The sequence below is a fragment of the Antechinus flavipes genome, chromosome 1, assembly GCF_016432865.1.
Source record: "Antechinus flavipes isolate AdamAnt ecotype Samford, QLD, Australia chromosome 1, AdamAnt_v2, whole genome shotgun sequence".
In the NCBI taxonomy this organism is placed as follows: Eukaryota; Metazoa; Chordata; class Mammalia; order Dasyuromorphia; family Dasyuridae; genus Antechinus; species Antechinus flavipes.
In genome coordinates this window covers 298,783,644-299,042,493 of record NC_067398.1, presented here as the reverse complement: position 1 = coordinate 299,042,493, position 258,850 = coordinate 298,783,644, and the positions used below count along the sequence as shown (strand labels likewise).

At 34.0% G+C, this 258,850-nt stretch overlaps 1 protein-coding gene and 1 pseudogene across 1 annotated transcript; both read left to right on the top strand.

Annotated features, from left to right (window-relative positions):
• Positions 1 to 32,974: 32,974 nt before the first annotated feature.
• On the top strand, positions 32,975 to 191,855 carry PARN (poly(A)-specific ribonuclease). Its single transcript, XM_051963214.1, has 24 exons — positions 32,975 to 33,057; positions 33,479 to 33,556; positions 35,065 to 35,144; positions 35,579 to 35,646; positions 35,735 to 35,816; positions 38,149 to 38,209; positions 40,931 to 41,096; positions 43,521 to 43,586; positions 44,515 to 44,553; positions 45,883 to 45,925; positions 47,995 to 48,075; positions 53,988 to 54,044; positions 56,783 to 56,860; positions 68,810 to 68,853; positions 72,690 to 72,732; positions 73,151 to 73,226; positions 75,139 to 75,249; positions 75,571 to 75,640; positions 93,577 to 93,632; positions 94,918 to 95,004; positions 109,091 to 109,165; positions 149,678 to 149,867; positions 181,429 to 181,622; positions 191,665 to 191,855. Exons 1-24 carry the CDS (start codon positions 33,039 to 33,041, stop codon positions 191,715 to 191,717), a joined length of 1,917 nt encoding a protein of 638 aa, XP_051819174.1. The 5' UTR covers positions 32,975 to 33,038; the 3' UTR covers positions 191,718 to 191,855.
• Positions 191,856 to 246,947: 55,092 nt separating this feature from the next.
• On the top strand, positions 246,948 to 249,389 carry LOC127545406 (heat shock protein HSP 90-beta-like; annotated as a pseudogene).
• The last annotated feature ends 9,461 nt before the right edge of the window (positions 249,390 to 258,850 follow it).

Genomic DNA, 258,850 nt, shown 5'->3' with positions numbered 1-258,850 from the left:
AGAACTAGACTAGTGATTGGGAAGTCCAGGGTTTAAATCTTCTCTCAGTCAGTTTAGTGGCTAGGGAACTCTGGGCAAAACAATTGATTTCTCTCAGTTTCAATTTCTTCATCTGGAAAATGAGGGAGTCGACTGAATGTCTCTAAGGTCCCTTCCATCTCACCTACTTACCCAGATAATAAACATCAGAAATAGAATTTGAACTAAGGTCCTCTAATTCCAGAACCAATATTTCTCCCACACTATATCCTCTTAGTATTTTCATATGTACTTATTTTTATTTTCACAGATTTACTGAATAATATCATCTGGATGACCTGGAAACTAATAGCTTATCAAATTTATTAATATGATGATGTTGAGTTAGTTCATGACAGTGCCATCAACAGCCCCAAGAATCACAATATCATTGCTATATTTGCATTTAAAATATTTATTCAAATTATTATTAAAATTGCAATAACCAACTTTTCTCCACTAGGATCTGTTAGTGGCTTATTTTTATGAATGGACTAGAGGATATATTCATAACACAACATGCAGGTTACAGTGTGCTTGCTTTTCAATCTAGCATTCCTTTACTCCTTTTCATATTTTACATAACTAATGCGCTTCGATTGGAAACTTAACGGAAGAGATGCTGTTTAACATAAAACGCTACTCCCCTCTAGTGGGCAATATTGTAAAACAGCTCTTCCTTTGTAGGACCTTAGGTAGTTGATCCGTAGATGTAAATATTAAGAGCATGAACTTTGGGGAAATGGCAGAATGAAGAGTTGAAAATTGAGTCAAGATCTTCATGAATCCTTCAAATCAAAATGAAACAAAAATGATTGCAATTCTCACAAGAAAATTACATTTCGCAACCCAATATTTGATAAGGAAGCTGAAGAAAACTCCAAATAAATAGTGTTCTTCTTCATTTTGCTCATCAAAATCATGTTGGTTTCGTTTTTAATTGTGAGATAAGAAATAAGAAAAGCATTCAAATGTTCAAAAGCATCATTGGATGCCAAACATTATTAGAAGTAGCATCAGAAGAAACAAACAAAAAGTCCTTAAGATATAATAATGGCCATTATAAGTAAACTTGGCCGTTATCACCACTATTATTTTATTATTTGAAATAGTACTGAAAATGTTAGCTTTAGCAATAAGAGGAAAAAAGAAATTGAAGGAACTAGAATAGACAACAAGGAAGCCAAAAAATTGTTATTTGTAGATGATATGATAGTATACTATCCTAGAGTCTTAGAATACCAATTAAAAGTTTACTTGAAATAATTAACGTAAAGTTAATTTTTAGTAAAGTTTCAGGACATAGAATAAACTCACATAAATCATGAGTATTTTTTTATATGAACAACAAAAGCCCAGCAGCAAGAGATGGAAAGACATTCCATTTAAAATAACTGTAAACAACATAAAATGCTTAGGAGTCTACATGCCAAGATAAACTCAGGAACTGTATGAACACCATTATAAAACTTCATACAAATTAATTCATATCTAAACAATTGGAAAATATTAATTGTTCATAGGAAGTCTGAGCCAACATAATAAAAATGACTTATGTCTAAATTAATTTACTTATTCAGTGCCATGCCAGTCAAATTATCTTCAAAAATCTGATAGAACTAGGAAAAATAACAGAATTCATCTGGAACAAAAGGTCAAAAATATGAAAGGAATTAATGAAAAAGGAAAAAAAAAACACAAAGGAAGGTAGCCTCACAATTCCAGATCTCAAATTATATTACGAAGCAGTAATCATTAAAACTATCTGGTACCGGCTAACAAAAAGAGGGAGTAGTGTATCAGTGGAATAAACTTGGCACATAAGACATAGTAGCTAATGACAAAAGTAATCTAGTATTTGATAACCCTAAAGATCCCAGCTTTGGGGATAACTCATTATTTGACAAAAAACTGGAAAACTATAGGATACTAATTAGGTATAGACTTACATTTCACACCATACACCAAGATAAATTCAAAATGAGTACATTATTTAAACCTAGAGGGTGACACCATAAGAATATGTGAAGAACCAAGAATAGTCTACCTAGCGGACCTATGGGAAGGGAAAAATTCATGATTGAACAAAAGATAGAGAACATTAGAAAATGCAATATAGATAATTTAAATTATATTAAAATTAAAAAAATTTATACAAATAAAACCAATGTACCAATATTAGAAGAAAAGAAACCTGGGAAACAATGTTAATAGTCAGTGTTTCTAATAAAGGCCTCATTTCTCTAATATATCAGAAACTGAGTCAAGTATACAAGAATACAGGCTATTCCACAATCCATAAATGGACAAAGAATGTTAATGTGAATAGGAAGTTTTCAGATGAAAATCAAAGCTATCTAAAAGCATATCACTTTTAATTAGACAAATGCAAATTCAAACAACTCTGAGATACTACCTCACACCTATCAAATTGGCCAATATGACCAAAAAAAAAAAAAAAAAAAAGGAAAAGGAAAAGTGATAAATGTTGGAGAGGATTTGGGAAAATTGGAACACTAATGAATTGTTGGTGGAGATATGAACCGATTCAACGATTCTGGAAAGCAATTTAAAACTATGGCCAAACAGCAACCAAACTATGCATGCCCTTTGACTCAGCAATATTGTTATATTACTAGATCTGTATCCCAAAGACATCTTTAAAAAGAGCAAAGGACCTACACATACAAAAATATTTATAGCAACACTTTTCATGGTGGCAAAATATTGGAAATTGAGAGGATACCCATCAATTGGGGAGTAGCTAAACAAACCGTGCTATATGAATGTAATGGAAAACTACTATACAATAAGATATAAGGGACAGGCAGATTTCAGAAAAACTTGGAAAGACTTATATGAACTAATGCAAAGTGAAATGATCAGAACCAGGAAAACATTGCGCACAGTGTTTTGGTCAAAACATTGCATCAGGGGAAGAGCCAAGATGACAGAAAGTAGCCAGGAAATTGCCTGAGCTCTCCACAGTTTCCCTCAGAATCAATAATAGATCAAGCCTCTGAAGGATTTTAGAGTGACAGAACCCATAAATATCTAGAGTGTAACAATTTTCCAGCTTAAGCTATCTTGGAAGGACTGTAAGAAATATCTGTCTTAATTGAGCAGAGAAGAACTTTGCCCAGTACAGGCATGGCATGGGAAGGTCCAGTGTGGGGAATCCAATAGAAAGCTCTTAGTCAAAATATAGCAGCATTGTTTACTCTGTCCTGGTTCAGAAGGCAAGATCAGCAGACCAGCTATGAGACCTCCAGTGCAACCATATCAAGCAAATTGTGAGCCCCTGAACCCCAGAATAACAAGTAAGACTTGACCAGAACACTCAACACACTGGGGAAGCCTACAGTACCAGCCCCAGTACAGTCAGTGAGATGCTGTGGTTGCCCTGCAGAGGAAGCACAGGACAATTTCCCCTGTAAGCAAACCTTAACCCTTAAAATTGAGCAAAAAAGAAAAAAAAAAAAAAAAAAAAAAAAAGCTCTGACTATAGAGAGTTACTAAAAAAAAACAGGGAATATCAGAACCCAGAAGAGGACAGTGAAGGCAATATGCCTTCAGATGAAGCCTCAAATGGGGATCTGAACTGGTCTCCAGTTCAAAAGGCTCTCTTGAAAGAAGTTTGGGGGACACAGCCAACATCTTGGAAAAGAAAGCACAAAAACTGAATAAAGAAAACAACTCCTTTAAAAACAGAATTGGTAAAATGGAAGAAAAATCCATTAAACAAACATATTCTTTAAAACATATTTTAAAATTCTTAAATTTAAACATGTTCTTTAAAAATACAATTGGCCAACTGCAAAAGGAAGTAAAAAAGCAAACTAAAGAAAATTATTCACTAAAAAGAAATGAATAGATGAAAGTGAATGATTTAATGGAATATCAAAAATCAACCAAGCAAAACCAAAAAAAAAAAAAATACAAAAAAATGTAAAATACTTGATTGGAAAAAACAATTGATCTGGAAAATAGATCCAGAAGAGACAATCTAAGAACTATTGGACTATCTGAAAGCCACAATGAAAAAAAGAGCCTAGATGTCTTTCAAAAAATCATCAAGGAAAACTTCACTAATATCTTAGAACCAGGGAATAAAATAGTAATTGAAAGAATCCACTGATCATCTCCTGAAAGGGATCCTAAAATGTAAATTCTAAAGAATATTGTAGCTAAGTCCACAATTATCAAACCAAGGAGAAAAATACTGCAAGTAGCTTAGAAAGAAACAATTGAAATATTGAGGAACCACAGTCAGGAAAACCCAAGTTCTAGCAGCTTATTAAAGGATTGGAGGGCCTGGAATATGATATTCCAGAAGGTAAAGAAACTTGAAATACAATCAAGAATTATCTACCCAGCAAAATTAAGTATTATCTTTCTGGGGAAAAGATGGACATTTAATAAAATAGAGGATTTTCAATCATTTCTGATGAAAAGGCCAGAATCAAACAGAAAATTTGATCTCCAAATACAAGACTCAAGAGAAGCATAAAAAGGTAAATGGAAGAAAAAAAATACACCTTTTTTTTTTTTTTTTTGCTGAGGAAATTTGGGTTAAGTGACTTGCCCAGGGTAACACAGCTAGGAAGTGTTAAGTGTCTGAGGCCAGATTTGAACTCAGGATTCTGACTTCAGGATTGATGATCTATCCACTGTGCCACCTAGCTGCTCCAAAAATACATTTTTTTAAAGATGAAAATGTTTACATTCCTATAAGGGAAGGACATATGTGTAACTCTTGAGAATGGCATTTTTGTTAGGGCAGTTATAAAGGGGTATATTTAGAGAGTGTAGTTATAAATTGACTTTAATGTGATGATATAAAAAATAAATTAGGAGAGGAAAAGAGATTGAATTGAGAGAAGAGGAAAAGGGAGGTAAAAGGGGGTAAATCACACCACATGAAGAGACACAAAAGACCTATTATAGTTGAGAGATAGAAGGGAGGAGAATGAGCATTGTTTGAACCTTAATCTCATCATATTTAGCTCAAAAAGGGAATAACATACATACTTAGTTTAGTATAAAAATTTGTTTCACCCTATAGTAGGAGGGAAAAGAGGAAGGGAAAAGAAGAGATTAACAGAAGGGAGGGCAGAAGTAAAAGGGGAAAGGCATAAGAAAGAGAGAGGCTGAAAAAAGCGAGGGCAGATTGAGGGAGGTGGTAGTCAGAAGCAATACATTGGTGAAGAGGGAAAGAAAAAAAGGAGAAATAAAAGTATAACTTTGGAAAAATTACTTGGTGGGAAATACAGAATTAGTCATCTTAACTGTGAATGTAAATTGTATGAATTCTCCCATAAAATGGAAGTGGGTAGAGGATTGTACTAAAGGTCAGAATCCTACAATATGTTGTTTACAAGGAACATATTTGAAGCAGAGAGATACATGCAGAGTAAAGGTAAAAGTCTAGAGCAGAATCTATTATGCTTCAACTAAAGTTAAAAAAAAAAAAGAGCAGAGACAGCTATTGATCTCAGATTGAGCAAAAGCAAAAATAGATCTAAATAAAAGAGATAAGAAAGGAAACTATATCTTGCTAAAGATTACTACCATATACTGAACATGTATGCATAAAGTGGTATAGCATTCAAATTCCTAGAGAAATAAGAGAGCTGCAAGAAGAATTAGATAGCAAAACTATACTAGTGGGGAATCCCAACCTTGCTCTCTCAGAATGATAAATCAAACCACAAAATAAAAAAAAGAAAGAAATTAAGGACATAAATAGAATTTTAGAAAAATTAGGTATGATAGACCTCTGGAAAAATTTGAATGAAGATAGAAAGGAACATACCTCTTTCTCAGTGGTAAATGGCACCCATACAAATATTGATCATATATTAGAGCATAAAGTGTTTATTAGTTAGTGTTTATTAGAGCAAGAATAGATACTAATGGGGAACCTCAATCTCCCTCTATTAGAACTAGATAAATCTAAACACAAAATAAACAAGAAAGAAGTTAAGGAGATGAATAGAATTTTAGAAAAGCTAGTTTTGATATAACTTTGAAGAAAATTGAATGGGGATAGAAAGGAATATAAAAAAATGTGTTTTTCTCAGTGACAAGTGGTACCTATACAAAAATTGATCATGTATTAGGGCATAACCCCCCCCCCCCCAATCAAATGCAGAAAAGTAGAAATAGTAAATGCATATTTTTCAGATCATGATGCAATAAAAGTTATTTGTAATAAAGAGTCATAGAAAAATGTATCAAACACTAATTGGAAACTAAATAATCTAATTCTAAAGAATGAGTGGGTCAAACAACAAATCATAGAAGCAATTGATAATGTCATCCAAGAGAATGACAATAATAAGATAACATAACAAAACTTACGAGATGCAGCCAAAGCAGTTCTTAGGGAAAATGTTATATTACTAGATGTTTACATGAATAAAATAGAAAAAGAGAAGGTCAATGAATTAGGTATGCAACTAAAAAATCTAGGAAAAGAGAATCTAGATGGTGCAGTGGATAGAGCACCATCCTTGAAATAAGAAGAACCTGAGATGAAATCTGGCCTCAGACACTTAATACTTTCTAGCTGTGTGACTCTGGGCAAGTCACTTACCCCCAATTGCCTCAGGAAAGATAAATCTAAAAGAACAAATTAAAAAACCCCAATTAAATGCCAAACTAGAAATTCTGAAAATCAAAGGAGAGAGTAATAAAATTGAAAGTAAGAAAACTATTGAACTAATAAACAAAACTCAAAACTAACAGTTGATTTTATGAAGAAAAAATAGCTAAACCTTTGGGTAATTTGATTAGAAAAAAAACAAAGAAAACCACATTATCAGTATCAAAAATGAAAAGAGTGAACTTGCTACCAAATGAAGCGGAAATTAAAGCAATAATTAGGAGCTATTTTGCACAGTTTTATGCCAATAAATCTGAAAATCTAAGTGAAATGGATGAATACTTACAAAAAATATAGATTGCCCATATTAACCGATTAGGAAATAAATAGTCCCCTTTTTAGAAAAAGAAATTGAACTAACCATCCCTAAGAAAAAAAAATCACCTAGGTCAGATGGATTATCAGGCGAATTCTACCAAACATTTAAAGAACAATTAATTCCAATACTATATAAACTATTTGGAAAAGTAGGGGAAAAAGGCATTCTACCAAATTCCCTTTATGACATAGATATGGTGCTGATACCTAAACTACATAGGGTCAAAATAGAGAAAGAAATTTATAGACTAATTTCCCTAATGAATATTGATGTAAAAATTTTAAATAAAATATTGGCAAAGAGATTACAGCTACTTATCTCCAGAATAATACATTATAACCAAGTAGGATTTATATCAAGAATGTAGGGCTGGTTCAATATCTGGACAATTACCAGCATAATTGATTATAGCAATAACCAAACTAACAGAAGTTATGTGATTATCTCAATAGATGCAGAAAAAGCATTTGACAAAATACAACACCCATTCTTATTAAAAACACTAGAGAGCATAGGAATAAATGGAATTTTCCTTAAGATGATAAGTAGCATCTATCTAAAATCATCATCAAGCATTTTATATAACGAGGATAAACTAAAAGCATTCCCAATAAAATACCATTACATTCAATATTGTATTAGAAATGTTAGCTTTAGCAGTAAGAGAAGAAAAAGAAATTGTACAAATTAGAGTAGGAAACAGGAAAACAAAATTATCACTCTTTGCAGATGATATGATGGTATATGTGGAGAATCAATCAAGAAACAATTAATAACTTTAGCAAAGTTGTAGGATACAAAATAAACCCACATAAATCATCAACATTTCCATATGGTACCAACAAAGTCCAGCAGCAAAAGATAGAAAGAGAAATCCCACTTAAAATAACTGTAGATAATATAAAACTTTGGGGAGTCTACCTGCCAAGACATAGCCAGGAACTATATGAACTCAATTATAAAACACATTTTCACATAAAAAAAGTTAGAGCTAAACAATTGAAAGAATATGAAGCATTCATGGGTAGGCCAAACTAATATAATAAAAATGACAATTCTACCTAAATTAATCTACTTATTGAGGGTCATACCAATCAGACTGCCAAGAAATAATAGCAACAAAATGTATTTGAAAGAAATAAGATCAAGAATTTCATGGGAATTTAATGGGAATTCATGGGAAAATGCAAATAAAGGTGGTCTAGCTATACCAGACCTAAAACTATATTATAAAGCAGTAATCATCAAAACCATTTACTACTTGTTAAGATATAAGAGTAGTGGATCAGTGGAATAAGTTAGGTTTACAAGACACAATAGTCAAGGACTATAGTAATCTAGTATTTGATAAACCCAAAGATTCTAGCTTCTAGGATAAGAACTCACTGTTCGACAAAAATTTCTGGGAAAACTTAGAAATATTTGTATGACCGAAACTAGGCATTGGCCAATGTCTAATACCCTATAGCAAGATAAGATTCAAATGAGTTCATGATGTAGACATAAAGGTTAGGAGAGCAAGGAATAGTTTGCCTCTCAGATCTATGGAGAAATAAGGGATTTATGGCCAAAGAAGAAATAGAAAACAAAATACGAAATGATTAATTTTTATTATATTAAATTTAAAAGTTTTTTTTTTTTTTAATTAACAAAACCAATGCAACAAAAATTAGAAGGAAGCAGAAATCTGGGGAAAATTTTTTACATACAATGTTTCTGAGAAAGATTTCATCTCTAAAATATAAAGAGAATTGCCTCAAATTTATAAGAATACAAACCATTCCCCAATTAACAACTGGTCAAAGGATATGAATAGACAATTTTCAGATGAAATTAAATCCATTTTTAGTCATATGAAAAAATGCTCTAACTCACTATTGATTAGAAAAATGCAAAGTAAGACCATGCTCAAGCTATCACTTTATATCTCTCAGACTGGCTAAGATGACAGGAAAAAATAATGATAAATGTTTGAGGAGATTAGGAAAACTAGAACAATAATGTATTTTTGGTGGAATTGTGAATTGATCCAATCAATTAGAGCAGTTTGGAACTGTGGTCAAAAGGCTATCATACTGTGCATACTGGACATAGATTGCCCATATGATCCAGCAGTGCCTTTACTGGGTTTGTATCCCAAAGAAATCATAAAAAAGGGAAAAGGACCCACACATGCAAAAATATTTGTAGCAGCCCTTTTTGTAGTGGCAAAGAACTGGAAATTTATTGGATACTCATCAGTTGAGGAAAGGCTGAATAAGTTATTGTATATGAATATAATGGAATATTATTGTTCTATAAAAAAATGATCAGGCTGATTTCAGAAAAGCCTAAAAGACTTACATGAACCAATGTTAAGTGAAGTGAGTGGAATCAAGAGAACATTGTACACAGCAACAACATTATGTGATGATCAACTGTAATGGATTTGACTCTTTTCCATAATGAGGTAATTCAATGCAGTTGTGATGTAAAGAGCCATCTGAATCCAGAGAGAGAACTATGGAGACTGAAGATGGATCAAATCATAGCACTTTCAATTTTTGTTGCTGTTGTTATTGTTATTTGCTTGTTTTTTTCTCCATTTTCTCCTTTTTATCTGACTTTTTTTTGCACATCATGACGATTATGGAAATATATTTAGAAGAACTGCACATGTTTAACCTATATTGCATTGCTTACTGTGCTTGGGAGAGGTTGGGAGAGGAAGAGAGAAAAATTTGGAACACAGGGTTTTGCAAAGGTGAATGTTGAAAATTATCTTTGCATGTATTTTGAAAAAATAAAAAGCTATTAAGAAAACAAAAAAAAGAAAGCATTGCATTAGCAACATTGTGTGGTGATCAACTATGATTGACTCAGCTCTTCTTAGCAACACAATGATCCCAGACAAGTACAAAGGACTCAAGCAGGAAAATGTTGAACATAACCAAAGAACTGATGGACTCAGAATACAAATTAAAGTGATTTTTCTTTCTCCTTTTTTTTTTCTTTTCTTTTAATTTTTTTTTTTTTTACAATTTTGACCAGTATAGAAATATGTTTTATATGATAGCACATCAACAAACTCTATCTAACTCCCTATTATCTTCAGGAGAGGGAATAGGAGGAATGGAAGGAGAAAAATTTGGAACTCAAAATCTTTTTAAAATGAATGCTACAAATCTTCTTGATATGTAACTGTGTGATCAAGAAATCAGAAGCTTGAGGAGTAGCTTTTTTAGGATTCTGTTAAAATATTGTACAACGATCAGTTATGATATACTTAATTCTTCTCAGCAATACAATGATCAAAAACAGTTCCAAAAGACTTATGATAGAAAATGCTATCCACATCCAGAAAACTATGGAGTCAGAATGCAGATCAAAGCATACAATTTTCATTTTTTTTGTCCTGATTATTCTTTTATAACATGACTAATGTAGAAATATGTTTAACATTATTACACAGATACAATTGGTATCAGAGTGTTTGCTGTCTTAGAGAGGGAGGATGCAAGGGAAGGAAGGAGAAAACTGGAATTCAAAATCCTATTAAGATGCTGTGATTATTCATGAAGAATTCAGGGATAGGGGAAATGTACACAAAATATCTGGACTTTATTCTTTTAACTAAGATTCCTAATTTGAGATGTTTGATTCTGAGCATTTCAAAATATCAGCCAAACCACTGGTGAAGGGGAAAAAAGTAACTTTTTCTCATTTAGATTACAATGTCCATTTGTGGCTACATTCCTAGTCATAAGAATACACACTTATCTTCCTCTAGAGCAATGAACATTCAGGTCCCTTAACATTCTAGGGGCAAACTCTTGAAAGAAAGTTTCTTTTTGCATGTATGACTCTATGTTTGGGATTAAGGCTAAAGTCAAGATCTGGAAGAAGAGGGCAGTAGTAGCAATTTTTTCCTTTATGAAAAATTCCTTTATTAAAGTTTATCTTTCTGTTGAGACATCTTCAAAACAGTGGTAATTATAGAAAATGAGACAGTTTTCATGAACTGTATGATTTTTTTATGGACCCCAAGAAATCATATTTTAATAAAGAGCTACTGAGGAATTGATTAAAAATTAACTGGATATGAAAAAAATGTTCTAAACAACTAATTAGAAAGATGCAAGTTAAAACAATTCTGAGGTATATCTCACCCCCAAAAGATTGGACAACATGACAGAAAAGGAAAATGACAAATGTGGGAGTGGATACTAATGTATTGTTAGTAAATTTGTGAACAGGTCCAACCATTCTGTACAAAAGCTTTTTAACTTGATATAATCAAAATTTTCTATTTTGTGATCAATAATGATCTCTAGTTCTTTGGTCACAAATTCCTTCCTCCTCCACAAGTCTGAGAGATAAACTATACTATGTTCTTCTAATTTATTTATAATCTCATTCTTTATGACTAAATCATGAACCCATTTTGATCTTATCTTAATGTAAGGTGTTAAGTGTGGGTCCATGCCTAGTTTCTGCCATACTAATTTCCAGTTTTCCCAGCAGTTTTTGTCAAATAGTGAATTCTTCAACTCTCCCTGTGCAGTGGGAGAACTGTTCGGTTCTGCAAATGTGTATTGTATCTAGGATATACTGCTACATATTTAACATATATAGGACTGCTTGCCGTCTTGGGGGGGGGGGAGGAGGGAGGGAGGGGAAAAGGCGAAACATAGGTGATTGCAAGGGATAATGCTGTGTAGAAATTATCCTGGCATGGATTCTGTCAATACAAAGTTATTATTAAATAATAAATAAATAAATAAATAAATAAATAAATAAATAAAAAATGAGCTGAAAAAAAAACAAAAAAAAACAAATAGTGAATTCTTATCCCAAAAGTTAGGATCTTTGGGTTTGTCAAACACTAGATTGCATTAACTATTTTGTCCTGTGAACTTCACCTATTCCACTGATCAACTAGTCTATTTTTTAGCCAATACCAATTGGTTTTGGAGACTGCTGATTTGTCATATAGTTTTGGATTGAAATAGCTCAGGCAATAAACTTCAGGACAGCCAAGATGTTTGCAATTTAGAGAGCAGTTTATTCACTGGCCGGGACCGATCTCTAGATCAAGTTCTGTCCCAAACCCAAGTAGAGACAGGCTTATAAGCAATTCTTGTTCTGCTTTGCAGTTACAACAGTGACTCGACTTCTCCCTCAAGAAGGGGGATGCTGGGGACCTTACAAGATGTTTGACATTGTTAAGCAAGCATTCCATCTGAACATAGTTGAGCAACGTTTTCCTATAAGTCTGAGGCCCCTTGACCCAGGGATGAGAGGGCCAGTCTTTTGTCCATTTTGAGATCAGGTACAGCTAGGCCACCTTCATTTGATTTTTTTTTTTTCATAAGTTCCCTTGAAATTCTTGACCTTTTGTTCTTCTATATGAATTTTTTGGTTATTTTTTCTAGGTCATTAAAATAGTTTCTTGGGAGTCTGATTGGTATAGTACTAAATAAAGAGATTAGTTTAGGGAGTATTGTCATCTTTATTATATTCACTCAGCCTACCCAAGAGCACTTAATATTTTTCCAATTGTTTAGATCTGAATTTATTTGTGTGGAAAGTGTTTTGTAGTTTTGCTCATATAGTTGCTGACTTTCTTTTGACAGATAGATTCCAAAATATTTTATACTATTGACAGTTATTTTAAATGGAATTTCTCTTTGTATCTCTTGCTGTTGGATTTTGTTGGTGATGTATAAAAATGCTGAGGATTTATGTGGATTTATTTTGTATCCTGCAACTTTGCTAAAGTTGTGGATTATTTCTAATAGCTTTTTAGTAGAATCTCTGGGATTCTCTAAGTATACCATTATATCATCTGCAAAGAGGATAATTTGGTTTCCTCATTGCCTACTCTAATTCCTTTAATCTCTTTCTCAATTCCTATTGCCAAAGCTAGCATTTCTAATGCAATATTGAAATAGTAATGGTGATAGTGGGCAGCCTTGTTTCACTCCTGATCTTATTGGGAATGGTTCCAGTTTATCCCCATTATATATGATGCTTACTGATGGTTTTAAATAGATGCTACTGACTATTTTAAGGAAAAACCCATTTATTCCTATACTCTCTAGTGTTTTTTAATAGGAATGGATGTTGGATTTTATCAAATGCTTTTTCTGCATCTATTGAGATGATCATATGATTTTTGTTAATTTGATTATTGATATAGTCAATTATGCTAATAGTTTTCCTAATATTGAACCAGCCCTGCAATCCTGGTATAAATCCTACTTGGTCATAGTGTATTATCCTGGGGAGGATTTTCTGTAATCTTTTTGCTAATATTTTATTTAAGATTTTTGCATCAATATTCATTAGGGAGATTGGTCTATAATTTTCTTCTTCTGTTTTCATCCTACCTGCTTTAGGAATCAGTACCATGTCTGTGTCATAAAAGAAATATGGTAGGACACCTTCAATCCCTACTTTTTCAAATAGTTTATATAGCATTGGAGTTAATTGTTCTTTAAATGTTTGGTAGAATTCACATGTAAATCCATCTGGTTCTGGGGAATTTTTCTTAGGGAATTGATTAATAGCTTGTTCTATTTTTTTTTCTAAAATGGGACTATTCAATTTATTTCTTCCTCTATAAATCTGGGCAAGCTATGTTTTTGAAGATATTCATCCATTTCATTTAAGTTATTGAATTTATTGGCATAAAGTTGGGCAAAGTAACTCCTAATTATTGCTCTAATATAACTCTTTCCTTTTTCTAATAAATTTACCAAGAGTTCTTCTATTTTGTTGTTTTTTTTCTTAGAACCAACTCTTAATTTTATTTATTAATTCAATAGTTTTTTTACTTTCAATTTTATTAATCTCTCATTTTATTTTTAGAACTTCAAGTTTAGAATTTGACTGGGGGCTTTTAATTTGTTCTTTTTCTAGCTTTTTTAGTTGCAATTCATTGATTTTCTCTTTCTCTATTTTATGCAAGTAGGCCTCTAGAGATATAAAATTTCCCCTTATTCCCGCTTTGGCTACATCCCACACATTTTGGTATGATGTCTCATTATTGTCATTTTCTTAGGTGAAATTATTAATTATGTCTATGATTTGCAGTTTCACCCAATCATTATTTAGGATGAAATTATTTAGTTTCCAATTATTTTTTGGTCTATGTCCCCCTGGCTTTTTATTGAATGTAATTTTTATTGCATCATGATCTGAAAAGGATGCATTTACTATTTCTGCCTTTCTGCATTTAAATTTGAGGTCTTTATGTCCTAATATATAGTAAATTTTTGTATAGGTTCCATGAACTGCTGAAAAGAAAATGTATTCCTTTCTGTCTCCATTTAGTTTTCTCCAAAGATCTATCATACTTAACTTTTCTAGTACTCTAGTTATCTCTTTAACTTCTTTTTTATTTATTTTGTGGTTTGATTTAACTAGTGCTGAGAGTGCAAGGTTGAGATCTCCCACTATTATAGTTTTGCTGTCTATGTCTTCTTGCAGCTCTCTTAACTTCTCCTTTAAGAATTTAGATGCTAGCAAAATAACAGTATGGATATGTATACATATATTGTATTTAACATATACTTTAACATATTTAACATGTATTAGTCTATCTGCCATTTGGGAAAGGGGGTGAGGGGAATGAGGGGAAAAATTGGAACAAAAAGTATTGTGATTGTCAGTGCTGAAAAATTACTTATGTATATCTCTTGTAAATAAAAGGCTATAATAAAAAAAGAAGAATTCAGATGCTACACGACTTGATGCATATATTTTTAATATTGACATTGCTTCATTATCTATGTTATACTTTAGCAAAATATAGTGCCCTTCCTTATCTCTTAATTAGATCAATTTTTGCTTTTGCTTGATCTGAGATCTGGATGGCTACCCCTGCTTTTTTGACTTCATCTGAAGCATAGTAGATTCTGCTCTAGCCTTTTATCTTTACTCTGTAGGTACTGCCCTTCTTCAAATGTATTTCCTGTAAACAACATATTGTAGGATTCTGACTTTTAATCCAGTCTGCTAACCACCTCTTTGTTATGGGGGAGTTTATCCCATTCACATTTATGGTTAAAATTATTAATTCTGTATTTCCTGCCATCTTGTTAACCCCAGATTATGCTTTTCTCTTTTCTTTCCTTCTTACCCTCTTCCCCAGTATACTTGTGAGCACACTTGCCTCATGAAGACCTCCCATTTTAGGATCCCTCCCCCCACCTTAGATTCCCTCTTCTTTTCTTAAACCTTTTCCTTACAATTTCTGTATTCCCTTCTGTTTAGCTTACCCCTTCCCTTTTCACTTTTTCCCTCCTACTTTTCCATGAGGGGGGAGAAGTTTCTCTGTAAATTGATTATGTCTAATATTTTTTTTCTTTAAGCCAATTCTGATGAGAGTAAAATACACACTATGTTTGTCCCCCTCCCTTCTTTCTCTCAGATATAATAGGTTTCCTTTGCCTCTTTGTGTGATGTAGTATCTCCACTTTTCCCTTTTTCTGATACTATTTCCTTTCCACCTCTAGCTTCTTTTTTATATTATAACAATAAAACCAAATTATACATGTATTCTTTATGTGTACTCATAACAGAAATATAGTTCCCAAGATTTCTTTTTAGCTTTTTATGTTTCTCTTGAGTCCTATATTGGAACTCAAACTTTTTGTTTAGTACCAGTTTTTTTGTCAGAAATAGATGGAATTCACCTATTTCATTGAATGTCCATCTTCTTCCCTGGGGAAAAAAAAATACTCATTTTGGCTGGGTAAGTTATTCTTGGCTGCATAGAAAGTTCCTTAGCCTTTAGGAATATCAGAGTCCAGGCCCTTTGATCCTTTAATGTGGATGCTGCTAGATCCTGAGTAATCCTAATTGTGATTCCTCTGTATTTATTGTTTTTTTTCTAACCGCTTATAGTATTTTTTTTCTTGGTCTGATAGTTCTGGAATTTAGCCACAATATTTCTTGGAGTTTTGATTTGGGGATCTCTTTCAGTAGAAGATCGATGAATTCTTTCAATGTCTATTTTACTCTCTGTTTCTATAACATCTGGGTAGTTCTCTTTGAAAATTTCCTGAAAAATAGTGTCTAGTCTCTTTTTTTCATCATAATTTTCAGGAAGTCCAATAATCCTCAGATTATCACTCCTAGATCTATTTTCCAGGTTTATTGTTTTCCCAAGTAGGTATTTAACATTTTTTCCTACTTTTTCATTTTTTGGTTTTGCTTGACTGATTCTTGCTATCTCCTCGAGTCATTCATTTTCATTTGTTCAATTCTGATTTTTAATGAATTATTTTCTTCATTTACTTTTTAAATTTTTGTAATTGTCCAATTGAGTTTTTAAATGAGTTTTGTTGTTCCATGGAATTTTTTTCCCATTTCACCAATTTTATTTTTTAGAGAGGTATTTTCTTTTTCCAATTCACCAATTCTGTTTTTCAGGAAGTTGATTTCTTTATCCACTCTATTTTAAGTAGGATGACTTATCCAGACCCTCTTACCAAGCTTCTCTTTTCTTTTTCCATTTTTCTTCTAGCTCTCTTGTAAGAGCTTTTTCAATTTCATCTATGAGAGCCTTGTGTGGTAGGGACCAGATCATATCCCCCTTTGGGGTTTCGTCTAGAGACAATCTGTTTTTAGTCTCCTCAGGGTTTGAAGTCTGCTCTCTATCAGTATAGAAGCTATCTACAATTAGAGCCCACTTTAACTTTTTACTCATTTTAACAAAACAAACAAACAAACAAATAAACAAAAAAACCAAACTGCATCTGCTTTTAGGGCAGTGTGGTGTTACCAAGCTTCCTCTACAAACAACAGGAAGTAGCATGAAGCAGCAGTAGGATAGCAATGGCTGCATTGGAATCAGTGGTTGTACTCTGAGATAGTGTTGAATCACTCCAGGTGTTGGGTGGGTATGGCCAGGTCCCAAGAGACTCTAGTGTTTTGGTGTTATAGTCTTTATCATTTGGGTTTTTAGCTTCTCTGCTGATCCAGAGATCAACTTGCTGCCATAGCAAGTAGCTCACATGGTGGTAAAGTTTCCTCCCCTCCTCCTCTACCCTCCCCCCCTCCCCCCACTTGCAAATTTTCCATGGGCTGAGACCACACCCCCTTCCCCTCCAGTCTACTCAGCATGAGCTGCCTTCTGTGCTCTCATTGCCAAATTTCGTGAAGCTGTGCCTAGCCTAATTGTCCCCACCTGTGAGCAAAAACAGGCCCTTTTTTGGCAAATTTCGAGAATATCTTCTGTTAGTAATATGTTGTACTCCCAATATTTGTGTGTTTTGACAGTCAAGCACCAATTCCGAGGCCTTTCATAAAAGAATTAGTCTGAGGGCAAGGAAAAGCTTAAATGGACATGTGTATTTTCTCCGCCATATTGGCTCTGTCCCCAGGTCCAACCATTCTGAAAAACAATTTGGAACAATACCCCAAACTGCAATATCCTTTGACCTAGTAGTACTATAACTAGTTCTGTATCCCAAAAATCAAAGAAATAGGAAAAGGACCTATATTTGAAATAATAATTATAGTATCTCTTTTTTGTTGTGATAGGGAATTGAAAATCAAGAGGATGCCCACCAATTAGGGAATGGCTGAACAAGTTTTGGTATATGATTGTGATGGAATACTATTATGCTCTAAGAAATGACAAATAGGATCATTTCAGAAAAATCTGGGAAGACTTATATGAACTGATACAAAATAAAGTGAGTAAAACCAGGAAAATATCATACACAGAAATAGTAATTTTATGATGCAAATCAACTATGAAAGACTTATCTATTCTGAGCAATAAAATTATTCACTAAAATTCTAAAAGATTCATTGAAAAATGCTATCCACCTCCAGAAAGAGAACTGATGAGCTCTATATGTAGATTTGTGTGTATGTGCCATGGTTAATAAGAAAATATATGTTGTATGACTTCCTAATGATGAGGGAAGGCTTGGAGAGAAGCAGAGAATTTGGAACTCAAAATTAAAAAAAAAAGAATGATAAAAAGAAAATTAATTGTAGCCTAAATAATTTAATCCTAAAGAAATAGTAGACAAACAATTAATGATAGAAACAATCAGTAGTTTCATTAAAAATAGTAATAACCAAGAGAAAATATACCAAAAATTGGAGGATGCAATTAAAGCAATCTTTCCTTAAGGGAAAATATATTATATATAGACATTTCTATCCATAAAAAAAGAAAGAACCTACCAAAGAATTAGGTATACAATTAAAAAATTACAAAACTAACCAATAAAAGACATCCAATTTACATACAACTAAATACCAGAATAGAAATCCTAAAAATTAAAGATAAACAAAATTCAAAGTAAAAACAAAAACACTGAATGAAGAAAATATAAGTAGGAGCTGTTTTCCTTCTTTTTTTTTTTTTTTTTTTTTTAAAGAGTAGATCAGACAGGAAAAGATAATGATGAATGTTGGAGAGGACGTGGGAAAACTGAGACACTGATGCATTGTTGGTGGAGTTGTGAATGGATCCAACCATTCTGTAAAGCAATTTGGAACTATACTCACAAAGTTATCCAACTGGGCATACCCGTTGATCCAGCAGTGTAACTCCTGGGCTTATATCCCAAAGAGATATTAAAGAAGGAAAAGGGACCTTTTTGTGCAAAAATGTTTATGGCAGCCCTTTTCATAGCATCTAGAAACTGGAAATTGAATGGATGCCCATCAATGAGAGAATGGCTGGGTAAATTGTGGTATATGAATGTTATGGAATATTATTGTTCTGTAAGAAATAACCAGCAGGATGAATACAGAGAGCTTGGAGAGACTTACATGAATTGATGCTAAGTGAAATGAACAGAGTCAGGAGATCATTATACACTTCAACAATAATACTATATGATGATCAATCAACAATGAGAAGATTCAAATAAGTTCCAATTGATCAGTAATGAATAGAACCAGCTACACCCAGCAAAAGAACACTGGGAAATGAATGTGGGACACAACATAGCATTTACACTCTTTCTGTTATTGTTTGCTTGCATTTTTGTTTTCTTTCCCAAGTTATTTTTACTTTCTTTCTAAATTTTTCTTATGCAACAAAATAACTGTATAAATATGTATATGTATATTATATTTAATATATACTTTAACATATTTAACATGTATGGGACTATCTGTGATCTAGAGGAGGGGGTGGAGGGAAGGAGAGGAAAAGTTGGAATAGAAGTTTTTGCAAGGGTCAATGTTGAAAAATTACCCATGCATATGTTTTGTTAATAAAAAACTATAATAATAATTTTTAAAAAGAGTAGATCAGAAAAATTAAGCCAACTTTAACAGAATTTGTTTGACTATTTGTCTAGATGAGTGCTATGAAACACTGCAAGTATGAATGACCACTCCACACATTTATTACACAAAGACAAAATGAAAATCCATGCCATTCAAGGACATTATATTGTACATGAAGAAAGCCATTGTATCCTATTTACAGCCCCTAAATATTCAGCCCTAGAAACCAGAATTTCTTCATACTATCTTGTATCTTCTGTTAAATAGTTTATAACATTTTACACATCTACATTTATGCACATTGGTGTTAAGAATAAATACAAACAGTGCCAAAATGTTTGTGGCAGCCCTGTTTGTAGTGGCTAGAAGCTGGAAAATGAATGGATGCCCATCAATTGGAGAATGGTTCAGTAAATTGTGGTATATGAACATTATGGAGTATTATTGTTCTGTAAGGAATGACCAGCAGGATGAATACAGAGAGGACTGGCGAGACTTACATGAACTGATACTAAGTGAAATGAGCAGAACCAGGAGATCATTATATACCTCAACAATGATACTGTTTGAGGATGTATTCTGGTGGAAGTGGATCTCTTCGATAAAGAGAGCTAATTCAGTTTCAATTGATCAAAGATGGGCAGAAGCAGCTACACCCAAAGAAAGAACACTGGGAGATGAATATAAACTGCTTGCATTTTTGTTTTTCTTCCCGGATTATTTATACCTTCTGAATTCAATTCTCCCTGTGCAACAAGAAAACTGTTCGGTTCTGCACACATATATTGTATCCAGGATATACTGTAACCTATTTAACATGTAAAGGACTGCTTGCCATCTGGGGAAGGGGGTGTTGGGAGGGAGGGGAAAAATCGGAGCAGAAGTGAATGCAAGGGATAATGCTGTAAAAAATTACCCTGGCATGAGTTCTATCAAAAAAAAGTTATTTAAAAAAAGAATAAATGCATACACACATACATAAATGCATATATATATATATATATATATATATATATATATATACACCTCACAAGTACACTATGAAGGAGTCATGACTACATACTTTGTATAAAACAAACCTGGAGTTTTTAGTGGATTGTAAATTCAATATAAGATCATAGATTTTGAACATGAAGGGATTTTTAAAGATAATCTCATATAACCTGATCATCTTATATATCAGGAAATCAAGACTCAGAGGCAGGAAAAGATTAATAGGTAATAAATTTCAGAATGAGGATTATAAATCCCTTGGCTTCAAATCTATAATTCTTTCCATCTACCACTGCTTTTTTTTTTACCAAATCAAACACATCAGAACAAAAGAGGAAGTAGTTCTGCTGTACTCTGTCTTGATTAGATCATCTGGTTAGATCTTCTGGAATACTGTGTTTAATTTTATGTAGTATATTTTAGGAAAGACAAACATAAACTGAAATGTGGGCAGAATATGATAACAAGGATGTAAAAGTGCTGAAGAACATTCCAAAAGACCAGAGTTATAACTTGGACAGATCTACTGAGGATTTGTCCCAGGACAGGATATTATGAGCAATGTCCTGGGAATACTTTCCATCTTCTTCAGAAATATCTCAGGAGAGTCACCATTAGAAATTGCCACTTGCTCCATATACTGAAATTATAAGTTATTGCAATGTACACCAGAGAGGTTGAAAGAATTGGGAGTGTAGAGCCTTGAGTAAATAATTTTTATTATTTTGGGGATTACATTTTAAGTTTTGAGTTGTTTTTTTTTCCTCTACCTCCCAAATTTATATTAGAAAAGGACATTTTATTTATTTTAAATAGAATGCAGGCCTTGAGCCAAGAATACTCTTCTTGAATACAAATTTTACCTCAGAACATTTAACTAGCTGGGTGACCCTTAACAAATAATTTGTCTCAGTTTACCAAGAAAACCTCAAATGGGATCACTAAGAGTCAGATATGACTGAAAATACAATACTACTTCTATATATATATCAGTTCTTTTCTTGGAGAGGATAGTCCTTCACAGTTGATTTGAATGTTCATATTACTTAGAATAGCTTAGTTATTTATAGTTACTCTTGCTGTTATCTTATGCAATATTCTCCTGGTTCTGCTTATTTTACTCTGCATTGTCATACAAGTCTTTCTAAAGGTTTCTAAAACCCAAACTGTTTATCATTTCTTATAGAATAACTGTACTCTATCACAACCACATGTCACAACTCATTGAGCCATTCCCCAATTGATGGTCATCCTCTCAATTTTTCTTTTCTTTGCCACCCAAAGAAAGTTATCATAATTTTTTTTTTATTTTTAAAACTTTTTTTAATTGAAGCTTTTTATTTTCAAAAATATTTTCCTCTTTTATTATTTTAGCCAGTCTGGTAGGTATGAGGTTGTATTTCAGAGTTTTAATTTACATTTCTTTAATCAATAATGATTTTAAACATTTTTTCTTCATATTACTATATAGCTTAGATTTCTTCTTCCAAAAAACTATTTGCTTGTATTCTTTGGACATTTTTCTTTTTAAAATTTTTTTCTAGCTTTTTATTCTCCAAAATACATGCAAAGATAGTTTTCAACATTCAATCTTGCAAAACTTTGTATTACAAATTTTTCTCTCTTCCTTCCCCCCCTTTTCCTCCCTTAGACAGCAAGTAATCCAATATAGGTTAAACATGTACAATTCTTCTATACACAATTCCACATTTATCATGCTGCACAAGAAAAATCAGATCAAAAAGGGAAAAAATGAGAAAGAAAAAGCAAACAATAACAAAAGGTAAAAATACTATGTTGTGATCGCTATTAAGTACCCATAGTCCTCCTTCTGGATGGAGCTGGCTCTCTCCATCACAAGTCTATTGAAAATGGCCTGAAGTCATCTCATTATTGAAAAGAACCAAGTTCATCACAGTTGATCATCACATACTCTTATTGTTGGCGGTGTATAAGGTTCTCTTGGTTCTACTCACTTCATTTAGTATCACTTCATGTAAGTCTTTCCAGGTCTTTCTTAAATCATTCTGCTGTTCACTTATTATAGAATAATAGTACCATAACTTATTCAGCCATTCCCCAACTGATGGGCATCCACTCAATTTCCACTTCTTTGCCATTACAAAAAGGCTGCTACAAACATTTTTGCACATGTAGTCCTTTCCCCTTTTTATGCTCTCTTTGAGATACAGATCCAGTAGAGACAGTGATGAATTAAAGTATATTCACAGTTTGATAGCCCTTTAGGCATCGTTCTAAATTTCTCTCCAGAATGATGGGATCAGTTCACAATTCCATGAAAACCGTGTTAGTTTTCCAGTTATCCCACATTCTCTTCAAGATTTATTATTATCCTTTCTTGTCATCTTTTGTCAAAAGCTTTTCCTGCATCTGTTTATATAATCAGAAGAGTTTTTTGTTCATTTTGTTATTGATGTAATCAATTATGTCAATAGTTTGTTATTGTTGTTGAACCAGTTCTCATTTGGTCACAATCTTTGTAATATATTTTTATAGTCTCTTAGTATTTTATTTGGGATTTTTTTGCCTCAGTGTTCCTTTTTTTTTTTTTTTAATTCTCTTTGCTCTATGTATTTTTTTTTTAAATTTTTATTTAATAATTACTTTATATTGACAGAATCCATGCCAGGGTAATTTTTTTACAACATTATCCCTTGCACTCGTTTCTGTTCCGATTTTTCCCCTCCCTCCCTCCACCCCTTCCCCTAGATGGCAAGCAGTCCTATATATGTTAGATATGTTGCAGTATATCCTAGATACAATATATGTTTGCAGAACTGAACATTTCTCTTGTTGCACAGGGAGAATTGGATTCAGAAGGTATAAATAACCCGGGAAGAAAAACAAAAATGCAGATAGTTCACATTCGTTTCCCAGTATTCTTTCTTTGGGTGTAGCTGCTTTTGTCCGTCATTTATCAATTGAAACTTAGTTAGGTCTCTTTGTCAAAGAAATCCACTTCCATCAAAATATGTCCTCATACAATATCATTGTCGAAGTGTATAATGATCTCCTGGTTCTGCTCATTTCACTTAGCATCAGTTCATGTAAGTCTCGCCAGTCCTCTCTGTATTCATCCTGCTGGTCATTTCTTACAGAACAATAATATTCCATAACATTCATATACCACAATTTACCCAGCCATTCTCCAATTGATGGGCATCCATTCATTTTCCAGTTTCTAGCCACTACAAACAGGGCTGCTACAAACATTTTGGCACATACAGGTCCCTTTCCCTTCTTTAGTATTTCTTTGGGATATAAGCCCAATAGAAACACTGCTGGATCAAAGGGTTTGCACAATTTGATAACTTTTTGGGCATAATTCCAGATTGCTCTCCAGAATGGTTGGATTCATTCACAACTCCACCAACAATGCATCAGTATCCCAGTTTTCCCGCATCCCCTCCAACATTCATCATTATTTTTTCCTGTCATCTTAGCCAATCTGACAGGTGTGTAGTAGTATCTCAGAGTTGTCTTAATTTGCATTTCTCTGATCAATAATGATTTGGAACACTCTTTCATATGAGTGGTAATAGTTTCAATTTCATCCTCTGAAAATTGTCTGTTCATGTCCTTTGACCATTTATTAATTGGAGAATGGCTTGATTTCTTATAAATTTGAGTCAGTTCTCTATATATTTTGGAAATGAGGCCTTTATCAGAACCTTTAACTGTGAAGATGTTTTCCCAGTTTGTTGCTTCCCTTCTAATCTTGTTTGCATTAGTTTTATTTGTACAAAGGCTTTTTAATTTGATGTAATCAAAATTTTCTATTTTGTGATCAGTAATGGTTTCTAGTTCATCTTTGGTCACAAATTTCTTTCTCCTCCACAAGTCTGAGAGATAAACTATTCTATGTTCCTCTAATTTATTTATAATCTTGTTCTTTATGCCTAGGTCATGGACCCATTTTGATCTTATCTTGGTATATGGTGTTAAGTGTGAGTCCATGCCTAATTTCTGCCATACTAATTTCCAATTATCCCAGCAGTTTTTATCAAATAATGAATTCTTATCCCAGAAGTTAGGGTCTTTGGGTTTGTCAAACACTAGATTGCTATAGTTGACTATTCTGTCTTGTGAACCTAACCTTTTCCACTGATCCACTAATCTATTTCTTAGCCAATACCAAATGGTTTTGGTGACTGCTGCTTTATAATATAATTTTAGAACAGGTACAGCTAGGCCACCTTCATTTGATTTTTTTTTCATTAATTCCTTGAGATTCTCGACTTTTTATTGTTCCATATGAATTTTGTTGTTATTTTTTCTAGATCATTAAAATATTTTCTTGGAAGTCTGATTGGTATAGCACTAAATAAATAGATTAGTTTAGGGAGTATTGTCATCTTTATTATGTTCGCTCGGCCGATCCAAGAGCACTTAATATTTTTCCAATTATTTAAGTCTGACTTTATTTGTGTGGAGACTTTTTTTATAATTTTGCTCATATAATTCCTGACTTTCCTTTGGTAGATAGATTCCCAAATATTTTATGGTATCAACAGTTATTCTGAATGGAATTTCTCTTTGTATCTCTTGCTGTTGGGTTTTGTTGGTGATGTATAAAAATGCTGAGGATTTATGGGGATTTATTTTGTAGCCAGCTACTTTGCTAAAATTATGAATTATTTCTAATAGCTTTTTAGTAGAATCTCTGGGATTCTCTAGGTATACCATCATATCATCTGCAAAGAGTGATAGTTTGGTTTCCTCATTGCCTACTCTAATTCCTTTAATATCCTTCTCGACTCTTATTGCCGAGGCTAGTGTTTCTAATACGATATTAAATAATAATGGTGATAGTGGGCAACCTTGCTTCACTTCAGATCTTACTAGGAAAGGTTCCAGTTTTTCCCCATTGCATATGATGCTTACTGATGGTTTTAAATATATGCTCCTGACTATTTTAAGGAAAAGTCCACTTATTCCTATGCTCTCAAGTGTTTTTATTAGGAATGGATGTTGGATTTTATCAAATGCTTTTTCTGCATCTATTGAGATGATCATATGGTTTTTATTTGGTAGGTTATTGATATAGTCAATTATGCTAATAGTTTTCCTAATATTGAACCAGCCCTGCAATCCTGGTATAAATCCTACTTGGTCATAGTGTATTATCCTGGGGATGATTTTCTGTAATCTTTTTGCTAATATTTTATTTAAGATTTTTGCATCAATATTCATTAGGGAGATTGGTCTATAATTTTCTTTCTCTGTTTTCAGCCTACCTGGTTTAGGTATCAGTACCATGTCTGTGTCATAAAAGGAGTTTGGTAGGACTCCTTCAATCCCTATTTTTTCAAATAGTTTATTTAGCATTGGAGTTAATTGTTCTTTAAATGTTTGGTAGAATTCACATGTAAATCCATCTGGTCCTGGGGATTTTTTCTTAGGGAGTTGATTGATAGTTTGTTCTATTTCTTTTTCTGAGATGGGACTGTTTAGGATATTTACTTCTTCCTCTGTTAGTTTGGGCAAGCTATATTTTTGGAGGTATTTTTCTATTTCATTTAAGTCGTCGAATTTATTGGCATAAAGTTGGGCAAAGTAACTCCTAATTATTGCTCTAATTTCCTCTTCATTAGTGGCGAGTTCTCCCTTTTCATTTTTAAGACTAACAATTTGATTTTCCTCTTTCCTTTTTAAAATCAGATTTACTAAGGGTTTGTCTATTTTGTTGGCTTTTTCATAGAACCAACTCTTAGTTTTATTAATTAATTCAATAGTTTTTTTACTTTCAATTTTATTGATCTCTCCTTTTATTTTTAGAATTTCAAGTTTAGTGTTTGACTGGGGATTTTTAATTTGTTCCTTTTCTAGCATTTTTAGTTGCAAGCCCAATTCATTGACCTTCTCTTTCTCTATTTTATACAAATAGGCCTCCAGAGATATGAGATTTCCCCTTATTACCGCTTTGGCTGCATCCCATATATTTTGGTATGATGTCTCATTATTATTGTTTTCTTGGGTGAAGTTATTAATTATGTCTATGATTTGCTGTTTCACCCAATCATTCTTTAGTATGAGATTATTTAGTTTCCAATTATTTTTTGGTCTACTTCCCCCTGGCTTTTTGTTGAATGTAATTTTCATTGCATTGTGGTCTGAAAAGGATGCATTTACTATTTCTGCCTTACTGCATTTGAGTTTGAGGTTTTTATGTCCTAATATATGGTCAATTTTTGTATAGGTTCCATGAACTGCTAAAAAAAAAAAAGTGTATTCCTTTCTGTCTCCATTACATTTTCTCCAGAGATCTATCATATCTAACTTTTCTAGTATTCTATTTACCTCTTTGACTTCTTTCTTATTTATTTTGTGGTTGCCTCAGTATTCCTTAGTGAAATCAGACTATGTTCTTTTTACTGTGTTTTGGCTTTTTTGATTTAGGTTTTGTTTTATAGAAGAAGTATAGTAGGATTCCTCTGCCTATTATTCCAAATAATTTATTTAACATGGGAATTAGTTGATCTTAACATGTTTATACAATTCATTTGTAAATCCATCTGGCTCTGGTGCTTTTTTCATAGGAAACTCAACTTCTTTTTCTAAAATATTATTAGATTTTTTTTTTCTCTTTTGTTAATCAGGGTAGTTAGATTTTTGTAAATATTTGTCCATTTCACTTAGATTGTTAAATTTATTGCTATATAATTGGGCAAAATAACTAATAATTGCTTTAATTTCATCTTCGTCAGTCATATTTTACCTTTTACATTTTTGATGTTAGTGAATTGGTTTTCTTTTCTCTTTATTTTAATCATATTAACCAATTAATTATCTATTTTACTCTTGGTGTTTTTAATAAAGTAGCTCCTAGTTTTATTAATTGAATGTTTTTCTTAATTTAGTTTTTTAAATCTCACCTTTAATTTTCAATATTTTCACTTCAGTGTTTAATTGGGAATTTTTGTTTTAATTTTTTAATTGCCTAATTTGTTGATCTGCTCTTTCTCTGTTTTGTTGATGTAAACATGTAAAGATATAAATTTTCCTTCGATGATAGCTTTGCTGTATCTTGTAAGCTTTGGTATGTTGGTTCATTATCATCATTCTCTTTAATAAAATTACTCATTGTTTCTCTGATTTGTTTTTTGATCTATTGGTTCTTTAAGGTTATATAGTTTTGACAATTAATTTTTAATCTGTGTTTCCATGGTCCTTTATTAAATATAATTTTTATTATGATTTGAGAAGGATGAATTTAATTTTTCTGCTTTTTTGCAATGAGTAAACATTATGTCCTATTATAGGGTTAATTTTTGAAAAGATGTTATGTCCTACTGAAAAAATGAATATATCTTTCTATTCCTATTTAATTCTCTGTAGATGTTTATAATATCTAGCTTGTCAAAGCTAAATTGATCTATTTATCAATAAATGCTAATCTCCTTGATTAGGACATTTTCTGATTATCTAGTTCTGACAGGGGAAAGTCCCCCACTATTATGGCTTTGTTATTTACTTCCATCTGTAATTCATTTACCTTTTTTCTTTATAAGCTTGGATATTACAGCATTCCATGCTTTTGTTTAGTATTGGTAATTACTTCATTATTTATGGGACTTTAGGTTTCTTGCTTATCTCATTTAATTAAATCATTTTAGCTTTGATTTTGTTTGACATGATACTTGCTATCTGTGCTTTTTTAATATCAGCTGAAGTATAATAAATTCCACTCTATTTGCGTCTTATTTTTAAATGTATTTCTTGCAAACAACATAATTTTGGGTCCTGGTTTTTGATCTATCCTGCTGCTTCCATTTTATGGGTGAATTTATTCCATTCAAGTTGAAAGTTCCAATTACTAGTTTTGGATTTTCTTCCATTCTGTTTCTATCCCCACCTTCCATTGTTTATCCTTCTCTCTTTTTCCTGTCTCTTTTCTGGAGTCTAATTTACTTATGACTACTGTCTCCCTAATCTACACACACAGACTTCTAAGAATTCCTTCCTGGTCTTATCCTATGCCCTCCTATTTCTTTGTAAGTTATGAAAACTTTTATATACAACTAAATGGATACAATTCCCTAATCCAGTTCTGATAAGAAACTGTTCCTGTTGCCCACTCTTTATCCCATTTCCCCTTCCATTGCAAAAGTTCTTCAATTCACACCTTTTTTATACAAGCTAATTTGCTCCATTTTACTTCTCCCTACCCGATTATTCCATCACAATCAACTGAAAATCAAGTCCTTTATTTATACATACTTTTACTAATTACTCTATTAATGATAACATCCTTAAGTTATAAATATAATTTTCCCATGTAAGCCAATAAACAAATTAACTTTCTTAAATTCCTTATTAAATTTTCATGTTTACCTTTTTATGTTTTTCCCAATTCTTGTATCAGAAAGTCAAATTTTCTGTTCAGTAGTGGTTTTTTCTCAAGATTGTCTGAAAGTCCTTTAATTTATTAAATATCCATTTTTCTCCTTGCAGGATTATACTTAGCTTTGCTGGGTAGATTATTCTTTATTGTAAACCCAACTCCTTTGCTCTTTAAAATATCATATTCCATGGGTTTTGGTTTTTTGATGTGAAAGTATTAAATCTTGTGTCATCCTTGCGATAGTTCCATAATATTTGAATTGTTTCTTTTCAATTGTTTGTAATAATTTTCTGGGAGCTTTGAATCGAGTTATAATTTTCTTGTAAATTTTCATTTTGGGATCTTCTTTTAGGTGATGCTTAATGGATTTTTTTCTATTTCTATTTTACCATCTAATTCCAAAACTTCAGGACAACTTACCTTAATAATTTCTTCAAGAATAAGTTCTAAACTCCCCCTGTTTTTTGGAGGGGGAAGGGACAGGCAATTGGGGTTAAGTGACTTGCCCAAGGTCACATAGCTAGTAAATGTTAAGTGTCTGAGATTGGATTTGAACTTGTTTTCCTCACTTCAAGGATTGGTACTCTATCAACTGCACCATCTGTCCCTAAATTTTGTTTTTGATTATGACATTCAGATAGTCCAACAATTCTTATATTCTTATATCTCTCCTTGATCTGTTTTCTTTCTCTTTTTTTTAATTAAAGCTTTTTATTTTCAAAACATATGCATGGGTAATTTTTCAACATTACCCCTTGCAAAAGGAATCCAATATATGTTAAACATGGTAGAAATATATGTTAAGGGTTAGCTAGGTGGCTCAAGAGCACCAGCCCTGAAATCAGGAGGACCTAAGGTCAAATCTAGTCTCAGACACTTAACATTTCCTAACTGTGTGACCCTTGGCAAGTCAATTAACTCCAATTGTCTCAGGAAAAAAATACATATTAAATCCAATATATGTATACATATTTACACAATTATCTTGCACAAGAAAAATCAAATCAAACAGGAAAAAATGACAAAGAAAATAAAATGTAAGCAAACAACAAAAAGTGAAAATGCTATGTTTTGAACCATACTCAGTTCCCACAATCCCCTCTCTGGGTGTAGGTGGCTCTCTTCATCACAAGATCACTGGAACTAGTCTGAATCATCTCATTGTTGAAGAGAGCCATCTCCATCATCATATAACCTTGTTGCCATGTACAATGATCTCCTGGTTCTGTTTGTTTCACTTCACATCAGTTCATGTAAATCCTTGATCTGTTTTCTAAATCAGTTGTTTTTCTAACGAGATATTTAATATTCTCTTCTATTTTTAATTCTTTTGATTTTGTGTTTTTTCTTGAAGTTTTATGAAGTCACTAGATGCTTCTTGTTCAATTTTAATGTTTCCCCCCGAGGCAAGTGGGATTAAGTAACTTGCCCAGGGTCACACAGGTAGGAAATGTTAAGTGTCTGAGATCAAATTTGAACTCAGGTCCTCCTGATTTCAGGACTGGTGCTCTATGCACTGCACCACCTAGCTGCCCCCAATTCTAATTTTTAAGGAGTTATTTTCTTCAGTAAGTTTTTGGAGCTCTTTTTCTAATTGTCCATCATTTTCTTGCATTACTCAAATTGCTTTTCTCAATTTTCTCTCTATCTTTGATTTCTAAAGTGCTTGTTAACTTCTCCCAATAATTCTTTTTGGATTTGTGATCATTTTACATTTTTATTTGACATTTACATTTAGCTGTTTTGACGTTATTGTCTTCTGAGTTTGAACCCTGATCTTCTCTGTCGTGTTAGTAACTATCTATGATCAGGTTCTTGTTTAATTGTTTACTTTTTTTTTTTTTTTTTTGACAATCTATTTCTTGACTATTAAATTTACGTTAGGGTTAGCATGTGCTCTCAGGGTTTTAGAGAGAATGTCTTGGGCTTCAGGCTTTTCTTGCCATTGTCTTTCTTGGTTCTTCAGACGTATTGATGCAAAGCCAGGTGTGCTAACTTTTCTGTCTCGTGCCTACATCTATGAGGGACCAGGGCCTATCCCCTCTGCAAATGCACTCATTGGTATGTGTTCACTTCTCTTTGCCTATTGCCACAGCTTCAGGTCAGGTTTAGTAAAGGAGCCTGAAACCCATATTTAGGGCCAGAAGAGTGACCCAATCAATTTTCCCTTGACCATTAAAATTTCCTGAAGCAGAGGCTGCTGCCCATACAAGTTGCTCCCAGGATTGCTATTTAATGACACAGAGGTATTTGCACTTGGGTTTGGCTAAACTATCACCCTTTCCACCACTTCCTAAAGTCCTTCTAACTTGTCTCAGGCTGGACAACTTACTTAGCCTTTTTATTACTTTTGCTACGTTAAAATCTGAGGCATTGTTTTAAGTTATTTGGAGGGGAATTTGGGAAAATCAAGATAATTTCCTGGTTTATTCTGCCATCTTTCTGTGATCTCCTAAGATAATTTTTAGGGTAAAAATGTTAATACTTTTCAGGTAAAATGTCAAACTCAAGGGTCATACTAACTACTAAAATGCACCTGAACTAGATTAAAATACTGGGAAATGTTTAACAAAATAAATAAAAATACCTTATAACATATGTAACATTAATTTGTGGTTTTCTAAGTCAATATGGGACCTCTTTTCAGTTTGATACTTTATATGTGTGTGTGTGTGTGTGTGTATATATATATAAATACACATTTATTTTTTAAGTATATGTACATCTGTCATATACAAGAGAGATTAAACTTGTGCTACTTAGTATTCAGAAGGCATTTAGGAACAAATGACAAAAGTTGCAGAGAAGTAGCTTTAAATCATCTAACTGTAACAATTCCTTCTGTCCAAAAGCTGATTATATGCTTCAGAGGGTTGAATGTTACATATATTGTAGAATGGATTTTTCAGGTGGGAAATGAGCTAGATTATTTTTGAAGTTCTTTCCAAAGAATCGTGGATTCAGAGTCCACGAGCTGGAAGTCCTTTTAGAGGTCATCTGATCTAACCCCTTCCTATTACAGAGGAACTGAGATCCAGATAGTTTTGAGTGACTTTCCCAGGTTAACAGATAGTGACTCTGTGGATTTAAATGCAGATCCTTTGACTCCCCTGCACATTTCCTATGGAACTTGAGGTTCTGTGCATGCCATTGTCCTGTGATATCCAACAGGCAGGATAATGGTGGTCCTTTCAACAGTAATAGGGAATTTTGGAGAGAAGAGCTTGGGGAAAAAATTAAGTTTCGTTTCAGACATGTCGATTGTAACAAACGAGCAACTAAAGATACTAGATTGGATGTTGATAATGATGTTAAGGCTGTACAAGTACCATTCAGACTCATATTGTAGAAAGGACAATTGAATTTAGTGGAGCTTTTGAGAACAAGTGAAATAACAGAGGGAGAAAAGGATTTAGGCTTTGGGGATTCAAAATTAACAGGTAAAGCATAAGAAAACAGGTAGATGCAGAACCAGAAGAGAACTACATAAAGAAAACCCAAAGAGCAAAGGGTCAAATAACTGCAGAGAGGTCAAGGATGAAGACTGAAAAAAAGAACATTCGTTAGATTTGGCAAATAAAGGACAACTTTGGAGAGAGCATTTTCAGTTGAATGAGGTCCGAAGCCAGACTAGAGAAAGAAAACAGAGAGAAGAAAGGAAGTGGGGCCTTCTATTTGTAGCTCACCTTCTCAAGGAGTTTAAGACAAAAAAGAGAGGAGAGGCAGAGGACCGCACAGATCAAATGAAGGGTTTGGGATTAGTTTAGGATGGGGAAGCCATGGGAATGCTTTTAAGTAGTAAGGGTGCAATCGATGGGGAGAGTTTGAAGATAAGAAGGTAGAGGTGGCAATAAGCAGGAGCCCTAGGCTCACAATCCTACAGGAGAAAGTAGAGGTGGCAATGAGAAGGACGCTTTCATCTCTGCGGTGACCAGGTGTGAGCCTCTACGTAGCCCCAGGACGAATCAGGTCATTCCTCCGCGGGGACCCTGCCATTGAAGAACGGCCCTGCAATTGGAGACTGGAAGGTCGAATTAAATGGCAGGCTGGGGTCTGGAGAGTATCATTGTGTCGCGACAGCACAATATCAGGATATGCAGATAGCATCCTGCCTCCATTGCGGGATAGCTTTCTCACTATCCCAAAGTAAGGAGATGGCGCCCCGAGGGCGGAACTTCGAAAAGGAAGCGAGGCGGTGCCGCCTACCCCTTCAGGAGACGTGGATCTGCACGTGACGCGCGTCTGTGCGCGCTGTTTCCGGAAGTCTCCGTCGCGCGCGTCCCCGCCCTCGCCGCCGCCGCCGCCGCGCTGCCACTGCCACCCGGTGCAGTTTAGGGGGAGGAGGGCTCGGCTGCCGCTGCCGCCGCCGCCGTCGCTGCGACGCCGCCGGGGTGGGGGGGAGGGTGGGGTGAAGACAAGGCTGCAGGATGGAGATGATCCGGAGCAGTGCGTGCCTCTTTTCGCCCTCGCTGCCGATTCCGCAATGTCCTCTCCCCACCCTCCCTCCAGCCCTGGCCCGGGCTCCGACCCCCGGGCCTCCGTCAGGCCTCTGGGGCCGGGCCTGGAGACTGTCTGACTGCTGCTCTCGGCTCCCGGAGCTGTCTCCGCAGAGCCTTTAGCCCGTGCGCCGCCCGTGCTCCCTCCTCCCCATGTTGCTGCTGCTGCTGCTGCTGTCCCGCTGTCCCTCCTCCTCCCCAGTCCCCAGCCTCCCGGTTCCCTTTCTCTATAGGCAGCTTAGGGTCTGTGAGTGCTTGGGACGCCCCTGTCCGGACCCTCCCTCCCTTTCCCTCCCCCGAGCCTCCTGTCTTCAGATTTGGAGGGCTGAACCTGCGGCCCCCGTCTGAGCCTTTTCTTGGTTTTTCTGCAGATTTTAAAAATAATCTTCACAAAGTGTACCAGGCCATTGAGGAGGCGGATTTCTTGGCAATCGATGGGGAGTTTTCAGGTATCCTGTCCAGGGTTTGATAGTATACTCTCCCAAAGCTTGCTTGTAGATGATTTAGAGACATGGTGTTGGATCACCTCTGGTTCTTGGCCACATTTGGTAGCATCTCCTATCCTTATTCCCCACCCTACTGGGTAAGTTAGGGCAAGTGAATTAATAATTCTCAGGCAACATTTTGCCATGGGTGTACTTTGAAGAGTGTTTAGTTATTGTTTTGAATCATTTTAGGAACCACAAGTGAGCCTTACCCTGTAAGGTAATATATATAAAAACAAATCAGTAACCTTTGGTGTTCCTAAAGGCATTTTTTGTTGATTGGAAAATAAGACAAATAAGAATGAAGTTGTGTGTGTGTGTATCTATATATGTATATATATGTATATATCTATATCTATCTATCTGTATAGTTGTAGACATATTTTTGACATTCCAGAAGTTAGGCATGTAATGCTGGACCCTTGCATCTACAACTGTTTATTTATTTATTTATTTTTTAACAAAAATCTGATAGTTAATTGAACATTTTTGATCATTTTTATTTCCTTTGATTCAAACTCCTGAGTTTGTTCACAGATTGACGAGTGGTTGAATTGATTGGCAAATCAATTGGCAAATACCTAAGTGTTTATCAAGGAAATTGATGATCAAGTTTGTTCAAAAATTTCTCAAAGCTCAGAGAGGCAACTTGTTCTTAAATTGATGATCTTAACAAATTTTTTTCCTTAAAATTATTTTCTGTTGATGGTACTAAACATATTTTTGGCCAAAATGTTTGATGTATTGGCTTTATGTAAATTTTTTGGTCATTGTTAACAAAAGCATTTTCAAAGATAAGAAAATCTATCTTTGATTGATGTTACTTAGCTAATCCATAAAATGAAGATTGATATGGTTAGAAAAATTTTTATCACTTGGAAACCAAATTTCTGTTGGCGAGCTTCTACTGACTAGGCAGGTCCTTCTACAACAAAGTCTTTATCTGGTTCTATATTTGAAAGCATCTTTAGTTTCATAATATATAGGTGATTTTATGCACTACTGGCATTGATTAGAACCCAGGACTATGTGGACAACATGAATAATGCATTTAATTAAACTTTAATAGGATTAAATATTTTTAAACTCCTAATTATATGGCATATTGATGTTTGCATATCTATTTCCACTTCTGAAAGACATTTATGTGATTATCAGATGAATCTATCAAAAAAAAAATCTTTAAAAATAAGTTTGCCTTCTCAGAATTCCATTGTGGAATTTTTATATATTGACTTTAAATTGATGGATGATTAAATGTTTATAAGTGATAATGATTATTGTTAATAATAATTGTCCTTGATAAAAGAATTTCCATTTACTTGTTACATGCAAAGATGATGCTTTGTGTGTTGTTCTGAAATTTTTTTCTTTTCATTATTATTGATTGCTCATTGAATTTCTATGTGATGGATTTAATGTTGAAAAATTATTAAAATACTAAATTAAAATTCATATTTACTGAATTTTAGGAATCAGTGATGGACCTTCAGTTACTGCTTTAACCAATGGTTTTGATACCCCAGAAGAAAGGTATCACAAACTTAAAAAGGCAAGTTAGTTAAAAATATTTTTTCTGTCTTTTTCACTCTCTTCTCTCACTGAATTGCAGTGAAGAGGAATCATGTGTATCTTTTGTAAAATATGCAACCATATTTCATGAAAATTTTAGTATATTTGATTTAGAATAATTTAGGTGTGGTTCTATTTTTTAAAACTTGGTTTTTGCCTAATTTGGTTTTTGAAATAAAGTAGCTATCCAAATATAAAAATTATATTTAAGATACAAAGATTGAGCATATCTGATAGAGTTAGTTAAATAAATGTCCTATTTGAGTTAAAAATATTCATGTGATGTCCCAAAAACTTTCTGCCAAGGTGGAATTAAATGATTAGAAATTCTCCTTGGTTGAAACTATTACTGCTTCAGGTGAAAGAAATGGCATTCTCCTTTGATACTGATTGAGAAGTTATTTTCTTTTCTAGCATTCCATGGACTTTTTGCTGTTTCAATTTGGCCTTTGCACTTTTAAGTATGACAGCACAGATTCAAAGTAGGTTATTTTTTTTTAAAGCATTACTTATTCTGTTCTTGTGGAATAATATCATCTCTCAATTTGCTTGTATTTTTCATTTTCATAGGTATATAATGAAGTCATTTAACTTTTATGTTTTCCCAAAACCCTTCAGTAGAACTTCACCAGATGTCAAATTTGTTTGTCAGGTTAGTAGCAAAATTAAGTTGTTTTTGTCTATTGCTTTCCCATCATTTGAACTCATGAATAGTTGTTAATTATATTTAAAATTTTATTTCATCCTGTAGAAAATGCAGAAGATGAAAAGGCCTCAGAAGGAGCCCATAAACATTAAAAATACATAAGACATTCTAACTCTTCTATAGATAGTGAAAATTCATAAAACACTCAACAATAATTCTTCTTAGAGGGAACTAGACTTATAGATTTTCATTAAGTTAACCCTTTGAAATTTCCAGCACTCTCTTATAAGGATTCCTATATAATCCTTTCTAGATTCATGTGTCACTCTGTGGTTTAGATTTTACTCCAGAAAAACCATTAATTTCAACTTTCTTTTCCAAAAGCATTTTGTTAAAGCTAGATTTTCACAATTAGCAAAATGAGGTGATTTGAATTTTCCTTTCTTTCACTTCTTTATTGTCACAGAATTGTGCTTGAACAAAAACTTGGAGATAATTTAGCCTCTCATTTTATAGATGCAGAGTCTTATAGTAAATAGCAAAAGCTAGATTGGAAAGGAGATCTGCTAATGTGTTATCTCTTTGCACAATGATAGGGTTGAACTAGATGATCTTCTATATAGTCCTAAATAGTCTCTGTGCTGCTGGCCTCTCTAGGAGCTCTAGGCAATAAGTGTGTGCTTTTGCCCTGAGTTATTGGGCATGAGTCCAGAGAGGAATCTGTGATCAACTTAGAGTGTCCATGGGTTTTTGTCCTCAGTCTTCTGATCTTTGAATCTTTGATCCTGCCTAACCCTTGTTCTACAGTTACTAATCATTTACCTGTAGGTCAAATTTGATGTCTTGGGCAGAAAAGAGGCCAGGAAACATAATTTCTTTTTTATTTTTATTTTTCTACTCTGGAAATTTTTACTCTTGGTATAGTTATGTGGGGATTGGCCTGTACTATTTCTTCCTACTCTTCTCTCTTAGCTGCAGCCCACTCAATATCATTAAGATTTCATAAATTTAAAAAAAACAGGAATTGAATAAATTAATATTTGTATACTGAATAACATTATTAGGGATATAATAGCCTCTTTGAATCTTGAAAGTGCTAAATTTAGCACAAATGAAATAAAGTATTATTAGTCAACAGAAAAGTCACTAGTAAGGTAAGTAAAATATTGCAAAATCAACAGTTTTAAGAGGTAGTAGAGATTAATGCTATATAACTTTAGGAAAGATTTAGATCATTTTATAAATGATGTAATCATAGTTGGTTAAGAGAAGGCTAGAATGTCTTTAAATTTTCAAGTTAATGTCTGGAGGACAACCATATCCATCAATATATCCTTTAGTGCCATTGTGGAAAGGCTCATATTGGATTGGATTGATCGTGTATTTAGTCCATTATAGATGTAGTGAAATATTGAATTATGAGAGTGTTCCTTAGAAAGAAGGAAAGCAGGATTCTTTCCTTAGTAAAAGAGACTGAATCTTGGTCATAGAACTGGAAGAAAATAAAAATAAAAAGTGATTCTGATATTACTTTGTTACGAAATTCTGGGGAAACTACCGTGTGTGTGTGTGTGTGTGTGTGTGTGTGTGTGTGTGTGTGTGTGTATGTATATGTATATGTATATGTATATGTGTGTGTATATATGTATATGTATATGTATATGCATGCATATATACATATATATATTTTTTTGGGGGGGGGGGAATTTAGGTTTATGATTTTTTTTCCTTAATGGCTATTGTTGACTTTTGTAAAGACTAAAAATAATCTACATTTATATAATCAGCTTGGTGGAATTTAGTATCAGCTGAATATTTTCCTAGTTAGACATAGATTGAAATACTTTTGCCATTATGCCAGTATACCAGCTATAAACTTTTTTCTACCTTTTTTATATGTGGTGTAAATGTTGTATATTTTCACTTACATAGTAGATATCTTCCTGAAACCTTGGAAGAATTTTGTTTGCAAGAGATGAAAATCAGAATTATCATTAATGATACGAATTAATGGTGAAATGATTTCTTGGCATATAAAATAGTATATTTTGTATATAAATTTAGTATATAAAAATAGGCATAAAAGCCTATTTTTATAAATAGGTAGATCCAGAGTTACATATTTGATGTGCAACACAGCAATGTCCAGAGTTGATCTTAAACTCAGTCCCAGATCAGGCCAGAATAATTATTTTGTATAACAAAATATTTATTTTGACTTTTTGTATACTTTCTACCCTAGATGAATTTCTTCTCTGCTCCTAGGAATAGCTTTAGAGAACACATGCCTTTTACTAATTTCACTATTAACATTTGTTCCATTTTCTCTTTTTGATAGAGCTCGAGCATAGACTTTCTGGCAAACCAAGGATTTGATTTTAATAAAGTTTTTCGCAATGGTAAGTTTATTTTTTCACTTGCCATCAAAACCTTCTGAACTTAGTGGGGCATGGATCTAGATGTAGTTTAATTGTAATTTTGTGCATATTATCTGAGGGGAATGTATGTCTGGAAAAAAAGATGGGTCAGTCATATATTGAGAGTTAGAGATAATTAATGAATATACCTTATGATCTATTGGTATTTATTCAATGTTAAGAGAATGAGAAGAATGCCTCTAGCTGTTAGATGAACCCCATTGTAGTAGATTTTGGAGATGTGCAAGATTAGTTCAGAATAAATAGATTTGGATAGGTTTCATTCTTCATGGTGATAAGCCTTAGATCCTTAGATTGGTCTACTAGCTAGTTCTGTACATAGTATTCTATTTCCTGAAATGTACTGTCTCTTCATCTGTGATTGAGAGGATTCCTAGCTTTCAAGTTCAGTTGCTTGGCTGTTAAAATTTAAATAAGACCTTTTCTGACCCTCCCCCCCCCCCCTTTTTTTTGACAGAGTCTCTCACAACATCAGTACAATATTATCTTTAATAAAAAGATGGTCCTTTATTTCTTAGGCATGAAACCTTTTCTAATCCCCTTTCAGCTATTAGTACTCTCTCGAAAAAAAAAATTTTTTTTTATTTTGTATTTCTCTTCTAAATAAGGTTTAGCAAATGACCTTATATACAGTAGACACTTAATTTTTGAATGTAAGTATCAGAGAATTTTGGGAGAAACAAATGACCTCAGTAAGTAATGTGATTCCCTGAAAATGTGGCATTTTTTTTTCCAGTTACTAATGTCTTTTCTTCTAGGCTAACCATGAATCATGCTTGAAGCATTTTCAGCTTTCATGGGTTAATGTAGGCAGGAAAATAAATTATTCCTAATATACTGCTTGATTAACCCATGAATCCCTATCATGCCTCTTTATTTTCCTTCCAATCTATGAAGAATTATCTAACATGCTTAAGAGAATAAATATATTCTATCAAAATTGTCTAGAAATGAAATTATAATAAAATACCATTTCCCCATTAATTTCTCTTTTAAAATTTGAGAAGCATTCCTTTTGCTAGTCACATATGAACTAGGTAGGTAGCTTTGTGGCATGATAGACACATGGCCCTGGAGTCAGGAAGTACTTAATTCAAATTTGGCCTCAGATAGCTGTGTGGGCAAATGACTTAACTTTTGAATTTTCCTCTATTGTAAAGTGAGACTATTAGCATCTACCTCCTCAGGTTGTTATGAAGATTAGATGAGATTATATTTATAAACCCCTTAGCACAATGTCTGTAACATAGTACACAATTCATGCATATTTCCTTCCTTTCTCATATCTGACCAGAGAGAATTTTTAAGGTATAATATGAAACTGATTATAGGAGCTCTTAGAATGTGGGAGCCTTTTATAAAAAGTAAAATTTGCACCAAAATATTGTCAGTTAATGTGAAAACTTATGCTATAAAATATTACCAAACTGAATTAGAGACATTTCTGTGGTTGATTATATTCCTGGAGTGAAGCAATATGACAGCCAAATAATTACTTTTTTTTTTTAAATGGAGAAGGACATGTTTACTTTAGTATTTCACCACTGAGTAGTTACTGTATTACTTGATGGTTCTGTTTTTTCTCTTTTTAAAATTTAAAATAATTTATTTAATATGATTACTGCTTATATATATGTTTACATTTAATTACATATACACATATATACATATATTTTATTATATTTTTTTTACTCGTTGATTAGAAATAAAGGTAGAGATAGGATTAGATGTGTAGTTTCTGCCTATGCAGACTGATAACTTCTTTAGAACTTAGTTTTGATCATTACTTACAAATATATGTTGATTTTCTTTTTTTTGAGGTATAGCCATTAGGACTTAAGAATCTGTTTTTGTACAACTGAATATTTGGCTTAATTGCTTTTTTTATATATCTTGTCCTGTTCTAAATATTTGCCACCAGTGCTAAGGCTCTTAGGATTCATTCATTTAGTAAGCATTTAAGAACCTATTGAATACTCAATATCTGTAAGCATATAAGAGATGCCCAATAAAGGGTTTTTGATTGATAAACAAATGCATTGGTCACACAATTCATGTTTTTTCTGTTTTTGATTCAAATGTATTCTATATAAATATCCAAGTAACTCTTGTGTTTTTAAGGTAATCATTCACTGCTGCCATTCTAACTATGCTACCATTGCTCAGTGTATTTTTGTAATTCTTTTTGCATCTTTCTTGAGAACAGAGATTATGTTTATTTTGACTACACTCAATCTCGACAAATCTTGGTTCATTGAAGATGTTAATTTTTGAAAATAGCCAAGTGTCATTTGGAATTGCCTACATATTAAGGTGGAGGAGTAAATTTGACAATTCTGTATTTTGTTCAAAATGAGGAGTCTAATAAGAAAACAGATTTTTGTGTGTCTATTAATGGCCACACGTTGACTCTCAAGACAATTGCAGAAAAGGTATTACAAAAAAGTTTTGGAGCAATGGCAGCTTGGTTGGAAAAGATTTGTTGTCTTGGAGGACAATATTCGTTTAAATATTCAAGATCTAACATGTTGAAACCTTTTTCTTACTTGTTCTATCAAATATGATTGTCTTTTATGTTGATTTTTGTGCCTAATTGTAAATCTTTGCTGAATTGTCATAATCTTAGTTATTAAAAATTATGTATTCAAATTTTATGACTACTAATAAATTTTTTTTTTAAAGGAATCCCATATTTAAATCAGGAAGAAGAAAGACAGTTGCGGGAGCAATATGATGAAAAACGTTCACAATCCAATGGTGCTGGAGCTTTGTCCTATGTATCTCCTAATGCTTCAAAGTGTCCTGTAGTTATTCCTGAGGATCAGAAAAAATTTATTGAAAAAGTGGTGTAAGTTATTATACCAATAAATAAAAAGCACATTTACTAATATAGTGTAATTATTTTAATAGTAGTTGGTACAGGAATAAAAGATACTTTGGTTATATTCTATTACATTAGGTTTTTTTGTGTGTTTGTGAATAGCCACAGACTTCATGTTTTGAGTCAGTTTGAATTATGGTATATTCAAATATGTATATAATATAAATAAAATTACATGATATCACTTAAATACATTAATCTTATATAACAGTCCTCATAGTAAACAAGCTTTCATATTGACTGTTAGCAGTTTTCATGTCTGTCAGGATGATAGATGTGTTCATTTGCCAAGAATATTAAGGACAGAGAAAGATTTATATTAAATTTTGTCTTCTATTTTTTAGTTTTAAAAATTGGAGAAGAATGAGTGGGTAGTTTGTGGAAAGATTAGAAGATAGCTACATTTTTAGAGGAGAAAATACAAATAGAGATAAAAATAAATGAGGGTTTTTATAGTTTTAATCTGTGGTTTTTGAATTTGATCTTTCTTAGAAATTTTAATCTTTTATAAAATATATTTATTCTTGAATCTTAGTGTATATCAAAATACCTAATTGATTATTTGTGAAAATATTTTAGTGCTGTGCTGGAATTTGAACCTAGAGAGTCTTTTAATACTATACCTAGTCTTAATATCTGTGTTTTTTAATAACAGGTAGTTTTAACATTGCAAAAGTTCAATCCCAAATAAATATTTGTATGACATAGTCTAAAATTAAGAGGTAGAGAGTCAATATGTAGCATTTTGGTTTTCTTACTACATTTTTTTTGCAATATATGTCACTATCAGCTTTTTTATTTAAGGAGTAGAGATCTTATAGAAAAGTGTCTGGACAGTTATAAAAATATATAAGAAAACAAACTGGTGAAAATATAAGTGTTTGTCTCTTTCACTACTTTATTTTAACTGCGCTCTTGGGCTGAATCTTGAAAGTGAAAGATTTTGATTTATATACTGATGTTTTTAGTTTAAGAAAGGCTTTGGAATGAAGGTATATGGGAAAGTTCCAAGCTCTTCAGCAATGGATTCTTTGATGGTTAGAAATAAAATAGAGGTCATAGTATTGTTTTAGGGTGCTTTATATGTGGCCATGCTCAGCTGAAAAGAAAGTCATACTTCAGGACTGAAATTGCCTAAAAGTCAGGGTTCACTACCATTCAGGACTGTAACTGTATCAACCTCCTAATCTTATCCTAAGAGAGGTTAAGGTACTGACTTCATTATTGAAGAAGGAGCCACAGCCTTCTGCCATATTCTGGAATTCTTTGTATTGTGTCTGCTTTTTGACGAGGAAGTTTATCACTGAAATGCATCTTCTTTATTAATTGAAATACAAATTTATTGAACACTTGTTTAAGACTCTGCTGTGGAAAGTTTTCTGTTTTTATAAAACTTAAAATGAAGAAAACATCCATTGCATTGGAAAAAGCCTACTATTTTGAATGATTGTTGCTTATAATTCTATCAGATCCACTTCTTTTTATTAATAAAATACATATCATTTAAACTTTGGGGATCCTTATTCTGACTCTCATTCACACTGATGAGTCATGTCCTTGAGCATGAGGTATTCATAGGGGTACTCTTGAGGATATAAGGTTCTCTAATGCTGTTGTCTAAAGCCCACATTCTAGTGTGTTCTCTAGAATATCAGTTATCAGTAATTTCAGGCTCTTTAAACCAGTTAGCATCTATCAAAAGGGGTACTTATTGAGGAATTAGAGCAAGAATAGAAGCACAAGCTTTCCCCTCAACATCTAGAGGCACACTTGCCTTTATACTACCTCAGTTCCTGGGGAGAGTGGACTTAGCTTAACAGCATTTTCTATAGAACATCCTCCCTATCAAATTCATTTCTAAATATGGCAAAGCTGATGGACAGTTGATCCCTTGTTGTATAGAGTCCAGCATCTTGGCTGGTGGATCATCCTGTGCCTGGGTCAGGACACAGTTGCTCTTCAGGGCTGTGCTGACTGCTTGGGTGCAGCTGTTTTAAGTTTTGGCATTGACTCTAGCTCCTGGGCCTCTTAACTTTTCTGACCTTTTGAAGTTCACAAGATCACAGCATGGTTGGTTCCATTTATAATACTCCTTCATGTCAGGAAAGAATAGATGCAACAAGGGAAGAAGCAACAGGAGAGCCACATGGCTGTGATTTCATGCCAGTTAGGGTCTCAGCTTAGGTCACTAGTGCCATCTCTGTTCCTCACCTTGAGGCATGTAGTAGTAAGCCTCTTGGCTTTCTCATTTGGATGCAGTCAGGCAAGAAGCCATAGAGATTTATTATTTGATAATATATTGTTTATTTAGGCATTTTAATGTAATAATGTTAGAGAACTTCACTAATTTTATAAATATATATTCTTGGTCTTCTTATTCCATTTCACCAGAGAGAAAATAGAAGATTTGATACAAAATGAAGAAAACAAGAATTTGGATTTAGAACCATGCACAGGGTTAGTTGCTCTCTAAATAATATTCTGTCTTCTTTTTTGGGGAAAGAAAATTAAATAATGAGATAAGATACTGAGTCTGTTTTGATTAAATCCACTCTATAAATAGCCTCTTTACCATAGGATATTGTTGGAGTTTGAGGACAATGTTAATGTTGATGAAGTAAGAATAGATTGTTTATTGAGACACCAAGTAAATACCTTATCTTTCTGTGGTCAAGCATCTTTCTTTTGGGTGTATGAATTCTTGTTCACGCTAAAGTTGTACTGCACCTTCACATATATCTAACCTCTAACTTTGTGTTAAGAATGTGAAGAATGATCTAGGATATACTGTAACCCATTCAACATGTAAAGAACTGCTTGCCATCTGGGGGAAGGGGTGGAGGGAGGGAGGGGAAAAATTGCAACAGAAGTGAATGCAAGGGATAATGCTATAAAAAATTACCCTGGCATGCGTTCTATCAATAAAAAGTTATTTAAAAAAAATGTGAAGAATGTAGAAAGTATGATTATAGTAGAAAAATGATTATAGTGGAAATATATTAGCTTTAGAATCAGGAGACCTAGGGATAAATAACATTTATTGTATTTTTGTCACCTCAAGCAAGTTGCTTCACCTATATGGCATTCCATGTTTTAATATGTAAAAGGAGGACAGGGTATTAGGTAAATTTTAAAGTCCTTTTTTATTCTATGATAGATGCTTTGTGCAGAAATAAATGCCTTCACTTTTCACTTAATAGTTGGTATTTTTTATTTTTTTTTAAAAACCTCTTAAATGAGTGTTGAAGATTTGTGTACTGCTTAGGTGCTCTTTACACAGTCGCCAAAAGGAACATTTTTCAGAATTACAGAAATAGTTTCTCTAATTGCTGTTTGACCAGTTAATTTTCTCAGAAGGTATTGTGATTTTATTTTGTTTTTGTAGGTTTCAAAGGAAATTAATTTATCAGACTTTGAGCTGGAAGTAAGTCTTCATTTTATATTAACTTCCCCTGGGAACTCTCTGGAAGGGACTAAGTTTTAAAGACTATATATATATATATATATATATATATATATATAAAATCTTTTAACTTTAGCTTTATTTTTGAATTTCTGCTATTTTGTCAAATCATCCAAAGCAATAGTTCCCAAGCAGTACTTTGGAGAGTAAGGACTAGAAATAAAAATTGTATTTAAAGTTACTACTTCTTTTTAAACTAGTGTACAAATGTTCTTTTAAAATTAAATCTACAAAAAAAAAATTAAATCTACATTCAGTAATAATTATTTGGAGAAAAATCTTGATTGGAAATTAAAATCTTTTTAAATGATTGTTGGTTTTTATCATTGTTTTGGAGACTAAAAGGTTATTATTTGTGCTACTGTAAGATTTTTGGCACAGTTTAAGAGCTTGCTGCTTGGCATATCATCATAATTAAGTTGCACAGTGTACTTATGTCTCAGATGAGTGCTTTTTTGTCATATAACTTAATGGAAAGATAAAGACTATAGTCATTTCTGTTTGTCTTTAGAATTTTTATTATAGTTTTAGTTTTATCATTTACTGTTAGATATTTGGAAATTTATTTGACACAATTTTATACGTACATATACATATACACAGACACACACACTCACACCACTCACACACACTCTTAATTTAGGAAGCATAGGGACATTGTCCAGTTTGCTCAGCCTGCTTTCTTGTTTATATTTTGCAGCAATAGATAGTCCCATTAAGACTAATTAAAAATATTTTACTAAAATAAAATATAGCTGTCATTGCTTAAACTTTTTCCCAAACAGAGAAAATTGTTAAATTCTTCAGTATAAAGGGCTTTTCTTTGCAACCTTCAAATTAAATAGGATCTGTTAGTTTTCAGTAATACGAACAATTAGATAAAGTAGGTGCTTGCTTTCTTCTGTGCTTGAAAGCAAGTTCTAACTAATTGGAAATTGAAAATTGTTGTAGTAAGAAAATGTAAGATTTTTTTTCAAAGAGTACACAATAGTGCCACACGATAAATACAGCAAGATGAAACAGAATTCCCTTTTAGTTTAGGTAAATTCTTACACATTTTGCATCTTATTCAGGAATACTAATTAGAAAACATAGCTAAAAATTTATTAAACATTTTTCAGAGCAAATAAAATTTTATTCTTTCTCTGTTGTTGTATGGTTTATATTTAATGATAGTCATTCTATTTGGTTGAAATATAGATGGGCATTTGCTATTCTAGTGTTAAGCATGGGATTTTAATTGTTGGGTACCAGTTACTCATTTACTAATAATCTGTTTTCCTTTTTTAGGTATCCCAAAGGCATACATGTTGAGACCTTAGAAACAGAGAAGGTAACACAAAAAATGAACCAATTGCTGTTTACTATATATCCAGTTAATATAATCATATACTGACACTCAATAGCCACCAAACTACCCATGTATCTTAGGCTAGGTTTTGTCATTTATGCAGATTGGTAAAATTGGAAACCATTTGACAATCTTCTACAGCATCATTGTTGAGTAGATGGATCATCTTATAGTTGGGCAGGTTCAGAACTGTTTGAATAACCAGAAGCAAAGTATGGTCATTGCTCATCTGAAGAAAAGTCTTTAGCAGATCACACTAAAAGCTTCATTCCTTTGACAGTATGTTTTTTCTTCATCAATTTGAATGGAGGCATAGGCAACACTGTTTATCAGATGTGTAGGTGACATGAATAGAGTAGGATGGCTTTTGTGTGGGATAACAAAATGTGATCTCAAGATCTTGAGAGATAGGAATGAATGTGAAAATATTAAAACTGCATTTAGTAGGAATAAGTGTAAAAGGATCAACTTCATAAGTACAAGGTCGCAGAAGGTAAGGGGAGTAAGAATGCAAGAAAAAAAGAAAAAGGAAAAAAATGAGGTATTATGTTATTCACTTGGTAGACCTTGAAGCTCAGGTTATTATTATTGTATAACCATTATATTTTGACCACCTTCTACTATGGTATGCTATAGATAATGGATAATAAATGTGTTAGATGATCAACTCTTTAAAAAGAAATAGATTTTAGTGGACTGCAAATTCAATATCAATCAGCACTGTGTTATGGCTATTAAAAAAAAAACCTAATGGTATCTTGATAAGGCTACATCAATAACTTAAAATAAGGGTAAATGAATGGTTATAACAGGGTTGGTAATAATGCAAATTACATTAGGTTCTGGGTGTCACATTTTAAGAAGGATTCTATTGACATGCTTGAATATGCCCAGAAGAGGGCAATCAAGTGATAGAAGAGTTTAAAACTGTTGTATAGAGAATGGGTTGAAATGATTGGGAATATTTAGTCTGGAGAAGAGAGAATTAAGGAAGTCACTTTTGATTTCTGTCTTTACATTTTTATATGATTGTCATATGGAGACATGGACATTATAAGTATACGACCAAATTCAGATGGAATTACAGTAGATAACTTTAGAGTACCTTTTGACCATAAGATTCTGTGAGTCTATACATCAGAGTTGAATAGATTGTAAATAGAGTTGCCTCCAAAAAGTTACTGAAGTATCAGGAACATTATTGAGAAGTAGTGATTAATTCTAATGTAGCATTTTTCTGAAAACCTCAGACTATTACATTAAAACACTGCTTGAAAGTCAATTTTTTTTTTTTTTTTTTTTTTAAAGTAATGAATGCCAAAGTGCTTGAGAAGAAGTCTGGCACAGTAGAAGAAGCTCTGGATTTGTAGTCAGAGAGGGCTGGATTTGAATTCTGGTTTTGCTAATTACTATTTGTGTGATCCTGGGCATAATGTTTTGTTTCTCTAGATTTCATTTTCCTTGACTACAAAAATGACAGGGTTACATTAGATTACCAAAATCCTTTCTAGCTATAGATAAAATATGTATAACCAAATTTAACTCATCCAAGATGAGCTCTCAGGTTTGTTGTTCTATAAAAACTTAAAATGTATACATTTTCAGATAAATGAATATTAATAAAATGTTCAGTTGTTATGTTTTGTAATATATCATAAATGTTATGTTTCCTCCCCCACAAATTGCCAGAAATAGAAGTTTTTCAAAAAATTACTTTTAAAAAAATTCAGACATCAAAGAAATAGTAACCAAAAATACTTAAATGCAATTAATTGCTTAAGTACAGCTTTTTATGCTAATAATAGCTTTGCCTTTTTAAGACTATAATCAATTTAGTTGAATTAAAAAACTTGGGGAAATATCTGTAATGGAAATGCTGACCAAGATTTAAGATGGTAATATATCACTGTAGAACACTTAGTTTGACTCATGATAAATAATGATAAAATAGATGCCTGCTTCCCATATGATCAGATTTTAAAATTTTCTGGGTTTTAAGTTGCTTTCCATATATTTTATTTGTAACTTGGTGGGTTTTTTTTTTCCCCTAGAAAGAGCGATATATTGTTATTAGCAAAGTAGATGAGGAAGAGCGTAAAAGAAGAGAACAGCAGAAATATGCTAAAGAACAGGTAAATTATACATCTTTTTTTTTCTTAGTTATAGATTTATATCAAGTTAACAATTGGGTAAAGGTTTTTCTTTCCAGAAAAATATAATTCATGGGTTGAGGAAAAATAGGTAGTAGAAGAAATTAAAGCCAATAAGGAACAATATAGATATAGTCAATGAAATGAATTAGTTTCTTCCACAATTACTAGTATATATTTGCTCATTTTTGTCTAATCACATATTTGATATAAGGCAGTTCTATAGAAATTGTTGTTCTCAATCATTGCTTAATTTCTTTTTTTTTCTTTTTTTTCTGAAACAATTAGGGTTAAGTGACTTGCTTAGAGTCATTCAGCTAGGAAGTGTTAAGTGTCTGAGATCAGATTTGAACTCAGGTCCTCCTGACTTCAGGGCTGGTGCTCTACATTGCTTAATTTCTGTAAAAGATATTGTCAAACTTTAATCTCTAACTTGATTTTTCTATATTTGCCTGTGAATTAGAAAATACCAAAGAATCCTTTTTTGATAGGACTTACATTAGATTATTGGCTTTTAGTCTGTGCAGTTATTTTTTTTAAAAATTCATTTATTTAATATTTTCCACCTATTACATTTAAAGTAATTTTTTTACATTTGTTTTTAAAACTTTTGAGTTTCAAATTCTCTTCCATATCCCTATCCCAATCCCTGTTAAAAATGACATATAAAATTATGCAAAGCATTTCCATAAAAGTTATGTTGTGAAAGAAAATATAGCTCTTCTGCCCTAATAAAAAAAATCATCAAGAAAAATAAAGTTTAAAAAGAAAGAGAACTTTTTCAGTCTGTATTTATTCAGATACAATCAGTTTCTTCTCTGAGTACGGATAGAATTTTTCATCCTAAATCCTTCAGAGTAGGTGTGGATCATTGTACTGGTAAGTATAGCAAATTCTTTCACTGCTGGTCATCCCAAAATATTGCTATTACTTTATACACAGCATATTTCACTTTGGAAGACTTTCCAGATTTTTTGTTTTTTTTCCCAAGAGCATTCTGTTCATCATTTCCCATAGAATAATAATATTACATGACAATCACTATCACAATTTGTTCAGCCATTCCCCAATTTATGGGCATCACCTCAGTTCATTCATTTCCCCTCTCCCTCTCTTCTCCATTGTAACAGTTTTTCCTTGCCTTTTTTTTTTAATGGCTGATAATTTGCACCATTTCACTTCTCCCTTTCCCTTTCTCCCCATACTCTCTCACCCCTTAATTTCATCATTTTTTTTTTAGCTATCATCCCTTTATATTCAAATCCCTCCTGTGTCCTCTGTCTATATATACTCCTTCAAACTTATGCAGTTATTTTTTAAAAGATTATGTAATGAGCATGTGAAATATGAGTTACATATTTAATGTGAGTGTGAGATTTTAGACAAGGATCTGCTGCATGTATATGTCCTAAAAACTATTTTCAAAATATTTCTGATATTAAAAAAAAAAAAAAATACTGGAATATTCATTGAAAAAATGCTTTTAAATATTAAGAGGAAGGCAATATACTAATGGATTTTTGTAAGAGGTAAACATTTTCTACCCCATGAAACCTGGAATTCCTAGTGGCTTCTAGTTCTTCATTCTGAGCTGTTTCTATTTTGTTGTTTGTTCAGTTGTTTCAGCTGTTTCACAGTCTGATTCTTTATGACGACCCCACTTGAGTGTTTTTGGCACAGATACTAGAGTAGTTTGCCATTTCCTTCTCCAGATCATTTTACAGATGAGAAAACTGAGGCAAACAGGGTTAAGTGAGTTGCCCAAGGTTCTTGTAGGTGGGGTTGGATTTGCATTCAGGAAGATGAGTTCTTCTTGTATCAGGCTAGACACTATATTCACTGTGTCACCTGGCTGCCTTTATTTCTGTACCACAAAGTTAAATTTTATTAATGTTCAGTTTGAATTATTTCTATGTGTGTAATAGATTTTTGTTTGTACATGAGCATATTTATTTATTTTTAGTGTTTTTGGTTTAAGACAATTTGTGCTTACACATTCTGAACTAACGAGTTAAATTACTTAAGCAGATCTATGATCACATTGCTTTGGGTACTTTTTGTAGCAGTATAGACTATAATGTATCTATCCCTTTTTAGCCTGTTTTGAAATCATATAGATACCAGTGGAACCTTTGGACTGTCCAGCAAATAAGTTAATGACTAAAATTTCTTTTTGAGTATTCTTCATTTCACCAAAGCATTCACTAGTGTTTTTTAATTTTCTATTATAACTTTTTATTTACAAGATATATGCATGGGTAATTTTTTCAGCATTGACAATTGCAAAACCTTTTGTTACAATTTTCCCTCTTCTTCCTTCCATCCACTCTCCCAGATGGCAAATTGACCAATACATGTTATATATGTTAAAGTATAAATTAAATATAATATATGTATACATGCCCATACAGTTATTTTGCTGTACAAAAAGAATTGGACTTTATAATCTCTTTGGGATAGAGATACTAAAGAAGGGAAAGGGACCTGTATGTGCCAGAATGTTTGTGGCAGCCCTGTCTGTAGTGGCTAAAAACTGGAAAATGAATGGATGACCATCAATTGGAGAATGGTTGAGTAAATTGTGGTATATGAATGTTATGGAGTATTTGTTCTATAAGAAATGACCAACAGCATGAATACAGAGAGGATTGGTCAGACTTACATGAACTGATGCTAAGTGAAATGAGCAAAACCAGGAGATCATTATATACCTCAATAATGATACTGTATGAGGATGTATTCTAATGGAAGTGGATTTCTTCGACAAAGAGATCTAACTCAGTTTCAGTTGATCAAGGATGAACAGAAGCAGCTATACCCAAAGAAAGAATACTTGGAAATGAATGTAAACTGTTTGCATTTTGGTTTTTCTTCCCAGGTTATTTTTACCTTCTGAATCCAATTCTTCCTGTGCAACAAGAGAACTGTTTGGTTCTGCACACATATATTGTATCTAGGATACACTATGACATATTTACCTTGTATAGGACTGCTTGCCATCTGGGGAAGGGGGGGAAGGTGGGGGAGTCGGAACAGAAGTGAGTGCAGGGGATAATGTTGTAGCAATAAATAAAATATATAATAATGTATGAAGTGAGTGCAGGGGATAATGTTGTAGCAATAAATAAAATACTACATAATAATGTTGTAAAAAAATTACCCAGACAAGGGCTCTGTCAATAAAAAGTTATAATAAAAAATAATAATAAATAAATAAAATAAAAGATCTCTTTGGGATATAAGCCTAGTAGTAGCACTGCTGGATCAAAGGATATGCAGTTTGGTAACTTTTTGAGCATAGTTCCAAATCGTTCTCCAGAATGGTTGGATATATTCACAATTTTACCAACAATGTATCAGTGTCCCAGTTTTCCTGCATCCCCTCCAACATTATGCATTATCTTTCCCTGTCATTCTAGCCAATTTGATAGGTGGGTTGTGGTATCTCAGAGTTATTCACTAGTGTTTTTAAAAAAACTCTGTGATTTCTATTAGTCTATTTAATTGCAGTTTATATGATTACAACTTTTAAATAATGTGTTCATGACTTGAAAATTTGACACTTCTGAACTGTAGTCTATGTGCAGGGGTTTGTGGCCCTGTTGTCCACAATTCTGTATCATGTTACATGTTCTTTAGAATTTACATATAGAAAGTGACTTGAGGATATTTTTTCTTTTCTTTTTTTTTTTTTAAATAGCTTTTTATTTATAAGTTATATGCATGGGTAATTTTACAGCATTGATAATTGCTAAACCTTTTGTTCCAATTTTTCCCCTCCTTTCCCCTACCCCTTCCCTTGATGGCAGGATGACCAGTAAATGTTAAATATATTAAAGTATAAATTAGATACAAAGTATACATGACCAAACCATTATTTTACTGTACAAAAAGAATCTGAAATATTTTACAATTAGCCTGTGAAGGAAATCCAAAAGGCAGGCAGGCAAAAATATAGGGATTGGGAATTCAATGTAAAGGTACTTAGTCATCTCCCAGAGATCTTTCGCTGGGTGTAGCTGGTTCAGTTCATTACTGCTCCATTGGGAATGGTTTGGTTCATCTCATTGCTGCAGATGGTCAGGTCCATCAGAATTGATCATCGTATAGTAATTGTTGTTGAAGTATATAAGGATCTCCTGGCCCTGCTTGTTTCACTCAGCATCAGTTGTGTAATTCTCTCCAGGCCTTTCTGAAATCATCCTGTTGGTCATTTCTTACTGAACAATAATATTCCAAAGTATTCATATACCACAATTTATTCAGCCATTCTCCAATTGATGGGCATCTACTCAGTTTCCAGTTTCTGGCCACTACAGACAGGGCTGCCACAAACATTTGTGCACATATAGGTCCCTTTCCCTTCTTTATGATCTCTTTGGGATATAAGCCCAGTAGAAACACTGCTGGATCAAAGGGTATGCACAGTTTGATAACTTTTTGAGCATAGTTCCAAATTGCTTTCCAGAATGTTTGGATGTATTCACAATTCCACCAACAGTGTATCAGTGTCCCTGTTTTCCCACATCCCTTGAGAATTATTTTTTGAAATTGAATTTGTTCTTAAGCTTTGAATCAGCAAGGAATTTTTCTTTTGACAACTTTTTGTTTTATGTTGAATATAATTTGTTTAGAGTTTATTGTTGATCTTTTCTGAAAGTTTAGGTTAGCTCTACAGTTTAACACAACTTTCTGCAGTGGGGCAGTTAGGTGGCATGGTGGATATAACATCAGGCCTGAAATCAGGAAGACTCTTCTTTTGTTCAAATCTGGCTTCATACAGTTTCTCTCTGTGTGACTCTGGGTAAATTGCTTAACCCTGCTTGTCTCAGTTTCCTCATCTGTAAAATGAGCTGGAGAATGAAATGGTAAACCACTTCAGTTTCTTTGTCAAGAAAACACTACTGAACAATAATCAGCAAGGTATGGATTAGATACTGAGTTTACTAAGCTGAATAAAACTGTCTTTGACCTCAAGTAATTTGTGTTTTAGTGTGATAAGAATAGTCACTTAAAATATACTATAATATATGGCCTTAAACTAACATCTGATAGTGTTCTTAAGTTTAAGATGAGTGAATTTTAAATTGTCTAGAAAGCTTAACTGCTATTAAGTGATTGTCTTGGAGTTAACTGTTGTTATTGTCCTAATACTTAATGCAAAGAATATTTTAAGACTAGGTATAAACATGGGGCACCTAAATGGCACAATAGATTATATTCATTCCACTGGCCCTGGAGTCAGGTAGACGAGTTCAAATCCAGCCTCAGTCATTTAATACTTCCAAACTGTGACTCAGGACAAGTCACTTAACCTCAGTTGCCTCACCCCTAAAAGAAAAAAAGACTACATGTAAGCCATTTTGAATCATAGCAGGATTTTCTGAATAAAAGAGTAGGAATAACAAGAATATTTGAGATCAATAGACCATTACTTATATTTGACCTTATCTGTTCAATTTAACTAAATTCTTTACTTTTCTGAAGTACTTAATTTAATCATCAGGTGGCACATTTCTTTAATCAACCAGAAGGGATTGGGAGGATGGGGCTTATTGGGAGAATACTGAAGCAACACTACTTCATGATTTGCCTGCATTGTCCAAATACTATTTACCCTAAAAGGTAAAATCATAGGTATCTTAAAAGAAATTGCAAATGATTAATTTGTCACTTGCAGTTGATTTTTAGTTTGAGTTACTGAAGTTAAAAGTTACAGTTGAGTTGCTATAATTATTTTTGAACATTGCAAAGCCCACTATAGCCCAAAATAAAAATGGTTCAGAGCTTTTCTGTATTGAGTACTGTTTGAAGCTTTGGTGCTTCTAATTTTTTGTTATGTCCTCAAAGTTATTTAAACAAAACTGGCTTTTTTGTTTTTGTTTTTTTGATAGGAGGAACTAAATGATGCTGTGGGATTTTCTAGAGTCATTCATGCCATTGCCAATTCTGTAAGTAAACCAGACAATATTTCCTTTAGATAACTTATACAAAATCCTTGAGATTAACATCTTGAAATGACAGAGTATAGTATTAATAAATTTAAATTTTGATAATTTGGGGGATGATAAATGTGGGAAAAGAGTCTGTAAGTAGACATTATTTTTAATAAAATGTAAACATCTAAATCGTGGGGGGGTCTTTATTAAAATGGAGACTTGTTCTTACAGTGTATAATATTGTTTTTTATTAGTTGACATAAAGAAAATAATCATGGTGATTTGTGTTTGAAAACAAATAAGAAAGGAGTTGGGGAGGAAAGTAAAGGATCTCCTCCCCCTTTCCCCCCCTCCTGGCAAAAAAAAAGGATGTTAGGCACCCCTAAAATTAAATTTTTTTCTTTTTGAAAAATAATTCCTTTTATTGTAGAAAATGCTACTTAGGAAATAGGTAGAGTATAGGCTGTTAACCTTATATTTTTCCTTTGTCTATAATTGAATTTATATATTATATTAGTTAATCTTATTACAATTTGACATGTTTTTCAAAATGTGCTGATAATTTGGGTGAGTTTTATACACACATTTTTTTCTCTCTCTTTTTCTCCTCTTTCCCCCCCTTTTTCTTTTTTATTGATAACATGCACCATATCAGAATGATACTAACATTTCCATGTAGACAGAAGATGAAGTAGAGCTAGTTGCTTTGTGAATTACTGTAACAAGGTTTTGCAGATAATTCCTGGGGTGCTGTGCTTACAGGCTGGCTTTCCTGGAGCAGAACATGCCTTGAGGAAAATCTTTTATATAGTAGCTGGGGCTCTAAACTTTGTTTTAGGGAGCATGCAGTAAGGTCAAGGAAAGTTACCAGAACATAATTTTCAGGATTTGTGTGCCTGGAGTAGCCAGTGTCTTTCTTGAAATGGGCCTTGAAGCACAGGCATACTCTGAAGGACCCTGCCTTGACTGCACTCTTACCAGTAATATTTCTTAGTAATATTCAGTTCAGCGTGTTCTTGTGAATTTTCTCCATTTGTACTGTACTGGGAAGTGGGAAAGATACAAAATTTAGATGAGATATACTTGTCCTTGTAGAGTTTGCAGCCTTACTATTTTTAATATAGGAAAGACCTATCTATAAAGTATGAAATTCCACAGCAATATAGTTTCTCTAGTGTCTATTTATAGAGTTTTTATGGAACTTACATTCCCTGTAAAGTAGTTTCATCTAATGTTTTATCTAAGAGAATCCAGGAACATGGTTAAGGGTATGCCTATTACTTTGCAAAGTATTGTGAGATTTGATAGAGGCATACTGGAATGAACCTACTTTACAAAGAAAATTTTATTTCTTGAGAAAATATTAAAAATAGACATTCAGCTTCCCTTTGGTGATGGCATTTTGATCTCTAAACTAGGATGTCTAACATCTTATCAAATTGAAATTCTACATATTTATTTTGCCCCCCTTTTCCTTTCGCATGGAATTCATGATTTTTTATATCTCTTAATAAGTAGGGTCAGAAGCCATTCTATGGGGGAAAAGAAGCTTAGTTATAGAGTTTTTCTAAGTTAGCAAAGTATTTTTTGGGGGCCATATGTCTACTTCTTTTGATTATAAGTAGACATGATTTGACGACCTGCAGTCTTTTTTCTTTTTTTTTTTTTTAAAGGTAATTGGGGTTAAGTGACTTGCCCAGGGTCACACAGTTAGGAAGTATTAAGTGTCTTGAGGCCCAATTTGAACTCAGATCCTCCTGACTTCAGGGCTTGTGCTCTATCCACTGCGCCACCTAGCTGCCCCAATTAGCAAAATATTTTGAAAAACGTCTCATAATTTTAGATTTTTAAAAATTATTATTATAAAGGTACTCAGATACTACATTTACATAGAATTAGAAAGACCCTTAATTTGTTCAATAAGTATCTAAACTGACAGGAAACAGGTATGATTTGAAGTTTTCATTCAGTTAAATTTATATTCATATCATTTAAGTTGTTTTAGGTTAGTTTATCAGCTAAGGCAGGGGAAAAAAATCCCACCACTTCTTTATTGTGGAAAATGCAATTTTTAAGAAAATGCCCCACATGAAATTTGACATAGATGATAGGGATGATAACATCCATTTTTCTGTCTTGAATACAATTGAATACTAGTTTTTGCTGTTTAGTATTACTGTGGTAGTTATTTTTATTTTTCTGAATTTGTGAAGAAGAGTTTTATAATTAAGAATCCTACAGATTTGAAGATTTTCTTATAAGGTATTCGATAACCTAGGAGACACATTTTTCATATGTTAAACTCCTCAAAGAGAATTTTAACTTATTTTGGATTATAGAGAATGGCAAGACAACATCTGAAAAAGAACACTCAGGAACATTTGATTCTTTCTTATCATGGCCCTATTTCCCCAGATTTTAAAAAAAAAATTAGGAAAGGAAAAAACACAGGCTTTTTAAAAAAATAGATTTTATTGATATCTTTTGGGTTTTTTTTTTTTTTTTGGCCTTTTTTAAAAATGTATTTCCCAATTAATATGTCCTCCTTACAAAAAAAGAGGAAGAAAGGGAAAAAATTGTATGAAGCCAAACACCATAGCTAAACAATCCTTTAAGGAACATAGTAAATGTAAGTATAACAAATGTCTGCAATGGAGCCAGAATTGTACTTCTCTGTTTTTTGAAAATGATATCATAATACAGTGTAATGTAATACAAAGAAGTTATTTAATAAACCTAATTCTCTTTAGGGCAAACTTGTTATTGGGCATAATATGCTTTTGGATGTCATGCACACAATTCACCAGTTCTACTGCCCATTGCCTGAGGTAAGTAAGTTGCCAATCTTTGTTAATTCCAAGTCTCTTCTGTATTGTACAAAAGTTTCTGGCATGTTATGTGTTCCATAGAGGGGAGCTTATTAAGGAAAAGTGTATGTCCTTTAACTTTATGTTACTGAAGAGATTTGTACACTGTTTTAAGTAACTTCATTGGTATGACAAGGAGGGAAGAAGTTGTGGGAGTCTTCAGTGGGTTTTTTTTTTTTTATTATGGATTTGTTTTATCATCTCTTTTCTATTGAGAATTGGTTCCTAAACCTTAGAAATTTTTTAGTTTACTGATTATAAAACTAGACATATAAACAATAGAGGTAGGTGATGTTTTAGGAAAAAATAACAGTTGGATCATGAAACTCTGCATACTGTCATCCTGAATGCTTTTATTTATGTTTTCTTCTGATCTTTTTGAAAAATTTTTCCTTAAATAGAAAATTGTTATTTTTTATTTTGATAAAAGATTCTTCCTAAAAAATATCCAATCTATGTTAAATTTTCAAAGATGAGTCCTTTAATTTTGACAGTCTGTCCCATTGATCTACTACTTAGTTGTTGTTTTTTTTTAACCAATATTGGAAGGTTTTGATTGAATACTCCTTTATAATGCAGTTTGAGATGCAGAAATGCTATTCCCCCTTTGTCCTTACGTCTTTTTATTATTTTCCTTGATAATCTAGATCTTTGATTTTTTCCAAATGAATTTTAGTTATTTATTAACTTCTTTAAAGTAACTCTTTGATAATTTTATTGGTATGGCATTAACAGTATAAATTAACTTTCACAATGTCATCATTTTTATTATATTGGCCCAGTTCAACCATGATCACCTAATATTCCTCCAATTATTTAAGTTCTTTATTTCTTCAAGGAACACTTTGTACTTGTATCTTTTGGATAACATAATATGAAAGAGACTTTAGCAATCAGTTGGTCCAACCCTTTTTATAGGATAAGCCTAGTATTGAAGAACAGTTTAGTAACTTTTCTTGTGTAATACCAAGATGTCTAAGCCAATTCATTCTTCCAACTGTGCATTAGTGTACCTGTCTTACTACAGCTTCATTGATAGTGATCATGTTTTTTATAATCATTACCAATGTAATGGGTAAAAGGTGAAATCTCAGAGTCTTTTTAATTTGCATTTTTCTTAATTTGCAGTGATTTGGAGAATTTTTTTCATATTGTTATTTATAGTATATATTTCCACCTTGAAAAACTGTCATTATCCTTAAGCTGCTATCTCTTGAGGAATGGCATGTAGTTATATTTCCGTATTCAGTTCCTAATATCTGGGATATCACATTTTTATCCCAAGTTTCCCAGTTTCATTTCTTTTGGTCATGCTTTTTAATATAATTAAAATAGACTGTTTCATGATTTTCTTTATCATTTGGTTATCAGTTTTACTCTTTTAGCTGTGAAAAATGCCTTTCTCTAATTATCTTACCATTTTTAATACTGTTTTTATATTTGTTATTTTTGGAGAATATTGTGTCATCTGATATAAGATGTTTTGCCAAACTGCTTTCCAGTTTTCCCAGTGGCTTATTGGATTTAGCCATATCAGTTCTTTTACTTACTTATAGGTTTTGTTTGTCTAGTCCATTTCATTTTTGTATTTTTAACTAATAACTAATGATTTTAATAATTACTGCTACAATGGTTTGAATTCTAATAACGTTAATCTTCCTTCCTTCCTCATTTTTTCCCTTTGACATCCTTAACTTTTTTTCTAATTATTCCTCACTAAATCTTCTCCTTCATAGAATCCCAGAGCTATAACTAGAAGAGATATAGTTTAGTTAGAGCCATAGTATGTAGAGCCAGAAGAGACTTGAACCTCTAGTCCAACTTGGTCACTTTACTGATGAGGGAACTGGTGGTTACAGAGGAGAAGTGACTTGTCCATCATCTAGTGATCATTAGGGAAGGAAGCCTAGATTTATGCCCAGATTCTCTAGCTCTAGATCCTATTTCTTTCTTTCTTTTTTTTTTTCAATAGCTTTTTATTGACAAAACATATGCATGGTAATTTTTCAACACTGACCCTTGCAAAAACTTCTGTTCCAACTTTTCCCTTCTTCCCCCCACTGCCTCCCCTAGATGGCAGCTAGTCCATACATGTTAAATATGTTAAAAGTATATGTTAAATACAATATATGTATCCATATTTATACAGTTATCTTGTTGCACAGGAAAGATTGGATTTAGAAAGAAGGTAAAAATAACCTGGGAAGAAAAACAAAAACGCAAGCAAACAATAATAGAAAGAATGTAAATGCTATGTTGTGGTCCACACTCATTTCCCAATGTTCTTTCACTGGGTGTAGCTGGTTCTGTTTTTTACTGATCACTTGGAACTGATTTGGATCCTCTCATTGTTGAAGATAGTCACTTCCATCAGAATTGATCCTCATATAGTATTGTTTTGAAGTATATAATGATCTAGATCCTATTTCTTGATAGCAGTGATCTTTTCCTCATCTCTTTTGTATATTTACTATCTGGCATTGTATCCTGAACCTGCTGAATTTTTAAATGCTTAATGAATTGAATCTGAGTACAATACTTGAGGTTTTGATCAGTAGTAAATATAATAATATTCTTCCTAGAAGATAGATATTCTCTTTTTAATAATGGCCAATTTGATAACCATCTACAGATTAAACTTGGAGAATCTTAGAATCAGAAGGTACCTTAAATCCACCTTAGTCCAACCTGACATCCAGTGTAGTCATTCTTTCTGTCACATCACTTACGTCTTCCATTTATGCTTGTAAATTTCTAGTGATGGAGGAATTCACTATCTCACAAGGTAGCTAGTTACATTTTTAACATTTGCAGTTGTTAGAAAGTTTTGTCTGACTAAGAAAAAGCTTCTATTCATTTTTCCCTGCAGACAGCCACATAAAATACGTATTTCATATAATCAGCCTTCTGGCAGTCAAAAACAATTTCAGTTGTAAAAGCAGCATAGCCAACTTTTCGTTTAAATATCCCTGTACTTTCATCTGGTTTTTATGTGGACCACTTTCCAGATTCAGCACTATCTTTGTTACTCTTATGATGATATGTTACTATTTGTCATTGTTTCTTTAAAGCTAGTAATGCTTTAGAAAGTACTGTATCCTGATTTCAGAAAGGCATGCAGAGATTTATATTAACTGATGCTAAGAGGAATAGTGTAGTGCTCTGGTTGGTTTTCTGGAGGTCTCTGGACCAGTCTTCATTTCAGTTGAATAATCACCCCAAGAATAGCCAGGTGTTAAAATCCAAATCCTTTATTATCTCCTTCACAATCTAGTGTCCTTGCCTGGGACCCAGGCTAGTTTTCTTGAAGTCCTCCAGAATGTGTCTTGGTTTCTGTGGGAGAGGCAGGAGGACCACCACAACAGTCTCTTGTCTTGAAGTCTGTCTCAGTCTGAGAGCTTGTATTCCAGCCTCCAGTCTTCTGTCTTCTCCGAGTCTGTCTCTGAGCCCTTTCTGAGTCTGTGTTTGGCTCTTCTGAGTCTCTCTCTGAGCCCTTCTGAGTCTGTCTCTGGCTCAGAAGGGCTTGGTTTTAGTGGAGAAATGAAGGAGGAAAAGTCTGCCACTACGGTGGTGTGAGATGGAATGAATGAATCTGGCTGAGTTTGTTCCAGCTTATATGCTCTATTACAGTTAAATCCATTCATCATACTGAGTATAAGCTATTATATCACTAGGGAATCATTATTTGTTGTAAGATTAAATCATTCATACTGAACTAGAGAACTATTAATCACCATGTTAAACTAGATAACCATTGTCTTATCAGTTCCACTTAATTAACACCTTGTAAGAATCCTTATTTCAAGTACAGAGTTCTGGCCCATAACAGAGTAGAACCAAGAGAACATTGTGCACAGCAACAAGAAGATTATGTGATGGTCAATGCTGAGGGACGTGATTCTTTTCAACAGCGAGATGATTCAGGCCAATTTTGATGGTGATAGAGAAAGCCATCTGCATCCAGTGAGAGGACTGTGGGGACTGAATCTGGATCACAACATAGCATTTTCACTTTTTTTGTTATTGTTTGCTTGCATTTTTTTCTTATTTTTTTTCCTCTTTGATTTGATTTTTCTTGTACACCATGATAAATGTGGAAATATGTTTAGAAGAATTGCACATGTTTAACCTATATTGGAGTACTTGCTGTCTAGGGCAGGAGAGTAGGGGAAAGAAGGGAGAAAAATTTGGAACACAAGGTTTTGCAAGTTGAATGTTGAAAACTATCTTTGCAAATATTTTGAAAATAAAAGAATGTGTTTTTTTTTTTTTTGTTTTTGTTTTTTTTTAAAGAAGAAAGTGTTATATCCTGAGTCAGAGGATATTGGTTTTAATCTTGACTGCCACTTAATTATCATTGCAGCCTTTGGGAAGTAACATAATCTTTTGGGGTCTTAGTTTCCTAGTCCATGAAATGAAAATGTTGGACTATATAACTTATAAAGTGTCTTCAACCTCTAAATTTTTGATTCTTTGGTTCCCTTCTTGCTATCTCTTCCTTCTCACCTCCCAATGATCTACCTTGGCCTCAGTTTTTACTGCTAGAGATAATTTCCAAATCTTTATGTTCACTTTCAATTACTCTCTAAAACTAAAGTCTCATATTTCTAACTGCATTGAATTTCTCCACTTGGATGTCTTATCAGTGGTATAGTGTATAGAATACAAGATTTGAAGTCACTATAACCTGGGTTCAAATCCCATCTCAAATTCTAGATATATGACCTTTGCTGAAGCATTTGGCTTCTGTAGGCATCAGATTTCCTCATCTGTGAAATGATTGCATTGGACTTAATAACCTGTTAAGTCCTTTCCAGCTCTGAAACTATGGTCCTATGTTCAGAAACTTTCCCCTTCCCTGCTGTATTTGTTGCTATTAATGTCATCCTCCTCCTCCTCCTCTATATTCTCTATCATCCTTTCATAACTTTGGAATTTTGTGTAACTTTTCCTTTTCTCTTATTTTACATATTTAATTATTTGCCAAGACTCTTCTCTTCCTTTTCATTTCTGTCTTTAAAAAAAAAAAGAACTTCATTGATACTGTAGAAAAATCTTTTCCACATATATTGCCTTTCCCTCATTGAACCCTCTTGTGAAACACAGAAAGACATCAACAGTAAGATCAACCATGAAACCATAATCTGAGAAGCATATAAAGCATTTAAATCCTATAATCTTTTTCCATCTCTCTACTTGAAGTTGTGTATATTCTTCTCATTTTGTTTGCTTTGCTCCTTGGCAAGATTTTTTAGATACATTACAGTTTGCTAGCTCTTTAAGAGCATGAGACTTATTGTATTGTTCTCAGTAGCATCTAACACATTGCCTTGTGTATATATATACATCCTATCTATGATCTCTTTGATGTTGACACTTTTTCTGTTAGTTCATATTGCAAACCAATCATATTTCATCCTTTGAATACAGTTTTTGCTTGTGTCTTTCTTAAATTACAATGGGAATTTTTTCTGGTTCTTAAATGTGTTCTGAAACTACTATAGCACTTCTTTGTTCATCTTTCATTTGACAGTATAACCAGCCTCCCTTATTTTTCTATTATGTATCTTTGGTGATATAATTAATTTTATATATGTGTGTGTGTGTGTGTATTTGTGCACAAGTCATTGTTGCTAATAAGGTTGAGAGCTACTTCATGTATTTTTTCCCCATAGCTTTGTAAGTCACCTGCAGTTTTAGTTCTTCTGAAATGGAATATTCCATTATTTTTGGTCACATAGCTGTGCAAGAAGAATATGATATTAATAAGATGGGCTTTTATTTAGAAACGAGTAACTTGATATCATTGAAAGTAGGAACATTTTTTTGCCATGGGAGAAAAACTTAAGATTCATTATAATGGCTTGTTGTAACTTCAACATCATTAGGAAACTTTTTTCCTTTAAACACTGTCTCCTTGTGATTTCTCAAACTGTAAGTCATTCATTCAGCTTAAATATATCACTTATTTTTAGTGGAATGAATGGGGGAAGAGAAAGGGACCCACCTTCATGTCTTTAGATTCTCAGGGGGAAAGAGAGTAATATATATTTCATTAAAATAATATCCTTTTAGAAAAGTACATACATCTTTTCAGGTATGAGACCTGTACTTTAAGTATCTATACTTTAGGTATATAAGTAAAATGCAGTTTAGAAAAAATAATTAGAAAAAATATGGATGGAGGAAATAAGAAACTTTAGAATTAAGACTAAAATTCATCTAAAGCAGTGGTTTTCAAAGTATGGTCTAGAGAATCCTGGGGATCTTTGAAACTCTTTTAGAGGGTCTACAAATTCAAAAATAGTTTTTATTTCCACTATGGTAAATGTCTATAAATATAATCTAGATAAACAAAAATGCTTTGGAGAGATCCTCAGTAATTTTTAATAGGATAAAGATATTGAAAACAAAAGTTTGAGAACCACTGATCTAAAGTGTATGTTTAAGGCAGCTGTTTTACAAACAGTCTTCAGCCTTCAGATTAGTAAGTACTTTAACATCTATAAGATTTTCTTCTCTACTTAGATGACAGAAAATTGCATAGACTGTCTTCTTTCTCAAGACCAGTGATAATTAAGATAGCAGATGGTTTCATTTTTTAATTGTGTCCAGAGAGAGTTGAGCAGATCCAGAATAGAGAATAGCCAAAAGAGATAGCTAGAAATTGTCTGGGTCACCATCATGGTGCTAATATTATCTTGATTCGGATATTTGGAGGTGAAGGATAGGACAAAAATGCCAGTGACTTCCTGGAAGACACTCATCATAATAGCAGGGTCGCAGCGATGACATGGCCACAACTCTCTATGTCTTAAGTTGTCTCTGTGAGCAAAGCTAAGGACCTAGCCATGGTATATTTTTCCTTTCTTTCTTTCCTCCCTTTGTTGCCCCCCCTCCCTCCCCCCATCTCCTCCCCGCCGCCCATCTCCCAATACGTGTAAAATATTCAACATTCGTTTTTGTAAGATTTATCTTCCCTCTCCCCAAGACAGTAAGCAGTTTGATATATAGGTTAAATATGTGCGGTCCCTAAAGACATATTTCCCCTATTTGTCATGTTGAGCAAGAAAAATCAGACCAAAAAGAAAGGAAAAAACCATGAAAAAGAAAACAAACAAAAAGGTGAAAATGTTAGGCTTCAATCCACATTCAGTCTCCATAGATCTCTTTCTCTGGATGCAGATGACATTTTCCATCCCAGATCTATTGGAATTGCTTTGAATCACTGCATTGTTGAAAAGATCCATGTTCATCAGAATTGATCATCATATAATCTTTCTGTTGCTGTATACAGTGGTTCTGATCACTTCACTTTGTGTCAGTTCATGTAAGTCTCTCCAGGCCTCTCTGATATTATCCTGCTGATTGTTTCTTATAAAACAATAATATTCCATAACATTCATATATCATAATTCAGTCATTTCCCAACTGATGGGTATCCACTCAGTTTCCAATTTCTTACAACTACAAAAAGGGCTGTTACAAACATTTTTGCACATGTGGGTCCTTTTCCCTTTTTTTATGATCTCTTTGGTATACTGCTGGATCAAAGGGTATGCACAGTTTTATAGCCCTTTGGACACAGTTCCAAATTGCTCTCCAGAATGCTTGGATTAATTATCAACTCTACCAACAATATATTAATTTTCCTCACATCCCTTCCAACATTCATATTATCTTTTCCTGTCATCTTAGCCAATCTGAGAGGTATGAGATGATATTTCAGAGTTGTCTTAATTTGCATTTCTCTGATCAATAATAATTTAGAGTATTTTTTCATATGATTAGAAGTAGCTTTAATTTCTTCATCTGAAAATTGTCTATTCATATCCTTTGACATGATACATTTTCTAAAGGGTTATTGAGCTCCTTTTTCCTCTTAGTTATTTCTTGGAACTTTTCACTGTTTTCATTGTTCTTGTTCTCAGTACTTTGTGACTGACTCAGTGGACTGTTTATTAACCTACCTTGGACATGAATACTCACATATTCTTGTGAATGAAGGAATTAAATGATTTTAATCTGGTATCAGATTATACTTCAGACTTTGTATATTGGGAAGTACTTAGATTAGTTTCAGTCTAACTGTATTTTTGTATCTGTGAGTAAAGTCAATTTACTTTTTTTTTTTTCTGTCAGATGTTGCTGACAGTTTTTCTGGCCCTGCCTAATAAGGAAATTGAAAAGAAATCTGAAGTAAAATGAGCTTCCTAGTAGAAAAACTGTTTTTAGTCAATCAGTGGAATAGGTTAGATTCACAGGAGAAAATAGTCAATAACTATAGCCATCTAGTGTTTGACAAACTCAAAGACCTCAGCTTTTGGGTTAAGAACTCTCTATGTGACAAAAACTGCTAGGAAAATTAGAAACTAGTAAGGCAGAAATTAGGCATTGACCTACACCTAACAATATATACCAAGATAAGATCAAAATGGATTTATGATGTAGACATAAAGAGTAATATTATAAGCAAATTGTAAGAACATAGGATAGTTTATCTCTCAGATCTATGGAGAAGGAAGGAATTTGTGACCAAAGAAGAACTAAAACTCATTATTGAACACTAAATAGATAATTTTGATCATATTAAGTTAAAAATTTTTTGTACAAACAAAACTAATGCAGATAAGATTAGAAGGGAAGCAATAAACTAGGAAAACATTTTTACATTCAAAGGTTCTGATAAAGGCCTCATTTCTAAAACATATAAAGAATGTATCAAATTTATAAGAATTCAAGCCATTTTCCAATTGATAAATGGCCAAAGGATATGAACAGATAATTTTCAGCTGAAGAAATTAAGACCATTTCTAGTCATATGGAAAGATGCTTTAAATCACTATTGACCAGAGAAATGCAAATTAAGAAACTCTGAGATACCACTATACACCTCTTAAATTGGCTAAGATGACAGGAAAAGATAATGACAAATGTTGGAGGGGATGTGGGAAAACTGGGGCACTGATACATTGGTGGTGGAATTGTGAATGAATCCAACCCTTCTGGAGAGCAATTAGGAACTATGGTCAAAAAGTTGTCAAATTGTGCATACCCTTTGACCCAGCAGTGTTTCTCTTGGGCCTATATCCCAAAGAGATCTTAAAGGAAGGAAAGGGACCCATATGTGCAGAAATGTTTATGGCAGCCCTTTTTGTAGTGGCAAGAAACTGGAAACTAAGTGGATGCCCATCAGTTGGAGAATAGCTGAATAATTTAGGATATAGGAATGTTATGGAATATTATTGTTCTATAAGAAATGATCAACAGGATGATTTCAGAGAGGCCTGGCGAGACTTATGTGAACTGATGCTAAGTGGAATGAGCAGAACCAGATCATTATACACGGCAACAACAAAACTATATGAAGATCTGTTGTGATCTTTTCAACAATGAGATGATTCAGACTAGTTCCAATGGGCTTGTGATGGAGAGAGCCATCTGCATCCAGAGAGAGGATTGTGGGAACTGAATGTATTGTTTGCTTGCATTTTGTTTTCTTTCTCATTTTTTCCCCTTTTTGACCTGATCTTTCTTGTATAGCAAGATAACTGTATAAATATGTATACATATATTGGATTTAACCTATATTTTAACATGTTTGACATATTTTGGATTACTTGCCATCTAGGGGAGGGATTGGGAGAAAGGAGGAGAAACTTTGGAACCTTGGTTTTGTAAGGGTCAATGTTGAAAAATTATCCATGTATATGTTTTGAAAATAAAAGGCTTTAATTAAAAAAAAAGAGAGAAAACGAAAAAACTTTTTAAAATTTAGAAATTTTTCAGGCCCTCAGAGTTCTCATATCTAAAATAGGGAGAGTAATACTTGTAACAACTTTATGGCACAAAGTTTTTATGAGGAAAGTATATTGTAAACCTTAAAGTGCTATGTAAGTATTGGATGGTCTAGTTATTTTAGAGCCAGATGCTTCCTGCTTTCTTTGGGATTCTTGTCATGGGAACTTTTGTCTAAAAAACTGCCTCACCATAAAATCTTTTTGTTATCTCATAAGAGAGTAAAAAAGGTCTTATGCAGAATTTTTCTGTGTATGTTGGTTTTAATAACTAATTACAGAATCATAGCTGCCTTTCAGTCCATCCCATACCAGGAAAGATTTTCCTTCTAAAATGTTTCTAACATTTTTCATAGAGAAAATGATTGCAGTAGTTTTCAAACATAAAAAAAGAATATTGATATTAGTAATATTCCTTCCATAGGATCTTTCATCTCTTTACTAATTACATAAAGATTAATTTCCATTTTTTCAGTTTCTTTGTACTTACGTTACCTCATACCCTTTGATGGTTGGGATACAACCTGGAGTAATAGAAGAATACCAAGCAGGCTCCTGCTTGAGCAAACTGTGATTTTGGACGAGTCAGTTAGCCTTTCTAATTTTCAGTTTTACATATGAGGCAGAGAAATCAGCAGGCTTTTGTAATAAACCACATGAGGTGATGAGAGCCTGTCCTAGAATTGTGTCACTGTTGCAAAGGTGAAATGAAAAGATCTTGGCAACAGATTAGATACAGGATGAGGATAAATCTTGCATTCAAGATGACTCCTGGGTTACCAAACTGAGGGATTAGGAGGATGGAAGGAGGGTTTGGGAGAATGGTAATGAGTTCTCTTTTGGATATATTAAATTTAAGTGGTCTACTGGATGTCCAGTTTACAATATCTGGAAGGGCATTTGGAGATGGGAGGTTAGAAGTCAATGGAGAGCTTGCTGGAGAAATGTTCAGTTTTAGCCTACTAGTGTTGCTTTAGTTAATTGTCAGAGTAGTCTGAGTAATTGGAGAGAATGTTTTTTACGTGGCTGACTTTTAACAAGTATCTTAAAGAAGTATTTGTAATCTTACTAAATATATATCCATTTGCTGAATGAGCAGGGTTTTGTTGTTTTTTTAAATAATGATGTAAGGTCATTATCTTAATGGTCTTGGTCACATATATAAGGCTCAAGGTGCTACCTCTTACTAGAATTAAGATTTCTTGATCACATGGAAATATCTATAATGAATGGATAAATAAAATATTTATAAAGTGTTTACAATATACAAAGCATTATGCCAAGGTCTGGGGATATAAATAGGAAAGTTTATTTGTTCCTGCTCTCAAGGGGCTCACATTCTAATGGGAATATAACAGTTATAGAAGGTTTCAATTACAAGTCAGGTGAAAAGATCTTATGGTCCTTAAGTGCAGCAGCTAAGCACATTTAATGTCATTTACACTGATAAAATCATATCAGTTCTGATTTGAACTACTTAATAAATAGTTTGATAGCAAGAATTTTTTTTTTTTTCTGAATCTTTATTAGCTGTGTCTATAACACCTTCAGGAGCAGTTTTTAGGCTGAATCTCCACAAAGGATGTTTCCAGGGTAATTAGGCTTTGGGCCATATTCCTTAGGTTCTTGGGCATCCTGGGGCTGTCCGAGGGGAAAATCGGGGTCGAGGCTGATGGTGAGACTGGCCTAATGCAGCTGCTTCTCTCTTTTCCTCAGGGTGCTTTACTACTTTACTGTAGGCCTCCAGAAGTATATAATCTTATGAATTCTTTCAGAAACATCTGGATGTTTTTTGGTATGATTAATTGGTTGAGTAGCTTTTCATTGGTACTATTATTTTGTAAGTACACATTATTGTTAGAATTTTGAGTTTTCAAAGCCGCTTATGAAATAGAATCTGAAATAGATTTTAAAGTCGTTTGATTTAAAAATGCTTTTTTGAGGTGTTACAGTTCATTTGAAAAGTTTCTGGAAACTTTATTACAGAATGGGCAAAGGTGTTTTATACCTGTGTTGTTTTCTGGATAATGGATTTTTCATATTGAGCATGATTTATGGTTTTGAATAAGAATGTATCAATCTAGCTATAATGAGTTGATTTTCTGTATTTTAGGACTTAAATGAATTTAAGGAGGTAACAACATGTGTCTTCCCCAGGTAAGATTTCTTTTCATTGTTATCTCTCATCTGAAATGGCATTTGCCAAAGATATAATATATGTGGGTATGTACTACACATATGTGCACTAATTTCATAGGACTGTGAGCTAGAAGAATAGGTTGATAAGACTTTTGAATTATTGATGTTTCAAAAAAATTTTTTATGATTGTTTTTGAAATTCCCATTTTAAGAATTCTCAAAATAAGCATTGAATTCAGGTGCAAGAGAGTATTTTGTCTTTTTCTTCTCTTTAAATACGATTTCTTATAAGACTATTGGGCCTTATAAATACTGAATAGTCTCTTTAGAGTACTTTGTAGACAAATGAGAGCTGTGAGCAAGTGTTTTAGCTCCTAAATTTATTACCTTCAAATTTTAGTGCCTTGGAACAATGAAGTTAATTTTTACTTTGTAAATAACAAGTCTAATATTAACCGCACAAAGCTAAGACTTAGTTTCTATTAGATGAAACTCAGCCCTGATACTATCTGAGAACTGGGGGAGCTAGAAAGAAAATGGAGCAAATGTGCTCTAGTTATGAAGTTCCTGTACTTATACACTGAAAACTTTTTTTTTTAATGGCAGGAAATAGTAAGTTTTTAATGTTTTATATATATATATACACACACATTTGTGTGTGTGTGTATGTGCATATATGTAAATTTTCAAAATTTCTCATCCATAGGAATAAAGTTATCGCAGAAGCTTAATGTTATTCATGAATATAGGAATTCAAATGGAAAAGTTGGGCAGTAATAAATAGTTAGCTGTAGTGGAAATTATATAATAGTATATCATATCTCTGAAAATATCTGAAGAATATTAAAAAAATATATAAACACTGAGATTGCTGTTTCAAAGTCCTTTACGTTCTACATTCTGGCTCCAGCCTACCTTTCTAGTATCTTCATACCATCTGAATATAGCCAAATTGACCTACTTGGTCTTCCCTGAATGGCCATTTTTAAAAAAAAATTATTTTGTTTTTTAATTAACAAGCATTTGTTTTTACTCATCCCAATTGTCCCTTAATTTGATAGAAATATAGAAAAACATTTGTAGCAAGTATGCATAATCAATCAAAACAAATTTTAGACATTGTCAATATCTTTTATTTTATATATTATTATTATTATTATTAAAGCTTTTTATTTACAAAGCATATGCATGGGTAATTTTTCCAACATTGACTCTTGCATAATCTTTTGTTGCAAATTTTCCCCTCATTTCCCCCATCCCTTTCCCTAGCTGGCAGGTAGTTCAATAAATGTTAAATATGTTGAAATACATATTAGATCCAATATATGTATACATATTTATACAATTATCTTGTTGCACAAGAAAAATCAGATCAAGAAGAAAGAAAAAGAAAAACTGAGAAAGAAAACACAATGTAAGCTAACAACAGAGAGAGTGAGAATGCTATGTTGTAGTCCACATTCTGTTCCCACAGTTCTCTCTCTGGGTGTAGATGGTTCTCTTCATCACTGCACAAGTGGAACTGGTTTGAATCATCTCAATGTTGAAGAGAGTCACTTCCATCAGAATTGATTGTTGTATAGTCTTCTTGTTGCTATGTATAATGATCCCCTGGTTCTGCTCATTTCACGCAGCATCAATTCATGCAAGTCTCTCCAGGCCTCTCTGAAATCATCCTGCTGGTTGTTTCTTACAGAGCAATAGTATTCCATAGCATTCATATATCATAATTTATTCAGCTATTCTCCAGTTGATGGGCATCCACTTGGTTTCCAGTTTCTCGCCAATTTCTAGTTTCTACAAAAAGGGCTCCCACAAACATTTTTACAGGTTCCTTTCCCTTCTTTAAGTTCTCTTTGGGATATAAACCCAGTAGTGATACTGCTGTGTCAAAGGGTATAACACAGTTTGATAACTTTTTGAGTATAGTTCCAAATTGCTCTCCAGAATGATTGGATCCATTCACAGTTCCATCAACAGTGTCTCAGTGTCCCAGTTTTCCCACATCCCCTCCAACATTTGTCATTATCTTTTCCTGTCACTTTAGCCAATTTGAGAGGTGTGTAGTGGTATCTCAGAGTTGTCTTAATTTGCATTTCTTTGATCAATAGTGTTTTGGAGCACCTTTTCATATGGCTACAAATAGATTCAATCATTGTCAATACTTTAAAAAATTACACTTTTATTTCTGCATCTTGAATCCATCACTACAGTGTCAGGAGTTAGGTTGCAGAATTCATTAGCCCTTGGGTATCATCTTAAGTCTTTCAAAGATTTTGTCTTTATAGTGCTGTTGTAACTGAATAATTTTTTCTCTTAATTGTTGTCACTTTACTCTACATCAGTTCCTATGAATTTTCCCTGGTCTTTTTTGAACTCGTATACCTCTCATCATTTTATATTCCATTTCATTAATATATTATTATATGTTCAACTGTTCCCCATTTGATGGTTACTCTTTAGTTTCCAGTTCTTTGCGGCTACAAAAGAATGCTTATAAATAAATACAGATAGGTTCTTTTTTTCTTTCTTTGATCTTTTTGGGGTCTAGATATGTTATAGGTATTACTGAATCAAAAGATATTCACAGGTAGGGGATTTTTGAAACATGCTATCACATATTTCCAAAATATGAACCAGTTCACAACTTCATGAAAATGCATTTGAGTGCCCGTTTTCTCATAACCCCTCTATCATTAATTTTCCTCTTTTTTAAAAATCATCTTTGCCTATTTCCATTTTTGTATTTGTTAATGACTTGGAGCAATTTTTATATTGCTATTCATAACTTGAGTGTCTTCTTTTGAAAACTGCCTGTTCATAGCTTTTGAGCATTTATCAAATGAGGAATGGCTATCAGAGACACTGTCCCAGTACACTGTCCCAAAGATTTTTTCCATAGTAACTGTTTCCTCTCTTATATATTATTCTTTTATTTTAACATACTATATATATTGCCATATAATATATTATTCTAATCTATTAACTATATTGATTTTGTTTATGTAAAAAATTTTAATTTTGTATAATTATAGTTGTCTTTTATTTTTTGTGATCCTCTCTATCGATGTTTTACCATGAACTCTTTAAACTGTCCATTTGAATTCTCACTTTCTTATCTTTGCCTTACGCTTGGAAAATGTTCTTTCCTTCATTCTTTCTCTGAGGCCTTATCTTAATTCAAAATTCAATACCTATCTCCCAGAGATAATATTTTTTAAAGTACTTAGCCCAGTGCCTAGCATATTATAAGTTATTAATAAATGTTTTTTCTAACCTTTACGCTTAATCTCCCATGTGCTACCTTTGGTGATCCTTTAAGTCTGTTCTTCATCAAATGACTTTGTATATACTTACTTGTAGAAAATTGCATCTCTTAGTACAGTGTAAGTTCTACGATCAGGAACTTTAAAAAATTTTGTCTTTCTTTGTAGTCTTAGCTCTTACTTAAAAGTGGTGCTTTGTACTTGAGACACCTAACATGCTTGTTGAATTGATTTAGATTGAATCTTTGTATTTTCTGCATTTTTGGTAGAAAAGGAACAATCTAGTTCACTGGTAGAAGTAACACTACAGAAGCAAGGCTGTTCCAAGAAGTACTTCTGTTTGCATTGCCAACTTGAACTGATTAGTAAAATACAGTAAGATTCTAGAATATTTATATTCATGTAACTAAAAAATACCTTTCAATACGAAGATTAGAATAAGTGCTTTCCAATAGAAAAAGTGTTTCCATTTTGGTGACACGGGACTTTTTAAAAAGGTCTTAAGAGTATCATATCCAAATAAGTAATACATTTTTTTTTAATATTCAGTTATATTTTGTTTACATTTTGACCATTTTTAAATTTTAGGTTACTGGATACTAAACTGATGGCAAGCACACAGCCTTTTAAGGTAATTTCCAAATCTGCTAGTTTGCTAGTTTTTCCACAATTTTCCTCTTTTAAAAAACAAACAATCCTGTTGCTTTTGTAGTAACTGAGATGTTTTTGTAACTATTTGGCATTTTTCAAGTGCCTGTCATATAATTGAAATTAAGTATTGTAACAAAGGCATAATTTTGCCAAACCATTACCTACTATACCACTGTAGAAATAGACCCATCCAGAAAAGGTCTATTCTGATGATTTCTATAACTGACATACTAAATATAAAACCTGCCTGCTTAGCATATTTAGTAACTTTGACAACTGTGAGTGTCAGTAAAGGACATAAGGTGGCATTATTCAACATATTTAGTAGTTAACTGTTATCAGATAAAGTTATCCAATACAATACATAATTATTGCTTGTTCTTTGTTTCTCTTTGCAGGATATTATTAATAACACATCCCTTGCAGAACTGGAAAAGCGTTTAAAAGAAGCACCATTCAACCCTCCTAAAGTTGGTAAGAGTTCAAAGCAAAAACAAAAAAATTAAGCCTTTTGATTATGAATTAATAAAGATAATTGATGTATTCTTTAAGGTATGAAAGTGTTTTGGAATTTAAGTAATAAGTTTCTGATTAACAGTGTGATAACACTGTTTAAATGTGTTCTTAGTTGGATAGGTTGGTCATTGAGGAGCAAAATAATTCAAATGTATATATCATCACAACACTTAGCAGGCATTTTCCCAAAAAATTAAAGGGATTTTTTCCCCCTTTCCAAGTCACATCCTTTTAATATAAAGAGTTATTTTTTATGGTTAAGCACCAACATTATAATTTTTGCCCTCTTAGCAAGTTTGAGAACTGTGCCTCTAGATTGGGGGGAATGGAAATATCCATACCTTCTCTTTTTTAAGCTGGTATGGGAGTGGAAACAGAGCAGATAATCAGGATAACAATTGAGAAAATTCAACACATGGAAGAATACTTCCAGATTGGAAAATGTTAGGTGTTACCACATCTGATCTATATCCGGTGCTCAGTTACCTTATATCTTTTTCAAACTGTATACATAATTTGTTTACATTGGCCTAATTGTGCCTTCATTGAATGCTCCAGAGATATTCCTTTACTTTTAACTGAAAATTTCTAGTCACCAATTATAGACTGATACTTAGTAACTTTCAACGTGCAGCATCTTCAAGCATTCCAGATTATAGTTATTTCTTTCTCTTTCTGGATAATTTGCCCAAGTGAAAGGGGATAAAAGAAATTTAGATCATTCCTGATGACTTTGGAAAATATGTATGTATGTATAAGTGAAAAGAGCTGATGGGAGAATTAAGGAAGTTAGCTATGTAGATAAGGAACATTTTTGAAAAGACAAAGGATTTAGACTTAAAATATTCTTATTTAATATCTTTTGGTGGTTTGGAAATTCTCTGTGATAGACATTAATGTAAAGATGTATTGGTATTTTTTTTTAATTAACTTATATTCATGATTTTATTTTCAATATTATAGCTTTCATCTTAAGTGATCAAGGGAATACTGTATTGATTTGTCAGACTCCGTAATAAGTATTTTTGTATCTTGTTTTATGCTTGTATACTGGAACTTTACTATGCTTCTTTTCACTATGTAATAAAACTCATTATAAGGCAGGAATAACAGGTAGATTTCATTCAGAGAGGTTTAATTATTTTTGTCCCTTCCCCACATCTCTCAATCCCAAGATAAATCTTCTCACTAAGAAAATTCCATAGTGTGGACCTTGAGAACAAACAACATTATACTAAGGATTTGATATATTTTGGATTTAATTGTGCTTTCACATTTTTGCTTAAATTTGGAGATATTGTACAGAAATTTCTAAGAAAATATTCTGAGCTTGAGCCATTAGTCTTTCACTTTTCAGCAAGTTCAGTCCTGTTAGATTGGGTTCTACTTGTTAATGTAATCTCTAAGGTAAGAAATCCTTCCATAAATTTGAAATGCTTTTAGAAATAGAATTTTTGGCATTAGAGTATTTATTAGTTGCGAGTATTAGAAATTTAGCTTCTGATTTGGAGAGGGCAAGTTTTGCAGTTTCTAAGGTATTGATCATTAAAATCAGGTGAAGATATATTGAAATATTTGAAAATTAGGTACTCTTTTATAAAGTCTTTAATGTTTGATAAAGATAATATTATTGTGTAGGTAAGGCATTTGACATTGCTATAGATAACAGTTCTTATCAGGAATCATATTAAACCATATCAAAGTAAGTCTTGGGCTATGCGAGAAATAGGAAATATTTAAATTGGTGAAATAATGTTATAATCACATAGGATACTTCTATAGAGATCATTAATATAATGAAGTTCAGTTACAGAGGCATTATGATATTTCATGAAACCCTTGGGAAACTTTTTTTTTTCTTTTCTTTTAGAAAGTGCAGAAGGGTTTCCAAGTTATGATACTGCATCTGAACAGCTCCACGAGGCAGGCTATGATGCGTACATTACAGGACTGTGTTTCATCTCCATGGCTAATTTCTTAGGTACTATCTACATGTAAATATCAAGAATTTATATAATTGGGAAGGGAAAAAATTTATCTTATCTACCCTTTCATTTGAAGGTGAGTGCATTTATAAGGTGCAAGTCAGAGTAGAAAGGAAAGCTCTGTGGGAAAAATTCTGAGCAGGGAATGGGATAATTTCTCCTTCCTGAGCACTTCAGGCAGTATGGAACTTGATTCTTATGAGAACTTTCATCCCTTATCAAGTTTGTTTATTGATTTATAAATATATTTTACCTGAATTTTCAGACCTCATGTACATAATCACTTATAGTGTCCTGCCTCTTTTTTTTCCCATTAGGTTCTTTTCTCAGTCCTCCAAAAATTCATGTGTCTGCTAGATCAAAACTCATTGAACCTTTTTTTAACAAGTAAGTAATCCGTGGGTTCTAGTGCAGAAATTATCTGACATAAATAAGAGTGAGGTTAAGAAGTATTCAAAATGAATGATCGCCTGAAGGTGAATTTATTTTTGGGGTAAAGTAAATTCTTATCTTTTCAATCAATTTTTTTTTAATCATTAAGATAATCTTTAGGGGTCATTTTAAACTTTGCTAGTATATTTATTAAATAATTTGGTTAAAAAAAGATAATTCTGAAATACAATGGTAAAACTTTTTATGATTAACTCATTTATTTTCAGTTGAAGTATTTCTCTTTCATAGTTCTACTTAATCTCCAAGTGCATTAGATGAAAAAATAAACTAATATTAATATGCCACTTGAATAAAGCATGTTCATTTATAGAGGATGTTTTATATTTAAGTTAGATTTAAGAGAATATGTGGAAAAAAGTCCTGTGTGAATTCTCTTCTATAATTTAAAAAATACAATCATAATAAAATCCCACTAATTTGTCTTAATTGGAAGTAAGTCATGAGTTCTGAAGAAGATTGGATTTCTGAAACTTTTTCAAAGAATGTGATTTTATTACTGTTCAGTACAATACGCTAGCCCATTTTATTAGAATTTATCAGCTAGGAAGAATAAATAAAAATATATATCTTTCTGACCTTGACATCATCTCCCTCCTCCCCCCAGGGAATTAGGGTTAAGTGACTTGTCCAGAGTCATACAGCTAGGATGTGTTAAGTATCTGAGGCCAGATTTGAACTAAGGTCCTCCTGACTTCAGGGCTGGTGATCTATTCATTACACCAATTAGCTGCCTGTCTTCATTTTCAATAGATTCTGGGTGGCATGTTACATATAGATAGATAAAAATAATTATAATTACAATCTTCACATAAATACTTTATTCCACAAAGACTAAACATTACTATTGTTTATATTTTTATTCTGTAAACTCCCCTTCCACAGATAATGAAGAGTGGATAGAATCATCATAAATTCTGAATTTGTATAGTAAAGGAAGGAAAAATAGATGTCCTAGATATCCCAGAAGATAGGGACTGTTTTCTGTTACTTTCTGTTGCATATACCACAGTGATTGCAATCATTATACTTTTTAAAATGTAGTTTAGTTAACAGGTAGGACAACACTTAACCATATTTTATTAAAAGAAGCATTAAGTAAATTTTTAAGCTTTAATGCTAGGCATTTTATAGTTTGGTATTAACTTATTTTACAACCATTCTCAGAAAAAAATAGTTCTTATTAGTATTAAAAACATTGTTACCGCTTTCTGTTGTAGTAAATGCCTATGAATATATTTAATATATAATAACTGCTTTTTTACACATTAAATTTATTTCTGTCAGCTATGTATACGGATTCATAAAAGGGAAAGCTTATAACTCTAAGTCATATTTCTTAAAGATTTGCAATATATTTAGTTTAAATTTAATTTAAGTTTAAGTCATGGCAGATATAGTGAAAGAAAGTAGGTATATTATTATAATAAAGAACAATTAACTCAATAAGAATTTTGCTAAATATAAATGGGTATAAAAAGTGATTGAGCAGATTGGAGTGGGGAAACTATCTCTCAACCCTCTATGTGAAGCCTTGTTTAACAAATTTAATTTCTCATTTCCCCCCCTATATTTTCTCTGAGACATTTGAAAGTCAACCAATACTTGAAATGCAAAGTAGTGAACTACTTTTGTCATACTGCATTTGGATAAAATGTCCAAATATAATCAGTTATTTTTAACTTATTAAGAAAAGGTGAAATACAGATGATTTGGGGAGTATGGACTCTAACCATAGCCTATGGCATGAAAAACCATTGTTGTAATTCAACTACAAAAACTAATGACCAATCTACGTAAAACTCATCCCCTCATAAAAATTATCAACTACTCATTCATTTATCTCCCTGTACCATCTAACATTTCTGCCTGATGAAACTTTGGGTCTCTACTAGGAGTATGCCCAATTATTCAAATTCTTACAGACCGATTTCTTGCAATACACTACACTTCAGACACCCTTACTGCCTTCTCCTCTGTTGCCCACATCTGCCATGATGTCAACCACAGTTGACTGATCTGCAACCTACATGCTAAGGGAGCATCAATATTTTTCATATGTCTCTTCCTACATGTTGGCCAAGGAATCTACTACAGTTCCTCCCTCTACAAAGAAATATGAAACATTGGGGTTGTCCTGCTTCTGACTGTTACAGCAACTGCATTCATAGAGTATGTCCTTCCCTGAGGCCAAATATCATTCTGAGGTGCTACCATAATTACTAACCTCCTACCAGCCATCCCCTACATCGGCACTACCCTGGCAGAATGAATCTGAGGGGGCTTCACAGTAGATAAAGCCACCCTTACCCAATTCTTTGCATTCCACTTTATCCTCCCCTTCATCATTATAGCACTAGCCATTGTCCACCTCTTTTTCCTCCATCAAACAGGCTCCAGCAACCCTTCAGGCATCAACCCAGACTCAGATAAAATCCCCTTCCATCCATTTGTATATTGGGTAGGGTTATCAATGAAACCTACAGCACTTCCCATGGGCTTAAAGATATTGTGAAAGAGGAAGAAAGCCTCAGGTTGCAGACCTGGATTATTTGAGGCAGATGAGAGGCCTTGACAGTACATCAAACTCAATATGGAGGTCTTCAGCCATAAGTATTATTTAACACTAGTCATTGACAACAGAATGAAAAAAAAAATCTCCTGAGATTGACTTTTACATCAAGGATGGCACATTTTGTTTTATGTTATTATTGACCTCATTCTAATTGATGTAATATTTCCTCTTAAATACAGCTACAATTTCTGTCTTTAAAATACTGATGTTACCATTTGTTAAACTATCTCTTTGAAGAAAAATACTCAGCAATCATTGCAACTTTTTCATGCAAATCTATGAATTTTGTTATTTATGGATGTATGAATTTTTATTGATATGAATAAATTGTTAGGTATATAAATATATCTCCCTGCCCCTCGTCCCCCCGAGACAGTTGGGGTTAAGTGACTTGCCCAGGGTTACAGCTAGGAAATGTTAAGTATTTGGCATCAGATTTGAACTCAGGTCCTCCTGAAGACAGGACTGGTGCTTTATCTAGCTGCCCCAGGTATATATTCTTGTTTCAATTGTTAGCATTATGTACTTTACTTAACATATTCTTTATACCATTTGAGTGTCTAGCAGACAGCACAGGTGTGTAAATACTTTTTTGTTCTTGAAGTCAGATTCTTGTATTTTAAAATTAACTACATGGTTCCCCTCACTGTTACTTACTTTTATCTCCACCCAAAACAAAACACACAACTTCAAACCTATCATTTTCCATTATTCTAAATTAGCATTCTCATTCATTTTTATTAATGATTTTTTTTTTTAATAAAGCCTTGTAGAGTCAAGTCTTCTGGAAATTTTAGTAGCTGGAGTTTAGGTGGTATGTGAAAACTGAATATGGATTGGAAGGGGATTTTACCCCTCACATTTATAGAAAGATAGATAAGGCTTTATTGACTTGCTCCATTTTGCTTTTTTATCCCAAGTATCTTCCAAATGAAATCTTTATTTTATTTGACTTTTTGAGGACAGGATAAAAATACTGGGAGAGGGCTATATTTCAGTTATTGAAATGAGGTTCAATGGTAGGGTTATTTTTAATGTTATTTTAAATAACATTTCCTCTTGTTTATGTTGGAGGCTTTGTAGTATGGAAAAGATTTACTCTTTTATAGCCTGGGTTATTTTTCATCAACATGCAGAAAAAATAGATTTAAAGCACATCCTTTGGAAAAATCCTTTCAGTTTGGAATAGACTAAAAATATTCTTTGTTTTTATATCTTATGCCGCAGAAAGTAGAAAATCACATTCCAATCTCATTTTTCAGAGGAATAGCCTTTTTTTTTTTTTTTTTAAAGTGGGGATTTTTGGGGGATATTGACTCTTGCTTATTGAATTATAGACAGCCTTTTATCAGCTTATTTTTAAGAAGATCATGTTTTCATGCTTCTTTGTTTCTCTAGTCTTTTAAAAATCAATGGATATCAAGAGTGTTGGATATGGTGTCAGGAGATCGGAGCTTGGATCCCAACTTTCCTACTATCTGAACATAGTTAGGAAGACTTTGGAACAAGCCACATCACCATTTTGGTCTTTGGTTTCCTAAACTTTGAAATGAGGGAGTAAGATGCTCTCCAAGATTTTGTCTAGTTTTAATAAGCCAAAAGTCTACGAATGAGAATTCTAGAGTCTGAGCTGGCTTTTGTATGGGTAATTAAAAAAAAAAAAAGATGTTTATTTGCCTCATGTGATTTTGTGTTGTGTTATTGTTGCTATGAGTTGTGCTGCCAGAGATGAGGTTGCTTTATTTCCTTTTCGTGGTTCCCCTTAACCACCTCCCCCCACCCCCTCCCACCCTCCCCAAGGCAACTGGGGCTAAGTGACTTTCCCGGGTCATACAGCTAAGAAGAAGAACTCAGGTCCTCCTGACATCAAGGCTGGTGCTTTACCCACTACGCCACCTAGCTGTCCCCCCCTTTTCATGTTTTTAGGTTTTTGGGCCAGTAGAGAAACAGAGGGCTAAGAAGCCACAGTTAAATGGTTAAAGCTTAAAAAAGATGCTAGGAAACAGGGGAGGATGGATTAAATTAAATATGGCATAATAAGAAAAAGATTAATGAAACTGAAGAAAGCTCATGTTGGAAGAAATTTGATTTACACGACCTATGATAGGGTGGCTTGTGATGGATAACTTTGTAATAATAATAATATATGCAATCGACTGTGAACTTTGAAGTGGAGGTAAAATTATAGTGTATTTATAATACGTGAGGAACATTTCTTTCTTGCCATTTAGTATCTGCATATGAAATACCAAGCAATATCTCACTATTTAAATTGTTATAGATAGATAATGGAGGAATCTAAGATTGCTGTGTTCTGAAGCACATAGTTCTTTTTCTTTTTTGGGCTTGGGTAAGGGAGTTGATTTGAGTATTTAGTCAAAAGATCTTGCATGTAAGTTTTTTCTTTTGTTTTAAGTTAAATATGAAATTTTCTAAACATTTTCATATAATTCTGTGCAAGAAAAACCAACTCAAAACGAAGTGCATTTTTCAAAGTGTTATTTTTTAAATGAATGCAATTTAAGAAGTTTTGAAGAATTTTTAAATTTCACATATTAATGGTGAACTTAGGGGTAACATTTTTAGTGCCTGAATCCTATTCTCTGAATATTCTCTGAATCCCTGTGAAACTGAGGGATTTTTTTTTTCCATCTTTGACCTCACATTATTAACATCAATAAAAACTTGTAGAACTTTGTTGTATGTGCTAGAGAAATTAGAAGACCACTAAGCTAGCTTGTAACACAGTTCTGGAGTTGGACTGAGAATTTGGTGTCAATCCTGGCTCTGTTATTTAACAGCTTTAGGATCCTTGAGAATATTGAGGAGCTTATACTGTAACCTATTCAACATGTAAAGGACTGCTTGCCATCTGGGGGAGGGGGTGGAGAGAGGGAGGAGAAAAATCAGAACAGAAGTGAATGCAAGAGATAATGCTGTAAAAAAATTACCCTGGCATGGGTTCTATCAATAAAAAGTTATTAAAAAAAAAAAAGAGAGAGAGAGAGAGAATATTGAGGAGCTATAATGAATATAATTTTTGATTTCCTGAAAAATCTCCTTGAAAGCTTGTTAATATTTGCATAATCATTCTAATGAGAATCAGACTTTGACTCAAAATAAGTTAACATTAGAAAAGTTAACTTACAAAAATGTTTTGAAAAATTACATTATGATGCTATCCATAGATCAGAGGAATTTTTTGGAGATTATGATAATAGTATTATGATTATTTTATAATCAAAATACTGTCCCTTGTAAAAAGCTCATTTCCTTATTCCTGAGCAATTATTAACTCTTTTGGATCTTGCTACTATAAGTAAACTTCTTATCTAGTAAAGAAATTGAGAACTCATTATTTGGCATCTTTTTCGTAGACTTTATTGATGAGAAAGTATGACAGTATATACAGTGAGGAAAGAGATGACAGCCATCATCCATGCTGCACAGAAGTGATGACATAACTTGTTCAAAGCCATATTGTTTTGGTGGCCTAGTCCTGGTTTTTAGGGAAACCAAGTATCTACTCCTCCTTCTCCCTTCCTCCCCCCATTCCTTTTATAATGTGGAGAAAATCAGAACCAAGATCTAGAAGAATTCTTCCTCTCTTATCCTTTTTATCCCCTTATCTTCTGAACAGTAAAGAAGTAGTTAGAGAAAAAGAAGTTAAAGGGGAGAGTCACCAATTCTGACTCAGTTTTTAATCTCATTGTCATGACAATACCTTTCCCAGTCAGATACCTGCATATGCTTTAAAGCTTAGCATGGCACATACAAGAGAATGACGCATAAAACACTTTAAAATAAATTGTTTTTAGTGTTGTAGCCTTTGTTTCCATATCTTCATAACTTTAATTCTAAATGTAGATACTTTTTAAAGTAATGCTTTTGCCTAAGACTATAATCCTTTGGAATATCCTGCCTGTCTATAAATCTGACTTTTATTCAGAATAAAATTTCCAAATGTATATTTAAGCAAATTGCATTGCATGAATAACCAAATGAAACTACTTTGCTGCACTGTACTTTGTGACATAGGATTTTCTGTGATAGAATTGAGGAATGCTTACCACCAAGAAAACATGTTTATTTATCTATCTTTGTTACTTTCTACTTCAATTTAGTTCTACATTCAGTTATTATCTAATGTATACTTTGTATACATTTTACTTTTACTATATTTTAGCTCTCTATTTGCTTGCCTTCATCCCTGTATCCTGAGGTGCACAGCTATTGCTTTGACTAACATTGCCCAAACTAATTTGATTATGGAACATTATGGTAAGTATTGAAAAAATTTATAAACTATCCAGGAGATTGTGTTAGTATATAATACTCCCTAGAAATTTTAGAACAAAATAGAGAAAATTAAGTGTTTTTTTAAATATCTAAAACTATCATATGCAATAACTATTGATACACAATTTCCAAGTTTAATATTTTAGTGAAAAGAATATCACTATGGTTGTTTTCTCATGAAATACCTTTTTTGTTTATATCATATAAAACACAGTTAGGGAAATGCTTATTTAGATTAGTCCACTATAATATTTTTTAAAAAACATCCTTGCTAAAGCTCAGCTCAAGTACCAAGATCTTTCTTTGTCCTAGCTGCAAATGCTTCTCTTGGGCAGTTTTCTATGCATTTTACACACACACACACAATGTATTTATATATGTATATGTTACATATACATTTCATATATTTTACAAATATATGCCCTTAAGGAGAATACTCCTTAAGAAAAGAAGTTTTTTTCATTTTTGTCTTTGTAACCCCAGTGCTTATTATAGAGAATGACACATAGCAGTAGTAGTAGTAGTAGTAAATACTAGTATTCACAAATATATAATTAATAAATTCTTATTGATTGAAAGAGAAAAGATTTTCAATTACAATTTGTCAGCTGTTCATATTAGCCAACTTGTTTTGTCTCGGGTATCTCAGTGTTTTAAAAGCATAATCAAGCCTTCTACTTGTAATCTAAAAACTCTTGTGTTTAATTGTTTTAAGTTTAAGTAAATATATTTATATACATCTATATTAAGTAAATAATATATATATATAAAATATATAATAAGTTTAAGTTTAAGTAAAATGAATAATATAGGGACTGTCTTAGAATTTGAAAAATCGGAGACAAGGCACTTACTGATCTGCCCCAGAACTAGACAATTCTCTAAGCATGTAAGTCATAGGTAATTTGTGACTGCATGAGGAGAGAATTTCCATTCTATGAGTACCTTATATGCATTAAATGTTCTTCCTTCCCCTTTTCTCAACTTTCCTTCCTTAGCCATATAAGCTCTCATAATTTAAGAGATTGGATAAAGAATTCTTAGATTTAGCTGTAATAGAATTTTGTGCTTATATGTAACTTTTATATTATTGTACATTTAGGGCAAGTCATAAATATTATCACTGGGGAAAGTAGAGAGAATGTCTCATTTTTCTTGTCAGTTGATGTCATGAGTAAGCTATTAGGTGTAAGTTTGTATCTTTGGATAATGCTTTGTGTGTTGACAGGAGGAAAGCTAAAGTTTCATAGGATAAGAGCAACTGAGCAAGCCACTTGAGTGAATACTTCCTGGTTATTTGTGTTATACTTTTTTTTTTTTTTTTGCTGAGGCAATTGGGGTTAAATGACTTGCCCAGGGTCACATAGCTAGGAAGTCTTAAATGTCTGAGACCACATTTGAACTCAGGACCTTCTGACTTCAGGACTAGCGCTCTATCTACTGCACCACCTAGCTGCACTATTTGTGTTACTTTAAAAGATCTCATTACAAAATTAGATTCTTCTGCTTTCTATGTGTAGTTTTTTAAGATTATGGGGAAGTTGTGAGAAAATAAAGAGAAAGGCAGCTTGGTCCTCTCCTTCAACTTCTTATCTGGAGTTAGCTCATAAAGCTGAAGTAATGCTTTCAAGTACCATCTTCCAGAACCCTTTGGTGGTCACTGCAGGGAGAGTTCAGGAGAAGATAGAGACAGGCAAGGGAGGAGAAGCAGCACGCTGGTAGATGACATTCATCCAAAACAAAACTATAGAAGCAAATGTCCCCAGAATTTAAGGGTGTTTAGTTTAATTCTCTTTTAATGGTAGCAGCACATGGGGACATTATCTTTTTTAAAATAATATTTTATGCCCTCTAGGCATCTTCAGAAATATAGCTTAAACTATGGGGAATCATAACTCAACCTCCATCGACCTCAGGCTCCATCAAATCAACTGCCATACACAAAATGTAATAAATACACTCTTCTAGATAAATTCAAGACAGTAATAAGCCCTCTGAATTTATCATTTAGCACAGTATGCATGACTCCTCAAGCATCACCTTAGCATAGGCACTAAAAGAGTAATTTACAAGTAGAGGCTACCACAAGACAGAGAGAAGAGGATATTGCTTATTAATTTATTTTCTGGCTTGTCTGCTATCCTTATTGTGTTTGTTTTGATTGTTTTAGATTGTGTCTGAATCAGGACTTTTTTGTCTTAGCTTGTTGTGTGTTGTTCTGCCTTACTATTCTTAATTACCAAGAAAACGTACTTTTTAAGAAGCCAGCCATGTGTTTGTAGATTAGTCTATGTGAGAAACCTTAAATGGCACTTAATCTGAATTCATCCTAAAGCCCTGGCACCATCAACAATACTGACACTTAGAAAGTAGTATGAAGCTATCCAAACACCAAGCTGTCATGATGTGGTGAAGAAACTTTTATTACTTTGCAAAAATTTCTTTTCAGTGTAATTATTGACTTAATATGTTTACTTTAATTCTGTCTTGTTTGGAAAAATAATATCAATCCACATATACATATTTTAGCAGCTTATCCTCCTTATTAGGGGGAAATTAGCTGTAAAATGCATGAAAACAGCTTTGTCTTACACTCACTGAGCATAAATTGTACCTTGTTATAAGGAAACAGACAAGGAGCTATTTTTAAGAATCCATTGTTATCCTTTATTAAAGAGCAATAGTCACAAAATAGAGAAATGCATTTCAGGAACTTATTGTTTATATTTAAAGAATATAAATTCTTTATTTTGGTGATTGGGGGAGAGAATGTGATAATGCTGAAGAGAAAGTAACCAACCAAAACTACAGAGAACCGTCAATGTCTAACCTGACTGACCTCATATTCCAAACTTTCAACCACCTCTCTCTGAGGTCTTTATTATTTTTGTTTTCACACACTACCTACCCCAATGTGTTTCTAGAACTGTGGTGCTTTAACTGTCTTGAACCAACAGCCAACATCATGTTTAACTTACTCTTACATTTTAAAACCTATCCTTTTACAGCAGATCTTACCTCTTTTGAATGGCCACTTCACATTTTTATTCCTGTGTATTCTAGATATAATTTGATGTGGTTCCTTAGGTGAACAGAGCAAGTGACTTGATTGAAAATTGTGCCACAACTGACTTGAATTAAAATAATTCTAAAACAACTGTCTTCTGTGTATTCACTTTTATTTTGAATAGAAGCATTACTAAACTAAATAGTCTGATTTGAGACACATTTCTGCTTGCCTTTCCCCCTCTGATATAAAATTAGTTTTTCATAGCCCATAAATATGTATAATGATGAGCCTTAGCATTCAAGCTTCTTATGCAGTGCTTTTATTGCTGTGGCCTGGAGGAAATACCAAGACTATTTGCAAGTACAGTGGACCTGGTGAGTGGTTAAATGTTTCAATTTTCAGTTGAAAGCCACATAGTGAAGCTAAACTACAAATTAATTCTTCACTAAAATTGCATTGAGATTAGATTTTACTCCATAGTTATGTCTTCAAGTTTTCAAGAGGGTGAGAGAAAACTGTTTCACTTTAAAATATATCTATAATGCTTTATGTGTGATTTCTCTTGAGGAGAATTTTAATGGAAAGAGGAGTATATGGTTTTGATGACAGCAGGTAAAATGAAATTGACATGTTGGCCTGGAAGCAACTAGCCTTTTGTAATAGTAGTAATTTTAAGTAACTAGTATTTTGACAGATTGAGAGTTTGGATGACTTGAAATTTTACTTTGTCAAAGAAATCTGAATAAGTTTCTTCTTTGTGAAAACATTCTTTGACATTTTAAGTCGATCCAACTCATGAAAGATCTTTTTGAATGTGTGTGTGTATTCCGAGATCTCCTGACCAACTCTTAAGTTTACATGATTCTGTGACAGTTTCCATCTCAGGATTTAGTGATTCTAGGACTTCCTGGTGGTGAAAGACTTGATGCTTGTGCTTTTTTCACTGCATACCCTTTTCAATGGTTACAGTGTTTCAGGTATCTGGTTCATCAGGTAACACTGCTTGAGGATTCTGGTGTCCTATTTTTTTATATACACTAATGGGTTGTGCTTTGGATAGTCATTGTTTCAGCATTCTGTAAGGAGTGGAAAAAAGCATTGAAGTTGGAGTCAGGGGAGATCTGGCTTTCTTGACCTCTAGCCACTTAATATCATCAAACTTAAGTTTTGCTCATTTGTAAAGTAAGCATTCCCCACCTACCTCATAATTGTATATTTAAAGAAAATACTATGTAAATCTAAAGCAAAATAGACCTGTGAGTTTTTCTTCTGATGGAAGATGAATTTTGTTCTTAACCTCATTCTTAGTGCTATTCATATTGGGTTGCTCTTGCATTGAGTCAGCCAAGGAAATAATAAAGACCTCACAGATAGAGGTGGTTGAAAGTTTGGAATATGAGGTCAGACAGGTTAGACATTGCCGGTTCTCTGTAGTTTTGGTTGGTTACTTTCTCTTCAGCATTACCACATTCTCTCCCCCAATCACCAAAATATAGTGTCCCAAAAGTCTTAATGAAGTCTGGGGTAGTGATGGTGATTTTGTTTTTTGTTTTGTTTTTAAATAATTCCAGAAATGTAAATGCTATTAACTTTTTTTTAATTAAAGGTTAATAATTTGAGTAAAAATATTAAAATTTCTGAAATTACAATTCATTATAATTGCTATCTTTTGCTGAACATCCTCATTACCAATTTTTGCTTTATAAAAATTTTCATCAACTGCTGCTTAGTGAGTGAAAGGATAACATTTATAATCTTAGCCTTAACATTGTCCAAAGAATAACAATTTGATACATAGCACTTTTGACATGATTCCATAAGAGGAATTCTAAGAAAGATCTGGTCACTAAGGTGGTCACACAAGAGCACCTTTTCTATGGAGTCACTGGATTTGAGAAAACATCATGTAGAAACTATCTAACATGTAATGCATAACAATAGTTGCACCATCTTGCTAAAATTAAAATTGAAAACTCACAAATCATGTATAAAAGAAATTTAAACTTTTTAATGGAAGATTATAGCATTTATACTTAGGAAACTGTTAAAGTGTAAAACTACACCAAGACTTTAAGGATAACCTTGTATTATAAACCTTTTATTTGCATTGATTTCTTTCTCTTTTTCCATGAAAATTAGAGAATCAATGGAGAGCATACTTCCTTAATAGCTGATTTTAGTAGCTCTTGATTACTTGTATGGCTTCCTTGTTGTACCCAAAATCATCTTAAACTTTTTTTTTGTTAGTTTATAGAGTTAAGAAGACTCTGCACAATATTCCAAAATAACCATTATGATTTCTTCTAGGTGTACTTGAATAGCAGAGGCTCCTTAAGGACATAGTGCTCAGGATGAGAAGGGGTCTCATCTATTATAAGCACTTTATTTTTTATTTATTTAAATTTTTTTATAATAGCTTTTTGTTTTTCAAAATATATGCAAAGACAGTTTTCAACATTCACCCTTGCAGAATCATGTGTTACATATGTTTCACCCTCCTTCCCACCCCTTCTCTCCCCTAGACAGCAAATAAACCAATATAGGTTTATTTTTAAAGTGCTTCATTTTTAAAGATTAACAACTGACATCCTGAGAGGTTTAAATGGCTTGCCCATCGTCACACATATGACAAATTGGAATTTGAACTTAGGTCTTTTGACTCCATATACTACATTTTTCTAGGTTCCTTAAACCTAGTTGTATAAAATAGATGACAAAATGCCTATCGATAATTCTTTTATGTTCATTGGATCATAGAAAATGGGATAATCAATAAGCATTTATTAAGCACCTACTGTGTTCCAGGTACTGTGCTAAGTCCTAGAGATAAAAAATAGAGGTAAAAGTTCGTCTTTTACAATGTAAACAGAAACAAAGCAAGCTATATAGAGGGTAAATAGAAAATAATTAATAGAAGTAAGAGGGAATAGGGAAAGAACTACTTGTAAAAAATGAGATGTTGGAACTAAAGTACAAAGTATAGAGTGTTGAGCCTGGAGTCAGCAAGACTCATTTTGAGTTCAACTTTGACTTTATATACTTACTATATGACGTTGGGCAAAGTCACTTCACCCTGCTTTGCTTTAATTTCTTCATTTTTAAAATAAACTGGAAATAATGGTGGACCACTTCAGTATCTCTGCCAGGTAACTCCCAAATGGAGCCATAAAAAGTGGGACATGACTGAAAAGAGTTGAATAACAAAGGAAGCAAGGGAGATGAATAGTTGGTGCAAAAAGTGGGACATGAGGGACAGTTAGAAAACCTGGAGCCGAGAGATGGACTATTTTGTTTGTGGAACAGCCAGGAGCCTAGATCAGACCATATGAAAATAAAGTTTAAGGTAGGATAGTTTAAGGTAGGATCACTTGAACAAGTAAGGAGTAAGACCATGTCATTGTGTGAGACAGTAGTGGAGATGATGACAGAAGATAATCTTTTGTTGTTAATGTCAAATGAGTGTTAAATAAATGGTAAAATATCCATGAAAAGATTCAAAGGAATTGCCTTAAGGATCTCAAAACAGGATTTTGTTTGTACTTCTGTGACTACATAGCACTTTCACAGAAATAAGAATGAAATTTTATGGAATTGTTGATTTGAATGAATATATTTTGATATCTAAAGATGAAAGACATCATGATTATTCCGAATACAATTTGTGCTTTATGGAATTGTCGATTTGAATGAATATCTTTTGACATCTAAAGTGCAGAGGTCCAGCCTCTGCAGGGGGTCCAGGGAACTGAGCAGGAGGGATAGGGTCAGCGTCAAAGGAAGAGAGGAGTCATGGGGTAGTTTGAGGGAGGAACTGATGGAAGTGATGTTTCCACTTTTCTCAGGCTCCTTCAGGCTTTATTTTTATACTCTATCATGATCACTTTTCTTTAGGTCAACATAGTCTGACTTTAGGTCAACAGGTCTGAAGATATGTTTCTGACTTATTGACCTTTATATGTTACTACATTTGACATTTAACATTTGAGTAAGTTTTTTATGGTTAAGTGTTAATTATTGATTACATTACGTGAAGCTAATAATGAAAAGATAAGTATTATACAAGGTTAAATGTCAGTGAATTTTGTTAGTTTACTTATGTCTTCTTTGTTAATTCTGTGGAATATTTGATTCCTCTATTTCTCTGACTTGGAATGTGTACATAGGCATTTAGGGCAATTTCTACTTATACTGTAAACATCTTTTGGTTCCTAGACATACTGATCTTTTCTGAGTCTAAATTGGTAAACACCATTATTTCCTAGACCTTTGGATTCTCTCCCATAATGACAATGCTTTCCATGGTGTTCTCTCCTTTATCATTTGTCTGCAAGCAGCATTTTACGAGGAAGATGACAGTTTACCTCCTGGGAGGAGTTTGCCTTAGTTTATATTCCCAGAAGCAGAGCTTCATTTTACAAGCTCATTTGACTTTTTCAACATATTGTCTGCCAAATTACATACAGTGTAGAGTTTCAGTGTTTTGACATGGTTTGGGTCCGCTCATTCATTTTCCAAACCATGTCACTAAATCAGAGGTTTAGGAAAAAGTTAAGAAAAGCCATTAATAAATTGTATATAAGGAGTTTCTGTTTGGTTCAAATAATAGACAGTATGGCTTCGAACAGTTTTTTGTCATTTGATATTTTGAATAGAAATTTTAATGCAGAAAAAGGTTTAATAATAGGGATAACATTCTTGTAGATTGTAATAATTTGACTGTATCAAGGAGGAGAGAGTGATTAACGATGTCAAAAACTATAGTGATATTCAGAAGAATAAAGATTAAGAAAAGGCCATTGGATTTGATAATTAAGAATTCACTGGTAACTTTGAAGAGAACATTTTCATTGGAATGATAAGATTGGAAACCAGATTGTAAGGGGTTAAGAAGGAAATGAAAAAGTAGAGTACTTATTGTAGATGGCCTTTTCAAAGAGTTTAGTACTTAGCCCAGAAAATAAATTTACATTATTTCTGTAAATAACCTCAATTAATTAATAGATTATCATTGTAATTTATTATTAATTAGTAAGGAAGATCTTTTAAAATATTAAATCATAGACCACCTATATAAGTCCATTAGAAAGATTTCCCAAATTTTCCAAACATAGAATTAAGTAAACCAATAAGTTAAAAGAACAAAAAAAGCAATCCTTTGTTAACATATTTTCATTGTTTATTTCCATTTAAATTTGTTTTCTATTATTGAATGAAGCAATATAGATAATGTAAATACAGTGTGAGAAAATCTTAGAAATTTTTTTAAAAAGTAAAGGGCAGTGTGAGTTAATGAAAAGTTTTAGCTGTACAATTTTTTAGTATGTGCAAACCAAACTAGCTAGCAGATGTTGAAATTTTATTAGGATTAAATGAGTCATTTCTTATTAGTTACTAGAAACATACTTTTGCAAATAGTGCTAACTGAAGTCTAAAAAAATACTCTAATGTGTTAATACACATTATATAATCCCTATATAAATTTGTTCACACTTGAGTTAAGAAATTTCTTTTTTGATAGATTTCACAAAAGTAAGGAATGATAGTCTATTCTAATCATTACAAATTCTAAATTAGAATTTTAGATATCAATATAGTAATTTCCTTATAATTATAAAATGTTACACAGCTTAAAAAATTAGTTTAGACTTTTTTCTGTTATCTCCAGTTAATTGCTAAACCAAACCAGATAAACTACTCACCTGGGATATGTTATTGATAATGTCATACTTTCATGATGTGTTCTGGAAAAGTTGCCATTTAATTGAAGTTTTGCAAAAGAAATAGTCTGGTAATCATGTCATATCTGAGGGAAAGTTTGAATTCACTTGACTCCAAGTCTAGTACTTTTATGTACTACTACATCTGCCATTTTGAGTCTCAAATCTTCAGTTGGAAACTATTTCTAGAATGTTAGGGTTTCATAATCTTCCCTGTCTTTCGACTAATTAATTAGTAAAAATTAATGCTTGGTGACTGCAAGGGAAAGCTATTAAAAGAAACCCTTTTGGTATATGAATTATCGTTTCTTCATTTATCTCTTGTTTTTGCAGTCTTATTTTACTGTAATGCTTTTTCCTTTTTCAAGAATGTTTCTTAAGGAGTAATATCATCTATACATTTAGCTTCCTAAACTAATAGAGTATTCACTAGAATTCATGAATGTATCTTTGAGTTTTCCAAATGAAGAATTTAATTTAATTTAATGAATTTTTATACTACAGTAGAATATTGAGACCTCTAATGTATTTGTAAGAATGATTTCTCAAGTTCTTAGTTTGAATTCCTTAAGGCTAATTCTTAGGTGTTAGAATTAATTTAAATAAAAGGAATCTTGAAACTTGAGCAAATTTTCAAAAAAAAAAAAAAAAGGAGATAGATTTTTTGATTGGGATTACAAAGTTGTATTATAGCTGAGAAATTTTTTTTGTTGTTGTTAAAGCAGTTGGGGTTAAGTGACTTGTTCACACTGCTAGGAAGTATTCACTGTCTGAGGCTGGATTTGAACTCGGGTCCTCCTGACTTCAGGGCCCATGCTCTATCCACTGCACCGTCTAGCTGCACCTGAAATTATTATTTTTAAAAACCATTTTAGTAGTCAAAGACTTTATTATCATGGGTAGATTTTTTGGCTCCTTTGAGCAATGTGTTATTTCTCCTATTAATGCTATCTTTTGTTAAATAGATCCCTTACTCTTTTGAATAACTAGTAGAATATATGCCTTTAATTGCAAGGTAGTATGATATTAGTCTATTACAAGACTTATTCCAAGACAAGGGAGTTTTTAATTCATAATAAGTCTGTTCATTATAAAAAAATAATAGTTATGCAGAGTATTAGTTGAGTAAATAAATTTTTAAAAATCAGTAAAAACAAAATTACTTCTAATGAAAAGAGAATTTGGAGGGTTAGGAGAGAAGTGAATATTTTATTTTTTATAATTTACAACATTGGTTTGCGATGAGAGAAGTAGCACAAGAGTCATCATCAAAGACGTGCATCAAAAGTAAAATTTAAGAGTTAATGAAATAACATGCATATAGCATAAGTGTTATTTATTATTAACAAAATATTAAAAGGCTGACAAGAATTCCTTTTGTACATTGGATATATCTACTATGGAGAATTTATGGAAGTGTATGGACAGAAATTGAACGTGAAAAGCAATGGATGAATTATAATTTCTGGTGGTGGAAGTGGCTGTAGAGTAGACATCGTTATTCTATTTAAATATAAAATATTTCATGAATAAAAAATTTCATGAATATGACATGAATTCATGCCATAAAAATTCATTTAAGAAAGAAAAATGGAAACTATGTCTTACCATCATAAGGATACAGAAATACTTCATAATAGCTGAAGATTCTTTATCTTTTGTTTAATATATTATTTAAAGCTAGAAAAAATCATTGTTTAGAATGAATATGTGACTGAATGAATGCTGCATAAAGTATTTACTTTGCTTAACTGTGCTAAATAGTGGAAATACAAAGAAGTAAAGCAAGACAATCTCTGCTCTCTGGGAGTTCATGTCCTTATGGGGAGACAACATAATGTTTCAGCTTTAAGTTGAATGAAAAAGTCCCACAATTCTTAGAATATGTGGCAAAGCAGATATTAATTTCCCTTTAATATCATTTCTAATGATAAAAATATCAGTTTCTGATACTGAACTACTTAATAATTTGAAAGATGTAGGTGGCAAGAACTTTCTTAGATTAATAAAGTAGGTAGTTGTTAATACTGTTGTTGTTTCATCATGGGTTAAATGACTTGTTTTTGTACCATTTTGATGTTGCTTATTGATATTAGTCAAAACTCCTTTTCTATATGGTCACTAATTAATCCAAATAAATATCTTCTCATATATACATGGTGTTTACTATTGCTAGAATTTGTGAAATAAAGTTATTCCTGTTCAGAATATTTATGGAATCATGTATTTCCTTTAAATGGCCATAACCATTTCTCCTTTCTTACCATCTTAGATTATTTCTTATGAGGGTCATGGATATCCCATATCTCAATTTGGAAGGACCAGACTGTAAGTGATTTTAATTTTTTTGAATTTAAATATACGCTATTTAGGACTAGTTGTAACTGATGAAATTTCACTTAAGAGAATTCCTGATTCATTTCAGAGTGAACAATGATTCTTTCAGTGTCATTAAATAAATTGGAGCATTTGGCTTTGATTAATTTCTATTTACATTTATTTTCCATTGCTTTTGTGATTTGAAATTTCTTTTTCATATGCCTTCTAAAGTATTTATTTCAACCTGAACTCTCATTTTTTATTTCCTCCAGATTTTTAAAACCAGTTTATAAAGAAAAAGTATATATTTATTTCACTTATAGTTTTTTCAGTAAACTTGGTATTTCTTCCATTTTAAAATTTGGAGATTTTCCTCCCTTTAAAATGCCTATGAAAAACCAACATATATTTAAAAGAAAAATGCTTATCATTTTTCTTTTTCTTCTGTCTGCCTCATTCGTCATCACCTTTTCTGCTTTACTATTTAAATTATGATTATGTACCTTAAGGATGAAGAACAGATTAAAAAGAGAAGAAATGGTTCAATGAAAGATCTAAGCAAAGAAATCTTTATATCTTTAAAAATAAAATTAGTGAAAGTTACATGGAGATTTTGTAAAAAGAAAGAATATTCTAATATAAGGACTCTGGGAGGTTCTCCCATCATAGGCAAGCGAGGTGGCTCATTGGATACAATGTTGGGACTGTAATTAGGAAGACCTGAATTCAAATATGGCCTCAGACATTTTCTAGGTGTATAAACCTGAGCAATTCATTTAAATTCTGTTTGCTTCAGTTTCCTCATCTGCAAAATAATAATAATAATACCATTTATTTAATCCTTACTACTCCCAGGTAATTTGAAAGATTAAATGAGATAATTGTAAAATACTTAGCACAGTGCCTGGCACACAACCGGCAGCACTATGTAAATGTTAGCTATTATATTAGTTATTATCATTATCATTATTATTATTATTACTATGGTAGTACTACTATTATGGTAAAACCTTGGTCTTCTGTAAGATTACAGTTTTATTAATCTCGTAGTATTTGAGTACCATTAATAGAGAATCCCCAACATTGTGTGTGTGTGTGTGTGTGTGTGTGTGTAAACATTAATAAAAAATCCCCAAATTAGTCTGGTCTTGGTATCTACCAAGAAATGTCTGTTGTAGAAAATTAAGTTAAAGAAAGTAGTAGAGTTTCTTGTTGCCTTTGGAATAGGAAATACAGTAAATGTATTTGAGTAATCTTTCAAATGTAAACCTTCTATTAAAAATGTGTCTCATAGTGCAACCTAAACGAGATCATGTTCTACATGTGACATTCCCCAAAGAATGGAAAACCAGCGACCTTTACCAGCTTTTTAGTGCCTTTGGTGAGTGATTTCTCTCTGATTTCTTTCTTTTTCTGTTTTGGTGGTAAGTAGTATTAGAAAGCATCATTTTAGGAATAAAGAATGCTATATGTGGGGCAGCTAGGTGGTGCAGTGGATAGAGTACTAGCCCTGAAGTCAGAAGGACCTGAATTCAAGTCAGACATTTAACACTTCTTAGCTGTGTGACCCTGGGCAAGTCACTTAGCCCTCATTGCCTCGGCAAAAAAAAAAAAAAAAAATGCTATATGCAAGGTTTTAACCTTACTTTTCATCTTCCTCATTTTAGCATAATATAATCTTTAATAAACCTACTAGGGTTTTAATATTTAGGAAGAGTCACAAAGAAACAAGATAAAATTATTCTTTTTTCTTTTTCAATAATATTTTATTTTTCCAAATACTTATATAGTTTTCAACATTCTTTTTAAAAATAATAGCTTTTTATTTTCAAAATATATGCAAAGATAGTCTGCAACATTGATCCCTGCAAAACTCTGTATTCCAAATTTTTCTCCCTCCCTTCACCTCACCTTCTCCCCCAAATAGCAAACAATCCAATATATGTTAAACATGTGCAAATTCCACTAAGCATATTTCCACATCCATCATGGTGCACAAGTAAAATCAGATCCAAAAGGGGAAAAAATGAGAAAAAAAGAAAAAAATGCAAGTAAACAATTACAAAAAAGGTGAAAAATACTATTTTGTGATCCACATTTAGTTTCCATAGTCCTCTTTCTGGATGCAGATGGCTCTCTACATTACAAGTCTATTGGAATTGGCCCGAATCACCTCTCAACATTCATTTTTATAAAACTTTGTGTTCCAAATTTTTCTTCCTCTCTCCTTTACCTCTTCCTTCCCTAAGATAGCAAGCCATCTGATCCAACTTAAATATGTGCAATCCTTTCAAACATATTTTCATATTTGTCATGCTGTGCAAAAAAAAAAGACCAAAAAGAAAAAGAAGAAAACACGAGAAAGGAAAAAAAAGGTATAAATAATATGCTTTGATCCACAGTCAGTCTCCATTGTCCTCTTTTGAGATGCGATTGTCATTTTCTATCCCTAGTCTATTGGAATTGTCTTGTATCACTGCATTGTTGAGAAAAGCCAAGTTTTACACAGTTTATAATCACATAATTTTATTGTTACTTGTACAGTGTTCTCCTGGTTGGCAACTACAAAAAGGGTTACTGCAAACATTTTTGTACATCTGGGTCCTTTTCCCTTTTTTAAAATCTCTTTGGGATACAGGCTCAGTAGAGACATAGCTGGATCAAGAGATATACACTTTTGATAGCCCTTTAGGCATAGTTTCCAAATTGCTCTCCAGAATCTTTGGATCCATTCACAATATGCATTCACCAATAACACATTAGCTTCCCAGTTTTCCCACATCCCCTCCAACATTTATCATTATCTTTTCCTGACATCTTAGCCAATCTGATAGATGTGAGGTGGTACCTCAGAGTTGTCTTAATTTGCATTTTTCTGATCAAAAGTGATTTAGGGCATTTTTTCATATGACTAGAAATGATTTAATTTCTTTATCTGAAAATTGTTCATATCCTTTGATGATTTTTCAGTTGAGGAATGACTTGTATTCTTATAAATTTGTATCAGTTCTTTATATTTTTTAGAAATGAGGCCTTTAGTAGAACCCTTGATTGTAAAAATTTTCCCCCAGCTTTCTGTTTCTCTTCCTATCTTTGGCTTTGTTTGTGTAAAATCTTTTTAATATAATCAAAATAAGATAAAATTATTCTTGATGTAGCTGAATTTCTTTTCTGTCACCATGGAAAACAAAGACAAAGGATAAATTATTCTTTAGGTTCAAATTCAGAGAAGCCATCTATTTGTCTGATAAAAGTTGTCTTTGTATGTAATACTTGGTGTCAAAAGCCATGTGACATGTGGCTGTTCATGTAGATCAAAGACTGAGAAAAGTTGAAATTTTCTTTGCTTTGTCCTCCAGGAAGTCTCCCTTGATCTCCCAATGAGTTGCCTCATATTTTGAAGCTTCCTGTTTCTGATATTGTTGGCATAACCAGGTTTTTCTTTTCTTTTGTTTTTTACATGTAGCTATGGGGCAACAAGGGGTCAATTTTTCAGAACTGATAAACATGTTATTCTTGATTTATTTTTTTTCTTTGTACTGTTTGTGTTCCTTTTTTGAACCTTCTTTATATCCTTCCACATTTAGCTTACATTTATTTAAATACCTAGCTTATCCTTTTTTTTGGATTGCTTATTAAAGAAATAAACTCTTTCATCTTTGTATTCATCTTGTCTTATATTGGAATTTACCTTGAACATAGTTCTTTTACAAAGTTAAATGCCAATTTTTATTGAATTGCATTAAATGTCCCTAATAGCAGTGCACGTGATTAGATTTAGGTGAACAGAAAATTTAGAGCTGACTGTTAGTAACAACATTTTGGTTATAAACTACAGGCTACAGGCTCTAAATCCTATTTTCTTAAATTGTGTGTGCAACCCCATATGGAGTAACTGAATATGGGGGGAGAGGTTCACAAAATTATGATTTATTATCAGTAAATATTTGATTTGTATATCTATTTTATATGCTTATATACCTGAGTAACAGAAAAATTTCTCAGGTGAAAAGGGATTAAGAATGTGAAAAGTTTAAGAACCCTACTCTCAAGAAAGGGAAGCTTTGAAGATATACTTTTTGAAGATTTTTATAAAAAATTCAGTTCAGCAAATATTTATTAACATTTTTTTATTCTGAACTTCTACACTAAAAAAGAGTATTTCTTTATATACATCAAACATGAAAGGAAGATACTATCTAAAACCTTTAATCAGTTTCATAGTCCTTGCTTTTTATTATTTTTTAATAATATGATGAATTCTACAAATTATTTTCAACATACTCTGACTTATCTCTGCATCTTTCTGAATTTCCTTTAGTTCTTTGCATTTAATATAATGTTTGAAGAAGCAATTTAAGGTGTCCTTTTTAATTTTAGTTCTTTTCTTATTCCTTTTGGATAAGGAATTTTATTAGCACGATATCATCATACAGTTCCTTTAAATTGTTCAAATAAATTTATCTTTTTACTTTCAGGAAGTGGTTGGTAGAGTCTTTCAAACTTTACTTTGCCCTCAAGTTCTAATAGATCTAGTTTCATTCATTTCTTGAAATATAATGTCCAGGTCTTTAAAAAAAAAAAACAACTATTTCTTCAATCTTTTGGTTTTCTTCTAATATTCCTTGCTGTTTCATAGAGTCATCGATTTCTGTTTCACGTATTTTTTGGCCACCTGTACTAGCCACTCTATCCTTTTCTCCCCATTTTGACTCATTGGTGAACCAACTAAACTCTGTATTGTTCTACTCTTGAATCCTTTGCTCTCTTATCATATTGCAGGTTATGCTCAGTCAAACCTTAGTTTTGGATTATTCCTATCTTTTATTGCCTTTGTGCCTGTACATGTCCTGCTGAATGAAGGTAGAGAAAATCACACAGCCATTCTATGTCCACAACAGATGTAGGTTACATAACCTCAAGTGCACTGTTGCAATTTGGTCCTATTTTATCTCCCATGAATTAATTGCCATTTTCATGTTGATGATTCTCAGATCTACCATTCCTGCCCCAATCTATCTGCTAACTAATTTCACATCTTTAGCCACTTTTCAGACACATAGAACTGAATGTCCAGTAGACATCTTAAACTCAATTCAACCAAAATTGAATGTACTATCTTTCCCCTAAAACCTTTTCCTCTCCTGTCTTCTCTATTATTATAAAGAGCAACATCATTCCCACAGTCCCTTAAGGCTTGAAACCTCAGTGTTATCTTGGATTCCACACTCTCTTCACCTCTCATCTCTAAGTTGCGGTCAAAGCCTGCTAACTTCACCTTTGCAACATCTCTTGAATATTTTTCCTTTTCTACCCTGACACTATCGCCATTCTAATGCAAACCTTCATTATCTCACTCCTTGATTTTTTACCAAAGCTTGCTAGTGAATCTGCCTACCTTAAGTCTCTCCTAACTCCAATCTATTCTATATTCAGCCATAAAATTGGTTTTCCTAAAGCATAAATCATGTGACCCCTTTCCACTATTCCATAAACTCTAGTGGCTTCTTATTCTTCCAAGTACAAATACAAAATGCTCTTTTGGCATTCAAAACCCTTTAACTTAGCCCCCTCTTACCTTTCCAGTTTTCTTATTCCTTAATTCCTGACACATACTCTTTAATCCAGCAACACTGGTTTTTCCATGAATAAGATCTTCCATCTCTCATTTTTGGAATATGAAAAGACTCTGTTGTTGTTGTCCCCCCTTCCTGATATGCTCTTCCTCCTCTGCTTCAACTGCTGACCTCCCTGGCTTCCTTTAATATCTCACTAAAATCCTATCTTTTACAGGAAACTTTCCCTAACTCCTCTTCATGTCATTGCCTTCTCTCTATTAATTATTTACTATTTATTCTATATAGAGCTTTGCATTATATAGATTTGTTTACATATTATCTCTCCCATTGGATTATAAGGGCAGGAACTGTTTTCTTTCTTTTCTTTTTCTTTTCTTTTTTTTTTTTTTTAAACTTTTTTCATATTCCTGGCACTTAGCATGGTGCCTGGCACCTAGGAGACCCTTTCTAAATGTTTATTGATTTCAATTGCTATCCTTGGCTTTTTTTTTTTTCTCACTAATGGTATGATATATTTTTGTTCTAGCTGTTTAGTCTATGTGAATTGTTATTTTTCAAGGTGTTTTTTTTGCTTTGTTTTGTTTTGGTCAATGACATATTTTTGGATTCTTATTAATTCATCTTACTATCCTCTCCCATTTTATGGCTGACTTCATCCCATTCATAGTAAGAGGTTTTTTTGTTGTTATTTCTTATTCCTCTCCTTTTATATATTTTTTCTTTCTTTGCCCTCACCTTTCTATAAAAAAAAGAGGAATCAGTGAATGAAGTGTTTAATTAATATTTTTGATCTATAAAAGCAATATATTTTCATTCATTTTCCCTTATTTTCTTCATTTTGTCCTATCCCTAATTATAGATATTTACTCTTTTACCTCATATTCCTTACTTTGCTGTAGATATTCCCTTTCATTCTCTAGCTTCTGATATTCACAATTATATCGCTTATGATTAATATTTCAACTATTCTTCTCTTCCCTTTTTTGTTCCCTAATATTTCCTTGCAGAGATAAATGTATTTCTTTACCACATTCATTATGTATATATAGCTATGTGTGTGTAAAATGTGTTCAGTTCTTCTTTTTCTGGCTCAAATAAAAGTGAAATTCATCATATACCTGTTGCCCCTCAAATTTTCTTTTTACATATGATCTTCAGTCCGTGCATTCCTATTTTGTGATATAGTAAGGTTCCTCCCCTTCTCCTTCCTTTTCTCCCCAGTGTTTCCTCTCTTTCCTCACCTTTTCTGCTTTTTTTCAAGGTCATCAGAAGAGAACTGAACAACTCCCAGGGTGTCTATCTGTCTTATTTAACTTATTCTATGCTTCTAAGGTTCTGAGAGGATGCTTATTTTTTCTTCCTTTATTACAATGTAAACAACTTATCACATAGTTCCTTCAGAGTGATCAAATGTATTTGCTTTTTGTGTATCTCTTGACTCCTTATTTACTTTTTAGGTATTCTGTTGAATTCTGGTCTTTTCATAAAGAATGCTTTCAAGTCTTATGTTTATTGGCTTTAGAATACTTTGAAGCATTTCTAAACCCCAGAAGGAAAACTCCTGGGAATGTCCTGTCAAATTTCAGAGTTTCCATGTCAAACAAATAACACTGTAAGAAGTTTGAAAAAACCATATGAGGATCAAGAAGTCACAGTCAGGATCACATAAGATTTGGCAGCTACCATGATTAAAAAAGAATGTCTAGATATAACATTCCAGATAAAAAAACTACAACCAAGAATGACCTCTCAGGCAAACTTTTAGTGTAATATCTATAAGAATTTGCCTTTCAGAAATGCTCTTGCTCTTTTCATTGCAAATGCTTGAAAATCTTTCTTGGTCTAGAATGTGATTGCTCAGGCTAGGCTCTACCTTCTGCAGAAATTATTAGGTTTTCGTTTTTTCTTGATTATTCAAATTAGGTTTTAGCCTTAGTTGTCTCTTTATACAACCCAGATCTAGTTCTATCTCTTACAGTAAAGCACACAGGTTTAACCTAATCTGTAAATCTGACAGATTGCTGATGCAGCTTGTCATTGACTTCACAGGGTCCTCTAAGGATTTTGCTTCCTAGGAACTGTCATGACTATTTATCCAGTTGTGGATAAACTGGGCATGAATTTCCTGGTTACTGGGATGCCTAGGGACTGTACTGTCTAGATCTGGTGATGGGGGATAGAATTTCGTGTGTGAAAGGATAGAAAGAGCCAGTTTGGCTGGTTCACAGAGTGTGGAAGGAAGAGTCATGTTCAGAGAGTCTGGAAAGATATGTTGCGACCAGGTTGTAAAGGACTTTAGCAAGCTAAACCCAAGAGGATTGATATTTGATCTTAGAAGAAATGGGGAGCCACTGGAATCAATTGAGTAGGAAAGACATGGTCAGATCTACACTTAAAGAAAATCACTTTAACACTTACATAGAATAGTGGAGAGAGACTTGTGACAGACCAGTTAGAAAACTGCTCCAGAAGGACTGAAGGTCTGAAGTAAGGTGGTAGCTGTGTAAACAGAGAGAAATGTCAGATGTGAAAGACTTCATAGAGATAGAAATGTCAATAGATATCAATTAATTGGCACTTTGGACAAAGGAGAAGCAGGAATCAAGTAAAGGATAATCTCATTGTTATAAAACTTGAAAATGGAAGGATAGTGGTGCCTTCACATCAAGCATTAGCTGCACTGTGTAGAGAGGAAGGGTCAGATGCAAGAGATGTTGTGAGACTTGAAATGACATACGTGGGGTGAGAAATGGTGAGTAATTATGGATGATGCCAAATTTATAAATCTGAGAGATTAAAACAACTTGACCTTTGAAAATTGGAAAGTTTGGAAGAGGGGACGGTTTTGGGGAAAGATAGTAAGTTTTATTTTAGTCATGTTTATTTTAAGATATCTCTGGAACATCCAATTTGAAATGTCCCAGGATTTTGATGATGTGGACTGAAGTTCTAGAAAGAGACTTTGCCTAAATTTATAGATTTGTGAATGACTCTAACGAGAATGATAATTAAATCCATTGGAAATGATGAGAACATCAAGAGAGAGAGTGTAGGTACAGAAGGGAAGAGAATCCAGTTCAGAGGGGTGTGTAGTGGAGGATGAGCCAGCAAAAGAGATGGAGAAGGAATTGTCAGATGGGTAGAAGAAGAACCTGAAGAGAATGGTGTCACAAAATCCCAGGTATGAAAAATTATCCAGACAGATAAGGTGGTCAGCAAAGGCAAATGCAAGAAATAAGTTAAGACAGATGAGGATTAAGAAAAAATTATCAGATTTGGCAGAGCTAGCTCATTGGTAACTTGGAAAAGAACAGTTTCAGTTTAGTCCACAAGCATTTATTAAGTGCCTGCTATTTGCCATATTTGTGCAAAGGGTTGAAAATACAAAATAAAGCAAAAACAACTTAATAGGGAAGGCAACAAACAAATAAGTATGCACAAACAAGCCAAATACAAGATAAATAAGAAAAATAGAGATAGAAATGTCAATAGATATCAGTTAATTGGCACTTTGGACAAAGGAGAAGCAGGAATCAAGTAAAGGATAATCTCATTGTTATAAAACTTGAAAATGGAAGGATAGTGGTGCCTTCACATCAAGCATTAGCTGCACTGTGTAGAGAGGAAGGGTCTGATGCAGGAGATGTGAGACTTGAAATGACATACGTGGAGTGAGGGAAGGCTTTAGAATTAAGAGGAATTTGAAAAAACTTCCTATAGAAGGCAGGATTTTAGCTGGTACTTGAAGAAAGTCAGGAAAGGCAAGAGGCAGATTTGAGGAGGGGGAGCATTCCACATGGAAGACAGCCAGAGAAAATTCCTGAAGCTGAGAGGTGGGATGTTTTTACTTGAGTTACAACATGGAGGCCAGTATTGTTGAATCAAAGAATATAGGGGTGGGGTGGAGGTGAGAAAGTATAAGAATAGAGAACTTGGAGGCAGGAAGACTGAAAGGTTTTGAATACTGGAGGATTTTAAATTTGATCCTAGAGGTGACAAAGGGGCCATTGGAGTTTACTGAGTTGAAATGTGACATAGTTAGACACAGGGAAATCTTTAAGAAATTCTCTTTTATGGTGTTCTCTTCTTTAAAATATAATGGTTCTCTCTGGGAGCAGGTTTCTTGGGGAGGTTTTCTGAAGGCAGCCGTAGTTTCAGTTAAAAGTAATAATCACTCCAAATGCAGCCAGCTGATAAAATGCCAATGCTTATTTTCTCCTTCCTTGGGCCCAGGTAGCTTTCTTAGAGGTCCATCTCTCTGCTTGGTTCCAAGAGCTCCCTCCGATTGTCTCCAAATCCAAAGGTTTGTCCTTCAGCCTCCAGCCAGCACAAAGGTGGAAAATGGAATGAATCTTTCTTGCCTCCAAGAGAGGGCTTCTGGCTCTCAATCTCCCAGAGTGTTCCTTTCGAGTCTTGTCTCCTTATCTGGGGCTGGACAGCTTTCTGGAGAGCCTTTCAGACCTGCCTTGGTCTCAGTGGGGGAAGTACAGAAGCCCAGCCACCACAGTGTTGTGAGATGAAGTAAATGAATCTGATTTGCCTCTGAGAGAGGGCTTCTGGCTCTCCCAGAGTGCTCTCTGGTCCTAAGAGCTTCTTGCTTATATGAGCTCTCTAAAGGTCTGAACACAAGGATTATTTCTGTCAGTTCTACTTAGTACCTTGTTTCAAGTTCTGGCCTATAACATCTCCTTGTAAGATCAGATCAATCATACTGAACCATGATAAATTAGATAATTATTGGCTTTATCAACTCTAATGACTTAACAGCTTGTAAGGATTCTAACACTCTTTGGCAACTGAATGGAAGATAGATTGGAGTGGGGAGGGATCTGAGACAGGCTGAAAGCAGCAGGCTTTTATAATTGTACAAAAGGTGATGAGGGCCTGCATTAGGCTTGCGATAGTATTAAAGGAGAGAAGAGAGCATATTCAGGAGATGTTGTAAAGATGAAATCAACAAACTTTGGCAATGGATTGGATTTGGAGGCTATTGAGGAGTTGATTTCAAATCCTCGGTACTGGATGATTGGGTTGTCCTTGATAGTAACAGGGAAGTCTGGAAGGTGGAGAGAATTTAGAGGGAAAGATAATGAATTCTGTTTTGGAGATGTCTACACGATGTCCATTTAAAATGTCTAAAAGGCAATTGGAAGTGTGAGACTAGAGTTCAACTAAGTGAATTAGTCCTGGATAAGTAGATTTGAATATCATTTGCAGAAGGATGATTGGGTCAGTGAGATCACTAAGTGAAGTAGTATAGAGGAAGAAGTGTGAGGGCCACAGTCCTCATGGTTCATTAGTGGGCATAACCTGGATGAAGATCCAGCAAGAGAGATCAAGAAAAGAGTATAGTCAGGTAGGAGAAGAATTAGGAGAGAGTAATGTCCTAAAAATCTAGAAAAAAGAAAGTCTCAAGGATGAGAGGGTGACCACTAATATCAAAGGCTAAAGAAGGGTTAAGAACAATGAGGATGATTAGTAACTTTGGAATGATGACTTCAGTAGCCCAACTATAGAGAGTTAAGAAGAGTGAGAAGAGATATCTTTTTTCTTTTTTTTTTTTTTAATAATACTTTTTATTTTCAAAATATATTCAAAGATTTAACATTCACTTTTGCAAAACCTCCTCTCCCCATACTTCCTCTCCTAGACAGCAAGTAACTCAATATAAACATATACAAATATGCATATTTCCACATTTATCATACTGCACAAGAAAAATCAGATCAATAAAGGGGAAAAAAAGCAAACAATAAAAAAGGGTGAAAATACTATGTTGCCATCCACATTCAGAACCCACAGTCCAAAGAGACAGCTTTTTAAGAAGTTTAGCTGTGAAAGCCAGAAGAGATATGGGTAAATCAAGTGAAGTTTTTTGATAATGGAAAAGACACAGATAAGCCTGTGGGCTGTAGGGAAGCAGTTATCAGACAAGGGAATACTAAAGATAAAAGTGAGAGGGGATGACAGAGAAGGCAGTTGGCTGAAGAGACTGGAATGGCATCACTTATTCAGGGAGCAGGGTTGGTCTTGACAAGAAAAAGGGCTACTTTTTTTTTTTTTTTGTATGAGATAGGAGTGAAGAACGTGATAGTGGAAGAAGGGAATACAGTGGAAATTGATATAAGACACTAATTAAGGAAGAACAATATTCTTTTAAAATTCCTTCCCACTAGAAATTCAGTGATCCTGATCTATTATGACAGCTTTCTAACTGGTTTCCCTTTAGTCCTTATCCTCTCAAATATATTTTACATAACTTCTCCTAAATTAATAAAAAAAAGAGTCCAAACTCAATAACCTGATCCTTCAAACTACTCAATCATCTGGACCCTTTTACCTACCCAAATTTTCTTTTCTATATCCTATCCCTTTTGTTTTAGCCACCTCTAGTATCACTGTTCCTGGAATACATCATGTTCATTTCCCATTCTAATTTTCTATCTTTGACATCCTACTCCCTTTTTTGACCTTGTCCTTGTATATAACCAGCTAGTGGATAGAGAGCTGCACTTGAAGTCAATAAGACCTGAGATCAAATCCTACCTTAGACTTTAAATGTGTGGTAATAGCATCTACCTTTTGGAGTTGTTGTGAAGACAAAATGAAATATTTGTACAGCATATTGCAAACCTTAAAGTGCTATATAAATGTCTTGTTGTTATATGTATACCATCAAGACTTAACATACCATCTATCATCAAGATTTCTTAATCTGGAGCCTACTAAATTGGTTTTATTAATAACTATTGATATGTAATTACTTTCTTCAGTAATTCTATGCACTTTAAATTTTTTTCTGAAAAGGGGATATGCAGATATTAAGGAGGGGTTTCTGACTCTCCTTCCCTCCCCAAAAGGTTAAAACCTCCTACATAATGTTCTCCTTCTCTGAACTTTTGTACTACACTCATCTTGGCATATAGTGTATTGCTTTTTACTTAAAGTTTTATTTGCATATTTCTTTGTTCCCCAAAAAGCATTTTAAGTTTCTTGAGTTCAAAAATATTGTCATTCATTTCTTTTAGGTCTTTCTTAATAATTTAGCCCAGTACTTTGAACACATTAGGTACTCAGTAGATATTTGTTATTGATAATTGTTTCACTTTGAGCCTTCCTTTTTGCTTCTATTTCTCCTTTCGATCTCTGTGTCTGTGTGTATGTGTGTATTTGCAGTTCTATTTCTGTTTCTGTATTAGCCTGTAAGAATGTTTGTCTCTGGGACAGGTAGGTGGCGTAGTGGATAGAGCATCACTCCTGAAGTCAGGGAGGACCTGAGTTCAAATATGGCATCAGACATTTAACACTTCCTAGCTGTTTGACCCTGGGCAAGTCACTTAACCCTAATTGCCTCACTTAAAAAAAAAGAGAGAATGTTTGTCTCTTTATTGTTGTCTTTTTCCATGTTTTTATTTGTCATTCTCTTCTTCCTTCCCTCTCCTGTATTTTCTACTGCCTCTTTTAATTTAGAATCAAAATAAATTTTTATTTGTTACACATAATTGAGTAGTTTTTATATTCCCCATTTTAGATTTGAAACGAGAATAAGTAGGACATTTTATATTTCTCTCAAAAAGTGAAAATTGCTTTTTTATTTAGGTGACTTTTGATTTTTCTTGAGATTCTGAGATATGTTTCTTCAGTATATTGTTGGAAATAACTATGAAATTGTTGGGCTTTTTTTTTTTTTTAATAATAAATTTATGTTAAGAAATAGTTTTATTTTTGTTTCTTTCATATAAAAGTTAAATACACAAAAGAATTCTGGTTAATTGAAAAGTCTAATTCAGGTTTTAGTGTAAATAATTATATAATACTAATAATTAGAATCTGTTCAGAAGTTTGTGTTGTGGCAACAACAAAATTATGCAACGATCAATTCTGATGGATAAGGCCTTTTTTTTTACTTCAACATTTTTTTTTCTTTTAAAGCTTTTTATTTTCAGAACATATGCTTGGATAATTTTTCAACATTGAGCCTTGCCAAACTTTGTCTTCCAAATTTTCCCTGTCTTCCAAATTTTCCCCGTCTTCCCTCCACTTCCTCCCCTAGATAGCATGTAATCCAATAGATGGTAAACATGTGCAATTCTTCTGTACATATCTCTACAATTATTGTGCTGTACAAGAAAAATCAGATCAAAAAGGAAAAAAATGAGAAAGAAAACAAAAAGAAAACAAACAACAATGAAAAGAGTGCAAATACTATGTTGCGATCCACCCTCAATTCCCACAGTCCTCTCCCTGGGTGTAGATGGCCCTCTTCATCGTACCACCATTGGAACTGTTCTGAATCATTTCACCATTGATCATTGTACAATCTTGATGTTGCTTTGTAAAATGATCTCCTGATTCTGTTCAGTGTGGCTTTTTCAACATTGAAGTGATTTAAACCATTCTCCAGTTGATAAATGGTCAAAGGATATGAACAGACAATTCTCAGATGAAGAAATTGAAACTATGTATAGACACATGAAAATATGCTCCAAATCATTATTAATCAGAGAAATGCAAATTAAGACAACTCTGAGATACCACTACACACCTGTCAGATTGGCTAGAATGACAGGGAAAGACAATGCAGAATGTTGGAGGGGATGTGGGAAAACAGGGACGTTGATATATTGTTGGTGGAATTGTGAACACATCCAGCCATTCTGGAGAGCAATCTGGAACTATGCTCAAAAAATTATCAAACTGTGCATACCCTTTGATCCAGCAGTGTTTCTACTACTGGGCTTATACCCCAAAGAGATACTAAAGAAGGGAAAGGGACCTGTATGTGCCAAAATGTTTGTGGCAGCCCTGTTTGTAGTGGCTAGAAGCTGGAAAATGAATGAATGCCCATCAATTGGAGAATGGTTGAGTAAATTGTGGTTTATGAATGTTATGGAATATTACTGTTCTGTAAGGAATGACCAGCAGGATGAATACAGAGAGGACTGGCAAGACTTACATGAACTGATGCAAAGTGAAATGAGCAGAACCAGGAGATCATTATATACCTCAACAACGATACTGTTTGAGGATGTATTCTGATGGAAGTGGATCTCTTCGATAAAGAGAGCTAATTCAGTTGGATGGACAGAAGCAGCTACACCCAAAGAAAGAACACTGGGAAATGAATATAAACTGCTTGCATTTTTGTTTTTTTTCCCGGGTTATTTATACCTTCTGAATCCAATTCTCCCTGTACAACAAGAGAACTGTTCGGTTCTGCACGCATATATTGTATCAAGGATATATAACCTATTTAACATGTAAAGGACTGCTTGTCATCTGAGAGAGGGGGTGGAAGGAGGGAGGGGAAAAATCAGAACAGAAGTGAGTGCAAGGGATAATGCTGTAAAAAAAATTACCCTGGTATGGGTTCTGTCAATAAAAAATTATTAAAAAAAAAAAAAACATTGAAGTGATTTGGGCCAATTCCAATAGACTTGTGATGGAGAAAACCATCTGCATCTAGAAAATGGACTGTGGGGACCGAATGTGTATCACAACATAGTATTTTCGCCTTTTTTGTTGTTGTTTCCTTGATTTTTGTTGTTTCTGTTTTTTTTCTTTTTGATCTGATTTTTCTTGCATAGCATTATAATTGTGGAAATACGTATAGAATAATTGCACATATTTAACATATATTGGATTACTTGCTGTTTGGGAGGGGTCAGGGGAAGGAAGGGAGAAAAATTCGCAACACAAGATTTTTCAAGGGTGTTGAAAACTATATTTGTGTATATTTTGAAAATAAAAAGCTATTATTTAAAAAAAGTTTTGTGTTACTTAAATTTTCTTCTTTAAGCATACAAAGAAACTTTTTCAGATTCATAAATCAAATTTAAGAGTACCATAAACTCATATACTTACTTGAATTATATTTCATCATTACAGGTAACATTCAGGTATCTTGGATTGATGATACATCAGCATTTGTCTCTCTGAGTCAGCCTGAACAAGTGCAGATTGGTAAATATTTGTGGCTTTTCTTCTTTTTAAATTTGTTTATTATATCATGTATATACTTTTCACTTAGAGCATAACAGTGGCTTTAGAAAAATCTTTAACTTTCAAAGATTTATCTATACTGTCTCAAAAACATTAATGCCATCAGTAGAAACACAATAAGTATAACACTTGGACTAGAAACCAGCTCAAATTTCTTTATTCCTTTAAAATACTTAATCTTTAGAGACTTCATAATAGACTTTATGTTTGTTTCTCTTGTCTTTTTTCCGTTTCACCAAAAAAATGTAACTTCAGGTAGTCTTTATTGCATCAATATAGGCTTTCTTTTGAGCATTTAAAATAATAAGTAAAGGGGCCCTAAAATTGGGACTGATATATTGATCCATCCTTTTCTATTAGTTTCACATTTGTAAACTTTTAAAAGTTGGAAATCTCAAAGTAATCATTCCATTAAACATTTATGAAGTAGTCATTTCACATAAAGAAGTACTAAAGATTATTTTCTTGCCAAAAAATAAGCTTTTCAGAGCTAGATTGAGGACAACTTTTATCAAACAATGAGATTTACTGAGTTTTCCATCTTTTGCTTTACATTCTTTTGGATGAAAAACTAATTTGTTGAGTAAACCTTGTAACTTTTAGTATTTATGAAGTGAGATATTAAAGAATATCTGATATCTTGATGCTTAATAATAGAAAAGGGATCATTAAAGAAGGTATTTTTAGTAATGTGCTATATTGGTTTTAATGGCAATAAAGTACTAGGTGCTAAACTTATATAACCTTAATATACTTAAATGTAATTACATTACGTGAATATGAACATTTTTAGTTATATATTGTTTGATAAATAGCAGCTGGCTCATAGTGAATACAAAGAAGGCTTCAAATCCAGGAAGACCTAGGTTCAGGTTTTCTTTTAGTCACATACTAGTAATGTGTCTCTCAGACAAGTCATTTAATCTCTCAGTCATCTGTGCCAGGGCTTCTTAAACTTTTTCCACTGGTGACCTCTTTTTATTTTAGAAATTTTTATGTGACTCTAGGTATTGGTATATAAAATAAAATATTCAAATCAAGTATTTACTGGTGAAAAATTATATTCGGATGCAAGACCCCATCTGGAGTCGCAAACCATAGTTTAAGAAACTGGACTCTGAGAGCAACTCTGAGATTATAGCTTGCAAAGAAGCTGTTAGTGTATTATATCTATATTAGTGAATGGAGTTTGAGAGTATTTTCTATTAATGAGATGACAATTATAGTCCCTGTCCCTTTATCTATTCTCTTATATACATATTCTTATTTCACCTGTTACACATCCATCGTATAGTTCAGTAATCATATCTGCCTGTGTTCATGATGTTATTCCATCAGGTTAAGAATTAAATGTTAGTGCTTTAAAATGAATTCAGGGAATATAATAGAATAAGAAAAACATGAAAGGGTTAGTGGCACAGGGAGTAAAATGTTGCTATGGATTTGTTGGTATATATTTTTTTTCCCTTTTGTTTTTGGGATGTTGGTTATTTATTTATTTTTGGTGAGATGATTGGGAGCTAAGAGACTTGCCTGGGGTCTTAGAGCTAGTAAGTGTTAAGTGTCTGAGGCCAGACGTGAACTCAAGTATTCCTAACTTGAGGGCCAGTGCTTTATCTGTTATGTCATCTAGCTGCCCCTAAAACTTTTTTTTCTAAGATTCAAGACTAATAAATAGCAACAGACAATTAACAAATGGCAGAGGCTTGATTTCCACTAAATTCCTGTAGCTCCCAATCTAGCAATCTTTCCACTGTTGCCAAGCTGCCTCATGTTTCAGAATTCAAGATTCAAGAGGTAGAATGATCACAGATGATGGTGTGACTAAACTTTTTTGGAGGATTATCGGAATGGGAGAGATTGATAAATTGACAAACTAGATGTTTGCCAGAATGTCAATATGTATATTGAAACCCACAAACATGAGTCTAAGAAATGGGATATAGTGAAATATCACAAGTCAGGTACTGAATTCTTTGAAAAATGAGGAATTGTGACTTAAAGACTGGTAAATGTCTACAGAAGAATATTAACCAGGTGATTAGTAAACCTCCAAGTAAGAAAAGTTGCTAAGTGATGGCAAACTGATGGTCTAGAAGGTAGAAGGCATCCTATTTGGTCTTCCTAAACCCTTGTTTGAGAGTGTTAAATATTATGTGAGATGGTGGTTATTTGTCCTTCATTCCAAAAAAGGACAAAAATATCAAGGTGATGTTTGACTTGTAACCAAATTGGATTTAAGTGAGGAAGAGCTGTGCAGAATGACCATCCTCTTTCCTTCAGAGCCAAAGAGTCCAATGGCAGGACATAGGTCAAGATAAGTGGCAATGGCCCAGGATACAGTGGGAAAACTAAGGTCTTTCCCAGGTCACAGTTTGTCAGAGGCAATGTCCATTCTGTAATTAAAGGCTAGCCTCAGAGTTTCATTATGAGAGAGAATGGTATTATGGAAAGGATTCTGGCTAAGGATCAGACTGCAAAGGAAGAAGTCTTGAGACTAGTCCTTCCTCTGCCATTGACTTACTGTGTGTGACCTTGAGCAAGTCATCACCTCTCTGGAACTCAGTTTTGTGATCAGTAAAATGACTTGGGGATAGCACTAGTAAGCTCTCCGAAGTCTTTTCCAATTGTAAAATTCCCTGTTTTCCTCATTTTTAGAGATGAGAAAACTAAACTCAGGAAGTTCAAAGACAAAACAAAGCTAGTAAATGTGAAAAGCCAGAGCTTAAGCCTAGGCCTGATTTCGATTTCAATATTTTTTTCCCATAGAAAACTATTCTATGGAACAAGGGTTAGTATATCTGATCCATTGAGTTATATGTAATAAAACATCAATGGTTTAATGAAACAACAATCATGGCCCAGGACAGAGACCTCATAGGATAATATAATGATTTTCCAAAGTATTACTTTAAAATGATCCCTTGTTTTAAATGTATTGGGTTTAGAAAATATTTTTTAAGAAAAATTCAAAGAAAATCTTCACCCATTACAGTGTTTTTTTTTAATTTGTTTTGTTTAGCATTAAGTAAATTATCTCATTCCTAATTTAAATAAGGAAACTACAGTTTATGATAAGACAGTGTTAAGTATCTGAATGGGTTCTATCAATAAAAAATGAAATATTGTTGATGTTCTTTAAATTTTTTTAATGGTACTTGTTTTTGATAAAACTCCAACTTTCACAAATTGCATTCCTAAAAAAACCAGTTAAATAGGAATCACTTACTAGTTTGATTAAATCAGTCATGTGTCTTTAAAATCTTTTTAAAGGGGAAAAAATCCCTTAAATAAATGATTGTCTCTACATATGCAATTTGCTAATAGAGTCTAATTGTCATTGTAGTCCCTTTCTTATGTTTTGGAGGACTTTTAATGTAAATATGTTCCCATTTATGTGTGTGTGGGGGGGTTCAGAGTTGGAAAGACTTTTTTTTTTTTTTTAAAGTCTGAGATAGCCATTGTTAAAGTCTGAGATAGCCATTGCTGGCATCTCTTGCCATAACGTTATAAATTGTATGTATATTTCATTTAAAGATTATCAGAATTTGGATTTTAATAGTAATGATACTTATGATAAGAATGACTTACATTGTCTTTAATGTGCTGCAAATGTTAATTTAACTTAGTCACTGAAGTGAAACATAGGCAGTTCAATTGGTATCAATAGATTCCTATTTATATAGTAGTTTGTAATGGCAACTTGGGTTCATTTATAAACATTTTTAATTTATATTTTTGGAAATTTTAAAGATACTTGATTTTTCTTTTGTTGATGTCTCATTTTGGATTTGAAGTTTGGACAATGTTGTAAGCTTTGAAAAGTGTATATATCTTAAAGACATAATAAACATCTAATGTGAAATACTAAGTTCCTTTTTGAAATGCAATTTTAAAAATTTCTATTTTAATGGGAAATTTTCATTTTTCTAAAATTAGTTAAATTGTTCTGTTATTCTTTCAAGTTTCTTGCTCTTGATTCTTCTTATAGAAAGTGTGTGTGTGTGTGTGTGTGTGTGTGTGTGTGTGTGTGTGTATATGGTGGCATTATGTGACAGTTGTTATCATCTAAAGATACTTATATCAACTTTTTATGCAAAAAGTTTACCAAGATAGAAATTTTAGCCCTTGAAACCATGAAATAAATATATTGTTTGAGGAATTTTTTTGTGTGTATTTTTTTCCTCCTCATTCTGATAAATGTTTTTACTGGATATCATCTAGGATATGACAAGGAAGTAGCTTTAAATGTCTGCACTTTCAGTATTTCTCCTATCATAATCAGAAGCTTAAGATTTCATCTTAGGTTTCTTAGGTTTTTCTATAGAGAGCTAGACGCTGTCAGGATTTTAGAGGTTAGATTGTTCCAGTGTTAGCAATTAAAAAAATACCTTTTTTGTTACATATTCTGTGTAATAGGACATTTAGCAAGAGTCTTTATTCTACGAACAGTATTAAGTGGGAGAAAAGAACCCAGTGATCTTTTAAATATATTAGAACTTTCTGGTCTTAATCTCAGTGTTTAAATATTGTCTCATATTCTTTCCTAAATATCATGCAGAATATTACATCAACTTTTTTTTTTTTTTTTAAGAAATGTCATAATAATGACTGAAATCACTCTGACATTTATTTTGATTACTTGGTCTCACTTTTCATGTGAACAATATAATTTAAAAACAAATTGATTAAAAATCATTTCAAAGGAGTTAGATATTAGAAATGTATGTGATTAAACTACCTAAACTCCAAGTAGTTCCAGAAATTCTTCATCTATTTCCTTAAGAATTAGCTTAAAATTATTTAGCATAATTTTACTATTTATTTATTTATAATTTATTTTGGAGTTGGAAAATCTTAGAAATCACTTAGCCCAATTCTTTAATTTTACAAATAACAAAACTGAGGTCCCAAGAGGTAAAGTGATTCATCCAGGGTTATGTACACAGAGATAATAAGGAGCAGACCCAGGATTTGAACCCAGTTCCTCTAATTTCAGTTCTCTTATTTTTTCTTCTCCCCCACATTGCTTTTTTTAGTCACCTAGTCTGTTCAATTTCATCATCTGAAAATTGTTCATATCCTTTGACCATTTATCATTTGGAGAATGGCTTGATTTCTTATAAATTAGAGTCAGTTCTCCATATATTTTGGAAATGAGGTCTTTAACAGAACCTTTAATTGTAAAAATGTTTTCCCAGTTTATTGCTTCCCTTCTAATCTTGTTTAACATTAGTTTTGTTTGTACAAAAGCTTTTTAACTTGATGTAATCAAAATTTTCTATTTTGTGATCAATAATCATCTCTAGTTCGTCTTTGATCACAAATTCCTTCCTCCTCTACAAGTCTGAGAGGTAAACTATCCTATATTCTTCTAATTTATTTTATAATCTTGTCCTTTGTGCCTAAATCACGAACCCATTTTGATCTTATCTTGGTGTATGGTTCTAAGTGTGAGTCCATGAAAGGCCCTTAATCTTGAACAACAGTGTAGTGTTGACTTCTCTCAGAAAATTACAAAATAATGGACACTTTAAATTATGACTCTCTACCTATTTTGTAAGCATATCTGCAGTATCTTTGTTCTGCCAGATAATTTTTATTTAAATCGTATATAAGTGTCTTATTTTTTTATCTTCTTACCACTAGGCATTATATATTTATGTTAAACACAGTGCAGTTCCCTTAATTAAAGTAAATGAAAGTGAGATACAGGTATGAATATATACTAAATCTTTATATAATTACAAACGATAGCATAGAGTGGTAAAAAGAAACAAATCCTGGATTTGGATTCAAGAGACTTATTTGAATCTTGACTTTAACTTCTCAGACTTTGGGCCAGTCTTGTGACTTCTGGGCCCAACTATAAAATAAGAGGAAGTTGGACTATATTGAATATTCTTAATCTGCAGTCTGAAACTTTTAAAATCATTTTCATAACTGTATTTGGATATAATAATTTGTAATCTTGTATATTTTGTATTAGGCATTTAAAAGCTTTCTAAGAAGAGGTTCATAAGCTTTTCTATACTGCCTAAAGGATCTCTGTCATAAAACCTAGAATAGCTCATCTACAAAGTCTCTTTATGATCTTGGAAGACATCTCAAAATCTGGGCTTTCTTTTCTTCTAAACTTTACTATTTCTGTCAAAGGCATCACTATTTTTTCATACTTCTAGGTTTGTAACCTCAGTATTTTCCTCTCTCCTTAGTCTCCTTCATCCCACATGTCCAATCTGTTGCCAAGTTTTGCCATTCCTGCCTGATCAAAATCTTCCAATTCATTCAATTACAATCTTAGTTTAAATCCTTAGTACTTTTTGCTTAGATTATTACAGGCTTCCTAATTAACGTTGTTTCTCACCATGCCAGTCTATTCTTTATGCTGCTGCCAAAGTGCTTCTTCTTTCCTTTAGAATCCTCTTTACTCTAGAGTCAAATATAAACTCTTCAGTTTAGCTTTTAAAACCCTCTACATCTTGGTTTCAATCTATCTTTCCAACCACTAAACATCACTCTCATTCTTGTACTTTGGTCTTCTCTTTATTACTCACATTTAACACTCACTCTTTTGCTTCCATTTCTGTGCTTTTATACGCTTATACCTGGAATGTATTCCCTCCTTTTTCCTCTGCATTATAAAATTTTTTTCTTTTTTCAAAATGTAGTTCAAATATTACTTTCTGCATAATGTTTTTCCCCTGATCCTTTGAATTATTAGTGCCTTAGCTTCCAAACTACCTTGTATTTAACTACTTTGTTTGTCATTATCTTTTTATTTATGTTGTATATATGTACTTGTTCTCCCCTCCCCCCCATTAGAATGAAGTTCTGAAGAATAGGGATTATTATATTTGGATTTGTATTGTCTACATCTAGCACAATACCAGACACCCAGTGGTGCTGAATAATTGCTGATTGGCAACTTCTTGATCCAACACTTAATTTATGGTTAGTCATTTTAGTGTTATATAAATAAAGACCTTTGGGCTTTAAAAAACTTAGCATAATATTTTAATAATGTTAGCATTTTTACTTTAAATTATCAGATGTTTTTCTACGACCTTGTTATACTTTAATGTTATATAGCAAGTGAAGAAGGATTATCAGTTGGTGGGAGATAAGTTTGTTGTTCTCCTACAGTAGTTGATCAACTCTTTGGGATCCAATTTGGAGTTTATATAACAAGGATACTGAAATGATTTGCCATTTCCTTCTCTAGCTCATTTTATATATGAGGAAACGGAGGCATATTGGGTTAAGTGACTAAGCCAGAGTCATAAGCTAGTGACACTTATCTGAAGTCAAATTTGAAATCAGGTCTTCCTAACTCCAGACCTGGTACTCTATCCACTGAACCACCTCACTGCCTTTTTTTGGATAATTTTTGATAAGGTAGTTTTTATTAAAAATTTATCTTCTTTAAAATTTTGATTTCTTTCATAATTCATACCCATTTATTGGCTTCACCAGAAATTTCTTAATATCATCATCAGAATATTTAACTCATTTGCTAACATATAAAGTAATTTTTGGAAATAAATTTTCATTTTGATCCGAATTATATAAACATCATTATATTTACTGTCGTGCCATATATGCAGTGAATGAATATGTATTATTTCATGATACTAGAAATAGAAATTTAAGTCAGGGAGATCATCAAATTACATAAAGCCATTGAAGTATTCAGTGTCAGAATTAAAAAGAGAAATTCAAGTTTCCTGACTTGAAATTCCTGAATTTCTTTGTCATGCAGTTTATGGATAATCCCAACATTGGTCCTTTAAATTGCATCAAATTCAACATTATACCATTTGAAAAAGTAACTTAGTTGAAAATAAGTATGTGAATACAAATGTTTTTTTTATGTCATTTATTAGATGTCATTTATTAGAAAGTAGCCTCCAATAAAATAAATTTGATTGTAGAACATTTGAAATTTAAATGACTGCCTTTTGATGAATCTTATTGCATAAATTACCTTATGTTAAAGGTGGTCCACTGACTAATAAAAAGTGATGTGTTACTTTAAAAAATAACCTGATGAAGTAGCAGAATTCAATAGATTCCAATAAAATCTCAAATCATAATTTATTTGTTTTATATTCTATTCTTATGGTTTAAGTCTAATTTCAGGGATCATTTTTCTGTAGCCTTACCTTTTTTCCCCCCCCGAGACAATTGGGCTTAACTGACCTGTTCAAGATCACACAGCTAGGAAATATTAAGTGTCTGAGAGCAGATTTTGAATTTCAGGGCTGGTGGGTGCTCTATCCACTGTACCATTTAGCTGCCCCTATGCCTTACATTTTTAGACTAGTTTAGACTAGTAAGTCTTTTATGCAGCTTGATCAGTCATCTGTTTCATACTTTTCCCACATTATTTGGGACAGTATGGAAGATTTTATAGACAATTTTTTTCTACTTTATTTTCATTAGCAATTGATGAGAAAATATTGGAATGCTGGATGGCAAAGGACATAGAAAATTTAAGTGATGTGTTAAGGGGATGAGGGAATGGGACACTGATGCATTGTTGGTCGTGAATGAATCCAACCATTCTGGAGAGCAATCTGGAATTAAGCAAAAAGTTATCAAACTGTGCATACCCTTTGATCCAGCAGTGTTACTTCTGGGCTTATATCCCAAAGAAATACTAAAGAAGGGAAAGAGACCTGTATGTGCCAAAATGTTTATGGCAGCCGTGTTGGAACTTTGCAATTGAACAATTTTTGTGTACCTATAAAATAACCATCAATAATTTTAGCATGAATGAATTTTTAAAAATTACTCACCAAACCATGTGTTAGGCATTAGAGATCCAAATATGATCGTAAAACAGTTCCTTCCATCAAGGAACTCACTTTTAAATTAGAAGAGAGAATACTTATAGAGGAGGGAAGGAAATTTTGATCTGGGAAAATATATAATTACATTGTATTAGACCATAGAATAATAAATTGTTTTTCTTAATGACTTGTGATATAAATAGCCTATATAAATAATTTATATCACATTGGGAACAAAGTAATAAGGTTTTTGCCGCTTTTTATTTCTTAACTGTATATCAAGGCTTTTTGCTACATGTCTCATTTTGCAATTATCATTACTAACACATTATATTGTAGTTATAGTCTGCGAAGAAAGAATTTAAGATTTCTTCTGTGGTTTTCCATTTTGAAATCTATATTATCATGTTCTTGTGTTATTATCAATAAGATAGTTTTTCTCTCCTTATTTAAATCTTTTATTTAAAATCAATTCTTGAAAAGGTGTAATTCCACTATACATCTGTCAGATTGGCTAAGATGACAGGAAAAAATAATAATGAATGTTGGAGGGGATGAGGGAAAACTGGGACACTGATGCATTGTTGGTGGAGTTGTGAATGAATCCAACCATTCTGGAGAGCAATCTGGAATTAAGCAAAAAGTTATCAAACTGTGCATACCCTTTGATCCAGCAGTGTTACTTCTGGGCTTATATCCCAAAGAAATACTAAAGAAGGGAAAGGGACCTGTATGTGCCAAAATGTTTATGGTAGTCCTGTTTGTAGTGGCTAGAAACTGGAAATTGAATGGATGCCCATCAATTGAAGAATGGCTAGGTAAATTGTGGTATATGAATGTTATGGAATATTATTGTTCTGTAAGAAATGACCAGCAGGATAAATACAGATAGGCTTGGAGAGACTTACATGAACTGATGCTAAGTGAAATGAGCAGAACCAGGAGATCATTATATACTTCAACAACGATACTGTATGAGGATGTATTCTGATGGAAGTGGATTTCTTTGACAAAGAAACCTAACTCAGTTTCAGTTGATAAATGATGGACAGAAGCAGCTACACCCAAAGAAAGAACAAAGGGAAATGAATGTAAACTGTTTGCATTTTTGTTTTTCTTCCCAGGTTATTTTTACCTTCTGAATCCAATTCTCCCTGTGCAGCAAGAGAACTGTTTGGTTCTGCAAACGTATATTATATCTAGGATATACTGCAACATATTTAACATATATAGGACTGCTTGCCATCTAGGGGAGAGGGTGGAGGGAGGGAGGGGAAAAATCGGAACAGAACCGAGTGTAAGGGATAATGTTGTAAAAAAATTACCCTGGCATGGGTTCTGTCAATAAAAAGTTATTATAAAATAAAATTTAAAAAGAAAAGAAAAGGTATAATTGATTTTCCTAAAAAAATTTTAATGATCTATTTTCAAATTATATCTCTAAAGGACTTTCAAAGATACTTAAAAATGGTGGGCATTATTGAACAAATTGGCCAGCATACCAGTTACTTTCTACCAAAATAAATGCCAACAAAGCAGGCTGCTTTTGGAAAGTTTGCCCATGTGTATATAACATTAATCCAAGTTAGAAAGAGACCTTAAAAAAATACTCTTCGTTGTATAATTTTCTATGTGTACCTAATGATATTATCTCAAAGATTTACAATTGAAACTTTTTTTAAAAAAACAGAAAACTTACTGCTTCCTAAACTGCTTTTTCAACTGTAAAGGAAAAGGGCCAAATTGGATTTATTTGGGAACTAGCCATTTCCTATATAATGCTTATTAATAAGACAACTATTGTCTGCAGAATGAGCAGCAGTATATTTCAGTTTACTTTTTTGTCCTTATCAAAATTAGGCAGCTAGGTGGCACAGTGGATAGAGCACCAGACCTGGAGTTAAGATCCATCCTCAGAACCTTAACTGGCAGTGACCTTGTTTACCCCAGTTTTCCTCATCTGTAAAATGAGCTGAAGGAGGAAGTGGCAAAACACCCTAATATCTTTGCCAAGAAAATCCCAAATGGGGGAGACTAAGACTTGGACACAATTAAAAACTGAACAAATTGTAAACATGATAAAACAGAAAAAAGGATTCTTGATCTGTTGAATCTATCCATTCAGTAAATGTTTGAGTATTTTTCATATATCACTTTGCAGGCACTTTGAAAACCATTAATTATATATCTTTATCCTTGAGGAGCTTATATTGTTCCAAATTTTTCTCCCTCCCTCCTTTACCTTCTCCCACCTCAAAACAGCAAGCATTCTGATATGTTAAATATGTGCAAGTCTTTTAAACATATTTCCATATTTGTCAAGTTGTACAGGAAAAATCAGATCAAAGTGGAAAATACCATGAAAAAGGGGGGAAAAAAACAAGCAAACAACCAACAGCAAAAAAAAAAGGTGAAGATACTGTGCTTCAATCTACATTCAGTCTCCATAGTTCTCTTTTGGGATATAAATGGCATATTCCATCACAAATCGATTGGAATTGCCTTGAATCAATTCATTGTTGAAAAGAGCCAAGTCCATCACAATTGATCATTGCATAATCTCGTTATTATGTACAATGTTCTCCTGATTCTGTTCACTTCAGTCAGCATCAGTTCATTTTCCATGTATAATCAGTCTGCTCATCATTTCTTATAAAAACAATAATATTGTATTGCATTTATATACAACTGATTCAGCCATTCCCCAACTGATGGGCATCAGTAGAGAGGCTCATATTTTAGTCTGAAAGAGAAGTTGCTCGTTTTAAATAATGATACATTGCACTATAACATGTCATCAGGTGCCAGTACTTTTGAGTTCAAAAGAAGTGAGCTCTAATGAGCAGCAAAAAAAAAAAAAAGATTTTTTTTTGAAGGATGTGAGACTTGACTGGGACTTTAACAGATTATTAATAGTTTAGCAAACAGATTAGGGATAACATAAGTAAAGATTGGAATGTACATGATTTATGTAATTTAGTAGTTAGTAAGTGAAGAGGGTTTATATAAGGTTGTAGTTAAAAAAAAAGTTTTTTGGAAGGGTATTTCTGAGTCTAGGCCATGGAATTTTTTGAGTGCTTAACCAAGGATTTAGGATATATTATTATGATCAGAGAGGAACCTTTGAAAGTTTTTGAACAGGTAATCCATATGATGAATGTATTACTTTAAGTGTGGCAGTATTTTACAGAGTCTATGGAAGAAAGAAACTAAAGGGAAAGAAACTAAAGAATTATTTCACAAGTTCTCACTGTTACCTTTTATATGATTGTTGGGGTGATAAAATCAGATATGTGTCAAGCAATTTGAAACAATATCTAAATATTTGCTATTAGACATTGTTATTGGAATCAGGAGACAGACCTGGGTTCTAGTCTCATCTCTTGACTCTTCCTGATGTCAGATCCTGATCTAGGCTCTTAACACCTTTGAGCCTATAAACGTTTTCAATGTTTTCAATGTTTGTTGAAAGTAAATAAGCATCCTTGGACTACCTCTCACACAAAGTATTTTTATTTTTTTAAGGAAGTGTTTTGTAGTCATATTATTATGGTTTGGATTGTTGGGAGAACATATTTTAAAGCTTCAGTTAACATTTTTGGTATTTTTATTTACTTCAGTGAATTGTCAGACTATTGTAAAAAAAAATGTAGCTGTTAATTTAAATTTTGGGATGATTCTTGTGGAAGAACAAATTATAAAATGTTTGAATAATCTGTGCTCCAGTTCGTTATTCTTTTCTAATTTCACCAGCCACAAGATGGTGCTGTCGCACTCATGAAAAAAGCATGTTCTCTGAGATCATAAATAAATTATAGGAACATAGGATAGTTTATCTCTCAGACTTGTGGAGGAGGAAGAAATTTGTGCCCAAAGATGAACTAGAGACCATTACTGATCACAAAAATAGAAAATTTTGATTACATCAAATTAAAAAGCTTTTGTACAAACAAAACTAATGCAAACAAGATTAGAAGGGAAGCAACAAACTGGGAAAACATCTTCACAGTTAAAAGTTCTGATAAAAGCCTCATTTCCAAAATATATAGAGAATTGATTCTAATTTATAAGAAATCAAGCCATTCTCCAATTGATAAATGGTCAAAGGATATGAACAGAAAATTTTCCGATGATGAAATTGAAACTATTTCCACTCATATGAAAGAGTGTTCCAAATCACTGTTGAGCAGAGAAATGCAAATTAAGACAACTCTGAGACACCACTACACACCTGTCAGATTGGCTAAGGTGACAGGAAAAAATAATAATGAATGTTGGAGGGGATGCAGGAAAACTGGGACACTGATGCATTGTTGGTGGAGCTGTGAACGAATCCAGCCATTCTGGAGAGCAATCTGGAATTATGCCCAAAAAGTTATCAAACTGTGCATACCCTTTGATCCAGCAGTGCTACTACTGGGTTTATACCCCAAAGTGATATTAAAGAAGGGAAAGGGACCTGTATGTGCCAAAATGTTTGTGGCAGCCCTGTTTGTAGTGGCTAGAAACTGGAAAATGAATGGATGCTCATTAATTAGAGAATGGTTGGGTGAATTGTGGTATATGAATGTTATGAAATAATATTGTTCTGTAAGAAATGGCCAGCAGGATGAATACACAGAGGCTTGGAGAGACTTACACGAACTGATGCTAAGTGAAATGAGCAGAACCAGGAGATCATTATATACCCTCAACAACGATACTGTATGAGGATGTATTCTGATGGAAGTGGATTTCTTTGACAAAGAGATCTAACTCAGTTCCAATTGATCAATGATGGACAGAAGCAGCTACACCCAAAGAAATAACACTGGGAAATAAATGCAAACTGTTTGCATTTTTGTTTTTCTTCCCAGGTTATTTCTACCTTCTGAATCCAATTCTTCCTGTGCAACAAGAGAACTGTTCAGTTCTGCACACATATGTCATCTGGTCTAACACCCTCATTTTACAGATGTAGAAACTTGGACAGGTGCTCTAGGTCTGAGAGCCAGGATTCAAACTCAGATCATTTGACTCCAAATTCAGTGCTTTTTCCATTGTACACTGTCTTTTAATACTTTCATTGTCTAATCCACTAATATCTGTATAAGCTTTTTTGATTCTCAATCATCCTACTTTTTAGTCATTATATAAGTTATCTTCTTGATTTTGCTGTTACTGTTGAATCAGTTTCTCTAGGCCTTCCAAATTTCTCTGAATTTCTCAAAAAAAAAAAATTTAAAACAGTGCAATAACAATCCTTTGTCTTTCCGTACCCTGATTTATTCTGTCATTCCACAAATAATGGGTATATATTTTGCTTTCAGATTTACTTTTTTTGCCTCCATTAAAAGAGCTACCATAAATGTTTTTGTTTACATGGCATTTTTATTTCTTATCTTTGACTTCCTTAGAGTTTTTGCTTGGTAGTGATATTGTTTCCACAAATAGAGAAGTATGATATAGTATTTTCCTAGTGTATTTATCTTCAAAGTGTTTTCTAGAAGAGGTGGAGCCTTAATTTGCCTGTCTTCTCACAGGCTTTCTAACCTTTACAATTTTTGTTGTCTTTACCTGTAATAAGTGTGAGGTAAAACTTCATTTGTTTTAATTTACATATTTCCTATTATTAGTGATTCCCAGTATTCTTTCATGTTGTAATTGATTGCATTTTTTTCTTTCAAAGATATACCTATTTATATCTTTCAATTAGGCAATAACCTCTTTGTCTTATATATTTATATTAACTCCATATATCATCTTATATCACTCATCTCTTCCTGCATAAGCAGTCCCATTCTATCCTGTGTCCTCCTCCTGTCATCCTCACTCTGTCAATTATACTTTACAAACATGTCTCTCCTTCATCTTGCGGAGGAAAAACCTCATTTGTTCCTTCCATATTGCTATCATTCTGTATTTCTTTTGCCCTCTGTTGCTAAATTCCTTGGAATTTCCTCAGTAAATATCTCCATTATCTCTCCTCTCTTTTCTTAAACCTTTATAATCTAGTTTTCAACCTCAGTGTTCCAAAAAAACTACTCTAGTTACCAGATCCAGTAGTCTTTTCTTAGAACTCATTCTCCTTGACCTCTCTGCCATCTTTGGTATTGCTGATCACCCTCTCCTCCTTGACACACTATTCTCCCTATGTTTTCAAGATACTGTTCTCTCCTGGTTTTTCTATCTTTCTTTCCAGTAATCTTGTTTGCTGAATCCTCATCCAAGCCATACCTTTTAACTCTAGGTGTCCTGCAGGGTTCTGTCCTGGGCCCTCTTCTCTTCTTCATTTACACTATTTCACTTGATGGTCTCAGAAGCTCCCATTAATTCAATTTTCATTTTTATGCTGATGATTCTGCCCTAGCTTCTTTGCTGACCTTCAGTCTTGTATTTCTAACTGACTTTCTCAAACTGGATATTTAGTAGATCTTAAACGTAACATGTCCAAAACGAAATTCATCTTTTCTCTGTCAACTCTCTTTTACCCTCCAAATTACTCTAGGGGGCAACATTATCCTCTCAATTCTTCAAATTGGAAATCTAGAAGTCATAGTTAATACATCTCTCTCCCTCATCCTTCATATCTGACCTCTTGGCCAAGCCCTGTTTCACCTCTGCAGTATCTCTTCACCATTTGTTCTCAATTCAGTAAATCTAGTGGCTTTATAGGATCAAACACACAATCCTGTGGCTTTCAAAGCTCTTTATAATCTAGCCCCTCCTACCTCTCTAGTCTTATTAACCTTTATTCCCAGATAGGAACTGTTTGATCTAGAGACACTGGCCTCCTGGTTCCACAAACAAGATATTCCATCTCTCAGCTTGGGGCATTTTTTCTGGGTTGTCCCCCTATACCTAGAATGTTTTCCTCATCTTTGTCTACTGACTTCCATGGCTTCCTGTAAGTCCCAAATAAATTTCCATCTTTTAAAGGAAAACTTTCCAAGTACTTTTTAATTCTAGTGTCTTTTTAAAAAAATTTTTCTTTTTATCCTGTGTCCCGCATATTTAATGTCCCACCATTCTTAAGTATCTTTGAAAGTCCTTTAGAGATATAATTTGAAAATAGCTCATTAAATTTTTTTTTAGGAAAATCAGTTGTACATACTACCACCTTTTCAAGGATTCATTTTAAATAAAAGATTTATATAAGAAAAGGAAAACTATCTTATTGATAACAATACAAGAATATGATAATACAGATTTCAAAATGGAAAACCACAGAAGAAATTTTAAATTCTTTCTTCGCAGTCTATAACCTTTATATGTAAGACATAGGATAAAGATATATGAGTGTGTGTGTGTGTGTGTGTGTGTGTGTGTGTGTGTGTGTATTAGAGAAGGGACTCTCTTTTGCCTTTCTGTTTCTCCTATGTTTAGCATAGTGCCTAACACATAATAAATACAATGTTTATCAAATGACTGTCCAATATGTTTTAAGATATTAAAACCTTGGATGATCTGAATTCATGTATGTTTCTCTTTTCTCTTTCTATAAACTTTTACATTATACTTCTAAATAAAAAATTTTGAAAATTTAGATGTAAAGTGATATTCTCATTTAAATAAATACTACTTTCTTGGGAAAAAATTATATTCTTTGTAATTAGTCATAAACATGTAATTAGTTTATAAACAAGTTATAAATATGTAATCATATTGCTCCATAGTGGTGGAACCCTGTAAGAAAACTCAATATACACCCAAAAAAGCTACCATGGAGGGGAGGGCAGTGTTTACTTTGCAAAGTATATACACTTGCCAGATTATTTCCTTTAAAAAATTTGATTTACTATGCTTTTCAGGAATTCCTATGTTATATAAAGTGAGGGGAACTTGTCTTTTCATCTCTTCCATTACATCTTTGATAAGTAGTACTTCAGGAAGTTAAAAAAAAAAAAACCAGATTTCAGATTAATCTCCTTTCCTTTTCCCTGGTCTTAGTGGTAGCTTTATCACCACTTAGTGGTGAATGTGTTAATAAGCAATAAAGTAGCCAAAATGTTGACTGAACATGGTAGAAGGATAAAAACAAAATGGATAATCCAGAGACTGAATGTTCATCCCCTAAACAGTCAGCAATACAGGATAGAAATGGGCAGGTAATTTTTCAGATTTTGGCCAAAAATTTCATGTATGAATTACGATTTGTAAGTGTAAAGTGCTATGCAAATGAATTATTTACTATTATATTATTATTATTATTATAAGGAAATTAGAAAACAAATTAGAAATTTAATTCATGTTCCTGTAGGGAAAAACCTTGAAAAATTTTAAGTCTTTTGACCTCTACCTACTAGAATTTTCATTAATTTATATATATGTAATTGATATGACCAGATTAATTAGTTTAGATTGAGGTCAACATTGTACAAATAAGTGTGTTTTCATTGCCTCCTTAAGTCTAGGAGACCGGTAAACCACTAAGGTGTGTGTGGAGGGGTGGGGGGGTGGGGGTGGCTCTGGATCTGTGAATCTTAAGTAATAAAATTTGGGCTCTTCTCAAAGAGGTGAAGGAGAGAAGAAAGGGGAATTCAGCTTTTAAAATTTGAGCCATCTTTCAGGTTTCGTCCCCAGAACTTTCTTCTGGACCCTTTCTCCTTTTAGTTTCTTGAGTCAAATGTAACAGTGCAAGTAACCTGTAATTCATCATTGTGTGATATTCCTAAAGGGTCCCAGTTGCATCAACCAAATGTCAGGCATTTATTAAGTACCTACTATATGCCAGACAGTATACAGAAAGTAAAAATCTTTTACAGAGTAGCTAAATGCAAGATAATTTGGGAAGAAGTATATTAACATTTGTGGGAACAGGCAAAACATTATGCGGAAAATAGTGTTTGATGATCAGTTCTGATGGACGTGGCCATCTTCAGCAATGAAATGAACCAAATCAGTTCCAATAGAGCAGTAATGAACTGAACCAGCTATACATAGCGAAGGAACTCTGGGAGATGACTATGAACCATTACATAGAATTCCCAGTCCCTATATTTTTGTTCACCTGCATTTTTGATTTCCTTCACAGGGTAATTGTACACTATTTCAAAGTCCAATTCTTTTTGTACAGCAAAATAACTGTTTGGACATGTATACTTATATTGTATTTAATTTATACTTTAACATATTTAACATGTATTGGTCAACCTGCCATCCAAGGGAAGGGGTGAGGGGAAAGAGGTGAAAAATTGGAACAAAAGCTTTGGCAATTGTCAGTGCTATAAAATTACCCATGCATATAACTTAAAAATAATTTTATATTTAAAATTAAAAAAAATTTTTTTTAAATAGTCTTTGAGTTTCAATGTATGGAACAAAGGGACTCTGAGATTAGAGGTAAGGTGTTAGCAAATTTCAAACATGGGAGATGGCTAGTGCAGAGGTACAGAGATGAGAAGTAGAGTGTTATATCCAGTGAGAATAAAACGATTGGTTGAGGGCAGATTGCATGGAACTATAAAAGCTAAATTGAAGAATTTATATTGATTTTAGAAGCAGCATTACTAATAATTAGTAATATTAGGATATTACTAAGGGGAGTCACATGGTCAGATTTGCACTTAAGGAAAATTGCCTTGTTGGCAATGTGGAAGATAGACTAATATGGGAAAAATATGTAAAGTGACTAATGTGAAGACTATTATAATAACCTAGTGAAGAATTGATGAGGCGCTCAGCTAAGGTAGTAGAGAAAGCTTTAGGTGTAAGAGGTCTTGTGGAAGAGGAAATGATAAAGATGTGCAAATAATTGAATATGTGGGATGAGAGAAAATGAGTTAAGAATAATGCAAAGGTTATTAACCTGGGAGATTGAAAGAATGCTAATATCTTTGATAGAAATAGAGAGTTCCAGAAGAGGAGAGGGCTTAGGGAAAATAGTTCAGTTTTGGACATGCCGAGTACAAGATGTCTTCATGATAAACAATTTGAAATGATCAGTAGGAATTTGATGTAGCCAAATTAAAGTTCAGGTGAGAAACTCAGGGTGGATATTTAGGTATGTGAACCATTTCCATTATGGTAACAGTTTCATGGGAGCTAAGTGGAGTACTCGGAGAATGTAGAACAAATAGAGAAAAGATACACCTCAGAATCATAAACATCACACACGGTTTTGAGGCATGATATAATGAGCCAGCAGAGCAGAAAAAGGAGAATGAGAGGTAGGAAAAAATCTAGAAGAGAGTAGAATCACAAATTCCTAAAGAAGAGAGAGTACCTAGGAAGAGAGATTGGTCAACAGTGTCAAATGAAGCAGAATCGAAATCAGAGACTGAGAAAAAACTATCAGATTTGACCATTGAAAGTTCATTATATTCTGTCACTGAAGAAAGTAATTTTAGTTGAGTAATGAGGTTTGAAGTGAGATTGCAAAAGGCTGAGGAAAGAAGCATTAAGAATATTTTGGTTGAGAAAGTAAAGTGAGGTATGTAATATTCTCTTTAAAATGTAATGTTCTCTGTTGAGATTTTCTTGGGGTCTCTGGAGGCAGCCTTTGTTTCAGTTCAGTAATCACTACGAGAGTAACCAGGGGTTAATGTCCAAATACTTTATTGTCCTTCAAAGTCTTGTCTTTTTCACTCTGCTAGTTTTTCTGGAGGCATATCTCTCCTTTGTTCTGAGAGCTTGAGCTTCTGCCTGTCTTCTCTGGCTTCTGAATCTCCCCAACTGTCTCCTGGCTGAGGCTCCTAGCTTATATGCCTCACACTGAGTACAAGCCAATCATTATATCACTAGGAAACCATTATTTGTTGTAGGATTAAATCAGTGCTAAACTAGATTTAACCATTGTCTCCTCAATTCCACTTAGTACTTTGTTTCAGGTTCTGGCCCATAACATCTCCTTGTAGGATTAAATCAATCATACTGAACCATGCTAAATTACGTAAGTATTGTCTCTATCAATTCCACTGACTTAGTATCTTGTAAGAATCCTTTGTTTCAAATTCACAGTTCTGGCCCATAATAAGGTATGTGACAGTTTGATGGGATGGTAAAATATATTGAAGGTTTTAAAAAAATCTTCTGTGCCACAGGGCTCTCAGTAAATATGTCCTAGGATAAAAAACACCATAAAGTATATTTACTGGTACCTAAATTTGGAAATCTTTAAACTTTTTTGCATTCTAAGTACATTATTTTGACTTCTGTAAGAAAAACGGATATCTAACCCAGTACACAATCTCTCTTCTCATCTGTGTAACTGCTATAGCAGTTAAAATCTGAAATTAAGAAAAGTATTGCTTAATTAGAAAGCACTTAAGCATGTTCAACTAATATAATGATTCGATTGACTGAGCAACCCTAACCCTGTAATTTGGCCTACAGAGTCTTTGAACACATGAATGATAATGAAGAGAGCATGCATTAGAATTCTTAACTATACCTGTTTACATAGGATAGTTCTATCTAATTATTGTACTCTGTATTTTCACAAAAAATTTATTTCTGAAGATAGTTTATCAGTGTTTAAATTTGGTTTTCATAGTTGCATGTCTAATTCATATGCAATTTGACAGTTCTTTCTTGCTATTTCATTTAGGTATATTTATGTATATGAAATATCATAAATATAAGATACTAACAATTTATGTAATTGTGGAAAAATTTTAAACAAGATTTCCTCAAATTTCTAGACTTTGCCTTCTCTTTTCTTGATGGAAGTTGTAGTTTTTATCACTTTTTGATTAAAATAATTTCTTAGACTTTATTTGTGAATCTGATTTTGTGTCCGCAAAATTTCACAGTTAATAAGTAGTGTATAAGAACTTAATTCCAATGGATGTTCTTCTCAAGGATATTTTAACTGAAATTTCATAAAGGGATTTTATTTATGAACCATATACAGAAAAGAGCCTCCATGTTTTATGAGCTAAAAATTGTTTGTTTACTATCAATTTTCATTTTGAAAGCTATTCGTTGTTTGTAATTTTTGTTTCCATTTTTTCTAATAGAGTCAGAGTTGTTATCTTCTCTGTCCATTCCACACATCAAGTTGTGATACATTACCCAGGAATTTTAAGAGATTCATTTTTCACGATTCTGAACTAGCCAGATCAGTTAAAGTTCTAGTATTTGGGATTCAGAAACAGGTTAGATTGATTTAATATGGAAAATTTGAGAAATATTTGGTGCTTCATCCAAAATATTAATTGTTTCATAATAGTTTCTATTAGATCAAAATGTTTTTGACCAGGAAATTAGAAGGAGATGTTTGCACTGAATATTTAATAATAATTTAAATGTAGTTTCCAGTAATTGTTTTCTGTTTGTAATAAGTATATACATATTTCTTTCTCTTTTAAATATTTGCAAGTATTCAAACCAGTGATTATTTCCCTAATTGCAACTATCTTCTTTTTGTGACAAAGGTAAATTGTGTTTATATACAGTTAAGTAGTGCTATAAGCACAAACTATGATGATTGGCTTGGATTATTTGTCCTACAGGAGAAATTTACCCTCTTTATATAACATGTTTAGGTAAGAACATTATCAGGCAGAGCCCTCATTACCTACAAGACTAAGGATGACTCTAGAATTTGATAAGGCAGGATTTGTCTTTCATTTCAAGTGTAAAATATCTTTCACCTCATTTTTGAGCACTTAAAAAAGTTTGAAAAACAAAATGATAGAAATCTCCCTGGGGGATTGTGAGAAATTTAGGAAAGGTTTTGTGGCTTAGATTAAGACTAAAGAAAAATTATCATTTATGTTTATTCCATTTTTTGAAACAAGTAAAAGCATTTTAACTCTGCAATCTTCACATTGATCTTAGGAGACATAAGGGACAAATAGTTATTTTTCTATTACAAGATTAACTACTCTCCTCTGTGTTAAATTCTTTTTTTTTCTTTTTAATATGCATTAGTCTTTTACACATTGATTTTCTATTTTCATATTATTTTATTTTCTGATAGAGTGGGGTAGGCCTGTGTAATTGTTTTTCAAGAAATGAAGAAAATGTTATTCTAACTTTTTCCCACAAATCCAGTTTCATGATGTAGTATATCTATGGTTATTAGTTATAATAAGAATATGTAAATTTAGTTACTTAAAGATTAGATTTTCTTATTTTAATTTACTGTACCATGTTGTAACCATTAATCTTATTTGTAATTCTTTTAATATTTGTAGTTTCAATCAATACTGCTACCACTGGCATTTGCATAATGATCTAATAAGAATTACTTTACAAATATCTCATTTTATCCTCACAATAGTCTTAGATGTAGGTGCTATTTTATTATCTCCATTTTATAGAAGAGGAAGTTTAGTAAGACAGTGATTAAGTGATTTGCCATGGTCACATCTGATTCTGAATTTGAATCTCAGGTCTTCTTAATTCCAGGTCCACTTTTTATAGTGGAAATTATTAGTGTGAAGATGGTAGTTAAGGAATTTAATGTTTTAGAATCTAGTGTCCAAATATAAAATCTTTCTATCTTCACAATCCCTGTGACTATATGTTTCAAACCCTTTTTATAGCTCTTATATTGTATATACAAGATATATAAAAAGTAGAAATAAAATAACTTTGGAAGGGAAGACAGTAGCTTGTGGCTGGGAAAGGTCTTATGCAGAAGGTACTATTTGAGCTAAATATTGAAGTAAGGGGCAAGGATTCTAATACACTAGCATGAGTAGATATGGCCATTTGGCTAGATTGAGGAGAGGAAAGTAATGTTTAGAAAACCTGGAAAGATAAGAAGAGATGAGTTCATTAAGAGTTTTAAATACAAAATAAAGGATTTTTATTCTATTTTAGGTGTTATAGCAAGCCACTGGGATTTATTGAGAAGAAGAATGATATGATCAGACCTTTAGGAGAAACAATTTAACAACTGAATGGAAGATGGATTAAAGTGGGGAGGAAGAGAGGATAATTAGGAAGCAATTACACTAGGTGACAAAGTCCAGAACTAAAATGGTAACTGAAGAAATTGCAGAGAGATAGAAATGACAGGGCTTGGTATGTAGTGAGTGACCAAAAGTGAGAAGTTAATAAAACTGAGGTTATGATCCTCAATGATTATAAGGATGCAAGTGCCCTCAGTACTAAAAAGGCTATTTGGAAGAGGGATAGGTTTGGAAGAAAAAATAATAAGTTCTGTTCAGGACATATATAGTAAGTAGAAAACAACTGTTCTCTACTGGTATTGAATATTGTTAAGTTGTTCCATATGACACTATTATCATGTATCAGATGTTCAGGAGATTGTGGGCTAGGGGATTTCTGTAGGTCAATACATTTTTAGAGATCAGCTGTGACCTACAACAGCTGCAGTAGCTCAAGTTTTGGTATATTTTTATGCAAAAATATACCAAAACTTGAACTACTGCTTCTCTGCTAATCCCTTTGAATGTGAAAGTTCTAGAGGAGCCAAATTCTGATCAAGTAATTTTAGCCAAGGTTTAATCTTTATAAAGAGAAGTAGAGATTTTAGACTATTGTATGTAGACTACTCTATTTCATTTTGTTTCAATATAAAAGTAAGAAGGGACTTACTTTGGTAAGGTACATCATGGAAGTTCTTATTAGACTTGAATGCAATAAAAACCAAGTATCTTAACAAATTTTTTAAAATATATAATTTAATTTTTACTCATGCCTTTGTTTTTATATCACATTCATTCCAAAATCCTTCCCTTATCCAGAGATCTATCTCTTATAAAAAGGCTGTTAAAAAAAGGAAAAACAAGCAGTTCAACAAAATCAACCAGAACATAATTATTTGCATCATTTACCAGTACTTTTCTCCCTTTTGCTGTATAGGGAAGAAACAAGAGCCTATCTGGGACTTAATCATACATAGCTTAGTATCATTTTACTGGTGTTTGATTCTTTTTTTTTTTTTTTTTTAACTTTACAATGTTGTGTTACTTTGTATGTTGGTTTCCTAGTTCTGCTTGATTCATTTTATGACTGTTCATGAGTCTTCCCATACTTATCTGAATTTTTCATACTTCCCATTTCCTACAGTGCTGTAGTAGTCTGTTACAGTCACATATCCCAATTTATTCACTATCTCCAAATTAATGGACACAAAGTTTTCATTCTCTTACTATTATAAAGAAGTACTATTTCGATATACATAGAATCTTTCTGATAATATATTGTAAATTAGTTGGCTGGGAGGGAAAAGCTGTGGAATAGAAAGCAAGAACATTTTCTGCTACCAGCTACATAGAGTATATATGGGTTGCTGATAGAAACTTTGTTTCTTATTTAAAAATGAATAACAAAGGAGTGACTAAGTGACATAATGGAGTTCAAATATGGCCTTACACTTGACACTTACTAGCTGTATGACCCTGGGCAAGTCACTTAAACTAAATCTAAATCCATTTTTGTGAAACTTCCATCCCTTTCTCTAGTTTGGCTCTCTAGGGCCAAACCAATTTAATGCCTCTTCTAGTATGACCATTTTTCAAGTACTTGAAGTTAGTATACTGTGCTCCTTCACAAGTTTTTTCTTTTCTAAAGTAAACATTGCCAAATTTTTTCAACTGATCTTCATATAGCATAGTATCAATTTTTCACCAATCCATTACCCTTCAAATACTCTTAAACTTATCAAAGAAATCTTTCTTCAAATGCAATACTCAGAACTGAACACAATGTTCCCTACAGAGTATGACCAAGACAGAGTATTGTGGGAGTGTCACCTCCCAAATACTATACAGTTTCTCTCTCTCTCTCTTTTTTTTTTGTGGGGTATGGGGGGCAGTTGCCCTGTTCTTTTTTTTTTTTTTAATAGCTTTTTATTTACAAAACATATATGCATGGGTAATTTTTCAACACTGACCCTTGCAAAACCTTCTGTTCCAAATTTTCCCCTCCTTCCACCCCACCTCCTCCCCTAGATGACAGGTAGTCCAATATATGTTAAATATGTTAAAATGTTAAATCCAATATATGTATATATATTTATACAATTATCTTGCTGCACAAGAAAAATAGGATCTAGAAAGAAAGAAAAACCTGAGAAAGAAAACAAAAAATACAAGGAAACAATAACAGAAAAAGTAAAAATGCTATGTTATGGTACACACTCATTTCCCATAGTCCTCTCTCTGGGTACAGATGACTCTTCATTACTGAACAATTGGAACTAAGCCAGTAATTACTTAAAAGAAAACCAAAAAGGGACTCTTCTCTGTGACATTTTCTGGATTTATTCATATTTTTGGTTTTTGATTTGCCTATTTCTATATCGCTTGCATCTGGCTTTCAGATATTCCAGTTTTGTAACTAGCAGCAACAAAAGGGGCTACAAGACCTAGTAATTTTACTTTATTTGTCATTTTGTACCTAGAAATAAATATGACTGTTTTGTCATATAATGCCTTTTATCAGACACATAATACAGTAATTTTCTTCGAAATTGGTGACCCTTTTGATCGTTTACATTCAGTGAACTATCATCCTGCCTGATTAGTTTGAACCAGAATCTGGTGTTGACATCTAAATGTCTTTAAAATGTTGTCTTTAAAAATGACGATTTGCAGCTATATGATATAAAGTATTTGATAGATATCTACTTGATAAATATGGGACTGAAAGAACAAAACACTATTAAATCATTTGTATCTCTGTGTGGTTTTTTATGATGGGTTACATTGGATCAGTTGTGTGTAATATGTTCTTTGTTCTTATATTTCATTCTTTCTTAATAGGATTAGATCTGTATTCATTAAGTTGTTTTACTTTATAGAGTGAGATCCAGTCAGTGTAGCAGGCAAATTAATTGGAAAATTTGCAGGTGCTAAATAATATTTATAAGATAAGTAGCCTCTTGATGCATAAACACCTTTATATTCTTAGCATAGTCTCATCTGCATTATCATAGAAGAAAATTTCATGGATCACCTTTTCTCCTCAAACCTTCTTTCCTCCTATCCTCCCTCCCCCCACCCCACCCCCAAATTGGCAATGGAAATGCAGGTTAATCAGCAAGAATATGCTTCAGATATTGATCTTTCCAAATCACTTAATCTCTGATCGGAATGATTTGGGTTTGAAATATGCATTAAGATAGTCAAATGAACAGCAAATGTTTTGTGTAATAAATTAATGGTGGAAACTAATGAAGTATTTCAGGTTTTAAGAATAAATCTTTTCCCTTTCTGAAAGCCAGATTCAAGCAATATAGAAATAGGCAAATCGAAAAGCAAAAATATGAATAAATCCCTGATATGTGACATTTATAGGCATTTAAAAATACAAATGCAGTTGAAATTATGTTACAAAATAAAAATGGTTATTCTTAATGTAGAACTGAATTTCTTCTCCCACTGCTTAAATAAGTGCTTTTTAACATAGTTCTAGAAATATTTGAAGAAAACATGGAGAAATCATGCTACAGTAATATCCCTGATAAGGCAGAGTATCCTATTTTATTTGCCTCATTCTGTTGAGGTACAAAGAGAAATTTACTGTAGTAAATGTTGATTTCTCTCCCAGTAACTTTTATTTACACGAGGCATTGGAAATCTATGGTATATATATGAAAAATGGAATACAAACCACTTATTTCCCATGTCCTCTTCTCCCCTTACTTAGGAGAATCACTAACTGCAGCTTGATGTACTAGAATGGTCCATTTAGGTAGCAATGCTGCTTCCTCCTCTTCCCTGCCCTAAGTTAGTGCACAGCCAGCATCTTTCACTATGCCGAAGGAAAGAGAGGGAATGAAACTTTAGCACAGGACTTTTTAGAGGTTGTCAAGTCATTTTGTCATGAAATCACACAAGGGAACTATTTTTACCTTATATTGACAAAATCATCTCAGAATTATGTTTTGTCACTTTATATAGCAAGATGATCTCTCCCCCAACAAATATTTTCCATTGCATAAGAATGTGTGCAAAGGAAGGAGGCATTCTTATCGTTTCCTCACCCTCATTGAGTTTTTCAGTATCTAGATTTTACCTGACCCTATCCTATCTATATATGTACTTTGTACTTAGAAAGCATTGCTTGTCTTTTTCTGATTTTGTTTTGCCTGACTAATGTGCTTTTCCTTTCCTGTTCATACTGGATTGGTCTCTATCATTAAAAACAAAACAAAACAAACAACCTTCCCTTCTTCCCCTAATCCCCCCCCCCCCCCCCCAATCACCAAAACACATCCTTTCTGTATTCTTAACTACAAGGAACTCTTAGAATCCCTTTATTATTCTTTAAGCCATGGTACAAATGGACTTTATAAACTAATGTTTGTGGAGATCTATGTCATTACCCTATTGCCAAGAATAAAAAGATTCAGACCTTCTGGTTTCAGAATTTAGTCCTCTCCTTCAGAATGCAATATGATAGTTGATTAGAAATATTGAAAGTTGTTTTGAGTTTTGAATGGTTAACCAATCAACTTTTTCACCTTCCTAACTACATGAATAACATGCAGTTAAGATCTACAAAGAAAGATGCACATAGTCCTTTAGCTATCTCCTTTCTAGGAATACTTTTGTACTCTAAAGGGAGCAAATGGAAATGAATTAAGAATTGCAACTGCTTTTTTGGCATGTGACTGAAGGGAAAACAAGGCCTAGAATTGACTGCAGGGAACATGATTGGCATTGGTTTTTTTCCTTGTTTCTATAATTTACTTTTGCTCTCAAGTAACTGTGTCCTTAATGCATCCCCCATAGTCTTTAAGTGTACATTTGCAGGGAGAAAATGTCAGAGGAAGGAGAGCACACCTAAGCTATGGAGCCATAACTTTTCACAGTGACTCAGCCTTCTACTAAACCACAAACTTTTGAGTTATTGCCTTAATAAAATGGCAACACATTGCCTGGCAATTTGAAAGTTTATGTTGGTTTTTTCCCCCCCTTTTAACAAAACTGCCCTATACCAGCTGCTGGCCAGTCATATCAGACAGAGTAGGAGAAAAGCTGGCTATTAGTTTTCTTTTTGTTTTCCAAAACTCTACCTGTATTCTGACCACCTACTTTGTGTGCTAAGAGGTGTTGGGGGTGGAGGGGGGAGTGTAATAGGTGTGGGGGGGAAATGTGTGATGTGTGGGATAAATTGATAAGTATTTCTTTCTCATAAGCATGTATTTAGGAAATCAATTCTGTTTTTCTATTAGGCTCAGGTATTTTTAATTTCTGATTCAGACCTGTAGATTCTTAACTGAGCATGAAATAGGAGTGACATAATCACCTTGTGAATTTAAATTTCATCAGTAATATCCAGTTATGCCATTTAAGTAAACCAGGCTTGTTCTTTTATTGGTGTTAATGGTCCTCAGCTGTTTTCCTGACTTGAAAAGGAAAAAGTGTAACTTTTTCTCTCTTCTAAAGAAGAGTTACTGTATATCTTCTCATCATAGGAGGGCTTAGAATTTTATATTAAACTTATACAATTAATAGCTTTTTCTTTTTACATTTGCATTGTGATCTTGGCTTCATAGAAACTTTTATGAAATAATAGAAATTGATGTAGTGAATGAAAAATAAGGTTTGGGAACAAAATCAAAGTTTAAAGTATCCTGGGGGAACATAACTAATTCATGGAAAGTATTACTATTTTAAAAATTATTCTCTGTGCTGAAAATATATAATGTTAATTTTAATTTATGTGATTACTTTTTTAAGAATAAAATTTTATGTGTTTAAAAAAATTGCATGTATTTAATCTATATCAGATTGCTTGCTATCTTGGGGTGGAAGGAAGAGAAATTTGGAACATAAAGTCTTACAAAAATGAATGTTGAAAATTGTCTTTACTTGCATTTAGAAAAATAAAATCGTATTTTTAAAAAAAGTTTATAAGTTCATAGCCTCAAAAAAATTCATGTCTATGAAGTAAATAGGTAAAGGTACGTTTTTTGCTTTTTATTTATTTATTTTTAGTACCTTTTCTTTTAGTTTACTAACGTGTTCCAGAAGAATATTGAGGAAATTTGCATGTTCCTGGACATTATACAGACTAACAATTGAAAATTTTCAAGAATGCAACACAGTAATATATCAACATTTGCTACTATGTCAGATTTTCTTCTCCTAAGAGGAAGACTGAGGGGAAATAACATGTTTTCATGCCAGTTGATTTTCATTAAATATCCTTTAAAAAAAAATCTTAAGTGATTTCTTCTGAAAACTTACAGAAGTTATTTTTTGGAGTTTCCTATTAAGTTTATCCAACAACATTAATAGCTAAATTTGGAAAAAGTAAGCTTTGAGAATCATGCGTCTGAAAATGGTTAAAATCTTGGTGTCAATTTTTTGGTGGTTGTTTTACTCATGGTACCTGTTTTCTCTCTAGCAAAACTGTGTCACAGGTGCTTTAAATATCCAACAAGTGACTCAGAAATAAATGATATTGTTGGTATTTCATTTGAAAGTTAATATCTTTCAAGAACTTTACAGTAATATTTGATCTCCAAATGTGAAAAACATTGTTTGTTGTTGACTCATGTAAAAACTTCATTTAATATATATCTTCCTTCTAGTAGCTTTTTAAAGTTCTCTTTTTGAAAATTGACCTGACTCCTAATAAAGGTTGCTTATGCATCTTACTGCTAGTGTTGGCAACCATTTCTTCTTTATAATAGACTGTTGGTATTAATAATGAAATTGAAAACAAAACTGCAAGTAAGGAGAAACTTAAAAAAATAAAGGAATCTTTATTCCTTTTGTAAAACATAGGAAAATAATTAAACTGAAAAGAGGAAATGACTTTTTAATCCATACATAATACAGAAGTAAACATGAGCAAGGGGATTTCACTCAATATGATTGTTAGAATATTTTGTAGCTAATTTATAGAATACAAACTTCCACTGAAATAAATTGATTGTTGGATAAAATTGTTTCAGTGAATTGTTTCAAAGAATATAATAGGTTTGAAAGTTTAATGGAAAAGGTTCATTAGCTTCAAATTTGTTTCTTTTCTGAAATGAAATGTTGCCTCAATTATGAAATATAAATTAGATATTTACAGAGGATATCCTCTTAAGAAATGATTTCAAGCTGGTAGTGTTATTGACTATTCTATACCTATAAAAGTATGGAAGATAAAGACAATTCTAGAACTATTGGTCATGATATGGAGTCAAAAAGAATATGAGTTAACAATGAAAATGAGGTTTGGTATTTGCCATGTTTAGCTGCTTGGTAACTGACCAACTGACCATTTCTATCCATGTGATACAAATAGGGAGAAGTGTGATTTAAAAAGAGATGAGATTAGTCCTTTAGAAAATTTAATAGTTATTAATAGCTTTTGTTTGCATATCAATTTCATTTCCATATATATATATTTGTACACACACACTCACCCCATCCCTTTACCTACCCTGAGAGCTATCCCTTATAGAAAACAATTAGAACAAGAAAAAGCAGTTCTGAAATACAAATCAATACTTCCAACATATTCTATGTCCTGTTTTGCTCTCACAGGTTCCCACTTCTGAAAAGAAAGTAAAGGAGGTATATTTTCTCATCTTTTCCTCAAAATCAAACCTGGTTATTATAATTATTGTCAGTGTTCATAGTGATGATTGTTGTCATTATTGTTGTTTCTATTTTTATTGCTCTCATTTTGTGTGTTGTTTTTCTTGTTCTTCATTTTGCCTCGGTTGTTATGTTTTTTGATATTTCTCTGTATTTTTTATGGTAATTATTTTTATGGATCAGTCACATTCCATTACCTTCATTCATCTACCATAGTTTATTTAGCCATTGCTCATTTGATTGATTTGTTTTTAAAGATATTTGCTAGTACAAAACTTTAATATTTGGTATCTATGGACTCTTTCTGTCTTGGAATTCCTTGAGAATATGTGCCTAATAATGAAATTTTTGGTTCAAAGATACAGATGTTTTAGTCACTTTTTGTTTTTAAGCATAATTCCAAATTGCTCTTCAGAATGGTTAGACTGCTTTATTACTCCATTAACAATGCATTAGTGTGTTTATCTTTCCATAGCTTCTTCAACATTGATTATTTGTGTATTTCATCTGAAGCAACAAGATGTGCAGTAGATAGAAGGCTAAACTTGGGAGTCAAAAAAATCTGGATTCAGATCCACCCTCATATATTTACTAGCTTAGTATAAACCTGGGTAAGTCACTTTACCTCCACTGCCCCAGTTTCCTCATCTGTAAAATGAGTATAAATTAATAATTGAAAGGTACCTTTAAAGGGTTATTGTGAGGATCAAATGAGATAACATTTGTAAAGCACACATTTATATAGTCAGCTTTCTAGAAATGCTAGGCTATTACCATCATTGTCATTTCCAGTTTAGTGGCTGTGAGTTGGAATTTCAGGCTTGATATACATTAGACAGCTAGGTGGCATTGTGGATAAAAGCATATCATACTTAGAGTCATAAATTTACATCTTCCCTTCAGTACTGGCTATGCGACGCTGGGCAAATCTCTGTTTTATTTTCTTCTATAAAATGAGTATAATAACATCTGAGATAGCATGAAAAACACTTTGCAAACCTTTAAGTGCTATGTAAATGCTAGTCTTTTTTTTTTTTTATCAGTAATTGGAACTTGCTTTCATATGATTGTTAAAAATTTGCAATTTTCCTTTTGAGAATTGTTTGTTCATAATCTTTGACAAAATATCCACTGGACAATGACTCTTTGTCTTATATATTTGTATTTGTTCCTTACATAATTTCACTATTGGGCCTTTTTTTGAAAAATTTGATCCAGAGATTTCCCCGCAATTTATGGCTTCCTTTCTTGTTTTGGTTTTATTGATTTAGTTTATGAAAAAAAATTTAATTTCATGTAACTGAAGTACAGTCCTGGCATCTGTTTTATCTTCTTTGATTGCCTTTATGTTCTTTTGAGTTAAAAATTCTCCCTTAGCTATAGCTGTGAAAGGTCACTATAATGGGCAGTAACACATTTTGAATGGATAATTGCCAAGAAAAGTAAAATAAAGAGAAGAATCAGAATGTGATTGGGGATTGGAAGAGTCATTAAAATAGATTCTAAAGCCTTAGAGATCGACTTGGAAACTAAGATGAAGACAGGATGCTGTAGGGATGATACAGAACAAATGCATTTCTGTAGGGAATACTTTATTGGGTGTTGGGGGAAGGAAGCTTGAAATTGAGTAAAAATACAAAAGATCCTGAATTCATGATAGTTCCTGGAGAAGGTGGTATTCGGTAGTCTGGATGTTTGAGTGTAAGAAGAGAGGTGAGTAGCTAAGGAAAAGAAAGAATAACTTTGCCCATAATTTCTTATGATGACTACATGAAATTATTTCTTTTGTTTGAATTCAGTCACTCTTCACTATTGTCCTTATAAGTTGGGAGAAGCAGCTTTGGGACTGACACATTTTCTCCCAGAAATAATGATTTGACTACAGGTGTGAAAACACAGCCTAACTTCCAGTTTTCTACCACTTCCCCTCTCTTCTTGGGTTTCATTTAGTTAATGAACAGGCTGAGTCATCAGCATTATCAGTTCTTTTTCTCAAATGTAAACCCACATCAAAGCATCCATATAGTCAGCCAACTAAGACTTAAATATTTCAGTAGAGCAAGCATCTTTTTTTAAATTTACACATAAATCTACTTCTAGGTGTTGGGATTCTTGTTAAATTACAGTAATACTTTTCTAGATTTTTTGCATAGATGGTGATAGAAAAGGAAACTGAAATTAAGTGTTGGTTTTCCTCACTTTGGAAAGTAGATTGAGGGGCCTTATATAGTGCCTTGTACATAGATGGAACTAAATTAAGATCTGTTTTGGAAAAGGGAATGTGTAAATTGAATTTTTATAAATTTAATTGTTTTAGTTCTGTCAGAGAACTTTAAACTTAAAGGAATTCATTGACAAACCATTTTTTCAAGTGAATATCATCACTACATTTTTCTTTTTGGTAAATTTAATTTTTCCTATGTTAAGATTCTTTAAGAACAGCTTATAGATTACTCCCATAAAAAGTTACTGATAATATGACTCATCTTTTGTAGTAAGTACTGTTTAGTGGCCATCTCCAAAATTAATTAGGCCATAATTGCCTTTCTGATCCATGTTGTTGTAAATAACTTTCTGAATGGCTAGCAATAGCTATTCTCTTAGAATGTTAAAATTGTTCAGGTCCTTCATTGCTGCCTGTCACGTTTGTCAAACCAGTTTAATATTTTATCATAGCTATAATTGAATTTTATTGGACTTTCCCCCCAAGAAAAAAATTATCCTGACTAATGAGTTGATTATTTTAAAACTCAGATTGCATACCTATTTATTTCATATGCATTTTTTCCAAGCTTCAATTTTTTTTTTTATTTTCTCCTAACTTTCCATAGTCCTGTATTCAATTTTAAGTTTTTGTTTATTTTATAGTTTTTTTTTCTCTGCTTATACATGTACATTCATTTTTTAAATACACATTTCTTTATGAATCATGTTGGGAGAGAAAAATCAGAACAAAAGGAAAAACCAAAAGAGAAAAAAGAATAGAAGAAGAAAAAAATGAATCATGTATTGATTTACATTCAGTCTCCATAGTTCTCTCTCTGGATGCAGATGATGTATTCTATCCAAAGTTTATTGGTATTGCCTTTGATCACTGAACCACTGAGAAGAACCCAGCCTTTTATAGTTGATCATCGCACAATCTTATTGGTGTGTACAGTGTATTCCGGTTCTGCTTGTTTCACTCAGCATCAATTCGTATAAATTTTTCCAGGCCTTTCTAAAATCAGCTTGCTCATCATTTTTTATAGATCAATAATATTCCGTTACTTTTGTAAACCATAACTTATTTAGCCACTCCCAAATTGATGGGCATCTACTTATTTTCCAATTCTTTGCCACCACAAAAAGAACTGTTATAAACATTTTTGCATCTGTGGGTCCTTTTCCCTCCTTTATGATTTCCTTGCTATAGCCCTATATTATAAACTTTATTCAAAATTCCACAAAGGCTCCTTCTTCTTCTTTATAAAATTATCCACTCCCTTTTTTCTCTTTGCCAGGATATTTCATAATTTATGATTCATTTACAGATTCATTTTGTGTATATTTATAGTTTTGTGCTTTGAAAAATTTGTAAACTTTGGACCTATCAAGGACCATGGAAAAATAGAGTAGACTTTCCTGCTTGTCTTAAGAATAATCTATTGTCATATAGAATTAGGATAGAACAGCACCTGTGTTCTTAGGTCTCTCCCTATGAGAAACTTCCTCCGTGGGTGCATATCTTCTTTGCAATTTAATCTTAGGTAGTTTCCCAAAGTGGTGAACAGTTTAAGTTACTCAGAACTTGAATCAAGGTGCTCCCAGTTCCAAAGCCATCTTTTCTGAATTGCTGCTGCCTCATGCCAAATAATTGGAATGCGAAGGTAATATAGGATACATTAAATTTAAATGCATCTTTCAATATTATAAATAACTTCCTGAGCCTGAGCAGCAAGCTATAAGAATGAATGTTTAAAAATTAATCTGTGATAACATCAGTTTAGAAGAAATAAATTAAGGAAACCAAGTTGAATCTAATGATTTCAGTAAATATAATTTTAATTTTAAATTTATAGTTTTTAAAAAATATGAGTAACACATCTGAAGAGAAAATTTCCATTTCTGTCTTTACCTTTGTGCAAGATTTTTGCTAAATTAGATTCACATATGGAATCTAATTTCATGTAAGCTTCTTTAAGCCATGATAAAATGTTATTTATAAACATTATAATATGCATTTATAAACATTAACTTAATATTTGTTCTCTAAATGTTAGATCCTTGCATAGTGAGCAGTAAATGGATACTTTAATTAGTCAAGAAGTTTTAAGGGTCTACTGTATGTTTATTACTATTAGTGTTGCATCTCAACAGTAGAAAGACAGACTGGGAAGAACCAATTTTGCTAGATTGTAGAGTAATAAAGAGATTTAGGCAAGAACCAGATTGTGCAAGGCTTTAAATACCAAACAGAGAAAATTGTATTTTATCTTATTGGTGAAATGAAGCCACTAAAGCTTCTTGAACAGTAGAATAATAGTTAGACTTGGGCTTTAATAATGTCTTTATGGACAGCTTTGTGAAGAGGAGAAAAGAGTCAGGGAATTCAGTTAGGAGGCTTTTGCAACAATCTGATTTAGAAGTGATGAAAGCTTGAATTAGGGTGGTGGTCCTGAGAATAGGGAAAGAAACAAATATGAGAGGATGTGGGGAGGCAGAATTGATAGGACTTGGCAGCTGATAAATTCTGGTGGCCTATGGATAGTAAAGTATCTAGAATGACTTGAGATTATGAAACTGGATAACTAGGTGACTGAAGGTGCTCCTGACAATAATTGGGAAGTTTTGAGGAGTAATGGATTTGTGGAGGGAAGATACAAAATTATGTTTTGGACATACTGAGTTTGATATACCTGTAGGACACATATTATTTAATAGAAGGTTAATAAGGTTTTACAAGGGTCAATGCTGAAAAATTACCCATGCATATATCTTGTAAATAAAAAGCTATAATAAAAAATAGAGGGTTAGTGATGAGAGAAAATGGAGCTAGATAGATTGATTTGCATAATTATTGAACCTATATTATCTGAGAAGCTTATACAAGACAGAACTCTTTCATATCAATATTAACTTTCTCCTTACTATAAAAAAAAGTCAAAAGGAAATGACAATGATGTCATATTAGTCCTTCCTAGAGAGGCAAATAAAAACATCAGAAAAAATCATTTCGCGGGACTCATCATCTCAAGCTGCATGTAGTATTTTGAGAAGTATAAACCATATATGAACAAGTTGGGTTGCTGAAAAGGGACAAAAAAAAAAAAAGAACTTGTGCAAGGAAAACTGATAAAAATCCTAAAGACTCACATAAAATTTTAGGTAAGAACAGTTGTTCTGAAGACCAAATTAAAGGACTGCCCCTTCTACTGACATCATCTCTTTAAAGCTATAACTATGACTGAGGCAATGATAGGGCATTGTGGTCTATCAACTCATTTACATATGATTGTTCTTTTAAAGTTTAAAAATGAGGGAAAATTAACTTCATGATTTAGTTTTGTAATGCCCTAGTTTTTCTGTGGCTGGAAATTAAAGCCTTTTCTCCACTCTACTCCTTGACCCTCTGCTTAAGAAAAAGATAAATCTTGTATCAACACCCAGAATGTTGTTTAAAAAAAAAAATTCTTCTCTTATTTGACATACTGCAGTGTCAGTATTTAGATATGCAAGAGAATGTATAGTATTAATAACTAAATCTCATGAAATGAGATTAGAAAATTTTAACTCTTATAAACATTCTTTCTTATAAACATTTCTTTCTAACATACCTGTATACCTTTATATGCATAAATACATCACATTATGTCCATTTACTTAAATATATGTATGTTATATTTTTGAATTAGATACACAATGAAAGAAGTGATATATATTTGGGAGTTTGTATATTCTCTCAAGGAGTTTGTTTTTGATTTATTTTTTAACCAGTATCTACATACATAAATTATAACTGATAACATAACCTTATTGATTTGTTGTTTTCAATGTTGATAAAAGTTGACCAAAAAATTTTTTTGTCTTTGTTATTTTTGAGTGATCCAAAAGGAATGTGAATAGTATGTCTATTTAATCTCCTAATGGTAAATTGAAGGGGAAGTAATAGTTTTTTTTTTTTTTAATATAAGGGATGTTTATAGGGACTATTAATATTTTTTCTTAAGTCTTTTGAGAGTTTGCTTTTCTGTTCATCTCAAAAATCTACCATCATTTCTATTTGGGGTGATATTTTAAGAAACCAAGCAATCACAAACCTCTCATTTTCACACACAGTTATGTTATTTGAGAGAAGCATTGCCATGTCTTCACCAAATGAATTAGCTGCTTTTCAAATTAATTAAGTTTTTCTTTAAGGAATTCAAGCATCTACTAATCAAAGGCTAACTTTATGTCTGTATATTGCCCCCAAGTGGAGAGCTGAAAATGATAGTTTAGTAAGTAGCACTGGCCCAAACTGGGGGAAGTTAAATATCATTTTAAGAATCATCAAAGCACATACTACTCTCTACCATATTTCTGGCTGATGGAATTGATTTTGCCATCATTATTAATTAAAGGCATCCCTTATTGAGGGTAGGGCTTGCATGGGTAGCCCCTGATATTATGAAATATCAAGAAGATCATTAAGCTAATGATTATTCACTCTGGTGTTCTTATAAATTAAAAAAGTATATAGACTCTCAAACTTTTATTCTTTGTGTTCATAGGGTTAGAGATTATAAAAGAACTCTATTGAAAATATATAGCCATTTTGTTCAGAATATTTCAATTATTCCTTATTGTCTTTTTCTTGGTATTCAAGGTCCTTCACAATTTGGCCTATCTTTTTAGCCTTATCTTATGCCTTCAGTCTGTGTTGTAATTTAACTGTAGAATTCTCATAGATAACTGGTACTTTTCCCACATCCATGCCTCCATTTATGGCATTCCTCATTAAGTCTTAAATATCTCTCTCTCTCCTTCCTGCTATTTTTACTTGTTCTTTTTAAAACTCATTTCAAATGCCAGCACCTCCTTGATCCCTTATCTCAAGAACAAATTTCTCTTTTTGGATCTTAAATAAGATGTGTAGGGCTTCTCTTACAAAATTTAGGGAATGATTTTGTACTATAATTATTTATTTCTGTATCATGTTCTCCTGCTAAATCTACATGTAGGCAGTGACCATTTCTTAATCTAAACCTTTTTTTTTTTCCTTTCCTGATAATCTGCACAAAATTAGTTAATAGAAAATATTTCTTGAATTTGGATTTGAATAATTTTAGTTAGTGTTCATGGATGGTAAGAGTTGCTTGTGACACTGGAGTTTTTCTACTAGTGCTAAGCCTGTAACCATTTAATGATAGTGCTCACATAATTTCATTAGCAGTTTAAAACAATGCTTGGTGTTGTTGGAGTTTACTGATATTATAGAATTAATGATATGGGCTGTTTTTTTTTTTTTTTGTTGTGAAAGTTGGTAAGTAGAATGAATGGTAAAATGTTCCTATTTTAGTGAGGAAAGCTTGATAAAAATCTCCATTCCTACAGTATTAATTCATAGCCCATAATATTTATAGAGTTTTATTTGTATGTCAGTAAAGACTATCATGAGATAAATCTTTCAACTGTTTTATTTTTAAGCTAAAGCCCAATTTGTGCTTTCATGTTGAAAATAAACTATGAAGTGCCTCTTAGATTTTTTTAAGATAACTAGCAATGAAAAATTATTTTTTAAATAAGAAATTTAACTCATAAAAATGGTATCATCTTAGAAAAAAGTTGACAGTTGCAAATAGAAGACGTGGATAAATAGTAAGAGAAGTAGCATTGACTTTTGTAACACATAGGAGAAAGTCTCTAGTGATAATTAACATTTCTTGTTTTCAAGCTGTTTCTGAGAAGTATAATCAAAAGGTGGCCTTGAATTATTTCATCAACTAATTTGTAAAAGATTATGTGACTGACGGGTCTTCAGTATACTCTTTTAAACAGTCAGACTGGAAACAGGGGAGGATACCAGTTGACAGCCAATTTATTATGCTGATTCACCCATTAGAGTAATGGCTTTGGGCCAGAGTTTGGCTTGTAGATTAAAGGCTATGAACTGCAAAACTGCTGGGACTTGAAAGAATGTTGGTAAATTGTTGATGTGTGAAGGCCAGGAGTGGAAGTAGTGCTGTTCTTCCCTTCTCCACTTTGCTTTTTCTTTTTAAATGATCCTAATACTCCATATGTTGAGATAAATCCCTTCTCTGTAGAGTTCTCTATAGAGTAGTAGTTGTTTGTTATGTGCTGTCCAAATAGTCAAGAGATAAATTATGAAGAGATCAGCGTGGCTCATTAATTAGCCTATTATCATCTTTGTTATTTTTTAAACTATTGACTCAAATCTGCTGTATTTCCTCTGTAGCCAAAATTAATCTTGAAAGAAAGATTTGCTAATATTGTCCTTTTCAAACACACTTACATAGTAAATCTACTGAGTTAAGTAATGAGATTTAAAAAAAAAATCAGGAAGTTTTCTTTTGCCCAGAAGCAATCTGGAAGGCATTATGATTGTAGAATCAATGTTTTCTCATCACTTTAGAAAAACTAACTCTTTAGTAACATCTAGAATCATGCTTACCAATATATGTTGTTGCAGATTAAATTCTAGATTTAAAACCATAATCACTTGGAAAAAAGAAAATTATTAACATACACTAGAGAATAAAATTTTTAAAAGGACAAAATATTGTGTGTTTTATCAATAATTTGATAATTAATAATCCCCTTCAATTTTGATCTACTGAAAGAGTGTTTGACTTTGAATAATGTAACTCCTTTAGAATGAATCACAGCAGTTTCTGGTACCCATTTTTTCATTCTCCTATTAGAAATTTCATTGTGCAGAAGCTTTAAGATTCTGAGATTTTACTTTAGAGTATGTTCTGAATACATTTGATAAGTACAGCATAACTTTACTAATTTGAAAAGTTAGTAAAAGTATGAGGCATAAACTTTTTAATTCATTAGTTGTATTTGGCATATAACACATAGACTAAACTCCTGAACTAGTGCTATGTTATCTGTTCTGCTCAATGCCTCTCCTTCCCACCTTCAAACCTTCAAGTAGACATGAGATACCTAAATGAAAATCAAAAAATTCTATCAGTTTTTTTCCTATTATGTACATGTATAACTTTTTATTATTTATATAAACAAATGAAGCATCTTCTTCATATATCTGCTCTTCTAAAGATCTTTAGTATGGCAACAAGCAGAATATTTGGCAAGAAATCTCTGAGTGAAGACAAATATTTACCATCCCCTTGATAATTCCTGCTTAAGTAGATTTTTGAATTGTCTGATAATGAAGACTGCCTTGGAAGAGGAAGAAGCTTTTTGGGGTACTGATTGTGGACTGGGAAAGAAGCAGAAATATGCAGGATAGTAATGATTACTACCAGTAGGTGTTTTACTGTTTTCTTCTCATACTTTTGTAGCTCCCGTAATGTCTTGTTCCATAGAGACTACATAGGGGAGAGTAGCAGCACAGTATCTTTTCTGGGGTTATGTTTTGGAGTTGAAACTGGCACAGAGTCTAGATAGGGAAGCCAGAGAATAGCCATAGCTCTGTAAGTCCAAGTACTTTTGGATTGGGTTAGGGTAGGAATGAGAACTAGCAGCTCTGAAGCATGAAGAGAGAAATATATGGTAAGAAAGGAAGGACATATCTGATTATTATAAATATTCAGTTTACCAAGTCCAGAATAATAGGGTTTTATTGTATTCTTCTAGGAAAGGGAGGAGGGAAATAAGCATTTATTAAGTGCCAGGCATTGTGCTAAATGCTTTTAAAATAACACCACATTGGTGCCTCACAATAACTTTGAAAGGTAGGAGCTCTCATTACCCTAATTTTACATTTGAGGAAACTGAGGTAGTTAGAAATTAAAGTGTCTTGCTCAGGGTCACATAGCCAGGCAACATCTGAGGCCAGATTTGAGTCCGGATTCCAAGACTTGCACCCTACCCACTGTGCCATCCTAGCAGAGACAATGTTAGCTTTTACTACTGAAGCTTTATATTTTACTAACTAATAACATTTTCTGTTTTCTATGTATATTTGAAGAATTGAAAGAGATAATACTTCTGAAATAAATGAAACAATTTTTATGTAAAGGTTTTGTTTTATTTTTGTTTTGTTTTGGTTTTTGTAGCTGTCAATACCAGCAAATATGCAGAAAGTTATCGGATCCAGACTTATGCTGAGTATGTTGAAAAAAAACAGATGGATAAACAGAACAAGAGAAAATGGACAGAAAATAGTTGGAAGGAGGTTGAAAGAAAGCGGTTAAAAACCCAGTGCACATCTTATATTCCACAAAGTCGGTATTACTGTGTTAGCAGGTAAGAAATGTTTGATAGTAGATGTTGTTATAAATTGAATTTATTAAACTGGATGGAAGAGGCAAAATGACCTTTGTATTGATTTTTATTCTTGTTCCTCATAAAATTATAGATGGAGAAACTGACTTGTAGAAGAATTTGTTTTCCCACTCAGCTAGGATATGTAATCAGTGCTCCCAGCCTTCAGAGCTACTTGTGAATATTACTGCTACCTAGCGAGTATCTAAAGCATTTGTGTTAAAGATAGTTTAAATGAAATCCCAATTCTTTTTTACAGTTTTCACCAGCCATACTAATAAATTATACACTTCAGTGTGAAAATCCAATTCTGTTTTACTTTGTTCTGAGCATGTAGAACAATAAAGGACTAATAATAATCTAGGCATTTCAAAATTTTCTATCACACTTGTTGCCCTATGGCTGTGCTTACAGGATACTGGCCTGAGGCAGAAATTGTTGTCCATCTCTGTTTTAGAAGGTAGGGACTTGAATTTGGCGTACATTATTGTTTTGCATCTCTTTCTCCTTTCCATATCCTGAAGTGCTTCTTAGAGTTATAAATGATGGATTGGGGATTTTCTTCTATAGCTTTGGTGGAATTGAATTTTCTCTCTGAATTTTCCCAGATTCCTCATACTAGATATATTAAAAGTGTTTAAAATTAGACTTGGAATAATCATAGAAGAGTGTAGTTTACCTCTCACAGAGTCAGTAAAAGCTTTTTGTGGAGAAATCTGTTTATCTGTTAATTGCTTTCTTGGAGAATTATTTAAAAAGCAGAAGTGTCATATCCTAAATTACACTATTGTGATATTTTATTACTCAATATGAATAGATACTACATTAAATATGGAATGGAGGAGTGAAGAGAAAACTTAAAAATTTAGGCAATTGTGATTTTAAAAGTCACTTAGTTTTCCATGGGCTGTGTGGTTGGCAAACTGATAGGTGCAGTTGTAACTTACTTTAATTTACTTTTAGAGAATTGACTTTTAGATCTAGTTAGAACTGCTCATGTCATTATAGCCTTTGTTGTTGACAACCAGTGTTGCTAATGCAGGTAGATTTTCATCTTTTTTCCCTTGTTTGCACCTGTATTGTTGGTAGCTTGTATCTTCTTTCAGTACTAGAATCAGTGTCCAACTCGAAAAACACAGGGTTTATGTTTTAGGGATGCTAACTTGGAAATAAATTTGTTGGAATAGATAAAAGTGAGATTAGGTTCAGAAGAGCCACATATGAATACTTCATTTGATTTATATTTCCTTGTATCTAGATTTTGTTGTCTTCTTTCTCGTAAGTCTCAAATTGTAAAATTTCCTAGAAAATTGAAAAGCTTCTAGTTATTACTAATCATGAGGGATTTACTAAATCATCTAGCAGAGTTATTTGCATTGGATTAGTGGTTTTCTAAAGTATCTATGCAGTTTGCAACTGGATATGGATAAAGTTCCATTACAAAGTTCTGCAAAACAAAGTTATTTTCAAACCTCATAGGAAAAAAAAAATGCTGTATTTGAGGTGGTTACAATAAACAGTCCTATGAAATATTTGCTTTCTTTGAACCTCATCTATTTAAAGTCACTGTTTGCCTCCCCTCCCCAAAATTATCATTTTATTTGTTGTTTGCATATTGGTCTTCAAGCCTCATTTTCCTTATCCATAAAATAAAAAGATTGGACTAAGATACCTTCAAACTCTAAATCTGTGAATCATATTGGAATTATTCTTTCTCTTCTCAGCATTTATCATATCATCAAGAGAAAAAAAAAAGCTCACCTGAGCTTCCAAAGCACTGGAAAAAACTATAATCCAAGAACCCAGAAAGTAGATACAGACAGACAAACACACTCATCTCTAATTTGTCTGTTGATTTGAAACAAGTTCTTTTATTTGTTAATTTGCTGTGGAGCTGGTATACTGTAGTAGAAAGAATACTGGATTTTGGAATTATGGTTGAGCCTTGCTTTCACTAGTGATCCTGTATAATTCTGGACTGTTCACTTCAGCTCAGAGCTTCAGTTTTTCTTTAAATTAGGATAAGGAAACTTGTATTGTTTCTGTACCACTGGATTTTTGTAAGAACACAAACTTGGAGTGTAATTTTTAACACATTTTATTCAGTTTTATCAGATTCTTTTAAAATATATATCCCATGGATACATGGAGGTTTATAAAACAACTTAACATATAATAATTGTGTGTGTGTGTGAGTGTGTGTGTGTGTGTGTGTGTGTGTAATCCAGTTCCATTTCTGAAAGCTAGTTCTTCCAAATCTTTTCTGATACAACTATCTAGCCTTCTCAGTAGGAAATTTCATACAGGCCTGCACATAGATTTACTACACACACAGAAATGATTTGGAGGAACTAGCTTTCAAAATTTAAACTGGTCACACATTTATGTGCCTGTACACACAATTTAAAATTCAAAATGTGATATATACATGTTTTTTTTTAAAATCTTAAGCTTATTGATATCATATCAACTTTGTTTCATGATTAATATACTTACTGAGAAGCATCTGAAGTGCTTTTAATTTGCTGTCCTTCCTATTCAAAACAATTTTCTAGTTAAATATTCCTCCTCGCCAAATTAGCATGATTTATAGTATCTTTTGATGGACACGGCTTTTATAAGATATATACCTTCAGTTTTCCCTGTGTTGTATTTAAATAATTAATTTTATTTTCCTTGAGATTGGGATGCCACGGGATGTACTTGTTTGAAATACTTTAACGTAATAATAATTTCATTTACTGTTGTCTGTAGAGATCAGCAACTAATTTTTTTTTTTTTAACTTTAGGTATGGTTTTAGCAGCATTTGTTAGTCTTACTATTCCTCCTTTCTAATTTCTAAATTTTGAAGGAAAGAAATCTTTACTTTCTTTTTCCTTTTTCAATATCCCTCCCTCCTTTCCCAGCCTTCCTTTTTTTCCAGTCTCTTTCCCTTCTCTCCCAGACTTCTTTCCTCCTCATTTCTATCTCCTACTTTTCCTGGTATTTAAGTCTTAGCAAAACTCCCACCTTCTTTTCTTGATCCACCTTAGTATCTCCCCTTTTGTTGATTAACTTCAAACTATCCTGTAAATAGCTTATTTGTAAACAATTGTTTGCATATTCTCTTCCTTATAAGCTATAAGCTTATAGGGACTATAAGCTCCTTGAGAACAAGGAATGTCTTTTGCCTTTTTTTGTATCCCCAATGCTTGCACATCCCCAATGCAGCTGGCACATAATGAGAACTTATTAAAGCACCCATGTGCTGACAATGCATGCAGAGGTATGTATCTCCATCCACTTAGGAACATCTTGAGAGAGGCTGTAGGGAGAATCAGTGAATTAATTACTTAAATGAACATTCATTTGTTCCAAAGAGGAATGGATATGTGCTGATCTTGCTCTCATATGCTTCTTTTTAGCTGTCTTAGATATTTTAAAAAATGAGAAGTTGAGAAAGTAAATCAGGAGGTCTGGTTCATTTTAAGCTCACCATTAAATAAGCATTTGTTAAGAATTTATTCTCTGCCAGGTGCTCTGGTAGGTGCTTAGGATTCAGAGACAAAAATTAGAATAGATCCTTCCCTTAAGAAACTTACATTCTATTGAGAGAAACAGTACTACACTTGAGAGAAACAGTACTACACTTGTAAGAAGTTCTATAATACATACAAAATAAATACAAAGAAATTTCAGGAAGAGGCAACTAGAGAATCAGAAAAGATGTAGGAGGAAAAAATGTAGGAGGTGGCATTATTGCTTCCCTTCAAAAAGTGCTAGGATTCTGAAAGATGGAAGTGGGATTGAAAGAAATTCTAGGTATGGCACAGCCAATTTTAAAGATGCAGATTGCTAAGATCTGGGAATGTAAAGAAAAGCAAAAACAATTTTCATCTTTAAGGAGCTTATATAGGAATAAAATGTATAAGTAAATAAATACACACAGGGAGACCAGTAGTCCAGATGAGAAGAGATAAAACCCCTTATTAATGTGCTGGCTCTGTGAGTGGAAAAAAGGAGGCAGATATGAAAGCTTGGAAGAATAAATGATGTCTTGCCTAATCTTATCTCTGGGTAGCCACTCCCAGTTCCTTCATATGTAATGGCTTCAAGATTCTTAGACATCTTGGTTTGCCTTCCTTTGGACAAAATTGGAACTAGTGAAGGAAGAGTTTAAGGCAAGAATTGTAGATTTGGGAGTCATCCACTTACAGTTCAGGGCTGAAATTCTAAGTTTGAATAAAGCCCTTTTAATGGGAAAAAATAGGGTTTGGGCTAAAGACTACCTGCGATCTCGCAAGATCGCAACATTTAATCTTTTTTTTTTTTTAATTTTATTTTATTTAATAATAACTTTGTATTGACAGAATCCATGCCAAACATTTAATCTTTTAAATTTTCATGATCCTTCTCATTCCTAAAATTTCAAGTCACATGCTGATTCTCTTTCTGTCTCTCTTACTCTTTCTCCTGTCTTGAATGATTCCTCTAGTCCTTTAAACCTTTGGATTAACGAACCAATAAAATGTCTCTACATCTGTCAGTCAAAAAACACTTAAGTGTCTCTTTTTTGCCTGTTTTAAGTCCCAGGGATACAAAAAGAAGCAAAAGACAATCTGTGTTCTTAAACAGGTCACAATCTGATGGGGGATACTATAGTGTTCTTTGGTTTGTTTTACCTGGAGGTCTTTGGGGCAACCTTCCTTTCAGTTCAATAATCACCTGGAGGTCTCTGGGGGCAGCCTTCATTTCAGTTCAGTAATCACCATGAGAACAGCCAGGAACTGAAGTCCAAATTCTTTTTGTCTCTAAGTCTTGTTTCCTTTCCTGGGGCCCGGTTAGCTTTCTTAAAGGCCTTCTGGAGTCTTGGTTTCAGTGGAGAAACTAAGGACAGGCCTGCCACCACAGTGCTGATGAATGGAAATGAATCTCTCTCCTTGGCTCTGAGAGCTTAAGCTCCTGCCTCCAGTTCTCTTGTCTTCTCTGCCTCTGAATCTCCATCTACCTGGCTGAGGCTCCTAGCTTATATGCTCTACAATGAATATAAACCAGTTATTATAGCACTAGGAAACCATTATTTGTTGTAAGATTAAATCAATCATACTGAACTTAGAGAACTATTAAGCACCATGTTAAACTAAATAATCATTGTCTCCTCAATTCCACTTAATTAGTACCTTGTAAGCATCCTTGTTTCAAGTTCAGAGTTCTGGCCTATAACAGGATACAGATGCAAGCAAATATATACAAAAGAAGTTACATATAAGGTAAATAGGAAATAACAGAGAAGGTACTGGGAAAAGGCTTCCTGTAAAAGATGGGATTTTTATTGAGACTTAAAGGAGGCCAGTAGTTAGAGTGGAGGAGAGGAGAGCATTTCAGGCCTAGGGGACAATTAGAAAAGGCCCCAGAGCCAAAGAGATGAAATGTATTATGGATAGGAAAGCCTAGAGATTAGTGTCACTGGAATGGAAAGTACACAGTGGGGGAGAGTAAGGTAGAAGACTGGAGAGGGAGGAGGAAGCTAGGTTATAAAAAGCCTTGAAACCCAAACAGAACATTTTTATATTTGATCTTAGAGATAACAGGAAGCCACTGGAGTTTATTGAGTCATTGAGTCTCAAACATATGAGATGTTTATTGAGAATGGGTGACAGGATCAGATCTGTACTTTAGGAGGATGGATTGTAGTGGGGAGTGACTTAAGGCAGGCAAACCCGCCAGTATGTGTTAGGTGATAAGGGCCTTCAGGAGAGGGTTTAGCCGTGTCAGAGGAGAGCAGAGGCCTGTACTTAAAGAGAATTTATTTTCATGGAGATCATATTCTGGATGGAACCATCAGAATTTATTTGGAGGCCGGGGATGTCACAAATAGAAAATCACTCTAGAAGCAGAGTAGAAGGTGGATTGGCGGTATGCGAAGAGATTTCAAGCAGAGAATCCAACCAGCAGGCTAGTGCTGTATTCCAGGCACGAAGTGATGCTGTCCCAGGGTGGCAGCTGAGGGAGAGAGAAAGGGACAGAGGCAAGAGATATTGCAAAGGTAGAAATGACAATTTTTTTTTTATTTCATAGCTTTTTATTTACAAGTTATATGTATGGGTAATTTTGCAACATTGACAATTGCCAAATCTTTTGTTCCAATTTTTCCCTCTCTTTCTGCCTCCCCCCTCCCCTAGATAGCAGGATGACCAGTAGATGTTAAATATATTAGAGTATAAATTAGATACACAATAAGTATACCTGACCAAACTGTTATTTTGCTGTACAAAAAGAATCGGACTGTGAAATATTGTACAATTAGCCTGTGAAGGAAATCCAAAATTCAGGCAGGCAAAAATATAGGGATTGGGAATTCAATGTAATGGTTCTTAGTCATCTCCCAGAGTTCTTTTGCTAGGTGTAGCTGGTTCAGTTCATTACTGCTCCATTGGAACTGATTTGGTTCATCTCATTGCTGAAGATGGCCAGATCCATCAGAATTGATCATCCTATAGTATTGTTGTTGAAGTATATAATGATCTCCTGGCCCTGCTCGTTTCACTCAGCATCAGTTTGTGTAAGTCTCTCCAGGCCTTTCTGAAATCATCCTATTGGTCATTTCTTACTGAACAATAATATTCCATAATATTCATATACCACAATTTATTCAGCCATTCTCCACTTAATGGGCATCTACTCAGTTTCCTGTTTCTGGCCACTACAAAAAGGGCTGCCACAAACATTCGTGCACATACAGATCCCTTTCCCTTCTTTATGATCTCCTTGGAATATAAGCCCAGTAGTAACACTGCTGGATCAAAGGGTATGCACAGTTTGATAACTTTTTGAGCATAGTTCCAGATTGCTTTCCAGAATGGCTGGATGTGTTCACAATTCCACCAACAATGTATTTGTGTCCCTGTTTTCCCACATCCCCTCCAATATTCCGCATTATCTTTCCCTGTCATTCTAGCCAGTCTGACAGGTGTGTAGTGGTATCTCAGATTTGTCTTAATTTGCATTTCTCTGATTAATAATGACTTGGAGCATATTTTCACATGGCTAGAAATAGTTTCAATTTCTTCTTCTGTGAATTGTCTGTTCATATTCTTTGACCATTTATCAATTGGAGAATGGCTTGATTTCTTATAAATTAGAGTCAATTCTCTATATATTTTGGAAATGAGGCCTTTATCAGAACCTATGTCTGTAAAAATAGTTTCCCAGTTTATTGCTTTCCTTCTAATCTTGTCTACATTAGTTTTGTTTGTACAAAAACTTTTCAGTTTGATATAATCAAAAGGAAATGACAATTCTTAGCAACAAATTAGATATGAGGGATGAATATGAGAAGGGCGATCAAAAGTGACATCAAAATTGTGAGCCTGGGTAACTGAGAGAATAATGGTTCCCTTAACCCTATTAGGGAGTTTGGGAAGAAAGAAGGATTTGATGGGAAATGAATTGTATTTCAGATATACTAAATTTGAAATGGCTACTGGGCATCCAGTTTGAGTTATCTTAGAGAGGCAATTATTGATATGAAGCTGGATTTGAGGGAAAAGGAACTCAGAAAGTGGAGTATCCAGGAGAAGAGGGTAATCAAATTTCAAAGGGTGAAGGGCATTAGACTTGGTATTTAAGAGATCTTTGGTAGCCTTGGAGAAAGCAATTCTAATTGAATGATGAGACTTGGAAGCTATATTGCATAGAGTTTAGAATTTAGTGAGGGTTAAGGGAGTGAAGACAATGAATGTAGATGATTTTCTCAAGGAGTTTAGCTGAAAATGGGAGGAAAGATATAAGACAGTTGCTAACTGGTGTGCTCAGATCAAGTGATGGACAGTTCACTAAGGATGGAAGAGGCGTGAGCATGTTTATAGTAGGCAGAGATCAAAAATAAGTAATAGAGTGAGGATGAGAAAGGGGTAGGATCAGAAGAATGTATGGAAGATTTATTTTGGCAAGAGTAAAGACTATCTCTTTATGTAATATGGGGAAAAGACATATGCATAAGCATGAGATGAGGAGGGAGTAAGAGGCAACTTTTGGCAAATGGCCTAAGTTTTTTCAGTGAATTATAAGATGAGGCCCTAAACTTAAGAGAATGGAGGAGAGGGATAGCTAGGGAGGGTTGAAGAAGAATGAAAACAGCTACTTTGGTGAGGGGCTAATGTAGATATAGATATAAAGGTGCAGAAGCATTGCCTTTTTTGCAGTGACTATGCACAGCTGAGACAAGGAATAATGAATTTGTGTGGATTCAGTCAGTGTGGTTTCATGGTTTTCTCAAACTCCATTAAGCAGCATACAAGTAGGAGCAAAAGCATTAGATAGAGTAATTCAAGGTTGGGGTTTGACAAGGTATGTCCAAGGGCCCAAGAGACTCATATATAAAGAATAGTATCAAGTTAAATTTAGTCAGCAAGGGATTAAGGGGGGAGGGAAGAGGAGATTGTAGCCATTTATGTTTCTCTAACATAATCCATCTTTGAGCCTTTGCTGACTGTCCCCCATAATTGGAATGGACTTTATAGAATCTCTTTTCCTTCAAGATAGAACTCAAGCACCCTATTTTACAAATCTTTCTTGATCTCACTACCTGGTGGGTACCCTCCCTCCCAAGCTACATTTTATTTACGTACTTTGTGTTTGTTTGTATCCATATTTATCTAACCTTGCCTCCTCACTGTCTCACACTTCTCCTCTGCAGGCTTTCACCCTATTTAATCTATTGCTTGTCCATTCCACCTCTATAACATCTCTTGAATAGATCTTTTTCTTTGGTACTGCCACCAGTCTTGATGCACGCCCTCATCACCTCAGCTCGTGACGACTGTGATAGCCTCTTAGTGCATTTCATTTCTTCAAGTCTTTGCGCGCGCGCTCTCTCTCTCTTTCCCTCTTTCCCTCTCTCTCTTCTCTTTCCCTCTGTCCCTCTCTCTCTCTCTCTCTCTCTCTCTCTCTCTTCTCCCCCCTCCTTCCCTCTCTCCCTCCACCTCTTCCCTTGCTTCCCACTCAGTAAACACCAGGGACTCCTTATCCTCTCCACAAAATTCACTGTTTGGTGTTGAGCACCTTTTATAATCTAGCCACCCTCCCCTACTTTTTCAGTCTTTTTATACATTATACCCATCCATATCTTTGATCCACTGACCCCAGCTCTCGTTATTTCTTGAACATGACACTTTCATCTCTTGGCCAGGCTTTTTCTCTAAAATACTCTCTTTCCTTGTGAGAAATAGTTAAGTTTCCACAAGATGTTGCAGGTTTCAAAATAATATAGAATAACAAGCACGGCTGAACAATTAGCTTTCAGAAGTAGGAACTAACTGGACAGCAAAGTCCTGATAAAGAGATCTAGGCTAGAAACTGACTTCAATCAGCCATGGTCATGACCCAGGAGAAGGCTTTTCTTCATTGGAGTTGCTTAATAGGCTCATTTCATGTTATCTGACAGACCCTAAGAGTGGAGATAATCATCATTTTTGATTTTGGGATGTCTTCAGCTTCTTAACATAACTGACTGGCAAATAAAAGGCCCTTTATAAATGCTTTTTGATTGAATAATTACCAGTTTTTGTGAAAAAAAAAATTTTTTTCTTTCCAAGATCTCACTCAGTAACTTAAAAATTTTGTTTCCTGTGCCTTCTAGAATTGAGGTAATCAACTTTAATGATACATTTTACATATGCAATACTAAATACCCATCCTCCTCCTGTCCAGTGACTTAGAACCCTTTACCACCTTCACAACTAAACAGTGAAATGAAAAAAGTCAAAAACTGTGCTGTAAGTAATAGGTTTTTAGAAGAGCTAATACATTTTCAACACAAACTAGTGTCTACTTACTTAGTCTAATACTCAAAAACTTGGAACCTGATAGTGAAAACATATTGCCTGATAAGATATTGCTTGTATTTGTCTGTTTACAGAAGGGCAGAGATCATGGCTTATTTATCTTTATCCCATCTTTTTAACATAATGGATTGCGTGTAGGTTCCTAATATGTCATTGTTAAACAAATAAATAATAGAGTGAAGGAACCCCTGCTTTGGGTATTGAACATGTTGGCTTTTTTCCTAATAGAAAACTCTTCATAGGGGTTTGTAAGATTTCTTCTTATTCATTCAAATATCTCTGCCACAGAAGGACAAGTTTCAAGTACTTGCTTTACTTATCTTACTAGAACCCAAGTCTGTCCTTGAAAGGAAAACTGAACTTCCTCTCCATGGTGTTTAGTGTTCCAAAGACAAAATAATTAAAAGCTATTGTATGTTTTCAGTGCTTCATTCAAAAAATTTTCTTCTGTAAACATATATTACTCTGTAGCACTAGGTATACTTTGGTGGATTATTAGTAATGCTCTTTAATAATTTTTCAAAAGAGGAATTATTTTCTGGAATATATTCTGTGCAGGTTGCTTTACCCTGTTTGCCTCAGTTTCCTTATCTGAAAAATGGGATGGAGAAGGAAATGACAAACCCCTTCAAAGTCTTTGCCAAGAAAACCCAAAGGGGGGTTCATAAAGGGTCAGACACAGCTGAAATAATTGAACAACAAAAGTTGATGCAGAAGGAAGAATGAAAAGAAAAAATGATTATTTGCTAAGGGCTTATTTTTTTTTAAAGTATGTATACATTCATACACAAATATATTATTTTAGACTATACATTTGTTTGTGTAATTGAAGTTTTAAATAATTTTATGTTCATTTTTGTCATTTGCTGCCAAAAAGAATGCTAAAAAGCCACATTAAAATTAATTGAAGGGAAAACCAATATGAATTACAAAAATTTAAACATGTGTATGTGTGTCTATAATGTATGTATGTGTATCCAGAACTAGGTTAACACAGTAGATGATGTAATAGCGTTTTAGAATTTAAAAGGGTCATGGGATTTATGCAGTTCAACTTCACTCATTTTGCAATAGAGGAAACTGGAGGCTAGACAACTTTTAACTCAAGGTCACACAGTTCTTAGTGGCACTTAAACCCATCTCTCCTGAGTTGACTAGCCTCATATCCTTAAAGATAACTTATTATTGGGGCAGCTAGGTGGCGCAATGGATAGAGCACCAGCCCTGAAGTCAGGAGGACCTGAGTTCAAATTTGGTCTCAGACACTTAACACTTCTTAGCTGTATGACCCTAAGCAAGTCACTTAACCCTAATTTCCTCAGCCAAAAAAAAAAAAAAAAAAACAAAACACCTCTTATTAATTAAGAATTAACATTTTTAAATTAGTACAGTATTTACATGTGAATGGATATTTGTGATACACAAAAGGAGAGGATTTGGATGAAATTATAGGGCCTTTCTAGCTCTAGATTTCTATAATTCTAAATACTTGTCAGGAGCAATTTCTTCTCTAAAATAGTTTTTCCTAATAAAATATTTATATTGTTTTGCTTAGTAAATACTTCTTTCAGAGATAATGTATATTTCATATATTGTATTTAACATATACTTCAACATATTTAACATGTATGGGATTACCTGCCATCTGGGGGAGGGGGTGGAGGGAAAGAGGAGAAAAATTGAAACAGAAGTTTTTGCAAGGGTCAATGTTAAAAAATTACTCATGCATATGTTTTGTATATAAAAAGCTATATATATAAAAAAAAGATAATGTGTATTTGAACCTTGGACCTAGTATCTAAATTAATGAATTAATTTTTGGTAAGGTACATATTAAAAAAAATTTTTAGTGATATCTTCTGTTTTTACATCATTATACATTTCCCATTGTATCTCTCCCCTCACTCAATCCCAGATAGCCATCCTTTATAATAAAGAAGACAAAGTTCAGCAAAACTACCCAGCATATCCATAATCCCCCACCTCTATAAAGAAAAAAACTATGTTCTCATATTTATTATTTGGAATTCTTCTTGATTATTATAATTTTGCAGCATTCCATTTCTGTTGTTTTATTGTTCTTTCCATTTACAGTACAGTTGAAGTGAGGTAGCCACACACTATAGTACTTCATACTTATCTCATGGGATGAACTCCAGCCTATTTTTAAACTGATAGTGTATCATAGAAAGTATCATAGAAAGGTCTGGGTCTAAGCCATAGAAAGACCCTCACTTCACAGTTAAACTCAAAACTTTATTAACAGGAGGGAATATAGTCTAACATTACACTATCATTCTGACTCTCAAGCCCCCATGGTTATGTTTCCATTTACATAAAATTATCTACTCTAGGAATGTAAACTTTCACATCTTAAAACCATTAACTTAAGTTAATGTCAAAAGTAATAACAGTATTAATATATTAAAGCAAATGCGGGAATAATTAATACCAACTCTGTGCATAAACTTGGATCTTTTTTTCCCCACTAGTGCACTTGGTGTCTTTGGGGAAAAGCAGTAACAAGCATACATTTATAGAGAAACCTTGCAAGGAAAACATTAATGAGGAAAAGCCATGTACCAGAAGACTGCAGACTTTGGCTTCTTCTTTGTGTTCCCTAGGAAGCATTTCTAAAAATTATTTACAAACATATGTCTTGTGTTGAACAGGTACTCCCACTGCTCATTTGAGTTGTTCTTCAACAGTAGTTTGGCTAAGATGTAATACTCGGTGATATATTAGTCAAGTGTATCATTGAGCATGACATCTTAGCCAAATTGTTTCATCTATTGGATAACTTCTCAGAATCTTTGCTTCTAAGTTGTTCTTTTGTGCTGGATTTGGTATTCCATTTTATTGTTTGCCCTTTGTTCTTGAAGAAGACCAGGACTTCAGGGAGGTAGTGCCATGACATGCAAGTAAACTGGATTTTAGTGAGGGAGGTCTCCTCACCTGCCTCACTTTCCCCTCCAGAGCCATCTGGGTCCAGTGGCAAGATATAGAACAGGATGACTGGAAGGGGTCCTGGATGATACTATGGGAGACCCTGGCCTTTTTAAGCTAAAGTCTTCAGCAGGTCTCAATGTGACTGAGGCCACACCCATCCTGTGATTAAGACTAGACAGCAGTTGAGGGAAAGAAGAGCCTCTTTCACCCAGCCCACACCCAAAAAATTAATCTGGTAGGGGAATATCTTCAGGGTTTCTGGCCAAAACAGAAAAGATTGCTACTTACTCAGAATCTTTCAGGACTCAAATAATAATAATCATTATTTGGCCTGGCTTGGGATCTATGGTTGGCCAATAGAGTCAGAGTGGTTTGGATTTAAGGCATGGTCCTTAAGTAAGAATCTAGCCAGTAAACTCCAAGATGTTTTAGGAGGGTTCAATGATCCCCAAAAAGTGTTTTTAAAAGTATCTACAGGTAAGGGTATATCTGATACCCTATAGACAGAGGGAGAGAAGAAAGGAAGGAAGGAAAGTCAGTTTCAATTGGGCCTCCAGTGGGGCAGCTCTACACAGAAGTTGTTGTTTATCCTTCTTTCTTGAAGGGGACTGTAATAGTAACTTGGGGAACTCTAACTTCTGGATAAGTTTGAAACTGGAAGTTATAGTTCCCCAAGTTACTATCACGTTCCCCTTTAAGAAAGAAACTTAACTAAGTCTTCCCTTCTTAGTTTCTGGATTATAACTGTTGAGGATGGGAAGATCCCAAAAGGTGTCTCAAAAGAATTTGCAGGCTTGAACAATCCATTTCCAAGTCAAGAGGCAAAGTTTATTGTAATTGTAATGCCAATTGAAGGGTCTAAGTTCCAAGAGAATATAGCAAAGAAACAGAAGCCAGGAGACACATTTATCTAGTTCTTCATGTTATAGATATATTAATTTTATGGCCCAGAGGTAGAACCAAAGAATAGTCTATGAAATTTGGTTGACCACTAGACAGTATTGTTTGTTGCCAAACAGCCTGTTAGAACAATAGTATTCTTAGGTTGCTGGTGGGGGACCTCAGGGTCACAGATTCCAAAGCCAGAGGACTTTAGAATCACTGACAGAAAAAACAAACAAACAAACAAACAACAAAAAAAAAAGAATCACTGACAGATTGTTAGAATAGAAGCTTCTTAAGGTCAGGGGACCTTGAAATTATTGCTGTCTCCCCCTAGAAGTTATATTATATCATAGCCAAAACTTAACCTTTTCTTATAATGAAAAAAATTACATGTATATAATCAAAGCACAAGTGTAGATCCATTACTCTGTAGAATATAATTACTTGCCCTATTCAGGACAGACAACTCAAGATTTCTTGAGTCAGAGTAACTGCAAATCTTAGAATTCTGATCAGACTTAACTTCAGCTTCTTAAAGAGATATTGCCTTACATAGGCATTGCATATCTTGTTTTTTAATGTTGCTTACTTCACTTTGCATCAGTTAATATGTTTCCATTACTTTCTGTATTCATTATACCCATCATTTCTTACAGGTTGCATTCATGTAACAATTTGTTTAGCCTTTCCCCATTCAATGGGCATCTATTTCCTTTATTCCTAGTTCTTTGCTACTGTTGAGGTTCAGAAGGAACCCCAAAAGATTGGGGTCACAGACTAATAATATTGCGAGGTGTCTCAAAAGAATTTTCAGGCTTGAACCCATCTCTAAGTTGAGGGGCAAAGTTTATTGTAATTTTAATGCCAATTGAAGTGGACTAAGTTCCAAAAGAATTTAACATGGAACCAAGAGAAAGAATATAGATTTATAGGACAGAATTAGATCAAAGCTTCATGTCACTTATTTGCTAATTTTATGGCTTTCAGGTTAGGTTTGAGGAGTGGTCTATTAACTGTTGTCTCAAAATGACTTTGTTAACGATCATTTTTGTAAATGTCTTTTAATATAACACATAATATTCTCTATGCCTACAGGCCTTTTTCACTCTGTTACTTGCTCTTTGGTAGATTGCAACCTAGCTTGGTGGATAGTGCTGATCTTATTTTAAGTGTCCAAGTTAGTTGTCCCATAATCTCCAGACTGAACGAGCAGTTGGAAGTTTGTAGCTTGGAGCCTGGAAGAAACAAATCTCACAAATACGTTAAAAGTGGGGTGGCATCCAGGGTGGAAATGGTAACTTTTGGGAATGGGGCTTTTGAAAATAATGCATTAGGTCCCATCTGTGGGCTGCCTTGAGGATGTTGATGGCCAACAATTCTGAATGCCCCACTACCCACGGAGCTCCCTTGCTGAAAGGCTAAGAAGGAGTTAACTACTGGCAGGCTCCACAGAATGACATCAAGAAAAACTGAAGAGAAAATGCTTCCCTCGGAGCAAGCTTGATCCCATCTTTCTTAACAGAAATTTCATATTTATTTCCAAAAGATAAGAATACAAGCAACTCCTTAAAACACTGTTCTTAAATTATCAGCATAGTTGTTTATATTTTTGCATTCTGCAAAGTACATCATATAGATTATATGACATAGTCTAACGACATAGATTATGTCATATAGATTGCACCATTTCATTGTGTAATTTGCTTTATTCAGTAAATTGTGCTTCCTAAGAATAACATTTCTGTAATTTTGAGCAGCATTGACTTAATCCTGATAAAGTCTTCTGTTTTGGTAAACAAAGCATTAGGACTTAGCCATTTTTTTAAACACTTAAGTTAATGACAGATGTTAGCTGAGCTTATATGATACTGGCTGCAGCACAGTGCCTTATGATTTCATTTTTTCATTTAGCCATTTCATAGACACCTACATCTTTTTTTTTTTTTCTGTAAGTATTTTATTTATCATTGAAGAAAAAACACAGCAGCAAGTACTGTGTCGGCTTCAATAAGACCAAAGAGTTAATAATTAACATGGCTACTACACTTCAAAATTGAAGTCAACACAGTCATTACTACAAAGTACTTGCTGAAAGAATCTATCCTGAAGACAAAGGAAATTAGGAAAAGAATTTAAATAATTCCTCCAAAACCACACACTTATAAATATTGTCATATTTAAAATGCTTGAAAGGCATGAATTCTCCATTAATGGAAAAGCAGTTTGCTATTGGCAACAGAAAAAACTCAGCACTATATTCACCCAATGCTTTCCATTTAAAAGCTGTATTTTTCTGGTTTCACACATCAGCAGTAGTCATATAGACACCTACATCTATAGATAAACTGCTTTTAATTATATTCAGCAACTCCAATGATATGTTCCATTTATCTCCTTTTACTATTTATTTGTAAAGTGAAATTTGGGGAAGGGAATGAGAGTGAACTTCTATACTGACTTCCAATATACTGTTCATATTGTGCATGCTCATAGGGCTTTATGGGAAGAAAGGGGACTTTTGACAGCAAAGATTCTCCTATTAAATATGCAGGAGAAATTCTATAGCTATTACAAGCTGTCTACAAGCCCAGAGAGGTTTCAGTCATATTTTGTAAAGGACACCAGAAGGGAGATTCACTTCAAGCCAAGGAGAATGGGTTTGCAGATTTAGCTGCTAAAGCTGCTGCCTATTCACCCCTGACTATGGATGACATCTTTAATCTCCCAGCTCCCTGGACACTCTTTGTCCTTCTGACTGGTTTCAAACAACCTCAAGCCAACTTTTAATCCCAGAGGCAAGTCAATGGAAACTTATTTTTAGTCTTCATCAGGCTACACACTTGGAAAGAAATGCACTTCAATCCCTTGTGAAACATTTTTACTAGTCACAACCCGGGAGAAACGATCAGGCAGGTCTGTGAAGCCTGCTCAGTTTGTGCCCAAGGAAATCCTGAAGGAGTTGCTCCAAATGATTTCTGCCCATTTAAAAGCTGTTTTCTCATGTGCTCTTAGAAAATGTCTTCTTTTTGACAGAGAAATTTTTCAATAATTGACTTGGGGTAGTGTAATTCCTGTGATTTTCTAAAATTGAATGTTTTTGTTTGGACATTTTAAAGATAATTTGTTAACCTTTTTGCAATGCTTCACTTTAAGACTGGTATGTGTACATTGTTCTAATCATGTTCTTCTCATTAAACTTTGACTTCAGGATACAAGTCAGTCCCTTAACAAACTTAAAAACTTAAAAAAAGTTTTTTGCCTTGATAATTGTCTTACCTGAATAATCAGACTAAGATTTTTTTAAGTATGGCATCTATCTATTGATTCATTTCAGCTTGATTTCTATACCAAACTTTTAGTTTCTGTTTTTCCTTACTGAACACTAAGAATTTTATACTTTCAAAATACAAACAAGATGGATTGTCTGGCTGTGTGTGTGTGTGTGTGTGTGTATGCAGATCATCTCTATTGCTTGATGTCAACTATGTGCTTCAAGTGATTAGTACAGTATTTTGATTCAATTCTTTCTCTGTTATTCCATTTTTCCCCATTTGTATGTAAAAACTATTTTAAACATTTGTACCTTAAAATTTTGAATTATAAATTTTCTCTTTTCCTTTGCTCCCTTACCTCTCCCTAAAATAGCAAGCAATTTGATATAGGTTATACATGGGCAGTCATGCAAAATATATTTCCATATTAGTCATGTCATGAAAGAAGATGCAGACCAAAACAATTAAAATAAAGTGAAAATTGTATGCTTTGATCTCTTTCAGATTCCATCAGTTCTTTCTCTGAAAGTAGATAGCATTTTTCAACATCAATTGGATGTTGGAATTGTCTTGACTAATTAGTATTGCTGACAATAGTTAAGTCATTCACAATTGAGCATCACTTAGTATTGCTGTTACTCTGTAAAGTATTCTCCTGAGTCTGCTCGCTTCATTCTGCATCAGTTTGTGTAAATCTTTCCAGGCTTTTCTGAAATCTGCCTGCTCATCATTTCTTATAGCACAATAATATTCTATTACAATAGTATACCACATTTCATCCATTCTTCATACAATTCTTTCTTTGACTTGAAAGGTATACTTAGTTCTATTAAGGAGGGATGATAATGGATTTAAGATTGATCAGAACTACGAAAAACAAACTGCTTTTTGTTGTTGTTGTTGTTTTGGTTTTTGCTGAGGCAATTGGGATTGAGTGACTGTCCAGGGTCACACAGCTAAGACACGTTAAGTGTCTGAGATAAGATTTGAACTCAGGTCCTCTTGACTTCAGGGCTGGTACTCTATCTACTGCGCCACCTAGTAGCCCCAAAACAAACTGTTTTTAATGCAAAAGGCCACATTTTGTATCAATTTTTCTTGACATTGTTGTGATGGTAGAGGTTTGTAAATAGAGATTAGTTTTCCATGTAAATATCAAGTACTCAGCCATCTATGTTATGCTTGGATCTGGTTTGCATATTTTCAGCATAGTACTAAATAATGAGTGTAGAACTAAATTTAAAGACTGTGGTAATCAACAAAAGTGGAATAATTCTTCTAGTATTTGGGAGTGGCTTGTTCAACAATTACCAAATTAATAATAAGCTACTCTTTACACCTTTGGAATTTGGGGTATATACATTTTGTCCCACAAACAGCATATTTGTTTTCTTGTGTTTATAGAAGTTTTGAGAAGTATAAATTGTAAAATATATACAAGAACAGTGTTTTAAGGAGTTGCTTGTATTCTTATCTTTTGGAAATAAATATGAAGTTTCTGTTAAGAAAGATGGGATCAAGCTTGCTCCAAGGGAAGCTGGTAAATTTCTTTGCTAGAGATTTATGCAACTCTGTAAAGTGTTTGAGCCAATAATCATGGTTTTTATATGGACATGTTACTTTACAGTTTTGTAGAGGTGTTTTCATTTGTCTCCAACCTTGGCATAATTCTTTCTGTCTTTCATTATATTAATGATACATAAATTTTTCTGTTTTGTGTTTGATCCAGCTTGAGTTTTCTTTGTGTTGATCTATTCCTTTGACCATAGAAATGACCAGAAAATTTTCACATCTACTTTTAAGGATTCTCCTCTTTTTTGGGAAGTGGGGAGGATCTGTAGTGTAATTAAGTAATAATTACTTATTTGTTTTCTTTGCGTTGCTTTGACATGTCATATTAACAACCTTTTGTATTTCAATTATTAATGGTATCAAAGATTTTTTTTATACTTTTATTTTCCAGATGTCATTCTGCAGGTTTCTTTTTTGTTTCTTTTAATTAGGCAATAGAGTATTCAACTTTTCTACTGCATGTACAATAATTACATCAATTGTATCAATTAAATATTGATGTAATTAATCTTCAGATAGTTTTTCTATTAATTCTTTGGTAGTTTTCTTAAAAAGTATTCTATACCTGTCCTGTGCCATTTTCTTAAAGAAATCTGCCTTTCTTCCTATGGTTCTTAAAATTTCATTATCTGCAGCGTAGACTGTTGTATTTAGGGCTCTGTTGGAAAATGTATTTGTTTATGATGGTTCTACTGAGTCGGTCAGTAAATATTGTTTTAATACTGTTGGTCTCTTGGTTGTATGCATGCTGTTGATCTCACTTTCCAAAATTCTCATCTAAGTATATTCTTCATTTCAGATTCATTCAGTATATCAATGATATTTTTGCCATCTGTTTCATTATTAGGTAGTACTTCTGGAGTTTATGTTAAGTATAGATTGTCAATGCCTTCAGATTCTTCATCTTTTCCCTCTTCTGATTTAAGTAACTCCTCAATTTCCACTCTTATTTCATCTAATTTGGGCTTAGGAATGAAGTTATTTCTTACGATTGCCCTGCATAATCTGCAGTACGTTGTTGTATAACTTGGAGCTGTGGATATCGTTGACAAAAAGCAGTACGAAGCCCTTGCCAGTGCCTGGTAAGATCTGTTTCCAATTTTCTTGTGATGTAGCGCTGAATCATAATAAAAGCATCATATCTCCAGTCCATTTCATGCGCACTCTCGGTTTGCCTGCTTAGTGGTCAGTGCCTCTTGTAGAGAAGCATCGCCAGCAGATGGACTATTTGGTGCTTCTGTGATTCTATGCATGGGACCTTCTCGTGGCCCCAGAATAAGAAAGAATGCTGCGCACTGAGGGTAATGTGAAGTAGGGACAGCCTACAACTCTGTGCTAGCCCATCTCTTTCTAAGATTCTTATCACCGGTTATATTACATTAACCAGGATGCTAACATACTCAATGGAGGGTGGGGGGAGAGGAGGAGTTTGTTCTTGCATGCCTCAGTCTCCAGCCACAGAATTCCCTCCTTGGCTCTCCCTCCTACCCCAGTCCCTACACTCATGACATGGATTATGGGCTGAGCTTTAGGGGAGCTAAGTGGAGGCTATTGTTATTACCACTACCACTAGTAGCAGGAGTCTCCCTAAAGATGGTTAAATCCTCACAGTGGTTATATATTTGAATGTTTGCAGTTTGGAGGGTCAGAGGGAAATGGAGGCAGACTTTTAATTTTATCAGAATAGTGAGCTTTCAGTCAGAAATTCCCTACACAAGTGCAAATCATAACTTTTGATTTATATTCTTAGAGTGTTGTCTGAGAGCACTGGGAAATTAAATAACTTTGCCAGTGCCATAGTCATGTTTTAAGGCAATACTTGAATCTACAGCTTCCAGGCTCCTAAGGCTAGCCTTTTATCCATTATATTTCACTGGAAAATAAAGAAGGTATTTTAAGAAGTATTAATAACAGTTATTCTGCCAATCTGACAACTTACTCATATAATTCTTTCCATTCCTTTAGCACCAAAAAGGAGTAAATTATGCAGGTAAATATAGTACTTGCTATACTTTAAAGATGCAGAAGTTTTATCATTTTTTAGACGTTCATGTATTCAGAGTATGCTTAGTCTGAAAATGTCAAAATTTATGAGGTTTTAGTATATAGTTGCATTGTTCTGCCATTGAATATTACAAATTGAGCATCAAAGATAATGTCAGATACATTATACAGAGAAACAAAAACATCTTATATCTTCCTCCTTTCACCATTGTTGTCTTAAAAAAGCAACACTACACATATACACATCCTATTAAATGTAACAGAAATTACTCCTTGCAAACAAGATATTGTTAGATTCTGATTTCTAATCCATTTTGCTTTCTGCTTCTCATTTAAAAGATGATTTTACCCCATTCATATTCACAATTACAATTGCTATTTATTTCTCTCCATCCTATTCTATTCTATTTATCCTCTCTAATTTTTTCTGCTCTATTTTGCCTCCAAACTATTTTGCTTCTGATTACTGCCTCCCTTAACCTGCACTTTCTTTTATCACTCTACCCATTTTCCTCTACCTCTCCTTCTATTTCATATTGGATAAGAGGGATTTCCATACTCAGCTGAAAGAGAGGGGGAGAAGAAAAGGAAAAGGAAGATTTCTTTCTCTTTGAACCAATTTATGTAAGAATGAAGTTCAAGTGTTGTCCATTCCACCCTCTATTGTAAAGCTCTTCCTTGCATGCTTCAGGAATTACTCTTTAATATCTTATTCCCATTGCAAGTTTTTTAAAGTTTTCACATTCCAATTTGCTTATAAAGGCCTCAGTCATTATACTTAGTGCACTTTTAAAATAATCACTAGGGGAAAAAAGTCTATCTCTCTATTATTATTATCAAGGGAGGAAAGTATTTTAGGAACTTGAAAATACAAGTTTTCTATCAGCTAACTTATTTTTCTAGTAAGGGGAGGAAATTAATGGTACATTTCAGCCTTCCAGAATTAATCAGTCTATCTTCAGCTGTTAGCAGTAATATAACATATCTTAATTCTGAGTTTCCTAAGTACTTACCAAAGTATTCAACAACCCAGTAGTTTTGTTGTTCTTAAATGCTTTTTGAACAACACTGGCTTACTGTTTTATTCATCTGCAAATGCCTATCAAGATTAATATCCAATTCTGATCTGCCAAGTTATACCTATAACATTTTATTTCTTAATCACCACTCCTTATGATGTATTTAAATGTGCTTTCCATAATCATTACAAATAAGCTTATTTTGTCCAATATTATTATAGTGCATGCTAATGAACTCCCAGTAAGAAAAGTTATTCTTTCTGGCTTTGACTTAAAATATAAATTTAGTGTTGAATTTTGACTCTTAAGCTTACCAGTTAACAAATATTATTTAGAATCTACAGTGTGTATAAATGTGCTAATTTCAGATAGATCTTAGAGCTGTATCTTCAATTAGGCAACAACACATCACTTATATCACCTTACCTTGAAGAAACATTTGCTTTTGGGAGTACAAGCTGATGTATGGGAACTAAGAATCTGTCAAGTGAACTGTTAAACTTTGATCTTTTTAGAAGCTTTAAGGATAGTTATCACATTATCCAGAATCTTCTACGCTTGACTCTTATTATTTATATCTTTATAATTTCAAGGAATCTCATTTACTAGATAATAATATGGGTATTGACCAAGCATGCAAGTGCAATATACAAGTACATAACTTGTACTTGACATAAGATTTGGGTGATAGAAATTTAGCCTGAAGGAATTCAGATTCTCCTCTCCACCTGGTCTCAGCTCCCTCACTTTCCAACTTTTCGTTATTTATATTTTTTCCATTAGAATATAAGCTTCGTGGGGTGGGAAATATGGAATAATTGTATTTGTATCTATTTTCAAACCTTCGCATAAAATGTCCATGTAGTATACATGAAACCATTCCAACTATGAACAAAAAATTTTTTAAACTAATTTACACATTTCTTTTAATTCTTTAAGGTTTTTAGAATTTGATGATCTCGTTTCATCTCCCTATTCTTAAGATGAGAAATTGAGATGTACAAGATGAAGAGATGTGCCCATATTATTGGCAAAACTAGGAAGAGAAATTAGGATTGTTCTTTTTGTTTATTATTATTCTTCTTAATGTTGAGATTGGTTTGGATTTTATAAATTTTCTCATCATTTTTAAAAAGAGACTTAGTTGACTTTTAGTGAAAGATTCATTTTTCTCATTCAAATTCAAGCTATCAAGAAATTGGAAAATGTTTTGCCCACATTAGGTAATGAGCTACCTGGGTCCTGTAACTTTGGTCTAGACATAGCTAGGACTTTTCAATCTCAGTCACAGATCCTAATCTTATTATTTCTTACACTCACACTTCATTTGAAATTTCTAACACTATACCACTATAACATTGTTCTTTGCCATATAATTAAGAGAAATGGTGTTAGAAGCTGAAGCTTCTGTGGACCTGGACTTTAGATAAAGGCATAAGGTACCTTTTGCTAAATTCCATGCCATGACAGTACATACTATAATGATAATCTGTTTTTACATGTCTGAATATGAAGAATAAATATCAAAAATTTCCACTCATGACTGAAAAGCATTTAATGAACAGATGACTTAAGCTCTCTTGATTAGATAATGTTACAATCTTGACAGAGGATCTAGGCTCTTATTTTTCTATTAACACTAGGGAAAAATGTTACCTCTTCTGATTTATTTTTTTTTTTCTACTATGAAAGAATTGGACTAGATCACTTCTCTTGTCTCTACTAGCTCTTAAAGACTTATAATTGTGTGAAACTTTTTTCAGGTCACATATGGAATTAGCTCTCTTTAATGGGTTGAATTTCAGCATCTTTCCATTAAAAAATCCAAGTCAGCTAAATAAAACACTAAGAAAACTTATTTTGTATCATATGTTATATTGCCTCACAACTAGAATTTCAGCATGCTTTTAATAAATCAAGTTTGAGTAAACCTTCATTACTATTAAGTTTATTTGTGTCTAGTTGAAATTATGACAGGATACAATATTATTTCCATTACAAAAGTAATGTTACACATTGGTTAAAGCAACTGTCTTTTTTTTTAAGTAGAATTTTCTTTTTAATTAAAGCTTTTTATTTTTCATAATATATGTGGACAATTCTTTAACAATTCTTTAATTCTGCCCTTGCAGAACTTGTCTTCCAATTTTCCCTCCTTTCCCCCACATCCTCCCCTAGATGGCAAGTAATCCAAAATATGTTTTTTTGGTTTTTTTATTATATAGCTTTTTATTTACATGTTATATGCATGGGTAATTTTATAGCATTGACAATTGCCAAGCCTTTTGTTCCAATTTTCTCCCTTCTTCCCCCCCATCCCTTCCCCCAGATGGCAGGTTGACCAATACATGTTAAATATGTTAAAGTATAAATTAAATACAATATAAGTATACATATCCAAACAGTTATTTTGCTGTACAAAAAGAATCGGACTTTGAAATAGTGTACTATTAGCCTGTAAAGGAAATCAAAAATGCAGGCGGACAAAAATATAGGGATTGAGAATTCTATGTAATAGTTCATAGTCATCTCCCAGAGTTCTTTTGCTGGGTGTAGCTGGTTCAATTCATTACTGCTCTATTGGAACTGATTTGGTTCATCTCATTGTTGGAGATGGCCATGTCCATCAGAATTAATCATCATATAGTATTGTTGTTGAAGTATATAATGATCTCCTGGTTCTGCATTTCACTCAGCACCAATATATGTTAAACATAGTGAAAATATATGTTAAATTTATATGTATGCATACATATGCTTACATGTTAAATTTATGTTATATTTATGTTAAATTTAATGTATGCATACAATATTTATACAGTTATTGTGCTGCACAAGAAAAATCAAATCAAACCAGTAAAAAAAAAAAAATGAAGAAGAAGAAGAAGAAGCAAAATAAAATGCAGGCAAGCAACAACAAAAAGAATAAAAATGCTATGTTGTGAATCACACTCAGTTCCTGTGTTCCTCTCTCTGGGTGTAAATGACTCTCTTCATCACAAGACCATTGTTGAGGAGAGCCACGTCCATCAAAATTGATCATTGTATAATCTTGTTGTTGTCATGTATAATGATCTGGTTCTGCTCATTTCACTTAGTGTAGTGTTCTTGGAGCAGCCTTCGTTTCTGTAGAGTAATCACCACAAGAATAGCCAGATGTTAAAGTCCAAATTCTTTATCGTCTCCTTGCCTGGGGCTAGGCATGTTTCTGGAGAGCCTTTCAGACTGGCCTTGGTCTGGGTGGGAAAGTGCAGGAGGCCAGGCCTGCCACCAAAGTGATGTGAGATGGAGTGAATGAATCTGGCTCTGAGTCCCTGCTGGCAGTTATATACTCTATTGTAATTACATTATCATAAGTGTGAATCTTGTGGAACTATATTAAGTACTAAGTACATGTACTGAACTAGAGAACTATTAACCACCATGCTAATCTAGATAACCATTGTCTCATCAATTCTACTGACTTAATACCTTGTAAGAATCCTTGTTTTAAGTATAGAGTTCTGGTCCATAACAACTTAGCATCAGTTCATGTAAGTCTCTCCAGGCTTCTCTGAAATCATCCTGCTGGTTGTTTCTTGCAGAACAATAATATTCCATAATATTCATATACCATAATTTATTCACCCATTCTCCAATTGAGGGACATCCATTCAGTTTCCAGTTTCTAGCCACTACAAAAAGAGCTGCCACAAACATTTTTGCACGTGTGAGTTCCTTTCCTTCCTTTAAGATTTCTTTGGGATATAAACCTAGTAGAAACATTGCTGGATCAAAGAGTATGAAGTTTGATTACTTTTTGAGCATAGTTTCAAATTGCTCTCCAGAATGGTTAGATCCATTCACAGTTCCACCAACAATATATCAGTGTCCCAGTTTTCCCACATTCCCTCCAACATTTGTCATTATCATTTTCTGTCATTTTAGCCAATCTGAGGGGTATGTAATGGTATCTCAGAGTTCTCTTAATTTGCATTTTTCTGCTCAATAGTGATTTAAAACACCTTTTCATATGACTAGAAATGTTTTCAATTTCTTCATCTGAAAAGTGTCTGTTCATATCCTTTGACCATTTATTGTTAAGGAACAGGTCAATTCTCCAAGAGCCTCTACAGCTATGGATCATAACATCTGAAGGAGTTGCAAGGTGGCCTTTGCTGACACAAATGTTGTGGACTGGGAATGAGATAAATTGGAGGCAGAGGGAAGAGAAGAGAGGTCAGACAACACAATGGCCTCTCAGTCAGAGGTCAGAGAACAGCATCTGCTTCTCAGTCTCCTTGTATCATCCTCTCATCCTCTCACAAGAGGAGATCCATTCTGAGTTGGATCTCCAGCAGCCACTGTCAGGTGGCTCCCATTTTTCCAACAATTTATCAAATGGAGAATGGCTTGAATTCTTATAACTTTGAGTCAGTTCAGATCTATATATTTTAAAAATAAGGTCTTTATCAGAACCTTTCAATGTAAAAATGTTTTCCCAGTTTATTGTAAAGTAACTATCAGATGAATCCTTGAAATAAAAGTTTAGTTAAGAATAATGTCAAGTCAAGAGGACCTGAGTTCAAATCTGGACTCAAACACTTAACACTTCCTAGCTGTGTGAGCCTGGGCAAGTCACTTAACCACAATTGTCTCAGGAAAAAAAAAAAAAAAAGAAGAATGTCAAATGTCCATCTTCCAAATTCCAGCAACTTACCATTGGTGAGCAATATGAATTTCAGTTCCCATTGTTCAAGTATACTACTAGTGCTCATATTCCTTGATTGAATTTGCTCTTTATCATTCTACCTGATGTTTTCATGCTGTAAGATTTTACAAATGACAGTTTTTAAAATATTTGTCTTAGGAGATATTTGTAATTCTTCACTAGTAACTATATGAATATATTGTGTATATATGTACACATGTACATACATACACATGTGTATGTATGATTATTGTATGTGTCTTTGCTTATGCATATATACCACACACAGTGATCTCTGTATATAGTAGTATGTGTGTGTGTGTTTGTGTATACACACATGCATGCAATGATCATTGATCTAGAAGTAGATGTGGGTTACTCTAGATCATTTTTCTTAATTTTACAGATGGGAAAACAGGTCAGAGAGGCTAAATGATTTGCAGGTCATATAGATAATTATAGGTAAATGGTTATTATTTATATAGTACTCACTGTGTGCCAGATGCGTGCTATGCTAAATGCTCTTCAGTTAGTATCTCATTTGATCCCCACAACAATCCTGCAAGATAGGTGCTGTTATTATTCCCATTTTGCAGATGAGGAAACTGAGGTAAAGTAAGGACCAAGGTCATACAGAGAGTAAATATCTAAGGCTGGCATTTAAATGCAAGTTTTCCTGTCTCTAGGCCCAGTATTCCATCCATTGTACCACCTAATTGCCCCTGATTAGTGCAGAGTAGGTATTTCAACCCAAGTTCTTTGTCTCTAACTCCAAAGCTCTTTTACTGTACCATTTTCTGTTTATTACATAGGAAATTTGTCAATATTAAAAGAAAGCATAAGTAGAGACTTCCCTGAACAGCTTTTTAATTCTTTTCTTTTAATTTCCTTTTCTTTTTTTAGATCTTAAATATTTAATTTGTTTTAATTAGCCAAAATCTGCCTTCTCACCTTCTCTGCTAACTCTCCTCCAACTGTTTATGCAGCCTAAGATTACATTAGCTTTTTTTTGTCTGTGTCAGAGAAATCAGTGGGTGTGGTAGTTTCATATCTGTATGTAAGATATTATCAATTCTCTGCCTCACTGAGATTATTTGTTAAATTTTTTTTTAAATAACTTTTTATTGATAGAACGCATGCCAGGGTAATTTTTACAGCATTATCCCTTGCATTCACTTCTGTTCCAATTTTTCCCCTCTCTCCCTCCACCCCTTCCCCCAGATGGCAAGCAGTCCTTTACATGTTGAATGGGTTACAGTATACACTAGATACAATATATGTGTGCAGAACCGAACAGTTTTCTTGTTGCACAGGGAGAATTGAATTCAGAGGGTATAAATAACCCGGGAAGAAAAACAAAAATGCAAGCAGTTTATATTCATCTCCCAGTGTTCTTTCTCTGGGTGTAGCTGTTTCTGTCCATCTTTGATCAATTAAGGCTCTCTTTATCGAAGAGATCCACTTCCATCAGAATACATCCTCACACAGTATCATTGTTGAGGTATATAATGATCTCCTGGTTCTGCTCATTTCACTCAGCATCAGTTCATGTAAGTCTCGCCAGTCCTCTCTGTAATCATCCTGCTGGTCATTCCTTACAGAACAATAATATTCCATAATTTGTTAAATTTGTTAAAAATTGATTGGGGGAGAAAAACTTTCAATTTTGAAACTCTAGCTTTTATGCCACAATTTTCTTCCAGTTCTTTGGAATCAATTCTTTCCTTCCTAAGAAGATCTTTTTTTCAAGTCAGTGAAGAACATTATTGACTACACTTGACTGCTAGCAAAATTCTGGAATTTACATTTGGTCCACATCCAGTCATTAGGTTATAGTCCTATTCTTGTAGTCCTTTATCACATGTGGGTTTCTTACCATTATCTTTCACTTTATGGGGCAGTATACCACACATTCATAACAGGTTATCTGCCAAGCAGAATTCATGGTCTAGCATCTTTACTGATTCTAATTTCCTGTTCTGCTTTCTATATTTCTACAATCCAATAGTATTTCAAGACTTGAAAATGGTGCTTTATCTTGTATTGCAAAGTCTCTAATACAGTTTTCAATTTCTCATATTCTCCTTTATTTCTTTGTTCCCAGAAAGATTCTGTCTTTTTACCCAATAATCTATATAGTACTTGTCCTGATGTTTTCTATTTTTAAAATATCTTTCAATTTTTCCCTTTTATGAGTCTATTTAAAAATCTGGGGATTTGCCAGCTTTTTGTTGTGAATGTAAGATCTTGGTTCTAGGTTCTTATGATTTTCAGTAGAACTTCATCTGTTATCACTAAGGATTGCAAGATTTGTTCTATAGTCTTTTGTATAATCATTATTATCTCTGCATTTGAAACTCCAGGTGAAGTCCAGTCAACAAGGTTTTATGAAACAAGTACTATGTGCTAGGCACTGTACTAAGATTTGGAGCAAAAAGAAAAAAAGTCAAAAAACAAACCTTATTCTCATTGATCTCACCTATGGGGGAAACAACATGCAAACAACTCTGTACAATAAGATATATACAGGGTAAATTGTAATTAATCCCAGAGACTAGGCATTAAGATTTAGCAAGACTGGAAAAGGCTTCTTGCAGATGAGCCTTTAGTTGAAATTTAAAAGAAACCAGAAAGCCAACATGACATTCTGATCCAAGTGTGGGGGACAGCCAGTAACAATGCCTGGAATTGGGGTGTCCTGTGAGAACAGCCATAGGTCATTGTCTCTGCAAAGCAGAAGAGGTGGAGAGGATTAAGGTATAGAGAGGAAAGTGGAAAATTAATAAAGAAACAGGTCATGAAGGTTTAAAAAACTAAACAGAGGATTTGGTATTTGATCATGAAGGTAATAAGACTTTGGAGTTTTTTGAGTTGGGGTCCTGGGTATAATGAGTAGGTTTGTTCTTTAGGAATTTTTTGGAACTAGGCCAAAGTTACCATTCCAGATTTTAAGGCCTTGAAAAGCAGGGATTTGGTCCTAAATATTCTGAGTACATATTTTAATATGCACTCCAGTCTTCTAAGTTTTTGGCAACCAAGCTAAATATTTACTGAAGTCTTGTTTGGAGGAGAACTAACAACTATGACTAAGGCAGATGATTCCTATATTTTCAAGATACTTTTTTTATATTGATAAACCTAATTCTTAATTGATTTTCTCTGTCACCAAAATATTCAAATTTCAGAGCAATCTCCTGAGGTTTCTTAGTCCCTGTATTTCACAGGATAGCTACTATTTGACATACTATTCACTTTGAATTACTCTTTTATTTTACGTCCTTGTGTGTTTCTACTAAATAGAAAAATTATATTAATCTCAAATAATAGGAAACACAATGTGTTTCCATAAAACTGGTTCATTAGTTCAATATTAAAGTTCTCAGCATCCCTTCAATTTTCTAGATTATCCCAACTGTCATTCTTATTTTACCATGTACGTATTGTGGTGCTTTGAAATGGCCAGATAGCACAATGGATAGAGCATTAGGTCTGGATTCAAGGAGGCCTCAGCTTAAATTTGGCCTTAAATACTTAGTAACTGTCTGCCTGTCTCTCTTTTTGCCTTTTAAACCTGGAGGATTTTTGTTCATGTTTTCCCTCAGATACTCTGTATGAGATCTACCCAGCATGAGAAAGCTAGACCTTTGTCACATGTTCTGTTTTTCCATTAGACCATCTAGATTTAAGGTCTGTCTTAAGTCTGTCATTATTGCCACAAGATTGGTCCACCCCCTTTTGTGTCATTCTTATTCTTGATAATCTTGTATCCCATTTTTCATATGCATGTCATTATTTGGTGTCATTATCACCTTTTATGCCAACATTGCCATTTACCTTTGGATTTTTTTAATAGTTCATTCCGTGATTTATAGTCTTATATTTTATTTGTGTGTGTGTATGTATAAAACAACATATAAACATTTTTGTTGTGAGTAGTTTGTGATCATTAATATACTTATTAATTTAGTACTGGTATACAATCTTAGCTACATTATTATTTGTTATTTCTCTGTCTTACTTTTTTTTCTAGTTGTCCCTTAGTACTTTTCCTTTATAATGTGCCTATAATAATGTTTAGTACTTATCACTGTGTTGTGTATTGTTGCTATAACCATTTCATAAAAAATGTAGGTACATAAAGTTTATCACAATTCTGAGATCTATAGGAGTGAGTTGGTCTGAATCCATATTGACCTCTGTTCATCTTAACTTTCTTCCCAAATAAGAGAAAAATTGCCAAAAAGTTTTGTAAGTAGAGATGAAATAGAAATCATTTCTAAATATGTAACTAATCCTTAGAATTATAAGCACTGTTCACTTGCTTTCCATTTCAGAGACCCTGGGCCACCTCTTGAAGGCATCAAAAAAAAAAACACAATTTCCTTTCTGTTCTCCATGATCCCAAAAGAATGAAATGTGTTAAGCAGCTTCAAGGTAGTTTTGAGTGTACAAGCAGTTTGAATAATCAGATAACCAAATTTTCTAAAGACATATTCTCAGCAAAAATATCTTTATAGGTTTTTGTTTTTTTAAAACTTCTATGGCATACTTTATTACAAGAATTTTTTTTTCTTTTCATAACTTTGGAGCAGTCTTTAGTATAACTAGGTACCTCACATCAAAAGACAAACCTGACCCTTGTTATGTGGACTATGGCCTGTGCTTTTTGCATATATAATTATATGCAGAAGACTTTGTACATCCGAAACTGTACAGTAGTATTACTGTTTAGGGTATATCAGATCTACAGTATATCCATTTAATTATTTTCTGTGGTATATTCAGGAATACTGATCATAACCCTAATCTGAAATTATTACTGTTTTACTAAAATTGGCTTTAACCATAATAACTACTGCATATCATGGATCTAAAGTTAGAAAAGACCATCTTGGAAGAAGATTATATGGTCCAACTTCATTTTCTTGTCAGTAAAATGGAGGTTTAGAGAAATTAAGGTCACACAATAAGGAGGAGAGTTCAGAATTCAGACTCATGTCTCATAACTCTTTAAGTCCATTGATCTTTTCATTGCACCATATGATATTTTCTCTTAATTTTTTAAAAGCTTGCTGGAACATTTTGTGCCTCTCTTGATACAGAAATATATTAACTCATACATTTTTTCAAACTAACTCTTCTGTGTATACCTTTTAAGTAATAAGCTCCTAAATTTTATTATATAATAATTTCTTTAACTTTTAGGTGCCAGTTTTGCTGATTGCTGATTAAGTGTTATTGGCAGCAAGAGTGTTTAAAATGTAAGGAGATTGGCTTATAAAAATAACTCTGACACCTTTTGTGTTGTTTCACTTTTTACATTTCAGTTTTACAGCTACCAGCACAGTAGGAAAGAGAAACATGAGCCCCATTCAAGAGGAAGCTGGCTCTGAAGACATAGAGTCAGTGGAAATATCAGACTGTGAGCTTGATCAGACAGATTCCTCTGCAGAATCCCTTACAGAAGGGAAGAAAAAAGCCAAAAAGTGTAAAAAAATGAAGAAAGAACTCACGTCAGCTGGTAGGTATTATTTCCTAAAGGTCAGAGATTATTTTCTTTACCTTGAATCTTTTATAAATTCATGAGTTTGAGGAGGGATTTTAGGAGAACTTAAGTGTAGCATGTCTTCAGTTGTCTGTGAAAGATTTAAAGACCTATTTATATTTAATTTCATCTGTAAGATTCAACACAGATTAAAGAAAAAACACTACAAAAATGTGCCAATTAAGTTTTGGGGGTATAGAAGAAAGAATACATATTAAATATTACTCTTTTTTTAGTTATAGACATGGGACATAGTTCATATTCATCTTCCTTTTCAGATACATTTCATTAACATTAAGGAAATCAACAATGAAGCCAAAATGTTGCATGCACATTTTAAATATATCATGATAAAGCTTTTAATTGACTCAAAACTGTAACACATACTAGATGATCTAATTATGTATACTTACTGGCTCAGGGAACTTATCTGTACTTCTCATTATTACTTGCCATTTAAAAAGGGAAAAAAAAAAGATCTGCATTTGTATAGTTAAAATCTTTGCCTGCACTTTTTTCCCCTTGAAAAAAAATATTAATAATAGCTTTTTTTTCCCAGAATACAAATACAGTTTTTAACATTCATCCTTGCAGAATCTTGTGTTCCAAATTTTTCTCTCTCCCTTTCCCCCACTTTAGATAGTAAGTAATCTAGTATGAGTTAAACATGTGCAATTCTTCTAAACATATTTCCACACTTCTCATCCTGTACAAGAAAAATCAGAATCAAAAAGGGAAAAAAATGAGGGGAAAAAAAAAAAAAGCAAATAACAACAAAAAAAAAAAAAATTAGTGAAACTATTATGTTATGTTCCATATTCAGTACCCATAGTCCTTTTCTAGATGCAGATTGCTCTCTATCACAAGTCTGCTGGAATTTTTGTCTGCCTTTTTAAAGATACTTGTCAGCTATTAAATATTTAGCATTCTATTCAATAAGATTTTTCGTGTAGTTTTCTTATTTGTTTTACTTTTTTATCTTAATTTTTCTTCGATTTTTCTCAGTTTTACACAGTGAACTTTTCCAAGTATTTGTTACTATTTGTTAGAGAAATGTTTTTAGTTCCTTTGATTTTATTTCCCATTAATAGAATGCCGTAATAACTCTTTGCTGCTTTTATCATTTTAAGTGAAAACATCTATGGGTTATTTAGAATTATAAATCTAAAATACTGTAAGAAAAGCATGCATTTTCCTCCCATTAACAGTAAAACTGCCAGTCTGAGGAACTGAACTCAAAACAGATTTTTTTACTTCTGTCAAACACTTGACTTTTTAAGAAATTGATAACTTTAAATTGGCCATGTCAAATGAGTTGAGTTTTCTTTTGGATTGCCATTCTTAGAATAAAGTCTTTTAACAGTGCATTAAGCAGTTTAATGAATCCTTTTAACCTAGTTTGTTTAAGGATTTAATATTATTATTATCCATAAGATGTGGGTCAGAGATAGCAGATGTTTAACCTAACAATATTGATTACTCATTTATTGTCATAAAGTACTGTAACTTTGTTAAACTACAGAGTTCAAATAATCTTAATGGTATTTGCATAAGCATATACATTCAGTATTAGAGCAGCTTTTTTTTTTTTTTTAATAACCCTGTTGTAATGAACTAGGTACAACTTCAGGCAGAACCCTAAAGAGCAGAAACGAAGGTATTCCCAGACTTCCACAAAAGTAATCTCATGGGAGAAATTCTGAATGAGGTGTTTAAGCTTCTCAGCCTGGGAATGATTCCATCAGAATTCAAGGAGGGTTCTTTGTCTAATACTTCATTTGTAGTGCTATTATAAAAGAAATAAAGGTACGGGCCCTCCCTACAAGTTAATTACTTATACTTTTTAGTATTTGAAATAGTGAAAAAAGGGTTGCTAACCAAACCTCACAACAAACACTTGTATGTGTGTAAAGGTTACGAACCAGTTACTTTTCAGGTACTAATAATTACGTGGTTATGGTGTATTAGATTTGGAGGCAGTCCTGTATCTGCTATTGATTACCTATTTGACTCTGAATAAGTAAGTCACTTTCCCTTTCTTGGCCTTGGTTTTCCTCATATATAAAATGCAGCAATTAGATGGCCTTAAAGATCATTTAGAGCTTTTAACTCTAACTCTGAGTTTTTGATCCTATGATTAGAGCAATATATTATTTCTTTAACTTATTTATTGTGAAAGAAATATTACTTTAAAAGCTTTGTCACAAAATCATTAATATTACTATTGATATTTGATTTCTTTAAGTCTTTATTTACATTATCTTATTTTACTCCAAAGGCAGGTAATTCAAATATTATTATTCCCTTTTTGTTGAAAACTCATTGAGGTTCCTAAGGTCACACACAGCTAATAAATAACTAAGCCAAGATTTGAAAATAGGGTATTTTGCTTAATAGATCTAATTAGCCCTTATTTCCTTTTATCATACCACTTTCCATGGGTATCAAGATCACTTAAATGAAAGAATATTCAAAAATATAATAGAAAAGGAATGACTTTTTACAAACTACTACTACAATTCTGGTAAGAAAAAATAACCTTTATTTTCATATCCTCACAGCTATTAGAACTAACTTTTATTCACTACTCACTAAGTATATGTCGAATGAATAAATTTTTATATAAGCTCATGGTTTGGGATTTGTGCATCTCATTCCCTATATTCACAGGAAGCAGATATGTAAAGAACAATAAGTTCCCTGTTTGTGTTTATTATAATCATATTGGTTTCATTTTCAAAGTATAGTATTTATACTGTTTGGGACTTGGATATTAATTTTTTTTAAAGTAGCATGTAGTATGAATTTCCATTTGTAGTGTATGTATCTAAGATTATGTTATTCTCAAGACTTTTTTCCCCCCTGAGGCAATTGGGGTTAAGTGACTTGCCCAGGGTCACACAGCTAGGAAGTGTTAAGTGTCTGAAGTCAAATTTGAACTCAGGTCCTCTTGACTTCAGGGTTGGTGCTCTATTCATTGTACCGCCTAGCTACCCCTCCAAGACTTTAATAGAATGGGCTCATTCAGTCCACTAAAGCCATAAGATGAATCAGTCATGAGTATATGGCATAAATTTAGACTGTCATTTTTACATGGCATTTTGTAATTTTATATTCTTACCTTTTTATCACCCTATCCATCTCCCACCCATTGTACCAAAAAAAATCACACGACCAGTTTGGCAACCAGATCAGACAAGATTGACAGAAGTCAAAAACTGCTTGGATACCACTTAAATAAAATCTTTTTTGGAAGGAAGTTTCCATTTGAACACAAAGAGGAAATGTACCAAAATATCATTCATGGTTAAATTATTTAATGTAAAAAGAGAAGTCCAGTTCCAAGTTTGGGGTTCTTCTCCACCTTCCATCACCCCTTACACACATAAAAAGCACAATTGCACAATATATTAGACCTTTAATGTTTGCCAAGAGTTGTGTTTTATTGGAGTCTTGGAAAAACTGCTGAACTTTTAAATCTTATAGCCTTAAGATTACACTAAAAAGTTTAGAATCCATTTAAAGCAATAATCTTCTCAGATACTGTTACAGGTTTCATTAAAGTTAGAAATAAGTTCTAAAGTTGCTGTCAGTCATTTGAAGCCCAGGCAAAAGCAGTTCACTTACCTCCCATGAAGATTTTTAATGACTATATTAGGACTAGTTTACAACTTAAATATTGAAAAAGAGATTTATGAAACATATAGCAGCTTGCATGCTGAAATCCATGCTTGTGCCTCTCCTTTGCCTTAGTGATAGGCCAGAGCTTCTCAAAACATGCTAGAGTGCTCTATAGGAAGTGAATGCTGTAGGACTCCCATGAGGTCCCTTAGAGGCCTGATTAACTAAAGGATTGACTGACCTTTTCTTGAATTCTCCTTTTTAGTACTTTTTTGCTTTTTGTCTTCCCTAGTAAATTGAGCTTCTTGAAATTTTGTTCTTTCTTTGTATCTCCAGTACTTAGCCCAGTGTCTAGCACTGGAAATATTTAATAATTGCTTACTGACTAACTGAAATTAATCAGTTTTAGAAATTTTTGAAAATCCATTTTGATTTGGCAGGAAGATAGTCATTAGTTATGGAAAAAGTCTCTTTGCCTTTGTGTTTTTCCTTTTTTCAAACATGTAGATTTGATCAGAAGGGTAAGTAGACTAAAGTAAACTTATAAAATCTTGGAGTAAAGAGACAACTTAAAAATCTTATAATCATAAGGTCAGATGTGAAGCTGGAAGATGCTGGGAGCATCTATTCCCATCCCTTTCTTCACAGTTGGAAAAACAGGCCCAGATGACTTGGCCAACCAAGACCATATGAATAATACACATTTGCAGCAGAATTTGGCTGAAGTTGGAAGGACTTAGGAGCCATGGACTTACATGCCTTTATTTTAGAATGAAGAATTAAAGGACTCCGAGAAGTTATATAGTTTAACCAAAGTAGTTGGTGACAGAATAAGAAATAGAGCCCAAGATCTCCTGATTCTAGTGAATAGAAGTAATTTCAGGAAGAACTATTATTGGGAAAGGAGGCGGTTGGGGGGGAAGTTCATGGACATTTTTTTTTTAAAAAAGCTTATTTAAAAAGTCTTTGCCCTATTGTGAAATGGTGCCTATGCAAATCCAGTTCCCAGAAGACTTGGTCTTTTCACTATTTCATCTTTAGGACTTATGAAATTCAATAGTTTCAAGTACTTCTTTTTTATATGATTGAAGAAAGTTGCAGGTACAATTAGCTGGATTCTTTTTTTTTTTTCCCTAAGTCTCAAAAGTAGCCTTTAAAACTGAAGCATATCATTTGGTTATTTTGTGCCTCAGTCAGGCACCCCATTCTTGACTATGTAGCTATTCAGTTTGCTAACTGAAATGGACATTTCCTTGTGTTCAGATAATTACCTTTCTGGACATGCAGTGATTTTAGTTTAGAGCCACATTAAAGGTAAAGTAAATAAGTCTTGACGCTCACATAAAAAAATTTCTGGCAAAGTTGTCATTAGCTCTTCTAATTCTTTCCAAACTTGATGAAATAAATCTATCACAGCATTCGTTTCCCCCAACATTGCAATATTTGTGCTTCTCAGTTGTATATTTGTTTCAGAAATCTTTACTTTTTCACAGTATTGTTGTTATCAATTGGAGTCTCATTTATTTTGATGGTAGCAAAGTATAATTGAGTTTAAAAAGTTCATGTTGCAAGTAATGACACTTATACAATCTACATGCTACACCCATAGAATGTTTTCTGAAAACAAAGAAAATCTAGATAAGCTTTCTACCTACTTAGATCTTTTGTTGGAGAAATTACTTAAGATGAAAACCTATGAATGGATTAATCAGTATAAGTTTTCATATCAAGATTATTAATCTCTCGAAATATAAAGAATGTTGTAATGGAAAGACTGAAATTGCTAATTTGCTGAAATTAGCAAATCTGGATTTGAATCATTGTTTTGACACTGACTAGCTAGATAACTATGGTCAAATCATTGAATTTATCTGACTGGTGTCTTGATTCTTCCTTCTTGATGAGGGATGAGCAAGATTAATAATGCTTAAATTGCTTGCTTCCAAGAATTGCTATGGAGAAAATACTTTACATTATTTCTACAAATGCAAGTTGTTTAAATTAGTTGTGCAAATCTCTTGGTAGTGCTAATTTTTATGAATGGGTTGGTTGCTGTATTCAGATCCATTCCACTTGTAGTGATTTCCACCTATTGCTAATTTCAGCAAAGGACATTGGTGGTCCATCTAGCTGAATGATGGAAATCGGAAATCTTGAAATAAAGCTTGGGGATGGAACAGTACAAAGAAGGGTAATTTCTCCGTTATCCTGATCTGTATCTTGCCACTGCTCCCAGATGTCTCTAGAGGGGAAAGTGGGCCTAGTGACTTTGCACATCTCTGCCTCATTTAAATCCAGTTCACTTGCAAGTCAGGGCAAACAACAATCTATGAAAAGGAATAGCTTGCCCCACTGGGAACCCTACTGGTGAGTTCCATTTGGGCAGTTCCCTCCCTTTTTCTCCCTCTTTCCCTCCATTACTTTTTCTCCTTCCATTTTTTCTTTTTGCCCTCCTTCGCCCTCTCTTTCCCTTTCTCCCTTTTTCCCTTCCTTCCTTCCCATCCTGTTCACATAGGAAACATATCCTTATTTGTGGCCACTCTGCCCAAAAGATTACAGATTTTGATTGCTGAAACTTCACAAGCTATCTTGGGGTTTGTTGGCTAGATCTTTTTTTCCCTTTCCTTATTTATTCTGTCACCAAAAAAGTGGGAAAAATAATTTTTTTGCCTTGTGTAGTTGCATGTATGATTTCTTGAAATACAGCATTGGAAAACCAGGCTTTGATAAAGCCCATTGGGAAGCTGCTGAATCATGTCATAAATCCAGATGATTCTGGCTTTTACTGAGTGGCCAATAAGTCCCAGCCCAAACTTCACTTGCACATTTTGTTTTGATGGCTCAGAGTGAGTATACACAGCAGTTGCTTCTGGTCTGACCAGAAACCTTAAGGATCATCTCCTCCCAGTATGATTTTTTTTTTTTGAATAGGTAAAAAAGACTATTTTTTGCCTCATTTCTTACCTAGCCTTTCCAGTTGATGGGCATCCATTCAGGTTCCAGTTTTTAGCCACTACAAAAAGGGCTGCCACAAACATTTTTGCACCTGTGGGTCCCTTTCCCTCCTTTGAAGATCTCTTTGGGAAACACTTGCTGGGTCAAAGGGTATGCACAATTTGATACTCCTTTGAGCATAGTTCCAAACTGCTCTCTAGAATGGTTGGATCCATTCACAGTTCCACCAACAATGTATCAGTGTTCCAGTTTTCCCACATTCCCTCTAACATTCGTCATTATCATTTCCTGTCATTTTAGCCAATCTGAGAAGTGTATATTGGTATCTCAGAGTTGTCTTAACTTGCATTTCTCTGATCAATAGTGATTTAGAATATCTTTTCATATGACTAGAAATAGTTTCAATTTCTTCATCTGAAAATTGTCTTTTCATGTCCTTTGACCATTTATCAGTTGGAGAATGGCGTGAATTCTTATAAATTTGAGTCAATTCTCTATATATTTTAGAAATGAGGCTTTTATCAGAACCTTTGAATGTAAAAATGTTTTCCCAGTTTATTGCTTCCATTATAATCTTGTCTGCATTAGTTTTGTTCATACAAAAACTTTTTAACTTAATCAAAATTATCTATTTTGTGATCAGTAACGATCTCTACTTCTTCTTTGGTCACAAATTCCTTCCTGCTCCATAGGTCTGAGAGGTAAACTATCCAATGTTTTTCTGATTAGTTTACAATATCATTCTTTATGTCTAGATCATGAACCCATTTCGACCTTATCTTAGTATACAGTGTTATGTGGGTCAATGCCTAGTTTCCGTCATACTAGTTTCCAATTTTCCCAGCAGTTTTTGTCTAATAGTGAATTCTTATTCCAAAAGCTGGGATCTTTGGATTTGTCAAACACTAGATTACTATAGTTGTTGACTGTTTTGTCCTGTGAATCCAACCTATTTCACTGATGAACTAGTCTATTTCTTAGCCAGTACCAAATGATTTAATGATCGCTGCTTTATAATATAATTTTTGACCTTTTGTTCTTCCAGATAAATTTGTTGTTATTTTTTCTAGGTCAGTAAAATAGTTTCTTGGAAGTTTGATTGGTATAGCACTAAATAAATAGATTACTATAGGTATATTGTCATCTTTATTATATTCCCTCAACTTAACCAAGAGCCCTTGATAGTTTTCCAGTTGTTTAGATCTGATTTTATTTGTGTAGAAAGTGTTTTGTAGTTTTGCTTATATAATTCCTGTCTTTCCCTTGGCAAATAAATTCCAAATATTTTATACTATCGACAGTTATTTTAAATGGAATTTCTCTTTGTATCTTTTGCTGTTGGATTTTGTTAGTGATGTATAAAAATGCTGATGATTTATGTGCATTTGTTTTGTAACCTGAAACTTTGCTAAAGTTGTGGATTACTTCTAATAGTTTTTTAGTTGATTCTCTAAGGGGACAAATAACTTTTAATACTACTTTTTATAAATGCACACTTTTTTAGTGTCAAAAAATGTCTTTCCTTAAGGCCTGCAGGCTTAAGGCTTTCCTAACAGGCCTGTTCTTTTCTAAGAAGTGGAAAGGAGGGAAGAAGAGGCAGAGACATGGATTTTTCTGATGTGACTTTGTTGCCACTCCAGTTTGTTTCATTTAATGATTAAACTTTAAGGAACAGGAGCAGCTAGATAGTGCAATGGATAAAGCACCAGCCCAGAAGTCTGAATTCAGGAATCACAGTGATTAAAGTCCCTTAACCCCGATTGCATTGCTAAAATCAATTAAGCCTTGCCTTATTTGAGATCTACATAATGAGATAAATTAGGTTCTCATAATCAAAGTATAGTTATTGTAATTTACTCAAATTGACCCACTAATAGTACTTTACATTTGTATAATTTTTGATCTATAAGGAAGTCCCACAAGGTATGTAGGACATGTATTTATTACCCCAATTTTAGTAACATGGAAATTGAAGCTTAGAGAAGCTAAATTACTTTATTTGGGTCATACAGTTAATAAATGTTGGAACTAGTCCCTTTTTTTTTCTAATACATCATATTCTTGTTGAGTGACTTTCAGTGTATTTGATTATATCCCTTATCTTTACCATTTTTTATACATGCATAATAGACTTTGTTTTCCAGCTTAACATTAGCTAAAAATTTCAGGAGTGTAAAATTAATATTTGATTTATGTAAGTAATTTGTTTTTCCTCTCAGCTATTTTTTTTCTTCTTTAATTTACTCTGAATTCCCATGTAACTGTTATACTTGGCAGTGTGAGTTTTATCTTTGTAAAGGTTAGCTGAATTCTGGGATTCTATAATGTTTCTGGGACATTGGAACAAATTAAAAGGACATTTCTTCATACTGTTCTCTTTGTGACATCTTTTTAAGAGTACATAATTTGTGAGTGAATCAAGTCATGTTACAGCAAGCCACAAATATTACTTTTTAATCCCTTTATTCTTTTTAAACAGAGACTGTCTAAATTTTTTTCTTTGTTTAGGACTTTGTCTTACTACACTCATTTTAAGCTGGTTTTCTGCTTTTTACAGTCCTATAGTCTTTGTCACAAATTTAGTTCCACTATACAAGAAACTAAAATTTCTGGCTATCTCATGTCCACTTATCTTTTAAAAATTATTTTTATTTGTTTTGTTAAATATTTTCCAGGCAAAATGTTTTTTTTAAAAATTAACAATCATTTGAAAGAAATTTTAACCCCAAATTTTCTCCCTCTTTCCTGTCCCTCTCCCTTCTTGAGAAGGTAAGCAATTTGATAATTTTATACATATAAGTCATGTAAAATGTGTTTCCATAATAATCATGTTGCAAAAGAAAACACAAAACAACAAAAATAAAGTTCTAAAAGTATGTTTCAGTTTGTGTTCAGAGCATCAGTTCTCTCTGGATATGGGTAGCATTTTTCATCATGAGTCCTTTTGGAGTTGTTGATCATTCTTACAATGTTGTTGTTACTGTGAATTATGTTCTCTATTGATCAGACACAAAAAAAATAGATTTTGTCATCTTTTTATCTATTGGGCAGCACTTGTATACCATGGGTCAAGAAATACAGATGTACAATATTCCTTATTCTCCAAAATATCAACATCTTTAATAAAAAGGGAAAAGCAAAGAGACGCCAACCCTGAAACTCCATTAATCTAGCTCCCTGGCATTTTCTGACTATGGTTTTCTGCATCTTTTTACTATTTCCCCAATTCCAATCTCAATAAATACAGATATGGTCCCATAGGGCTTTTTCTAGTTGTGGTTTATGCAGCAAGCCCCACCCAACTTCTGGTATGAAAGTCAATCTCCCAAACCAGAGCTATACACTTATCTCTGCTTTGAATTATTTAGTACTTTTTTTTACCCAAAATGCTATCTGTGGGTTGTAAAATGGTTGATTTTTTTTTCCCCCTCTTTTCCACCAGGAAGCATCTCGAGCAGTTCTGCCAAGCTCTTTGAAGTTCCTGATTCGTGGTAACCAACAGTTGAACGAAGAAAGTAGGGACTCGGATTCTGAGAAATCACCAGACTTACACCACTTGGAAGCCATACTGTATTTAATTTAATAAAATGTGGTGTGGGCGTGGTTTGAAAACAAAGTATGTTCCCTGAAAAATCAGTTTGTTTGTTTTTTTTAACTGTCCATTGAACAATCACTGCAGCTCTAGCATGTCATAAATGTATATCTCATTAACTGGTTAAATTTGTCACATGGAGCCTTTGTTATCATAAATGTTAGTGTGGTTAGGGCCACCTGAGATGGGATGCTGGCTGTGAAATGTATAGAATGAGATGCTGGCATTCTTTCTTTTGAACTGTTGTCAAGATTTTTTGTTGAGCTTCTTTCCTGCTTTCAGAGTTATCACATATCTCTTCAGATTGGAGTTTTTAGGCAATTGCAACATATCATCAGTTTCCCAGTAAATAGGCCTGTCACTCTCTCATTCCTTTTCACCCATTCCTCTGTCTGAAAACATTGCAGTATCAGAATTTCTACCATTGTCAGCTCAGTAATGAACCTGACATATCCAGAAGCTTTTTGAAAACATAATTTATGGAGTTACTTTTTCCAAGGTATGATTTTCTCATGTGGGAGATGGGGACATGAAAGGGTCGTTTTTTTTTTAGTACACATTTTGCCCACATTCACTATTTAAATCTTGATCTAGTTTTTTGGGAGAGGGGTAACAAGGCAGGGGGAAATCTTTTTAAAAAATTTTGTGTCGGGGTGAGTATGTATGTGGGTGTGTCTTTTTAATGAAATCTATGACAGACCTATAAAATATATCAGCCCATTCTCTGTTAAAAGAAAAAGAAATAACTAAACAAAAGAAAATACAACAAATTCCATGGATCTGCCTTAGTCCAGATCTGTTTCAGATCATTGTTAGATATTCAACATTTTTGTATCATGGAAATAAAAATGAAAAATGTATTTCCATAAAATGAAAATTAAAGAAATTTTCATAGGACTCAAAAGTTTTTTTTCCATTTTTGTCAGCTATACTTGTTGATGTGTCCTCCTGTTCTTTATACATTCATCTGAAAGCTATGCCTGAAAATCTTATCTAAAAAGAGGTTATTTAGATTAGTCTTTAGGGTTTGGGAGGGATTTTTTTTAACCTCTACACTTTGTCTTTGTTATGTTGGACCAAATTCTCAGTGGTGTTAGCACTGAATTAACTATGTAGAATGGTGTTATAACACTTTAAGTTCTTTCAAGTTTAAGACTGTTAAATGTTAAAAGGAATGACAGCCTAGAGCTCTCAGTGGACTTGTCAATTTAGATTTACACAACACTTTTTATCGCAAAACAATAAGAACAACAAAAGCCTGTTTTCCTTTTTCTATCCTTCACTTTCCCAGTTTTGCCCAGTATATCAAATTCAACTTGAGTAGGCAACAAGTATGCATTCACTGCCAAAAAGAACCACTCTTAGATAAATTCCTATCCCCTCTAATTCTACCATTACCCACAAGTCGATATAGTGGGGAAGAGGGGAAAATTACAAGTTGGAATAAAGACAAAAGTAAAGGAAGATATTCAGTGAGAAGATTGAAAGAAGCAGCTGGACTCCATTGAACTTAGAAATGAAAACTTAAAAACACAAACAAGTGGTCATAAATATTACATTTCATTTTTATGATGAAATGAAAAATTTTAGAAATAGCATTAATGTTCAAAGTTAACTGCACATTGAAGAGACTGTGTGTGATCATATTTTTTTACATTTATATTTTTATGTTAATTACTTTCTTAGAATGCTATAACCATCCCTGCTAGTAGTGATAGAATCCAGATAAAGCTGCATTTCATTGTATATAGTTTTAGGCAGTTTGTAGCTGTCTAGTTCTAGGCAAGTCATAAGATTTAAACTCTTAAGAAACCTTAGAAGACATTTATCCAGCTCAGAGATGTCAAATACCCCACTGGTAGGCCCACAATGCCATCGATGGTGGCCAGAATCAGCTTAAAATGTAATAATATAAATAGATCTACAATAAAACATAGATACCATATTTTTGAAACCTATGGGTATCGTATTTGGTTGAGAGGCCCTCGACCCCCATTTCTCCTTGACTTCAACACACCTTATTCTAAACCAAAGCTTTTTAAATTGGTTTTCAACCCCATATGGGATTATGTAACTGAATGTGGCCATCACAAAATTATGATTTCTTAATCAGTAAATATTTGTATACTTATTTTACATGCCTATATACCCAGAGTTGCATAATGATTTCTTGGGCAAAAAGTTTGCAAGTGGAAAAAGTTTAAGAAACCCTGATTTAGACCAACTTCCTCATTTTATAGAGGAGAGAATTAAGGCCCAAGTAGGTTATCTGATTGCCCAAGATCATTAGGATGGTATATGAAAGAATCAGGATTTGAACCCAAGCCTTCCAACTTGAATTCCAGTATAGATGGTGAAATGCAGAGTTGGGGTTCTGGTTCTGGAGTTGAGAAGACATGAGTTGGAATGTAACCAAGGATGCTTAGCAACTATGTGACCTGGATAAATCACTTTACTTCTTTCTACCTCAGATACCTCATCTTGTTTTAAGCACCTGCCTCCCAGGATTGTTGTGAGGATCAAATGAGATAATATTTATAAATCACTTAGCGCTATGTCTAGTACATAACACTCTGTAAGTGTTAGTTATCATCCCTAATCTGTATGACTTTCGGCAAGTCACTAAAGCTCTCTGCACCTCAATTTCCTCATCTGCTGGTGGGGAATAGTAACTGTGCCCATCTTACAGGGTAAGAATGCTCAAATGAAACAATTGCTTTGCAAACCTTAAAACAATATAATTATGAGCTATTATTGTGGGTCTTTTTTTCCATTTGGGCAATGGAGAAGAGCTGAGGAAGAGGAGGATGTTACTAGTCAAAACTGTTTATGACTTCATTGACGAGCAAGCAATCACTAATTGAAAATAGAAGAGAGGTGGACTGATCTGATGGGGTCCATTTCCTGCTCATACATTTGTAGCAACATTTTTAGTGGTGTAATTTTTTAAAAACCAAAGCATTTATGACATGAAAAACATTAACCAAATGTGTCCTTAGTTACCACCGCCTGCCAGGCCAGGAAAATCTTTCTCCTGGCATAAAAGACTTGTGAGTATTAAAAATAGATCAATCTTTTTTGGATGCTTTTTATGATCTCATGACTTACTAGGTTTCATTTCTCAGGGGTGGGGGGCCCTAGGGGTAGAATGATCAAATGATACATGGTATAAAACAGTACTTTTTGAAGAAAAAAATTTTAACACTTATTTATACCTTCAGTCTATTTCATAAAGCCTTTGCTCAAGTACTGCCCTAACCCTTCGAAGGTTTTGTCTTCATCTGTTTAACCATTGGTATTGCCAAGCCTCATTGTCCCAAGTCACATTTGAACTTAAGTAGTTCCAAGTACTTGTGACTAGCCAGTTGTTGAAAATGAAAGGGCTTTAGATTCACTAGCTGAGAGGGTTCTTTAACTGAAGTGTTTTTGACAAGGCAGATTTTAAAATCTTTCTGTCCCAACTTACCTCCTCCCACCCCCCCACCCCTAAAAAAAAAAAGTCAACTTTATACACACACACAAACACACAATTTTCCACCTTGGATTTCTGTAATTTTAAGCTATTATGTTAGGGAGGTATTGTGAATAGCCATGTGGATTTATTTATTTGTTTTATTGGTACGTGTGTGTGTGTGTGTGTGTGTGTGTGTGTGTGTGTGTTTTAAGTGAAATACATCTTGAAATACTAGACTAAGAAAACTGAAGTCACAGGAAGCAATGCATGTGTGCTAAATGAACCTTTCTAAAGTATACTGTATTATGCGAGGAAATGTTATAAGCCAGTTTCAGGCCAACTTTTCCATGGAAAAATTGTACAGAATAAGGAATACCAGCCAGAGTACAAATGAATCATTTTTAACTTTTACCCTTTTCTACCAAATGGAAGGATGGGAAATGAGAGCTATTTTCCAGATTTTCTCCACCTTTACAGGTGGGTTAATCCTTGAAATGTGGTCCTTTCCTGCCAGCATGTCTTTTTTTTTTTTTTTTTTTTTGCATGTAGAAGAATCATTTTCAGAATTTGGAACTTGTGCATAGAGGCATTTGGTCAATATTAAATAAATGATGATGGTTCCTAGAAGCATTTAGAGATGAGGAGGCATCAAAATATGTTCCTATGAATATAGTGTATACTCTCCAGGATTTGTCAATCTAGAATAGTAATTAATCAAACAAATCTTGCCAGAAAGGAAGATTAGCTAGAAAACAGACTTGAAAAGCACATCCTTTGTGTTTTGCAGGCACAAAAGGTTCCAGGTAAAACTTTTGACCGATTGTTAGAGCTAGGGCTTCTTGATTCAAAGTAGAAAGAAGTGCAAAGGGATTTTGTTTAACTCCATAACTATAGTCAGGCCACATTCTAAAAACCGCAACCTGAAAATAATTTTTAAATAATCTTCATTTTCCCATCTTTCAATTTGAGATCACTCATTTCTTTAGTTCTTAAAAGAATGAGGCTGATGATTTGGTACAGCTCTGCCTCACTTAAATCCAATTCACAGTCAAGTCAAAATATCATCCTTGTAATGTCATTGACCCTCTTCAAAAACAAAGGAATAATATCTACAAAAATCTCCAGCAGCCAGTAACTGACTGAAGGAATAAGCACATTATTCATATAATTCTTCAGTTTAGAAGTCATAAATGATGGCTAGTTTGTAAGTGCAGAATCTCTACTATCACAGGCTATCTTCAAAATCAAAAAATATCTTCTGTGAGCCATGGTACATTCATAGAAGTATGACCTCTAATAGGTATGTAATCAAATACTTTTCTCCTAAAGACTTCCTACTGTGCTTTCCTTTCTAATAGAAGGGAAATTGGAGCCTATGAGCCTTTTGGAAGGGAGATGCAAGACAAAAATGTGAAAAAGAAGGAAAGATTGAGGAAGAAAGATTGGAAAGTGGACTGTCTAGCATTCCCTTTGTTCATGGCTGCATAATACACCTGTGAATTTGTAACATGTATTGGGGTCCTAAACACTGGAATCCAGCTGTCTATATACACATCTATATATAGAATAGTATATTTAAATATAGCTATAACTATAATACCTATAAATTCAATCACCATCTCCCTTCCATTCTAATTGCCGCCCCTTGATTTGTCAAAAAGAAATGACAAAATTCAAGGCAGAAGAGGGTGGGGAGGGAGCAGAGAAATGTCAGGAAAAGCATTCTGTTTTTAAGGTATGCTGAATGCTAAACAGAAGTACTTTCATATCAGGAAGCCTGGTTATTCTCATGTTGGTACTGTTGCTGATCGTGGGCAATCCATGCCTTTGAGCAGGTCTGTAAATCTTCAACAGTGATGCCCCAAACTTAACAGGAAGAGGTAAGGAGCTGTATCACTAGGCAGAGCAGGACTGTAAGGAATAATTTGTGACAGAAGATCATTCTGTTTTTTTGCTCTCAAATACTGAAATGGATTTGTAATCTCATCAATTTGGACATTCCCTCCACTAATACAGATGACAACTCATTATCCGTATCCATCACAAGACGATTTCACTCAATGCTGGGGAGAGAGAGGTTTCTTGTGATATTGTAAGAATATCAATTGAAGTGCCCAGAACATCTGCCAGCTATAGCATTAGGCACAAAACCCAAGTCATCTCTTTGAATAACAACCTTTATTCCAATTCTTGCAACTTCCTCCCTTCCTTCCCTTCCTCCCTCTCTTCCTTCTCTTTCTTCCCTTCTTCCCTTCCTTCCTTCCTTCCTTCCCTTCCTTCCTCCCTCCCTCTCTTCCTTCTCTTCCTTCCTTCTTCCTTCCTTCCTTCCTTCCTTCTTCCTTCCTTCCTTCCTTCCTTCCTTCTTCCTTCCTTCCTTCCTTCCTTCCTTCCTTCCTTCCTTCCTTCCTCCCTCTCTCCCTCACTTCCTTTCTTCCCTCATTTCCTTCCTTCTTTCCTTCTTTTTTTCCCTCCTTCCTGCCTGCCTGCAAATTAGCTCCTGCAATTCCAGCCTTATACTTTACTTCCTTTGACTTGTATTGACCTCTTCAGAGTTCTCTTTTAAAAATCAAGTACCATATATATTTACTATGTTTAACATATATTGGAGTACTTGCCATCTAGGAAAGGGGGAGGGGAGATTGGAATACAAGGTTTTGCAAAGGTCACCGGTGAAAAATTATCCTTGTATACATTTTGGAAATAAAAAGCTTCAATAAAAGTTTTTTAAAAATTTAAGTAAATTGCAAGTACCCTTGAGAAAGCCAATATTAACTTATTAACATCTTACAGGAAACGAATATCATGATTCTTTAATTTAAGAGATATCCAGAGGCATCTTGAGAAAACTAGATATCGGAGAGGAGACTGTGTCAGATAATGGAAGTATAAGCACAGTTAAAGCTGACTTCAGAGTATTACTTAGAACCAGACGTGCAGCCTGATGTTAAAGGGTGGGCCTGAGAATCCCTGATTCATCTCTTGTTCTTCTGTATGATCTAGTTTAATAAATGTATAGAGTCCAGGAGGGCTGGATCTGAAGGGCTAGGCAGTCTTACCACCCAGCACAAAGCCCATTTTACAGCTTTTAAGAGAGATATCCATAGTGGTGAAACAGACTCCAGATAGTTTCCCCTGGGGGTTGGGGAATAAGAAAGGGAAGCCAAATGAAATGTGCACAAGCATCCAGATGCATGGAGGAAACTTGTAGCCTCTTCCAGAAGTTCTGTTTGCAATAAGAGACCAATCTTGGCCATGCTTCAGACCTTTCTGTATTATAAAAACAGACCAATGAGCTGAGAAGCAGTTAAGTTCTAAAAGCAAATATTCTTTATCAAAGGATTAATTACAGCTCATTTCTATGGTGCTTTGCTGAGCGCTTTCCTCCAGCAACATTATAAGATATGTAGTAGAAATATTATCATCTTTATTTCACAGATGAGGAAACTGTGGCTTACAGGAAATGACTTATTTAAGGTCACATTAAGGACACTAGTTTGTCAAAGCTAGCACTTCATACCAAGCTCAATGGAAGTAGAACACTGCTGGGTAATGCTGAAATTTGAAAACAGCTTTCAAGTCTATATCAGAAAAAGACCAAAAAAAAATAATAATAATAATAATAACAATAACTTACCTTCTACTGTGCTGCTCTTCTGATCTGCCTGCTGAAAAAAAAGCATTTTAAAAGCAACACAAATTTGGCTATAAATCTTTTGAAGAAAACAATGCTCCTGGGGGGAAATGATTTCAGTTTAAAAACAACAATAACAACAAGCCAAAAAAATCTTCCTGGACCCCAAATTCTTGAAATCTGCCAGTTTGTGATAAAACTCTAAGTGATGGGAGAGAAGCTTAGAACAGCTAGTTCTGTTTTCTTTCTATATTTGTAGCTTTCCACTTGGCTAAAGCTTTGAAAGAAAATAACTGAAGACATGATTAAGCTGGAGTGGTAGAAGAGAGGGACTAACAATTTTCAAGTGTGACCTACCACCCACAACCACCCCTTTGGGCTAACGAACTCTCAGCACCTGTGATTCCCTTTATTTCCGTGTAAGTTAATTCCTGCTTACCTAGCAGTAAATTACTTCTCAACCCTCACATAGTCTCAGACCCCTCCTGGAAACTATGTGAGTTGGAAAGTCAAATATAAGGGGACTTATTCTGCCCTAATGTGCCAACTCTAAAAACACAGACCTGAGAGATACTGAGATAACCATTCCAGCTTGGTAGTAAATGTGTGCAAAATTATTAGGGTTAATTGGGTTAAAGGAGTTTACTCACTAGACTGCTCGTTCTGGACAGCAACATGACAAAATGTCATCATGGATCCTCACACCAATCCTAGACCAGGTAAGGTGTTATATAGAAACAGAAGGCAAAGTGCCAAGAATGGCCCAGGGTCATGTGCAAATGTTCCCATGGGATAGTCAGAGCTGCTTTTACTGTTTACATTTACTCAAGGTGGTTTACATTCCCTGTGAGACTCAAGGCTCTGGCCTACCCTCATGTCCTACTCCAACTCTGCCCTCCCCTTCCTCTGTGCCCATAGCAATTTCCTATCCTCAATAAACTAATTTCTTTCTAGACCTCTTCCTCTCATACAATGCTTGGTACAAAATAAGTGCTTAATAAATGCTTTTGCATTCAGTTAAATACCATTTTTTCTCCTACTTAATATTTTCCCCCAATTACATATAAAGATAGTTTTTGACATTTACTTTTATAATATTTTGAATTCCAAATTTTTCTCCCTCTTTCCTTCTCCCCTCTCCTCCCCAATACAGCAAGCAATCTGGTGTAGGTTATACATGTACAATCATATTAATCATATTTCACATTAGTCATGTTGTGAAAGAAGAATCAGAACAAAAAGGAAAAAACCATGAGGGGCAAAAAAAGTGCAAATAATATGCTTTGATCTGCATTGACCCCATAGTTCTTTGGATATGGATAGCGTGGATAGTGTGGAATTGTCTTGAATCATTGTATGGCTGAGAAGAGTTAAGTTGATTATCACAATGTTCTTACATTATTCTACTTCTGCTCATTTCACTCAATCATATAAGTCCAGGTTTTTCAGAAATCTGCTCATCATTTCTTATAGTACAATAATATTCCATTACATTCATATACCACAATTTGTTTAGCTGTCCCCCAATTGATGGACATCTCTTCGATGTCCAGTTCCTTAACACCACAAAAAGAGCTGCTAATTCCAATAGGCTTGGGATGGAAAATGTTATTCACATCCTGAGAAAGAACTATGGAGGTTGAATGTGGATCAAAGCATAGTATTTTCACTACTTTTTTTTTCTTTCTTGTATTTTTTCTCTTTTGTCTAATAATTTTTCTTGTACAACATGACTAATGTGGAAATATGTTGAAAAGAATTGCACACATTTAACCTATATTAAATTGCTTGCTGTCTTGAGAAGGGAGAAAAAATTGGAAGACTACTAAAACGTAAAGTCTTACAAAAATGAATGTTGAAAACTACATGTATTTGGAAGATAAAATACTATTAAGTTCTTTTAAAAAAGAGAGCTTGAGAACTGCTATAAATATTTTTGCATATGTGGGTCCTTTCCCCTTTTTTTTATAATCTCCCTGGAATACAAACCTAATAATGGTATTACTGGATCAAAGGGTATGTACAGCCCTGTGGCCATAGTTCCAAATTGCTCTCTAGCATAAATGGATCACTTCACAACTCCACCAACAATGCATTAAGTCCCAATTTTTCTACCTCTTCCCTAGCATTTATCATTTTCTTTTTCTACCATTTTAGTCAATCTGATAGGTGTAAGTGGTACCTCAGAGTTGCTTTAAATTGCATTTCTTTAATCAAATAATGATTTAGAGCATTTTTTCATATGTCTATAAATAGCTTTAATCCTTTCATCTGAGAACTGCCTGACCATTTGTCAATAAGGGAGTAACTTGTATTTTTTAAAATTTGTTTCCATTCTTTATTTTTTTATTAAAGCTTTTTATTTTTTAAGACATATGTGTGAACAATTCTTCAACATTAGCCCTTGCAAAACCTTATGTTCCAATTTTCCTTCTCTTCCCCCACATCCTTCCCTAGATGGCAAGTAGTCTGGCATATGTAACTTGTATTCTTATAAATTTATCAGTCATATATCTTTAATCTGTGTGAACTTTTCAAGGGTTGGTTTTCCCCAGATGGCAATGCATCTCTGGCACTTTTTTTAAGCATTAATTGTACTTTCAATTATAATCGGTAGCATTATGGAATACTCCTTGCTCCCCACTACCACTTACAGATTGTTCCTGGACTATTGCTACTCAACAACTTCTTATCCTTTGAAGTTTATTCTCTCTTTTTAAAATTCATCCTAGACAGATCATAGTGGCTATTATCTACTAGTCCCCAATTCATTCTCCCTCCTTTCTCAAGAAGTTCTAATTTTTAGAAGTTTAGTTCACTGTCTTTCTTTTCTACTCAAATCTTGCTTTTATATTAGGGGACTTAAACATTTGTCTTGATGTTTCCTCAAATATAACTTCCCAGTTCATGAGAACTCTTAAGTCTCATGACCCACTTACTTCTTCATTCCACCTTAGGCATGCCAGGAATGGTTCCGAATCTCACCATTGCCCATCAATGGTTCCACTTCCATGATCCAAAGCCCTGATGTTTTTCTATCTAACCATAACCTGCTATTAACTTGTCTTTCTCTTTGCTTCACCCCTCTTAACCCTATTTCCTCAATCATGATGTCTAGCATCTTCACCTTTCAGCACTTTCTAAGTTGGAGTTTCTTACCCTGTGATTCTGGAATGCACACATCCTTATGTTAGTATTTTGATATCTCAGCATAATTGGTTTCTTTTTTTTTTTTAATAATTTTTTATTGATAGAATGCATGCCAGGGTAATTTTTTACAGCATTATCCCTTGCATTCATTTCTGTTCTGATTTTTCCCCTCCCTCCCTCCACCCCTTCCCCCAGATGGCAAGAGTCCTTTACATGTTGAATGGGTTGCAGTATATCCTAGATACAATATATGTGTGTAGAACCAAACAGTTTTCTTGTTGCACAGGGAGAATTGGATTCAGAAGGTATAAATAACCCGGGAGGAAAAACATAAATGCAAGCAGTTTATATTCATTTCCAGTGTTCTTTCTCTGGGTGTAGCTGCTTCTGTCCATCTTTGATCAATTAAGGCTCTCTTTATCAAAGAAGTCCACTTCCATCAGAATACATCCTCAAACAGTATCATTGTTGAGGTGTATAATGATCTCCTGGTTCTGCTCATTTCACTCAGCATCAGTCCATGTAGGTCTCTCCAAGCCTCTCTGTATTCATCCTGCTGGTCATTCCTTACAGAACAATAATATTCCATAACGTTCATATACCACAATTTACTCAACCATTCTCCAATTGATGGACATCCTTTCATTTTCCAGCTTCTAGCCACTATAAACAGGGCTGCCACAAACGTTTTGGCACATACAGGTCCCTTTCCTTTCTTTAGTATCTCTTTGGGGTATAAGCCCAGTAGAAACACTGCTGGATCAAAGGGTATGCACAGCTTGATAACTTTTTGAGCATAGTTCCAAATTGCTCTCCAGAATGGCTGGATGTGTTCACAATTCCACCAACAATGTATCAGTGTTCCTGTTTTCCCACATCCCCTCCAACATTCCCCATTATCTTTCCCTGTCATTCTAGCCAATCTGACAGGTGTGTAGTGGTATCTCAGAGTTGTCTTACATAATTGGTTTCTTTTGTAATCTCATGTTGTTTATTTTATGCATTTAAAAACATAATTCTTAGAAGGGGATCTGTCCACAGACTTCAACAGACTGCCAAAGATGCAAAACTTACCTTTTATTTTAGAACCCTGTAGATCCATCCTGACTTCACTTTGCTCACATCTCAAACTTGACCCTATAATTCACCATTTCAAAACCGCAACATCTTGTATTGTCAGATCCTTTAGTCCTCTTGCTGTTGTTCATCCCATACATAATAAAACTCAGCCATGTATTGCTCCTGCTTACCTGCCTCATTGACTCCTACTTATGCTGCTGGATAGTGCTGGAAGTCATTGGTCCTCTTTGAGAATGGAGGTTGAACAACAATGACCAAATTGACTGACTACAAGTTAAGGTTATTTAACTTCAACAGGATTCTCAGAAATTCTTTTATTCCTCTTGATTGGTTCTCTATCCTACTTCCCAAATCTTATTCCTCTTTGAGTCTCTCTTCCTCCCATTCCATCTCTTGCTCAGGATCTCACCTCTTTGCCGAGAAAATCTCTCCTCACTCAATCCACCCTTCACTTAGTTCTAGTGATTTTCCTAAAGTTTAAATTTGACCATGTCATTCCACACATACGTACTTGATGAACTCTGGTGGTTTCCCCATTACCTCTAGAATTAGATATAGAGTCCTCTAGCATTTAGAGCTCTTCATAACCTCTCCTCTTCCTCCATGGCACTGCATCTCCCAGCTCCATAGCTTTCCATTGATTGTCTCATCTTCCCCCCACCCCCATGTCTGCAATGTTCTGTATCCTCATCTCCCCAATACTTTTCATATATGACTCTTGTATCCTACTTGCATAGCCATCACCTCATCACCTTTTCATTAATTATTAAAAATGGCTTCCTAAAGCATCTTTCTGCCTCATTTCTCCTTTTTCCAATCCAAACAGCTGCTGAAGTGACCTCCCTTAAATGCAAGTTTGACTATGCCATTTACTTACTTAATAAACTTCTCTAATAGAGCTCCTCTGCTTATATTTTATTTTAAAACTATTTTATTTTTTCCCAGTTACATGTAAAACAACTTTTAACATTTATTTTTAAAATTTTGAATTCCAGATTCTCTCCCTTCTCCCCTCTCCCACTGAGAAGGCACATGTGAAGTTATACAAAACATTTCCATAAAATGTTGCAAAAGAAAACATAGATCTCCCCTTCCTCCAAAAAAAAAAAAAAAAAAAAACCTTCAAGAAAAATAAAGTTAAAAAAAAAAAAAAGCATCATGCTTCAACCTGTGTTCCAACACAATTAGTTCTTTCTCTGGATATTAGTCTCGGATCATTCTATTGCTGAGAATCTCTCCTTATATTTTAATACCATTTTTCTAACCTACCTTTTCAGCCTCATTAGTCACTCAATAAACATTAATTAAGCACCTACTAAGTACCAGGCACTATGATAAGTGCTAGGGAGACAAAAAAGAGGCAAAAGACATTCCTTGTGCTCAAAGTAGCTCAAAATTAAGGGAGGAGACAAAAGCCAAATCAATATCTACAAAGTAAGCCATATATGGGATAAATAGGAATAATTTAAAGATTAATAATTATTCATTATTGTATTAATTAATTAAAGTATTAATAATAAAGAGACACTAGAATTAAGGGAGATTGGAGAAGGGTTTCTATAGAAATTTGAATTTTAGTTGGCACTTAAAGGAAGCCAGGGAGGTCAGTAGGTGGAGAGTCAGTAGGAGGGAGAGTGTTCCAAGCATGGAGGACAGCCAGAGAAAATGCCCAGAGCTGAGAGATGGAGTGTCTTATTTGTGGAAAAGTCAGAAGGCCATATTCCGTGGTCTATCTTAACTGACTTTATTCCTATTCCTCACACATAGTGAGCACTCCATCTCTCATTTCTGTCCTTTACATTAAATGTATTCCCTCCCTGCTTTTTTGCCTTGTATAGATGTCCTCATTTTTTTCAAAATTCAGCTGAAATATTCATTATCTTCTGCAGGAAAACTCGTTTGGGTCCCACAACTCTTCATTTTGCATTTATTTTCTCTCATTTTAAAAAATGCGAGAGGTTAAATGTTGAGGTTAAATAACCTTTTTTCTCGCATTTTTTCTTTTTGTTTCCAGTCTCTCACATAGTATGCCCTTAATAAATGCTCATTACTTGACTGAACAGAAAGAAAAGTTATGGGTAGGAATGGCATAGTAGAAAGAGTGCTGGATTTGAAGTTAATGCACTTTAACCTTTTTTTTCCACTTAATAATATTTTATTTTTTTTCCAATTACATGTGAAGATAGTTTTCAACATTCATTCTTATGAGTTTGAATTCTAATTTTTCTCTCCTTCCCTACTTTCCTTCCCCCCTCCCCAAGATTGTAGTCTGATATAGCTTATATATGTACAATAATTTTAAACATATATTTACATGACTCACTATATATATGAGAGTCATGTTGTGAAAGAAAAATCAGAACAAAAGGGGAAAATCACAAGAAAGAAAAAACAAACAGAAAGTGAAAATAATATACCTCGATCTGCATTCATTTTCTATAGTTCTCTTTCTGGATGTAGATGGCATTTTCCATCCAAAGTCTATTGAAATTGTCTTGGATTACTGTATTATTGAGAGGAACCAAGTCCATCCCAGTTGATCATCACATAATTTTGCTGTTACTGTGTACAATGTTCTTCTGGTTCTATTCATTTCACTTAAAAGTTCATGTAAGTCTAAAATCTGCCTGTTCATCATTTCTTATAGAAAAAGAGCATTCCATTAACATTCATATACCCATAATTGTTCAGCCATTCCCCAATTGATGGGCAAACCCTCAATTTCCAATTGCTCACTACAACAACAAAAAAAGCTGCTACAAACATTTTTAAATATATGGGTCCTTTCTTCTTTTTTATTATCTCTTTGGGTTACTGGCCCAGGAGGGCTAGATCAAAGGGTATGCATAATTTGATAACCCTTTGGGTATAATTCCAAATTGTTCTCCATAATGATTGGATCAGTCCAGCCCAGAGAAGTCAGTTAAGTGGAAATGAGGAGGGAAAGTGTTCTAAGCATGAGAGAACTTGATTCCAGCTCTGCACCTTACTTCTGTGATTTGGGTCTCTTCACCTCTAGAATCAGCCTAGATGACTTTTGAGGTCCTTCCCAGACTGTAAATAATAATAGCTGACATACATTAAGCACATTTAAGGTTTGCAGAGTTCTTAATAAGTATGGTATCATTTGGTGCTCACAACAATCCTGGGAGTTATTATTATCCCTGTTTTATAGATGAGGGAACTGAGTCAGGGAGAGTTTAAGTGACCGGCTCAGGGTCAGACAGCTGGGAGGTGTATGAGGCAAAATTCAAACTCATGACTTGTGACTCCAGATCCCAGTGCTTTAACTACTGAACCACCTAGTTGCCTCCACAATCCTATGAACAAAAGATCAAAGGGAATCATACAAGGTGACCTCAAATGTCTTCCTTCAGGCTTGAGGATTCTATAGCTGCTCACTCATGTCCAGTGTTTTGAGCCTGCTACTTCTTCCTACTATCTGTAGCCAGTGATTTTTGTCTTCAAACAGCTCATGGTTTCTCTTTTACAATGAAAGAATGGGAGCAAATCTAACTCATGTATTGTTGCTGCTGTTCAGTTGTGTCCAACCCTATGTGACTGCATGGACTTTCATCCATAAGGTTTTCTTAGAAAAGATACTGTAGTGGTTTGTCATTTCCTTCTGCAGTGTGTCCCCATTTTACAGATGAGGAACTTGGGCAAATAGGATTTAAGGGACTTGCCCAGAATCACATAGCTAATAAATGTCTGAGGTCAGATTTTAACTCAGATCTTTCTAGATCCAAACCCAGGCTCTGCTCACTGTACCACCTACCTGCTCCCATTATATCAATTTGAGGATATTACTCAGCTGCAAAGTCAAGCCAATGAACTCAAGCTCTTGTCTTTGAGTCCAGGGCAATAGCCATCAGTCCATGTCTTACTGTCTCAGTAAAACAGCTGTGTGTGAGCAGATGTAGATCTGGGCAGACAGCATAAAAAGAGATCAGACTAGAAAGCAAAGAGAAAAAAAACCCTTCAGAGTTCCTTCCAAAATCTTATGGGAAGAAATGTTTTATTTCATGAAGAGCAAGAGCGCATTTTGTTGTTTTGTGGATATATATGAAACATCTATTATTCTGAATATAATGCATATTCTGCATTCTTACATATTAGATTAGGTATCTAGGCCACATGTAGTTATGGAGTATTGAAGGAAAAATAACTTAGAAATATCAGGCTTCTGATCAGGCTTCTAAACTACAAACCTTTGGTCCTCATTTATTTCTTCATTTTAGCCTATAATTTTACAATAGATTTTTCTACTATCTTACTCTGTGTCTACTTTTGACTTGAAGTTATAAAGGGCTCAGATATATATTGATTTAACCTAGATTCTACCTTCATACATAATCTGTATGTCTCTTAAATAGTTATTAATTGGATTATCGATTTATTAAACTTCTGGATTAATCACATTGGGATTATTAAGCAAGTAAGTTTTCAAAGGAAACCAATGACACCATATTCCTGTCAAGAATCATCACATGGATTTTTCTGAGATCCCAATAAAGAAAACAATTTGTTCAGGTAAGATTGTAGTAAATCATAGGATCCTAGATTTAGACAGAAATTCTATAGGGTATTTAGGCCAACCTCTCATTTTACAGATAAGGAGACTGAGTCTCAGAGGAATTAAGTAGTTTCCCTAAAATCACATGAGTATAACAGGAGAGGGATTTGAAACCAGAAAGTTCTCTGACTTTTAATCCATCATCCCTTTGACTCTATCACCTACCTGCCCCCAGTCCTAACTTGGGAATAAGAAGACCAGTTTGAATCCCAGCCTCAGACACTTAATTCTTGTGTAATCCTAAACAAGTCTTTTAACCTCTTGGTCTCAGCATCCTCATCTTAAAAATGGAAATAATAATAATAATAGGATTATAAGGTTTAGATATGGATGCAAAATACTGTGGCAAACCTTAAAGCTCTATATAAATGTTAGCTATTATCATTTATTAATGATTATTCAGTCAACAGGTACGAACTTGTGTTCTGGTTTGCAATTCTCAGTCTTTACTGACTGTCAGAAAATGAACTCTTCAACCGTGGGTCAGGTAGTGGGGTTCTGAGACCCTGGTGCCCTCTTCCCTCTGCTTCCAGTACCTGCCAACAATAAGCGACAGCTCATGACTCATACGCCCCTCTGTCACGGTGACCTGAAAGTTAAAAGTCATTTGTCCTTGGCAGTCCAGATCACCCACAGATAGGTAGTCTGTCACGGAAATAAGGCAAGATAGCTGTCAGCCTAGTCAGAGATTTGAGAGTGAATTCATTCTTCTCCCTGAATCCAGAATTTAATTGAATTCAGCAAGCTTTTATCAAGGGCTCACTCCCTCAGCCTTGCATTCGGCCCAGGGGATGTAGGGAGACAAAAATGAAATACAAGTAAATACAAGGTAATATGAGGGGGAAGCTAAGGTTTAACAACTGGAGAGGAAAATCAGGAAAGGCTTAGCTTTGAAGGAGGTTAAGGTTTGAAGAGGCAGAGATGAAGAGGGCTCATATTCCAGGCAGAGAAGACAGCAGGGACCAGAAACCAGAAGTAGAACGTTTGAGGAACAGTTCATAAGCCAGCTTGGCTGGAATATGGAAGAGGACACTTGTTGGAGGGAGAGCTCCTGGGAGTTATTGGGCCTGTTTCAGGAGATGGATTTGACTGTGTCAAGAAGGAAGGGCTCTTCTACAGACAAGTAAGACAACTCTGGAACTAATGCACAAAATGCATGAACTATATTTTTGGTTTCAAATAAAAATCTTTTTTCTGAACTTTGTATATGGGAATGTTCATGTTTGTTGATGTTTGTCAAGTTCAGAGAAACAAAAGGTTTTAAATTAATAAAAAGAAAAGAAACAAGAACTCTTTCCAAGGAACAGAGTGTAGAGAATTGAGGGAATTTGTTGGGAAAGAATAGCAGGGGGGAAGGAGCTAATGCCAGGAAATAGAATTAAGGCATACAGAGTGCTGTCTGCCAAATGGAATTCAGTGGCTGATTCAACCTTGTTAAAAAAAAAAAAATACAAAAAAACCCTCATTAATTTGGAACCCACTTATTTGGATTTTATTTTACTTTGGATGCAAGAAGGTCTTATTATCTATGAAAAAATGTGCTAATTAATAATAATGACATGGTTAGCTTAATGAGATTTTAGAACAAAGGCAAATAGTAGATAAAATAGGTAGAGCTTAGGACCTGGAGTCCGGAAGATCTGAGTTCAAATATAACCTCAGGCATTTCCTAGCTGTGTAACCCTGGGCAAATTAATTAACTCTATATAGCTCAGTTTCCTCAGCTATAAAATGAATATAATGATAGCACCTTCCTATCATTATGAAGATCAAATGAATACTAAAAGGCTTAGCACTTAATAAATATTGGGAAAAACTCTATCCAAATCTTGACTCCCTTCCCACCATATCCCTGTTCCATAAAGAACTCATTTAGCAATTAGCAAAGAAACCAATTATCCAAGTTAATAGCAAAACAGGAGAAAGAGGAAGAGGAGAAGAAGTAGGAGGAGAAATGGAGGAAGAGGAGTAGGAGGAGAAGAAAGGAGAGGAGGAAGAGGAGGAGGAGGAGAGGGGCAGCTAGGTGGCCCAGCGGATAGAACACTAACTCTGAAATCAGGAAGACCTGAGTTCAAATCTGTCCTCAGACATTTAACACGTCCTAGGTGTGTGACCCTGGGCAAGTCATTTAACCCCAATTGCCTCAGGGAAAAAAAGAGGCAAAGCAGGAAGGGGGAAGAGAGAAGAGGAAAAGAAGGAAGGGGAAGAGGAGAAAGAGGAGGAGGTCACTTAATTCTCAGGTTGCCTCAGTTTCTCATTTGTAAAAAGGGCTGGAGAAGGAAATGGCAAACCACTCTTAAAAACCTTTGCCAAGAAAACCCCAAATGGGGTCACAGTCTGACATGACTGAATAACAACAAAACATCTCCTTTATTCTAATGAAAATACTTGCATAACAAAAATGTGCTAACCCCCAGTGCATGGAAAGGAAATTTAGATAATCTAATTTCCTTGTATATAATAAAACAATAATTTTCTAAATGCTTTCTTCATAGTTCTGTAAGGTAAATGTTTGCTAACATCATCATTATTATCATCATCAATAATATCGTTTAATTCAGACCTAAATTTTTTTCTCTCAATAGTATTTTATTTTTCCAAATATATGTAAACATAATTTTCAACATTCATTTTTGTTAGACTTTGAATTCCAAAATTTTCTTCCTCCCTAAGACAGCAAGCAATCTGATAACAGGTTAAATATGTGTAGTCCTTTTAAACATATTTCCATCTTTGTCATGTTGTGCAAGAAATATCAGACCAAAAGAGAAGAAACCACAAGACAGAAAAAGCAAGCAAACAAACAAAAACATGAAAATACTATGCTTCAATCCACATCCATAGTTCTCTCTCTGGATGCAGATGGCATTTCCATCCCAAGTCTATTGGAATTGTCAGACTTATAATTTCATCATGATATGGAGAACTCTTGATCTTGAATTTTTACCCCCTAATGCAGATCAGTATCAACTTATTTCTCACTTGGTTTTAAAGAGTTTCATGGAACACTGGGGATTTGCATGTGGTCACACATTTAGTCTGTCAGAGGCAAAACTTGAAATCATCTTTCTAACTTAGTCTAGCTTTTTAGCCATTGTATTTCTTATAAATATTATTATCTTCATTTTGTTTATTTATTCATTTGTTTATTATAGATGGAGGCTCTGAGGGCTAAGTGATTTGTGTTAAGTTAAGTCATAGGGGAGCACTTGAATCCAACATTTCTAATTATAAGTCTAGTGTTTAGCTCACTATGACATGTCGCCCCTTACTCATCCCACTAATTTTATAGAATCAGAGACGTTAAGTGACTCAGATAAAAGTTACATAGCAAACTGATAGCAGAGCAAGAAAACCCAACTTGTAGACCATGGATTCTCCTTATTCCTCCTATTTTGATAAAATAGGATTTAAGATTTTAAAATACAAACATTCCTTTGAAATTTACTATAATGAGATTTGACTAACATGTTCTTTTTCTCTGTCTCTCTTCCTTTCAACAACTTCATTGTTTTATTTTTTTAATATTATCTATTTATTCATTTTACTGAGGCAATTGGGGTTAAATGACTTGCCCAGGGTCACACAACTAGGAAGTGTTAAGTGTCTGAGGCCAGATTTTTGAACTCAGATTTTGAAGTCCTCCTGACTTCAGGGCTGGTGCTCTATCTACTGTTATTATCCATTTTCTCATTATGAAAATGATCAGTTTTTTCAGTGATCAAATTTTCAGTTTATTCAATTATCCACTCGTTCCCTCCTACCTAGGTGACATAGCACCAATCAGTAAGAGCTGAATTCTAATCTAGCCTCAGAAACTTAGTAATTGTATGACCCTGACCAAGTCAAATAATTCCTGTTTGCCTCAGTTCCCTCAACTGTAAAATGGGAATAATAAAAACAAGTACCTTTAAAAATTATCTGAAAATCAAATTCAAAGGAGATAATTGTTTGTAAAGCAGATAACAAGATGCCTGGCACTATACATACATACACACATACATATATACATACATACATATATACATATATATATGCTTGCTCCCTTTTCCTTTCTCCCATTCTAATCCAGCTGTCCATTCCAGTTGAATCTCTCTTCTCTTTCAGTTTTTGTTGCTCCTAAGTAGTCTATGCCAGGAGCCTGCAAATTATATCATGAAGGCCAAATTTAGTATGGTACCTGTTTTGTACATCCAGCAAGCTAAGAGTGGTATTTTAAAATATCATTTGATTTTTAAATTTATATTTAAAAATTTTCACATTAAAAAATGTAAAAACTATTCTTACGATTCTGAATCATAGTTTGCCCAACCTCTGCTATAAGTTATTTCATCAAAGTGATAGAACTCTATAGTGAGACAGAAATCTACAGTGATATAGAGTCTATTTCTCACTCCTTTTATCCTCATGCAAATGCTTCCTACCATGTTTTTTATCTCAAGTTCATGTATTTCCACTCAGGAGAAAAAAAGGAAGGAGGGAGGGAAGGAAGAAAGGAAATAAGGAAGGAAGAAAGGGAGAGAGAGGGAGGAAGGAAAGGAGAAGGGAAGGGAAAAAGGAAGGAAAAGCATAGTAAAAAAAAAAATTCCCATATTGGCTATATACAAAAATGTGTTTCTTATTCTGATTATTAATCCATCATGCCTCTGTCATGAGATGGGCCGCACTCTTTTTAATCTGGACTCTGGATTCATGAATCGTGATTGATTAAATTAAGTGATCAGAATTTTTAAGTCTTTAAAAATTGTTTCTTCTAATTATATTGATGTTAAAGTACGTTTTTTTCTGAATCTGCTCACTATATTCTGCAACTGTTTATGCAAGTCTTTCCATGTCTTTTTGAAACTACCTAATTTTTTATAGCATAATAGAATTCTATTACATTCATATCTCATAATTCATTCAACCATTATCCAATTGGTAGACTCCCCTTTAAATATACATACACATACATATATATTACATATATGCATGCACACACATACACAACCTTTCTCTTTTTCTTTAATCTTTTTGGAATATAGGTCTAGTAGTAGTTTAGCTGAGACAAAAAGTATGCACCACCAAATTTTTTTTTTTTTTTTTTTTTTTTTTTTTTTGCTGAGGCAATTGGGATTAAGTGACTTGCCCAGGGTCACACAGCTAGGAAGTATTAAGTGTCTGAGGCCAGATTTGAACTCAGGTCCTCCAGACTTCAGCGCTAATGCTCTATCCACTGTGCCACCTACCTGGTCCTTTTGTGAAAAATTTCAATTAGTTTTCCAATATATGGATAGTTAAACCAATTTACAGATCTACTAACATTGCATTAATGTGCCTTATTTCCCCACCCCCAAACTATCCATCCCCCAGTCTTTCCAGTATTTGTCTTCCCACCCATCCACCTACCCCCCAGCTTTGTCAATCTGAGTGGTGTGAATTGAAACCTTGGAATTCTTTAATTTGTATTTCTATCATTATTAAAATTTTGTCTCCTTATTTCTTTGTTGTTGTTCGGTCGTGTCCAAATCTTTGTGATCCCATTTGGGGTTCCTGGGCAGAGATATTGGAGTGGTTTGCCATTTCCTTCTCCAGCTCATTTATTTTACAGATGAAGATTTACTGAGGCAAATGGGATTAAGTGACTTGCCCAGGATCACACAACTAGTTAGTATCTGAGGCTGGATTTGAACTCAAGAAGCTGATTCTTCATGACTCCAGGCCTAACAGACTACACCACCTTGAATGAGATTCATATTCACTTCGGTTTTATTTAGTTTTCTTTATTAGACTTTCCTTGCCATTCTTGTTGTTCATCTTCAGAATTATTTTGAAATGGAAGCATCAAGACATAGATCATTTATGTTTTTTACACTCTTTTTGGCATTTCATGAACCATGTCTAAATTCAGTTAAAATCTCAATATTCTCCCTTATCCTCACTTTCACAAATAGAGATAAGAATCTTTAAAAATCATCTTAAATTCCATGATTATAACAAAATGGAATAGGATCAGAAAGAAAGATAGAATGAGCATGTATTAATCACTTAAGCTATACTAGGAACTGTGCTAAGAAGAACTACAAATCTTAGCAAAAATCATACTACTATCCTCAAGAACTTTAAATTTTAATGGCTTTAGATCAGAGGGGATAAACAGGTGATCTAAATACTGTATTTAGAACCAGATTAAAATGTAATTGGGAAATGTTTAACAAAATAAATAAAAATACAATAAAATACAGATTAGGTGCATATGGCAGCTAGGTGGTATGTGGATAGAGATAGGTGGTGTGGAGTCAGGAGGACCAGAGTTCAAATGTGGTTCCAGACACTTAGCTGTGTGATCCTGGGGAAGTCACTTAACCCTATTTGCCTCGGTTTCCTCATTTGTAAAATGAGTTGGAGAAGGAAATGGTAAATCATTGCAGTATCTTTGCCCAGAAAACACCAACTACAGTCAGGCATGATTGAAATGACTAAACAACAAGGGTTTTCTAAGTCAATGTGTAGCCTACAGGGATTCTTACGTATGATTTCATGTTCCCCTTGACACTATTGGTTTAGATGATATATAAATGGGAACTTGAAAGCAGGGGGGAATTGAAGGAAGGATTTCTTCATGGAGAGAGGACTTCTCAAGAGGAAGTAGAAGAGTCCAGAGAGAGAAGAATAAAGCTAAAAGTGAAATGTGATTGTCCTGGGTGCTTCAGGAAATGATTTCCAGAAGACTTACATGAACTGATGCTGAGTGAAGTGAGCTGAAGTGAATAGAACCAGGAAAACATTGTACACAGTAACAGCAACATTGTGTGATGATCAACTATGATAGATTTCTCTCTTCTTGGTAACACAGTGATCTAAGACAATTACAATAGACTTGGGATGGAAAAATCCATGCACATCCAGAGAAAGAATTATGAAGAGTGAATGCAAATCAAAGCAAATTTTTTTCACTTAAAAATACTTATTCTATATTAATTCATTATGATATATAAAAATTGTATATATATATATATATAGTTCAACAGCATTCACATCTTCTTTCCCAATTATTTGCAACATTATAAAGCAGTGTTATAAACAATTATAAAGAGGGTGGAGGTCAGGTGCTGTCAAACTATTTTTATCATGTTTACAAAAATTTTAGCCTCTTTTAAAAACCTCCTTTAAGAAACTGCCCAGCAGACTCAAGTTGTAGAGAAGATAAAGCATTCATCAAAAAGGAGGGGAAATTGAATCTTAGGAAAAGAAAGGAAGGAGGGAAGGATGAAAGAAGAAAGAGAGAAGCAAGAAGAGAGGAAGAAAGGAAGAGAAAAAAAAGAAGCTCATTACAAAAACAGTCATTTGTATATGCCAAGATGTTAGAAACCTTTTCTCCTAGTTAAGAATTTGTAGAAACTTAGAATTCAGAAATGAGAAAACTCAACAGAGCTTTTCACAAGGAGAAACTGAAGTGAGTGGGTAAGGAGGACAATATAATTGAGAAGTTCTTTGATAAAAGTTTAGGGAAAGACAACAATTAAGGAAGCAATTTATACTTTTACTTTGATAAGCTGCTAGACAGTGGAAGTTTAATAAGACAATAAAGTCATGGGACAGTCTCATAGGGAAGAGACAACCAATGATTTTTCTTTTGGCTTTAAGTAATGTTTAATACGTTTACCAATAGTTGAGTTTATTAGTAAGAATATGTAATATATATATATAAGCTGTTATTTTTTCTTGCACATCACATTTATTTTTAGAAAATAGATATTTAGCAATGATCAACTATGATGGACTTGGCTCTTTTCAGCAATGAAATGATTCAGGCCAATTCCAGTAGACTTGTGATGGAGAGAGAGCATCTGCATCTAGAAAGAGGACTGTGGAGACTGTGGGAATCATAAGATAATATTTTTACTTGTTGTTGTTGTTTGCTTGCATTTTGTTTTCTTTCTCTTTTTTTTTTCCTTTTTGATCTGATTTTTCTTGTGCAGCATGATTATTGTGGAAATATGTATAGAAGAGTTGCACATGTTCAATCTATATTAGATTACTTGCTGTCTAGGAGAGGGGAAGGAAAAAAGGAGGGAGAAAATTTTGGAACACAAGATTTTACACGGATGAATGTTGAAAACTATCTTTATATGTATTTTGAAAAATAAAAAGCTATTAAAATAAAATAAAATAAAAATTTTAAATTAGATATTTAAAACAGTATATTTATTTTATTTTAAAATGTATAATAATTCAATATGCTGTATAATATGTTTATGTGGTGCCCTCCTCCAGGGCAATTTCCTCAACTTCTATGTGCAAGGATGGGCTGGATCCCTAGAAGACAACTGATCCCCACTGTTTTGAAGTGGGGTAAGATAGGGTTCTAACTCTGAGAGAGTTTGGGGTTGTTTACTAAGCCTGCCACGCACAAGCCTGTGAGCTATCCCTTCCACATCTCTGAGGTTACGGGCATGGCACCACTTGAAAATCCACATAAAAATTTTTGTTTGTTCCTAGAGCCAGAGAAGAAGCCTGAATTATTATGACGTTAAAAAATAAAATAGGTGAGTATTATATAATACTATACATATGCCTTATACATTTCTGAGTTTCTAATTTTTTTTCTGTCATCTGCTGACCTTAGCTTGTTGTCTGCAGCTTCCACAAAATTTCCCCAAAATTTCCATTTAATTTCTTATGCCGATCTGCAATACATCAAAACTGAGATGGGGAAAGTCATGATGGAGAAGGGATAATTATATTCTTTAAACTCCCTGATATTAATTTAGCTGTTGATATCCATTAGTTTTTAAAAAAGAGATATTTACTAAAGTAGTATAATAAAAAACATTTAATACAAGACATTCCCAAACCAGGGACACACTTTCCTCTTGCACACACAAGATCATTTGGCAAAGGGAGGCTCAAATTTAGACTTAGGGGATAAGTTTGCCCAGCTTCTCATTATTGGAAGTCCTTAATTCCCTCTGTGGAGCCCTCATGAGGTTCCCCTAAGGTATAGGTGTCTACTGGATCTCTAAGGTTCATGCCTATAGAGACAATAGCTATTTATCTCTGCTTTGAAGAAACCACACTAGTAAAGCTGTTCTTCCTACTTGTTTCTAGTTTATCCTCTCTTCTTTATATGCTGGCTACATTTTGATGACTGGTCTAATCAATAGGTGGGGAAAAGGAGATTATCTTTTTTTTTTTTTTTTCTGAGGCCCAGGTAAGAAATGTTAAGTGTCTGAGGTCAGATTTAAACTTAGGTCCTCCTGACTTCAAGGCTCTATTTACTGCACCAACTAGTTGCCCCAAGAAGAAAGTTTCTTGAAGAGAGAAGTAGAAGAATGGAGAATGATACTTCTTTTGGGCTTTTCCTTTTTTTCTGCACTCTGGTGGAAATTCAAGTGTCCACTTTCCCAAAGCATTTCAAAAGTGTGACGAGTCCTAGAATCTCTTTGCTTCTATATAGGCTTACCTTGCTTTATTGCACATCACATTATAGTGTTTTGCAGATATTGAATTGTTGGAGTTTTGTTATTGTTGTTTTTTTTTTTTACAAATTAAAGGTTTGTGGCAATTCTGTGTCCAAGTCTATTGGTGCCATTTATTTGACAGTACATACTCACATTGTGTCTTTGTGTCATATTTTGGTAATTCTCACAGTCTTTCAGATGTTTTCATTATTATTATACCAATTATAGTGATCTATGATCAATGATCTTCAATGTCAATAAAGTAATTGTTTGGAGGCACTACAAATTCTGTCCATTTTAAGATGATGAACTTAATCAACAGATGTTATGTGTGTTCTGACTGTTTCATGGACCAGCCATCCTGTCATCCTGTATCTGTCTGTTTCTCTCCTCTGACCCTGAGGAGACACAACAATATTGAAATTAGGGCAATTAAAAACCCTACAAAGGTCTCTAGGTTTTCAAGTGAAGGGAAGAATCAATCTATATGGCAAACTACATTGTTGTTTTATTTTAAGAAATTGACACAGCTATCCCAACCTTCAGCAGCCACCATCCTGATCAGTTAGCAATCATCAACGTGAAGGCAAGACTAACAAAAAGATTATGACTTGCTGAAGGTCTAGGTGATGATTAGCATTTCTATCAATAAAGTATTTTTCATTAAGGTATGTACAATGTTTTAGACATAATGCTATTGTATTATGTCTATAATATAGTATAGACTATAGACTATACTATAATATAGTATAACTATATAATATAATATAATATAATATAAACATAACTTTTATATAGAGTGGGAAATCAAAACTCTGTGTGATTCACTTAATTTTGATATTTGCTTTATTGTGGTAGCCTAGAGCTAAACTTGTAATATCTTGGAGGTATGCTCCTACAAAGAGCCAGAGATGTGTCTAATTCTTTCAACCTGTCCCAATGTACTTTCTGTATAACACCATTTCATCCAGTGGCTCAAAAAAAACATTTTCTTCCTTCCAAGTTGATCAAAGACCTATTTGCACCTAGTTTACACACTTGATATACTGATTAATTCAATAAAAGTGCCTAGGAATTGCTCACATCAATTTTATACCTTGTTCTGGTTGGTCGATTTTGTAGCTCATTCTAAGAAGTGTTCTGACCTGATAGGTGTATCAGAGCATAAAGTATCTTTCTTATTAGTTACATTAATTGATGTTGAGCTGTGTGGATTATCTCTCAAAAATATTTTAATAATATCACTTTAAACAGTACATTTACTGTTAGTTTAACAAAAAAGTCTATTTTCCAAGGGGAAAAAATGAGTCAACTGTTTATTATATACCGGCTTCTTTCAATCACTCACATTCCTGGGCTTACATGAGCAGAAATAGACACTGAGATTCACCTAGTGGCGGATTTCCAAAGCTCTAAGAGTTTAGTTAACCTTGGTAAGGTTAGCCACACAACCTCAAATCTAATATTGAAACCTCACAGCAGTATTTTCTAAAAATGGGAGCATTTAGGGCCGAGGTATATCTGACTCATTTCTCTCACAGTACCTCTTTCCACCAATGTTCATTTGTACACATCACATTTCTCAGTTTTTGAGTGGATTTTGTATTTGCAGTAAGCCTGTAATATTTCTTCTCCATTATTTTTCAGAAAGTGGAAATCAGTTTCAGTTCATGTTACAGTGGAGTGAAAGGAGAATAACAGACCAGATGAAGGAATCATTGTGAGCCAAATTATTCAAGACCTTAGTTACATGGGGAACGTTCACATAAGACTGGAGGGATAATGTTGATCCCTGAAGAGTTTCTCCAAGTGAAGGCCTAGGAGCTCTGTCTTCTATCATTTTTAAATAACAAGAAAGAAGGGAAAGTAAAGGTGGTCATTAGATATGGTTACTAAAATCAATAATGTATATAAAACAAATAATTTTTAAGAACAGAAGATTAGCTTGTTGGAAACTTAATGACTAAAGAGAGAGGCTGGTCCTTGCAAATATTTGGAGATTACAAAGTGCTTTTCTCAGGGATATTTTTAGATTTCCCCTTTTAGTACTTTAGGAAAAAAAGAAATTCTTGTTATTGCTTTTTCAGTCGGTTCTCTCCAAAGGCTCAGCTCTATAAAGAGAAATTTTAACTGTAAGAAGCATTAGTGATTATCTTCTCTAGGCTTTCACATCTGAAGGTTGCCCATGGGCCTCCAAATGCTTTATTTCTTGTGTAAAGGGGCAACAGAAAGCTGGCTCATTTTATAGGTGGGAAAAAGGTAGTTAAATGAAGATGAAAGGGCCCAAGTGAGCCAATAATTTGGGAGCTGGCTAGGTTGAGAATGACTTCTGATAGCTTAAATCCTTTCCATGCTCCTCTTTCCTAGACCTAACCACTAGGAAGTTACTTATCACATAGTCAAAGAATCATAGAATTAAGAACTGAGAGGAACCTTAAAGGTTATCTCACTCAGCAACCTCATTTTATAAGCGGGGAAACCAAGGCTAAGGAAGTTAAATGACTAAAGTTACATGAACAGGAAGTGACAAAAATTTGATTTGAACCCATGTCCTTCAGTTCTAAATGGACTATTCTTTTCTTACATTGTTCTGCCTCTAGGATAGATCCAGTGTGGTCAACACAGTCTAGTCCTTTCTTCTATCCTAGAGGCATCCATGACCATCTCTAATTGTCCTGATCTATATCTGGCTCTGAAGGAGAAAGTGAGGCTGGTGACTTTGCACATCCCTCCCTCATTTCAATCTAATATACTTGCAAGTCACGATCTCACTTCCCTGATGTCATGGTCTTCTTCCAGAACAAAGGACAAGGGTTATCAACTTTTCTTAAAAGAGGCTCTGACCATCACATTTTTTTTTAATCTTTTTGGTTGAGTAAGTCTTAACCTGGAGTCAAGAATGTTGTTTTGTTGAGTTTTTAATATTTTGTTCTCTGTGTTTTCCTTTGCAGTCCTATGTATGTTTCTTATGCATTTACAAATAAAAGAAATTTTCTTTTTTTTTTTTTTTTCTGGCTTCACCAGAGTGCTAATGGGGGCCACTGACATTCAAAAGGATTAAAAAGCCTTGCATGAGCCTGACCTTAAAGATGCAAGTGTTCCAAGTATATGACAGGTATGATATCAAGAGTGGCTAAAATCCTTTTTGCCTTGTTTTTGTTCCCCACTTTCATTAGATAGAGGGGGCTACAAGGTGAAGGAAAGGCAGGTAATTCTGTACAAAGGCTTCATGCCTCCCCAAAGCCTTATTAGTTGAAATAGTCTGGGTCCAGAATGCTGTTTTACACCCGGGAGTAGAGCTAGTTTTAAAAGGTAAGCACTATAAATTTGGAGGGGAGGAGGAAGGAGAGGCAGAATTGATTCTTTTTTGTTCAACAAGACTATTTATCTTTCCAAGTATTTCTCAGTTCTTCCATTGTTTCTTTTCATCTTAAAGTGATGTATGAGAGTTCATGGCATAGCTCTGAAAGCTGGGACCTTGTGGTTGAGGTCTTTAAAAAATAAAAAGGGAAGTCAGAGGAATCTCTAGCTGCCAGGGGCTTCTGGTGGGTTATGAAATTGGCCTATCCAATTACTAGTGGCCAGTCCATGGGGCTGGGAGCCCAGAGTGGGAACCCCAGCCTCCTTAATTAGAGCTCAAGGAAGAAAACTGGACCGCAGGTGAGCTGACTGGGCAGCATCAGCTGAAGCTGTTGTAGGAGCCAGAGCAGGGAAGATGGCCACAGGGATGCTATGAAGAGGGGCAAAAGCAGGTGGGGGAAATATTTTATTTACTTGGTGTGGGGAAGACCTGTGGTTAGGAGTGCATGTGCTTCTTGTGTTTTGAAGCCAGCTGTACATAAGCAGGATTAATGTCGTACCCTTAGGATACTTTGGGGCACTAAAAGGTTACTACTGTCACTTCATCTCTTTCCACCATTATCCCCTTTGTCATTTCCTCCTCCCTTTCTCTATTTCTCTCTTTGACTTTCTTTATATAGGTCTTTACCAGATTAAAAAAAAAACAACCAAATGTTTTGGTCAATAACTATTCAGTTGGTAACATCCCAAAAGTCCAAAAAAAAAAGATTTCCCACAATTTTTACTGGCAGTAAAGTAGATGTTTGCTTTAAGAGAAGCTTAAACTAGATAAGGGTGTGTCAAGGATCTAAGTTTTGAGTAGGGGGTGGGATATAGTATCTTCCTTAGTTTTTATTTCATATCATTCCCAAGAATTTCATTTATTCATTAACTTAGTTTATATTTTATTGATCATCTACTAGGCATTGTAAAAGAATACAGAAATGTTTATATCAAGAAAAAGACAACCTAGAAGGGAGGATAAGCCATGCTCATGAATAATTATGCTGTAAATGCATCATAAGAATGAGTGTAACATGGAAAGATAATAAAAACAGGGTTTGGGAACTGAAAGGGACACACAAGTCCATTGAGTTCAACCCTTCATTTTAAAAATAAAGAAATTAAGGCAGAGAGAGTAAATGATTTTTCCAGGGTCATATTTATAAATGTACAAGGTGATGTATGAATCTCGACTTCTCTGCCTCCCTTCTAGCTTTAAATCTATGACATTATGACCTTATACCAAAGGAAAGATGATCCTTTGGAGGGAATCATCCCTTAATATTATCAGAATTTAATGCAATACATATGAATAAGGGAGAGCATATAAGGATGACATCATGCTCTTCCTTATCCTCTATTTCTTCTCCTCCCCATCCTTTCCTTTCTCCTTTCTTTCTCCCACCTCCCCTCCTTCTTTTCTCTTCCCTTTCTCCTCCCTCCCACTTTCCCCTTCTTCCTCTTTTCCCCTTCCTCTTTCTTCCTCTTTCTCTCATCCCCTTCTCCTCTTCTTTTCCCTCTCCCTCTCCCTCACACAAGGCAATTGAGGTTAACTGATTTGCCCATAGTCACACAGGCTAATAAGTATTTCAGGTCACATTTGAATTCAGGTCCTTCAGGGTGGATGCTCTCTCCACTCCACCACCTAGCTGCCTCTTATTTCTTATTATAAGAAATAAGTTCTTATTTTACTAGAACCTTCTAACAACATGAATCAAATAAGATAAATTGTTATTATTCTTGTTTGAGAAGGAGGAAGCAGTAACTCAAAGAAATTAAATCACCTGAGGCAGGTAGGTGTTGTAGTGGATAGAGCACTAGACCTGAAGTCAGGAGGACCTGAGTTCACATGTGAATCTCAGATACTTATTAGTATCTATGGGCAAGTTACTTAATCCTGATTGCTTCCCCACCCACCAAGAAGAAATTAAATAATTGTCTGGAACTTCATATTCTTTAATGGCAGAGCTAGTACTAGACTCCAGGTCCTTTAACTCAGAACCTAATGTTTAAGAGCCTAATGATTTTCTCCACTTCTTCCTATTATAGCAGAACCTTAATTAGAGTAAACCATTTGGGCATTGGCCCAGGTTGAAGAGTTTCGAGCACAGCAGCAGTGCCATCCAAGGAGCATGTTTCTTCCAAAGCTCTTTCCTTGACTGAATTTGACTTAGAACATAGGAAATTTAGAGGGCATGAATAGTACCCTCCTAAGCTTCTTCCCCTACACCAAGGCTTCTCCTTTTCTTGGCCTTGTCTCCTGCAATAGAGACACTGGATAACTCCCGTTCTCTCTACCTCCAAACCTATAGCATTGACAAGCATTGTAGAAATCTCTTGGTACCTTTTCTTCCCCAAGAATACCTCCAATGAGTCTTCCCTTCATGTTTAAGTCCAAGAGTTACTTGTGAAGTCCAGCTTAGCTCCCCGGAGGCCTCAGAATCAGTCAGAGTCAGCATAAGCAAAAATCCTTGGTCTTTAGGGGGAGAAATGAAAGAGATGGACAAAACTGCCATAAGCTCTCCACTAACCTCCCTTCTCCTCATCCTCCTCCAAAGTGATTCTGGCTTATCTTACTCCACCCCTTAATCCCTCCTACGATTATCTGTATACACCAAAAGATCAAGCCTGCAGGAATAGTGAGAAGGGCCATTTTTCCAAGCATATGCTAATAGAGTATTGTCCAATAAGTAATTAGCCTTAAGTGCTCAGTTGTCTGATTCCAGTGCATCTATTCAGAGTTTCAAACCTTTACAATTACTCATTTTATCTTTTCACTGCAATGTAGCTCCCCCGTTTTAATGTAGATCCAACAGTCTTCTTTGACTAACCCTGGCCTTCTACATGGGATTTCTTTCTCTTTTAGTCCCATCAGCTCTTTGATTATTGAAACTTGCAGCTATATTGCTGTAGGGGGTCCTAAATTTGTTTTTTATGAGACTGTGTTTTGAGTCTTCCCAGTTACAGCTTAAAATCACAAAGATGAGTAGTTTTGTATTGTCCTTCCTTGGTGCTCACAAAATGGAAAACGTGACCTTTAGATTTGAGCTAGGGTGAGAAAAGGAAATACCTTTGTCTTTCTTTGTATACCCTACTCTTAGCACAATGTCCAGTAGATGCTGGGCAAATGTCTATTTGACTTGTCTTAAAAGAATAAGAGATAATCAAAAACTGGACCCTTGACTTCATTGATATAAGAAACTGGCATATGAAATGGATCCCTTTACTAACATAGTTGGCCACCTCTGCAACCTCTAATCTTTGTTCTTCTTCAATCTTGTCTGACTCTTCATGACTCCACTTGGGGATTTCTTGGCAGAGATCAATATCATACTTTGCTATTTCCTTCTCCAGTTCATTTTACAGATAAAGAAACTGAGGCAAACAGAGTTAACTGTGTAGTCTTGAGTTGTTTAAAGCAGGACTTTCTTATTATAGTTTTGTATTTGTTATTTCCATCTTTTTATTAAAGCTTTTTAATTTTCAAAACATATGCATGGGTAATTTTTCAACATTGACCCTTGCAAAACTTTGTGTTCCAATTTCTCCCCCCTTATCGCCCCTTTCCCCAGAAAGTAATCTAATATATGTTAACATGGTAAAAAAATATGTTAAATCCAATATATGTATACATATTTATACAATTATCATGCTGCACAAGAAAAATCAGATCAAAAAGGAAAAAAATGAGAAAGAAAACAAAAAGCAAGCAAACAACAAAAAGTTGAAAATACCATGTTGTGATCAGCACTCAGTTCCCACAGTTCTCTCTCTGGGTGCAGAAGGCTCTCTTCATCACAAAATCACTGAAACAGTCCTCAAGCATTTCACTATTGAAAAGAACCACGTGCATCAGAATTGATCCTCATATAATCATGCTATTGCTTTGTACAATGTTCTCCTGGTTCTGCTCATTTCACTTAGCATCAGTTTATGTCAGTCTCTCCAGGACTCTCTGAAATCATCCTAAAGCAGGATTTTTAAAAGCTCTTTTCACTCATGACTCTTTTTTGCCCAAGAAATTTTTACGTGTTCTTGGATATATAGGTATATAAAATAGCTATGCTAATCATAAATTTCACAACCTTCACATTGTTACCCAACCTCATATGGTATCCTGACCCACAGTTTAAGAAGCTTTGGCTTAATGCACTGATTGTAAATTAATTTGCACAGAGTCTTCAAATAACTTAGTCATTGCATAGTGAATTACAAAGAAAGGCAAAAAAAAAAAAAAAAAAAAAAAAAAAATTCTTGAGGGCAGCTAGCTGGCCCAGTGGATAGAGTACTGGCCTTGGAGTTAGGAGGATCCATCTGGCCTCAAGGAGCATCATTACATTCCATTGCTGGAGGGGGAGGAGGGAGGCCGGGGCATTAAAAACAAACAAAGGGACCTCAAACTGTGTGAGAGGCAGGACCTGTACCCGGGTATGTCTGATTCCAAAGCCTGGATTTCCAGTAAGATGAGGGCATGAAAAAGCATCTTATTCTAGAGAATAGTAACTGTGCCCCACCTGGTCCCCTACTTCTGAACCTGGGAAGAACAAGGTTCCATGAACAAGGCGCATCATCTTGGTAAGGAAAGAAGGAAGCCTGAATGGCTGGGTATTCATCATGTCATGAAGTTTCTAGTTGCTTTACTGAGACCTGATTGCTGCCTGTAATCAGGGGGCTCAGATAAGACTCCTTTTAGCCCAAGACTGCCTTCCTAATGCACATTGCTGTCTCATGATATTCCCAGATTGATTGAGCACCGGGCCTTGGCCATAGGCCTCCTTGCCAACAGGAAAATTGGCATTGATCCAAGGACGAAAGAACTGCTCAGCTGATGAAAGCCTTTTCCAGAACAGACCATTTTTCTTTGCAGCTGGGACCACTTCAAAGGGAATGGTTCCCTCTACTGACCGTGAGCCCTGGGGCTCTGGCATCCTCCCATGGGACCTCATTGTAATGGGTTTCAATGTAAAGTGATGTTTCATTGCAGGGAAACATATCTTTTTGATCCATCAGAACCCTGTTGGTTCTGGGAAGTGTAATGAAGTATCTCTCCTCAAGGGAATCATTGTTTCCTGCTTGAGTCAGTTGAATACTCGGTGTTCTAAGAAGGGTGCTGGGTATGTGACTGGGATATGTATATAAATGAGGCAGAAGAGGAGAGAAGGGGAAGAGGAACAGGAAACTAGACCTATTCAATTGAATTTGACAAACATCAATTGAGCACTTACTTTGTGCAAGGCATTGAACCAAGATCCCTTGATTCCAAATCCATCATTCCTTTTACTTTATCATGTTGCTTCCTATTCAGTTTTAAGTCAAATTTATTGGCCATGTGTAGTTCCTGCCCAATATCTATGTGCTGATGACTAATTCAACAATCTACTTATTTATCTGTTTGTCATAGCTAGGTAAGAAGCAATTTTCATCTATTTGGTTTTTCCTGTGTAGCTTGTCAGAGTAAGTGCTTTTGAATTGAGAAAGTTCTCCTGAGTCTTAATACAAACAAGCTATAACCAGCATTTATTAAATTATGTATGTGACAGTACTACATACTGAGTATATACTACTATGCTAAGTTTTGGACATATAAAGAAAAAAATTGAAACAATTCTTGTCCTCAAGGATTTTACATTACTATGAGGAAGATATACATACATACATACATATATATATACATCAACATATACACATAAGTATTTTAAATGATAGATAATTTTTTCTTTTTTTCTTTTCTACAGTTACATGTAAAACAACTTTTTTTTGTTATGCATGTATAATCATTTTTTACTATTTCCATATGAATCATGTTGAGAGAGAAAAATCAGAACAAAAGAGAAAAACAAGAAAAAACAAAACAAAATGAACATAGCATGTGTTGATTTACATTCAGTCTCCATAGTTCTCTCTCTGGATAAGGATGACATTTTCTATCCAAAGTGTTAACAAGAATTTTAAAAATTATTAATAAGATAGTATTTAAACAATATAATTAAAATAACACATACAAAGCAGACACAAGTTTACTTTGGAAGTGACGGCATTAATAGTTGGAGGGAGAAAGGGAAACCAGGAAATGTCACCTACAGAAGATAGCACTGGAGTTAAATAGAATGAAACAGAGATTCAAACATATGTCAGTTCTCCTGTTGGTCTATCCCAGTTGCTCTTTCAATCTTTGTCTTATTTATTGCTTTTCCTATTTCCTCTAGCACCACACTAATTGTTAGAATTTAAAAGTGGTATTTCTACTATTATTAAAAATGAAAATAAGTTGTTATTTATATATAGTAGATATGATCCATTTTTTATCTATTATCCTCTGTGCACTTTTATCTCTAAATGTTGGGATTATCTAGCTTAATCAGGGTTCATGTCAAACTTTGTACAGATTTATTTCCTCTTCTACTTAGTCATAATCTTCTGCTATCTTCCTCTGTAAGATTTTGCAAACTAATTTATATTTTAAATCCATGTTGCCATTGGCTTTCATATTTTTCCACTCGACAAAGAGATCAAGTATTTTCTGGCTGAGTTGGTTTCTGGGCTTTTTTGATTCCTTTGGCCTCCTCTTGTGGGCAGTATCTTACACTGATTATACTTTTTTTTAGGAAATGGTTAGCGTCCATAATTCACCATTCACTACACTTAAAATACCAAGCAAGGTCTCTCCTCAAAAGTCTTCTTCATTCTTTGCTCTAGTTAAAAGTTAAAACACCTTTATTAAGAATGAAGGGTTTATTTCCAACTGCTTTCTCTTTTCTTTTCCATAGTTTTCCTCAAGTTATCTGTCTTAAAAATCTCTCTCCAGACTTATTCCTCATAGATTTCTCTTTGTAATGTTTCTTCACAATATGATTTAAGCAGTTCTTCTAATAAAGTGTTTCTTCATCCTTTCTGTTTTTTCCCCACAGTTTCTCTCAAAGCATTTCTATTAATTCTCTCTTCTCAGTTTCTCCAAAACTGCCATCACAGAACCCTCTCATAGAAAAATAATTTAAAATGTTATTCTTCAAAACTTTCTGCTCTTAGAGAAATATAGTTTCCTTAAAAGAAGCATTTTTGGAAAAGATGTTACGCTCAAGGACTACATGAACACAATTACAAAACACTTTTCATATATTATAAAGTCAGATGTAAACAACTGGAGAAATGTTAATTGCTCAAAGGTAGGCCAAGTCAATATAATAAAGATGATAATTCTACTTAAATTAATTCACTTATTCAAAGTCAGAAATAGAAAAAATAATAACAAAATTCATCTTGAAAAACAAAAGATCAAAAATATCAAGGAAATTATTTTTTAAAAATATGAAGGAAAATGGCCTACTAGTATCAAATAGAGTCTTATTTGATACTAGTAGGCCATTTTCCTTCATATTGTATCAAATAAGACTCTATTACAATCATCAAAATAATCTGATACTGGCTAACAAATAAAGTGATGAATCAGTGGAATAGATTCATATGTAAATACATGGAAGTAATTGGCATAGTAATCCAATATTTGATAAAGCCAAAGATTTAAACTTTAAAGAATCCACTGACAAAAATTGCTTGGAAAATTGAAAAGCAGTTTGGCAGAAATTAGGAAGAGACATTTCATACCATATATCAAGATAAGGTAAAAATGGATATTTGATTTTGAAATAAGCAAATTAGGAGAGTATCAAATTCTTTATCTGTAAGATATACAAATAAGAGAAGGATTATGACCAAATATGAGCTAGTATTATGGGATGTAAAATGGATACTTTTGATTACATTAAATTAAAAAGATTTTCACACTTGAAACCAGAACAGCCAAGATAAGAGGAAAATCAGGAAACTGGGCGGGGAAAATTTTATATCAAGTTTCTCTTATAAAAGCTTCATTTCTTAAATATAGAGAACTGAGTCAAATTTATAAGAATATAAGTCATTCACAAATTGATAAACAATATGAAGGATATCATTCATAATTCATAAAGAATATGAATAGTTTTCAGAAGAAGAAATCAAAGTTATTTGTAGTCATTTGAAAAAAATGTTCTGAAACACTATTGAGTAGAGAAATACAGATTAAAATAGCTCTGAGTTACCACTTCACAACTGTTAGATTGGCTAACATGATAGAAAAAGAAAATAACAAATGCTGGAGGGGATGTAGAAAAACGGGAACACTAGTGTACTTGGTAGAATTGTGAATTGATCCAACCATTTTAGAGAGCAATTTGGAACTATTTCTAAAAGGCTATAAAACTGTGCATCACCTTTGGTTCAGCAATACCACTAAGTCTGTATCCCAAAAGGATCAAAGAAAAGGGAAAAAGTGAAAGAATTAGAAATTGAAGGTATTCCCATCAGTTGGGGAAATGGATGAACAAGTGGTGGTACATGATTGTGATAAAATATTATTGTGTTATAAGAAAAGACAATCAGAATGCTTTCAGGAAAACCTGGAAAGATTTACATGAATTGATAATGTAAAGTTAAGTAAGCAGACCCAGGAAATCATTGTACCCAGTACCTAGTAATATTGTACAATGTACCTGCAATATTATATAATGAATCAACTTTGAATAACTTGGCTATTCTCAGGAATATCAGCAATACAATGATCTAAAACAATTCTGAAAGACCTAGGATGAAAATTATCTACCTCCAGAGAGAAAACTGATATGCATGCAGATCAAAGCATACTTTAAAACTTTATTTTTCCTGCATGTTTTTTTTTTTCTCTGCTCTGTTCTTTGGAAATACGTTTTGCATGACTGCACATGTATATTCTATATCAAAGTGCTTATTTTTGTTTCTATTGGGCTTATATCCCAAAGAGATCTTAAAGAAGGAAAAGGGACTTGTATGTGCAAAAATGTTTGTGGCAGCCCTTTTCGTAGTGGCTAGAAACTGGAAATTGAATGGATGCTCATCAATTGGAGGATGACTGAATAAATTATGGTATATGAATGTTACAGAATATTATTGTTTTGTAACCAACAGGATGATTTCAGAGAGGCCTGGAGTGACTTACATGAACTGATGCTGAGTGAAATGAGCAGGACCAGGGGATCATTATACACTTCAATGACAAGACTATATGATGATCAATTCTAATGGATGTGGCTTTCTTCAACAATGAGATAAACCAAAGGAGTTCTAATTGTTCAATAATGAAGAGAACCAACTACACCCAGAGAAAGAACTGTGGGAAATGAGTGTGGACCACAGCATAGCATTTCCTCTCCTATTTTTGTCCACTTGCATTTTTGTTTTCCTTCTCTTATTTTTACCTTATTTCTAAATCCGATTTTTCTTGTGCAGCAGGATAACTATATAAATATGTATACATATATTGTATTTAACATAAACTTTAACATATTTAACAAGTATGCGACTACCTGCCATCTAGGGAAGGGGGTGGGGGAAAGGAAGGGAAAAGTTGGAACAGAAGATTTTGCAAGGGTCAATGCTAAAAAATTACCCATGTATGTCTTGTAAGTAAAAAGCTATAATAAAAAAAATTAAAAAAAAAATAAAAAATTAATTTAAAAAAAAGTGCTTACTTTTTCAAAGAGGAGGGTAGGGAGGGATAAAAGGAATTAATAAGTAAAAAAAAAAAACCTTAAAAATTATTCTTATATTGAGAAAAAAATGAAATATTCTTTTAAAAATGTTACATATGGCTCCTTAGCCAAAATTTTTAATTTCCTGAAAATCATTTGGAAGTACATCAAATCCATATTATTATTATTTAATATATAATGGTCATAATGCAAGGCACCACTTGACAGGATAATTTAAATAAGGGGAAAAACAATAGAACACTAAAAATGTTGAGAACAGCAATAGTTAAATAGATAATAAGATACTATAATACAACAAAAGTACAAAACAAAATTATATATAATTCAACAATGAATTACACCTAACAGAATTGAAGTGCCAAATTCTGGGAGAGTGGCTTGGAATATGAAAAACTCACAAAGGCTTCTCATAGCCACAAATTCTTTCATTTTTGTAAAAAGGGCAAAAACTGGCAGATCAAGATGACCTAGCGGTGGGCTGTGAGTGAAGGGATGCCATTTAATGGTTAGATGTGAAAAGGGAGAGGGGAAGTAAGAATGGGTCTAGAGAGTTAGGGAGGAGTTAGACGGGGTCTTAGTTGGGAGCAAACTTGAATATGCACTATGTCTGTCTCAGCAGTTGCTGAATGGGAATGCAGGAAGTGGGATATGCTATACAAGATAATGAGAGTGCTTTGGTCCCAAAGTTTACTTGTAGGACTAGAGTATCTTCCCTGCTCAGGGAAAAGGAGAGTCCCTTATCTGCAAGATTCCTACGGATTAGGTGTTTTGAGCAAGCTTTAGTCATGCTGACATGATAACTGTCCCAGGAATGTGGCCTCCCTTTATGTTTCATAAGGCTGACAATGGCTGGAGTTCACATCATTCCTAAGGGCTGTACCACATCAGTATAACCATTTCTCTTGCAACATCATAATTTAGCCTATGTATACATTGGATAGTTCTAATTCTGTTTCTACTTATAGCCACGCTAGCAATGTTTCTAATTTCTGTGGTTTGTTTCTTTTCTCTAGAGGATTGTCTAGCTGGGATTCTAGACAAGAAAGGTACTGCCTCTAGGTCCAGCTTTCCTCCTCTTACCTGGCCCAGGCTCTTCCTAGGCAAAGTTGTTGAATTCCTAGATGTAACATCTGCTTTCCTGGAAGCAACACCTTCAGCAGGAGTTCTATGCTGAAGGAAAAACAAGCCAAGCAACATCGTTCTCCAGCTGCTGTTTCAATGTAGCAGTTTCTTTCCTTGTACCTTTTAATAGCTCTTTTGTATCCAGCTGATGGATTGTTTTATTTCTTGAAACTCTTGAACCTTGCTCTACTTCCTTTTGCAATTTTTTTTTCCTCCAGCTAAGTTTATCATGAGATAATACATTGAAGCTTTTCTATTTGGTTAGTGAATTTCTGTTTGATTTTTTGTTTCAAATCTCTGCAATATTCTCTATCAAAATTTGTCGGTAAAATTTTGTTGGCTTGCTTCAATTCCTGTTGGCAATCTTGGGCTTCGTACTGCAGTTCTACAAGGGAGGAGGGCAGGCTAGGAGTGCAAGACCTACCATCCCTGCAATTTTTGGTCTTCCTTTCATGCAAAAAAAAAAAAAAAAAAAAAGAGAAGGTCTGAATTGTTATGGGATTAAAATGTTGTTATCTTACACAACACTATATACATATTTTATACATTGCAGAGTTTCTAAACTTTTTTAGTGTTGTCTTTGTGTGTCATCTGTGTCTTTCACAAAACTCCCCTCAAATTCTTGGGGTTTTTTGCCAACCTGCAATATATCAAAATCTTGATGGGGTAAATCATGATGTGAACAAGATAACTGCTTTTGTTTCTTGACTAATGCAGTTCCTTGGATATTAACTTACTCCAAACTAACTCTCCTTTTAATGGGGCTGTCTTTCTTAACACATTCTTAACCTAACAAATTATTGCCTTTCCAATTGTGTCTTGATGGTGATCATCTCATATCAAATTGTGGTGTTCTAATAGATGATGAGGTCTTAATTGCTGATTTCCAGGTCTTCTGGGGACCTCTTTTCCTCTCCTCATCTTGTTTTCCTAATGCTGAGTTTTTTGGATTGTGGCTTCTTTCCCAATGAACTTTGCAATCTTCTTTTGGGTATAATAATAAATTATCCATGTTCAGGCCACAGTGGTCACAAAAAATACTTCTGGATGGTGATGAACCACTCATATAGCTGAGCTGATACTTATACAATAGTGACATAAAGCCCCATTGATGGTACTTTCATATCCCATTATTATGACTATAAGTTTTGGTTTTTTGGTCTTTCATTTTTTACACAAAAAACATGTACTACCAATTCTTCAAAACCTAGAGGATTCTGTAGGAGTTGTTAACTGCCTGTTTTATGATCTATTGAGGGTGCCATGCACTCACTCTGACCTAAGGGTATTCTCTTTTTCAGATCTTGCATTGATTTTGATTAGTCTTTGTAATAAGGAATTTACACAACCCTTACTCTCCAAGTATCTCTGGCTCTTAAAGAGACAATGGTAATAGCTATAGTAACTTTTCAAATGGTTATTAGAGTAGAACCATAATTTAGAAGGGTTTAATTGTGTTCCTACCCAACATGGTCTGTAAAGTCCTTGGACTTGTCCCTGTACCTTATCATCCTTTGCTCATTGTCCTATGGAATAAACCTCTCCCTTACATCATTATTGCCTCATCCTAGGCTTGAGGAGAGGCAGCTGTTTGGGATTAGAGGGGATTAGGGACTATATGTTACTCTGGTGCAACTCTACCCCAACATAAATGTTTCACAAGAAAGATACCCCTGAAAAAAAAAAAAAGAAAGGAAGATACTCCTGATTCAATAAAAGGACAGAGTAGGATAACCATTCCAAAAGAGTTCTTCCCCAGGTCTGTCCTACTCCCTCTTCTGGTGACAGTTTCCCAATGGGCTTGCCCCAGATACCAGAACCACAAATCATGTCTTAGCTGAAGTTGATTTGGTATTATCCTTTCTTTCATGAATTGCAATGAACAAATATGACATTACTTAGGGGCCCAATTAGTGGTGATGAATCGCTCCACATATAGTTGGGCAGATTCTTAGTAGATAGAGTTGGTCATTGGGACTTTCTATATTGTTAAAACCTGCCAAGAGTTTATGCTCTATTAGAATAGTCACAATGATATCCAGCACTCTATCTAGTCTACCTAGCTGCCTCTAGAGGAAGAGAAAACTTTAGTCTTCCCTCTCATCCTTTAGTCTTTTGTTTTTAGTCTCTTTTGGTCACTCTTTCCTAGAAACAAGCATATATCGACCAAAGGAGCTCTGGGTGGTCTTTTGTGGACAGGAGTCAAAAAGAAAGAAGTGATAGTCACAGGTTGAGAAGAGAGGAAATAGGAATAGATTATTACTAGAATACTCACAGTTCCTTAAACTTGTCAATTACCCAATGCCTTATCTGGTATGCTCCATAAGCATGGAGCATGGATGTATTCAGTTCTTGTTTCTGTCTCTCAGAATACTTATCTTCTTCTTTTTTTTTTTTTAAACAAACACAAGTATTTATTATCATGCTCCTAAGGAATGTTCCATCCATCAAAAACTATAAATATATATGACTGGTGTAAACTCAGAATATTTATCTTCACCTAAAGCTCAGCTCAGTCATTACCCATTCCCTTCACTTTTTAGCAATCTGTCTTATCAAGTTACCTAGTATTTATTCAGTTCATGAAGTATCCTCTTAGAAAACTGTAAACTTTTTGAACATAGGAGCTATTCAGATTTTGTCCTTTTTTGAACTTTTTTTGGGGGGAAAGTGTCTGGAACTGTGACTTAACACATGCAGGAAACTTAGGCATATAAGAAATGTTTGTTGAGTTGAACTGAATTGACATATTCCAGGAAAACTGGTAAGAGTCCTTTTCCAGCCACCCACATAGAAATCTTTCTCTCCTTGAGAAAATGCACTTCCTTTCCTTGACAAGGGGGATGCTTTGAATGTGCATTACAACAACAATTATTTTGCATAATTTCACATGTGATTTCTTAATTATGGGTGGAGATAAGGGAGAGAATCTTGAACTCAAAAATTTTAAAAACAAATGTTAAAAAATGGTTTTGAATGAACTGGGGAAAACATTAAATAAATAAAATACAAATAAATACAAAAAGATTATGTCCTCTAATACTCTGAGATGCCCTCAGAATTCTTTTTTTTCCTTTTCCCTCTCTTGACAGTTTTATCAGGTCTCATGGATTTTATTGCTGATTGGATTTCTTTATGCTGATGATTCTCAAATCTACCTTTTCTGTCCCATTCTCTCTGTTAACTTCCAATCATTCATCTCTAGCTGTCTTTTGAAACATCTCACATTGGATGTCCAGCAGACATCTTAAACTCAACCATTATCTTTCCTCTGAACCCTCCCTATCACCTACCTTTCCTATCACGGTAGAGAGCACCACCAACCTTCCAGTTGTTCAGCCTCACAACCTAGGAGTCATCCTTCATTTTTCACTCTCTCTCATCCCTCATATCCACACTGTTGCCAACCTTTGTCGATTTCACTTTTGCAACCTCTCTGGAATATGTCCCCCACTTTCTTCTCTCTCCTGCCACTGTCAAGCCCCCTAATGCTTTTATTACATTAAGTGACTTGCTCAAGGTCACACAGTTTCTAATATTTGATTTGAACCTAGGACTACTTAACTCCAAAATCAGCGCTCTATCCACAGTTGTCCTGATTTCAGTCGGCATCGGGGCAAACACAAGGAATAGTCTATCCAAGTATATAGTGATGGAAGAATACAGGACGAAACTAGAAAACAGCTGGTATTTCCAGTTTGGCTGGAACATTGAGTTCAGGAAGGAAAGTAATATGAAATAAAGCTGGAAAGGAAAGTTAGCACTGGGTTATGAAGGGCCTCAGATGTCAGGCCAATAAGTTTGCATTTTATTCTATAAACAGTAGGGAGCCATTGAAGGTTTTGGGGTAAGGTAGAAATGTAGCAAAAAAAAAAAAAATAAATAAATGTATCTAAAGAGTATTCTTGTTTCCAAGCCAGTCTGTCATTATCTTTGTTCCTATTCTTTCTAAAACAATGTCACAGAGTTTTTTGAAGCTAGGTTTGAGGAAAGGGAAAGATTTAAATGCTCAGGAGTCCCAAGAGAAGACTTGGAGTACACAGCCTTACTGAATGTCTACATGTTCCAGTGACCAACATCAGCACTCACTAATGCTTCTGGCTTATTTCACTAAAAGAAAGGACTTTTTCAAGAGGAAGGAAGGGAGGGGGAATCTCTCAACTCTGCACAGTAGAGAAAAATGTGGACTTCTGATGGGGCCTCTCTCCCAGAAAGAGCCAAACCACTTCAAAGTTCTTGATGAGGGCTTAGCTTTGGCTCCTGCCTGGTACTCCCTTTGGGCTCCCTCAAAATCCCAGTAGCCTCAGAAGAAAGATCACCTCCAATATCACTATGGAGACAGTTTTTTGTTTTTTTTTTTTTTTTTTTTTTAACAAGCCATATCAACAGACTGGGGCATCAGAGCCTCTTAGCAACCTCGGGTATTAACAGAGGCAAAAGGAATGATTAAGACTGGGCCATCCCTGATTGGTGAAAGACAGAAGCAGAGGGATCATGAACAGAATCCTGGAGTGGGAAAGTTGGAGGCAGGGAGGTAAAGAAGGAGGGACAGTTATATAGTCATTGAATAAGCCAGAGTCCCTTCAGCTATCCCTAAAATGGATTAAGGAACATCATAGTTAGAGAAGATCTCAGGAGTTACATTGTCCAAAACTTAGTACCTGACCAGGAATCCCCTTTATACCATTTCCAACAAGTGACTACCTATAATCGCCTTGAAATTCTCCAGTGACAGGGAACTTGCTATCTAATGGGGCAACTTATTTTACTTTTGTATATCTATGATCATTAGGAAGTTTTTACTTATATGATTAGAAATCTGCCTTCTGGTAAGTTCTATCCATCTATCATCTCCTGGTGACCTAGAAAATAATAATTCATTTTTATTGTATTTTTGAGGCTTCCAATGTACTCCATCCCCACTCAACAATCCTGTGAGGTAACAGAGAGGTAAGGAAAGATAGGACAGAATATCATACACCATGTCAGACAGTATTTCTATACCTGATATTTTTTCCTTAATTGTTTTCTTTATCATAAGGACAACTGCACAGTCTAGAGATAGGAAATGGCTATGAGGTAAAAGGGGCAACTAGGTGGCACAGAGAATAGGGGGCCATGCCTGGAATTAGAGAAATTTGAGTTCAGATCTGGCCTTGGACTAATTGTGTGACCCTAAGCAAGTCACTTAATCCTGTTTGCCTCAGTTTCCTTATCTGTAAAATCAGTTGGAGAAAAGGACATAGCAAATTACTGCAATATCTTTGTCAGCATGACTGACAAACATTTTTTTGATGGAGGTAATAGACACAAGAAGAACTTGAGTCTAAGAGAGGCTGAATTGGCTTACCTAGGGTTATTGATTAGTAAGTTTCAGAAACTAGGTTTGTCGACTTCAGGTCTAATTCAAATTCAACTGCACTCTACTTTGTGTCCTACATGACAACTTTTTCCTTCACAAGGATAACACACCAGTTACTTAAAGATGACTTATGTCCCTCCTATATCTTTTCTTTTACAGGTTTGCTATCCTCTGTTCCAACTTCGGTTTGAATCATGAATCAGTTTTGATTCCTTCCAACCAACTTATTCATGTAAATTCAAGACTATGAGAATGGCAGGGCAGAGGGATGCAATGGCTACTCTCTCTTTCTTTAACAATGGGTACCTTGTTTTAATCATTGTGGTCTAGAATTGCACGCGCAATCATTGCATTCTGCTGTATTTTGGGAAGTACATTTAGAAGCAAATATTGTCTTTGGTGCCTCTCTCTCTCTCCAATTAGTAGTACGAGCTACAAGGTACCCAATGCCAGCCCTATTCTCTAGCCTCATAGAATGTCCCTTTGAAGTCCCTTACTCTACCCCTTCCCAGTAGCCTAGATTATTTTTTCCTTTCCTTTATCAAAATGTAAAGGTTTTTATTCCTTCCAGGATCTTCTAAGTAATTGACTATTTTGATAAATTAATCATTCTGAAATGTTAATAGCTTATTTTTAAGTGGAGTTTTTACACTAAAGGCTATTTCTCAGTTATATTATTTTGACCCAAAGGAATTAATTTTTAAAATGGAGTTTAATGATCATACTTTATACTACATATAACTTAATAATTTAGAGCAAAATAGATAAAGAACTGGATTTATAATTAAAAGAGCAGAATTTAGATGCTCTGTTCTGTGATCTTGGGCAACCCAATTAATCTCTTTGGATCTCAGGTTCTTTAATTGCAACATTTTAATGTTGACTAGATTGTTGTTGTTTTAGCTATATCCAACTCTTTGTAACACCTTTTGGGGTTTTCTTGGCAAAGATGCTGAAGTACTTTGCCATTTCCTTCTTCCATTCATTTTACAGATGAGGAAACTGAGGCAAACAGGGTTAAGTTAATTTCCTAGTGTCATACAGCAAATAAGTGTCTGAAACCAGATTTGAACTTAGGTCCTTCTCACTCTAGAATTACCTAGATGTCCCTTGGACTAAATCAGGGATTCTTCATGGTTGTGTGTGTGTGTGTGTGTGTGTGTATGAGAAAGAGAGAGAGAGAGAGAGAGAAAGAGAGACCCTTTTGTCAGTGTATGAAATCTAGTCTCATGACTTTTTCCTCATAATAATGTTTTTAAATACACAAAATAAAATATACATCACAAAAGAAGCCAATTATATTGAAATATAGTAATCAGCTGTGCATGGTGACACATGCTTATAATCCCTGATATCAGGGAAATTGAGATTGATGAATCACTTAAGTTCAGGAATTCTGAACTGCAGTAGGACAAAAGCCAATCAGAACTTCCCATTAGGTCCTGTACCAATATTGTAAGCCCTACAAGATAGGAGACCCCAGACTGCCTAGGGAGGGACAAACTGACCTAGGTTTGTTGTTACACTTTTGGCTTAGGCAAGAGACCAGGCTCAAAAAATCTTCACAGTTGTTAAAAATAATTTTTTAAAAGTTCATAGGTCCTAGGTTAGGAACTTCTAGAAATGCTCTCAGATCTTTTCCAGTTCTGTGTTCCATTGTCTGAATTTTGTCTTTACAACATAAAAGAGAGATTAGTTCCTTTTTATAGAGGTTCAAAGAACCTTGCATAAGGTTGCAAAGTCAATTAAAAGTTGGAAGCAAGGTCTGTTGTTGTTCAGTTATTTTTCAGTCATGTCTAATTCTTCCTGACCCCCATCTAGGATTTTCTTGGCAGAGAGTGGTTTGCCATTTCTGCCATTTCATTCTCTGATTCATTTTACATATGAGGAAACTGAGGCAGATGTAATTAAATGACTTGCCCGGGGTCACACAGCTAGTCAGTGTCTAAGAACAGATTTGAACTCCTGGAGAGAAATCTTCCTTTCTCCAGGCCTGGTACTCTATTCACCAAACCACCTAGCTGCCCATTCTGGCTCTAGCTCTAAAATATTTTCTATTCCACCATTAATATATTAGAAAATACTGTTCTTTGACTAATGAAATTAGGAAGGATAGAGGGGAGCAATTTAATATGTTGAGGAAAAAGGTCTTTTCAATAGTCCTTTTTAAATATCTATTGGGAAAAACTAGCCAAGTTTAGAGAAACATTTCCCTAAGATGGATAGGATGGAGAAATCCCAACCCTTAATGAAAGAAGAGTGTTTGAGTGATCATTTTCTTCTAGAAAAGAAATATGGAAAGATCCAGGGGCTGTTTCTTTCTAAAATTTTAGCAGATGTAGTTTTCTCTTCTGGGAATTTTTTAAACTTGGAATTCTTTAATAAAAGTCCTAGAGTTGCCAAGATATATTCATATTTATAGCGGGAGAATTTGTTGGTTTACTCAGCTCATGTGTCAACTTGACTTGTGCATATGAATGAAGAAAAATCATTAGGAAGATAAGCTTGGCCCCTGCCTCATCTTCAGCTTTGAATACTTAGTTCTGATAAAAATCAAATCAAGGGAAAACAGTTTTGAGGAATTGACTTCTACACTCCAGTTCTTTCCTCAATACCTCTTCCATATATATATATTCCTTTCATCTGCTTACATCATCTCAGTTCTGGGTCCTTTGCTCAAGTCCTTCCAGCCAAGGTGGAGCAGAGCTGATCTATTTCCAGAGTAAAGGAAAGGGAGAACCCATTTCCCGTTTTCTGACCCAAAACTGAGTTATTGCCTGATCTAAAAAGAAATTGAATTTGTCAAGGAGAGTGGCTCTTTTCCAAACACCTCTTCAGTCAGTCAAGCCAAAGTTCTCCAACTGTTACAAAGGCTTGAGTTTGGCTTGGGAATTAGTGGAACAATAATCATCTTTGCCTGAGGTGGGCTTCCTGCCAGACATCCTGCAAGATCATCAGTGGAAACTGTTCCTCACCCCTTCCAGTGGGGCTGTGATCCACAGAGAAGCTGTAACTCAGAGGGATTTTCTTTTCTTCAAGAGCCAGAATCAGATTCAATGCCCTGATTTTTACAGAAGCAGTTAACTGAGAATCTCTAATATGAAGGGCAGCTAGGTAGCATAGTGGATAGAATGCAGGGCTCACAGTCACAAAGACTCATCTTCCTGAGTTCAAACTTCTCTCTGACTCTGGACACATCACTCACCTCTGTTTGCCTTAGTTTCCCCCATCTGTAAAATGAATTGATGAAGGAAATGACAAATCACTCCAGTATCTTTGCTAAGAGAGCTCCAAACGGAATCACAAAGAGATGAATATGACTTAAATCACTAAAACCAATGGCCCTCTTTTATCTGTCAGCGTTGAGTAAGTCTGATAAAATAAAAGAAGTGCCAGATTTGAAGATTTAAAGACCTCAGACCTGGGTCTGAGTTCAAACTCTCCCCTTTATTAGTTCTGTTGACTTTCAGCAAGTCATTTATATCTCTGAAAGTAACTTTTCTTACATGTGATCCAATTTTTGTTTAAAATTCATTTCTCTGTAAAAATGAGTTTCAAAGCAGTATGGCTCATTGGAGAGAGGGTCAGCTCTGAAATCAGAAAGACCAAGGTTCAAATGCTGCCTCTGAGACATACTAGGTATATGACCATCAGCCATCTAACCTTAGTGCTCTAGGGAATTCTCTAAGACTGAAAGTTTCAGAAAGACAGAAGAGTTCCCAGTATTCACCAGTAGCGAGTTTTCTCATCTGAAGTTCCCTACCCTGAGGAAATCATCAATCCAGATTGGGGAAAAAAAGGGAATAAAAATAGGGATGTTTGTACTACTTAGCACACAGGATTATTTAAAGAATTATCTCAAATGAGATGATAATGAAGGTAACAATAATAATGATGATGATGGTGATGATTAATAATAATAGCTAACATTTATATAGCACTTAGTACCAGGCACTGTGCTTTGCAATCATAATTTTTTTTGAGCTATACCATGACCCTGGGAAGTAGGTCCTCTTATCCCATGGTGCTCGTGGAAGGACAAGATAGCACAGTTACTAGCAAGTCAACTTCAGAGTAATGGAGAATTTGACTTAAGTCCCTTCTCTGACATGTCCTGGCTGTGTGATCCTGATCAGGTATTTAACATCTTAAAGCTGTATGTCCGAGACTATATAAATCATAGATTAAGTATTGATTTTTGTCGTTTGAAGGAAATTTTTCACTGGACATTCTCTATGCCATTTAAGTCACAGATACAAGAAATAAAAAGGGGGGTGGGGTCTCTTTATAAAACTAATACTATCAGTAATTATTATTATCTTCCTCACTATTGAATCTTTTCTCTTCACATCAGCCTTTGGGTCTAGCTCTCTAGAGATCTAGAATACTATAAATTTCTGTGTCTCTCATCCCCTCTATCTCAGGCCTTTACAATTTAGGAGGAAACGTTAGGAGCTCAGTTAGGGATAAGCCAGATACCAGACCCTTACCTCTCTCTCTAGCTATGCCTTCAAATACAGAAAAAAGAAAATTCAAAAAAGGACCTGTCCTTCAGGTTCTCACCACCCTGCACTGAACAGTCAAGCTAAGTTTTGATTTTGCATTTGGCCGTTCCACTTTATCTCCCAAATTAGTTCCACATTCAGGCCAAGGTCTGTGGTTTCCACTTGTTTTTTGAAACCCAATCTTCCCAAGTACTTGGCACAGAGATTAGTGACTTAGAGTCTGTTAGGTTATTTTTTTTCTATTTATTCAGAAATAGAAAGGATTTCAGGCTGGGATAGAAAAGGAAGAAATAGGTCTGATATATGACTGAAAAGTGGTTTGAAGTAGACCATTAGTCCAGCCATTTGTAAATACCAAAATTTTAGGGCATTAATTTCCACATTGGAAGAGGGATCATAGCAAAATCTCAAGAGTTTTGCAACCCTAAGAGGGAAAAAGCAGCTTAGAGCTAAACTCCCTGCATGGCTCAGCCCTTGCTTTCTCTTCCTTGCTCTTTTGGAGCTGCTTTTTGAGTTTCTGTGGTTATTCAATCACGCCTGACTATTTGTGACACCATGAACCATAGCAGGCCAACACTTTGCATGAGTTTTCTTTTTGGCAAAGATACTGGAGTGGCTTGCCATTTCCTCCTCTGGTGGATTAAAGCAAATAGCAGTTAAATTATTTCCTGGGGATCATAGAGCTAGTAAGTGTCTAAGGGCAAATTTGAACTCAAGTCTCTCTAATTCCAAGCCTGCTGATGTAGGCACTGTGCAATCGAGCTGGCTTTGTTGGAGGTTCTACTCATCCTCAACTCCTGGATTGCCCAACCTTTTCTCCAGGCTGTGATTCATCTCAGAATTTGCTAAAACTCACTGGTATGGATAGACTCACTAGCCATCCACCAGGCTAGTTTACTTCTTCCTTCTTCCCACTCATTCATTTAATTCAGCAAACATTTACTAAGCACCTGCTATATGCACAATGATAAATTCTGGGAATATGAAAACAAAATCAATATAGCTCTTGCTATATGCATGTGATTACATCATATATATATGTGTGTGTACATAGGTATGTATATATGTTTGTATTATATGTATAAATATATACACATACACCTGAATATCTACACTTAATTGTAGGGAGGGGGGAAAAAAATAAAGCACAATAGTTCCTCAAGGGACTTACAGCCTCTCAAGGGGCTTACATTCTCTTGGGAGGATTCAATATGTAAAAATATTAGTAGAAAACAAAGAAAGAAGTTGGGCAGGAAAAGGTCAAATGGAACATTCTATACAAATTTGAGGAGGGAGATTTGAGTAGGATGTCTCCTTCCCCTCCCTTACACTGGTATCAGTTGTTATGGCATACTACAGCTAAAGCAGGTACTTCCTGGGGGAACCTTGGCCTGGACCTTAGACCTTTGGCTCCCTTTTTTGTTCTGTGTTTCTTTCACTGAGTTAAGAGCAAAGGTGAAGATAAAAGGATTGTTCAAAATTCTCATGGACAACATGCAAATAACTAAGTACAAACCAGGTATATATCTTATTAATGGAAGATAATCTCAGAAGGAATGCCAGAGAAATAGCAGGAGAAAAATAGAAGGGGAGGACACTAAGAGAAGCCTGTTACTTAAATTCATGCTGTAAATATCAACCTCCCAGGAGTTGTTATAGATTATCATATTATGCTTTGGGTCTTTGTCAAAGTGCATTTATGAATCTTCTATGTTTTAAGTATTTTTTTAAAGCATTTCTTTTGTATGAAAGAAGTAAATTGCTGTTCTGTGCTAATCTACCTTGTATACCAGGTACTTTTCTAATCCTTGTGGAAAAATCTTAACATGAAACTAAGTTCTAAGTGATTTTTCCCTGGACCTTTGTGATGATGTCACAAACAATCAGAGATTGTGAAAAAAAAAGTCTGACTGGCCTTATTTAGAGATTAGACTCTAAACTACATTTTTGTAGTCATTATATAAATTGTTCTCCTGGCTATACTCATTTCACTCTAGAACAATTCATATAAAGTCTTCCCAGGTTTCTCTGAATTCATCAAACTGATCATTTCTCAGGATGCAGTAACATTCGATTACATTCAGATATGGTAATTTGTTTAGTCATTCCCCCACTGATGAGAACATATTAGTGCCCAATTAAATTAAGTTTCCAGTTATTTGCTACAACAACAACAAAAAAAACATATTATTATAACCTTTTTTTTGGTACAGTTGAACTCTTCTCTGTCTTTATCTCTTTGGAACATATGCCTATTACTGATCCAAAGGGCATGCACTGATTAATGACTTTTAGAGTCTATCTCAAAATTTCTTTATAGAATGCTTGGTCCAATTCACAGATCTGGTGTACTAATGTCCTCCCACAAATCTTCCAGCCTTCCTTTTCTTTGTTTATCAAATTTGCCTATAGATGGAGCTGAGGTAGAACTTCAGAGTTGGTGATTTGGAACATTTTTTCAAATGGTTATTGAGAGTTTGTATTTCTTTTTTTGAGAATTGCTTCTTCATATCCTTTGACCATTTACCTTTTAAGGAGTGGATCTTTTTCTTATATATTTGTATATATTGGATATCAGACTTTTATCAAAGAAATTTGCTGCATTTGTCTGTTAAATTTTTCTTCTAATTCTAATTGCACTAAATGTGTTTTCTGTAAAAATTTCATTGTTCACATATTAAGAAGTGGAAGAGATGGATGTTGGAGGATGTGTAGTACAGCTCCCCCCATTTTACAAATGGGGAAACTGAGGCCAAGAGAGTTTTAGTAAGGTGTTCAAGGTAACAAAGGTAATCGGAGCTCAGAGATTAGTAATGGAACCCAAACCAGATCACTTATATAATTAAAACTTTCCTTCATATTTATTTTTAAAATGATCATCTATATTCTTTGGTCAAAAACTCACCCCCCCATCCATAGTTTCTTTCTTCTTTAATTTTTTATGATGTGACCTTTTATATTTAGGTCATGTGTATATTTGGAGCTTATTGCATTACATGGTGTGAAGTATTGATCTAAATCTAAATCTAATTTTTGCCTTGCTTGACTTATGTTCAACTGCTTCTTAACTAGGCAGAGTGACTCCTGGTCAGAGTAATGACTGAAGAAATGTGATTTTGTCCTTATCAGGGAGAAATAGTTTAACATAGCAGAAAAAGAAATGATTTGAAGGTCCGTGGGTTTGAACCTTTTGGCAGTGCCACGTACTATCTTTGTGACTTTGGGCAAGCCACCAAAAACTCTTTGGATCTCAGTTTCTTCATCTGTGAAATAAGAAGATTGGAATACAAATAGAAGCACCAAACAAAACAAAACAAAAACCCAAACTGAACATTGTATAATTATAATCATGAAGCTTGTCCCAAAAAAAGAGATGAAAAAATATACCTCCCTCACTTCTTTGCAGGGGTAGAGGATTGTGTGGGTGGGATATTTCATTCACTGTCAAACTCAACTGGTATGTTAGTTTACTGAATTGCTTTTTTTTTCCTTTTTATATAAATGTATAGATGGGTGGATAGGTAGATAAACAGATAGAAAATAGACTTACTATGTACCAGACATTGACCTAAGTACAGAGGTAGTGGGGATACTGATGCAAGAAAAACAAATAAAGAAGATTATCCTTCCTCTCAATTAGCTTATGTTCTAAGATGAGAAATGTCCCAATAGGGAAAGATAAAATATAAAGGGTAAGTGGAAAATGGGTAGAGAGGAGGTGGGGAACAATTCCTGAAGAGGAAAGAGGTGGAACAGTCCAGAGAATGAATTGAGTTGGGATGGAAGAGCATGACTTTAAGAAATGGTGATCCTACCCAGGGATTATTTATTCCTTGTTACAAGGGATGGTTCACTGAATAAGGAAGCTGGGAGGAATGATGTTCAGAAATAAAAGTGATATAAAACAAAAAGCTATAGATAAGTACTTTTTAAATGAAGAAGTTGTTGTGCCACAGTTCTCTTTAATTGTCCTGACTCAGTTTCCTTAACTGTTCTGCCTCATCCCCTTAGTTGTAAAACCCCCCTCTGGTCCATTAAGTCTGAGGACCATTTGCTCTAAGGTTATAAATTACTAATGTAAGACACAAGATAAGAGAGGGAGATCAGACTTCCTGACTCTTTCTGTCCTCAAGAATTTACACTATCCCTCTAAAATATTCCAAGAGATAAGATTATCCCAGATACCTCATTGACATCTTTACTTCTGTTTATTCAGACATCCTGACTCCTGCTTTTAGTAAGAATTTATGGTCTCCTCCCATCCTGACAGAACCAAATAGGTCTGTGAAGAAATTTCCCGCTTCTGTCCCCTTCTTTGTTTGTAAGAGGTATTTAAGGGTTTGGGATTCTCCCATACATCGCTGGATACTTTGAGAGAGAGTCCTGTCCAGTCAATTATGCTCTCCAATTAATAAAATATTAAAAACTCTCTAATCTCTCTCCTGTCTCAGTTTCTCCAGCATTACAAAGTTAGACTGGTTCTTCCCACCTCCATATCTGTGGTCTTTATATCCTGACAGACAGACAGGTGTGGAGAATAGAGGAATAGGTCTGGAGACAGGAAGATCTGAATTCAAATCCAGTCTCAAATATTTACTAGCTATGTGGGCCCCAGACAAATTACTCTGTTTGCCTCAGTTTTCTTACTGTAAGATGGGGGCAAAAATAGCACTTCAAAAGATTATTGTGAGTATCAAATGAGATAATATTTATACAATGTCTGTCACATAGGAAATAATAAAAGTTCCTCACTCTAATCCATTCTTCATTCAGTTATCAAACTGATTTTCCTGAAGCTCAGGTCCAACTAGGTCATCTTTCTACCCAAAAAACTCTGGTGGCTCCCATTTGCCTTCAGGATTGAATATAAAATGCTCTGTTTAGCATTCAAAGCCCTTCATAACCCAGCCCTCTCTTACCGTTCCAGTCTTCTTAAACCTTATTTACTATCCCTTACTCTTTGATCCATCCACCTCTCAGCCAGGCATTTTATCTGATCTGTTCCCCATTTCTGAAATGTTCTTCCTTTTCAACTCCACATACTTGCCTTCTTTGACTTCCCTCCTCAACCAAAATCTTATCTTCTATAAAAAGTCTTTTCTAACTCCTCTTAATTCTAATGCCTTCCCTCTCATTATTTATTTCCTACTTGTCCTATATAGAACTTGTTTGTAGATGGTTGTTTGCTAATAGCCATTAGATTATGAGCTTTTATGAGCAGAGACTGTCCTTTGCCTCTCTTTGTATCCCCAGCATTTAGCACAGTATCTGGCACATAGTAGGCACTTAACTGTTTCTGGTGGACAGAGGCCAATATGGTAAAAAAAAAAAAAAAAATACTCCAAAGAGATGAATAGCAGAGAGGTCAGAAACCATAAGATCAATGAAGATGCCCAACAGAGTGAAAACAATGACCAACAGACACAGTGCCCAACATTATTGTAGTCATGGTTCTCAAGTCAGTCAGTGCCCTCTTGGTTCAGATTCAATGTTGGGATGAAATGAGGCACTCACAAGTCATTGATCATGTAACAAAAGGAGAGGCTTACCTTGCCCTAATATAACAAGGATGCTCAACAAAGAAACAGTGATACTTAGCTTCTCTGGATAGTACTCCTTAGGTGGGAATGGTTTAGTGTAAGTCATCAGAAAATAGCAACTTTTATGGCCTCAGGAACCCATAGAGTCTGACAACAGGAGATTTACACATAACTGGGATTTTTTATATGCCCAGACCAGGAAGGGTGGGGTGGGGTGGGGGATAATCATATTGAGCAGGGGAAAGGAACTTGTGTCAGAAACTCAGGGAAATCCTATCAGGAAACCATTAATTCTCTGACAAGCACAGAAATGACATGCCCAGCAGAGTCTAAGCACACAGTGGGGATACTCAGAAGAGATTAAAGACATGATGCTCCGCAGGGAACAGCATGATGACATCCCAAGAAGGCAACCACAGACTTACAGTGAAGGAGACAAGAAATCCTGTTTCAAGACTACTCTCACAGATATATTCTCTATACTATCTGCTTTTCCTATTGACATACTGTCATACTTTGTGGGAGAATGTATCCCAAACCAAAGGGGAGGAAAATTTATTGCTACTTTTATTACTATGTTACTTTACTTAATTCTTTTACTGTGAATTAAATATGCCTTCTTACTGATTAGTAAAAGTAGACACATCCGTGGTTTTGAGTGGATACTGGCCCTCAGACTCTGAACCTACATAGTTTTTTCCCCTAAGGCTTCACATATTAGAATAGATACCACAGATCCTATTCTCATAAAAGCAAAAATCAGAATGCAAAATGAAACCAAAAAACAAACCCAAAACAAATTTCCATATTTTAAGTTTTCTACTTGCTTGGATTCTAAATAATCAGACATTCATGTTACATAGATAGCCAGACAAAGAGACATGTCATCCTTTACTTCTTCCCTATCATTGTTATTACACAATCTTTACCTTATACATTTCAATTGATCCAGAGAAATGAGGAAACTTAGGAATTCTTTGTAGCACACCTAAGTCCTTTTTTTCCATCACTAGGGAAACCATGCTTAATTTTGATGGAAGTTATCTCACACTCTCACTCCTCTGCCAAATCCACTTTTTAAAATAATTTCCATGACTATATTTCTATATTGAGAAATCCTAATCTCTTATGTGTTTTGCCAACTGCATTCAAGGGAGAATCACCAAACCCTTTGAAAAAGGGAGCTGAAGGTGGATTAAAAAAACAAACTGGAAAAGATTTACATGAACTGATGCTGAGTGAAATGAGCAGAACTAGAAAGACATCATACACAGTAGCAGCAACATTGTATGATAATCAACTGTGATAGATTTAGCTCTTCTCAGCAATTCAACAATCCAGGACAATTCCAAAAGACTCATAATGGAAAATGCCATCCACATCCAAAGAAAGAACTATGGAGTATGAATACAGATCAAAGCATATTATTTTCACTTTTTTTTGTTGGGTTTCCCTTTTGTTCTGTTTCTTCTTTCACAATATGACTAATGTGGAAATATGTTTAACATGATGGCACATGCATAATCTATATCAGATTGCTTATCATCTTTGAGAGAGAGGAGGAAAGAGCAGAAAAATTTGGAACGCATAATCTTATAAAAAGAGAATGTTGAAAATTATCTTTATAGGTATTTGGAAAAAATAAAATGCTACTTAATTTTTAAAAATAAGAAAAAAGGGGGACGAAAGCTTCTATTTTGCCAAGCTCCCCAAGCTCCTCAGTCTTTGGAGTTGCTGAACTCAGCACTTCCCTGAACCAGTCTTCTTGGCTGTAACCACTCAAGATACCTGAAGATGTACAGTGTGGAGTGGAGGAGGTGGAGACTTTTGCCTCCCATGCAGAGATTGATCAGCTTATGTCTTTGATTATCAACTCTTTTTATTCCAATCTTTCTTCAAGGGATCATTTCCAATACTTCTGATGTTCTAGACAAGATCCTTCCAAATTGGACAGTAGTTAAGAGCTGATGATTAACATCATCCCCAGCTCTCAGAAACATATCCTGACTATAGTGGACACTGACATTGGTTTGACAAATTATTAGATCAATAACTTGGGGACCATTGCCAAGTCTAGAACCAAAACTTTCATAGGGGCTTTGCAGGCTTGAGCAAGCGTCTGCATGATTGGTCATTTTGGTATGGATTTCTATTTTGCTTACCTGGTGGCAGAGAAAGTAGTTGTCATCACCAACTACAGTGAGAATGAACAGTATATCTAGGAGTTTTCTGCCATGGTTCTTTCACAGTCCATGCTGACCATGGTAAGCCTATTAGCTGAGACATCAAAGTGATTTTACATCTGAAAGAAGACCAGACAGAATATGGGAAGAAAGATGGATCAAGAAAGTTGTAAAGAAATATTCACAGTTCATTGGCTATGCCATCACATTTATTTGTAAGAAGAATGAAATGAAGAAATCAGTGATGAGGAGACAGAGGAAGAGAAAGAGAAGGAAGAAACTAAAGGTGAGAAGATGAGGAGAAATCCAAGATTTCTGATGTAGGATCTGATGAAGAAGATGAAGGCAAGGATAATAAGAAGTAAATAATGATCGAGCAGAAATATATTGACCAGAAATAACTGAATGAGACCAAGCCCATCTGGACATGTAATCCTGATAACTGATATCAATAATATCATATATACCAAGAGAGGCAAGGCACATTTTATGGCTTCACCAATGGTTAGGAAGATTATCTGGTCATAAAATACTTCTTTGTTAGAAGGTAACTTGGGATTCAGAGCTCTTCATTTCATTCCCTACCAGGTTCCCTTTGACCTCTTAGAAAACAAAAAAGAAGAATAAGATTAAGCTGTATTGTGTGGTATGTGCTTATCATGGACAGTTATCACAACCTTATTCCCAATTATCTTAATTTTATCCAAGATATGGTGGATTCTGAGAATCTTCCCCTCGACATTTCAAGAGAGATGTTATAACAGAATAAGATCCTGAAGGTCATCCACAAGGATATTGTCAAGAAGTAGTTCTTCTTTGAACTGGCAGAAGAAAAAGAGAATTATAAAAAATTGTATGAGGCCTTTTAAAAAAACTTTGACTAGAATTGATGAGGAATCCACCAACAAGTAATGTTTATCTGAACTGTTATATTATCATACATCTCAGTCAGGAGATGAGATGACTTCCTTGTTTGACTGTGTCCAGTATAAAGAAAACTCTGAAATTCATCTATCATATTACTGGTAAGAGGACAAAAGAGGTAACAAATTCTGCTTTTGGGGAATAAGTATGGAAACATAATTTAATATATAAGACAAAATCCACTGATGAATACTGTGTGCAACAGCTAAACAAATTCTCTGGGAAGACACTTGTCTCTGTTACTAAGAAAGGATTAGAACTTTTAAAGAATGAAGAAGAAAAGAGAAAAAATGGAGGAGAACAAGACAAACTTATACAAGCTAATGAAAGAAATTTTAGATAAGAAGGTTGAAAAAGTGACAATCTCCAAGTGACTGGTGTCTTCACCCTGTTGCATTGACTAGCACATACAATTGGACAGCCAATGTGGAATGCATCATGAAGGCACAGGTATTGAAAGACAACTCCACAATGAGTTACATGATGACCAACAAGCACCTGTAGATGAGCCCACATCATCCCCTCATGGAGACCCTCAGAGAGAAGGCTGCGGCTGACAAGAATGACAAGGTTGTGGAAAAAATTCTATTTTGGGGAGGCTTCTTTCTTGAAGACCCCCAGATTCATTCAAATCAAATTTATCACATGATTAAACTAGGTCTTGGCATTGATGAGAATGAGCTAACAGCAGAAGAACCCAGTGCTTCTGTTCCTGATGAAATTCTCCTCCCTTCATCCCCAACAAGGAGGAGATGAAGATGCATCCCAATGTAGAGGAGGTGGCTTAGACAAACCTCTGCATCATATAGTTCCCTCTCTTTCCCATGGTAGCAGTAGTGGTCCCATCGTGCCTGGTTCATCTGCCCATGTCCAGTGGCTTTCTTTTGTTTTATTTCTTCTGTTTTCTAGTGTATTAAGGCAGGGCTTGCTTACAGGGTCCCTGTTCCCCCTCCTTTGTTCTGGGGAATAGGTTATTATGTAGTATGGGCTGTTTATGTTTATTTTGCTCTAAAATTAAAGTATCCAGAATAAAAAGAATGCAGTTTTTAAACAGAAAAAAAAGAGAGAGAGAAAGGGACTAAAGCAGAGAATTTTAATCTAGGGTTTATGTGTAGATTTCAGGGGATCATTGCCCTTTGAGAAAAAATTTCCTTTTTATTTACACTAACTTCTTCGTGAAATTTAGCATTTTTTTTCAATTCTGATTTTTTTAAAATTATTATTCTGAGAAAAGATTCATAGGCTTCACCAAGCTAAAAGTTAGGAACACCTGGGCTAGAAAAATATATACTTGATATAATATCTGAGACAAACTGCCAATTACCTTTCTTCTTTCCTTCCTTGCCTTCTCTGTTACTACTATCTTCTGCACTATTCATTCTGTAGTCTCACTGAGAAAATGGCATATCTTGCTCTTTCATATTAGGACTTATAATTTAGAGTGATGAAATTTGATGGAATTCCAGGCTATCAGAACTAACCCTTTAAAATGGGTTTTCCAGGAGTCATTGACAAATTAATTCTCCACCTTTATGGTTTAGATAGTGATGTGCTGCTGGCCATGAACTCTCAAGCCACTGGCATCCCTCAGGAAACAGGAGAAAGTACTAAGACCATGAAAGTTGCAGGGCTGTGCTGGAGAATAGCCATTTGAGACTCACTGGGCACCCTATATCTATCATCATCAAAGCCACTTAACTGACAAAACCTGTCAGCTCAGTACAACAACCACTTATTATGTCTTTCTCTTTATAGGACATTGGGGAAGATACACAGAAAAAGTAAGGCAAAGTCTCCTCCCTCTAGTATAGAGGAAGAAGAAAAATGCATAAGAAACTATAATGCAAATTATTAAATGATTAGCACAAAGAAGAGGTCAGAATGATTTCTCCTAAAGCAGCATAAAGTTGCATTAATTTTTTTCTTCTTCTTTTTTTAAATTGTATTTATTTATTGGTACTTTTAAAGTTCTGAACTATCTTTGACCCTCCCTCTTCCCCCTAAACTAAAGGCTACCAAGGCTACCATTTCTCATACACACACAGACACACAGACACACACACACACACACACACACACACACACACACACACACAGAGATGTGTATGTATGTAGATTGTATTAATTTCTTTGGCTGCCATATCACATTGTTTTTCTGGAGGATGGGTAGATAAGAGGGTATCCAGGTTTGGGGGACAGTAGGAAGGGATTTTTTTTTAGTAGGATATTAAACGAAAAATTCAGATATTCTAGGTTGGTTGGTAAAAGGAAGTATTATGTCACTTTGCCTGTATGATATCACCCAACAAGATTTTCCAAATCCTTTGATTCTGTTCTCATTCAACAAGTTTTTGATATGAATGAGGATTTCCAAATAAATCTTTCTAGGAAGAGAAGATACTTTAATTAATTGATACCAGTATTCTGCGCCTCTTATTATGAATATTTGTGGTGTTCTCTTGTTTTTTATAATATATAATGGTTCTCTGTGGGAGCAGGTTTCTTGGGGAGGTTTTCTGGAAGCAGCCTTAGTTTCAGTTCAAAGTAACAATCACCCCAAATGCAGCCAGCTGATAAAATCCAAACGTTTATTTTCTCCTTTCAAGTCTTATCTCTTTCCTTGGGCCCAGTTAGCTTTCTTAGAGGCCTCTCTCCCTCCTTGGTTCCAAGAGCTCTTGCAGCTTCGACTGCAGTCTCTAGCTTGTCAATCTCCTTAACTGAATTCACTTGAGCTTTCTTTGAATTGGAGAGCTCTCTTTTGCCTCTAGCAGCCTCTAACTCAACTCCGACTCTTGGCAGAATTCCAAACTGACTGAATTCACTGACTCAGCTCCTTTTTATGCTCTCTCAAAGGTTGACTCCTCCGAGAGTGGGATTATGGGAGGTGTGAATTCACAAAGTTACAAAGCTAATTTAGTGTATCTCCCATACTTGTGAACACTTGTGAATCTTCCAAACTTGTGAACTAATATGTGTGAGCTAATGTGTGAACTTTCAAAGGTGCAAACCCAAGCACACAAGCATTGCTTCCATCAATCCCATTGAGTTATCACCTTGTTTCAAGTTCTGACTCATAACATCTCCCTGTAGGATCAGATCAATCATACTGAACCATGCTAAATTAGATAATTATTGTCTCTATCAACTCTAATGACTTAACACTTTGTAAGGATTCCAACAAATATTTCTTATTGTAAATGAATAAAAGACATGATTTAATAAAATGATATAGATGGATGGTAACAAAAAACAAAGAAACTGAGTAATATCACTTCAAAAAACAGTGAAGAATGTAGATGTGGTGAATGGAGGACTGGACCTGGAGTCAGGAAGACCAAATTTAAATCTTGTCTTAGACCAATAACTGTGTACCCTAAGCAAGTTAATCTGCTTCAGTATTATGATGTCTATTTGTAAAGTGGGGATCATAATGGCATCTGTCTCCCAGGGTTGTTTTGAGGACAAAATGTGATAATTTTTGCAAAATGCTCTGCAAATCTTAAAGAACTATATAAGCACAAGCTATTATTACCAAACTAAACAAAAAAGGAAAGAAAGTGTTGAACTCGAAGAAAGCTTGACATGAAGACAACAAACAGATGAAAGTGGAACGGACCTTTTGACTTTCTACAACAACCTTTCATCATCGGTGATGGATTAGAGAGACAACATGGTATAGTGGACAGGATTCTAATTGAACAGAAGATTTAGGTATAAATCCTAGCCTTATTACCTATTATCTATTAGTCATTTAACTTTTTGGCCTCAATTTCCTTATCTGTGAAATGAGAGAGCTAACCTAAATGACATCTAAAGCCTCTTCCAGCTCGAAAACTTATGATCCTATAACTAAAATCTCTAATATGTGCTCTCTGAGGAAGAGAAAATGGTAATAAACTGAATACTAAAAGAGAAGAGAAACTTGAAGAGAACTAGAAGAGAACTTCTTAAACTTAAACCAAACCAAGTACTCATTAAAAACCAAAACAAAACAAAACAAAAAACATGATGTTTGAAAGCTTTTTGAGTTTAATTTTCAATATGGAAAGATATAGAAGATAAGAAAAAAAAAAAAAAACATGATTATATACCTGTGCTTAATTGTAGCCTGCATGGGGGATGATAGGGGAAAAGAGAATAAAATAAAAAGTACACAGTAGAGAACAAAAGAATAATCTATAAGGAAGCAAAGGAAAGATGGATGAATATAATCATCTATTCTATTTAATATTATATATGGTTTTTTTGGAGTTTTGTTGTTGTTGTTGTTGTTGTTGAGACAAATGGGGTTAAGTGAATCACCCAGGGTCACACAGTTAGGAAATGTTAAGTGTCTGAGATCATATCTGAACTCACATCCTTCTGACTTCAGGGCTGGTGCTCTGTCCACTGCACCATATATGCTTTCTTGAAATGGAAATTTATTGTTAAATATTTTGAATCCTTTTTGATGTTCTGCTGGGCACATGACAATGTTTGTTTTCTTTTTCTTTTTCTATTCTATTTTTTCTTATTTTCTATTCAGTTCAATAAAAAAGATTAAAAAAGAAAAGAAAAAAAAACCATAGACAGTATTTTTACTGTCATTAAGTCATTTAAATCCCAGCTTCTTAAATTATTGTTCAAAATCCCTTATGGTTTCTTATAACTGACTGTAGGGTCATGAAATTATGCCTTATTATTAATACCCATTTTGTATACCTATATATCTGGGGTCATGTAACAATTTCTCAGGCAAAAATGTTGTCATGAGTAGAAAAAGTTTAAGAAGACCTGATTTAGAGGATGTTAATATACTGGTATTTTCTTATCTCTGAAAAATATTTATATTTATGCAAATATTAAAGCTGTCCTTGATGAAAATAGAAGAGAATAGGTTAACTTTCAGAGATGATTTTCTGGAGCATGCCATAGCTTTACCGTCACACATGATGGAAAGGTATATGGCATATAAGATCTCATGTTTACATTTGTTTAAAAGCTTTGATTCTAATAAATAGTAGAATCACAGTAGGCAGCTAGTATGGAGACTGAGGTAGGTGGATCTCTTGAACTTAGTGAATTGGATTTAAGTAAGGAAAAGCTGTGCATGGTCACCTGTCTACTTTCCCCTCCAGAGCCATCTGGGTCCAGTGGCAAGATATAGATCAAGATGGCTGAAGATGGCTCTAGATGCAATGAGAGACCTTGGTCTTTTTAAGCTGAGGGCTTCAACAGGTCTCAGTTACCTGAGGCTGCACCCAATTTAATGATTAAGTCTAGGTAACAAATTGAGGCAAAGAGCCTCCTCTTTTATCTAGTCCTACCTCCAAATTTTTTTTTAATAAATAAATGAATGAATCTAAGAGGTGAAGAATCTCAAAGTTTCTGGCCAAAGCAGAAATGACAGCTATTTACCTTCAATCTGAGTCAATTGGGACCCAAACAATGACCAATTGGGGCTTGACCTAGGATGCATTGGTAGCCCATGAAAATCTGATTGATTTTGGTTTAAGGCAAAGTCCTTAAGAAAGAAATCTAGCCAGTAAACCCCAAGATATCTTGAGAGGGTTAAGAAGTGCAAAAGAGAAAAAATATTTTTAAGAGCATCTATGGTTAAGGGTATAATGCTCTATGTGGACAGAGGGAGGAAAGGAGAAATTAGGAGTTCCGAGATTCAATAGATCATGCTGATTGTTCACACAAAGTTCAGTAGGTGATGAGTATCCAGAGAAGGGAGTCATCAGATTGCCTAAGAAAGATCAGACTGGTTCAGATCAAAAACAAATGATCAAAACTCCTTTATCCAATCAGTTGTGAGTCTCAGTTCTACACTTCCAGCCTGAAGGAATTGGGGAGACCTTAAAAACAAACAAAAAGGGGCAGCTAGGTGATATACCTACAGCACCAGCCTTGAGGTCAGGAGAACCTGAGTTCAAATGTGATTTCAGACATTTAACACTTCCTAGCTGTGTGATCCTGGGCAAGTCACTTAATCCCAATTGCCTCAGGGGGAAAAAACCCCAACCTCTTTTAATTTGATAGAGCAAAATGCTACCTTAAAATCTTGCCCTAAAATATTTCCCATGCTTGTATTTATGTATATAAGATTCCATTACTTTCTAGCAAATGAAGGAAGAAGAAATGGTAGAAGTGTCAGATTTTATATTTTTGGGCCCAAAGATCACTGCAGATGGTAACTACAGTAATGAAAATAAAAGACTTGATCCTTGGAAGGAAAGCTATGGCAAATCTGGACTGCATACTAAAAAGCAAAGATATCATCTTGCCAGCAAAAGTCAGTATAGTCAAAGCTTTGGTTTTACCAGTAGCAATGTATGATTATGAGAGTTGGATTGTAAGTAAAGCTGAGTACTACAGAACTGATACTTTCAAATTTTAATGCTAGAAAAGATTCTTGAGAGTTCCTTGGACAGCAGGAAGGTCAAATCAGTCAATACTTTAAAATTTTGATTCAGAATATTCACTAGGAGGTAAAATACTGAAGCTTAAATACTCTGGACACATAATGAGAAGCCCCTGATGTTGGAAAAAGATTGAAAGCAAAAAGAGAAGGGAAGGGAGTAGGATTAAAATAGATAGATAGAGAGGGCCATGAAAACAATAAACACAAACTTGGGCAGACTTTGAGAAATAATGGAGGATAGAGGGACCTGTACAATATATATAGTCTATGGGTCACAGAATCAGACATGACTGAATAATTGAACAACAATAAGATTCCTTCAAAGATTTAATGATAGTTTCTTCAAGAATCCTTTAAATATCAAAAATCAAACAATATTAAACAGCAAAGCATGCTTTAAAACAAAGGTGTTTATTCTTTCTGTCTTCTCTACAAGAAAAAAAATACGATATTGGCAAAGATTTCCTTAGGAAAATGGTGAAGGTCATACTAACCTGTTTCACAATTTTGTTTAAGACCAGTCCCGTTTATTCTTTATTTAGACTCCTAAGTACCATTAAGAATAAATGTCAGAGATTAGAAGGGAAACAATACACTGGGAAAACATTTTTACAAAGGTTCTGATAAAGGCCTCATTTCCAAAATATATAGAGAATTGACTCTGATTTATAAGAAATCAAGTCATTCTCCAATTGATAAATGGTCAAAGGATATGAACAGACAATTCTCAGATGAAGAAATTAAAACTATTTCTAGCCATATGAAAATATGCTCCAAATCATTATTAATCAGAGAAATGCAAGTTAAGACAAGATGGAGTGTAGACACCACTACACACCTGTCAGACTGGCTAGAATGACAGGGAAAGATAATGCAGAATGGTGGAGGGGATGTGGGAAAACAGGGACACTGATACATTGTTGGTGGAAATGTGAATACATCCAGCCATTCTGGAGAGCAATTTGGAACTATGCTCAAAAAGTTAACAAATTGCGCATACCCTTTGATCCAGCAGTGTTTCTACTGGGCTTATACCCCAAAGAGACACTAAAGAAGGGAAAGGGACCTGTATGTGCGAAAATGTTTGTGGCAGCCCTTTTTGTAGTGGCTAGATGCCCATCAATTGGAGAATGGTTGAGTAAATTGTGTATATGAATGTTATGGAATATTATTGTTCTGTAAGAAATGACCAACAGGATGAATACAAAGAGGAATGGCGAGACTTACCTGAACTGATGCTGAGTGAAATGAGCAGAACCAAGAGATCATTATATACCTCAACAACGATATTGTTTGAGGATGTATTCTGATGGAAGTGGATCTCTTCGATAAAGAGAGCTAATTCAGTTTCAATTGCTCAAGGATGGACAGAAGCAGCTACACCCAAAGAAAGGACACTGGGAAATGAATATAAACTGCTTGCATTTTTGTTTTTCTTCTCGGGTTATTTATACCTTCTGAATCCAATTCTCCCTGTGCAACAAGAAAACTGTTCGGTTCTGCACTCATATATTGTATCTAGGATATACTGTAACCTACTTAACATATAAAGGACTGCTTGCCATCTGGGGGAGGGGGTGGAGGTAGGGAGGGGAAAAATTGGAACAGAATTGAGTGCAAGGGATAATGCTGTAAAAAATTATCCTGGCATGGGTTCTGTCAAAAAAGTTATTAAAAAAAAAAAAGAGAGAGAGATTGCTTTGGATCACTGACCCACTAAGAAGTTTTTCATACTTGATCATCATACATTCTTGCTGTTATTGTGTACAGTGTATTCCTGGTTCTGCTTCTTTCACTCAGCACTAGTTCATGTAAATCTTTTCAGGCTTTCTAAAATCAGTTTGTTCATCATTTCCTATAGAATAATAATAACCCAGTATCTTCATATACCACAACTTGTTCAGCCATTCCCCAATTGATGGGCATCTACTCATTTCCCATGTCTTTGCTACCACAAAAAATTGCTGCAAATATTTTTGCACATGTAGATTCTTTTCCCTTCTTTATGATTTCCTTCTGATATAGACCCAATAATGGCACTGCTGGATCAAAGGGTATACACAGTTTAATAGTCCTTTGGGCATAGTTGCAAATTGCTCTGTGGAATGGTTGGTTGATTTTACAGTTCCACCAACAATGTATCAGTGTCCCAGTTTTCCCACATCCCCTCCGACATTCTGCATTATCTTTTCCTGTCATCTTAACCAATTTGAAAGGTGTGAGATGGTACCTCAGAGTTGGAAAACATTGTATACCATAACAACAACATTATGTGATGACTAACTTTGATAGTTTTTGCTCTTCTCAGTAAAACAATGATTCAAGATAATTCTAAAAGACTCACAATTAAAAATGCTATTCCATATCCAGAGAAAGAACTATGGAATTTGAATGTATATTGAAGCAAACTATTTTTGCTTTTTGTTTTGTTTTGTTTTTTCTCTCTCATGGGTTTTCCCTTTGTTTTGAATCTTCTTTCACAACATGACCAATATGGAAATATGTTTAATATTACTGTACATATTTCAGTTTGTTTGCAGTTTTAGGGAGAGAAGAGAAAAGGGAGAGAGGCATAAAAAATTGGAAATAAAAATCTTATTTAAAAAAACAAATATTGAAAACTAAAAAAAGAAAAAGAAATGCCCCCACAACAACTGGAGGAGAGTAACTTCTATGGAAAAGAGGCCCATTCTTCCCACTACTACCATCAACCATCATCTCTACCACGACTAATATTAATTGCCAAACAACTGCCATT

Excerpts from the sequence above, each read along its gene's own strand:
- PARN (XM_051963214.1), top strand. Across the intron at positions 35,817-38,148 it reads ATGTCAAATTTGTTTGTCAG|AGCTCGAGCATAGACTTTCT; the intron begins GTTAGTAGCAAA and ends TCTTTTTGATAG. Across the intron at positions 181,623-191,664 it reads GAAAGAACTCACGTCAGCTG|GAAGCATCTCGAGCAGTTCT; the intron begins GTAGGTATTATT and ends CTTTTCCACCAG.